Source organism: Rutilus rutilus (genome assembly GCF_951802725.1).
Source record: "Rutilus rutilus genome assembly, chromosome: 9".
NCBI classification, from domain to species: Eukaryota; Metazoa; Chordata; class Actinopteri; order Cypriniformes; family Leuciscidae; genus Rutilus; species Rutilus rutilus.
Window position 1 is genome coordinate 18052049 of NC_140223.1, and position 246734 is coordinate 18298782.

General features: G+C 38.5%; 12 protein-coding genes across 17 annotated transcripts in view; 5 read left to right on the plus strand and 7 right to left on the minus strand.

Moving 5' to 3' along the window:
- LOC311297597 (uncharacterized protein) overlaps positions 1-10055 on the plus strand; it is a 13170-nt gene extending 3115 nt beyond the window's left edge. Inside the window, exons 3-4 of the mRNA XM_084419958.1 lie at positions 2493-2598; positions 6039-10055. Of these exons, the coding sequence (XP_084276084.1) occupies positions 2493-2598; positions 6039-6242 (310 nt within the window). The 3' untranslated portion in view covers positions 6243-10055. The remainder of the gene's footprint in view (positions 1-2492; positions 2599-6038) is intronic.
- A 27714-nt stretch (positions 10056-37769) lies between these two features.
- On the minus strand, positions 37770-98055 carry sorl1 (sortilin-related receptor, L(DLR class) A repeats containing). The gene is made up of 48 exons (XM_084420190.1): positions 97763-98055; positions 91492-91608; positions 86346-86474; positions 82775-82936; positions 82427-82494; positions 76572-76746; positions 68169-68270; positions 67888-68057; positions 65916-66108; positions 64775-64892; positions 63637-63710; positions 63012-63100; positions 62725-62903; positions 60768-60954; positions 60539-60667; positions 58642-58727; positions 56770-56942; positions 56094-56225; positions 55919-56010; positions 55587-55833; positions 55344-55482; positions 54454-54627; positions 54235-54348; positions 54021-54143; positions 52514-52633; positions 52287-52412; positions 51965-52075; positions 51737-51868; positions 50771-50902; positions 50381-50515; positions 50115-50267; positions 49118-49273; positions 48811-48939; positions 48591-48717; positions 48058-48227; positions 47825-47937; positions 47643-47747; positions 47468-47534; positions 45792-45874; positions 45601-45682; positions 45337-45521; positions 42838-42957; positions 42596-42760; positions 42336-42510; positions 41129-41235; positions 40762-40960; positions 40452-40664; positions 37770-39782 (listed from the first exon to the last, which is right to left on the minus strand). The coding sequence occupies exons 1-48, from the start codon at positions 98045-98047 to the stop codon at positions 39715-39717; spliced, it is 6630 nt and encodes a 2209-aa protein (XP_084276316.1). The 5' UTR covers positions 98048-98055; the 3' UTR covers positions 37770-39714.
- A 1168-nt stretch (positions 98056-99223) lies between these two features.
- Positions 99224-100615, plus strand: tex12 (testis expressed 12). 2 transcript variants are annotated; one of them, XM_084419565.1, is made up of 5 exons: positions 99224-99322; positions 99632-99728; positions 99841-99949; positions 100162-100213; positions 100305-100585. In XM_084419565.1, the coding sequence occupies exons 2-5, from the start codon at positions 99639-99641 to the stop codon at positions 100447-100449; spliced, it is 396 nt and encodes a 131-aa protein (XP_084275691.1). In that variant the 5' UTR covers positions 99224-99322; positions 99632-99638; the 3' UTR covers positions 100450-100585. The 2 variants fall into 2 exon arrangements, with proteins under 2 accessions (XP_084275691.1, XP_084275692.1); XM_084419566.1 differs by having other exon boundaries at positions 99248-99322; positions 99612-99728; positions 100305-100615.
- A 74-nt stretch (positions 100616-100689) lies between these two features.
- bco2b (beta-carotene oxygenase 2b) lies at positions 100690-104128 on the minus strand. Its single transcript, XM_084419560.1, has 12 exons — positions 104026-104128; positions 103750-103948; positions 103457-103668; positions 103257-103372; positions 103060-103162; positions 102840-102968; positions 102027-102187; positions 101755-101922; positions 101531-101668; positions 101246-101428; positions 101040-101150; positions 100690-100936 (listed from the first exon to the last, which is right to left on the minus strand). Exons 1-12 carry the CDS (start codon positions 104057-104059, stop codon positions 100820-100822), a joined length of 1671 nt encoding a protein of 556 aa, XP_084275686.1. The 5' UTR covers positions 104060-104128; the 3' UTR covers positions 100690-100819.
- Positions 104129-112846: 8718 nt separating this feature from the next.
- Positions 112847-116938, minus strand: sdhdb (succinate dehydrogenase complex, subunit D, integral membrane protein b). The gene is made up of 4 exons (XM_084418684.1): positions 116830-116938; positions 116144-116254; positions 115500-115650; positions 112847-114132 (listed from the first exon to the last, which is right to left on the minus strand). The coding sequence occupies exons 1-4, from the start codon at positions 116876-116878 to the stop codon at positions 113967-113969; spliced, it is 477 nt and encodes a 158-aa protein (XP_084274810.1). The 5' UTR covers positions 116879-116938; the 3' UTR covers positions 112847-113966.
- A 927-nt stretch (positions 116939-117865) lies between these two features.
- On the minus strand, positions 117866-124125 carry il4i1 (interleukin 4 induced 1). The gene is made up of 8 exons (XM_084418044.1): positions 124013-124125; positions 123286-123376; positions 121259-121476; positions 120595-120707; positions 120161-120362; positions 119952-120020; positions 119715-119851; positions 117866-118853 (listed from the first exon to the last, which is right to left on the minus strand). Exons 2-8 carry the CDS (start codon positions 123305-123307, stop codon positions 118085-118087), a joined length of 1530 nt encoding a protein of 509 aa, XP_084274170.1. The 5' UTR covers positions 123308-123376; positions 124013-124125; the 3' UTR covers positions 117866-118084.
- An 11242-nt stretch (positions 124126-135367) lies between these two features.
- On the plus strand, positions 135368-140501 carry nkapd1 (NKAP domain containing 1). 3 transcript variants are annotated; one of them, XR_014628712.1, is made up of 7 exons: positions 135368-135462; positions 135877-135955; positions 136050-136126; positions 136216-136371; positions 136480-136533; positions 137563-138702; positions 140130-140501. XR_014628712.1 is itself a non-coding variant. In XM_084418797.1 (6 exons), exons 2-6 carry the CDS (start codon positions 135887-135889, stop codon positions 137966-137968), a joined length of 762 nt encoding a protein of 253 aa, XP_084274923.1. In that variant the 5' UTR covers positions 135368-135462; positions 135877-135886; the 3' UTR covers positions 137969-139188. The 3 variants fall into 3 exon arrangements, 2 of the variants coding, with proteins under 2 accessions (XP_084274923.1, XP_084274924.1); XM_084418797.1 differs by lacking the exon at positions 140130-140501 and having other exon boundaries at positions 137563-139188; XM_084418798.1 differs by lacking the exons at positions 135877-135955; positions 140130-140501 and having other exon boundaries at positions 135370-135462; positions 135988-136126; positions 137563-139188.
- Positions 140502-153388: 12887 nt separating this feature from the next.
- ppp2r1bb (protein phosphatase 2, regulatory subunit A, beta b) lies at positions 153389-173604 on the plus strand. Its single transcript, XM_084419311.1, has 15 exons — positions 153389-153539; positions 154232-154322; positions 156060-156160; positions 156289-156521; positions 156622-156769; positions 158404-158559; positions 158647-158761; positions 158858-158928; positions 163440-163574; positions 164520-164693; positions 164988-165048; positions 171886-172040; positions 172162-172304; positions 172392-172483; positions 172578-173604. Exons 1-15 carry the CDS (start codon positions 153462-153464, stop codon positions 172592-172594), a joined length of 1770 nt encoding a protein of 589 aa, XP_084275437.1. The 5' UTR covers positions 153389-153461; the 3' UTR covers positions 172595-173604.
- An 11571-nt stretch (positions 173605-185175) lies between these two features.
- Positions 185176-221064, minus strand: sik2b (salt-inducible kinase 2b). Its single transcript, XM_084419028.1, has 15 exons — positions 220638-221064; positions 218140-218256; positions 213296-213359; positions 207523-207684; positions 203573-203697; positions 202948-203071; positions 198199-198419; positions 197945-198097; positions 197680-197838; positions 193559-193790; positions 192755-193039; positions 191525-191685; positions 188202-188312; positions 186311-186402; positions 185176-186230 (listed from the first exon to the last, which is right to left on the minus strand). Exons 1-15 carry the CDS (start codon positions 220773-220775, stop codon positions 185675-185677), a joined length of 2700 nt encoding a protein of 899 aa, XP_084275154.1. The 5' UTR covers positions 220776-221064; the 3' UTR covers positions 185176-185674.
- A 2070-nt stretch (positions 221065-223134) lies between these two features.
- On the minus strand, positions 223135-227736 carry laynb (layilin b). 3 transcript variants are annotated; one of them, XM_084418799.1, is made up of 7 exons: positions 227138-227736; positions 226286-226574; positions 225845-226002; positions 225664-225711; positions 224504-224590; positions 224166-224283; positions 223135-224057 (listed from the first exon to the last, which is right to left on the minus strand). In XM_084418799.1, the coding sequence occupies exons 1-7, from the start codon at positions 227211-227213 to the stop codon at positions 223751-223753; spliced, it is 1083 nt and encodes a 360-aa protein (XP_084274925.1). In that variant the 5' UTR covers positions 227214-227736; the 3' UTR covers positions 223135-223750. The 3 variants fall into 3 exon arrangements, with proteins under 3 accessions (XP_084274925.1, XP_084274926.1, XP_084274927.1); XM_084418800.1 differs by having other exon boundaries at positions 223315-224057; positions 224166-224271; positions 227138-227421; XM_084418801.1 differs by lacking the exon at positions 224504-224590 and having other exon boundaries at positions 223315-224057; positions 227138-227421.
- A 5163-nt stretch (positions 227737-232899) lies between these two features.
- LOC311296383 (zona pellucida-like domain-containing protein 1) lies at positions 232900-237182 on the plus strand (the record flags this gene model as incomplete). Its single annotated transcript, XM_084418084.1, has 10 exons — positions 232900-232993; positions 233077-233303; positions 233871-234061; positions 234154-234226; positions 234307-234404; positions 234489-234572; positions 235035-235206; positions 235304-235412; positions 235533-235562; positions 235698-237182. 10 exons carry the CDS (start codon positions 232900-232902, stop codon positions 235853-235855), a joined length of 1236 nt encoding a protein of 411 aa, XP_084274210.1. The 3' UTR covers positions 235856-237182.
- A 3910-nt stretch (positions 237183-241092) lies between these two features.
- LOC311296384 (uncharacterized protein) lies at positions 241093-244647 on the minus strand. The gene is made up of 4 exons (XM_084418085.1): positions 244458-244647; positions 244239-244321; positions 244046-244139; positions 241093-243530 (listed from the first exon to the last, which is right to left on the minus strand). The coding sequence occupies exons 2-4, from the start codon at positions 244285-244287 to the stop codon at positions 242744-242746; spliced, it is 930 nt and encodes a 309-aa protein (XP_084274211.1). The 5' UTR covers positions 244288-244321; positions 244458-244647; the 3' UTR covers positions 241093-242743.
- Positions 244648-246734: the final 2087 nt, after the last annotated feature.

Below are 246734 nucleotides of genomic sequence, written 5' to 3' on the forward strand. Positions count from 1 at the left end.
TCGGACAGTTCGTTTCAATGAACCGGTTAAAAAAAACGGTTCACCAGTTCTTTTACGTCCTCACGTAATGATGTCAATTCTATCATCCCGGTGGATAAAAATAAATTCAGATTTGTACTCATAACGTCAGTTAAATAATAGTAATCATCGTCATAATCATTTTGGATAAGTTTCTTACATTTACACTTTGCAAATTAACCCTGTATTGGTGATGTAATGTCTAAACGATAGCCTAAAAAGTGAATAAACTGGTATTGATCAATTTTATTTTATTTGTTATTTAATTAAATACACGTACATTTCGCCGAATTCGGTCCCTCGTTTAAGTCCTCGGTTCACCTGTGCTCATGTATCAGCGCAGCATGCACTTGGCCGAAAGAAAGTTCGGTTTAGAGACGGTGCTATCACGCATGCTCAGTATCTCCAGCTCATCGGTTCTCTGTATCGAACGTGTTTGAAACAAACAGTTCTCGGTTCTGTACTGGTGATCAGAGAACTGCTGTAGCAGTATACGTGCGCTGAGCCGAGAACTGCTGACACCTGAATAGTCGGCAAAACTAAAAAGTCGATGCATATCTGTTTAATATGTTATGTTTTTTGATTAACACATTATAAATATTTACTTTGCACCCTTAAAACCTTGGCAAGAGTTTACATCAAATATCCAATCTTTCAAATAATACAGTGAAAATACAGTAATTATGTGATAAACATGTTTCCAACATGTTTTATTTGGTTACACTTATTGATGTTCAACAAAATACTTAAGAAACATGCATTTCTTCCCTCTGAAAAAATTGCACGCATGCTCAGCTCATCGGTTATCAGTATGTCGAACGTGTCCGAAAGAAACAGTTCTCGGTCCTGTACTGGTGATTGAGAACCGCTGCCTGTACCTGTACGTTCAGTAGTACGCGCATGCTCAGTATCAGCTGCTCGTGCTCAGCACTTTTCTCAGCACAACATGTCTCAGTTCAGTGAACTGTTGGATTTACTGGAGTAACATATACTCCGCGATATTGGTTTATTTCGAGTCAGAGGGACTGTCAGGCATGTCCGAAAAGTGAGTAGTTGTGGATCAGCGCTGACGCAAGACGCGAACTGTTTCGAACGATTCAGTCAGATTTAGTGTACTGGTTCGACCGGTTCACTAAAAAGAACCGGTTCAAAAGAATGATTCGTTCACAAACCGGACATCACTAATTATTACTCAGTGGTGGTTGAAAGGGTATGTAATTTTGGTTGGTATGGTGACTATTCCTATTCCTTTTACAACCAGGCAATATAGATCACTTTGATTGGGTTTTCATAAAAAAAGAGACTGGACTCATGATGGTGACCACATCATGCGAGCGTGATTTGTTTATCACAGTGTTCTTTTTTTTGTTGTTTAATAAATCATGGCAAGATGGTGTGGAAAGCACGTTGTCTGTCAGAAGCAACAATATTTTCCATGCCCACAGGTGGTGTTGCTCAATATTTGGTCGACCTATAAATTGATCCAGATTCTATGCTAAGACCTAAATTTATGATTCTGCAGTAGTTGCATTTGATCTATAATGTAAAGGAAGTTTTGGCTGAGTGTCAGTCACATGGAGAAGGTATGTGCTTGTCCATGCTCTCCAAGTGGGCAGACCTAATGAGAACGTACAGTAGAGAACGATGCATCTCAGTGATTTTTATGTGAACATAGTCGTTGCTGAGTTGACGATCGCGTGTGTCTGTCATACCTTCATCCACATGCAACATTCCTGAATGCTTTCCCCCTCGGGACAAGGGTAGGCTACAGCTACTGCAATGATTAATGATGCTAAAGAGCACAGCTGTGTGTGTGTACGGAGAGTGTAATGATATATCAGCCAGTTTGAATAAAGGACTTGACCATTTTGAGATTATCAGCATCAACTGAATGCCCTATGGTTTCTAATTAACGGAAGTGGTACATTTGCAATTAGTCATTTAGATAAAAACAAAAGAATCACAAGTAATTTGATATATAGGCCTACATTATCTCCTGTGTCATTTCCAAAATTAACCAACAGCCCTGTCAATTAATATTAAACATTTTCTATTTCAATTATTTTATTGAATATTTGGTAAATACTATGTATGGTTACTTTACTGTATGTCTTATTTAACATGTTTAGGCTATTTCAGAATTATATTGGCCACCCCTCTCTCTAGGTATTAACATTAACATTGCAAAGCCCATATTGGTTGACCACTAGAAGATTGTACCCGTATAATGGAGACTGCCTGCATCTACATAGGTCCATAATAGCAGCATAGGCTCAGCTGCTCACTTCATAATGAGCGTTGTCTGCTTGGCCATATGCGCAGGCGGGCTGGCACCCCGGACCTCAGTACAGGTTAGAGCATCTTAAGGATTACCAGCACAGGCATAGGAAGATTAATCAGCTCAAACCTAACCTAATTAAGCCAGCGGGGAAATGTCACCAGTATATATCAACAAGCCTTTCTCTTTCACTCAGCCCTGCCCAGCTCAGGAATGCAAGGATAGGTCAGTCCTCTCATCCTCTGGCCCGGACTATCCGTGGAGCTCACCGAGCAGAACAGTATTCCTTTCACTGCACTCAGGTCAGTTGGTTCATATGGAGACGGCCTGGAATTCCCCTTACTTACTGTGGGAATGTGCTGCTGGGTCGGACCTGTTCTGGCTCATCTCACTGGGCCTTACTGAACTCAATAGCTGCGGAAGCTAATGGTGTGAGACTTGTTACATTCGTATTTGTTTGATTTTAGCTAGTTTTAAAAAAATAAATGATTCAATTCTGGGATGTAGGTACATGTCTTCCCTTTGGTCTTTTTACGTGTCTGGCTAAAAAAAAATTCTTTATGATTTGATCAAACAAAACAATGACAAGCCGTTAAACTATGATTATTGCTCAAAAGTGATGGAGACATCCTAGAAATAAAAAAAAATAAAAAAAAATTGAGGGAAATGTAGCAGCTCTTCCTAAGGTTGCCTAAATTATAGATTCAATTGAGCTGATGAGTAATGTTAATTAATCAAATTCACTATTATAACTATTTTATGTTTGTGATTATCACTGATATATTCAATACACTACCTTTCAAAGGTTTGGGGTTGGTAAGATTAATTAATGTAAAGACAAAAACAAGTAATAATGTGAAATATTAATACAATTTAAAATAACTGTTTCCCATTTAAAATGTGATTTATTCCTGTGATGTTAAAGCTGAATTTTCAGCATCATTACTCCAGTCTTCAGTGTCACATGATCCTCTCATACGCTGATTTGCTGCTCAAGAAACATTTCTTATTTTCTGTGTTGAAAACAGTTGTGCTGCTCATTTATATTTTTGTGTCTTAAGTTCAAAAGAACAGCAATTATTTGAAATACAAACATTCTAAATGTCATACTGTCAAATTTTGATCAAATAAATTCATCCTTTCCGAATAAAAGTATTTATTTACTTTTTATCTTACCGACCCCAAACTTTTAAAAGGTAGTGTACATTTAACACGAGGTCCCTGATCAAATAAGGCTGAAATAAACAAACTGTAATTTATTACACTCATTCGTTCTTTTAATTTTGCACTCAATCAGAATTTCTAAGCATGATAATCAATCTTCGCCTCTGTGTACGTAATTCTCTCTGTAATCATGCTTGGTGACTGATTAATTTGTCATTAATAAACATTGTCTCTTTTGGCTGTGGCCCTGTTCCCTCGGGAGCCAGGAATTGTGTCGCTGTGGTGACTGTTGTCAGTGCGATTTGCATGACAGTGGTTGACGTTTGTTTCTCAGCGATTTGCCAGGGGCAGCTAGTGGCCAGGTCTCCGAGTGCCGAGAAAAGCATGGTGGCAGCTCTGTCTCTCACTCTGTCATCATCAGCTCTGCATGTGTGTGTGTGTGTGTGTGTGTGTGTGTGTTGCCGTCAAATGAGGCACAAAGGAACATTCAAATCATGTTTCTCACACTTCCACAAGCACCTTGAGGAAATAATGGCCCCAGTGCTGTAAAGGCCAATGCTCATTGGTAACGGGTATTACAGATTGCCAGAGCTGTATCCTAAAGCCTCCCCAATTATATGGCGCATGTCATACAAAGCCTTCATTCGCACTGGATGTCTACACGTATTATAAATGTGTTGAACTGTCAAACTTATACATTTTTTTTGCTGTAGTGCGATCATGCCCACATGTTATGATATCTGGCAGAGCTTGAGACGCTTTTTGGCCCTGTTTACACCTGGTATTAAAATGCGTTTTGGTCGATCGGACCAAGTAGACGAGGCAGACACATACCCGTTTACACCTGGTGTTTGAATCCGTCTCCTTTGTCCACTTTCAACCACTTCTGTCCTGATTTCTTCTAGGGGAGGGTTTATGTGCGGGTAAATGTATGATTTTTTTAATTATTTTTTTTAAAGATTTTTGGATCTAATTGACAAAATAAGCTTGCGCACTTTACATTTGAACGCGAACGGAGATGACTGGACAACACATTGAGAGCAGCAGCTTTCGTTTCAACTCTGAAAGCCGCAAGACTAAGCCGAACGCAATGAATGCGTGTTAGAAATCAGGAATTGTGAGAGATCGTTGTGCTTGATACGTTTTTCACGTATCAAGTGAAAAACGAGTGCATGAGTGCATGGTCACGCACTCAGTCGGTGTCTGCCTACCTGCATTTGCATTAGGGACTTATCGAATCTGCCATGTATTATCAACCACGACAAGCCGGATATTTTCCTGTAGTTAGTCCCGTTGGAGATTTTCTTTTTTGCACCTTGCTTTTAAATCGCTAATTCGATATATGGCCACATGGGCATTTTCAATCAATTCCAATGGAAGATGAGCTGACTCCTGCTGCTGATCTGTGCTGCGACTCTTGTTCGGCTCACGCTGAATTGAGCAGACACATTCAGTTTTATATTGAACTAAATGATTTTCATTACTGTAAAAAACAAATATCAAAACGACGGTGAGGCGCGGTTCCGCGGTGGGCAAGTGATGTAACCGCTGTTGCGGCTGAACACCTGTAACACCGCTGACACCGACTATCGCAGCAAGCCTATCAGTCACATTTGAGAGTTAAAAGATTAAAACATTTTGCCAACGTGAAGTCTCGTGTCACTGTCAGTCTTTTTACATCAGTGCAGAACTATTCATCAGCATGCATTGGACGACGCTAAATACAGGTGCAGGGCTCTAGACTCATTCTTCTCACTGTTCGCACTGGTGTGACTAACTTTCTCAGTTGGTCGCACCAACACAGGATTTGGTTGCACTTTCAAGGGGAAAAAGAAGTGCAACCAAATCCTGTGTTGGTGCGACCAACTGAGAAAGTTAGTCACACCAGTGCGAACAGTGAGAAGAATGAGTCTAGAGCCCTGCACCTGTATTTAGCGTCGTCCACTTGTGATCCGACCGACCAAAACGCATCTTAATACCAGGTGTAAACAGGGCCTCGGTTATTTTGTTGTTTCAGGACGCAGTTCATCCTCTCATATCTCAATCTCATTTGATGTTGAATTAGTTTGGCATCAGCTTCACATAACCCGAGTAGAGCTGCCTTGCTACTAAGGCCAGAATATTGATAACAGATGTTCAGATGGCTTATCAGATCATTGTTCACATGCCAAAGTAATCTCTCATTATTATTTGAGTTATTGTTATTTTAAGCTGTTGTTTTTGTTGTTTTTTAAAGTTTATTAAAGATTTTAAAAGGGAGATTTCAGTTTGTATTGTTTAATAAATAGATGTGACAAAAATACATAGAGCAGGGAATGTATATTATATTATAAATACTGTCTAATAAAATGGAATTTCAAATATTTGAAAATGATTTCTATCCTATTGCCCTGTACCGGAATGTGTTTGAATGTGATGTCAAAACACATTAAATCACCTTTATTCTTTTATGACTGGTCCATCATATTGTAAATGTATAGTTAAATCAGACTTGATTCATTTATTTTCAAGAGCTTGTTTGAATTATTTATTTGAGCATGTTAAAAGTTTGTTTAATCTTTTATTAATTTTAATGAAGAACAAGAATGGAGAACGCACGTGGAGAGCGTCTCATGGAGAGATGGTGTGTGCTGTGGAGGCAGACTGTCACTGTTCGTGTTTGGGACTATTGACTAACCTGAACAGAGAGACAGAGGACAGGCTGGGTGTGAGCCATCGTCCTCAGACTGTCCTTCCTGTCCTCTGCTTACAAAACATGTCAGCCGTGCCCGTGCGTCCATAGATGCCTGCTTTGGATGGACAGCACGTCTTCTCCTTTCCTCAACCTCCAGGACAACAGAATACACAGAGCTGGCTTGTCCTGATGTTAAGAAAACCCATGCAACCAAAAATACAGATGTGTACTCTATAATAAAGCTCTTCAGTGAATGTGAATCATGAAATTTAACACAATCTCTAGAGGTTTGGAGACTTCTAGACTTTACTCTGACATTTGTCCTAATGACAAATGTATTTTTTTTTTTATATCAGTTTTAAAGAAGAACAGGGATAGTTTTTTATAGCCACTTTTTGGATAGACACATTCAGTCTTCTGATCATTTATACTGATATTGCACAGGAAAGATACAATTTGATGTTTAGAAGGGCATGTTGTCACTAGTGAGTTGCCGATACAAAGCTTATCATTAGCTTTCAGCAAAATGTAAACGCTAAAGCAATTATGAAAAGTCATGAAACAAAAATACAAATATATTTTTGGGGGGCTAAAAGTCGTGTAAATGTATAACATTTAAAACATGCCCTGTCATGATATTTATGAAAATAAATTAATTCTAAAAACACCTCCATTATATAGTTAACACTTGAATGAATATGAATATCTGGTTTCACAGACCAGGCTTAAGATAGTCCCAGACTAAAATGCATGTTTTAACTGAAAGGAACTTGCACTGATATATCTTAAAATATGTCAGTGCCATTGTTTTTTCTCAAGATGCACACCAGTAATATTTTTTTCTAAGATATGTTTATAAAAGCTACTTAAATGTCCTAATTGAACTAAGGCCCAATCCTGGCTTAATCTAAGCCGGGCCTATTTGTCAGTGTGTTTTTTCACTTGTTGACTCAACAGTATTACTCTGATGACCGTTGTATGAATTAAAATGTGTCATTTTAATACGTTAAGACAGAAACGGCTCTAGTTTAAGAGGGTTTTGAAGAAAAAAGCATCACTGCTTCTGAAAATAAATGATGAACTTAAAATCCCGTACTGATATACAACTTCTGCATGTGACAACTAGCCCCAGAATGGCTTATTTTGTTCCGATTTGTCCATGAATGTCAGGTGTGGAGCAGGTGTGTACGAGGTGTAAAGTGCAGTTGCAGGTCGCAGTGAAGATGCGTAAAGGGAATGGTGAGATGGCTCAGGGACTAAGCCTGCTCTTAGTCTGCCATCTCAGTCAGGAAAGCCTTTGCAGATTATCCTCGAGCTGACAGCAACCAAAATAGAATGAGCCTGATTCTCTCTTTTCTGTGTGTGTGTGTGTGTGTGTGTGTGAACACGCGCTGCCCTTTTTCTTAGTCTCTGTCTGTCTGTCTCTTTCTCTCCCACTCAGTTTCCCTCCTGCTGTCATTTTTGTTTTATTCGCACACTCTCCGAGTCTTATCCTCGCATGGCTTTTGGCCTACTTATTGTATTATCAAGCGTCAGTGTTTCTGGTTAAGCGAACGTGTGAATGCCGTTGTGTACGCGAGTGTGTTCGTGTGCGAATGTTTGCATGTGAGCGAGTGGCCGCACCCCATTGATTTGTGAAGAAATCAGCTCCAAATTCTAAATCCACTATTGGCGCAGCGTTCCTTCCAGGGCTCAGCATAACATTTTTTTGTCTGCCTAATGTTTTTAAGAGCATCCAGCAAAATGTCTTTATATTGGCGCCTCCCCGATGCGCATTAGCCACGTTACAGAAAACGTTTTTCAGACCACCGTGAGCGAAGGCTCCCTGCGTTTGTCAGTTTAAGACCTTAAGTGATAATAAGCCCTTTGTCTGTTTGTGTCTGTAATTTACAGCTCTTTTGTTTTGAATATAATGTGCTTTTGTTTAATCGCTGTGCGTTGAAACCTTGTGCGTTTTTCATACAAGACTAATGTAAATCCGACAGCCTCCATGTCAGACACGGACTTCGGGTCACTGGGTTTTTAGGCACCGCGAGTTCAAGAAAACACTTCGACAATGCTGTGGCAAATGGCGGTTACATTATCAGACCCCAAGGAGGCTTTTCTGCGTAAACCTGCTGACCCTGCGCAGGCACGACATGCCCGTCTGACTGTAATAAGCCCCCCGTAGGGGCCCGACTCTTACTCACTCTCTCTCTCTCTCTCTCTCTCTCTCTCTCACCTTCCTAAAACACTTCCAGTTGCTGGCTCCTCTCTCTCTCTCTGCGGTGGCTCTGACGTCGGGGTGTTGAATCTCCTGACTCTGTCTTGATTGTATTAAATCTGCGGAACACAAATGAATGTAAAAGAAATAAACGATGAAATACTTCTGCTTTCTGCGGCGGCTTTGTTTTCTCGGCTCACAAGGATGAGTGAAGCCAGGTTAACGGGGACAGTGGGCCGAAAGCCATGGGGGAAGGGTTTTTTTTTGTGTGTTTTTTTTTTTTCGTGCAGGCTTTAGTAATACTATCCATTTCAAATTTAAATAAGAGCTTCCTGCTTCATAATCATCGTCTCCTTTGAGGGTATTTAAAGCTTTATAATTCAGAACATGTTTGGACTCAAGAACATATGTCGAGAGGAATTATTTAGATAAAAAGCAGCAGCCATTTTACATTTTAAGGTTTGAATAAGTTAGTAACGATTACTAATGAACTGAAGTAGACTTGTTAAGTAAAACTGATTTACTTGAACACATATTCAGAATTTACATTAGAAATGCATTTAGACATTTAAAAATGATGAATGTCTGTCATTTCACAAAGTTTGTTAGGTTGCTAGGACTCTTTCAACCCTCAACGTTCAGTATAACTAAGCAATTGTGACTTTTAAGACAGCATATTTATTTAAGCAGTAACGAGGCTTTTTGCGTTTGTGCTGACTCAAGGTTTCAATCTTTGTTGTAGTTGAATGCGTTCAGGGAGCTTTTGTGTTCTTTCAGGGGGTTAATAAAACCATAATGTTGTCGGCCACATATTAGATTTAATATCCTCTCTTCTTGTTTCTCCTTACTAATCATTACTGATGTTGCTTTGATCCTCAGCAACTGTTTGCTTTTGTGAATTCTGTTAGCACTGTATCTATTTTGAGTTATTTATTGCTTTTATTAGCCATTTTAATAGCAAGAATATTTCCAGCGTGTTGCTATAGAAACTATACAACAGTTATTTATGTAATTTTTCAGGTGGGGTTTTAAAGCATAAATTGTGAGTGGAGGAAGGATATACTTATTGTCAGGCTTGAGGAAAACCGTGGTCAGCTATTTTTTTTAATCTGTCAACTGTAAGTCTCAGGTCTTTATAAACAGATACAAAGCTCGTCTGTCTGTAAAAGTTTCAGTACAACTTTAACCGTTTTTTCTTCTTCTCCTTTTCTCTCCTGCAGTACATAACAAATCATCAAAGCCGGGATTAAAATTTCGTGAAGGAGCAGCTTTGACTGCTGGAAGACTTAAGCGTATTAGCTTTAAAACCAAGATGGGAGTTTCAAGTGATGTATGGCAGACTTCAAAGATGTTTTAATCTGTCAGTAGGCATGCTCTTGCACAGGCTATTTATATTAGGGCACAGTGTTTCTTCTGCATGCACGTCCTAATCAATGGCTTCAATGTTGATGTTAACCAGTCATTAAACAGCTGCGCTTCCTCCAGATTGTTTCCTCTAGAGTGGTCTTTAGAGGTACAGCATGCACTGATTATGAATACAGATTTGTCACATAATTGTGATAAAGATTTTATGATTTAATGGTCATGTCTTCACTCCTATGTATGCTGATTCATTCCCCCGGAAGTTACTTAAAAAAAAGTTTTCTTTGCATTGTATCGATATATCAAACCAAGTGTCATTTATTTTAAAGAAAGACAGCACAGACACTTTTCGAGCCAAAAAAAAAAAAAAAAAATGTTGTTAGGTTATTTGGACACTTAACATGTTCATGGTTAATGTGGTGAATTACAGCTGTTATTACTCTGATTGACATGATATCTAGTTTCAGCAATGCCCTGCGCCATGACATGCTATAATTCATCTAAAGCTATTTGGGGAGTTTTCAGTTCTGCTATACAGTTTACTATACATGCAGTTTTAATAACCTTATTAATTGAGAGACTTCGTGAAATAGTTTTACTGTTACAAAATGCGTTGGTTGCACTGCAGAACAATGTCAAATAATTAACTATAAAATGAAAAATGGTGTTTGCAAAATTGTGCAAAACAAAATAAGTGGTGACTATACCTAGTGAAAATTAAATGTACCAAAATGCATTTGAAATGTATTTATGCTAAGTATACTACATTTACATATTTATCTACTTAATATAAATACCCTGCAATTGTACTTTTGGTATACTGAACTGATATACTTAAAGTCTGCTAAATTGGAACAACTCATTTTTTACTTAATGCACTTTAGTTATCTGGAAATAGTGCTGAAGTTCAACTAAAGATATACTTTAAATATCTTGTTTTTAAAGACTGATGTTATACCGAGATCATACTATCCTAATAGTGATATTAAAACACAATTTAGGCTTAATATTAAGAAATGTGCATTGTGCAATAAAGAAGTACTCAAAATAAAATTGAATTGTAATATTTATATCAGTAAGTCTCAAGTGATATGTTAGTAAATATGTAAGTGGATTTGTAGTATATTTTGTATGAAGTAAATGTATTTTAAATACATTTTGGTAGTTTTTTTCACTAAGGTAGTTACAGGACTTTCCACTAATTAATGTTAAATTGTTATAAGTATTGGGAACTTATTTCTATATTTTTATCTACTGTATTACATTCATACTGGAAAGTGGCAATATGTGTCTGAATACTTTTTTGAGGACATTTTGTTTAGGTTTATTTCTTGCAGCAAATTCTAATATTATTGCAAAGACTCAATCTGTCTGTTACAAGGTTTATGTTAAATTTGACAGGCCAATTATCATTTCATGTTTTGCCCATTCAGGTTCAGCAGCATCCAGAACAAAATATATCTTGATGACATGGAAGATATTGTCATCCTGTACAAAATCAACTTAAAGTACCTCTGTTATTTTTATGGCTCTGATACAGCATTATTCATTTATTGATTTATCCCTAAATAACCTAGATAAAAGGAGTATAACGTCAAAGCTTAGAAGTACAGACCACTCTTTACAATTCAAAAGTAGTAAAACATATACAGTGGGATCCAAATGCCTGTTCACTAGTGAAAATGCTTCTATTTTCTTTTTATCTACTTAAGGACTTATTTTATTACAAATGATATAATCAGTCTAATGATTTGTGAGGTTTTTGAATATTAAACATTTCATAATGTCACAATGTTCCTTGTTTTACTTGTTTGTTTTTTTATCCTAAAACTGTTAATTATCAGTTCAGATCTTCATTGAGAACTTTAAGACCCCATTAAATGATGCCTTTTCCTTCTTTTTCCTTTCTCCTCATCACTTTGTCTTTTCTGCGGATTGGCAAACACTGTTAATAAGCATTAGAGGTGCACACACTTTCATACTTAATTACTTAATAAGAGTATTTACTTACAATTGAATTTACCCTCTTTCAGTTCCTGTTGGGAATTTAAAAATATTGAAGGTGCAAACACTACCGGTACTTTCAATTGAGAGCGTTTGTTTTGAGCTGTTCATTTGTCACCAGCATGACTTCCTTAGTGTTATAGATGTTTATACTCGGATGGAGAGAAACACAAAAAACAAAACATCTCAACATTGAAAAACACAGATGTTTCTCTTCAAATTTCTCATTTAGCCACTAGTTATATCCTGCTAAATCACCGTGAAAAGCACACAACGATTCTGTCGCTCTGTTTTACCTGAAAGTGTTACAAACTGTTGAGCTGAACGTTGCTGTGTGTTCGTCGGAGACGGTGATGTCACTCTCCCTCATTTAAAGTGAAATGTGGCAGTGTGATTTCATGCATCAAGAAGGAATCTGAATGTGTTTTCTGTGCTTGGCTATAAATAGCAGATTACGGCTATTTCCAGATCCAGAAATAGGTTCTCTGGAATTGGATTCCAAGCCTAGCAGCACTTTCTTTTTTAACAAGCAAATATGCAGGAGATGCATCACCATGTTGAATTAAGAGTGCCATTTTTAAACAGACTTGGAGTCCTGCCACGCAAGATGAATTCATCACGTTACAGTACAACTCCAGATCAGACTTTGTTTTTTCTAGATAACAGAAATGACTATTAATTCCATGCAGATCAGTAAAAATTTGCGATTGACAAAACATTTAAAAGTTCTTGAGTCTTAGTTATTTTGTACTTGGTCTTTCACTCACAGTTGCAGTTGCTTTAAAAAATGTATTGCAGCAATGTCCACTTTATTTAAAATGATTGTTTAATTGATATTCAGTATAATGTAATCAAAATAACCTTTTTTTTTCTATTTTGGTGTTGATAAATGGGTACTTGGGTCTCGCTGATTGAATAAAACTCTGATATTCAAACTGTATAGACGAATACCAACATTGTAGCCTATATATCTAGCCAATGTGTATATGCAAGAAAATTATATTTCATAATTGCAAGAATTTAACTCACTTCTCTGTAATTATTCAGTATTCGTGTGATATTATCTAACTGTTTATTTGTGAAACTGCATTTCTTGAATATTTTATTTGTGCCATAACAGACTTTCAAAAAAATAAAAAAAATCTTTAAAAAGAAAAAATATAGTCCTTGATTGGAATTTTCTGCATCATAAAGCCGTTTTCCTGCTGTTTGTTTCTCTTTAATTATAGATCATATGATCCACAAGGACAAACAAATGATTTGTTGGGTTTAATTAGTCTGAAATACTTTTTTTTCTTTCAAGTGCTAAGATAATTTTGCAGTCGTTTAACTGCTGGGCTAATTTAGTGTTTATTTCAATTTAATTTACTTTAAATTCTTTTTGAAAAGGTTTAATTTAGCCAAAGTCGCATGCAAACAAGGTATTTTTTCTTTTCGGGAAATGGATGCTGCCCTCACCTGGGACTGTTCAAGGGCAATAGAGATCTGCCCGAGCCGACTGTATATTCATCCCCATGCACACAGAGAGAGAGAGAGAGAGGGGGGCGATATAGTGGAGCTGTGTGTGGTTCGCGCTGTGCGGCTTTGATCTGTGCATTTCCCTTGTCCTTTGTCAAAAGCAGCCCGAGAGGCAGAGATGTGTGTGTGCTGCAGTACGGGGCTCCATTGAAGTGTTAAGAGTGCACAACTTTCTTCCTCTTTTCTTCCTTCCCTACCCTCCTTTCTCGTATTATAAGAGTCTTTATTATGTGGGCAGAAAGTGAGGGGAAAACGGGAGGGTGTGTGAAAGGGGGAGGGGGCTCTCCTGTTTATTAATATAGGAGGAAACTAAGTTCCCACACACGGAACAATGCGTTAGCCAAGCGAGGCGGCATTGTCGGAGAGTCAGAAACTACACCATGCTGGAAGTCAAAGTCTGGGACTGAACCGAAAAGTGGTCGGCTCATGTGTTTTACAAAACACGGCGCGGAATATATGCGTTTCTCTGCGCGTGCGTGCGCTATTCATCGTATGCAATAGAAAACCCTTGTTCTGAATGACTACAAAATGCAAGTCCTAATACAGCAGCAGATATGCTGATGGAAAGACTAACGCAGAGTCAGAGGAAATTGCAGATGGTATCGGCCAAGTTCAAATGCACTTTCACCCCCCGTCCCTTCTCTTCCCTTCCTGCCATTCTTCTCGCGGCACAAACGGCCGTCAGCTAGGTATGCGTTCATTCATTGTGTGCGGCAGGGGGTCCCTCACTTCAAACCGGTCCGTCTAAAAGAGGGCTGCGAAGTCCCACGGAGTCCCCTGAGCCGTGAGCGGAGCAGACAGGCGTGACTGGACCGGCAGACATCAAAGTGGCTGGAGCCCTGCCCCTCCATCCTGCCCACACCGTGCCCCGCTGCCCTCTCCTCCCGCCGGGACAGCCTTCATTAGGACACCCTTACATGGGTCAGTAACATAGAAGAGGGGAAAAGCCAAGCTCTTAGAAATCTATTTTGTATTCATGCTGGTTTAATGTTTTTTGAAAAGCTTTTTATGCCATTTTCAGTTTTATATTATACATTTTTAACTGTTTTTATTAATTACTTTTTATAAACAGAACAATTATAGTTAGGCTACCTGACAGCTGCTATAGCAACAATATAGCCTATTGACATTAGCATCTTAATAAAGGAAGGAAGGTAGAAAGGAAAAAGTAAATACATACTTCAAGGAATACATTATATTCTGTTATCTGCAGTAATCATGCAGGAAAGTAAATATGTTTTGATTGGTGTCCATTTCTGGTTGAAAAATGTCCAAAATCATCTGCAGCCAAGCAGTCATTTTTCTCAAATATATCTATTAAGGTAGATTTTTGTGCAGCTTCATCCAGTAATCATCAGCGGCCATTAATAATATATGTATAATGATGGTGATATATTATAAATATAATTAATTATTATTAATTCATAAATATCAAGACATTTACAACCTGAACCATCTTTAAGTTTTCTGATATTTTAAGCGACTTATTGACCTTGATACACAGTCAGGGGTACTCTTTATGATGTCATTTCCTGAGATTATACTTAATTTTTTTTTTTTTTTTTTGCTTTTTTTTTATAGGCTAGATGTAGAATCTGACTGGTTATGTATGCACTTTTGTTCACACAAAAATAACATGAAATGAAAATGCATGGATGATAGAAGTGTAAACCTTAATTACATGGAGCTTTCTAAAAACTTTCCAAGTACCAATGTTCCAGCAGGTCGTCGTCTGATATGCGGCCTCTTTGGCCTGATCGAGAGAGTTGTGGAAAGTCCCAGGGTTCACCGGGGGAATGCCATCAGGTGAATAGGCTTGGAAACATCCCCATGGATGAGAGCGTAGTGGGTGGTTCTCCCCCGAGAGGGACGGGAGCGGAGAGCCCCTGCTCTCATTCAGTCCTCTCCGGGTTTGCACACAGCTTCTCAAGTGGCCCATGAAAGCCCATTACCTCCTTGTGGGAGGGCTTAATTGAAGCTGAAATGCATAGAGACAATGGTGCGTAGAAACCTGAGTGAACGTAAGTATAAGCGCAGCACTTCCCCATGGCATTAATGGTGGCATAAATGACAATAACTGCTTTGTAACGCAGTGATATGGCCCTATATATCTGTCGTGAGCTGGGCCTGCCTCATTAGAGAGGCCGTACACAAAGAAACCAATCAGTCAGGAGGTACACGGATGACTGCCGTTGTTTGCATCATTAGCCGTCCCACCGATGCCATGCAATACGTTCTAGCGCCTAAGCCACCGGTCATATCATGAAAGAGCTACCGAAGAAGAGCTCAGACAAAAAAAAACTTTGCAGTCGCTGAGAGGCGAAAGATTATTAGTTTATTCACTGTGCAGGTGCTGAGATTACACTGCATAGAGGGAGGTGCGATAAAAGGAAACGCCTGAGGATGGCCACCATGCGTCCATAGATGAAGCTTAAAGTGTTCATTCTTTTCGTTTTAAAGCAGTTCTACTTCAAGCTGAGGTGTGTAATTTTTTCGATAGTAAAATACGCTCTCGGCTTAATATGCATTGGCACTCACGAGGTTGATTTCCTTGAAAAGCATGAACTTTGCACTAAAAGCTTTCTTTGTTCCCAACCAATGGGGCGGGACCACCAGTTTGGCCGGCTAATAACAATTGTTTTAGGAAACCTGTTCGAAAACAATCCTTTTTAAAATTCAATGCATTTCTTTCTTTTGTGAAATACAAGAGAACACTGTAAAGTTGTAAATAAGAAGAAAATTCAATTTCAGTCTAATTTAGTTTCATTGCCATTTCTGAGTAATTATTTGTGATATTTAATGAAATGAGTGAAAATTGTTTCTACCCCATTTTTTCCGTAAAGATATTTAGCCAAATGTCTCTGTGTGTTTTGTCCATTCAGTGACTTTCATTGTACAAAAACAGTTAAAACATATTTCAAAAGACCAACTGACCGTAACTGTCTCTGATTCAGGGCATTTGGGTATGATCAGTCGTAAGTATCAAATTACATTCATAATCGGCCTTACAGTCGTTAAGTGTGTCCCCGGCTTTACTGAAGACAAACGATGATTTTCTCAGAGAGACGAACACTAAGCAGCGCTTATGAACCCAAAAGAGATTACTTTTCCGCCTGTTTGTTAAATGAGGACCACTGAACAGATATTGTCAGTAACTAAATTACTATTAGATTACAAATATAACATTTTTAAAGTGTACCATTAAGCCAAAAGACAATGAATAAATAATATATAAATGCATACAATTTATAAATAAAAAAAGGGCAAGCTGGAAGAGGTTTATAATGTAATACAGAAATTAGCTAAATAAACTGGAGGCATGCATATATACATTGATATATAGAACATACAGAACTGCAACAGTTTAGTGTGTAATATCACTGCATTACCCAGCTCCCCCTACATCACAGCCTGTTGCCGTGGAGATAAGAACTGTGCCACAGCTGTATGAGCATCTGAACCAGTTACTGCAGACACAAAAACTATGCAATCACACGCATAGCTCAGTGCAGCATTCTGCTTTCACAGGACACTTTCTGGGCTTTTATGCAAATTTGTCACCCTTTAATTTATTTTACTCACGGCATACAGACGTTTTTAATAGAAATGTATATGAAAGAGCGCTATTTATCACAATAGAAAGCAGTGTACTGATTGCTGGTGCTCTGTGTGTAAATCAGTTATGAATCTGGAACAGAGTCACCCATGGTAACATTCAGTAACTTTCTCCATATGCGTCTTGTTCCATATTATCAAAGCCTCCCATGCTTTCCCATCCCCCCTCTCCTAATCTTCTCCACTCATCGCCCCCTATTATTTTTCCTTCCCAAACTTCCTACTTTGCACACCAGAACTGTTTTCCCTGTATTTTATCAGTTCATCTTTGCTATACTCCCTGAACATTCTTATGGGCCAGTTCTATGTTTTCCTGACATTCTTCACATTCATCTTTGAGTTGCCATGGAATAATAAATCTTCTGAAAGCCCCCCCTCCAGGTCAAATACCCCTCTGTGCACAACATGGACGTACCTTTGCAAAAATGCCAAATATTGTTAAATTTCTCTGAATTTTTAAAGTTCAAGATGCAAATTTATTAAATGAGTAAATGTAGTAAAAGATTATCAATAAAAACAGCCGGTCACACTTTAGTTTAGGGTCCAATCTTCACTATTAACTAAATGATAACTATGACTTTTGCCTCAGTAAACTTTAAATTACTGATACTTATTAATAGTTAGTAAGGTAGTTGTTAAGTTTAGGTATTGGGAATGATTAAGGGATGTAGAATATGGTCATGCAGAATAATGCATTAATATGTGCTTTATAAGTACTAATAAACAGCCAATATCCTAGTAATATGCATGATTAATATTGAGAATTGGACCCTAAACTAAAGTGTTACCAAATAGCCACTATTATTTTGTTTTTTTGCTAGTTTTATGGGGTTTTGTACGTTTATGTGTAATATCCACATACAATGACATTCAGAAAGTATACAGTCAAGGCCAAAAGTTTTGGCAGTGACATAAACTTCAGTTGTTCTGGTGTTGACGCACAGTTATTTCTAAATTACTGTGCAGAGTGATCAGATGCGTTTTATATAATCGCAAAAAGCTTAATTGGTCCAAAAACAAAATAACTTCATCACAAAAACCCAAATTTCACTGTTTTTTGGCCCTGACACAAAATGACCATCTAACATCATTTCACTAATCATACCATCAGTACATGGGAAAGTATTATTAGTCAGGTAAAAATTGCTCTATCATTTTAATTTGATAATAAGAGCAGACTGCTATAAATGGAGGGAAGAAGTGCTTCCAATCATGTGTTCTTGTGTTAGAAATGGTTTCCTCCAAAGAAAGATGTGCAACAAAATGGCCTCACATTTATGGAAATTGCTGAAAAGAATATTGCACCTGAAAGAACCATTTACCGGATCATCAAGAACTCCAAGGAGAGAGGTTCAACTGCAGTGAAGAACGTTTGATGAAGGACGTCCCAGAGTGTTCATAAAGCGGCAGGACCGTCTCCTCCTGAGGAGACAGCTATGGAATCTTGTCACCACCAGTGTTGAGCTTGCTCAAAGATTGGTGCAAAGTTATTTTCTCTGATGAAGCCCTCTTCCGAATGTTTGGGACATCTGGACAATCGATTGATTGATTGACAATCGATTGACAAAAGATAAGGTGAACGCTAACATGAGTCCAGTGTCTTGTCAACGTGAAGCATCCTGAGACCATCCATGTGTGGGGTTGCTTTTCATCCAAGGGTGCTCAAAAACACTGCCATGAATGAAGAATGGTATTAATCTGTCCTGCAAGAGCAACTTCTCCCAACGACCATGGAGCAATTTGGTGATGATCAGTGCATTTTCCAGCATGATGAAGCACAACGTCACAAGTGTTTCGGAGATCATTGCATTAAAATCTTTGGATCCATGGACAGACTACTCCCCAGATCTTAATCTCATTGAGAACCTGTGGTCAATCTTCAAAAGACAAGTGGTCTACAGATTGCGATCAACTCCGAGCACTAATAAGGCAAGAATGGATCGCCATCAGTCAGGATTTGGCCCAGAAGCAGATATCCAGCATGCGTGAGTGAACTGCAGGATTATGAAGAAGTGTCAACACTGACTCTTTGCATATATTGAATGTTTTTACCAATTAAAGCCTTTAAAACTTATGAAATGCTCATTGTTTTCCAGTAGAATCTTGAAAAAGGATAATTTGTAAAATAATCTACAAATACTGAAGCAGCAAACTTTGCGAAACACAAAATTTATGTCGCTGCCAAAACTTTTGGCCTTGACTATGCTATCCACTTCATTTTTTTTCAGGTAAGACAGAGCGCGCCCATTTGTAATTTTAATGTGTCTGGCTTTCGGTGTCATTCGCTTCCAGTTATTTGTAGCTGTACAAAACAACTCATTATCCTGCTTGATATTGCAAACTGGTATTTCTAACCAAATTATTTTAATGTATTGTCTAAATTATAAACACGCTGGTTTGTAGCGAAAACAGTTTTGCAGTTTACTGCACTTTGATACATTTTTCTCATTATTTCCCTATAGCATAGTAGGGTATTTTCATAGTGTGGTTTTGTATGTACTTTGATATTATCTGAATGTTTTGATATTAATATTTATTTCCCATATGGCAATATTTTATACTCATGATATGTGAACAAAACCAGATGTCAGTTGGCTTTCACTGAAAATACAACCTTATGTTATTTATAAGACCATGTCAACAGGAAGGTTGTTTAGAATTTTTTGTTGCTTAGAATCGAAGCTTCAGACAAACAAGGAACCCTTAAGTTAATCATTCATCTTATAGTGAGATCTCAGCAAGCATTGTTTCTGTGTTAGTGATCGCGCACTTGTTCTGCTCAATAAACGCAAGAGGAACACCTGTACCATGAAAAAAAGAAGAGTTTCTCACCAGAGTGAGCCTCATCTAGGATGTGTGATTTTACTGTGCGCAGTGAGGCAGTAAAATCTGAAGGCAATTACCATGGAGAGCGCACACTCCTGAACTAGCCAGCCTATACAGGCACGCTGTGTCCCCTAATGAGGTGTGACCAGACTCATGAGTTGCCATGGAAACTCCCACCAAGCCACTGCAACGCCATCAAATCTTCTATATGATAACTCCCCCCTCGCCTCTCTGTGGTAATGGCTAAACGCCTGGAGGAAAAGTTACTGGTTTACAGTTTCGCTGTGAAATCAAATCATATAATATGATGGCTGAAATCCGACTTCCAATTTCAATAATGACACATTTAAAAGAGTGGAAGTTAAACGCATTTAATATATACAAACATGGATGCAAACTAAACATCATCAGTCTAATACAACAATAAGTGAAGAAAACTGTAACAGCTCATTTGGTTTGGCATGAGGCTGAGGGTTTCAGATTCTTGGCAGTTTTGAAGATATTTACTGCTACGTGTCTCCAAATTGCCAGGATAAACTGAGATAAATAAATAGCTTAGTTTTTTTGGGCAAGAATATCAGGAACAAATCTCTGATCTTCAAGGCTAGATATAATTTTGTAATTTGGAGTGTTTTACAACTTGCATAAGTTTTTTCTATGCTGACCTCCTCGTTCACCCTTTTTAAGTGTAATTTTCTAGATTACTAATGTGTTAAATTAAAGTCACTCTAGCACTCTAATTCCTACATTTATTAAGTAAAGCTGTCAAGTCTATGCTGTCATGCATTTAATTGCATAAAAATGATGTGTTGCATAAAAAAAAAAAAAAGAATTTTGCTACCAAAATGGATTGCAGGAAAATTACAGCTCAATGATATAGATATAAAACTTCTAAAGGTATTTTATTTTGGATTCTATACTTTTTACTTAAATGATCTTATTATGATGGCTTTTCTCAGCAAATATTGATATAAATATATAAATTCCAAATATGTGATTGTGATTTGATTATTTACTGAAGAATAAACAAAAATCGTCTACCTGACAAAGACCTTCAGGTCGAAATGTTGCATTTTTAATCAATTCATATTTGGAAGCAGCACGTGGCAGTGTGACGATTTTTGTTTATTCTTCAGTGACAACCCGATCTGCAATTCGTACGAATTTTACGAGGTGGCTAATTCGTACGAATTCATACGACCTCACTCGTGCGAATTTGTACGATTTTTGCTAAATCGTACATATTTCACGAGTTGCCCAATTCTTATGAATTTGTACGAATTACCTACCCCTGACCCCGCCCCTAAACCTAACCGTCACTGGGGTTTAGACAAATCGTACGAGTGTGGTCGTACAAATTCATACGAATCAGTCACGTTTTACTCGCTCGTACGAATTTGTACGAACTGGTCGTGAGATAGCGTTGTCAGTGAAGTGCTTTATTTGATTGCGCACCTTACATTTTTTGATGTGCGCATATTACTTTTAATTTGATTATTTAATCATGTAATTATTCTGATGATTTATTTTAAAAGTATTTTTAAAAATCCATGGAATAGGCTACCTTTTCCACATAAAATAAAACAAAATTGGAATTATGTTCTGACAAACACGCCATTTACTGAACTGCAAACGACACTTTTGGAACTCTTGAATGAGGCAGAACTCAGAAAGGGAAAATATGTGGGAGGTATTTCATTCAGATTCATTCGCTGGTCATTCGGTTTACTGCATCGGCCTTTGAGAGCAAAACAAAATGTCAGAGTGGCGAGTGACAGGCTGCTACACAGGTTGCAGGTCCTGAACGGCTTCGTTCTCGAAGCGGCGTCTGCGTGCCCAGCGCTGTCCGGTCACCGCTCAATCGTTTTTGTCCGCTAGTGGCACATTCCTTCCTCTTGGCCAGTCTTGTGTTTATTTCCAAGGAGCAGTCTTTTTCCCAGGTCCCTCTTGGCCTCTGAGCGAAGGCTTTTGGCAGAGATCCACGTCGCACAAAAGGCCCGGGCATTCCAGCTGTCTGTCTCTAATCCCTAGTGTCAGCTCATGTTAATGTTGCAGCGTGAAATCTGAAGGCGCAAAGCGGCGTGGAATATTAAAAAACCATCGTCAGAATTCCTCTGGAAAGGCAACTAGTCTGTTGGTGGCATTAGCGAGGGCTGGTGCGTTGCCAGTCTTGAAGATGAGGGTTTTTTGAGGCATTGGAAGTGCTTGCTGTAGGTGTTTGAGGTGACGAAAGACAGGAAATTGATGAACGCTGTCCTTGGAGACTTGCTCCGGTTCAAGAAGAAAAGGGAAGAAAGTGACTGACGCAGGACTAAAGCAGCATTTCCGTTTTTTTTCTCTCTGCCCCATCAGCCTGGAAAAACAGACAATAGACAAATGACACGGCTCTGCGGACGGCTGATTATCTCACATCCCTTCGCCTCATATCTCTCCCCTCCCCACCCCATTGCTCTCTGAATCCTCCACAACACCTTCTAGAGCGAATCAACCTGCGTGCTCCATGACAGTGCAATGTGCTTTATTTATAAACAACTTATTACAAATACATTATTACAAAAGTTAATATAATAATAATGTAATGCAATCATTTCTTACAGTTTATTACAATTTATATTATAGTTTTTATCCCAACTGGCTGTAACTGTGACAAGAATCAGGGCATTTTGTCAATTATTGTGGTTACAATTGTGCATGGTAGTCCCGTCCACAGTGAAATCTCATTGGTCTACAATCCCATTCCTCGTATCTGCATATTAAACGTCAAAAAGCTTCTGATTGGCTGCATGTCACACAGAATTTGTGCCTTTAGAGTTGACAGACAAATGACTTGTTGCTGGAAACTAAAAACTTTGTGTTAGGACAGTGTTCTACTGTCTAATAATAATATAATAAGACATAAAAAAAATATATGATCAAACTCTACAAAAAGTAACACTGTTATTAGTATTATTAATAACAATCAAAAAAATTACAATAATAATATGATTTATAATAGTTGTTTTTCTATGCTGAAAAATCCCATCCCTCTTGTCTCACAGCAGATTGATCACTGGAGTGCAGCTAGATTGACATTTTGTGTTTGTCGGCTGTGTTTTGATAGCAGAGCTGTGTGGAGGATGATAAAAGCGGGCTGCTCCGGGTGGTCAGGTGGAGTGGAGCACAGGGGCGTAATGAGGATGACATGCAGGAACAGGGCAGAGAGAGAGAGGTGGAAGAGATGCAGCTGAGCTGCGGCTGACTGCTTTCTGATGACTTGTCAGCTTAGGAAGGACAGGCTGTGTGGTTGGGTGGGTCTCATTATCACATCAGTGTTATCTTTCTCTGTTTTCATGCAGCAGGCAGATCACACCTCTGTGAGAGGATCAGACCTGACACACACTCTCAGAGGCATGGTGTGCTGATACATGTATATTTTCTCTTTATTCATTTCCTATGAAATGCTCTTCCTTCCTTGTTAATTTCCTCATTCCTCGTTGATAAGAAGAGTGAGGTAAGATGTGTCACTGTAATAGCACACCGCATAATTTTGTTAAAAGTTAAGCAGTTTTTTTCCCCCTGTTTTGCAAGTGAATTTTCTGCATGCATGGCGTAATTTGTTGTCACAAAGTGATAAATGAAGCATTTTTCCTAAAAACTGTGGGGTAAAGTGTGTCAGATGCTTTGGGGTAAGATGTGCCAGTGCCTCAACTAATAGCTTTGCTTCAAAATGTAGTAAACACTCGTAACAGTTTACTATATTACAACAAACAACTTTTGAAAAATGTTTCAGTACATTCACATATTTTGAATATTAAACTTTGTACTTGCTAATTTAGGAAAAATAATGGCCTGCAAAAAAAAAAAAAAAAACGCTATATTAAATATATATTTATATAAATATAAATATATAAAAAAGTATATTAATTTGATAAGATAGTATCTTATCGTATCGTATTAGTAATTTTTTTAAAGATTTGTTTCTATTTTTGATGTGAAATTTTAAAAATACCCCTTGACATGAGCAGGCATTAGACATTTTTTTTATATATAATTCATATTTCTACGGTCTTGTTTTATAAATGCTTTCTTCTAATTTCAGTTCATAACAGACATCCTGAAATGCATTTGTTTTACCTTGAAATACCTTGCCTAGACTTGCCTTACACACTGTTTTTAAGTACAATCAACTTGGATATTTAAGTCATTTCAACTTAAATCACATAAACTGACTTAAAAATCTTGCATAACTTAATAAATATTAATAAAAAGTTGAAAATTGCTTGACTTATTTTGATGAGTTAAAGCAACGTAAAAACAAATGTTGTCATAACTTACTGATCATATTTTTTTTTTTACAGTGCAGTAAGTACTGTAAAGCATGGCACAATTTACCCCACTCTCCCCTGTGATTTGACCTAGACATGGTCAAACTGTAAGAGTGTCATCATGGATGTTTCAAACACAATCCTTTCAGTCGTTCTTGTCTCATGATGGTGAAGACAGTAAAATGAACAAAAGTCAGCTTTTCCTTTGGAAGGGGTTTCAGAAATGGGATTTGTGCCAACTTTGAGACTTGGAGGTGCATTCACAGCAGGTAAACATACGCGGACAGATGTCCGTTGGAGCGAGACTTCCCAGCAGTCTCAGACGGGCGGGGCAGGGGGGCGTCTCTGATCGGTCTGCTCCGCAAGCACGGCTTTATCATGTTTCCCTCCGGCTCCAGGTCTTTGTGTGGGATGTTAAGAGCCTAAGTCTAGAATGCCAAACTGTGTTCTTTACAGTCAGCTATCTGTCTCTCTCATCTCTGGCCTAGATGAGAGCACCATTACTACCTGTTCGAAAACAAGAAGAAAAGAGGAGGGGGGGGGGGGGGGGGGGGGAGCGAGGCAGAGCGCAAGGACAAAGCTGGGAGCGGAGCAGCAGAACACAGTGTCTGTTGTATATGGGTGCAGGCTTGGCACAAACAGTGGCTTTTCTGTAAAACTATCCCACTCCTCCCAGGCCTCTGACTGGGCTCTCAATACTGCCTTTGTCCTTTCACATCACCAGTGACATTGAGAAGCCAAATCTAGCAACACCTGGCCCCTCGCAGCCTCTCTAGCGCACGCAGTCCAACACGCAGCCCGGTTTCACGTCGAAAAAGACGTTTATTTTGTTAACCAGTTGCAATATTGTAATGGGATCGAGCTCTTTTTCCCTCTCTGAAAATCTTGTTTTCCTTATGCTAACTTTTGCTATCTCATCTTAAAGGCAGGACATGCTGCATAATTGATGAGCGACTTTCTTTAAATCTATTTAAATATAAGATTCCAGTATTTCTAGGAAGTCCCAGTCCAAATCAAATATTCGTTGCCGTCACAAGGTTGGCCGCTGAGGCACTTTCCAGGTCGGCTGAAAGTACATTTGCATATTGAATGTCTTGTGTCCTTCATGCTATGTCATATGTGAAAGGAATTTTTTTTTTTTTTCAAAAATGTCGCAGAAGAGCAAGGACGAACACAATTTAATTAGGCCTACATTTTTATCAGAGTGCCGCTTTTCACTACAGATATTGTAAAAAGAGTGCCAAGAATGGGTACAACACAAGGCCAAGAACTTGAATTATTTTCCAAGGTTGCTTAGAAGAAATAATAATGATAATAAAAATCTACTTTTTATACAGCGACGAAAGGCTCAAGGCGATACAGATACCTTCATCTAGAAGGGTTGTTTTTACAAAAAAAAAGGAAATTCAATGGAATGTGGTGCAATGCCAGATGTGCAGCATTCCTAAAACCGTTGCATCAGTCTCATGTAACATATTTAGGGAATGCCTGTACTCTTGATCATAATTGATGGCATACTGGAACAACTGGAACACAGCCTGAATATTTCTTGGAATAAAACTGTGTTTTCCCTGATTAACTAGGTAATTTGGTCCTGTATAGCTTATAATAAATTGGAACGGCTGTAGTGCGAATGCAAAGAACTTTTGTATGAAAATAAAATGATTCAAAAAACACTTGAACAATTACTTCAAAAGAGTTTTTTCCCCTATCATCTGGTTAGAACGGCTGCAGGAGGAAAGGGGGAGAGTTAACCGAAGTTTTTGCTGTGCAATCCGATCTGTTGAACACGGAGGGGAGGAAAGATAAAAGGAAACAGAAGCGCTGTTAGAGTCTGTCTACAGGAAGAGCCTGATTAGAGGTGAGTCTGCAGCAGTCACATTGGCTGAGGAAACAGCCAATCACAAGGGCAGAAGCCGCTCTGCCTGTGGCCAACCGTCTCCCTGCGTGTCACTTCACTCAGAAACACAATGTGTCTGCTATCGACTGTATTCTTAATCACTGTACGAATTTCCTTCATGTAATTCATGTCACATGTGGTTTTTCTACATTTCAGGTCACGTACTCTCAGTGCATGTATTATTAATGGATTTAATAGCTCACTGGTGTTTCTTGCAATATGCATGCTCGTGAACATTAATAAAGCAAACACACGTGTTTGGGAGTGTTCTTCATTGAACTGTGAAGGAATTAATGACACGAGGGTCCCTGTATATCACACAGTTTTGACAGGACTCGCAGGCATTATAATTACGTAGTTATGAGTGTTTCTTCAATTACATCTCCCAAGGGCTTTTTTTTTTTCCTTGCTTAAAGATCACATTAAAATAGTTTTGGAAACTTTTTATTATGCCGTCATTGCTTATTTTTGTTGCCTTTTATGTATAAAATATGAAAATACATCATAAAAGTATTAATTATTACCTTTTAATTTGATTAAAATTATATAATTGTATAACTGTATATAGTGAAACAGTGAAATGATCATGAAATTAAATTATGAGTAATTGTGAACATAATAATACAGTCACTCAGTTTTGTAAAATTGTAATTACATTTAAAGCAGTTACTAAATAAAATTTTAAATAATCATAAAACTATTGTAACATTTATTTGAAAAATTATATATATATATATACATATATATATATATATATATATATACATATATATATATATATATATAATTACGAAAATACAGTCAATCAGTTATAGCATAATTTCCATCCCAACAAACTATTTCTCTCCTCCAAACACTAGAACATTTAGAATACATAAAATGTTAAAGGGTTAGTTCACCCAAAAATGAAAATTCTGTCAGTAATTACTCACCCTCATGTTGTTCCAACCCCGTAAGACCTTCGTTCATCTTCGGAACACAAATTAAGATATTTTTTATTAAATCTGAGAGCTGGCTCACTCCTCCATAGGCTTCTAAGACACTATAACTTGCTGGCCCAGAAAATGAATTAAAGACATCGTTAATATAGTCCAAGTGACTACAGTGGCTCAATCTTAAGTTTATAAAGCGACGAGAATACTTTTTGTGCGCAAAAACAAACAAAAATAACGACTTTATTCCACTTTTCATTTCCTTCTCTCTGGGCCTCGAGTCTTTTCACGTATGTTTAAGCGTAGCGCGTCTGTGTTGTACGTCACCACGTAGGCTCACTATTGGCCTTAATACACTTAATACGACTTAATACATTTTCTGGGCCAGCAAGTTATAATGTCTTAGAAGCCTATGGAGGAGTGAGACAGCACTCAGATTTAATAAAAAATATCTTAATTTGTGTTCCGAAGATGAACGAAGGTCTTACGGGGTTGGAACAACATGAGGGTGAGTAATTACTGACAGAATTTTCATTTTTGGGTGAACTAACCCTTTAACTATGAAATTAATCTTTGTGGAAGCTTTTATTCAAAACAATCTTTAAAATTGTAAGTTCCACCACTGAAACGTGATGGACATGACACTGTGATGGAAACTAGGAACTGCGGAAAGTGCTTCAAGAGAGTTTGTTTTCATAAAAGTGCCCATAGTTTGAAGAAACGGTCTTACAGTTTCATGGTTTCTGAAAATAGCAAACGTCTGCTGCTTGAACAGTTAAACAACATGTCACATAGAAAATACTTTTCTGGTCTGGGAGGATATTTTTGTCAATCCTTTCTTAGAGTTACATAATCCCTCTTTCACTTATTGTGTATAATGTTGTTCAATGGCCCACTCTGCTTTGCCAAGAGGCCATCGAAAAGTGTTCCCTTCCAGCTTTGCCATGTCAAAGTGGGAGCTTTGCTTAGGGCCACAGTACACCCATTCATGTGGCAACCGAAAGTCTAGCCAGCAGACTGTGTCGGCCTGTATCACAATGCCGGAGTGAGCACACATGTCAGCTATCAGTCTCCTCTCTCTCAGGCTCAGAGTTGGCAGTGCTGAGCGAAAGGGTCAATTTGCTGCATTAATGCCATCGGAAGCTGGCGCACACTCATATGGCACAGATTCCAGCCCCACTCGCTCCCGAACACTGTGCGGGCTCAATCCCCCCTCCCCCCCAGACGTGGCCTGCTCACTGCTTCAGTAAGTCGCTGGAATTAGGGGATCAGGGGAGGCAATTTGGTGTTTTCCTAAAACTCGGAAGTTGGCAGCAAGAGCTGATAAAGGGAGTGCCGGAGATATTAGTGAGAAGCAGAGGCCTCAGACGCAGGTGTTGTTGGAATAGATACACGCTCCTGCTCACCTTACAGATGACAGCCAAGGACACTGGTGGAAATGGACGGTTATATAAACATTATGACTGCGATTTTATCCACAGCTCATTCGGAATCGCATGACCCCCTCTGGACACCAGCACAAGGCTGCAGTTTGATCTGTGGGTCAATGGCATTGTGTTGTTTTTTCCTCCGATCTATTAAAGGATAATTCCGGTATTTAACACCTTGAGTCTATTTTGTAGTTTGTTTTGGATGAACTAGAGTGGTGGACACAGAAATTTTGACGATGGGTACTGTCTCGACTTTTTGACTCTTTTAGAATCGCCTTTGACCGCTTCAGAGTGGCTGTCTGTGGGCATGCACGAACATGTCCGTAAACAACCCTTAACGTTCGTTTTCAAAACTGTGCAACTCACCGAGTGGTTAGTGGTGTTCGTTGATGATTAAAAACAAATATATCGGCGCAATGTATGATTTCAATCCGTGTTGTTTGCTATAGTGGAACTATTTTTTCAGATACCTCACAACCGCGTATAAACTTCCGCTCGATATTTGAGTCTGAAGCGTTAGCACACTCCCGACCACTTGATGGCGACAACCACTTTGCCGTACAAGGACGCGGTACGGAACTCGGTGTCTAGGCTCACGTTAGCCTTCTGAGAGACGGAGAACCGAGCGAAAAGACTACAACCAAATGTAAACAGCCCCCTTTTCCGTTCCCGGTAGCGCAGTAATATCAACAAACAATGAGTCCTCCAACAGAAATCAATGGGATTTTACAAAATGACAAATAAAACACGACAGAAACTGTATTTCGCTACGCTACTTGTTTTTAATCATCAACGAACACCACTTACCACTCGGTGAGTTGCACAGTTTTGAAAACGAACGTTAAGGGTTGTTTTAAGGACATGTTCGTGCATGCCCACAGACAGCCACTCTGAAGCGGTCAAAGGCGATTCTAAAAGAGTCAAAAAGTCGAGACAGGACCCATCGTCAAAATTTCTGTGTCCACCACTCTAGTTCATCCGAAACAAACTACAAAATAGACTCAAGGTGTTAAATACCGGAATTATACTTTAATTTTTTTTTTTTTTTAAACATTAAAAATGTCATTCTAACATATGTGAGATGAATACACTATTATGCGTATTAATTAAAAAATATATAAAAAAAAAAAAAAAGTATTTATTAAAAAAAATTTCAAGGTGATCCAATATCATAATGAAGACTAAAGCCTCACTAAAAAAACTAAAAAACTAATTCAGGGCAGAAAAAAATTATTGCATAGTTTGGCATAAATATTTGTATTTGAAAAAAAGGTCCACAAGTACATGCAAACATGCCAGACAAAACCAACAACAGGAAACAATGTCATACAGATGACCCCATCAGACCCTCATAATCATCAAGGTCAATAAGTCTTCTCAAATATCAGATAATTTGACATTTTTAAGACAAAGCAATGTGTCATCTGGTGCGACTCTCTGAAAATGTATGAATTAATAATTTACAATATTTGTAAAAAATAAAGTACTTTCAAGAAACATTTTTGAAAACAATCATGACCAATAATCAATTACTTGATGGTTAGACCACAATTTTAGAGTCATTAAATTGAAAAATGAAACCAGCATGAACACAAAAAGTACATCTCATGTTCTTCATGGCACATAAACAACATTTTTGAATGATTTCTTTTTCTTTTTTCTGTATCATGGATGACCCCCCTGTACCAGCCCTGGGCTGACCCTGTTGAAAAGACCCCTTTAAACCATTTGGTTTAGCTGGTGAACCAGCACAACCATGTTGTTTAGCATCAATAAAATGGTTAAATGGCTTGCTGGTTAAGCTAGTTACCAGCATACCTCCACCTGATGATACTGCTTTCTCACAGCAGATCATATTTATAAATCACTCTTGCACTGCACACTATCCCCACTATCATATTCATAAAAACTGAGATGTTTCCAATGACTCTCGCCTTTATTTGTTCTCCTTCACCTGCTCAATGCAAAAGCCTTTGTGTTGCAAAGAATCAGAAAATTGCAACGGAAATGCTACGCTGACCACAGAACAATAGCAGACCACACCATGAGGGTTACAACAAATGTGTCTTTTATGAAGTGAGGGTGTCATTTGCTACAGTAGGGTGGGGGAGACGGAGCTCAGGCAGTGAGGAAATGACAATATCTACACTGTCCCGGCAGCGGCAGCAGGGCCGAACCAGGCGCCGCCACGGCTGAGCACCAAAGGAGCGACTCATAGGAAACATCCATCAACACATTCGCTGAGAAGGGGAAATAATCATGTTTCCTATGTGTTGCTCATAACAATTTGTCGAAAGATGGAGGAAGTTAGGCTACATCCACGTTCATCCGGATATATTTGTTTCAGGACACTCTCTGTCCACACCAGCATTTTCTACTTTTTCCAAAAATTGCTTGTTCACACTGAAACATCTGAAAATGCTTAAATCATCTTACTGCTCTTGTGTAAAATCTGATAAAAGCTCACTGAGAGTGGTGCAGGTATGACGTCAGAACCCGGAAGTCTGTTTCTCCACTGATTACTTCAAGATTTTCCTATGCGGTTTTATAATGGGGGTTTTCAATTTATGAGTAATATAAAGCCTGTGGTAAACATAACTTGACGATACTTTGACGTTTTGTTCTACAACGTACACTACACACCCTTAAACTGTCAAATCAAGTGAACATGACTGTTAAAAATTCACGTTTACACTATGGGCGTGTGTAATTTACATTGTAGAACAAAATGTTAAAGTATGGTCAAGTTATCTCTAGGCTTATTTTACACATAAATCGGAAAAAAAACCCATTATAAAACCCCATAGAAAAATCTTTAAGGAGCCAGTGGCGAAAATAGACTTCCGGGATCTGGCGTCTTACCTGCACCACTCTATTCTTCTGGCATTTTATTAGCAAAATATCTCACCACTTACTTAAAATCTCTATTCCATGTATGGTCTAAAACGCAAATGTCATCATGTTTTGACGCAGGGCAGCAATTACATGTAAATATTGTAAGTGTGAACTCGTGAAATATCAATTCTCCAGCGGCTGTCGTCTTTGTTGTTAACGAATTCAACCCAAGCGCTCGTTGGTGACGTAGATGATTACGTTGCTCATCTGTCCATCATCATATAAAGCCCGCCCTGACAATTTGATTGGTCCGAACAATTTTTGTTCGGGCATAATAGCTCCTCAACGGAACGAGTCCAGACCGAACTTCCCGACCTAAAAATGTTGTGGGCGGGGTTAAGTTCGGCTGGCATCCAGGCTATATTTTCACAGTTACAATGCGAAAACAGCATTTTCAAATGTCTCCACTTGGGGAAGCGTCTTCAAAAAGCTCAGTTTTCGTTGCCCAAAAATGCAGTCTCAGTGTGGACAAAAGGCCAAAACTTAGAGAAAAAGTCTGCGAAAAGGTCCCGCATGTCCTCAAATCACAAATATGTCCGTATGCATCAATGTGTCGCACATTCTGGAAGAGAAATAGAATGTGCCAAAAACAGACAGTAGGCCTAAGTGTTGATTTTTGTTCAACATAATGTGCTATAAGAGGCTGAAAGTGGCTGGGGGTATTTTTGGCACCACATTACATCCTCATACTGCGCGTTAAAGAGGTGCTAACTATACCTCCATTTGCCAGAAGTCCTCTGTAAATATTTACAATTAATAATAAAAAAGGAAGAAGAAAAAATCTGCAGCCAGCCCAATAAACACAAGATGCCTAATACATGGGAAAAGCTTACAGAAGATTAATGTGCTTTTGAAAAAGTGTAAATAGCAAAGAGACGGCTGTTTGTTTGAGAAGTCATGCCAACGGTCCAGAAAAGAGGATGGAGCTGGTATCAGGAGAACAGGCTCTTGTTTGTCTTTCTCACGCTCGTCTGCGAGCTAGCAATGTCCCGAATGTCCGGACTCATTTGGCTGAACCTGAAAGGGACAAATAATGCTTGAAACGAAGCACTCGCCGTGCAGTGTTATTTCTGGAAAGTAGCAGGTAAGGCACACAGGCATAATGGTGTCCGCGGTACCTGTCTGCACTTCAGACGGGATGTCGGGATGCCACGGCCTGAACCCGCAGCTGGGCTGGAGGTGGTAAGCCAGCTCAACTGTGCCCAATGTTTGTGGAGATTTGGCCGGTGCTGATGGAGACTAGGTGACACCTCTCCCAAGCTAAACATAGCAACCTGAGCGGGGCCACGTGTAACAGGAGACAGAGCAGCCCTGTGTGCGCTTCAAAGCTTCGCCATATGTCGGAGAGGCCCGAAGAGGGAGAATTTACAATTTGTACGTCAACTAACCTGTTCATCGACAGTAGATGAATCAAAACTGATTTTGCCCCAGCGTCTGTTCCGATACAGCTGCTTTCCATGTTGCTTAGCTTTGTCCTGGGAAGCATTCACTAAATCGACAGGGAAGATGGGATTGAAAAGAGAAGAAGAAGAAGGGGGGGGGTTGCAGTAACTACATTGTTTGGGAGTGTTAAGTTCTTTTTATTTTGTGATGTAGTTGTCCGTAAGCTCACAGTTTGCACTACTAAGGAGTCCTGTTGCTAGGAGAGGAACAGCGCCGTTCACTTCCATTGGCTGCGAGGACCTGCGCGATTGTCCAATAAAAATCGCTACTAGACTTGGACAGTGTTGGCTATCCAGGCACAATTATGTGTAAAAATAAGACTTTAGGGCAGATTTGAACAGGGAAAACCATGTTTTGTTTTGGTTTGTTTTGTCAATTTTGAGATTTTGGTTTATTTTGCTTCCCAAGTCTTCTTTCAGACGATAGTGGAAAGAAAACATCCAAAATGCACATTTGACTGTTTATTTGATTACATTTATTTACATATCTTTAAAAAACTCCACCTCAGTAGCACTTACACCAAACTTTACAGTTTTATTTCTATCCAAGGGTTTGTTCATATATCATTTGCCTAATGTTTTCCTAAAGATATGTTTTTTTAATGGTGGTATTTTCTGATTTATGAAGTGATAAAAAAAGAGATATCCAAACTTCCCTCTGTAAAAGCATTTAACCCGGATTTAATCCGATGAAGCCACCTTTGCTTATTTAAACATAACGTTTCAGAAAACTCTTATAGATGGTCAAAATTTGATATGAAATGAGGAAGGAAATCTGGTGATATAAAATGTCGGGTGTTTCAAAGCAAAGCCTCGGAAAAGCATTTTCTCCATCTCTTATACTCCCAAACCCAATGCCAAATCCTTTCAGACTTGCACTTAATGCCCCTTATTTGGTGTTGTGACAGCAGAGCTCCCAATCACAAGAATTTATATGAAAGGGTCAAGGAAGTTATATCGCTCTTGAGCCGAGAACAACCGCCTCCAGCACTAGGCACAGAGGGAAGTCACGGCCCGTGAGACGAAGGGCCAAATTCCTGTCAGAAACACTAAAAGTAATTTATATTTAGATTTGAAAATGTAAAAGAAAAAAACCTTTTTCCAGAACCACTTAAACTGACATAACACAGAAGGTCTCCTACAAATTAGCCCTGTACGACTTACTTGGTAACTTCTTGTGCCAGGACCTGCCCTTGACCTTCTTCTGCCACCTGCCTGGTGACCTTTCACCTCTAGGAGCATGCGGTTCAAGAGGCTCCTGGTGTTTTATAGAAGGACTGGATGCTGAGCGCACAAACACAAGACACATACAGGCACACGGGGACCATCAGACCTGTGGAAAGAGCTCTGGTAAAAGACCAACCATCAGTAAATCTGAACAGGTGCTTCATTTCTGCATTTTTATTTATTTTTTTTTTTTTTACATTAAAATAGCCTATAATATTTTATATAAAAAAAAGTACATTCAAATGTTTTATTAAAAATAAGTGAAATAGTGTGCAAAAATGATGAACTTTGAGTAATAACTGCTGTCAATAATGAGCATTTTAAAATGTGTAATAATTTTACTATTCTATTTTTTTTTTTTTACAAAATTTGATAAAACCACAAACAGCTGATCTGGTAAAAAATATATATATATGTTGGTAGAGGTATAACAGATAAACAACAGTAAATTATATAATAATCATTATTATTCATTTTTAAATGATCTGTACATTAAAATATGTGACCCTGTATCACAAAACCAGTCATAAGTTGCACAGGTATATTTGTGGCAATAGCCAAAAATACATTGTATGGGTCAAAATTATCGATTTTTCTTTTTATGCCAAAAATCATTAGGATATTAAGTAAAGATCATGTTCCATGAAGATATTTTGTAAATTTCCTACTGTAAAGATATAAAACATTTATTTTTGTGAGTGAATGCAGCACAATCGTGAACATAAATGGAAAACTTTAAAGGTGATTTTATCCATGTTTCGATTTTCAAAGTTGTCCTATCCTAACAAACCATACATCAATGGAAAGCTTATTTATTTTGCTTTCAGATTATGTATAAATCTCAATTTAAAAAAAATTGACCCATGTTTTGTGGTCCAGGGTCACATATCATGAAAATGGTTTGCAACTTTTAAGCAAAAAAAAAAAATAATAATTTAATTAATTAATTAATTAAATTAAACTCCATTAAAAATAAATCATACAATATGCATGATTTAGTGCAAAGGTTACAGCTCTCAAATCCTAAAAATATCTTACATCTGTTTTCATAAATATACTTTTTTGTTGTTATTTTTTTAGTTGTGGCATTGTTTAGTCTCAGATCAAAAACATATTAAACAGTATCTCTAATGAAATGATGAAAGCTGAAGTCTTGAAACACAATCTGCACTCTAAGAGTCGAAAAGTGACCAAACAAGCAAAGGAAAAAGCATCACAGATGAAGTGAAAGGAAAACAGCGTGTTTTGTGCTGGTGCACCCACTGCTGGTGTTTCCTTTTAAATGTAATGTCTAGTCATCTTTATGATCCTTCTGCCCTTGATTGTTGTTCATAATCATATAGTTATTTTTAAAAACATTTATAGAATTATTTCTGAAAACAATGCACAGTAAAATCAACAACATTTTAAAGGGATGATTCACCCTCATGTCGTTCCGAACCCGTAAGATTGCAGTTCATCTTCATAACACAAATGAAGATATTTTTAATGAAATCTGAGAGGTTTCTGCGCCTCCATTGACAGCTATGCAACTACCAATTTCAAGGCCCAGAAAGGTAGTAAAGACATCATAAAAATAATAAAACCAGTGGTTTAACCTCAATTTTATGAAGCGACGCGAGTGCTTTGTTTGCGCAAAAAAACTATATCTTACAGGGTTGGAACGGCATGAGGGTGAGTAATTAATGACAGAATTTTCATTTTTGGGTGAACTATCCCTTTAAGTGTCAACATTTAAGCAGAAACTGAAAACAAGACAGAGTCATTTCCACTTTTTCAGAGGATCTATTTTTAGACGTGGACCTTTCTGTCTGACCTTTTCTCTAAAGACACAGATCCATTACCACATTGACCTCATGTAATTGTTTGTCCCAGTGCAGCTTTGGCATTGTAAAACTTAACGGTCCTTATCTGTACACACTAGACAGCTCACATCAATTACCTTCCCGTTACAAACATCAAAGAAGCCACTACATTACGCTGACAGTGCAGCATCAGTGGAAATCTGCTCGAAAATCGTCAGCTTAGAAACATTTCAAGAGTTTGCACAGAAAGCAAACAGCTTGTCAGCTAATAAACCTTTAAAAAAAAAAAAAAAAAAACTTAAGAAATATGAAATGTCAAATAAAAAATTAAGAAATGTCTTCTGTTTACTGTTGGTAAAGGTATTATACAGGTAAATATTAACAATACTAAATTTAAATATTATTATAATTTTTTAAACTCTGGATGCATTTAATAACAGCTGAAACTTTAGATAAAAAAAAAAAATGTTAGTCATTTACAAATTTGGTTGAAATATAGAAAAATATGCATATCTGTCCAAATGTTCATAGATGAAGATGTTATACTTTCTCTCTGTTTTTTCATGTTGTGTCTGTTTAATTGTCTAGCTATGAATAATTCTGTATTTTGTGATTTGTATAAACAGAATAGAACAGATTGGTTCACACAAAGCACCAAAGTTCATACTCCTATGGGAACAGTTAACTATATGTCTTCTTTTGGTATAGTTCTCTTCTCACCAAACAGAAGGAATAACAGTACAGTAAGTACGTACAGCACATTAGAGTGAAGGTGAAAAAGTAAACTGAGACATGAGAGACATCTGCTGGTGGATAAGGGAAGCTGCAGCATTATTATTTAGACTTTTTTCAGGCCCAAAAGTCATTTGCTTTTTTATTGTTACACTGTCATTGTCACATGCTAAACTCAAAACCCAAATCAGCTGTCTGAATGCCTGAAGGGCTGTATTTAAAAAAAAAATTATATATATATATAGGCTAATATATTTAGCTTTTTTTTTTTTTAAATAAATCTTAATTTTGAACCAAAAAAAGAACTCAAAAACATTTAATGCAAAAAAAAGATTGAAATATTTCTATATGATCTTATTGAATTAGACAACATAATTGTAGTAGCTAGGTTATGTTAGCTGGTTTAAGCTAGCTAAACAACGCTGGCAAAAATGGCCCTCATGATCTACAATCAGTCACTATTTTAGCGCATGCATGTTTAATTACTCAGAGATGAATTGTTCTGACAAATACAGGTTAAAGAGAGCAGCTCATTGAGCAAACGAAACGCTCTCTGAAGCGTTCAGCTGTGAAACCGCGAGCTGCGCGCTCACCGTGACGTCACGAACGCAACATCTGTGCTGGAGGAGTTTGATGTGAGGATAAATAAAGGGTGACAAGTTCAAATAAACAGAGACAGGAACATGTCTTGCATAAAGACATCCCACCTCTATAAACATGTCTAATTGTGGTTCAAATAAAGCCCACACATCAATAAACACCGGGCAAAAGGGCCAGAGGCTGAGGCAGGGAAATGAAGCGAACTGTTTTCTTTAGGTTTACTTATTTACAGAAATGACTTTTATTTCATATAATGTGTCATCAAGAATAAATAAGTTGATTTGAGTCGATTTTTCGGGAGATTCCTAATTATTCCTTAATTACAGCAAGTTTACTTACTCACACATGCACATTAAAGTTGGCATTAAAAGACAATCTTTTCTTAATATTTTTCCGTTGGGAATTAATTGGATGGTTGGATGGTTGTGGTTTGCTGTTTAGAGGTGCAGGTGTGATGTATTTTTGTAGGCCAACCCGGAAGTTAGTATCGCCCTGGTTCCCTCGACAAAAACCCATTAGGATTTTTCCATTGGCTTTTTGCAGAAAATAAGGTCTGTGACTAACTAACAAAAGCTTATGATTCTTACTCGTTATGTTCATTATGATAATCTTCACAAATGAACACAACCGTTTATACATTTTGAAGCGTAAACCAGCAGAAGTCTCTAAGCTAAACGGCTAAACGAACGATATGTAAACACAAGTCACATGACTTCAACGTCACCATCCTAAGCTTTTCGACAACATTTTCAGTCTTTGTATAAAAATAAAAAATATCATATTAGTTTGCAAGAGCGTGATTATAAACACATTGAGTTACACAAAGCAAGAGAAGTCAGATTTAACATTTTCCACATTTATTTCAGCATAAGTGGTTCATAAAACATCTCATACTGTACCACTTAAAATATTCTTATCTTTAAAACCCTCAGTAGGCAGGCAAGATTAAATATTTAAACATGGCGGTGTCCAACGTCACTGCTATGTAAAAATGTTTAGATCTTATTGACCAAAAAAACAAACAAATGGGTTTCAAACTGGGCATGACAAATATCGCCACAAATGGTTTCGAGTAAAGAATACAAACAAGACAAAATAAAAATGGTGGCTCAGGATTCACACAAGTGCTGCGCTGGAACTTTTAAAACATTATACAGTGGTAATTCACAATATGTCGATACACACATTTCCTATCGCACTATTCCTGTCTTTATACAATTTTCAATTTTCTGTGAGTGTGTACATGTGTGATCACATTGACATACTGCTACATACTTTACTCAGTGTGTTGTAATAAGGCAATGTGGTACTGAAAGAAACACAGTTTTACTAAAAACAGCCGCATCTACCAACTGAACAGTTTTGCTTAATGCCAATTAACAATGGGAGAGAGTATCATTAATAATGACCACAAGCATTTAATGTAAACTGGCCATAAACCTCATTTAAAATCCTTGAACACAAATAAGCAGGGGGTAGACCGTAACCATTTTCCTTTTTTCTGGTCACAAGATACAAAAAAAAAAAGAAGAAAAAAATACATTCATAAACAAATCTTTAAGCAACACCCACAATTCAGTTAAAATGAAACATGGATTTAACACATGTACCTCTTCACAACTGTTCGGGAAGGCAAGACGTCTGCGCTACCCTCTGCTTTTCTTAAGCTTGGCACAAGAGACTAAGATGAAGCCTTCTGGTTCGCTCAGACAAGAGCTGCACAGGCTTCACTGCAATATGGAACTACTGTACAGCACAATAGTCTCCGAATTAAACACACTGCGCTGCCTGTGGCAGTGTGACTGATATCGCTGGTACATCTACATTAACCCAGTTCCCTGAGAACACTAAAGGACTAAAATCATGGCAGCACACAGGATATGCAATAATATTCTTTGCTAGATAAAATGCGTAGGATAAATCAAAGGAAAAAAGCAGACAGTGAACATAAGCAATTTTTATGGACTGAGCATATGACTTAATGTGAACTACACTAATAACCTATATTGTCTTCATTTTGGTCATTCTTTTCTGAAAATAGCTGATAAAACAACCAAAATAGGTAACAATTTTCACATTTTCAAAAAGCAGGGAGAGTTTTAAACCTATTGCTGAGCAAGGAAATTAACAATGGATACAAAGTGTAAACAAGGTACCATGGACAAATGCAGGCCTACTGACAAAGTGACACAAATCGAGCATACGGTATGCAACAAAAAAATCGGATCCTGTGCAATTTACTGTCAAGAGCCTACGTACCGCCTTCCCTTTTTACCAGCATTCATTGGTCCATTTTCATCTGTATACATATGAGGTTTGCTTTCTAGTTTTTTTTCTTTTGTGAATTTTTGCACTGATGTACCCATATCTAGATACTTGTTTTGGCTTAAAGCAAATGTAATGCTCGTGTGAGAGTTTGTACAATAAGGGTCTTTTCCCTGTTTAGTAAGTCTGCTGATCAGCTGACAAACTCCTTCACAGTTTGCTTCAGTTAATGCCTACAAAGTCCAATACCCACATATATTATATATAAAAAATAAGTTATTGCGCATCCGAAAAAAGTGCATCTTATATTTAAAAATATCTCTTTCGCTCCATGCTTTCTTTTCTTCCTCGGGGTCCAGAAACATAAATCCAGCGTTTTTTTTCCTAAGTGACGGGGAGAAGTCAAGAGGAAGGGAGCTCTGCAGCTTGAAGGTGTGCCTGGATGGGCACGTAAGAAAACATGATGAGGATGAGGAAGTGGAGTGGGAAGTGAAGGAGGAGGAGAGAAAGAGTTGTCCAGCTATGCAATAACCATGGGAACGTCATCTGAAAAGCCACTGATCATAGGAGCGTCTTCATCGTCGTCACCTTCAGAAGAGAGGGAACAAAGAAACAACATTAGCAGCTCATTTTCATAGTGTGGAAAAGTTTGTGCTCTCAATAAAGTGAGCAGAAGTGAACATAATTCATGTGACCTGAACTTAATTAAAAGTGACCTAAACTAAGCTGAATTGAAATCAAGTAAATGCACCGGAACTAAACTGAATTGAAGTGATCAGAACTCTTATTGAATTCAGATAAGTTTTAGCATGTAATACCTGAATTGGACCTGAATTGAAGTGAACTGAACTAAAATAAATGGAACTGAAGACAACTGAGCTAAACTGAATTAAAATGAAGTGAACTAAAATGAAGAGAATAGAAGTCAACTGAGCTAAACACAAGTGTACTAAACTAAACTGAAGTCAACTGAACTAAAATAAAGTCAACCGATTTAAACACAAGTGAACTTAGGTCAGTTGAGCTGAACTGAAATGGAATGGAATGAAGTGAACTTCAATAAACTGAACTGAAATAAAATGGTCAACTGATCTAAACACAAGTAAACAGAAAAACAACTGAGCTAAACTGAATTAAAATGGAGTGTAGTGAACTGAAGTGAACTGCATTGAAGCGAACTGAACTAAACGGAAGAGAAGTTAACTACAGTAAATTACACTTCTCTGAAGCAAAACACAGACTTCAAGCTGGTCTTACCCAGCTCATCTCCTGAGGAGAAAATGGCAGAGCCCAGGCGAGAGTTGTAGTGGCTGTTAGCGAAGGCGGTGAAGTTGTGCTGTAGCCGACGGTGTCTGAGATAAAGCACCACCAGGCCTCCACACACACCCACCAACAGCAGGAACAACACCGGAACGACCACCGCCGCCATGTCTTCGGATTTACCCGACTGAGATTTGGCATCATTCGGCCCTGAACAATGACAAACGTGTGTCAGGAGGATCAACGTCTGGCCAAACAAACAGCCACAGATACACAGGTAAAATGTTTCGCGTGTAAAAGCTCATGCCTGTTGCTTTGCCCAGTTCGTCATATAACAGCACGGCCGCCTCTCCACACAGCTGGTTGTTGAGCAGGCAGCGCGCCCGCACTGAGAACGTGTAGTTATGGCCCACCAACAAGCTGTTGATCCTGAAGAACGTCTCCGTTGTGTTACCCAGACACATAGTGGAGTTGGTGACACTGTCATGCACATACACCTCATAGCCCTGAAGAGTCAAGCGATCATTAGCGAAGCCAACAAAAACAAGGAAATGGAAAAAGCCAAATAGGAAAGATTTTCTTTGGGATAATGTGCACCAATAAATCATGCACAATAAAACCAGAAATGTTAATTGAGTAAATAGTCAATGTGGATTTTAAAGGTGGTTTCTAACCCTGCTTTCATTGAAGGTCCGGTCCTTCACAGCCAGGCTCTTCCAGAAGAGGAACACATGATCCTGTTCTTCTAAGATTTTGAGGGCTTCAGGTGCAGGTAGAGAAACTGTGTGGAATGGATAAATATAGGTTTAGAGCAAAACAACAACAACAACAACAACAAAAACACCATGAAATCAATTTTTTTTTAACTTGTACCATAAATACACTGCCATTTAAAAGTTTGGGGTCAGTAATTATTATTATTTTTGTAAAGAAATTCATACTTTTATTTAGCAAGTATGCATTAAACTGATTAAAAGTGACAGTAAATACATTTATAATGTTACAAAAGATTTATATTTCAAATAAATACTGTTCTTATTAACTTTCTAATCACAGCAGCACAACTGTTTTCAACATTGACAATAAGAAATGTTTCTTGAGCAGCCAATCAGCATATTAGAATGATTTCTGAAGGATCATGTGACACTGAACACTGGCTGAAAATGCAGCTGTCATCACAGAAATAAATTACAATTTAAAATAGATTTAAACAGACATCAGTTATTTTAAATTCTAATAATATTTCACAATATGACTGTTTTTACTGTATTTTGATCAAATAAATGCAGAAATGGTGAGCAGAAAAGGCATCTGTCAAAAACAAAACATTACCGACCTTAAACTTCTGAATGGTTGTGCAGTGATGGGAATGGAGGATTTGGTTTAAAAAAAAGTTAATGAAAATGTGTGCCCTTAATATTTTTATAATGAAGAAATTGTGTTAGAAACGCAGGCTCTGCTACATCGTGGGCTGAAGAGGTTGCAGGCACTTCACTGTGTGCCACATTATATGATTGCCTCTCATACCGTAAATTACATAATAAAGTGTAAGTACTATACAACTAATATTAACATATTAAACACATTTAGTGTTTCACTTATTACAGCAGCTGTAATATGAGCGCTCCGACTGACCTAGGAAACGGTTTCTGTGAGAATATTTCAGCAGTTATGTGTGTCCTGTATTTCTGTCGACTGAACCAGCAATGCCGATCATTGAATTGAATTAATAATTTTTTTGAGTCAGTTCTTTCTGTGAATTGGCCAAATGCGTTTGCATTTGTTTTTGCTAAAAAACTCCGCCTCTGTGTGTACCGACAGATGAAATTTGTGACCTTTTAGATGATACAATGTTTCAGGCAAGAAAAGAGATGGCTCTACCCGTGTTGAGTGTGTAGCTGGCCTCTTTGCTCATGTTGAGCAGCCTGATGGTGATGCTGTAGCGTCCTCCAGGCTCCAGACCCTTCAGCGTGTACTCCACCGTGTTGTTCTGAGTGTTCACCTTATAGTCCCGCTCCGTTTTACGAACCGTATCTCTCACGTGCACTGCATACGTCTGATATATACACGAAGATGCTTGAAACACCCCCATCCGACATAACTAAATCATGAAAACATTTAAATTGACTTTGTTTTCATACCAAAGGACTGCTGGGAGAATCGAACGGCGGCTGCCACTTCAGAGTGGCCTGCGTCTTATCCACTCGCACTTTGTGCAGGTTTCGAGGTGGAAGTCGCTCGTTGGGGATCATCTTCACTACAGCAAAGTCTGATGGAGGACCCATGTATGGAGAGATCACCCTCACCTGAACAACACACACAGTCACTTCATCTGGACATCACGGTGCCAAAACGGATCTTCAAAGTGAGGGTGGATACTAACCAGGAAGAGGTATTGCTCGTCGCTGTCAACGATCACAGTCAGACTGGTGGAGGTGGTATTCACCCTGTGAGGTCTGCGGTACAGATCCAGGAAGGAGGTGGCGTAGAACACTCCATACACCTGCGAAATCAGAAAATGGTGTCTCACTAGCCTCTTTTCAGCTTAACGGTGTGGTCACATTAGTGAAATTTTAGCAAAAAAGGTCCATTATCTATTGGCAATAGTGAAGCAATGTATGAAGCAAAAGCTCACACAGAAGCCACTGTCAAACCAAGCAGCTTTCTATTAGTCAACGCTGCGAATTTGCGTGACTAAACCCGACGCAAAATCTGCTTGAGGAAATCTTTCTTCCTCAAGTGATAATTTAAATCTTAGTACATACTAGTTAGACACTTAGTGTGACCAATGAGTGCTTTACTTGATCTCATATCTTACAGTATTTATAGTTTTCTTTTCTTTTCATACGTTTAAATACACAAAGTAGAGCTGCACGATTAATCGTTAAAAGACTGCGATCTTGATTCAAACCACGCAATCTTATTCCTAAATGACAATGATTCGACTATGTCCATTAAACCTTGGAGAAGTACGATCACACAGCGAACATTCGTTGGCGCTGCCTGCAGTTGTCACGTATAGGTATGAAACGGCTTCACAAACAGACTTTTCAACCACATAACACAGTAACATTATTTCTGTTACAATAATTCAATTTATCACATTAGTACTGGGATAAAAGTTTATAGTTCGGATAATAAACACTGATGTCTCAATATAGAGTAAATCACCTTTTGAACTTAACTTGACACTTTACGAAGATTGTATTTGTACTAGAGATGCACCGATTACAATTTTCTAGGCCGATTCCGATTTCCGATTTTTCACTGAGTTTGACCTGCCGATACCGATTTTAGCCGATTCCGATTTAATTTTTTTCTAACCACTTTACAGCACACACAAATATTTATTTTCCATCTTTTCTTTAACCCTTTCACGCGTAAGTTTAAAATATTCTAACTGACACCCCCACCCCCCGAGTGAGTTTTTTCGCGAACGTTCCCTTTAATGTTTCCATGGCGACGCGTCACGCGATACACCGCAGCCACAATAAAACTGTATGACAGATGTGTCGCTTTTATTTCACTTTTCCTTTTTTATTCAAAATATTCACAAACTTGCTTACCATGTCATCAACTAGCCTATCTGATATTCCGATTCTCAAATACGTGTAAGTGAGTGGTCGTTTAAAAACCTTTAATCTTGATCTATAATGAGATGGGCGCCGCAATGTTGTCCTGTCAGTCGGATTTACAGCACGTGAATTCATCAGTTTCTCCGAAATAAATGCAAGAAAGTGGCCGGTGAACTGAGAAGAATAGAGTAAACTTTATAGTTACTTCCCCTATGTTTGTCTGATATGAATAACACACATGTCGGCAAATTGAATAGATTGTTATTGCTGCTTCCACAGACATCAGTGTGTGTTTTACAAACTCCAAATGTATTGTTTTAATCGTGCTTATGTGTATTTAAATATCTGAAACCTAAAATAAACATTATGAGGTTGAAAACACTGCTTAGTTGTGCCATAACAGCGCTGAACGCGTCCGACTCTGGCTCAGCGCCAGGCAGCCAACGCGCGAAAGCACAGTTTGAATCTGGCAGTTATGCGACGTCACTGAACATCTAATGTGGCACCGTATTCTCATGGGCACAGACATACAAATCTCATATATGAGACCGTACCGCTCAAAAGGTTAATCATGCGGCGCCCGAGTGCATTTGACCGGCATAAAATCGGCATATGTCAGACTGACCGGCCGGTCGCCGGTCATGGCCGATCACGTGAAAATCGGCCAATTCCGGTCACCAGCCGATCAATCGGTGCATCTCTAATTTGTACATCGTTACACCACTAGGTGGCGATAAGTGAATGTTAAAAATGTATTTGTTATTGGATCGTTCATTCATTCATTCAAGAAATTTGTTCAAAATCGCTGATTCATCTAGTAATGAAACAAGTGAAGTCTTTATGATTGAATCATTCAAACAGATAAACATTTTTTAATTCAAATTGATTAAATATTTTTAAATAGACTGCAGCAATTAATATTTTGTCAGAACCTCTAGTAATTTACGTTATTTTGTTTGTCTATTCAGAATCGTGGGGAAATCGTGATCTCTATTTTAAACAAAAAATCGATTCTCAATTTATCCAGAATCGTGCAGCTCTAACACAGAGCTTGTATGAATTTGGAGCTAATCCGTGTAAAAAGTCTTTTTTTTTTGTATTAAAAGTGAGCAACTCAATAGTCTGAGTTCATATGACCACCTTGAACATGAGCGAAATCTACATAGTGAACTTTTTCACCCTAACGCGAAACTCCCGAACGCACAAATTCCTATTGAAATTAGTGGATTTGGGCCTTTAAGTTTCACCTATAAATGTGACCGCACACTTTTATGAGTGTTTATTAAGTGTTTATGAGTTAGTCTCACCTCAGCTTGAGGGCCGGTCCAGTTGCAATCTACAGCGGTCTGGTTGAGCGCTCTGGCCTTCAGTGACGGCCCGGGAGGTCTTGCGCCTTTGGTCTGCTGGCGGGACAGAGCAGTAGGACTGTCTCCATCATCCGTGTGAGCCCACACCGCCACCTCATACTCTATCCCTGCTGTCAGGTTAGTGGCTATACAGAAAAGAGCACACAAATTGTATCTTCTTCCAGAAACACTGACAGGATGTTTGATGACTGTGAAGTGGTTTACCTTTCAATGTTCCTGAGACAGTGTAATTCCAGCTCTCCTTCACATGTTCATCAAATACCCACGAAATAACGACAATGTAGTGCTTCACGTAACAGAGAGAGAAAGAGAGAGATCAATATTATATTTACATTCGAAGGAGGTCATAACATAAACCCTTGCACAGAGAAAAAAACAAAAACAATCTGACTAACCTGGACCTTATAATCATTGCTGATTGACAAAGTCATTGAGTCTTCTGTGATGCTGGTGATCACGACATTAGGAGGAGAGAGAGCTGAAAGACACATTATTAAAGAGTCATGAAACACTACAGCATTTTTTTGTCAAAACATTAAGATAGATACAACTAGATATTTATGCAATATATAAAACATTTTAGGGTAATATTTCCAGTAAAATATCTGTATCGAAATACATAGTCACCAGTCTACTCTGACAAGATCATTGAGATATAGTGATATAATGTGAAAAGATATTGTAGGATAAGTCTTTGATCATACCACCACCAATCCTTATTAACAGATATGCTCCCATTTAAACGTTTGGTTCAGTATGTTTTTTGTTTTCTCCTATTCAGCAAGGATGCATCAAATTGATCAGTAATCACTGAAAGATTCATGATACAAAGATTTCTACTTAAAATTACGTTCTTTCAATTCATTCTATTCAATCATTCTAAGAATCCTTTTCAACATTGATAATAATAAGAAATGATTCTTGAGCGGCCAATCAGCATATTAGAATAATTTCTAAAGGATCATGTGACACTGAAGAGTGAAGACTGGAGTAATGATGCTGAAAAGTCAGTGTTAATCTGAAAATATCATGTTAAAATCCTTTATTTTTAATTAAATGTTAGTATCCGTTATTTTGAATGCCTCATTCATTTATGAGACTGTATGGTCTTATCCTTTGAGAAAGCCGTCTCATTCTTTGAGAAAGCCGTCTCATTATTATTCATGATATAACATTACATAAAAAATATAAATTACAGATACATATTGACCTGTTTATATTTATGCTGAAATGGGAGTTTACATGACACTCAATCTGTTCCAACCATCCTATCCACATTTTTTCCTGAACGCGGAAGTCTCGCAGCGGATTTATCCTTTGCATTTCCAGTTATATTAGCATATTTTCCGAACTGATAATGCAACATTAAACCTATGAAAATGACTTTAAAAAGCACATGGCTTCATAGTGCCATCACTTTACAGTGTATTCACTGAGCCATTCAATGTCATTCAGCCATCACTGAATGACCGTCTTTTGTCAGTGCCTCACCCGTCAAAGTTTAATGAGTGCGTAGATGATATGAATCTACATTGAAAACAGATGGGTGCTCACATCCTACATAAAGCTCCCGATCTGTAAAGTTCGGGTTGGTTTTGTCCTCAAAATGATGAGCACACACATAACCTTTATGGGGAGTTTTTTAACTTAAGTGCTTCAAGCCATGGTCGTTTTCTCATGTCAGTCTTTGGCATAAAATGCAAGGCATATGGCGCCGTATATGGACATTCTTTTCAGATTTGCTGGTGCTCAAAACACATACTTTCCAAGAACTACTTCAGTCTATTGCTGTTGTTGTGGCAGTCAGCAACAGCACAGCTTGCAACCCTGCGCTCATTTTAATTTTTAGTAACGTTCAAAAAGTTTCAGTTGAATTAATTCAGTTGCTCTTTTTACCCCGGTTTAACAACGGGTTAACTTCCTATGGAGACTGGAACAGGACAGCATACAAACAGCTAGAATCCATCATGTGCTCATCTTTTGCTCAGGAAAAAGGTGGATGAGATAAAATATGTCCAGCAGGGGGAGTCAGCACTCTTCTGTGAAGGTTGCTTTTATATACTTTCCTTACCTTTTCGAGGAACTATGGATTTAATTTCTGTCCAGTTTCCTACGCCTCTGCTTGTGACGGCAGCCACCTGAGAAACAACAGATGAACACAGGTGAGATGAAGTGATCTAGATGATCTTGTATCATCAACAGAAGTTCACATAAAACAATTTAATGCAAGTTCTCGAGTGTCACACCCTAAATCTGTAGAGCGAGCTGGGCTGCAGGTTCTTCACTTCTGCACTGGTGCTGGTGCTACGCTGGGAAAACCACTCAGCGCTGTCCTTTTCACTGTACTCCACCTGCACAACACACACATCCAGTCAGATGCAAGTAGGCGTTGATAAATGCTATAAAGAACTGAAGACATCTTCCTCACAATATACTCCCTGACGAGTCCATGTGTTTTATCAGGAGGGTTCCAGGAACACAGTACTGTCCCGTCCTCAGCATTGTCACAGCTCAGCTGCAGACCCTGAGGAGGGTCCGGCACTGCCATACAAACACAGACATCAGGCACAATGAAGCAACGGAAGACAAAACATATCCCTTCCATGTAAATCTGAGTTGTTCTGAGTGATTTTAGTGACTGTGCTGCTATTGTAGACTTACATCCTTCTGGTGTGCGTAGTGTGAGAATTTCATTGGTCCTGTGCTGTTTGCTGAGACACTGAGTCTGAACCTTCACCTGGTAGGTGGTGTCCGGCATCAACACGGTCAAAACGGCACTGCCCTTATTGCTGTTCGTGTCCATAGACGTCCACTGCTGGACACCCACCTGCCTAGAAAAGAAAAGAAATACAACCTTTGTTATTGACCCATGTGGACCCTAGGTCTGTTTCGCATATTTGATATCTACATTTGTTGATTGAATTAATTGTAACTTAAAGTTAAAAGTGATTTTAACTATATGTACGTAAAGTGTGCACATAGCACTAAGAGAATACAAGTATTGGATCAGGACTCAGGGGTCGGCAGATATTCAATATTAAATGACTCGGACCGGGGGCACAAAAAATTAATTGGGACATCACAAAACAAAACAAATAAAGGTTAAGTGGTCTGTGATATTTGTTTCACAGCTGAAATGGTCCACCACCTGGAAAAGCTTAATAACCACAGGTGTAGATGAAAGCTAAATTTACCTGAAGTAGATGATAAAAGAGCAGGACGTTGTAGGCATATTTTTGGGTCTTGACCAGGTGAGCATCACAGCACCGGAGAAGTTGGCGCTCCACTGTAGATTTTGAATCTTGTACACCAACATATCCACTGGGAAGGGTAAATCAGCATGAACAGTCAGGCTGTCTTACTGTCGTACAATGCAGTCAGCAGATACAACATGAATGTCTCTCAGTGTCTCACCAGTGCAGTTATTCTCGTCACTTTTGTCAGAACAGTCTATGAAGCCATCACACCTCTCACTGTTCAGCACGCAGGCCTCGCCATCCGCACAGAGTGTACCGTTCACACAGAGCAACGGACCATGAGTGGCTGAAATATAACGGAGAGTTAAGAAAGAAAAGGTTGCAGGTAGAAGACATTTTTGGTTGAGGCTAAGCAGCGTAACAGTGTTTGTGTTATTTCAGATTTAAAGACTTTATTTCTTTTCCAAAATGAGGAGACCGGTAGTAAGGAGTGAGTAGGTGTGTCAAAATGTTACGACACTTACGGCAGTTGGTCTCATCAGATCCATCCTGGCAGTGAGGGTGTCCGTCACAGCGCTTCCAATCAGCGATACAGGTCGCAGGCTTCAGGCACAGGAACTGATCTTTAGAGCAGCGGCCCGATGGAGGAACAGTTGCCACTGGAGTCACAGAGCCTTTGACTAAGCAACAGACAGAAGCAAGACACCAATATAATAAGCCATGAAAAGAGGCAAGGGTTAAACATATTTTACATTTAAATGTCTCCCTATGTGAACATTTTTCCCCATTCAATAAATCTCATTCTCTCCACTGAATAAGTATTAAAATACTAGCTTTTCCAATACTTATTCACTTGAGATCTGGTATTAAGAATTATTTTATTTAAAATTTTGAGAGCACCAAATTAATATAAATTAATAAACCATCCTGTTTTCTATCATGTGCCGTGCATGTTTGCCAGGAACAATCACGCTCTGACTCAGACCACAGCAAACATGACCATAGTGAAAGCCCTCTAAGATATTCACATATTTATTAATATGTTTCTAGGGACAGTATTATTGAGTGACAACACTTAATATACAGGGTGGGCCATTTATATGGATACACCGTAATAACATGGGAATGGTTGGTGATATTAAAGTCCTGTTTGTGGCACTTTAATATCACCAACCATTCCAATGTTATTACGGTGTATCCATATAAATGGCCCACCCTGTAGTATTATATATATAGTTTATAAGTGAATTGTATAAGCTCTGGGAAAATGAAATGTGGCGCTCTGGGACTGTCCTACCACCCACTGAACCAGTTTGAGCTGAAGAGCGTGAATTTGCATGTAAGAACATGAGTGCCGAATGTCACATTATTTAAAAAAAGAGCTTAATTAAACGAAGCTTAATTTATTTATGCAAGCTAAAACATGTTATTGATGCAAGCTGAAACATTATCGGTAGAAGCTAAAAAAAGCTATTACGAATATATACATGTCTTTCTGAAATAAAAGAGCAGAGAAGGCACCTGTAGGACAGCCCACTTCATCGCTGCCATCAGGACAATCAGCGTAGCCGTCACACACCCAGGTGTTCACAATACACGCGCCAGAACCACAGCGGAAACGATTAGGAGCACAGGTAGCTGGACCTGGCGCAGGTGTGTGAGGAGATCCGCCACCTGTACACAGACACAACATAATTCATCGTAATTAATCCACTGAGCACGAGTCTTTTGTTGGCACTTTACAAACAAGTTTAATAGAACACTCTATACAGGTCTGAATTATGTACCTGAACATTGAGATTCATCAGACCAGTCACCGCAGTCATTTTCCCCATCACACTTCCACCAGGCAGGCACACAGCGGCCGTTTTTACACTCGTACTGAAAGTAACGTGAACAGCCTGGCTCCTCGGTTGGGGAAGCTGAAACAGAAAGCACACAAACTCATTAGAAAACAAGCGCAGAAACTAGGTGAACAGTCCTGTTTGAAACTAGTCCCAGGTGTGACTGGATTGGACCTACTGATTTATTTTACTCTCTGACTGGAAGTCTGTAGCCTTCCATAGCCAAAGTTCTGTCTAACAGCATGATTGAAGTCAATGTGCAGCGTGATGCATATAAATTCAACCTAGAATTTGACTTTTGGCCTCTTGATCAGCGTGGGAGTTATTGCTCACCACAGTTGGCCTCGTCCGAGTAGTCGCCACAGTCGTCCATGCCGTCACACTTCCACTCGAGGGTCACGCACATTCCATTGGAACACTGGAAGTTGTAGCTGTCACATGTTTTCTCAAACTCAGGGTTAGTTGCTGTGGAAGAGAAGAGAACAAATCAACTCATTACAAAACACTGCATTGGCGTTCTATCCAAAGTCCACATTTAGGACTGTCAATTGATTCAAAAATGGAATCATATTAATTACATGATGTGCTGATTAATTCAATTAAATGGAAAGCACGTACATATTCTTGCTGAGATATTATGAATAAATTATGCTAATAAGTTAAGACAATAAATTGTGGCAGATGAGAAAAAAAAAGCAATAGACATTGCAAAAAGTGGCATAAGTAGTAGGTTGATTGCTTTATTTTTATACACAATTTAATAAAAAAAAATGATTAGTTTATTAATAATAATATAATATACACTCAACCGTTCAAAAGTTTGGAGTCGGTAAGATTTTTTTAAAGAAATTGCATATGATGCAAATTGTTCAAAAGACTTTTATACTGTTAAAAGATTTATATTTCAAATAAATGCTGTTCTTTTTAACTAACCATCAAAGCATCCCTGTTTCCACAAAAATATTAAGCAGAACAACTGTTTTAAACATTGATAATAATAAGACATATTTTATGAGCACAAAATCAACATATTAGTATGACTTCTGAAGGATCATGTGACACTGAAGAGTAATGGCTTTGCCATCACAGGAATAAATGACATTTTTAATTATTTTAAATTGCAATAATAGTAATATCTTAAGGTATTTACACTTGGAGCATGATTAAATACGTACATTATGAAATGTTTATTTTTAATATAATTAATTCAACTTACATGTTAAATGCTAGCTTTCAGCTAATACCTTCAGTGAACGGTTTATAATAATCACATTTCAGTTAGCAAATTGTTGGACTCACGGCAGCCAGCGTATGTTGCGTCCTCATCAGATCCATCAGCACAGTGTCGTGTACCGTCACACACCAGAGACTGGAACAGACACTGCGCTCGGTTTCTGCACACAAACTCCATATAGTGCGCACAGAGGGGACCTGCAGGAACAGACCCTCATTATTACCTTTATCTAGATTCAATGACAACACAACATAAAAAAACAATTGCAATTAAATAAATAAGGAAGCACATACCGCAGTTTTGCTCATCAGCGCCCCCTGGACAGTCCTCCACACCATTGCAGTGAGCACTAGCGGGCAGGCAGGTGCCGTTAGCGCACAAGAAACCGCTGCACTTTTCACGCCCTGCCGGACAAAACCAACAGATGTCAAATTACACAGAATCATACATGAGACTTTACATGATACATGAGACTGTACAGACACTTGTGTTATTTTTGGAGTTTGACAGAACATTTGATGTTCAAAAATGCATTGTCTTTCAAAAAAAAAGACAGAAAATCATATAGTTTATAATGAAACAAGGGAGGTGAGTACGGCAGTGTTTGTGACTGACCACACTGGGTAGGGTCCTCGTCTGAGCCGTCCTGGCAGTCATCATCTCCGTCACACACCCAGCGCTGAGGAATGCAGTGACCCGTGTGGCACTGGAAACTACTGCTCTCACATGTGTGGTGACCCACTTTGAGACAGAAAGAGGAAAAGAAAAAAACTTTAAGGATGTAGACGTGACATATTTCACTGCATATTTTATGCACCTGTGAGTAAATGAGTCTCTCTCACCAGTACAGTTGGCCTCATCTGACCAGTCCCTGCAGTCGTTGTCCCCATCACAGCGCCATGCGTCCCGAATACACACGCCTCTTGCACAGGTGAACTCTCCCGGTCCACACTGGTGAGACTCTAAAAAGAAAGCAGATAAAATATGAGCGCTCCATCCAAGTTATTTTAACTGAACAAGATAAAATGCTCTGGAAATGTGTTGAGATAAAAAAATTTAATCCAAGGAAGTCATATCAAACTACAGAAGCCCTGAACCGCAATAAAAAATAAAATGTAAAAAAATCTAAAAATATTTCTACTTTATTTTGGAAATGCTCAATTATTTTTTTTTAATTAACAGAAGAATGATATTTTAATAATTTGTATTTATATTAATATAACAATTTATACTCATGAACAGCAATTTTATAAAAAAAAAAAAAATGTTTCTAATGAACATACAACACAGACTTCCCTGAACTTCAAGTGTTCACAAATTAATCTTTTAATCAGATTTATTATTTCACTGAAACAAACAGTTGACAAATAAATTACACAAACAATTTTTGCTACTGAAGTTAAATTCATTTATTTATATATTATATTATTATATTATTTATATACTATTATGTATACATTTTTTGAATTAGCTTTTGTTTTTATATTTTCAGTTTTCATTTTAATTACGTTTTAATGTATAAGTCATTTTGTTTTTAGAAAAATATTTCTATTTAGCTTACATTTTTTTGTTTCAGTTTCAACTAAAAACATATTTCATTTCAATTAGTTGCCAAGGAAACATTTCAATTTTTTTATTAATAAAAATCGATTACGTATATTATATTTTATTTTATTTCAGCTTTTTAAAGTTTTAGTTGACAAAAACAACATTGATTCTGAACATTTTTTTTATATCATAACATTTTCATATTTGCAAGATGGGGCGTGATCTCTAAACTGGTCTGTAATGCGCTGTTAAGGAACTTAACTTAATGATCAATTACAAAGTGCAATAAAATATTGCAATACCGCTTAATTTTATACCAACAGCAAAATCCTCTTAGGCCTAGTCCACACGGACACGGGTATTTTTATAACCGGACTTTTTCCTCCTGCGTTAAAAAAAAAATCCTGTCCACACATGCTCGTTTTAAAAGAAATCTCCGCCTACATGAAAACGCAAAAACACGCTATCACGCGCTGTCAAGAGCATGCCACACCAGCAGGCGGCGATATAACCCTAATCATAAAGCCACGTTGGCCAATCAGAAGCCTGAATCAGAAGCAAAAACCCCGGTTTTACTGTCTACACGACAACACTGCAACCGGCGTTTCTGAAAATCCTCACCCTGGCAGGGGTTTTCAAAAATGTTCGCTTTCAGTGACCTGATACTGCGTTTCCGTGTGGACGAACGGCCGAACCGCGTAAAAAAAGTCACGGTTATAAAAATACCCGTGTGTCCGTGTGGACAAGGCCTTAGATATGTCTTGGATATTGGATACATCACCAAGCTCTAAACACGCATACCACAATGCTCCTCGTCGCTGTTATCACCACAGTCATCCTCATGGTCGCACTTGAAGGCCAGTGGAATGCAGGAACCTGAGGCCACACAGCGGAACTGAACCGCAGGGTCACAGGAAGTGGAGGCTACAGAGAGAGAAAGACTTGAAACTCAACATTCGTACATTATTGTTGTTTTATATGAGACAGAGGTGGCGGGGCTGATGATGTCACTCACGGCACCCCTGCTCATCACTCATGTCGCCGCAGTCGTTGTCACTGTCACACTTCCAGATGCTGCTGATGCACTTCCCATTAGCGCAGCGGTGCTGGTTCGGCAAGCAGGTGTGCTCTGATGGGCAGCAGACAGAAAAACATCAATAAAATCAAACTCACTTCATAAAAATGATTTACGCTTTAGAGCTATTGATATCTGACACTTTTGTTTCTGTCAGACCTGTCTTAACGCATGTATTATTGTGGAGCTGGTATCCACTGGGACACTGACACTGAGGCTCTCCTGAGGGCAGGATGGTGCTGGAAACTCCGTCGGGACAAACACAGTGATGCTTGTTTCCAGGCTGGGGAAGACACAGAAGACTGCATGGCTGATCCACACAAGCATTCTGACCTACAGGGGAGAAACATTTTTTTTTTTTTACTATTTTTATATTTTATGTCAAAACAGAGTTCTGTGGCTTTTTGTATCCGTTAGGTTTAAGGCCATCAGAGTTATAGTTTACTCTTAAAAATACTCCTGAAAAATAGGCCTGATATAGGACGCCATGGTTAATAATAATTTATTACATTTATATAGCGTTTTTTTGGGTACTCAAAGCACTTTACATAGAAGGGGGGAATCTCCTCAACCACCACCAATGTGCAGCATCCACCTGGATGGTTGTGTTGTTTCTGCTGCATATTAGTTCATTTAGTTTTAGTTATTTTTGTACTTAAACTAAACAAAAATATAAATGTTGTCTTAATAAAATATGTTTATTGAAATTTAGGTTTATTTCATTTTAAGTGATGAAAACTTTTATATGGTTTTGGTTTTAGTTTTAGTTAACGATAATAACCCTGTGTTCTTGTCCACTAAAATGCAAGAACTACAATAAAAATCCCTCCGCCCAATTATAAATATCACAAAGGAATTTACCGGAATTTATATATTAAAAAATTAAAAAATGTTTTTATTTAGCATTCATCAACAATACAAGCTGACAAGACTAGTGTGGTTTTATGTAGCTGTTTTAGAAATTAAAGGCTACCCTTACCCTTTCATGCCGTAATAATTAACATATTTTCCATGTGTTTCAGGACGACTGTGTCTCCTTAAGAACTGACCTTTGTTCTTTCCCTTGTAGAAGATCTTGAGATCCATCACTCCTGTCAGTCTGCCCACTATCATCTCACTGTCTGGTGAGCCTGATTTAGGTGCTTTGAAGATTCCCATTCTAGACCAGTCATCCCAGTACAGGTCATTCTACACCAGCAAAGACCAGTTCAACAATGAGTTTATGATTATCAAAGAAGGTTTGATAGAATACCAGTTGCAACATTCCCAGAAAGTGATAAGACTGGGCCTACCTTAAAAACAGCAATGGCATAAGGATGAGGCAGGCCCTCCATTACCACAGTGCGGTGGCCTCCATTAAAGTCTGCTCTTTCAATGCGGTCTCCATATGCCTCTGTCCAGTACAGCCACGATTCATCTGCCGTTATGCCATTGGGCCAGCGAACTCCCTCGGACACGATGCAGGAGATGTTGGATCCGTCCATCCAGCTGCGGTAGACGCCCGCCGCGCGATCGCCCCAGTCTGTCCAAAACATCAGGCTAAGAGAGACAGCACATGCAGCTTAGTACTCAGGGAGCAAAAGGTCGGCTAAGGAAAACAAAGGGGATTATGGGAACACCGTACCTCTCTCCTGGCATGAGAGTCAGGGCTCGAGGCTGTTCCACCACTGAAGAGTTGACCAGAGTGCGTCTCAGGTCTCCGTCAGAGTTGGACACCTGGACGAGAGACAGTGTGAGGACGACTACATGAACGAATGTCTGTAACTGATGTTGCTGTAGTTGTTTTAACATTTGATTACCTCGATTTTTTGAGCACCAGCATCCACCCAATACAGCAACCGGCTGATGGGGTCAAATGACAGCGCCTCCACGTTTTGTAGGTCCTTTTTGACAATCACTTCTTGTCCAGAGCTTCCATTCAAACACAATCTCTACACAAAAAAACAGACAAAATGCTTATAAATTGCTTTTAAAATTTCTCTAATATTATATATATATATATATATAAATTGGGGAAAATATTTTAAAAAGCTGGTAATTATTTGTTATGGACAACGACTGAAATGTTAATATTTTGTATTATTTTGTATTTTATAATACAACATTACAGTTTTAAACTATTTTGTCTTAATACATTAAAAATAAGACACTAAATAAACAAATTTTTAAATGCTTTAAATATTTATGCTTTAGGCATGACAAAGTTATAATGCACAGCATGAAAAATTTATAAAATGAATAATTTTGAGATCTGCTATTTTACAGTTTAAAGTGTCAATAAATTATGAGTGTTATTAAAGATTAACTTTAAGCAAAGGTCATCTAAATATAACAAACAGGGGAAATAGATGTGAACAACTGAACACCAATTAAATATACAATATCAGCCAACACAACAAATTCTCCAATATCAGTCAATAATAACCAATATATGGCACCGATATATTGCGCATCCCTAAAAAGATGTTTATTCACCTGAATGGTGTCCAGCGAAATATCAGCCCAGTATAGGCAGTTCTTCTCATAATCAAAGTCCAGCGCCACCGCCTCATGGAGACCCGAGAGGGGGAGCGGCTGGTCTGTGCCTGTGGCCAGATCAAAGCGGTGGATGGAGTTCCTCACCGCATACAGGATAAACTCATTACTCTCTAAAAGAAGAAGAAGGCAAGAGTGTTCAGCTAAGAGATTTCGTTGAGCATTTCATCTCAAAACCACTGGCACTAAAATGGAGTTGTTCCTTGCTAACAGCCTCCACTCATCTGGGAAGACTTTCCATTTTCTATTTCATTGAAAATCTTAAAAGAAATCTGATGGCACATCAGTCACATCCCTTTCTTCTCCCACTGCTTCAGATTTGAGCTTTCTGAAAGGGCCCCTTATTTATTCCCAGCATCGAGTCTCAGAGGCAAGCCAATCAACACAGCCACTGAAGCGTGGTCAAGTGGCTGAGCACCACAATGCCAGAGAAAAGAGGCAGTCTAGACAGTGACGGCTCTTGAACAGCTCGGTGGGAAGATGGGCTTTTGATTACACTACAAACAATCCTAATTCGATTTTTAAATCTCATCTTTAGGACTGACAGTCCACATTACTGTATGCAATGTGTTAACGGGATAGTTCACCCCAAAATTTTGTTTTCATTTACTAACCCTCATGTTGTTCCAAACCTGTATGAGTTTCTTTCTTCTGCTGAACACAAAAGAAGGTATTTTAAAGAACGTTGGTAACCAGACAGTTAACGGCACCCATTGTCTTCCATAGTATTTTTTTTTCCTATTATGGAAGTCAATGCCGTCAAATGTCTGGTTACCAACATTCTTTAAAATATCTTCCATTTTAAAAATATCAAACATTTCCATTTTTGGGTGAACTATCGCTTTAAATCTATGAGGTGCCAGAGTAATGACTAGGCATCATCTTGTACAACAACAGAGTAGCTTTCAATGCATCGGTCCATCATGACATCTCACTGCGTCATGTTGAAGAATTACCTTATTTTACACATTTATGCATTTATTATGGACACACATTCAGGTACAGTTGTAGACATTACTGTGATTTGTATATGAAATGTCACATTGTGTGCTTACAGTGAAATACATTTCCAATGTATTTTTTATGTGTTTTTTGCTACCAAACAACTAAACGGAATTATTACGAAAAACTAGATCAAGAGAAAAAGTGAAGGTCTAACATTATTCTATATCTTGCATCTGCATACGGTTACTATGTCATATGTCACTATGACTACATAACACAGCATTTCGAAAAAGTCCACCAGTGAAAAACAAGATGTTTTAACTTCAAGATGGAAAAAATCAAGATAAAGATATAAATCTCATTTAAAATTTGGTCAGTTTTGATGTTTTGGTTATTGCTGTGGTTGATATAAGTTAACAAGAACTAACAATGAAAACTACTTCTAAAACGTATACGGTAGTTAAGTCTTGTCTTACCATGTATTTGTGGAAACGGTGATAAAAATAATAATTCTGAGTTCTTTGATGTATAGAAAGTTCAAAACAACAGCATTTATTTGAAACAAAAATCTTCTGTAACATTAAAAACGTCTTTACTGTCGCTTTCAATCAATTAAATGCATCCATGCCTAATACAAACATTTAAAAGAAATCTTACAGACCATAAACTATTCATTTATTTATTCATTTACAATTTCATTTCTCTGACTTGAGGTTTTTCTGTGAAGTTCTTTTTTATAAGTTTGAGGCCATGTTATGAACTGTGACTCTAGAACTTCCTGTTGCATCCCATAGGACTGTGTGGTGTTCCATAAAAAGAGCTCAGACAAGATGATTGTGTAAGCTGAGGAGGAGGTTCTTACTGTACCTCCCACAGGACAGGGCAGCATTTCTCCATCCAGCCGAGCTTCGACATCTCCCCCGCTGCAGCTGTCTCCAGACACCTTCCTGTACCTAAAGCGTCAGATCACACAACTTGACATCAGTAGAAATCATCTTCGAAATGTCAAATTTCTCTTCTTGAAGAATTTAGTTCAAAAAGTTGACACTAGGTGATGCTGTAATTACACATCAATGAATTTCCTTGCTTCCATATAAATTCACCTCTTGCTGTCCTGATGTTTAGGTAACATTTTGAGAAGTACCAATGTTCCAAGCTTATTTGAAAATGCTAATTCTTGTTTTTCCATGATTTGAACTGTAGGAAATTAAATAAATAACCACATAAATAGCAGTATTGATGGATTTTTGTGTGCATAAGAATCATTAAATATCTTTATCAGCACAGATCTATGTTTTCATAAACATGCCCTTAAAGGGCAAGCGATATTTTTAGAGTGGTCTCAAATGTGTTAAATCTCAGTAGTAATTTTTCGATATCCCTTTAAATAGATCTAGATTAAGTTCCACAGTGAAATACAAAAGATTAACAGCATAAACTGTCCTAAATGTTAAATAACAAAAATGCTTGAAAACAGATACAGTCCTAATATATCTGAGCGTCCCTAAATAATCGTAAGTAGCATTACTTCCCCATTTTCCCAGGAATCATTTTTAATAGTAATTAACCTCCTCCAGCTCACATCTCAACTGACTGAGCAAGAGATCTAAACTCATCCAGCTAAATTCGGTTCATGTCCATGTTCTAAATAAATCCTCTCCTCTCGACGGCAGATAATGAGAGGAGAGATGCATGGTGACACAGCAGTGGCAGATCTAATAATGCTCCCGGGCTGCAGCTGATGGTGGCGGCGGCTAACAATCCGTATCCAGAAGGACACAGAGCCTATAATGAGGATTCACCCCTTTGGACTCTCTTTTGTTTCGCTGTTTTACAGCACTGAATCACAACAGATGTGATTTGGCTTTATAGAAAGAAAAATGCTCTTTAAAGTGACCTCTACAATCTAATAATAATAATACTAAGCTCGAAAATATATTATATATATATATATATATATATATATATATATATATATATATATATATATATATATATATATATATATATATATTTGTAAGTATCCACCTAATTTAATATAACAAAACTACTGTTGATAATCAGCCAACTCATTTCAGAAGTTACATAAAATAAACAATCTGGTAGAAGTCTTATTTTGACAAGACAATGTTTATCTGTGACAGAGTATATTAGTGACAAGGTGGAAAAAAATAATTAAATTTGCTCTGGTTCAGTATTGTAAGATAATACAACATGAAAAGAGGTAAATATTTTTTAATTGGTAATACACTAACGTTCAAAAGTTTGGGGTCAGTAAGATATTTTAATGTTTTAGAAAGAAGTCCCTTATGTTAACCAAGGCTACAATTTACAAATTACAATGGAAAATAACTGTTTTCTGTTTTAATGCATTTTAAAATGTAATTTATTCTTGTAATGGCAAAGCTGAATTTTCAGCATCATTACTCCAGTCTTCAGTGTCACATGATCCTTCAGAAGTCATTCTAATATGCTGATATTTCTTATTATTATCAATGTTGTGCTGCTTAATATTTTTGTGAAAACTGTAATATATTTATAAGAATTCTTTGAGGAATAAGAAGTACAAAAGAACAGCATTTATTTGAAATGGAGATATTTTGCAACATTATAAATGTCTAAACTAACTTTTGGTTAATTTAATGCATCCTTGCAGAATAAAATTATTAATAAATAAATAAATAAATAAAAATCACCCAACTTTTGAACGGTAGAGTATATAATCATAATGGTTGTTAGCAAGGATGGATAACCACATTCTCACCCTTTGCTGCGGCGGTAAGTTGTGCCCACCGGACAGGGAACTGGTGGGGCATACAGGTTTCCAGAAAACTCAGGATCAGGTACGCACACCTCGAGAGACAGATCCTCGCTCAGCTTAAACCCGTAGTCACTGGGAACAGAGAGAGATGAGCCAATAAAACAGAGAAAATTGATTACGTATTCAGGTGAAGACAATGGCAACATGAGATAAACGTAGACCGAGCTCATACCACTCGTAGTCCTGACGAGTGCAGGAGCAGTTGGACAGAGTGACGGGCCTGTCGAAGTCCTCGCCGTTGAAGCAGGTGGCGTGAGGAGAGCGGCGCTTGTACACCATCTCTCTGCCGAGCAGACAGCCATTTCCTCTCTCGTCAGAGGGAGACCACCGTTTATAGTCGCCCTCGGAGCACGGCACACCTAAGCACACACAACATCACATGTAGAACCACAAAAAGGAGTTTGCCAAAACAAACTTTGAATGTTGGCTTGACAAACCATTGACTGAAAATATAAAAAGACTCAAAGGGGAACTGAAACGAACAAAATATAATTTGTTAACATGTTGGTTATTAAAATTGTAAACAAATTAATTTTAAAAAATAATATTGAAAACAAAACAGTTTTTCCCAATACTGAAATTTACATTTGTTGTTATCAGAGCGCAGCCGTGTTCGATGACATCACTGGCATGGTACCACTGTAGGCTACTAACGTTATGTCAGACTACTCTACTGCTACTCTGACTGAACTGACTGATTTTGACAGTGTGGACAGAGAACTTTACAAGTTAACACTAAAAACAGCATTTAAGTAAGAAATTGAATCATCAAATGAAATAATAAAACTGCATATTCTTCACTGTATGAATGAAACGTATACTGATTCTTATATAGACTGCTGTCACTTTAAGAACTACAGTAATGCAGGGATCTAAAATACACGATTTCTTACAGATGTTTACATTAACTTCAGACAAAACGAACTGTTTAAGTGAACCTTGTGTACACTTTAAATGCAATATTACGATAAAGAGAATTTAGTTTAGTGCACGCGCTGTGACAGCTGGCTGTCTGTGCATTGCGTTTAGGCGTGTGCGCTCGTCAAATTTAAACTGGCAAGGCGTGCCGCCGCGTCTCTCATACAGTTTGAAAGTGGCTGAAATCACACTAACAAACAAGTATCTTGCGGGTGTCATCGATGGATATTGCTTATATTGGATAACAACCTCGTTGTCGGATTAATATAGCAAGGTGATCTACGGTGAAGGTGAACATCACGATAACCATTCACGGACCGTTGAAGCTCAAAGATGGCTGCGCCCTAGTAACAAAACAACAAACTAACATCACTGTTTTCCCCCCTTGTAACTACTTAAGCAGTTTAAAGTGTCCTATCACAAATAACAATGATAACACATCTGTTATATCACCTTTACTTCCTATTTCGTTTGATTTCCCCTTTAAATTTGAAGGTTATTTACTCTAGATATAATTGAGGATCTATTCAGTGTTAAGTGTTGGATAATACTGTATATATAACATTGCAAGTGTGGTTGATTGGCTGTTAGGCAGTTGCTAGGGCATTCCGGGTGGTTGCAGGGGAGTTGCCCATTGTTTTTGCTAAACAGTTGCTATACTGATGCAATGGTGTTCAGACAGAGTGGCTCCTTAAAGGGATAGTTCACCCAAAAATCATTTACTTCATTTACTCACCCTCAAGTAGTTCCAAACCTGTATGAATTTCTTTCACAACTTGGAACAACTTGAGGGTAAGTAAATTATGACAATTTTAATTTTGGGGTGAACTAACCCTTTAAAAATTAAGTCATAATTTACTCACCCTGTTGTTGGTATAATGCTGTATTTTTAATGGATCTTTCTGTGATACTTCTGCATCTTTTTTTAAAAGCTTGATGCTGGTCACTATTCACTGCCATTATATGGACGAGCACAAGCGGGACATTTTTTAAAAACCCTTCTTTTGTGGTCCATTAAAGAAAGAACGGCATTCGGCATTAGAACACCACCAGGGTGAATAAATGGTGGCCTAATTCTTTAAGAATTTTACTGTTTTTATAGAGTATTCAGGTTGGCTGATAGGGATTTTGCTAGATGTTGTGGGTAGTTACAAAGTGGTTGCTAGGGTGCTTTGGATGGTGTACCAGTCATGAGTGCATTGTTCTCTTACCAAGCACATCACTAGCGTTGACCTGCACAATGAGCCAGCTGTGTTTCTGGTCTGCATAAGAGCCGAAGACAGTGAAGATGGTGCTCTTCTCACCCGGTTCAGTCAGCAGTTGGTACACATATACATCCTGCTCAGAGAACTGGAACTCCTTCCAGGTTTCCCCCTCATTAGTACTGAATCTGAGCCAGCAAAAGACAAGACACAGCTATCAGTAACATCCTAAAGCCGGATAATACTCAGATTTTACTAAAAGAACAGCGACATTAGATCCTTAAATGCTAACTGACTTGAGTGTTTTGGTGGAGCCGCCCTGCGCGATAGCCATCAGGATCCCTCCGTGATCTCCCCAGGTGTAGAAATGAGGACCAGTCAGGGCCTAAATAACACACATATCTGTTACATGGAACAACACACGCTGCTATGCTTTTCAAAAAGTCTGGGAATATAATAAGTGCTATTGTACTGGGCAGCAGCGTTAAACTTTTTTTGTTAAGGGGGAACCAATGGCATTCTGGCTCAAATGGTGCCCTAGGTAATATAATACATGACAGAAAAAGTCCTTAATGTAAGATAGGATAGTCTAGAGAAAGGGGAAATGGGTTCAAATACTGACTTAACATTTAAATGCAACAAAAGTTAAATCAAAGTGTTGCAATATTAAAAGTACTTAAAAATAAAATCAAAACAGAGGAAAAACCTCAAAGAGGAGAAATGAAAGTAAAATATACATAATAAATAAAATATTAAATAAATGCAAAAATACTGTCAAATCAGAGACATGAAAGTAAAATATATAAAATAAATCATTTATTAATTGAATTAATTACTCAATGAGATAATACTCAGACAGATTTTAGAAGTTGCTGACTATCACGGAGAAAGGCCCTAGTGTGTGATAAAACTAGTTCTCACCTCTCTCCATCTGACCCCTGCGCTGCTGGATACATACACATTGGGCTTATTGGCCAGATTCTTTCCCACAGATCCTGTACAGAAAGAAAAAAAACGTAGAGAGGAAAAAAGATGACAGTCAATATTTACACAGCATCTGGTGTCATATCTCACAGGCCTCTATTACAAATGATATCAGGTGACCAGCTGACAAAAGGACAGCGTTAAATACAAATGTAAATGAGGTATTTATGTGCTGTGATGTAAACCGAATGAGACATGGTCACAAGCGCATCTGACCACACGATAATGGTGTAGATGCTAATGCGTCCCTGTAAACAGTGAAAGACAGCCTACTCAAGATTCAGATCAAAATAGCAGGACATTAGCACAAACAAAGAGAAACAAAGTGTTTCTGTCAGATGCTTCAGTCTTGCCACTGTGACAAGACGCCCAGACACGGATACTGTCTGTCACCTTCTCTCTTTTCGCAGCCCTGGAATCAGAACCCTTGTTGTCCTTTTCTCGAAGACAATGTCATTAATTAATTTGGGGTGTAATATACTTCATTTACATTAATCTACTTAAGAGATATGCAGCACTTAACTTTTTTTTTTGTGCAATGAGAACAATGTTGAGGTGGCGAGGCCGCTCTCGGCTGGCTAAGACGAGGAGTGCGAGGGTGTGTTTGTATGTGATAATTAGCCAGTGGGTGAAGTACAAATAATTATCACATCTGCGCTGGAGCGATAGCAGCCGAAACGGGCAGACATTTTCACAAGCCTCCTGTGCCTCTCATCTTCATGCATGCACATTATCTAATAATCATTTAATTAAAGGTCTGGCAGTGGCTGGCAGAAGGAGAGAGAGGGATACAAGAGGGAGGAAGTGCCTTCCAAACTGTGCAAAGAGGGCAAAAATCAATGTTTTCTGCCAGGCATGAACTCAAGAAGTCGGGTTCATGCACTTGCTCCCTATCATTACAGTGTGTACCGCATTCTCTGAAGGGACCTATATGCACTCGGTTAATAAGAGCAGAGCAGAGCAGAGCAGAGCAGAGCAGCAAGAACAGGGACACTGTGGTGCTAGTATTTCCTCTTTCTTGCACATACGAGAGGTGTTTAACCACAAAGCAGAGAGGCGGGTCAATGTGGCCCACCTGTTGCCATGATGAGGCCAGGTGCAGACTCTTTAGACAGAATAGGGATCCTGCGCAGCTGAATATTTAGCAGCTGACTCCACCGCTGGGCCAAGTGCAAGGAACAGCCATTGTCCAACTGAGAGATGGAGAGGGGGGAGAGAGAGAAATAGTGAGTGTGGTAATGCTAAAGATAAAGAGCACAAACAGCTCACCGCAAGCATTACAAAAAAATTCTACTTCCTGCTGCAATTAAAAAACTTGCTACTCTAACTCACTTTCTGCAAACACAAAACCACAGTGTCAAACATGCTTGGTGTCGCGTATACAAGAAGCATGCAAAAAGAGGACATGGTGGGGATGAGCACAATTTAAAGGGTTTTATTTAAAATAATTTGTATTCAATTTGATCTATTTTTTTTTGACAAAAGAACATACATATATACACATACACATATATATTTTCTATATATATAGTGTGTGTGTGTGTGTGTGTGTGTGTGTGTGTGTGTGTGTGTATGTATGTATGTATGTATGTATGTATATATGTATATATGTAGTATATATATATATGTATGTATGTGTGTGTGTGTGTGTGTGTGTGTGTGTGTGTGTGTGTATGTATGTATGTATGTATGTATATGTATATGTATATGTATATCTGTATATATATATATATATGTGTGTATGTATGTATGTGTGTGTGTGTGTGTGTGTCAAATTCATATACAAAATAACCAAAAATTTAAATGACTATATCAACCTGATATTTAATATCTCTGCATTCCTAGTAATCACATATGCCAGCAATGATCAATCATGAATACATGAATATATGAATATTTGTAACTGTGCCATTTTGGGTAGTGAATGGTCTGAATGGTCAGAGGGAAATCACAACTTGTGCTGAAGAGCAAATAGTGAGTTTCAGAAGCAAATCTGTATAGAAAGAGCGTCCACATAGGATGTGCTCTGATGTGCAGCCGAATGGGAGCTAAATTAAATGGATCAAATCACAGGGGTCACAAGGATCACACTTTTATATGTTGGACCATTATTAATAAATGAGAAAGCTGCAAAACAGTGAAATCCTCCTTGCTCTTGAGTACTTGGCTGATTTATCTAGTACCAAAGTAGCCAAAATGACCAATATCCTCAATACCTGGCAGTCTATGGTTCCTCCCAGGCTGTCGGCCTCAGGTGGCTGCAGAAGTTCCCAGGTTCCTCCTTTATCAAACGTGATGACTGATCGCATGTTGTCCTCTGTGACTGATCCATTGATCAGAGTGGCCACAAACACACCCCTAAGCCCCTCGACCCGGTGGAGATCTGCAAACGGCTCGTTGGCGAAGTACCTTTCAAATACACAAAAACAAAAATTTTATGTGCCGTGCCATGCCATTCATATCTGCCAAGAGAGGCGCTCTTTGAAAATGCCAATGGCACGCGAGCCAAGCGCATCTCATCTGCATTCCGCACTGCAGTAATTGCGTCTCTGCTCTCAGGCGGCCGTGCTGAGCTCAGTGGTTTGGCTGTGGGTGAGATCCCGCTCTGCCGCAGAGTAAAACAATAGCATGTCCTTGGGAAGCCGTGTAGGAATGATGGATTGCTTTTCTACTGACAGTGTGAGTGGAGGGACCGGTGGGCGAAGACATAGTTCTTGCATTATAGAGACGAGACCTCACTAACCTGCTTATGGGTTAAGACGTGCGGAGCCAAAAACGGATTTACAGCACCGATGAGGGTCCGTCACTAAACCGAGAAGAGTTCAAGTAAAGGTGACGAGACCAAGAGCTGCGTAAGACTGGGGCTTAATGTGAATTAATGAAGTGGAATGTGTTCCTGGCTCAACATGGTTGTTGGCTCTCAGGCCCTGTTTACACCTGGTATTAAGATGCGTTTTGGTCGATCGGATCACAAGTAGACGAGGTAGACACATACCCGTTTACACCTGGTGTTTTAATCCGTCTCTTTTGTCCATTATTGACCACTTCTGTCCTGATTACTTCTAGGGGATGGTCTATGGACGGGTAAAAGTATGTGGGTTTTTTTCAGATCTTTCGATCTAATGGACAAATTAAGCTTGCGCAATTTACATATGAACGTGCCCGGAGAAGACAGAAAAACACATGGAGAGCAGCAGCTTTCGTTTCAGCTCTGAAAGCCGCAAGACTACATTGAACGCGATGAATACGTGTTAGAAATCGGGAATGGTTAGAGAACATTGTGCTTGGTACATTTTTCGTCTTCAAACCAAACTTGGGTCTCCAGCCGACAAAGTTTAAATCCTGTCTGGCTAGCGTGCTTCCCATAATGTTTACAGTCAGTAGGCGGAGAGTAGGCGTTCTTTTGTGGCTGTTCGAACGCATTTAGCCACTACAGTCCATAGTCAGATTGTACGGTTAGAGTGAAGTCAGTCTTTTTTCTTTTCTTTTTTTGGCAGTGACACTAAAAGTAGAAAAACTTTAATTTAGCTGAAAGTCTTCAATATTAGCTATTTTGTTAAAAGGTTTAATTGTAATTATTTATTTAGCATTTTCATTTAAAATCTACTCTACTGTTCAAAACTGTGGGTCAGTATGAAGGAAATATTACTTTTAATTAGCAAGGATACATTAAATTGATTAAAAGTGACAGTCATTTTTTTTAATAGTTACATACATTTCAAATAAATGCTATTCTTTTGATCTTACTACTCATCAAAAATATTAAGCAGCAGAATTTTGTTTACCCCTGCAGCAAATCACCAGTGACACTGAAGATTAAAGTAATGATGCTGAAAATTCGGCTTTGCCATCAAGGAATAAACTACATTATAAAATATATTAACATGGAAAACAGTTCTAATAATTTTTTACTGTAATTTTGATCAAATAAATGCAGCCTTGTTGAGCATAAGAGACTTCAAACACATTTTTAAAAATGAGATCAAAACCATTGACCTCTAAGGCAATACAAAGCATTTAGCATTTAGGAGTAGGGTTAGGGATATGATTGTTCAACAGAAATGTTGTTCCAGGACCAACAAACAAATGTCCTTCTTGGGTAAATCACATTAATGGTCACCGTGTCTGTGGACAAGCAGTGTTTAGCAGCTCAAACAAATGCACACACACTGTGATGTTCAACTGTACCTGATAAGCGTGTTGCTCCCAGAGCCATCAGGGCTGAAGTACAACACATTCTCTAGGGACAGAGAGAAGGACAGGCCCTGTGTGTCGGAGATGTACAGGTGCGTAACACTATTATTGTGGTTCACACACACGAACACCTGGTCCTCAGAAGCATCTGCTATGTAGTACTCCTGGCAGAGAGTGGAGAGCAGGGAATCGCATAAGACAGGTAAACAAACATGAAGCTTTAAAAGTCATGGCCACAAATCTACCCGAGACTAAACGAAGCTGACGGCACTCACCGTGATAGGGTGGCGGGTGTTAAACTGAGCTGCTCTCATTGGCTGCCGGTTGTAAGAAACCCACAGCTGGACAGACTGAGACTCATGGCTCCCAAACAACGTCTGTGGAAACACATTAACAAATGAGATTAACCATCCCAAATAAAGATCACATATTACAATTTGTCAAATCAGAGATTGATCAATAATTTATTTTATGGCCTATACTGAAACAGTTTATTTTAACATTTATATGTAATATTGATATCTAATGACACAATAACTATATGATCTATAAACTACAAAATAAGCATTTTTTATATTTTATTATTAATTTAATAATATTAACATACATTTTACTGAATAATTTATTCTTATTTTTTAAGATTCTCTATATTTATTCTAAATGTAATAATTGCTGTTTATAGCATTATATTTATGCAGAGATGTTTTGGTAACTGAATGTTAATTTCTTTTAAATACATTTTTAAATGTAACATTTCAAATGTATAATTTTAATATTTAACATTTAAAATGGAACATCTAAAACCTAATATTAAATACAATTATTTAAGTTTTTTTTTTTATTAAGATTTAATCATTAGAATGATTAATGAAAAAACTGAGTACACATCCAAACAATAAATGAAAAAATCTATTCAAGTCTAATCTATACTATTCAAGTGAATATATCGTTAATCGGTCGAGTAGAAAAGTGTGAATATCTGCATGTTAAAAATTTGTTTTGCGTTAAACAGATTATCATTATATATCTAGTTCAAATGCAGCAACAAGGTGGTTTGTTTTCCAATGCTACACAAAACGGGGACATGTTGCAATAAAATGTATTAAAATTAAACAGCAGAGAGTCATAAATATTTTATAAGGTAATCTAACACCATCAGCTACCATAAACCATGGCATATATTCACTATAAACGAGGTCTGAATGGCAGACAATATTAGCATGGAGGGATATGCCCCATCAGCACAGTATTCACTAGGGTCCTGTACATGATATCACTTAATAAGGACTACTGGGGATTTGTCAGTCACTCATTTGTACTTCTAAAACTGCTGGTTTTCCAAAGATAAAAGAGATGGAAAGCTGGTGCTAGCAGCACTAGTCTAGTCAGTGTCCCAGCAACCTAGATATGTCTCTGTCTAGCATTGTCTTAAATGAGCAATGCGTCATGAAGGGACGAGTACTATCACTCGTTCTTCCCATCTTGAAGTCTTTTCTTTCGCTTTCTTCCCTCAGGAAATCAAAGCTTCGATCAATTTTGAAGTTCAGACTGCTCAAATCAGTCTTTCCCTTGTACTGTCACTGTAATCAAGCCATGGGTGAGTAAGAGTTACTTACATCAGTCCCACAAACACAGAAAAATAAGCTGTAAATTACTCTCTATAATAAACAGATTACATACAATCAAACAAAAGCTATGTCCGAAACCACTTAGTCAAAACCCCGCATTCAATATCCACTACATAGTGAATGAGTGAATTCAAATGACAAAAAAAATACTTAAAATCTGATCAGGCCATTCAGACTGAAATGCAATTTCAAAAACTGCTTCTTTAAAATGACCAGATTTCAAAGCAATTGTTTTCTTGCTGTGTAGACAAGAAGTAAAGAAGTAAACAAAGACGCCATTAGGAGGTGATAAAGGCAGTAATCGGAATAAAAGCAAATTATATTGATTATATTGCAGCAGGGCCAAAATTGATCGCAAGATGGAAGCAGTAACGGGTAAACACAGGGCCAGGGATTTACTGGGTCAGTGTAAGAACAACAGGATGTCAGATAAAAGTGTATTTATAAGCACCATCATCCTGAATAACAAGTTTAACCACTTCCTTGTTTAAATGCACAAAAGCTCAGTGTTTTCCTTCTCAGCTCTCCGCACTGCCTCGTTTTTAGTCACACCATTCATGGTATTGATTTATCTAGCTGTTAACGGCTGTCTCCAGGAACAGACTGCAGTGTTGTGGAAGGAGCCAAAACACAATCTGGCATTAGAGAGCAAAGGCGAGGGAGATCTCTCGAAAACAGACGTGTTGCCGGGAGAGCTTAAGAGAGCAAAGTGTGTGATAACAACAATCAAATCACAAAGCTGCAACAACCAGATCCAGATGCCAATACTTGGACACAGTAACATAATAATCCCATGTTATAGTGTAACCAATACATTACATACATACATACTGGTTTAAAAAAATGATTGATTAGCTTATAAATTACTGAATATTTTATATATTTTAACATAAACATGAAATAATAAAAATTATATGTAGTATACTTTGGCTATGTATGAAAATACATAATTTATTATATACACACTATACTTATTATATATAAAAAAAATTCTAGCCGATTAAATATTTGAGGTTTTAGAGTAAAATTATACAATTATATTTGCCATTAAAATGTTAACTTCCATTTCCATTGGTCTTCAACTTTCTTTCTTTTTTCTAAGTCTGGAAATCACACATTTAAAACTATCTGAATCTTATTATTATATTGATATATAATAATATGGTATTTTTAGGAAAACATTGGAAATAAGACATGGAAATTTTAACGGTAATTATAATTTTGTCTCGTTTTGCTTACCTCTATAAATATATAATATAATATAATATAAATTCATTTAAAAAAAACACCACATCATACTGCCACAATTTAAGAGGCAAATAATGCAAATAAATTGTATTTCGATAGCATCATAACTGCCACCTTCCAGGAAGGTGCAGAGTTGCTACACAGTGTTTTTGTGTGATTGAGCTGTTAACCAATCCTGTCAGGTGGTCAGAGGTCAGAAATTTTCCCTCAAATTTCCATTTGCATCTGACACCTAGATCCAACCTCCAATTTTAGCTCTTACAGAATCATTAGGCATTTACAGGCAGTTATCCACAAACAGCTCCTCTGAGAAAACTGTCATCTCTCATTCTGCTGCCATGCCATCCAAGTGTCCCTGACTACAAACTTGACAGCAAAATTCGCCTATAAAAGCCTTCTATTCTTACATGGCAACATGAATGGAATAGTTTCTGGCACATCCGGCCCAATGAATATTTGGCTTTGGAGTCACTTTGCCTTCTTTGTGGAGAAAGCATTTATCTCTGGAACAACAGCCGTACTGTGCTGGCAGTCCCTCTCATCGCTTAGTCTGGAAGAGAGATCAGACTTTCAAGCATGAGTGAGAACGTGTAGATGCAGCAATGTTGAAGAACACAGTGTGGGAAGTTCTGCATTCTATAGCGTCACAGCAAAAAGTAAACAATATTTTGTCCAAGTTGTGAGTTTGCAGTCTGCAATTAAAAGATAAATCTAAACAATAAAACTTGCTATTACGTTGTATTTGCTGGCAGCAAGCAAAAACAGATAGGCAGTGCAAAGAATAAATTACTATTTTGAGTCGGTTCTTTTAATGAATCAGTCAAGCCAACTTACAAACTTTGGGTTTGGCTGCTTAGCATAGCTAAATCTAACCCGTTCACGTATTACAGCATTAGTCCTCATTTGAAGCACTCTAATAGAACCCATCAAAACGGTTATCAAACCGACATCTGATTCACTTGTTTATGGAAACGTGTGGTTAAAGATCTACATTCATAAGAGTTTTGTTGGTATTAATTAAACGCATTAAGCTGAGACCACTTTAATGCCTACTGACACGCCAAGATCGTGTTTAAAATCACTTCCCATCCTTCTCCCATGAGTATCTTTCTTTATCAAAGTTCAGATTACACCCTGAAACCAGGTTATCGCTAAAGCAGCTTGCAGGGCTACAGGGAGGTGAGGATGTGAGAAGAGAAAAGACTTAATTATTATTAAAGATTTCTATGACATTATGGATAAATCCCTCAGATGAGAGGACCTTGGTTTCCACGGCTTTAATTAGTCTTAGAAGCTTCTCACTGCCAAAGGCTCTTGTGATATTCATTATGGTAATCCTATTAGCCGAGCTGCAGATAGAGGGACTCAACACAATGAGAGCAAAAGAGTGAGTCAGAAAGAGACACAGTGATGGAAAGAGAAGAGGGTAAAAGACTGAAAAAAGAAAGAAAAAGACTGACATCAATGTCGTCCGACTGGCAAGACTGGATACGGTCCAAACCCTAGTGAACGGCCTCAATGCCTACTATCTACATAAACAGCATCCTAACTAACATGGCATCTCAAATTACTAATTGAGAACGTTACACAAGCAGCAACTCACAATTGATTCAAATAGAGTTTAGTGTTAGCATGTCGCTAAGCTAACAAAATCATAATCTAATTCGATACAAAAACACACAAACATTGGGTAAAATAATCAGTTTTTAACTATATCAATCTTTATCAACACTTGAATGATGATTGAATATATATAAACATTTCTTCCTCTTCTTCTGCCAGAGATTTTTTTCATCTTCAAGGGTTAGTTCACCCAAAAATGAAAATTCTGTCATTAATTACTCACCCTCATGTCTTTCCAAACCCGTAAGACTTTAATTCATCATCGGAACACGAATGAAGATTTTTTTGATGAAATCTGAGAGCTTTCCGTCCCTCCATTGACCGCTACGCAACAAACTTTGACGCTTCAAAAAGTTCATAAAGAGATTGTAAAACTAATCCATATGAATTGAGCGGTTTAGTCCAAATTTTCTGACAAAACTTGATCGCCTTATATGATGAACAGACTGAATTTAGTCTTTTATTCACATATAAACATTCATCAACTCACAAATGGAAATGGAAGCTCAGGCAAGTTCGCTTGATGTGAGATAACCAATGAGGTTCATTCTCTTGTGTTATGCAGCACGCTTGAGCTCGTGCAAGAACCAATGAGGTTCAGAAAATTTGGACTAAACCGCTCAATTCATATGGATTAGTTATACATGAACTTTTCGAAGCGTCAAAGTTTGAAAGCTCTCAGATTTCATCAAAAAGATATTAAAGTCTTACGGTTTTGGAACGACATGAGGGTGAGTAATTAAGGACAGAATTTTCATTTTTGGGTGAACTAACCCTTTAAACCAATTAGACCCAACAAACCGGCTTAGACTAATTTAAGCAGTTTTTTTTCCAGCAGGGGCAGCTTGTGATGTCTTAAAATGCTGTCTCTGTAGGCAGACCCTCTAAGTACTGAAAGAAAGTGTTTGTTCTGTAAGTGAGCGAGCGAGAGACTGAAAGAGAGAGGGGGTTGCTCTAGGGGTACGTCTGGCCAGCAGGGTCAGGGCCAGGCCACACACAGGCATCAACAAGCCAAGGCTCTCAACAAGCCTGTCACTTTCTCTCTCTTCAAGAGTAGAGATATTTACAACTTGCCCAGCCAGACAAATTCCAAAGAGCTGTTGCTCTGGCCTATTTACTATTTGTCTGTCTTGTCATAAACCTCCTTAGGATAATTTTGTTTAATGCGCTATGTGGACAACCAACGAGCACTGCAAAGAGCTGAATGGTCTGACCATGAAAACCACTAATTATCCTGTTGTAAATCCATCCACTCAGCAAGTGAAATATCCAAATCCGTTAAAATATTAAACTGAAATGTGGCTCACCAAAACACAGGGAGCAAAGTTCCCACAGCCCTTTGTGGAAAATTCAGAAAAAAAGAAAGAAAAAAAATCACTCAGAAAGCGAGTGTATATTGCTCCTTTCGTATTTTCGTCTCGCGCCAGATGGCCTTTGGACAGTTTAGCCTAAAATTTTTATTCTGTCAATTTACTCACCATCATGCTGTTCCAAACCAAACTTTTATATTTTATACTTTGGACAAAAACTGTTTATATCTTCTTCTGTGTTCCAAAGCAGAAAGAAAGTCATATAGGTTTGGAAGGACATGAGGGTAGGTAAATGATGACAGAATTTTCATTGATGCATTTGACATCCCTTTACTTCAACAAAACAAGAACAATGGGAGCAATTATAAAAATCTTTCGGTGCCGTTAGTATGGCGCAGTGTTGAAGACGGGACCATATGGCGGCACTGGGCAGCAGAACGCATACAAGTGGTGAATGAGTGGTTAGAAGCACACGAGGGAAACCTAGCCACAACTTCATTAACGGAACATAGATCAGAGCTGTCAGGCGGGCACGCCGTCCAGGGCCGTGGTTGTGCCATCCGCGCAGCAATGCTCATAAACAGCCCTTAAAACTCCCACGGAGTCTCTGGCTTTCTGAGGCCGCAGATAAATTACACATTTCTTTCCAATTTAATGGGTGACTTGGGTCTGCTTCTGCTTTACGCAACCTGGCAGTGCCATGTGTGACCTGACAGATGCCTCATCCAGTTCTGGGCAGTCAGACGTTTGCTGTGGGATGAGGTTAGCGAGATGCCAGCTGATGTGGGGTGGAAATGATTAACCACTGAATATACTCAAGGGTGAGCTCTACACTGAAATATAACACTAGCTGCGGTCAGCATAGACATGAGGTCTAGACAGTCATTGTTTCAGAAACCAGGAACTATGCAAAACTTGAAAACAAATACTTTTATTGTGTTCCCATCTTGGATGTGATGCTAATAAGAGTTTGACAGATACAGCTTTTACACTATTTAGTGTTTCTATGACTGATGACCTGTGTTGCAGGGCTGGACTTACAATACAAAAAAAACATCACAATACATTGTAGCTGCTCATGACAAATTCTGAAATAATGCTAGAGTTTACCTTAACTAACTTACAAAAATAAATAAATAGTCCAGAGAGAGTGAATCTGCAGGATTCACATTTTCAGAGTTTCTGCTTGTTTAGATGACATTCTTAATTCATAGATCTGCAAGGAATTATATAAACGCACAAATAAAAATTAAACAAGGTACATGGTTTCCAATGACTAGAGTGTTGCAGGGATGACGTATTTTTGTAGGAAATCCTAGAAGTTACTGTAGCATCAGCCTAGGTTCCTTCGGCAAAAAGCCAATAGGATTTTTCCGTTGACCACTGGACTATTGCAGAAAATAATCTCTTTTACCAACAAAAGTTTATGATTCTAACATGGTTTGTTCATAAAGATAATCTTCACAATTAAAGAAAGTTTTTATGAATTTTGAAGTCTAACAATAGGAACAAGTGAAAAGATAAAGATATAAACAATCTAACACCATGGTTGCATGACTTCAACGTCGCCACCTTTACTTTTCCCACTACTCTTTTAAACTTTATAATCTTTAAATTAGAACATCTGAGTTAGAATAGTTTACAAGAGTGCAGTTATAAACTAGCCTGGCTCCGCCCTCCTACGTACTTCCGCTCAATTTCATTTTCCTTCAGTAACTCCGTCTGGGATTGTGGTGTATTCTTTAGTTTTTAATTTTTAACCGGTCCAATCAGCGAACAGAGGGAGTGGCTGAGAACGATGACGTTGAGATCGTGAGCTAGTTTGAGTTGACATACGTCACGACCAAACGTTAGCAATTTGTTATGGTAGATCCAGAGTGACTCTGGTCAGATCCAATAGTTTTAAACTTCAACAGAGTACCCACCTACAAGGAAGTTAACGCTTGTCAATGGAGAGAGGCCAGACTCTCTGTACAAATGAAGAGTCTGGTAGAACCAGGCTAGTTATAAACACAATGAGGCTGTAAAAGTGGACTAGCGAGTAGAAGAGTGATGACGTTTAATGTCCCTGACAACCTCAATAGTCCCATTTCACCACTTGTTAGCAACTGCCTTTTCAAGAGACAGTATAAATATATACCATCTGCAACTTAATCCATTTTTAACTAAAAACACGTTTTGTCCGCCTTGTATTTATTCTTTCATCGAGCTTGTCGCGACGCATTCTGGGTTCGCTCTCTCTCTGTGATGGATACAAACAATGATGCCTTAGAATCTGGCCGAAATTTGGCCTCTTAGGAGGAAGCATAACTAAATCTACCTTCTGGAACAGTCTACGTACAACTGCTGTTCACACAGACACATAATCAGCAGGTGCTTTTTTACAAAAGAACTTACAGTACATGCATTACAGGTTGTGCCTCCTGGGGCAATTATTGTGTTTGAGGGCACAATGACCCAGTGGGAATCAAACCAGTAACCTTTTGTTTACCAGCCCAGATTAATAACTAGAGAGTCACCTGTCTGAATTACCCTTCTGTCATATAGGGCAGAAGTTCAGTGTTGGCTAAACACACCAGGAATCCTCCTTATCCGATTCCATGGCTTTACATAAGCCTGTTATCACTGCCTGTTCATCTTGAGCGGGATCGTTCCTCCAGCTCTTCAGAGGAGTGTTTACTCACACTCACAGGAGAGGCATTCAGCTGGAATTGGCACGGATCTGACTCTCGGCACTCTCCACATTTCCAGTTTTTGAACTCTAGCTCAGCGCTGCTTATTCTACCCTTCTTTTGCTATATAAAAATCTGAAGCTACAAATTATCCTCCGAACGTTTTCGGCTCTGTTCTGGTCGGAATGTACCCTTACCCTGGTTGTGGTGGCAAACATGTACTTGTCCCGTAACTGGAAGCTGTCCACCTTCTCTAGGATAACTTGACGGTTTTGCTCGAAGAAGTCCGTGCTGCTGAGGATGATGGAGTCTCCCTGGGGCTCGTGGCGCTGGACAAACACCGTGGTGGGGTTGTCGTGTGGCTCTACACCCCTAGGGAATTAGAAAGAGAGACTTGGACATTAGTATTTTGGACATATATTAACACAATGTTTTTGTTTTGTTAAGCATACATTTGTTCCATTTTATGTTTAAATGGTTTCAGAGAGCAACCAATTCCATATTAATGTGTCTTAATATAAAACACTACACTCTCTTGAACACCAGATCAGTATATTAGAATGATTTCTGAAGGATCATGTGACACTGAAGAATGGAGTAATGACTGCTGAAAAATAAGATTTGTCATCACAGGAATAAATAATATTTAAAAAATATATTAGCATAGAAAACAGTTACTGTTTTTAAGCAAAATTACTGTTTTTACTAACATTAAAGACTTCTTTCAAAAGCATTTAAATAATCTTACTGGCCGCAAACATTTGAACATTGCTTCAAAAATAATATACAATATTACAATAATAAAGTAACATGTTTTGTATTGTATTTCCTAATGACATGCAATGTGCTACAATGCAGAATCTGTACAGGGCATATGCAGCTACATTTATCATACGTGATCAATAGGTACTTCCATTTGCCAAGCCAATTCAAGCAACTTCACACCTAACAACTTACAATGAACCAATTTTCTGCACAATGTTACTGATAAATTATTCAGGGTGAGTGTGGGAGATCAAGACTACAGACGAAGGAATGGGCAGCAGTTTCAGATAAATGGATGAGAGAATCTCTCTCCACTCTTGACCAACAGCTTGACTTCCCTTCCTCTTTGAAAACACAGAGAGGTGCTGATTGTTGAGACTGGCTCTTAAATCACCAAGCTAGAGGATAAAGGGATTATCTCGCAGGGGAACACAAACACAAACCTCGCCCGCTTGCTTTCTATTTCACAACTGTGAGTTTAGCACGTCGTACAGCGGAGTGAGAGACGGATAAAAACAGGGGCTTACTGCTCTTTTAACCAGCCCTGCAGCTCCGCCTTTGGTTTGTCTAGATTAAAACTGAAAGCCAATTGAAAACTCAGAGAACAGTCAACAAACAACACAATTCACACCCACAACTGAAGGTCTGTTTGCTGACCTTTAAAACAGTAGTTAAGCTGTTTGACAGGACTTTCTTATTCCTTCTGACTGCTACAAAGCTAGAAATGTATACGTTTAATTATGATGCAGAAATATTACAATTCTGGCCGACACCAATAAACCAACAATTATTAGGCTAATAACTGACACAAAACACAAGCCTTCAAAAGATTGGAGTTGACGAGATGTTTATGAAAGAAGTCTCTTGTGCTCAAGGGTGCATTTGTTTGATGTAAAGCTGTAATAGTGACAAATTATTATATTTTAAAATGACTGGTTTCTATTTTAATCTAATAAAAAATTTATTTAGTCCTGTGATGGTAAAGCTGAATTTTCAGAATCATTACTCTAGTGTTCAGTGTCACAAGATCATTCAGAAATTCAGATATGCTGATTTGCTGTTAAAGAAACATTTCTTATTATTATTAATGTTAAAGGGATAGTTCACTTTGAAATTAATTTTTGATATGTTTTAGCTTACCTCAAGGGCATCCAAGATGTAGGTGTCTTTGTTTCCGCAGTAGTTTCAATTTTGATATTTTTAGGTCAAACCGTTCTTGTCTGTCAGTCATATAATGCAGGTCGATGGTCACTGTCTCAAAACACAAGCACAGAGTCCAAATTAAAACAATTCCCCATCGTCCAAATGAAACAAATCCCCATCATAAGTACACATTGATGGCCTAAGACACGAAACGAGCGGTTTGTGTGAGAAAACGAACAGTATTTATATCGTTGTTATCTCTTGAACACAGCACACGTCCAAATGATCTGACGGCGCGGGCGGGTATAGATATATACATAGATGTCGCCTTGGCTACGGTTTCGTTCCAATGAACTGCAGTAGCGAAGGCGACATCTAGTGTATACATCTATACCCGCCCGCGGGCGGGTATAGATGTATACACTAGATGTCGCTTGGCTACGGTTTCGTTCCAATGAACTGCAGTAGCCAAGGCGACATCTATTTATATATCTATATCCGCCCGCGCCGTCAGATCATTTGGACGTGTGCTGTGTTCAAGAGATAACAACGATATAAATACTGTTCGTTTTCTCACACAAACCGCTCGTTTCGTGTCTTAGGCCATCAATGTGTACTTATGATGGGAAATTGTTTAATTTGGACGATGGGGAATTGTTTTAATTTGGACTCTGTGCTTGTGTTTTGAGACAATGACCATCGACCTGCATTATATGACTGACAGACAAGAACGGTTTGACCTAAAAATATCAAAATTGAAACTACTGCGGAAAAAAAGACACCTACATCTTGGATGCCCTTGAGGTAAGCTAAAACATACCAACATTTTATTTCAAAGTGAACTATCCCTTTAAGAATAGTTGAAACTATCCCTTTAAGAAATAGTTGACAAGAAATGTTCAAAGTAACAGATTCATTTAAAATAATGTGTCATTGCTGAAAAAGTATTAATTTATTTCCTTTAAAAAATAAAATAAAAAACTCACTGAACCCAAACTTTTGAATGGTACTGTAATTTAGTACTGTATGTTTAAAAAAAAAAAAATAATTAGACTTTAAATGCTACAACTGAATTTAGGCATCACAGCATTATAATGAGCCGTGTAAAAACTGGATATTAATTTTGAGATTTGCTAAAGATTACATTTATCAGTGTACATTTTAGTGCTTTTACGAGTAAATGTTAAAAAAAGTAAATGAGCAAGACCAATTACATTAAAAAAATTCTTATTATCAGGCAATAACTTATATGGAACTGATATATCATGCATCCCTAAAAGACATCCAACATCTGACGCAGGTTTGATTCTGGCTCGCAACACTCCCTGATCACCCTCTCTAAAGATCCTCTCTTGAGGAAAAGAAAACATCTGTCAAACGGAAAAAGGGAAGCTGTTTGAAATGTGACGATCCTAAGCCGGGCACAGTCTGAGAGAGCTCTCAGAGCAAAGAACAGAAGGGTTATCGCTGCAGTGATGGTGCAGTCGGTCTCTGAGCTCTCGAGTCATTTGTGTAGGGCCATCGCAGAGGGTCGCTGATGTTGTCTCCACAGTCACTGACTGCCACTCCAGCAGATGAAATGGGTCACGGCTGGTAGACACAATCAATTATTCATACGGCCGCAGTCTGAGCCTCATCAGAGAAACATCCACAGCCGACTATTTCGCAATCAAGTAGTCTGTCTGGACGGCAGCCCACATGCTTGAAAACACTGACCACTTCCTTATATATCTTCGACTATTCTGTTGCAATAATGTGCAAAACAAATTTGTTCTGGCAGAGACACTTACAGACATAATTTGAGCTAAAGTAAAAAAGAAAAAAAACGATAATCCCGTCTGTGATGAATTGGAGTCATAACATTCTAATTAGCTCCGGTCTTCCGATCGGATCATATCCTATGGCATAATGTTTACGGAACAGGATAGCAATAAGAGCCACTCTGTTATTTCTATTTGCTGCTTGCTTTCGATGCCAGTGCCTGATTGTGCAAACACTGAGTGCTGGCTGCAATCCAAAGCAAGAGTTTCACATTCCTACATAAACCTGCAAATTGAGTGAGGCAGCACAGAGCATTCAACCCTCTTCAAATTACAAACACTGTTGCAAAATTCCTGTACGGAAGAAAGTGGAAAGCAAGAACTGGATTTGCCATTTCGATTGCTTAGGATATCAACGAGCTGCAAACTCACACCCTGTTCTTTTAGACAGCGATCAAAACCACAGTAATGAGCCATGTATGAAATGCTATCTGCGCAGTGGGTTGGAACATCTCACAGACAAAAGGGGTTATCAAAGCAGATCACACATGCATGTAGAGAACTGTATGTACAGTATGTCAATCCACAAGCTGCTCATAAACTAAAGTAAAATTACTATCGCTCAAAGGCCATTACTCCAGGTTTCAGTGTCATTCAGTAATCAATGTATACTTAAGCTACTACTTGAAAAAAGATACCAATAATAAGTGATCACACTTTAGATTTAGATTAACTAACTATTAATTACGACTTTTCCTCAAACTCCTTATTACTGCTTATTAATAGTTAGTTAGTAGTTGTTACATTTAGGTATTGGGTAGGAATTGGTTAGCATTAGGGACGTAGAGCAAGGTCATGCAGAATAAGGCATTAATATGTGCTTTATAAGTACTAATAAACAGCCAATATCCTAGTAATACGCATGTTAATAAGCAACTAGTTAATAGTGAGAATTGGACCTTAAACTGAAGTGTTTCCTAATAAGTAGATCACAGCATTTAAGCTATTCACAGCATTCAATTCATACTTAATATCAAATATATATATATCTGTGTGTATCTGTCTGTCTGTCTGTCTGTCTATATATATATATATATAAAATTAGGAAAAATCCAACCTTTAAGGACACCAATTTTCTTTGTGAATGAATAATGCATCGTAAATAAATTAATGTTCTTCCTTAAAATACAGGGTGCATAAGTTTGGACACCCCTATGTTAAATTCCCATAGAGGCAGGCAGATTTTTATTTTTAAGTATTTTTATTTATTTATTTTTTAGGATACTATGCATCCTGATAAAGTTCCCTTGGCCTTTGGAATTAAAATAGCCCCACATCATCACATAGCCTTCACCATACCTAGAGATTGGCATGGTTTTATTTCAGTTAGCCTAATAGCTAGTTTGATTTGCATTGAGAGATGATCTTATGGAAAGTACCCCATGCCAATCTCTAGGTATGGTGAAGGCTATGTGATGATGTGGGGCTATTTTAATTCCAAAGGCCAAGGCAACTTTATCAGGATGCATAGTATCCAAAAATGTTTTATTTTTTTTAATACTTAAAAATAAAAATCTGCCTGCCTCTATGGGAATTTAACATAGGGGTGTCCAAACTTATGCACCCTGTATTTTAAGGAAGAACATTTATTTATTTACGATACATTATTCATTCACAAAGAAAATTGGTGTCCTTAAAGGTTGGATTTTTCCTAATTTTTTAAATTAAGGCATTAAGTTCAATTTCCAAAAGATGATTTTTTATTCCTCTTTTTAGTCAACTTTAGCATGGGTGCCTAAACTTATGCATAGCACTGTATATATATATACAGTAGTCAACAATTGAAGTGGATCAAAAAAGTTAATCAAAGTTGTCCTAAGACAAGAAAATGTATTGTTCAAAATTCACGTATAACTTTGACTTCAAATGTTGACTACTGTGTGTGTGTGTGTGTGTGTGTGTGTGTGTGTGTGTGTGTGTGTATCTGTGTATATGTATATGTGTATATATATATATAATTTTGTATATTACTGTAATCATGGTGGAATAAAAAAATATATATTGTTTTTTTAAACTGGTTCGTTAAAAATGAATGAATTGTCGAACTAACCATTTTGTTAAAATGAATCGAAATTCAAGGCAAGCATGATTAACCATGATTATTTCCTTAATTTGATGAAACAAAAAAACAGCAATGTAGCATTTTGTTACTGCTGCTTGCAGGAAAAAGAAGTTTTCTTCTAGAAAAGCTTTAAAAAAGCACTGAAATATGTAGTTAAATTAGTAGCATGACTACTTTTGGTCAATGATGGCACACACATCACACCCAAAAACAGATTTTGTGATGAACACATTCAGAACACCCTCAAGGTGTTTGATCTTACCAGAAGTAGAACTTTACATGCTCCTGAATCAACACCCACGTCTCACCAAAGTCATCTGATTTCCACAGCTGCCCAATGGAAATTAAAAAAAGAAAACAGAAAGAAAGAGAAGTCCTTAAGAGTCAGCAGTTTCGGTTATAACATTTAATATTTTTAAAACATTTGTCATGAACCAGCTTCTCACATGACAATTACGGCTGAGTTCCTCAAATCAAAATATGCTGCTTAGTGCAAAATTCAAAAGGGCAATCTCCACAAATAGCTAAAGGCTTAAATGGCAGTGCCGTTCATCTTATTAAAACTGGACACAAGATATACAAAATAGCACAGTACTGAAGGAAAGCATACCTGTTTATTGGGGTGAGAACCATCATAACCAAGGACCAGGTTAGGCCTCTTACTGTGCAGCAGTAAGTCTGTGGGCTTGAACAGGATGGAGAAACCCTGAACACTTTTACAAAAGTCAAAGGTGTTCCACAGGTAACCGTTCGTGGTGTCAGTAAATAGGTACTGCAAGGGAAAAATCAGAAATTACATTTAACAAAAGAAAAGTAAATTCAGCAAAAACAAAACAATTATAGGCATAGTTCATCCAAAATAAAAAAAATATTGTCATCATATACTCAACCTAGGCCAGGTTTCAAAGACAGGGCTAGATAAAGCCAGGACCAGGCCTTAGTTCACTCCCGACATTTAGTAGGTTTTATAAACATGCCTTAGAAAAAAACATAACTGGTGTGCATCTTGAGACAAAACAATGGTACTGGCATATTTTAAGATATGGCAGTGCAAGTTGTTTTCAGTTAAAACAGCCTTGTCTGTGAAACCAGGGGATTATGTTATGACAAATATAATTTTATTGTCTTAAAAAGAGATGCAAGGCATCTGTTTTCCATACAATGAAAGAAGATGGTGGTTTATAATGGCAAGATACAAAAAGCACAATAAAAGTATTCCATTTGACTCAATGTAAAAAATGTGCAATGTAAAATGACCAGAATATGGGCCTGCATGTCTTAAAGACCTTGAGTACACGACTCATATAGACTGATGCTTTTTTGTCCTTTTATAACTTGGCATTATAAAAATCACCATCCACATTCATTGTGTGAAAAAGAGCAGCCTCTACATTCTGCTAAATGTCTTCTTTTGCTTTCCACATCATACAGGTAGGGAACATTAGGGTGGTGTTTAACCTCTGTAGTGGTTGATGACACAACAGAAGATCTATAATTAATAGATATTTATTTCAGTCAACTGGCACCACGAGAACATCAAAGCATTTTAAATATAGTAAAAAACATATTTTTTACATTATCAATTATGCACTTCTGCCATTCTAATCTCCCTCCCTTCTCTTTGATCTTTCATTTAAGAGCCTTCCCTATAAACTTTGTCCTCTCCATGGCCTGGTTATGGAAGCAGGGCACTTTCTCTCTCCAGATTCAGAGGCAATGAGGACTGGGACTGAAACAGTAACACTCGACTTAAAAAGAAACCTAATGCTTTACTGAAATATGAAAGAATAGGTGGAAAAAGAAGAAAGAGAAAGTAGAGCAAATGGATCTCCAGCATTAACCGTGACCATCATCAGACTATAAGTGACACAATGCCAGAGTGTTCTGAGTGGTTGCTTAGCACAAGGCCAAGTCAACACAGCTTAGAGAAGTAATAACACACCTCTTCTCAACAAGCCAAACAATAAATAATAAATAATTATTATATTCAATATTAATAATAGTTAAAAAGTAAAAACAGAAATAATGTTAGAGTTAATTATTAATATTATTATATAATAATAGTTACTAGGGGTGTAACGGTTCACAAAATTCACGGTTCGGTTCAATACGATACACTTGCGTCATGGTTCGGTACGTTTTCGATACAGCAAAAAGAAAGAAATGCCAGAGTTTTTTTTTTAAACTAACATAATAAAGTATGATATATATATTTTTTATTTTTACTTTGAGCAATGATGGAGCTATAATAGACTCTTCTTAGGAGCATATAAAACAAAACAAAAATGAAATGTAGCCTAATATTGTAGTAGTTATAAACAAAGGTCTATTTTAGTTCAGATTAACATTTGAGGGCAGCAATTTTATTCATAATGTCAAAATAACCAGCGTAATGTTACTTGAAAGCATTATAGCCTACTATTCCTGCCAAACTTCCATGGTTGCAGTTACTGTTATACAGTAAATCCATGGTAAATGTTGCAGATCTGTGGACACTGGATAGTTCATTCATGGCACAATGTTTCTTCCTGGCTTCCACGCGCTGTTTGATCCATTAATAACGGAGAAATGTGAATGTTTCTCACTAGATCTCGCAGCAATGTTATTACTTAAGTGGCGAATTCATATGATTTCTTTACTGGATCTCTTAACGCTGTGTAGTAACAAGGCGTTTCTCAATGTCAAGGAAGGATCCTCGGAAGCCAGAATTTCGAGGATGCTACGTCATCGACATCCGTCGAGGGACTGTTCCAATGTCGAGGATCCTTGGAATTTCCACCAAGGACTGAGTCCTTCGTTCGAAAAATATCCCATATACAGGAAAGGATGCATATGTGTAGCCTTCGCGCTCTTCGCGCTCTCAAATCACCCACAATCCTATGCGCGCAGCTTTGCTATCTTGTTCAAAAAATTCAAAATGTTGGACGTTAACGGAGTCGGAGCGTTAACGGATCAATATGCTTTCAAATGTAAATATATTTACGTTACCAAACATTTGTTTAAAAAAATAATTACATCCATTATGTTATGGGTCAAATTGACCCGCACTGTTTAAACACACTTAACAGTCAAATAATCAATATGATTAAAAAGGAGTTTATTGATTTAAAAAACGATTATATTGCCTGAGTGAACAGAACTGCGTCCATATGAGCGTGCTTGCGACGCACCTACATTTGAAATAACTAAATTTTGGTCAGCAGGAAAAATGGTCCAAAGAATCGTTCGGTTTGAAAATGCGTACCGAACACCGAACCGAAAGCTTCGTACCGAACGGTTCAATACAAATACGTGTACCATTACACCCCGTTACTAAAATAAAGTGAATACTATATTAATTGAGATCAATATTCATGTTATAATAAGTCAATAGTGAATCATTAGAAAATCCAATCACACTTGCAAGTCAAAGCCACTATAAAGAGATCAATCAAACAAACAGGTCCAGTATGTCCTTCAAGGACTATCAGCTCATTATTTACAGTTATTCACATGAGATTTTACATCAGGATTATTACTTTAAATGCATTAAAATATTCCACAACAAACAGCACAAGCATCTAGCCAATATCTCTTTTAATTATCCCATCGAGACTCAGAGTTCTTTTCTACAGTGGACTGACCGTGCAAGTTACTCTGATCACTCAAAATGTAATTAAACAGTCCTGTTTTGCTACCAAGAAGTTGTAAGCTTTGCAAATTACACTAGTAATGCTTTAGCTTCAATCCAATCCAATGCAGCAGGAGCAAGCGGCAGCTGCAGTGCCAGCCACATCATTGACTCCAGATGAATGGTCACCGTCTGCTGCCGTCAGCCCCTGCAAAGACGCAATGCAGAGTCCCACAGCGGTTCTACCACATCTGCAGCTCCCCACTCCAACTCCCATGAGCCTTTGCACCACCGTAAAGTCTCAATGGAGCAGTTAGTTACGGAAGGTGGCAAGGGCAAAGACTAAGGATGCAGCTCGCATTTTTACCTAGCCCTTGGAGTTGCTCTCTTGGATAACACCATCTGTGGGTGTATATGCGATTGGAGTGGTGGAGTGAAGGTCACAGCTGCAGATGGCCAGGAAGCGGTTTGTGTCACAGCGGTCTTGTATGACCTCGGCTTAAACTCACAAAGACAAGACAACTCAAGTATGTCACACTGATAGTCCAGCTAATGTCTCTCACACACTTACTCGTTTGTTGTCAGCAGGGCTGTGGTAAAACTGTGAGATGACCTGTTTCTTGCCCTCCTGGTCCCCAGGCATTTGAAATTTCTCTGATACGTCGGTGAAGGTGGTTCCATAGTCGTAGGACACGTACACCTGTTAAATAAACAATATCAAATTTTAACCACATACACTGCAGAAATTGTAGCTCTGGTCCAAAACCTAGGAAGCTGCCTTGTTGTTTACTGTCTGTTTACATAGGCTGCTGCCTTCTAAGTCAACATGGCAAATGAAACGAAACCTTTTCATATGAAACTAATTTGGTACTTACTTAGAAAGCAACTTCTTGTGTCACAAAAATATCGCTTTATAAGTTAGCTACAAATGAGAGACTGTTTACAACTGAATCCAATAGTTTGATGTTAGCATGTTGCTAAGCTAAAAATATCAATTAAAAAAAGGAATGCTCCTTAATTTGGCACTGAATCCAAGTTTGATATTAGAATGTTGCTAAGCTAATAGCTTGATTTTCAAATAAATAACTTCATTCATATGGCTAAAAAAAAATGTTCTTTGTGTGAAATGTGAGACTCTGCTTACAATTGATTCCAATTCAGTTTGATAGTGTTGCTGAGCCTACAGTTTGATAATCAAATTTTTCTTGGGCACAATAATCCATTTTAATTTGATTCAACTATATTTATCAATATTTGTCAGTATTGGTTGTTGTTTCTTCATAATCTCTTTCATCGCTTTTTTCGCATGTTAGTTCCATTTTTATTGTTATAATTATATTGTGAGATGGTTTAGGTGGCATTATTGTTCTTTTTTACGCATTTACAATTGGCAGGGGAATGTACGTTTTATGAGTCCATGACAAATTTCCCTCCGAGGACAATAAAGTGAATATCATTTCATTTTATTTCAGTCATGTCCACCACCTTGGATGCAAAATTTGACAGATTGCATTGCAGTGCATTCTGGGATTGTATTCTCCAAAAGAGTATACATGTGAATCTGCTAGAATTTGGCTCAAAGAATGTAGCAGTTAATCTTTTAAAAATAAACCATCATCTCAGTTCATACAAGAAACTTCTTTTTGCTTTAATTTTCTTTGTCTTGTTTTTCACAAAGAACACCTGTAAAGCACTTCAGAGATGAGCAGATAACAGCTCCAGCACCCCATAAAGTATAACCGCACCACTTTTGTTCTCGCATTTCCATTAGATAACACTTTACATAAAAGCTTTGCAATTATTGAAAACTTCGCAATTATTGCCATGCACATAGAAAAATACCATTCAAGGTCACAAAAACAGTCTTTCTAGGCTGTGAGTTACATCAGCAGGATTTAAGATGATATAATAAAAGTGCAGGGAACTGAAGAACAGAGGGAGGCCTTTCATCTGTATGGCTCTTGTATATATTCTTGGTACCTTACAGCATATAGTATATATACAGTGCCTTGAGAAAGCATTCAAACCCCTTAATTTTCATCAGACCAGAGAATATTGTTTCTCACAGTCTGAGAGAGTCCTTAAGGGAACACTTCCCATAAATCCTGATGGATGGCGTCTACGCTAATATTAGTCTCTGTTTATCCCGAGGTTTACTGCAGTCCGCCGGATCCAGGCCGTATCCAGATCTGATGAAGGACCTGCGCCTGGACACGACAACGCAGTCCTGAAGTGTCAACTAGACTCTCCCCTGTGAAGCCTCCTTCCCTTCCCTTTCCCTCTGTACAGATAAAACGTTGTCGGGATAATTCCGGTTCACGTGGCTACGCGGAAGCGATAATTAATTCTTTATTATAAATTGTTAAGGCCAGTCAAGTAGTTTGTTGAGGGTTGGTTTATAAAGAAGGACTACACGCCTGCGCACATATACAGTGAGGAAAATAAGTATTTGAACACCCTGCTATTTTGCAAGTTCTCCCACTTGGAAATCATGGAGGGGTCTGAAATTGTCACCGTAGGTGCATGTCCACTGTGAGAGACATAATCTAAAAAAAAAAAAATCCAGAAATCACAATATATGATTTTTTAACTATTTATTTGTATGATACAGCTGCAAATAAGTATTTGAACACCTGTCTATCAGCTAGAATTCTGACCCTCAAAGACCTGTTAGTCTGCCTTTAAAATGTCCACCTCCACTCCATTTATTATCCTAAATTAGATGCACCTGTTTGAGGTCGTTAGCTGCATAAAGACACCTGTCCACCCCATACAATCAGTAAGAATCTAACTCAGGGGTGGGCAACTTCGGTCCTGGAGGGCCACTGTCCTACAGAGTTTAGCTCCAACCCTGAAAAAATCACCTGCCTGTAATTTTCTAGTAATCCTGAGGACCTTGATTAGCTTGTTCAGGTGTGTTTGATTAGGGTTGAAGCTAAACTCTGTAGGACAGTGGCCCTCCAGGACCGAAGTTGCCCACCCCTGATCTAACTACTAACATGGCCAAGACCAAAGAGCTGTCCAAAGACACTAGAGACAAAATTGTACACCTCCACAAGGCTGGAAAGGGCTACGGGGAAATTGCCAAGCAGCTTGGTGAAAAAAGGTCCACTGTTGGAGCAATCATTAGAAAATGGAAGAAGCTAAACATGACTGTCAATCTCCCTCGGACTGGGGCTCCATGCAAGATCTCACCTCGTGGGGTCTCAATGATCCTAAGAAAGGTGAGAAATCAGCCCAGAACTACACGGGAGGAGCTGGTCAATGACCTGAAAAGAGCTGGGACCACCGTTTCCAAGGTTACTGTTGGTAATACACTAAGACGTCATGGTTTGAAATCATGCATGGCACGGAAGGTTCCCCTGCTTAAACCAGCACGTCAAGGCCCGTCTTAAGTTTGCCAATGACCATTTGGATGATCCAGAGGAGTCATGGGAGAAAGTCATGTGGTCAGATGAGACCAAAATAGAACTTTTTGGTCATAATTCCACTAAACGTGTTTGGAGGAAGAAGAATGATGAGTACCAGCCCAAGAACACTATCCCTACTGTGAAGCATGGGGGTGGTAGCATCATGCTTTGGGGGTGTTTTTCTGCACATGGGACAGGGCGACTGCACTGTATTAAGGAGAGGATGACCGGGGCCATGTATTGCGAGATTTTGGGGAACAACCTCCTTCCCTCAGTTAGAGCATTGACGATGGGTCGGGGCTGGTTCTTCCAACATGACAATGACCCGAAGCACACAGCCAGGATAACCAAGGAGTGGCTCTGTAAGAAGCATATCAAGGTTCTGGCGTGGCCTAGCCAGTCTCCAGACCTAAACCCAATAGAGAATCTTTGGAGGGAGCTCAAACTCCGTGTTTCTCAGCGACAGCCCAGAAACCTGACTGATCTAGAGAAGATCTGTGTGGAGGAGTGGGCCAAAATCCAAATATTAACATTGATTTTCTCAGGTGTTCAAATACTTATTTGCAGCTGTATCATACAAATAAATAGTTAAAAAATCATACATTGTGATTTCTGGATTATTTTTTTTTTAGATTATGTCTCTCACAGTGGACATGCACCTACGATGACAATTTCAGACCCCTCCATGATTTCTAAGTGGGAGAACTTGCAAAATAGCAGGGTGTTCAAATACTTATTTTCCTCACTGTATATTCAAACGTGCATAGTCGCATACCTATAGACTAAACATGCTTTTTGAGGTTTGCGCAGGCTTGCACCTTGGAATCTATTTCAGGGTTTCTGAGCCACCAGGCACTGTTTTGTGCGGATGAGCGGGCCGGAGCGCGTTGAGTTTTTTTCTGTTAGAACGGTGTCGTGTTGGCGGCCCCTAAGTTAATAACTAATGATCTTTGCAACGGAAGTGAATCAGTCAATCAAAACTAACTTTAGCTGGACAATAACTTTATTCTAGAGCTGCTGTAAAGCCAAAACAATCTCTGTTACTGTAATTTCCTATTATCACTGTAAAACTGCTTTGAAACAATCTATATTGTTAAAAGCGCTATATAAATGAAGGTGACTTGACTTGCTTTTTTGCAAATTCCAAGTGGGTTTTTCATGTGTCTTCACTGAAGAGAGGCTTGAGTCTGGGCACTCAAAGCCCAGATCGGTGGAGCGTTGCAGTGATGTTTGTCCTTCTGTAAATTACTCCCATCTCCATATATGATCATGAAGCTCAACCAGAGAACCATCAGCATCATGGTCACTAGGGATGTATGATATTTCGGCCACCATATCGATATCGGCCAATATTTTTTCATTTTTAATGCATTTCAAAATGGCTATTTCAATGTAAGGGGACCTGCGGTGTATGTAGATAGAAATGGCTCATTCTAAGGTAATACAAACATAACGGTTCATTATGTAAGGTCTTTATACACCACTGAAAACATAGTTATGTATATGATATTACATTTCTGTCATCAGATCCTCCTAAATATTACACAATGCACCTTTAATGGTGAGACTTTTGTTTTTGTAATCAGTCTCTCAATCTAAAAATAAGAATTTAGATTTATCGGTCAATATATCGACAATCAAAATAAAGAATTATCGGTATCGGCCAAAATATTCATATCGGTTCATCCCAAATGGTCACCACTCTAACCAAGGCCCTTCTCCATCAATTGCTCAGTTTGGCAAGGAGGCCAGCTTTAGGAAGAGTCCTGGTTGTTCCAAACTACTCCCATTAAGGATTATGAAGGCTACGTGCTTCTGTGAACCTTCAATGCAGCAGATTTTTTTTTTCATAGTCTTCCCTAGATCTGTGTCTTGATACAATCCAGTCTCTGAACTCTAGGGGCAGTTCTTTTGACCTCATGGCTTGGTTTTTGTTCTGATATGCTTTTTCAGCTATTAGACCTATAATTGAGAGGTGCGTGCCTTTCCAAATCATACCCATTGAATTTAATTTCCCACAGGTTAACTCCACTTAGTGTAGTAACATCTACAAGCAAAATTTAAATGCTCTAGAGCAAAATATGCTAAATCTGTTTTTTGCTTTGCATTATGGTGTATGAAGTGTAGATTAATGTGAAAAAAGGTAAAGTAGTTTAACATAAGGCAGCAGCAACATAAAACAAAATGTGAAGAAAAAAAAAACTAAGAGGTTTGAATACTTCGCAAGCCACTGTATAGGTCGGAAGTAAAAAAAACATTTGATAAGAAACTTTTCGAACTGATCTAGGATAAAAATGGTATACTCACGGAGCTGGTCTTGGGATCGGTGGCACCAACGCTGTCTCTGGCTAACGCTACTATGACGTTGCTCTTCTCCCCAGCCCAGTGGACGACCATCTGATTATGAGAATCGTTCAGGTTGGCCTGTGAATGCAAAATATGATGAACAACTAATCGAAATGTAGCCGACTAGCTTTAAGTGGAATTTATTTAGCTGTGGTCAGACAAGCATCCAGGTTTCCACAGTACAAATCAAGCTGTCAAGGCATAACACATCACAACTCACTCAAAGCTGATTTTCAAAGACGTGTACCAGTTTCTGGTTCTCTCACTGGGTAATTTTCCACCAGTCATACTGCATTTGTAATATCAGCTAAAATGAATCCGTATTTGACAACCTTGAGTTTGTTGTGTATACTGTTACAAAACACTGCAGGTGTGTCTCTGGCACTTAAGGCTGACAGCCTTTGAGAAAACAAACACAACCTCAAATAGTTGAAGCGAGCTGAGCTAGACCACAGCGGCAGGAAAACTGAAACTGTTGGCTGCGGTGTCCCAATCTGATCTGCTGAACAAAGAAATGCCTCTCATCTTTTCATGTCCATCCCCCTCTTCTCTTTCCACTAAGAACAGAACTCATCTTTAATTCAAACTTCTGCATGAGGACTATGGCATCCTCAAATGGGTTCTACTCCAATATCTCCTGTCAGACATAAAAGAGAAGCTCCAAAAGGTTGTTTATGTAAAGGAACAAAAAGCTCTAACACCACTTATTTTCCTGTCTGAGGAACAAGTTGTGGATCACTGGCAAACAACAAGTTTACTTAACATTACAGACAGGTCACATTACAGACAACCAAAAGCAGAAGACATTCAACATAAGAAAAATACTTCCATATGCTATAGGAATTACTCTTTTTTTAAATACACATCATAAGCAAAAGAGGCATACTGGTATTCATTTGGGAATGGTTGTTTTTTGTAACGTACAAACAGTGATTCCTCAAACGACCTCACCTTGAATGTACAGTCATATTTTTATTCACCATGACAAGGCAGTAAATCTCCCTGTCTTTTAGGCCTGCTTGGCAAGCAGCATGTTAGTACAACTGAGAGACTTTAGGAGACTGACAGAACTGTTACGAAATCTTACAGCAGTGGTTTTACATATAGCCTCTAAGCACTAGTTTTATTTTACATCTACTCATGAAATATGACAGCTGTATAATCCATATTTTTCCTAAAAGGTATTAAATTTAATTTAACTCACATAATAAAGTATGTTACTTTCAAAATGTGATGCGTAACAACATCTTTCAACAATGTGGCAGTTTATTAACCTGTCCAACATATTTATTTTAAACTCTTCAAAGTAGAGGTATATTTAAATCACATTCTATCTGCCACCAGTCAAACAACCAGTTTGCCCAGTTGTTTGATATAGTTGTCCGAAACTCGTACCATTGCTGTAAATGTTAGTTTCATTTCTGCTTAAACAAACAGAATAATGTTTAGATGATACAGTTTGGGAGTTTATGGAGTACTAAAAGCGGCACTTAAAAATAAAAAGAAGGAATCGATGATCAATTTATTATTCAAAAAGAAATTTGCACATTGAAAAATAAAAAACTTTTAAACATTTAAAATGAATTAAATATAACAATAAAATAATACATTGATAACTCATTTTAATGCAACCTTTAAAGTGCTTTTTTTTTTTTTAATCATTGGCTTTTCTTAATCCATTTGCCAAAGCTTTTCTTTTTTTTAAATTACCTGTGTGCAAATGTTTTTTATTCATTAATTTGTTAATCAATTTAAAAAAACGCCATTAGACAGTTCATTGAACACCCATGGGAAAAAACAATGAACTTTTGACCAAATTAGCGTGGAGAAAATGTCAATTTGTACTTCGAATGGTTTATGGTTGACACTTGGTTTTATAATAGCTGATTAATCTCTACAAACAGTTTCGTTTTCATCTCATCAGTACGTGTAGAAGAGCTTTTCCCACCACTTTGCCAACAAACACTGTAAAAGAGCAAATGGTTGCAACCTGATCCATTTCAGCCTGGCAAACTCTTGGGTCTGCTTATTCAAAGAGAGTTAAATGCCTGTCTGCAACTTCTGGTTATCTTGCAAATGGACTTTCTGCTAATCTAACAGGGCCCTCTTTTATACTGACACCGTAATATCCTGAAAGCATCAACAGTAAGACAAGTGCAAATAACTTAATGTTCCTTCTCGCTAGATGAAAAAGCAATGAGAGACAGAAAAAATTAAATGATTTCATTTTTTTCAGTTTCTTATGTATTATTCAGCAGGGAAACAGAAGGAAAGGAGGCAGAACGAGAGAGTGGAAGCACTAGAGCACCTTGGCCCATCGCTTCAAGCAACGCACAGCTTGAAACCATGACATCATCTCTGCAGCACTAACGTTTGGGCCAACAGTTCAACAACTTGCCTACCGGTTTCCTTCTGGCAACCAACCATACGGGTTTCACTTCGAATATGGGTGAACCACACATTTAATAACACTGTGGCCGTAACCAAAGGAAAACCGAGGAGTCATTATCCTGTTAAAGGCTTAAAGTACAGTTAAAGGACTGTTTCATTATTGCAGTATGGTTAAGTTATGGGGCCATTACAGTGATGTGTTATGCTAATGAATCAACATACTAAATCCATTCGCACATAGTAAAAATACTGAAAAGAAAACTTTTCATTCTCCTTTGATATTCACATAAAACGTTAAGGTTTAAAACATCTTAAACCAATAATTGCTGACAAGAAATTATATTAGGTTCATCTATAATTTTCTTGTTATGTTTATGTTGTGTTTTAGGTTGTGTTCACACTTGCCAGGTTTGGTTTGACTAAAACAAACTCTGGTGAGATTGCTCTGTTATTGCGGTTCATTTGAATAAGTGTGAACGCTGCCTTCCTAACAAAAAGGTGGGTCTCGGTCCGCTTCAAAACGACCTCTACTGCGGAAAGACTGAAATATGAACGCAACACGGACCAAAGACATTTTAACGAACCAAAAACAGGACATGATGTCACAAGATGCGACCAAAAAATGGACAGAATGCTCAAGCATACCTTTTTTTTTTTTTTTTTTTTTCAGTTCAGTAATCGGTACAGGCAACGAAAACACTGTCTCTTTGCAGCAGATTTTTGTTTTGTTTTGTTGGAGAATTTCCTGCTGCAATTTTACACGTTTTATAAGCTCTTCACGAGTTCTCAGCTGGTAAAAATTCCATCACATGTACGCACATACAACAAGCGCATTTATTCCAGCACAAAAGCATTGTATTGGATGTTCCGTCATAAAATTTGTTTTCTTGTTTTGTATCTTTAGGTTTGGTCTTAAAAATGACAGTGTGAACTGTCAACGCTAAGCGAAACCAGAACTAAATGTATCATTTTCTTTTTTGGTCAGGCCCAAAAGAACCAAAAAAGATTATATGACTCATCTGTGTCAATTTGGTTTCACCTCGAGTTTAATGCAAGAAGACAACTTCAGGAAAACCGAAAGTAAACCAGCAGGCTGTTCAGACAAGTTCCAGTAATGCTCCACTAATTATAAACATATCCACCGCCCTCCATCTTACTTCCCTAGGGTTTTAAACTTTCTTATCACAGAAAACAAAACTAAAATACTCTGCAAGTAAGGCTGCTTAAATGTCGTACGTGTTTGAACAGGAATACTAATGCAATCCAAGTTGAATTAGGGTCATTTGCATAATTATTTACATCAGGAAGGCACATAAGGCAAATACAAACAAATGTATAATATTGTTTTACCATAACTGGCATACTGTCAAAAAAAATATGACCAAATAAGATTAAATACTGACTGTACATGACTCATGAAGTAAGTCCAGGCTTATCCTGCGAAAGGTGAGGGAATGTCAAGTCTCATTTAGATTCTGGGTAGGACTCTATGGTAATGATTCTGCATTATACTTTACACATACTAGAACAAAAATTGCATTTGCTTGCCAGCAGTTTACTTAACGTGGCTTAATATACGAGGGAACAGAATGGATCAAGATCCAAGGCCCATGAAAAGAATTACAATTCCTGGAAATCTTGTTTTGAATGTATAACATTCTTCTAAGAACAATTGAAGAGTTCCCAGAAGTGCCATCTGAAATTTCCTTCTAGAATGGTCATTTTTATCAAGCTTGTATATTTAAGTGCAGTAATTTCACTTAAATGGCAATGAAAATTACCTATTAATTGTCATTTAAGTGAAATTACTGAACTTAAATATACAAGCTTGATAAAAATGACCATTCTAGAAGAAATTTTCAGATGGCTCTTAGAGGCTTTTGCATCTGAACTCTTCAATTATTGCTTAATCAGGGCTGCTGGGTCAAGATTTTGAAATATTTCCCATTAATTTATGAAAGAAGAAAGTCTCCAAAAAGCAATAAATGTATAACCAAATGTGTCAAATAATTTTTTTTTTTAAAAACAGGTGGGATTGTTTGGATTAAAGGCTTTTATTTACGCAATAAAAACACCCATTGTTACAACGTTCGCCAAAGGTCACCTCTTGGGGTCTGGGCACTAAACTGCATATTTTTGATAATGATTCTGTCATAATTCTCTAAACTTGGTGAGTAATTGTCTGTCACAACAGGTCTGCAAAGATAACAACAAAAAGACCCTTTAAGACAGAGTATATCCTTTTCTTGGCAGAGCACGGGGACTTTTTCTAGGTTACTTGAATAGACCAAAAGAGTGGATTGATGTCTGTTACTTCTTACCTAACACTGCTTTTCCCTATGTGCCAAAAACAACACATAAACCAAAAGGTCTGAAAGAGAGAAGGAAGGAAGGGGGGCACAGATGGGAGATCTTAATTGGAACATCTGAGGGGGTAATTCACCTCATATCAACTGCTATGGACTACATCCAGGACACTAATAACACTTCATAGAGGATTTCCTGTACACGCTACAGGGTGAAAAGGGGAAAAGTCACTAATCTTAGTGGCCGCCCACTGCTTCGACTGCATAAGCATTAAAGAAGAACTATAAAACAATATAATACCCTCCTAAGAGTTTGACGTTCTTGACATTTTGAGAATTTTTTTACATTGTTTTTTACTTTAGATTGTATCGCCACAAGTGAGTCACAACACCTCATAGTTTGGATAATAACATCACATGCTGTGGTAGATAAGTGTGTTCTGAGGTCATGATCTGAAGTCAGCGAGCTCTTGCAAAAACCCAATACCTGTATTTACGCTACCAACCACAATCCTGTTCTGTTTTTCAGACAAAATTCAGTGGTTTGACCCATTCAAGGTCTCAAAGGCACAATTGAAAAGCAAAACTAGGAGCTGTTGCACGGCTGACTTAACAAACATCTCGAAGCAAAACGCTTGAGGGGGTGAAATGTTTGATTGGGAAATTTCCCAGCAAGACTGTGCAACCAGTTATACCTCCCTGGTTGCTTGCGTAATAAAGCTGCATCCTGACGGTAAACAAACAAAGAAACACTGTGTCATGCATTTAATAGGAACACAGATTTGTGGAGTCTGTTTCTAATTCCCAAGACACTGACATTAAGGATAAACCCTTCAGTGTAAAAACAAACAACATTAGTTAGTTTAGTTAGTTGTCAAAAATCACTTACCTTTTTGTTCGAGGTTTCAAAATCATTTTACCATCTAAATGTTGCCCAAAAAACCTACAATAGGCTGTATAGTGGCAGGCTGGGTTGTACCAACGTAGCCCACATAACGTGACAATGTGTTCATGTATTTTCAATGTATTTATTTTTTCTAGTCAATGACTGTGAAAATGTTCAAAGGTACTGTATGTTTTATGACAAACATAAACAAAACTTAAAATCATTGACGTGTGATTCAAAATACTGCATTAAAATTCACGTCTCGTTGACCACACTGTTCAGCAAAATATAACATCTCTTCTTATAAGCATATTTATTCATTTTTGTCATAATGACAAATTATTTGTAGAATATAAAATGTAAAAGATTTCGTTGTTATATAGTACATTCTAAAAAAATAGATATCAGGTAAAATACGTTAACGTTACTCGGGCTCATCGGAGAAGTAATATTTTATATTTCAATATGCGAGAAGCCTTCATCTGACAAACAGGTCAATTACACTTCTAGGTGACTGCGTGCAAACCAAAGGTGAATGGTACACAATTGGGAATACTGAATTCAATATTTTATGAGGTTATGCAAAAGCTACGTTTTTGCCATTATTGCCTATATGCAATCACACCTATTGAATGCAAACCTCGCTTACCGTTCCATAAACCGTTGGCACGGGTGATCCAGCAGCATTCCGCCGAACGCGAAGCTGGTGCGCGGCTGAAGCCTCCGTGACTTCTCGCTCCAGACGCACGACGCGACTTTCTGCATGTTCCAGGTGTGCACTCACTCGGGAGAAACCCCTGTCCTGTGGTAGCATGAATCTCTGGTCATGGTGAAGACGAAGCGTGGAGGAGATCGCGCCAGGAACGAGTAATAATAACAGATACATGGCACAGCGACTGAGCGGCAGCATCTTGCGTGTCTGCCCTGACGCCATGTTTGTGTATGACTGTGTTCAACAGTGTGTGTGTGTTGTGTGTGTGTGACAGGGCGCCTCTAGCGGTCAACCACATTCACACTCATTACCATGGATACAGATCATGGCACATGATGTTTTGTTTTTACTGGTTTACATAAACTGTAGATTGGCAAGACCAAAAAAACAAAAAAGGATTGATTCGGGCGGGGACGGTTTCATAAAAAGAACATTTTACATCAACGTCATCCCTAAAATCGGGGTAAAATGTGTTTGGGTAAATTATTTAATTAATTATTTTTTATTATTAATGATAAAGGGTTCTTAGTTTTAAGTAAAAAAAAATTACAAATAGGGGGAAAAACATATTTTATTGTGTTTTATTGTGAAAAGGGTCCCAATGTCCCAATGCCAATACGCTGTGGTATTTATAGCACATTGTTTACCTAAAATTAGTTTATTAAACCATACTGACATGAGTTCAGAAAAACATTTTAGGCATTACTTACGCTTTAGTAAGATGATGTTCTTGATCTCCTACTATATTCATAACGATCATGAGAGCCTCATCATCACCTATTTCGCAGGATCTTTTTATCACCTCGAGAGATCCGTTTTGAGTTCGTCTGTGTAAATTAGGCCTATATTTGTCCAACACCCCCATCTGCTGGTCAGAATCTGTAAAGACATAATATATTTATATAACATATATCTAATTTAAATTTTGCGACTAATAATTGCATAGGTTGTAAGAGGCGTGCACTTATTACGGGAAATGTTAGAGTACTGTACATAAATGTCCAGTAGAAGCTTGCACGCGACGCGAGACGCACACAATGTGATGACGGTGTAACTTATCGGTCATTAGCATCATAAACCCTGCAGCGTTTATATATATATATATATATATATATATATTTTTTTTTTTTTATTTTTTTTTTTTTTAAATGTATGTATATTTATAGCACTATACTTTGTAATATATTACCTCTGCATAAAATTACAACAACAAAAAATAGTTACCGCTGCTTTGAGGTTGTTTCTATTTTTTCCTCTTTTTGAAAGTTGTGAAAACACTACTGTGGAGTTTTTCTTTTGTTAACTGAGCAAATGGGAACACCAAAAAATATAGTTTGAATGTATTCTCTCATTATAGAAGTTTTATGACGACATCTGCTTTGAGAAACCCGAAAATGTGAAAAAGGTCAGTTGCGCGCGATTGCCCGTTCAAAAGCAGTGGCGGTTGGTATGTGACGTCACGTGAGAGCTGAGCTGTGGCGACCGAGTTTATCGAAGGTTTGTTCATTTATTTTTTGGTATTTATTTTAGCTCTCCAACAACTGGTATTCCATTATTAACTAACAATTTTCTTTAATCAGATTTGATTTATCGCTTGGTTTAATGTAAAAAGTTGAGCAGGTCAACTCTTGTGTTGTTTATGTAACAAACTTGTGGCGACTAAGGACTCAAGTTACAAATGAAATGTACACAGATGTTTGTCGTAATATTGATGATGGTTAAGAAGGCTGTGATGTATTGAGATTATGAGAATATTGTATTGAATATGAGAATATTATCTTGACAGGCTTTCTTCTTCGGCCACAGGAAACTAATGACACAACGCGGTCTCGAGAGCACCAAAGAGGAATCTATGGCGGTCAGAGGAGCAGAAATGAAAAGGTGTCAAGCAAAAATACGCGAGGTGAGGATTTCGAGGTCATCAGGAAATTAACTGATGTGACTGATTCAGTTTTCTTGCTGAGTCATTTTCCTGCCTTCTAGCTTTTTACTAATGCTCACAAATATACATGAAGGTTGAAAATGCACCATTTGCTGAGACATCTCCAGCAAAAAAGATGAAGACCCAGCATTTCAGATCAGCAGCTGGAGACATGGCTTATGGTTTTGAAACAGCATTGGCAGGCAAGTCCTGGTTTTTCTCTCTCATGCCGTCAAATTAAATAACTCTCTGTAATATTTTACATAATGTTAGGTTGTGTAGCATAATATATCATGACATCTATTTTAGTTACCTCAAGTTTTAAACACAACTATTATCTTTCACAAGGATTCTTGTAGACATATTAAACTTGTGAGGCACCTTGCTTATTTTTCTGTATGTCTTTTCATTTTAGAGGCTAACCGAGAGGTCAATGGCATTTTTTCTAAGTACTCTGAGGTCTTAAGGTAACTGGCTGGATTTGTTCTTCCACCCCTCATCAGCAGTGGATCTATAAAGTTTATACTCAAGCATTCATTTTACATGGTATCTTCTAAGGGAAAGAGCTGCTGTGGATGCCTCTCAGCTTGGAGAACTGGAAGATATACTTACTGAAGCCAGGAGTTTGGAATCTCATCTCAAAGAGAAGAAGGAACACCTGAGACGATCTTTGGCTTTGATCTCTGACAAACTACAAGGATAGGTGTAGATCTTTGATTTTATGTGATTTATATAATGCCTTTATTTTGCTCTACAAGCATCAATCCATAATACATTGATTATACATGTTCATGTTATACTTTAATGATTAATAATTATACATTATAAAATTTTACGCTGAAATAAAGCTAATATGTGGTGACAATTCTAAAAAACATTTGCAGATTTGTTTTAATAAATTCTTATAGCAGACACTAATTCAAAGTGACTGACAATTTATATAATACAAGTTCGAGTGTTTAATTCAAGGGAGAAAACAATACAAGTAAAAAGTAAAAAAAAAAATTAGAAGCAGGTTAATAAGAGACGGCATGATCATCCTCCAAAACATTTGGGCTTTTTAAAAGTGTCTTTTAGTGTCCATCTTGGAAAGTCCCATGGAATCCATATGGAATGTTGATGGGTACTTCAGCGCGGCCCAATTCTTCGAATGTTTTTCCATCCAGCACTAGAAGGAAGGTACTCTCGTCCTGGAGGGACAATTACTCATTAGTCCGGAAACATATTTTCTCTCATTTTTTAAAAGGATAACAAGCCATTTTTGATACCACTGAGGAACATGGCGTGTTATACCTGATTAGGGGTGATGACCACAGACAGAATGACTCCATCATCCTCTTCTACAGCACCAGGTGAAGGGACAAAGATTGGTTCTGAGGGATACATGTCTGCGTGTTTCCACACCTGTCATAACATAAGTTGAAATATTAATTCAAAAGACTAAACATTAAAAGTCACTGACAATTTCTGCGTACATAAACCTACTAATCCTAACTAACCGTTATTTGTTTGCCTTGAAGATCCATTTTAATAAGGGAGTCTCCAACCAGGTGTCTGAAGCCACATCCGTAGAAATAACGGTAGGGGTGGGAATTGCACATTGAATAGTTGATGTGTGGGAATTCCAGACCTCCATATTCATGGAGATCATCACCATGGAGATCTTCATGTGTGCAAAACACCTGCATAAATACACGTGGAAAATCATTTACAATACAGTATTTGGATAGCATGCAGATAAATTAGAAAAAAAGAAAGAAAATAAGTTAACCACATAAACCAACCTTGTTCTTGTCTGTCTTGATGGCTGTCGCGGTGCTATTTAAGCGTGTGTTGAGATTTTGCCCACAGGGTATGTCACTGTCCATGTTCAATGGCAGGACAAAGCGGCGAGGGAACACTCTACACATTGTGTTGTATATCTATAGCAAAAAAAACAAGTAGTTATGTTGAAGAACAAGGGGTGCGTTTACACAGAAAGAATTTACTTGTAGAAGTAAAGTTTTACCTCATCTAGAGCATTCCCAGACTTTTTTAGATTCTGAATCATGTAGTTGTTAATTGCTTGGCCATCATCAGAACAGCACATGTCCATGATCAGGAAACCATTTTCTTCATAACAGTTTATCTGATGGAACGTTGAGAGTGGCTTTGCGTAATATTTGACGAGGCTCAGCTAAACCAAAATAAAGTACAGAGTCATTCAGGCTTCGCAGGGAGCCAAAGCAGGAGCATTTTAAAATGAGTTATATATAAAAATGATTTATTAGCAGCATTTACCTTTCCTGTGTGCTTATTGATCACATGGAAAACTGTGTTTCGTTTGGGGTCCCAGTATACACCTTCACTAATCCCCTTTCCACGCAGTTTGCTTGTCACAATCTTCAAGAGATCCATTTTGATTGGCTGCTCGATGAATACTACGAAGTTCTCAGACATGGCTGCAATAAAATAATAAAAAAATTCAACCAAAATTGATGTAAAAAGTCACTTGTTTTTGAAATATTACACTCATAATTATAAATATATACACACAACAATTTAAAGATCTGAGGTCTGTAAGACTTGATTTAGAAAGAACATTTTGAAAAATTTATATAATAATAAATAATTAAATAATTTGTATTCAGTACAGATGTTCATATTAAGTCACAGTAAAAACAGTTATAATGTTACAAAATATTTCTATTTAAAAAAGAATAGTCATTAAAGACTTCTGAAAAAAATATGCATCACTGTTCCACAAAAATATGACGCAGCACAATATTAAGAATGAAATGTTTCTTGAGCACTAAAGCATATTATAATGTTTATGTGACTGAAAACTGGCATAATAAAAACATCTTAAATTGTATTTCACACTGTTGCTGTTTTACTGTATTTTACATTGAACATAAGAGACTTCTTTTAAAAAGAAAAACATTTTTTTATCTTACCAACACCAAATTTTGTACAATATATATATATATATATATATATATATATACACACATACACACAAATACACTATAAGTATTTATTTACTTATTTATTAGCAAATATGTTTGTAAATAAAAAATTGCCAATAAGAGATTGTAGGTAATGCTCTCTTACCGAAGCTGTGATAGTATGATGGTTTGGACTTGTCCTCTGAGGGGATTGAGCACACGACTGTGGCTCCTTCCAAGGTATCCTTTTGGTTCACCTTCTTTGACGGCACCATTATTATATTATAGAAGGCACCTAAGAATAAAATTGAAGAGGAATACTAATCTTTAGACATTACTGAAAATCAATCAGTGTTTTTTTTTTTTAAGTTACGTTTCTGACTAACCTTTTGGAGTGTAAGAATTGCCCATGTTGTATGTAGTTCCGTCAGGATCCACATGGGGGTGAGCAGTGGCCCCATTAACCGCAATGAATTTACTCCAGTCCACCTGAGCACAATGATTTCCACATTTCAGCTTGTTCTCCATACAAACATATTTTATACATAAAAAAAAAAAAAAAAAATTCATAATTAGTATGTACTTTTTCTTTTGTTTCAAGTGTCTCTGGGTCTATTTTGTGCATGAAGTTGGTCTCTGTGCTGACATAGTAGTCTCCTTTATACTGAACAAAGCTTACATTTGCATTGTCAGTTGGCTCTGTTGGAAGAGAGAAGTGACAAGTTCACATAGACAAAACATAATTCAGACAACTTCAATCAGAACCAAAGACATCACACTCACTCGGCAGCTCAAAGCGTGAGAGGAAGCGCTGGAAGAAGTTCTTGCATGGATCTGGCATGGCAACCGTGCCGAATTCAGACATTATAATGCGGTTATGCTCAAGGTTCGCTGTGTAGCAATCACTGTTGAGGAAGCGGCTCATGTATGTCACCCCTCCATTCTCTATGTGGAATTGGTGCAGAAGCGCCATCCCATCAAACCAATGGTTGAAACTGAGGAGCAAATACAGCTCATTTACTTTCCAGTGATGATTGTGATCTGTTCAGTTCTCAAGGAAACCAAATGATACTCACCTGCTTCTTCCGATCTCAAACTTTCCAGGTCCATTCCTGAGAAAATTGCCCTTGATCCAGGAGGGAATGTTACCTGTAATTGTGGTTGTGATGGGCTCTGGGGTTTCATCTACAGAACAAACCAGATTCTCAATGCACGGCAGACCATGAACATCGGTGAAGTGTTGATCTTTATTCTTTGACCTGGTCTTCTTCCAGCCTGTTGGGAAAAGAAGAATTTCAGATATGAAGTTTTGTGCACTACGTACTACAGATTAGAACGGAATCTTAACCTACCAGTGCTACTGTTAAGACGGTTCATAGAAGACATGCTGGTCTGCTTGCTGAGTTGAAGATGTTTTAAGAGCTGTCTTTGAGAGACTCCCTTGTCTTCCTCTGCTGCCTGGACTTATAAAGAGATCATTTAGGGTCACATGGTGCTTATGCAATACCAAATTACAGACCATACCAACTGAAGGTGTTTTGCCTAAATCAGCTTACTGTTACATTGATATGCATGGTGTTTGGATTCAGCTCAGGGACTTCTGGACTTCATACTATTAGCTAAACCAACTGAATTAACTAATTCATTACTTTGAGTGCTCCAATTCAATACATTTATAAAATGAATACCTAAATTGAACACCCAGTTACATTTCATTAGCAAAATTAATCTTATGAACATCCTATGAAATCGATTTAATCGGTCTGGGACATTCCCAAGTCAGCAGCAAATGATGTAACTATCTCCTCACTATAACCTCAAACTAAAGAAGGGAAAAAAAAGTAATGACTCTGAAATCTTTCTGTTATGTAAGAAAATTTATTTAAATGAATTAAAACCATAAAATCTAATACTGTGAACCACAGACGTCCATTGAAATTAGAGAAATGATGAGGACAAAGAACATTTTAGCTCATTTTGGCATGGCATATGTTAGCTCTTGACTTGAAAAAATGAAAACCATCAAAAGCAAATGTATTAAAAGTAAAGACCCTAAGGTAAATTGCCATTAAATGGTTTAGGTCAGGTCAACTCTACATCTTTCATGAATAGATTGTTTGATTGAATAGACAGTGTTGTTATATGTTGCTATAAAAAGTTTTCAACATTAGTTCATGTCCCATTTTAGATTAACCAAAGATACAGTCCATTAAAATAGATTTTGCATGGGGTAAAAATGTATAACTCAAACAAAAAAGGTTAGAAAAGTTAATAGGGAATAACACAAATCCTTAAAAAAATATCTGGATTAAATTTCATCCCAAGAAAAAAAGAAAGAATTGAACATTTCTTGACAATTAAACACATTTCCTCCAGTTAATGTAATAAGTGAAAAAATGTGATTAGTAATGAATGCATAAAATATAGGCAAGAAATCTTAATGGTCCAAGACTTTTTCTTTATGCAGAATATAACCTCTTATTTTTCTCTTTTGAGGCTGTGAAACCCTTTATTCGAACACAGTGAGTTGAATACAAATGATAAAGTACAACATAAGTCTTGGGATTTTTTTTAAATAGCAAAATCTCTCCACTAATAGAAATGTAACGTTTTAACAAAAATTAAAAGATGGTTGTTCTATTATGGCAAAAATATATATATGATCTAATATATCACATTTATATTTATTCAGCTTTTTGTTAGATTTTTGAACTTCGATGCTATCTGGAAATTTGCTACCTGCGATGCTATCTAGCTTGCCTAATGTTCTCACCATTAGTGTTTTATTGCTTTATCATCCACTGAGCTGGTCCAGATAGAGTTTGTTCCAAATATTGGTAATTAGTCCAGCATCTGCCTTGTAAACTAAGGTGAGATTACCTTTGTTGGGATAAGTTCCCCTCAAATCACTGACACTACTTATATACCTAAAACCTCCACCAATGGCTTGGAACAGAGCAATCCTGTGACCTCTGCAGGACCATCAATGCCTCACTCCAGCATATTCTGTCGTGCTGTAAAACAGCACTGACACAGGGTCAGCTCAAAAGGTGGCACGACCAAGTGCTCAGGAAGCTGGCAGAGGTGCTGGAGTAGAGTCGGCAGGGGGCAAACAACCAGAGTCCATCAGAGAGCCGATGCAGGATCCACTTCATCAGGCAGGGGGAACCAGCAATGCATACCAGCAAGAGACCACCCGCCAAGCTATTAACACCAGGGGTGGTGTGAAAGATGGAAGTAGACCTGGTAAGGCAGCTCCAGTTCCCACAGGAGATATGCAGCACCTCCTTAAGACCAGACGTGGTGCTGTGGTCTGCAGCTGTGTAGTCAGCAATACTGATCGAGCTGACAGTGCCATGGGAGGAGGGACTGGAAGCTGCCTATGAGAGAAAGAAGGCGAAGTATGCAGACCTGGTCGCAGAGTGCAGAGAAAGTGGATGGAGTGTGAGGCTGTACCCGGTAGAGATGGGAGCCAGAGGCTTTGTGGGCAGATCAATATCCCGTCTGCTCAAGGACCTGGGACTACAGGGAGCCACACTGAGCAGATCTACCAAAGAGCTCTCTGAGGAAGCTGAGAAAGCAAGCCACTGGCTCTGGCTGAAACAACGAGACAAGGCTTAGGGAGTAACATCTAGGAGAGACTGGTGGCAGCAGGATAGACTGCACCTGGAGAGGTGGGCTAGTAACCCTACCCTCTAGTTTTCCAAGAGGAAGACACCCAAAGCCTGCTACAAAGAAAAAACAAAGAAAACAACTCGAAGGCCCTCCGAGAGGCGGGATGAAAGAAGGGCCAACAAGGACGGACCACACGGCAACGAACGCAAGGATATCGGCAAAAGAGAAGATTCCAAGGAAATGTGGGTGTGGCTGGGAAAAAACAACAACTTTGAGGGGACTTCACATCCACATGGGAAAGAAGAAGTGTGATAGTGGTAGCCTGATGCAACCTTGCACTGCCCCGGTAAGGGTAGGTCAGACAAATGGGATCCACGGGCCGGGTTGACAACCTCAGTGCCAATGGGCCCAATGTTGCAGAGGTAGAGCAGGGGGAAAGGGAGGAGGAAGAAAGGGATGTTGATGAACCCCAAGAAGTGAACCCAGTAGCACCCCCAAGTGACTCAAGAATGGAGCCAAAGGGCCAGTGCCCGGTTGCATAAAGCACCTTAAGTTTTTCCCTTAAGTAAGATACTTAAGGGGCGATTTCCCCTTACCTAAGAGAATAAATTAAGAGTGTTGCATATAATCTCTTAAACGGTTCTCTTAGGTAAGGGAAACATTTAAGTGTTTCACGACAGCGATCCTGGATTCACGTTATAAAAGTCTGTTTTTGCCATAGATACGCAAAACACTAGCAATTTCGCAGTTTCATCAAATAAAGTAGGCTAGGATATCGGAATGGAAAAAAAAAAAACATAAATAAATGCATTCTTCTTGACGAATATGGTAAAAGAAAAACAATTTTCTTAAAAAAAAAAAAAGCAAACTAAATCCCAATGTAACTGCGGGAATTTGACCGTTACGTTTAAATGACGGGAAAGAGCCCCCGCAACCCGGTGAACCACTCTGCTGACAGACGATTTATGCACGTGGAAAACCTCTCCCACTACCGTCTGAAAACTCCCAGTTGCAAAAAAACGCAGTGCTATAAGCAGTTGTAACACCGCAGGTAAAGAGTGGTTGCGATGTGTGACATGGTCAAGGTCGCCGTCTAGTTTGTTAGCGATGTCAAATATTGCGCGTCGATCAAATCGGTATTCTTGCAACAATTTTTCATCGCAAAGATGGTCCAAAGGGTTCTCCCTATCCCTAAAAATTATTCTTGGCACATAATGATCTTCAGCTGGTTCCATAAATTAAGCCATGTCGTCTCATTTTTGTCCGCGTTACTCCTAAGGTTACGATTTCCAAAACTTAAATTATACTTAGGGAAATGACCGTTAAGGGGTTTTATGCAACACTTACCGCTTTTTAGGGGATTACTTAAGTGAAAAAATAGCATTTAAGGGTATTTTTTTGTGTTTATGACGTTTCACTTAAAGAAACCCTTAAATAACACTTAAGGGGGGTTTTCTGGAACACCCTTAGGTTTAAGGGAAACATAAGGGTGAACTTAAGGGAAAATTACACTTAAGGTGCTTTATGCAACCGGGCACTGGAACCTGAAGAACCCACTCCGAAGGAACAAGATCAAGTGGCCAAAGGCCAATGAAGCTGAGGAGGGAGAAAGTTGGATGAACATCTGAGCGGGCTGCTATAAAAAGCTCTGCGCGGGTCAGTGGTAGCCAAGCTAAATCTGTTCGTGGAAATCCTGTATGAAGAATGCAGAAACAGGTATGGCGAGGTGACCATCAGAAAAGCCGCAATAAGATCAAAGGGCAGGAGGGAGAAAGAGATCGATTACCTGGTGGAAAGCAGAAGGCAGCTTCACAAGCGTTGGAGGAAGGCAGGGGAGTCTGAGAAGGAGGGCCTGAAAGCTCTCTGGGATGAGATCAGAAGACGCCTTGCTAACCTCCGGAGGGCAGAACGCATTAGAAGACGGAGAAAAAGGAAGGAGAAGGAAAGATCAAGCTTCTTCAGGAATCCATTTCGGCATGCACGCAGGCTCCTTGTGGAGAAGACAAGTGGAACCCTGGATATCTCCAAAGAAGAACTACAGGAGCACATCCGCACTCAGTATAGTGACCCAGCAAGGAACAACCCCCTAGGCTCGCCAGGGTACGTGCCAAGACCCTCAGAACCATCAGCCCTTTTTGACTATCACCACCCAAGCTCAGCGAGGTCAGGCAGGTGATCCAGTGGGCAAGATCTGCTTCAGCACCAGGCCCGAACGGAATACCATACAAGCTGTATAAGAACTGCCCAGGAGTGCTGAAGCTGCTATGGACCCTGATGAGAATCACCTAGACTAAGCAGACCATACCATCTGAGTGGCAGAGGGCAGTGGAAGTCTCTATTCCCAAACAACAGAATGCCAAGACCATCGAGCAGTTCAGGAGCATAGCTCTACTGAATGTGAAGGGGAAAATCTTCTTCTCCGTGATGACAAGAAGAATGTCCACCTACTTCACGGAGAACAACTACATCAATACCAGCTGCCAGGAAGCTGGGATTCCAGGTTTCCCTGGCTGTGTAGAGCATGCTTCCATGATTTGGAAACAGACCCAGACCACTAAGAGGGAGAAGAAAGATCTGCACGTCATATGGCTAGACCTAGCCAATGTCTATGGGTCAGTGCCACACCTGCTCAAAGCCTACGCTTTGGAATTCTTCTACATCCCAGACAACATCAGGACCATGATCATGAACTACTTCCAGGACATAAACACAGGTGCTTTGCAATGCAGAAGTTTACCACTGGCTGGCAACAACTGGAAGTAGGGATCGCAATGGGATGCTCCATTTCCCCCATCCTCTTCGTGGCAGCGTTTGAGGTCATCCTGAGCAAGGCAGATTGTGGGTGGGGTCCGGCTGTCTGCAGGCCAGAGGCTCCCGCCCCTAAGGAGCTATATGGATGACATCACCTGCCTGCTACGAACCGCCCCATGCACATCCAGGCTACTTAAGAGGCTGGATGAGCTTATCACCTGGGCCAGGATGAAGTTCAAGCCGCAGAAGTCAAGAAGCCTCTCATTGCGTAAGGGAGAGAGAAATGATAGAGTCACCTTCACCATCAGCGGGGAAGACATCCCCCGCATCGTGGATCAGCCCATCCGAAGCCTGGGAAGACTGGTCTCTCAGACAAGGATATGGGGAAAATCATCCTTCTGTAGCTGTCAGAAGGCCTGTCCAAGATCAATGCAAGCCAGCTACCAGTAAAGTACAAGGTGTGGTGTTATCACTTCACCCTGTACCCAAGGGTGATGTGACCTCTGAAGCTGTGCGAAGTCACCACATCAGCCATAAGCCGGATGGAGGCAAAAGCCAACTCCTTCATCCGCAAATGGCTAGGCCTACCACGGTGCTTCTCAGCTGCTGGCCTGTATGGATGGAACTCACTCCAGCTACCCCTGAAATCCATCACCCTGGGCTATAGGCAGGAGAAGGCAAGGCTGGTGATGGAATTAAGGGACTCCTCCGACAGGGCAGTGGCTGATGCAAATGCCAGAGTTGAGACTGGAAGGAAATGGAGGGCCAAGGAGGAGGTGGAGAAGGTGATGGGAAGACTGCAACATCAACAAGTCATGGGCATGGTCCAGACAGGGCTGGCAGGCCTCGGATTGAGCAAGTCACCCATCCCATGGTCCAAGGCAAGCAGGAAGGAGAGGAAGGACCTTGTTGTTGAAGAGGTCACCAGGATTGAGCAGGAGGAGATCAGAGTGAGGTCTGTGGTACAGGGGCGGTGGACAACTTGGGAGGGTGTCGCGAGCCAAGCAATCAGCTGGGCAGAGTTCTGGAAACTACCACAGGCTCGGCTCAGTTTCCTCATTAGGGCAACATACGACACCCTCCCGAGCCCTAAAAACCTCCACCAATGGCTTGGAACAGAGCAATCTTGTGACCTCTGCAGGACCATCAATGCCTCACTCCAGCATATTTTGTCGGGCTGTAAAACAGCACTGACACAGGGTCGGCTCAGATGGCGGCACGACCAAGTGCTCAGGAAGCTGGCAGAGGTGCCGGAGAAAAGTCGTCAGGAGGCTTCATCAGGCAGGGGGAACCGGCAATGCATACCAGCAAGAGATCACCCGCCAAGCTATTAACACTAGGGGCGGTGTGGAAGATGGACAGTGCCATGGGAGGAGGGACTGAAAGCTGCCTACAAGAGAAAGAAGGCGAAGTATGCAGACCTGGTCGGGGAGTGCAGAGAAAGTGGATGGAGTGTGAGGCTGTACCCGGTGGAGGTGGGAGCCAGAGGCTTTGTGGGCAGATCAATATCCCGTCTGCTCAAGGACCTGGGACTACGGGGAGCCACACTGAGCAGATCTACCAGAGAGCTCTCTGAGGAAGCTGAGAAAGCAAGCCACTGGCTCTGGCTGAAACGACGAGACAAGGCTCGGGGAGTAACATCTAATTAGGTTTTGCTGCAGGGGGTGGTGTCAGGGAGACGTCCCTGTTCACTGCCCCGCCACCAGGAGACGTTCTGGGTTAAGGGGCGAAACGTCAATGAGCGGTGGTCCCCAGCTGAAGACCCTGCAGAAAAACCGTGCCGTATGCAGTCAGGTTTAGGCCTGCCTCAGGGAAGAGGACGCCCTTTCCATGCATAGTCCACCACAGGCACCGTTGGAGGTGCGACAGGCCTAAGGCCCAGCAGAAAGACCATCTCGCTGTAATGAATAAAGTAACATTGTCCAAAAATAATTTTTCATCATGCATCTGACCTCTTTAACATCAAGTCCTCTTTCTTTTGTAGAAAAACAGTATGTTCTTGAAGCTGAAACGAATAAATGGACTAGTATAACAGTATGAAAAATGTATTGACCTTCACAACAAAAGCATGTATTTACTTCTGGGAATTTCCAGGAGAGTATGAATAATTTTCCCCATGAGGCATTTGCTGCTATGACTGAATACATGAGCTCTGAATACATCAGTGCAGGGAGCTGGCATAAAATTGATCTCCCCCTAAAGACACATCCATGGTTATTAAAGACTATTTGGAGTGCCAGTTTTGACTGTCTCTTTTACATGCATGTAGCCTATTTAAATCGCATGTTAAAGGAGAAGTTCACTTTTAAAATGAAAATTCTGTCATCATATACTCACCCTCATGTTGTTTCAAAGCTGTATGAATTTCTTTCTTCTGCTGAACAGAAATGAAGATATTTAGAAGAATGTCAGTAACCAGACAGTTTTTGGGTCCCATTGACTTCCATACTAGGAAAAAAATATACTATGGAAGTCATTGGGACCCAAAAACTGTCCGGTTACTGATATTCTTCTACATATCTTCCTTTCTGTTCAGCAGAAGAAAGAAATTCATACAGCTTTGAAACAACATGAGGGTGACTAAATGATGACAGAATTTTCATTTTAAAAGTGAACTTCTCCTTTAAGATGCGGCTTAGAACCGGAAACCTTAATAACTCAAGGTTTTTGCTTAAATTACCTCATAGAGACAAGTGACACTATATATATATATATATATATATATATATATATATATAATAAACATTCAGATTTTAGTTTTTCCATCTTCAGAAAGATCTTTCTTCCTCCCCATATTGTATGAGAACTGTGACTTGCTTAATAATGTAAAACAACCTCTTTAAGTAGGTTTTCCTGGTAAACAACCCTGTCTGAGACTGATACCAATTATCTAAAAATGAGAAATCAAACAAATAAACACTTTCTTTGAAAAATATTTAGTGTACTAAAATCTAACTGACATGTCACTTGCATAATTTGGAACAGTGTGTGTACATATAGTCACAGATAATTTTACTTTGTATCGTATCAGTATCTGAAATGTCAAAACAATAATCAACCAGCACTGACGCCGTCCAGTTAGATACAGTTTTTCCATCATTGTGATCATTGTAATAATGACACCTTTCACAATGCTTATCACGGATCATATCAAGACATTTGATTCATTACAGTTTTAAAAACATGCATAGGCCTATTCAAAGCAATATGTTTTCATAGATTTAGAATGTTTACATGCTTAACCTGCAAACCAGATTACATTTTCAAATATATTATTGTTTAAGTGATCTTTGACTCCATCTAGTGTTAATAAATAGCATATTAAAACAAAAGTGTTGTTTAACCATATCCTGATTTGGACTTGATAGCCTAAACACTATAGACCTTTTCAGCTAGTTTTGAAGAATGTTTTAGATTTTAGAACATCATTTAGTTTTTCTTTCAAGTAGAAATTATAAAGCCCCTTGAAATTTTGACACTTAAAAAGCTTAAACTAGTCCCGGACTAAAATGCATGTTTGAGCTGTCTTAACTGAAAGCAACTTGCACTGACATATCTTAAAATATGTCAGTGCCATTGTTTTGTCTCAAGATGCACACCAGTAATGTTTTTTATAAGGCACATTTATAAAATCTACTTAAATGCCCTAATTGAACTAAGGCCTAATCCTGGCTTAATCTAAACCCTGTCTGTGAAACCGGGCCATAAACTCTGTACCTGCAAAACTGGAGAATCATTTATTCTTTTAATTTTGCCTGTTGCAACATAGTATTTTGGAAAATCCTGTTGGCTCCATAAGAAACCAAATAATCCCAAAACTGCCTTTATTATTAAGTGCAGAATTCATCCAAAGCTTCAATCTGCATATATATCATACAGATTACACAAATCTCCATAGCACTTTAAACAGACACACTCAAGACAGCCAGACTCAATCACGTCTGAGCGGTTTAAGATGTCTACAAGAACATGATAACAGGATTTACAAAATCTCTGTCCAAAATATATTCCCATCAAAATCAGTCAGAAAAAAAAAATCCAAAACTCACTTCAGTTTGATTACCCACGCAAGTTCAGTTTACTGTAACCAGTATCACAAGCCTGTTTTAAAGACATCTAAGCAATTTAAAATGAAAGGAATTAAATTAATTGTTTTAAATGCAGAGCATTCAATTACAAATTGCTTTTCATAAATTATTCCTCAGGAGAGAAGAAATACAGCCATGCAAAATGTAAAGTTGAAATACAGTTAATGTGATAACTCCCCAGATGTTGTGGTCATTAATGGAGGACTAGAATATGATGGTAAATACCATGCTTAAATGTCAGGGTCTTAACAACAGAAATGTGTGTATAGCATCAGTTTAATATCTGTGCACCACAGTACAACATAATGTGCTCATGATCTAAGTTAAAATCTCTTCCTGTTTACACAAGGAGTCATTAAAGATAAAGTCAGGTAAATTCTGCATGTCATAATGACATAAACAGCATAAGTCAAGATGTTACATTTTGAAGCATCAGATACTGGCTGACAAAAAGGCATTATTGGATAAATATGTCCAAAACATGTAAATACATTAAAACGTGTTTGAACTTTAATATTACCGTAGTGACTTTTCAAGTTCAAATACAGCAACCAACGTCTTATAACCACAACAATTAATTCATTTTGCTGCATCAGAAACACTGATTTGCCAGACAAGAGAGTGGATGACATGCAGAATATTCCATCTTAAGCAAAAGCTGAGCATGTTCTGAATAAACTGACAGCATTTACAAATAAAAACACCTGCAAATCGACACCATGTGTTGTCAAAAATTATATATTCATAGAATTTACATATGTCACAACTGTATACAATAAACTGGAACTCTGATGACGAAAGCGGATCCCACACCACTCATATCCCTCATCTCAGTCCAGTCATTTACTCCACAAGAGGGCCACAGCTTTACAAATCCCCACATCATGGTAGTTGAAGTAGCACAGGCCAGCGAAGGTGACGGTCGACAGAACAAAGAGGCCAGCGTTAGCCATCTTGATTTTAAAGTCTCCATGAACGTAGTCTGTCAAAACCTGGCCAAGACCCCTGGAGAAAACAGAGTTATATGCAATGCTGTCCTTTTCAAACAATGACACAATTATGTGTACTAGTGTTAATGATTAATCAGCAATCCTCTATGTAATTAATTGAGCTTTTAGATTTTTGACTGATGTTTCAGCTCAAGACATGTAAACTTGGTTCATAAGAAGCCAGACCTATCAGGCGTTGGATCATGTCTATAAATAATGATTATGTCACTGTAAACACTGTAAGAGGGTGTTAAAGGCACAGTATGTAAGTTTCGCCACTACAGGTTCCTTATTGAAAACAGTAACAAAGGCGTAGCTTGATGATGCCATATTTTACTTGGTCAAAACAATCATACTAAAAATACATAGTGTGTTGAAAGTTATGTTAGAATGTTACTCTGTGTGTTCGCTCTGTGTCTGCTATGAGACAATAATCTCAAATAATAATAAATGAGATCAATATTAGAATATCATATTAATAAAAGCTGGATGACTTGTGTTGCTAAATGGATAAATTTATCTGGATTTAGGCTAAACATTGTTGGAAACATTTGGAATAATGCAAGTACACAAGTCAACAAAATATATAACATTGTTCTAGTGGTTTTTGGATATTTTAATTAAAAAAAAATTCTTACATATTGTGCCTTTAAAGTACAATAGGACAAGAAGCACTAAAATCATCCATTAAATTGTCTGACAATCCACAAAATGCACCATGCATATGGTATTTGTAGATATAGCTATTATTCTGCTATATTAATGTTCAATTGATCTTTTTTATTTTAATTGAAAATTATTGAAATATGACATCCTTAGATGTGGGCTAAAACATAACAATACTATGATGCTTATTAAAGTTACAGGTGGGTGACATACGAGTACCCTGATGCATAAAAACTGACAAAACTCTGTAAGACTATTCAAACATGCTTAAAAGCCAAGCGGTTAAAACTAGTACGTTACCACATTTACACCTGAATGTAATACATTTTAAAAAGCATGTGTATGCATATGTACGTCTGTGACCCCAATGCCTAACTAACAGCTTAGCTAAAATTAGAAGTGTGGCCCTGAGTGTGGCCACAGAGCGGTTAAATCCTTGCATGAAGGGTATTACAGTCACCCATGACTTGGCTTTGCAGACCAAAGTAGACACCTTCATTTTGTGTCAGAAACAATTTTATGGAATAATGCAACAGTGACCTGTCAAGGTTTATGTGAAACCTAATATGGAATTACACCAGGCACTCCTGGATATTTATAACTGACTGTGACATCTACAGATAATTGATCTGGATTTTTCCCAAACAGTTTCCATTTTCAGAAAAAAAAAGAAAAGAAAAGAGTCAAGCCCTAATAACAAAACATAAATTCAGTTACCAGTGACCGTGTAGAGTAAGGGCAGCTGCTAGAGAGTAGTCAACAGCAGGGCCAGGGAAAAAATATGCAGCGGGTGCCATTCCCAGAAGAGCTATGCTCAGGATCCGCTCTCCGGTCCAGTGCAAGGAAGCAGCTTTGGACCCAGAGCCCCCTATATAAAAAATATATAAAAAACAGTAACATGTCACCAACTGCTTCTTCAAGGGAGAGCATCTTCATCAACACATTCATTCTCTCTACAGACTAATTCTCAAGCCATCACTTTTATTAACAGTTATTGCATGCATTTAATCATCATGTACCCCAACAGATGAAAAAAAAAAAATATATATATATATAGTTTAGTCTATAGCTCTGAATTTTCAATGCTTTCATTCTCAACCATTCTGTCTTTACCAATGATTATCTTATTTGACAATTCTTCAGAAAAAACGTGACACCAATCACAGATTTGACAAATTTCCATAAATGGCAGGGAATGAGTTAAAACACTTGTATTCAGACGCAATAATAAAAGGGCTCTAGTCCAGTCTTGACAGTACCATCAACAATCTATTATGCTAATAAAATGGAAGGAAAAGACGAATAACATCTGCCTTGATTTACATTGCTACAAAAGCAAACATAGCATATAAATCACTAACCATAGTTGGAAGGTGTGGCATGTATCTTTGCTGATATCAAGTATGGATAGTCATGATCCTTCTTCTGTATGGCCAAAGGTCTGATGAGGGAGGAAGAGCGAAATAACAGAGCTGTGGAAAGAGACAAGCATCAAATACAAGAAAACATACATAGTTAAAAGGAAAAATGTATTCAGGGTTAAACATTTTAAGCAATACATGTACGAATTTGATGTTCATCTGTAACGAAGGAGGTCATTGTTGATGTTATACAATGCTTCAACTTGACAATTCATTTAAAAACATCCCACATAAATGGATAAATTATGAGAATATGACTTTTCTTTACAGCCTTGACAGCATGTGTAACTGATAAAAAAATAGATAAATACAGTACATAGACATTATTATACGCTAATAAAACCCATGTCATCCACTAGTCTCTGTTTTACTGTGTTCGTTATTACGAACTACTTTACATAAATATGAAGTTAACTGATCAACTTAGACAAAGAGAAGAGAGACCAAGCTGAAAAATCTCTGACATGGTTAAGTTAGCATGCTAGCCATAAACTACGAGTACGCGTGCTGCGATTAGCATGAAACGTCAATGAAGCAATGACTTCTTTTATAGTAGACCTCAAAGCTAACCTATTGTGATACGGGCTGATGCGACGAGAACAAAAACCTGAAAAACGCAAACTTACGGCTGACACCTCTGTGGCAAACAGAACTTAACCTGACAAGAGCCGCCATGATTCTCACAACCAATCCAAGGTCACTGGAATCACCCGGATATACTACCAGTGACCGTTCACTGTTGTGATGAAATGAACCTTTTCACGCATGAGCTAAATAGACTGAATGCATGTAAAACATACCAATGCAATTTAACAAAAAATACTTAGAATATATAATTTTAAGTATATAAATGTGTAAATATTTTAAATGTGTTTAAAATGTTCACATTTAGAAACGGTTTCTCTTTTTCTCTTTGATTTGATATCATTTTAAAACAGATTACAAAACTACCACATGTTAAGCATTAGTTAGGGTGTCTGTTTAGACTCTTATCTGTTGCAAAAAATAATCATTTAGGTAAATGAATAAATTAACTCACTGTATTCCAAAAGAGTAAAACAGATGAACAGAGATGGATTATTACTCATCATCACTATGCCCCCTTCTTTTCAGATATCCGAAAAATGCCAGCATATTAAGTCGTCTAAGCAAAATGTGCATATGAATAAAAGACAGCATTTTTTTAAAAGCAAATACAGTGTTTTATTAATCTATATAACACATTTTAACAAATACAGGGAGATGACGAATACTCAAAAATTAAGGGACATTGAAAATTAACATTTATTAATGCATTCACTCAACTTTTAAAATTATGTATATTTATATATATTAATAATGTTAATAATAAAATAATCGTACAAATAGATTACCAGAAAAGTCACTAAGGAAATAACATTTCAGTAAAAAAAAAAGCATTTAAAAATATTATGAATAAATGTAATGTCTTGCTTTTGTGTAGTTTAGGTGCATTGTTACATTATGTCAACAGTTTGCAATATAATTCAGAATAATGGTTAATCTTACATTGTATTGAGTGTCATGATTTCCACATAAGTGCTTAAATAATCACATAAAATTCCATTAAAAATCAAATTACCCGCAACTCAATTTACTCATTTACTCCAAAAAAGGGTCATTGGGATTTTTTTTTATATAATTGACTTTTTGCAAATGGTTTCATGGCAGTGAAAGGAATAAATCTGATGATGAAAAGTTGACAGGGTGATGATATCTAGCGTTTCAAGTCATTTTTGAAGTCTCTAAGAGTGTCTAACTTGGTAAAGACAGAGAACAAAAGGATTCAAATTGAAATTAGGCAGCTTTAGGGTTAAAAAATGTCTTCAATCTATGATTAGACATCCCATAATTTTTCGTTTCCTACTTTACATCGTTATTTATTTTATCTGACGCTCGTAAAGCAGATTTCATGGCAGTCTCGATCCAGCCATGAGGTCTGGCCGTGTGCTCTCCTGCAAAGTGAATCCTCCCCTCATTCTGGACTATAGACACATTATAGTCTCTCATCTGAAAAGGAGTGAAGATAGCAAAGGCACCGTGGCTGTAAGGATCTAGTCCCCACTTTTTCACAACACCGCCGGTGCAGAGCTGGCGGATGTGTTCTCCATGGATCTTCACCAGGTCATTTAAGACCAGAGCCTTCAACTCCTCATCGTTTAAAGTCTGTAGGAATGCAGCATCATCCGAGGCTGTGTAAGAAGCTAACACAGCCCCGCCTGATATCCCGTGGAACTCATGACTGGGGTAGTAGATGAACCGGGATGGAAGATCTGTGATGCTTTTCCCACCCTTGATGCCGTCATCAATCTCCCAGAACTTTTTGCTGAAACTTAGCACTACTTTTGTGGAGCTGGAATAGTGCAGCGACCGCAGCGCTTCCATCTTTTCGGCAGACAGAGGCGGGTTGAAGTCAATGAGGAGTGTTGCTTTGGCTGTGGCCGTCACCAAGACATAATCGGCAGTGATGTTGGTCATGGTGCCGCGATTACGCCAGTCTTGGTATGAAACTGTCACGTTGTCCTGCGTTCGGCTGATGGCCTGGACTTTTGAGCGCAGAAGGACTGTGGCATTTAACACAGAGTAGAATGTGTCTGAGAATGTTTCAAAGCCACCTTCAAATTCGAAATACCTGAAAAAGAGCATTTATATGTTTCACATCTTTTTTTTTAACTGATATACACTACAGATCAAAAGTTTGGGGTCAGTAAGATTTGTTTTGGAAAGAAATTAATGTTTATTCAGCAAGGACGCATTAAATTGATCAAAAGTAAAGACACTAGACATTTATGATGTTACAAAAGATTTCTATTTCACATGAATGCTGTTATTTCGAGGGGGTTTATTTATCAAAGAATCCTGAAAAATCATGGTTTCCACAAAAATATTAAGCAGCACGGCTGTTTTCAACATTGATAATAATAATTTAAAAAATGTGAGCACCAAATAAGTAGCCTATATTAGAATGATTTCTGAAGGATCATGTGACACTGAAGACTGGAGTAATGATGCTGAAAATTCAGCTTTACCATCATAGGAATAAATTACATATTAAAATATATTACAATAGAAAACAGTTAATATTTCACAATATCAAAGTTTTTACTGTATTCGTAGGTAACACTTTATTTTGATGGTGCCTTTTAGACATTCTGCTGAGTGCTGACTATGAGTAAAGATGCACCTACATGTCTACTAACTCTTGTTAGAGTATTAGACCGTCTGCTTAATATCTGCTAACTCTTTATGGTGATGCTCACCTGACAGACATTCTACTGACTATAAGTAACTTTGCAAGTCTACTAACCCTAACCCTACTCGTAACAGTCTACTATTACTCTAATAAGAGTTACTGTAGTATACATGTACAGGTGCAGCGTTACTTAGTCAAGAGAATGTCTTAAGGGGACCGTCAAAATAAAGTATAACCTAATTTTGATCAAATAAATGCAGCCTTGGTGAGCATTAGTTTGTGGTAACCGCAATATCTTACATTTCATCGTCTTTTACATCAGACTGGATGTAGAGCATTTCAGTGAGGGCTGTGTAGAAAAAACCGTTCTCATTCAGGACATCACCAATCATCCGCAAAGCTCCTCTACTCAAATTTCCCACGTTCACCAAGTACTCCTGTTGCCGATCAGATTTAGAGACATTCAGCCATTATTACTCATATCTGGAGTTTAAAGAATTTCTAAACGAACTGTAATGCATTGTACAGATATGTTACCTTAACTGAGTATGAATCATATGTGTTCAACATTTTCTCACAGCCCATTTTTTGCAGATCATCTCTTAACTGATAAAGAAGGAACGATAAAATAAACGAGCAAAGCAAAATGGGGGAAAAAATGTCAGTGGTTGTAACAGCATACCATTATTCGGACTCTGGACAGATATATGTGTTTTTGAACAAATAGAAAGTTTTTCTTCACTCACCTTGCCCAATGCTATGTTTAACAGCTGACTGGCATTTTTCCCCTTTTCCCAGTCATATACGGGGTAGTTCAGTATGTCTGGGTTCTGTCTCACGCTGTAGGTTTTATAACGGAATCCGTTTATATAATAGTAAGTGTTTTCGTCTTCCTGTACAAACGGTCGAACCTTCAGGCCCAGCTTTTGTGTGAAATTCAAGAGAATCCTTAAAAGTAAAGTGATATCAATAAACAGGTTGATCAAGTTGTGGCCTGCAGCTGCACCTTCTGACCAGCAGGGGTCAATGTCACTTAGCATCAGTTTTTAATGACCTCAGTTTCAATCTCTGCACTTTTATCTTTACTCTCATGTGGCTGTGATACAGTTCCACCCTAACGTCACATGAGGTGAATAAGAAAAATGATGATCTGACTTAAAAAATTTGAGAATTAACTTACCTGTGGAAACTTGGGATCCTCATGGCACCGAGTTCTGCAAACCAGCCCTCTCTTTTGTCCCTGTGTGTTAGAATTCTTCCACCTATACGGCCACTTGCCTCGATAATTGTCACCTATAAGAGCAGAGAAAAATAGAAAATACCCAAATAAAGTTAGAAGGCTAATATTTGGCATAGTATTATAATGACTTATATTAAATAGAAAGGGGATTCTACAACAAAAATGTTCTTGAATAAAATGAAATAATTTAGTGCTTCCGAGAAATCACGTGCATAGCAAAATTTTCTCTGCTTTACCAACAACATACATTTTTTTCATATATTACTGACTTCCTCAGCATTGTGTGAGTTTGGAAATGCCAGGCCACAAGATTGGAATCGTCATCTTTGAACTAGCAGAAAGTTACTGTTTGCTCACATCCTAAATCATGTGGAAGTGGTTATGACAAGGATTGAGAATTATGGATGTGTCTGTACACTCGCACATACAGAAAGAGTTAAGGCCGGCGAATTTAAAGATAACAGTTTTATTCCTGTCATTTAGTGAGAAATGGGAAAATATATTGTCTTGATCTGCTTTAACATTTCCAATTATTTCTAATTATCTATCAACTGACAGAAAGGCAATATTTGCTTCCTTTTTGTAGCCCACAGTGTTACTAGACCTTATGACCTGCATCCTCCAGAAACTTAGCCGCAGTGAGTCCAGCAGCGCCTGCTCCAACAATTATCACATGTTGAGGGGTCTTTGCCGGAGGAAGACCTTGTTCCGTTATCTTCAGAAGGTAATCATAATCAGGGTCTTGTAAGCATTGGAAAAGGGGATCATCCGTAGTTCCAACAGCATGGTAGGCAGAAACCAAGATCAGTGCCACCACAGATACTGCAGAAAACAGTTTGAGGGAAGTTTGAAGTTTCTCAAAAGTTTTTAGAAAATCAAATCTATTCTAAGTTGTAAAATGTAGATATTTGAGTAGAGGCAATCAGTTGCCTCAAAATATTTAAGTAACATTGCTACCACAATTTAAGTTAGGCTATATGATATTATATAATTTAATTTAATACAATTTAAAGTGACTAAGTTTAGATAAAGTAAAAATGTTGATATGTGTAAAAGGGATATTTTAAGTTGCATAAGTGAAGTAATTAAAGTTGTCAGTACTTAAAACTTCGAGTTGCATTAAATTAAGATGAACAAAACACTAAATATATATTTTGATTTAAATTAATATTTATTTGTAAATTACAGGTATTAAAAAAAAACTAGCTATGCTTACTGATGATGTTTAAGTTTGCAAACTTAAAGGAGAACTCCGGTCAATTTTAACATTGAGCTCATTTTTTTGTACATTTGGAGTGCTGTCAGTACAGAGAACAACGACAAAAATCTGTGTTGCCTACACCGTGTTATCCTCTTTTTAAAATTTGCACCCTGTTGACTTCAATGGGGCAATATTTAAACCTGCTTTTAGCCTCTTAACATCCTTGATGTGTCATTACAAGTGCACAGGTCATGTGAGTGATTCGTCGAAGTGAACGCGAGTCAATCTGACTGCTGTAGATGTGAAAGATAGGGATAAAAATGATGTTTATTCAGCCAGCGCAAATACCTGTATTTACATCCTGTTTTTGGTCGAAGTCCATATAGTAATCGATTGTCGAGTTCACGCGCGTGATCATAGGTACTAAACCAATGCGCGTGAACTCGACAATCGATTACTATGGACTTCGACCGAAAACAGGATGTAAATACAGGTATTTGCGCTGGCTGAATAAACATCATTTTTATCCCTATCTTTCACATCTACTGCAGTCAGATTCACCCGCGTTCACTCCGAAGGAATCACTCACATGACCTGTGCACTTGTAATGACACATCAAGGATGTTAAGAGGCTAAAAGCAGGTTTAAAACTTGCCCCATTGAAGTCAACAGGGTGCAAATTTTAAAAAGAGGATAACACATTGTAGGCAACACCAATTTTTGTCGTTGTTCTCTGTACTGACAGCACTACAAATGTACAAAAAAATGAGCTCAATGTTAAAATTGACCGGAGTTCTCCTTTAAAAAAATAGAGACAATCAGTTTACAGTGTAAGGTTGGTGCCTATTCTTCTAAGTTTGCTGCTGAGGTTTCAACATAGAACATACTAATTTGTCCAAAATTAGTTTTGGATAAGTAGTCAGAAAACTGAACAGCAGCAGAAGATGCTTCAAAAGTGCTGTCTAATTCGAAACTAATGTTAAAATATCCAGCAGGTTTGAGTTCTGTTTTCAATTTCCAGCAAAAGGTTCCCATTTTTCCATTTACTCAATACAGCAATATTTCTCCACACGTGACGGTGGTTTCGGTTTACTTTCTTATGAATGAGAAAGACATATGCTTACATGACAACACTTACGAAAATTAACCATGGTTTCACACACACACACACACACACACACACACACACGCACACAAACAAAACCTTGTTAATATAGGCTATATAGTCTAGTTAAACCATGGTAAAAAAATAAAACTAACCATTGTTTTGCTACACTAACCATATTTTAACCGTGGTATTTGTAAAACTGTGATTATACAAATGAAAATCAATATGCCAAAAAAAAAAAAAAAAAAAAAAAAAAGATGTATAGTCAAATTATTTTTCAGCATTTCAACAAATCAAAAGGACATATTCATTCAGTACTCACAGAATTTACACAGGCGGAACATTTTGAAGTGAGCGCGCCAGAAGCTGGAGCAGACTGCGCCCGTTCCCTTGCGTAAAGTGGAAACTGAAACCTATGGAAGAACAGAAACAGTCGGGTAAATTATGGAGAAATTTGAGGAGCATAATAAATTGTTATTAAAACTGATATAGGCAATAACTATAACGTACATACTAATTCAAGCTATAAAAATATCAAAATAATACTCACACATGCAGTTCACTTGAATATATTGATAGCCTACTCACCTTCATAATGAAAAAGATGGTTCTAAGTGGTCCAATGCATTACTTAACCGCTATATCTAAGAGTATATGCTAAAGTTTAATTGACTGAAGAGACGAAGAAGACGGATAAAGTGTCTGGACAGTGTATTCCAACTATAGCCTAAATGTGTCTAATGTCTCTCTCAGGATAATGAATCATGTGTGGGCTCCTCTATTCTGCAAGAAATATTTTCCCACACAGACTCAAGATTCAACCACACTGAACAAATTAGATTAGTGAGCTTTAGTATTCATTAACATACCTAATTTTCGCCAGAATCAATCATTTCTAACCACTCATTTAGGCTATGAATGTATCCTTCTGCATGGCAGTGCAAGCATTCACTTTTCTTTCTGTTAAATGTCTATCAAATGTACTTGTTTCTGCCTCTTTAACTTTCAAAATCGTATATACTGTAGAAAATGGATAATGCATCACTTACCAAAGATCCAGTCCACTCACTCTGACCGGTCTGCCCAGAATCTGGTCTGGTTTTATAGGCTATAGAAATCGAAAGAATGCATGATGGTGATGCATTAAACCACGAAAGTTTCCGAGATAGTCGGCCATGATTGATGTAGGTAAAGAAATGTATTTATCTCCATGATAGGCTATGCCTTTTTATTGTGAAGCTGGTAGCATATAGACCTTTTTTTTTTTCTTTTTTTTTTCTAGTCACAGCATATTTATTAATTTTAACCTCATCCCTCTGTTTCTAGCCGATAAGATCAAAAGGCTGGTCTATACAAATTCTCCTCTTCCCTCATATGACATGACTTTAGCATTAAAGCTGGAGCCTGTGTGAACATGTCAAGTCTAGTCTTCATCCTGAATGAGATGCTTTTGACCTTGCTTGCAAAATGTGTATAGGTCAACTAAAAACCTGTTTCTTCTTTCTTAACTCGGCAAAATACTAAATTATGGTCTTCATCAGGGTGCTGCTAATTATGTAATTATAGGCTCGATATATACGTCTTTAAAAAAAATAAAAAAAAACTTTTCAATAATCAAGAATGTAAGAATTTGCGAACTGTCTCGCTTGTCTGAAGAAGTAGCCTAGCTACCAAAGACCGCTCGAGCACTTTTCTAATTTGGACGGTAAATCGACAAAAATAACGCCTTATGTCTTTATGTATCCCTGCAGTGGCGTAACTTTGTTTTAAAAAGTGGGTGGGACGTTTTTTTTTTTTTTTTACGGGGGGGGGGGGGGGGGGGGGGGTTATGAATGCTAAATCATAAATCGATGTATGTACAATAACATGTCCATCAATCGATTGAAATAGTACATGGGTTTAATTTGTCGTTTAATGAGGTTTGATATATGTTGGTATTGGTAAATCCTTTAAAAAATTGTGTTTGCTGAAATGGTCCAGTGGTAGAACTATTGCCAAGCGTGTAAGAGGTTGTGGGTTCTAATCCGCACTCGTATATATATTTTTTTTTTCTCATTAAAACCCATTATGTTTATCAGTGGTTGTATATCAGGCAATCATACGTTTATATGCATTTTGTTTTGTAATTTCACCGGAACGAATAGAGAGTCTCCACAACGGATTGAAGCACGCGTCCGAGTGATGACTGTGCGCGAGCCACAAGAGAACACAGTATCCATGCCTGTGTCTGTATCTGTATCTGCTCGCAGCGACAACGAGCACTTTGATCACTTGATTTCAAAAACAACACATTTCAGTGCTAGATCGCCTCTTACAAACGAACTAAATGAATGCTCTGCTAGTTAACTGGAGATCTTTTATTTATTTGTATTGGTACATTCGTGCCGCGAGATGTTTCAAAAGTGGTGGGGACAATATCGACCTTAGCAAAAAGTGGTGGGGACATGTCCCACCCGTCCCACCCGCAAATTACGCCTATGTATCCCTGTATTACAGATTTGAATTGTAACATCAATTTATTGTTTAAGATAATTTATTGTTTAAGATAATTTGGATGAACTGTTATGGAGAGGTTTGTGGCCTATTGTTCTCATAGCACATTTCACACTATATGCATGCTATAACACTATTACTTGTGTGTGTGTGTGTGTGTGTGTGTGTGTGTGTTTACAGTTACTACAATAGCTCTGCTGAGCTGTTCTTTTTATTTCATCAGCAAAGAGAATTGTTGTGTTTTTGAAGATAGGCATACCATTATACACTGCTCACATCAAACTATTTTTTCCATCTTGTCATCAAAAAGACACTGCATGTGAGTGTCTTTTCCCATCTTTGTTTTACTATTTAATATCAACTCTATTGTTTTTAAGGTGATGCAATGACTGCCCCTTCTTCACAATATTGTTGTTGGGTACTGCAGCTCGTATGAGAAGATCCACATCTGCTGACTGTCAGTCATCATATTCTGTTTCATTGAGCTCTCAATAAACACCCTGACACTAATGTGCTTCTTGTGGTCTTTTTCTCATGAACCGATTTCATTTAGCAGACTTACCAAGCTTAAGTGCGACAACCACATATCCTGTGCTTGCACCAACCTGCAGATAAACATATCCTGTTTGCATCTTTATATATCGTGAAAAAAAAAATGCAAACTATCTTTTTATTTTATTTTTTATTTTTATTCCAAAGACAAATGCTATTGTTAGCACAGAGTTTGCATTTTTTTTACATTTTCAATCCCTCCCCAACCAACCCAGAACAAACTGCCTTAGATGATGTTAATAAACAGTAATGGTACATAAAATAAATAATTAAACTAATAACAATAGCAAGAATAATGATAATATTGACACAGCAAAATTGTATTTTAAAAATTAATTAATAAATAAATAAGCAATTTAAATAAAAATGTAATACATTTAATAAAAATTTCATAAAAAAAATGTAGAGAGAGAAAAATAGTTGGACACCACAATCAAAGGTGTAACAGTGATACAACAGGTAATGACATAAACCCTATAACACATGTAAAGGTACCTAGCATCAACCACCACGAGACTACCATATAGAGAGGTGTGTGGAAAAGAAAAAGTTACAATATCAATGTAAATTCCATTACTCCCCAGGAAGCACGTTTATGTTACTTTGACATGTAGTAATGTTGCAGACCATTTACACCCCTTCATGGCAATGGTGTTCCCTGATGGCAGTGGCCTCTTTTAGCAGGTAATGCACCCTGCAAAGAATTTTCAGGAATGGTTTGAGGAACATGACAAAGAGTTCAAGTTGGCCTGCAAATTTCCCAGATCTCAATCTGATTAGAGCATCTGATGTTCTGGACCAACAAATCGGATCCATGGAGGCCCCACCTTGCAACTTGCAGAACTTAAAGTATGTCAATTGTCAATGTCAATGTCAATGCCAATTGACTTAAAGGATGTCTTGGTGCCAGATACCACAGGACACGTTCAGAGGACTTGTTGAGTGCATGCCTGTTTTGGTAGCACAAGGGGAAACTACACAATGTTAGGCAGGTGGTTTGATGTTGTGCATGGCTGATCTGTGTATATATCATGAAATATCATGAATATTTTAGGACAGGTTAGTCAACATGTTTGCATTTCTTGTCAAGGCATGTCAGCAAATTGTTTACTTCCTTGTTTAGTCTTTGAATACCTGTAGTCTCATGTTTTTGTTTCCAAATTTCAATAAATGTTTATACTCTACTGTCTACTGCTCCATGTATATCTTGGTTTATGTATTTGTTTTAAAATTAATAGATATTACAAATTCTCACATAAAATCATAGATGATTATACTTCATAGATATTACAAGGAGTGCATATCCATCTGTTGATTAATTAATCTCTTTAGTAAGGTTCATTTCATTAAAGAGAATTTAAATTCTGTCATTAAAGCTATGTAATTTTCGCATTTTCAAAACAATAACAAAGACGAAGCTTGATGACGCTATGAAGGAGAGTGGAACTATGGGAGATGTCGTTTTCACCATCCAGAGATGTATAGAATTCACGAGTCATATAAATGATATATCAGCTAATAAATTCGTTTTTGTATTACCTGTTCATTTGATCACTGTCAGAATGAGAGTCGTAGATCCAAGTGCAAGCAAGCAGTTTATTGAAGACAGGTTGAAACAGTGATTATACTCAAAACACCACATATAGCAGGCGGCGACCAGGATACAAATACACAGGAGAGGATGAGTGATATGAGTAAACCCAGCGCGGATGCCAAACTGGAACTGGATGAAGAGAACGATACTCGGTTACTTACGTAACCTCGGTTCTCTCTAGAAGAGGGAACGAGTATTGCGTAAGTTAGCTTACGCGCGCGCCCTCACGCGTCACAGCCCGTCAAAATGGGAGTGGCTTAGCGTATATAAGGAAGGGCTCGGAGGCTGCTAACCTGGTTTTTGTCGACTGAAGCGAAGTGAGCTCGTGGCGCGAGCACGGCGGGTTACGCAATACTCGTTCCCTCTTCTAGAGAGAACCGAGGTTACGTTAGTAACCGAGTATCGTTCTCTTACGAGAGGTTCTCTCGTATTGCGTAATTAGCTTATGCTATGGGAACCCATTGTCAACGCCGTGTGCGCCTAGCATCCACTACATGAGTCCCAGGGGAAACCCGGGGAACACAGAAAGGTGGGAATCAGGCGGCCAACAGAGTGGGCCAGCACATGTTCATAAGCACACAGTAGGGAGTGTAGAGCGGCTCGGCCGGTCTATGCTGACTTAACACAACCCTTATAGTGCAGCTCAACCAGGGGAGCTAAATCGAGTAAAGTGGCTCACGCACGATGAATCTGGGCAGGGCACACACACGACTTAGACTGATAGAAGTTTAGCCTGCAGGGCGGGAACTTCCAGGTTGTAAAACCTAACAAATGTAGAGGGGGAGGCCCAGCCTGCCGCTGTACAAATGTCATGAATGGAAATCCCGCTGGACCAAGCCCACGATGAGGCCATGCCTCTGGTGGAATGAGCCCTGATGCCCAAAGGGCACTGCAGGTTTTTAGACGCATAAGCTGCCGCAATAGCGTCCACTATCCATCTGGACAGGCTGTGTTTCGAGGCGGCGAGACCTTTGGTGCGCCCTCCAAACGAAACGAAAAACTGCTCCGAGCGCCTGATAGCGGCGGAGTGCGTGATGTAATTTCTCAGTGCTCTGACAGGGCAGAGGAGGTTACTATCGACCTCACTGCCGGATGCCGGCAGGGCTAAGAGGGAAATGACGCCCTCTGAAGGGAGTGCCCATCACTTTGGGGACATAACCATGCCTCGGTTTGAGAATGTCATTAGGTCCGAACTCGAGACATGCATCGTTAACTGATAACGCGTGTAAGTCACCTATACGTTTGACTGATGACAGGGCTATCAGAAAACCGGTTTTGAGCGTGAGATATTTCAAATCCACAGTTTCTAGAGGTTCGAAGGGATGAGCTTTCAGGGCCTCCAGGACCAGAGAAAGATCCCAAACAGGAACCGATGGGGGCCGCGGGGGATTCATCCTCCTGGCTCCTCTGAGGAAGCGGATGATGAACTCGTTCCTTCCTATTGCGCGGCCTCGCGCCGATTCGGCGAACGCTGCGATGGCCGCAACATATACTTTGAGCGTGGAGGGGGACCTGCCCATGTCCAGCAGCTCTTGAAGGAAGCAAAGCACCCACGAAACCCCACACGTTTGTGGGTCTAGATTTTTGACAGTGCACCATTTGTTAAACACAGACCATTTAGACACATAGAGCCGTCTTGTAGAGGGAGCTCTAGACTGCGTGATCGTGTTCACGACCCCTTTTGGCAAATCAACGGGTATCCGTTGATTATCCATGCATGCAGAGACCAGCGCTCTGGATGAGGATGCCAGATCGAACTGCGGGCTTGAGAGAGGAGGCCTCTCCTCACTGGGATCGGCCATGGGGCTGAGTCTGCCAGCCGCATCAAGTCCGGGAACCACGTCTGGTTCTCCCAGCGCGGGGCTATAAGGAGCACCGAGTGGCGCGTCTCCCTGATTCTCCCGATGACCTGTGGCAGCAGTGAGATCGGGGGGAAGGCGTACAGTGGGTCGCTGGGCCAGGCTTGGGCCAGCGCATCCTCGCTCTTTGAAAAGAACCTTGGGCAGTGAGCGTTGTCTTCTGACGCAAAGAGGTCGACTTTCGCTTTGCCGAAAAGGCGCCACAGAGGCTGGACTGTCTGGGGATGCAGAGACCACTCCCCCGGGGGAACATTGTCTCTGGACAGTCTATCTGGACCATCGTTCAGGTGACCGGGCACGTGCGCGGCTCTCAGCGAGCGCAGTGAGTGCTGAGCCCAAACGAGGAGGCGTCCCACGAGGGCGCAGAGAATCTTGGATCTGACACCGCCCTGACGGTTCAAGTAGGACACCACTGACATATTGTCCGTGCGGACTAGTACATGGTGGTCCCGCAGGTATGGGAGAAAGTGCTTCAACGCATTCTCGACCGCCAGCATCTCTAGACAGTTTATGTGAAGGCGTTTCTCCCGGTCTGACCAGAGGCCATAGACCGGTCTGCCCTCGAAAAGAGCCCCCCAACCTAGGTCTCGAGGCGTCTGTCGAGATCATTTTCCGGTGTGAGATGACTCCCATTGTCACTCCCCGCTGGTACCATTCGGCCGCCAGCCAGGGCTGCAGGGCTGAAACACTGGCTGGGCATTAATGAGCTCTTGGTCCAGTTGACCGAGAGACCCAGGCTTTCCAGATGGCTGAGAAGCGCTGTTCTGTGAGATATGAGCTCTATCTCTGACTGCGCCAGTATCAGCCAGTTGTCCAAATAGTTCAGAATTCGCATACCCTGTCTTCTCAGGGGAGCGAGGGCCGCGTCCATGCACTTCGTAAATGTACGGGGTGCTAACGACAGGCCGAACGGCAGGACGGTGTATTGATATACCCGACTGTCGAAGGCGAATCTCAAGAATGGCCTGTGACGGGGTATAATCTGAATCTGAAAGTATGCGTCTTTCAGATCGAGAGAAATAAACCAGTCCCTCGGGCAAATTTGTGCGAGGATTTGTCTGGTCGTGAGCATTTTGAACGGCCGTCTCATGAGAGCTTTGTTCAAATATCTCAGATCTAATATAGGTCTGAGAGCTCCGTCCTTCTTGGGCACGAGAAAATAACGGCTGTAAAAGCCTGTCTTGCTCAGAGAAGGATGCACCTGTTCTATCGCCCCCTTGCACAGCAGCTTCGCTATTTCTGCATGAAGCAGGTGAGCTGCTTCCGTATTCACTCTCGTCTCGGTCCGTGCTGGAAAGCGCGGGGGACGGCGAGCGAACTGTAGCGAATAGCCCCGTTTTACAATGTTCAGCACCCATTCTGACACGCCCGGGATAGCTTCCCACGCTCTCGCATGCATAGCTAGGGGTAGAATGGCCTCTGGGTCCCGGCCGTCACACTGCGCGGGATAGGGAACCTGTATCAGAGGAAATGGCGCGGCGAGCGCTATTAATGGGTAGGTGTGGGCACTGAATCGTGGGCACATTTCCTACGCTTGACACTCGAGTGGCGCGTGCCCGCTTTATGAGAGTGAGCTCTGTGAGAGACACAGGGGAGACCGTGCTTGTGTGTAGGGGTGAGCACCGGGACGTGGGCACATTTTCTACACTCATAACACCATGGGCGTGAGCCGGATAACTAGACATTATACTCTTTTTGAGATTTCTCTGGGTCGCCGTGAAAACGCTGTTTGTGTGCAGGCGAGCGAGTTGTGTAACTGACTCGTTGGCTGCGGTGTACGCTACTGCAGTAGCCTTTTCTAAGGGGACTGACAGAGCTAGGCGTTTTGACGGCGGTCCGGCCACGGCGGGACTCGTCTTCGCGGGCTCAGGCTTCAGCGCGATCTTGGGCCGGGGTCCCCGGGGGGGAGGCGGTCTGTGACGGCTGGATGAGCGCACCCTGTCGTCGCTGCGAAGGCGGAGGCTGAGACGAGCGCTGTGTGGAGCTGCGTGCAGGAGACTGCGCTTGAGAGCGGCCTGCAGCTGTGCTCGAGCGGCGGGGCAGGAAGAGATTCATGGCCTGCGATGCCTTCTGTACCTCCTGAAAAACGATCCACAATCCCGCTTACCGCTGGGCCGAAGAGGCCGAAGAGGCCGGTGGGGGAGAGCGGGGCGTTGAGGAACACGGACCGCTCAGATTCACCCATGTCGGCGAGCGTCAGCCAAAGATGTCTCTCGGTGACGGTAAGCGAGGCCATGGATCTCCCGATGGCCTGGGCAGCGGACTTGGTAGCGCGAAGAGAGAGGTCCGTAGCGCTGCGCAAATCCGTCAAGGCAGTGTGGTCCACTCCCCTAAGAGTGCCTCCTGGCACTCCCAGGATAGCCTACCTGGCGATTGTAATCATCGATAAGGAAGCTAAGAACAAGAGGAACAGGTGAGCACACTCAGACAAGGAACAAGTGAACACACTCAGGTAAACAAGGACTCAAACAAGGGAGCAGAAAATATGAGGAACAGGTGACAACACTCAGACAAGGAACAGGTGACAACACTCAGACAAGGAACAGGTGACAACACTCAGGTAAACAAGGACTCAAACAAGGGAGCAGAGAACATGAGGAACAGGTGTAAGGCTGGTGCCAGTATGTCTGATCGACCCCTCGATAAAACAAAAGGCCCTCCTGAAAATTAACACTTGAACTATCTCCTGCATATGTAACAGGGATTTCCGAGACGCAGCACACAGTGCAGTTCACACACACTATCTCCCCTTCATCCCCCCCTCCTCCTCACATGAAATATACTGAAAACCTATGTAATGTAAACTATGTACAAGAAGTATCTATGCATGTTTGATATCATTTAAAGTGTCTCAGTGCGCCTGGTAAAATGGTCTCATTCTCCCGACCATAATGAAAAGCTAAAAGAAGTTAAAAAATATGAGAAAAGTGATGTGTCCTTTAATGGTGTTTTCCTCCCCCAGATCCTCCATTCAGACTATACCTCCTGTATGTAAAACAAGAACCTATTCAAATACAAATTCTGATCTCACAGTGTGAATCCCTGAATAGGGAACCACAGTCTAAAATGACAGACGCCACCATTTGGTAGGAATATTGAATTATCTGGGTATATAAGGAAAAGGTGTAGAAAAGTTCGAGGAGTCTGTAGGTTGACTGCCCACATAACCGCTGTGTGTAATTTTCGTTGCCAGGTAATAATTTCTACAAATTCCTAGATTCCTGAATTGTTGTTATGATTAACTGATGATTTTATTCTTGCGAATTGGATTTTGAATTATTGCTTCATTACCTGGTCAATAAATTGTAAACGTTTGATTTTATTCTGACTGACTCTGAGATTGTTTTTGCTCTTATAGATTATAGGATCCGTATATTTCCACAAGCCTGCGCTAGACATTAGTGACAACTAATACTTGATTATCAGATTCAAGTGTACTTGAATGAGGGGGGCGAGTTTTTTCCGTCCAGAATCAGCAAATGCTTCGGGTGCATCCATAACCTCTGTTATTTTGTACGTGTGAATACGGCAAATCTCAGATATTTTGCCAATTACCTCTGGTTTGATAAATCAGACTGGAGAGATTGTGATCGTGCAACCTCGAGAGGAGGACTGCAAAGCGATATAGTTTCCTGATCTAAACGGGTAAAATATAATCAGAGTTTAAGAGATTAACCAAATATTCTTTCACGTTTAATGATGCACAGATATCATTAAAACCCTTTTTTCATTTATGGAGTCAGATGAATTAACGAGTCAATACATGTGAGAAAATATATTGCATTTAATCTTGTTGTGTTACGTAAAAGGAAAGGCAAGCAATACGCAGAGAAACCTTCCCCGTTTCATTGGAAACCTTCTTTGGGGCAATAGCCGGGTTTACACAGGTGACAAATTCTCAGACAAGGAACAGGTGACAACACTCAGACAAAGAACAGGTGACAACACTAAGGTAAACAAGGACTCAACTACAAGAGGGCGGGGTACAGGGAAACAAGAAGGAAGGAACAGAGGAGCACATGGCCAACACAAACAAAGATAGAGCCATATGTTGAAGTACAACACAAACATAGATACATGAAACAAAGACACAGACAAAGCTGTCAGGGCAGAACCCTGACAATCACGCTATGTTATGTCATCGTAATGAATTAGCTGCCAGGAACGTAAAATGTAATGCTATATTAGCATGTAATGGCACTAAATATTTTTGTGCAACACATACTTAATTTCACTGCCATAGACTTGGTCACCAGACTTTATAAAAAGCGTTACTGAAGTACAAACAAAGTGTAATATAACTGTAGTGTACAATAAATTATATTTATTTGCTTAGGCTACCTGTCTATTAAAACACATGCGAGAGCAGAGTCACTGTGGACAGATCAAGTCCAAGTTTGTTGCAAAGCTCTCCCCATCCTGAAAACGCCACACCGATATTAATCCCTCCCAAAGCCTGCTTGCCAAGTTGATTTATGTTTACGGTATTTTGGATTTTCTCTACTCGCCTATAATTCTATAATCGTGAACCATGATGACTGATGACTGAACTTTTGGGATAATTTAACAACTGCATGAAATATATCACACTGTTTAAGTGGTTTTTGAATATTTTATTATGAAAAATCTTACATATTGCACCTTTAATAACTCACCCTAATGTCGTTTTAAACCTGTAAGACAGAAATCTCTCAGGTTTCATCAAAAATATCTTCTTTTGTGTCCCAAAGATGAGGATGAGTAAATAATGACAGAATTTAAATTTTTGGGTGAACTATTCCTTTAAATCATGAATATAGGTGTTTTTGCAAAATATAAATGAGCTGAGAGGTAATTTCTCTTTCTTCGGTCTCAATGAAGTTATAAGGAAAAGTGGGTATAATGGGTATAAGGAAAACGGGTAACACTTTATAATAATGGTCCGTCATTAATAAGTAATGAAGGACTAATAATGAGTAGTTCTACATTAACACTTCAGCTACTACTATTAACTAATAAAGAAACAAGCTTAACTAATCAGTAAGTAATGTAAAATTTAGGAGATTATTCCTTATTAGGTAATCAATAATTAGGCTACTTAATGAGATTAGCTTCATTAATAACTATTAACTAACTGACAAATTATAAAGAACATTATCGTGTGTCTGAGACGTAATCATTTTTACTATGAAAATAGTCGAACGTAAAAAAAGATAATTGCTAACGTCTTAGACACGATAATGTTGTGATTAGTAATTAATTAGTAATTCTTTATAAGTTGTCATAATTACTTATTAGATATTCGATATTACTTACTGATTAGTTCATATTGTTTCCATATTAGTTAATAGTAGGCCTAGTATCTAAGATGTTAATGTAGAACTACTCATGACGTCCTTCATTAGGCCTACTTCCTGCATAGTTACTTATTAATGACGGACCATTATTCTAAAGTGTCAGCAGAAAACGCATCAGAAACGGTTTGGGAATTCCAGTGTAATCAAAATCTTTGTTTCACTAAAAAATTACTTTCAGTTAAAGTTTTATTTCTCTCTTTTTGAGGCCTTGCTAAAATGCAGTTTCAACTGGATGAGGATGTGGAGTGATGTATTTCATCATCATGGGTATTGTTGATGCCATTGTGCATGCCATTATGCACGTAAAACCAACAAATCAAATAAAATCGAGAATTTCCATAATATTTTGCTAACGTGTGTCATTTTTGTTTATCATAGATGTTTATCATAGAATCAAAACACTTAGTGAAAAATATACGTAAACAAGTTTTCTTTAAACCTTTAAAAATATGATTTTCAGGTTACTTTCAGATTACTAATATAGCTAGATGTATTGTGTATAAGAGTATAATTACGACTTTTATTATGAAAGTCGGTTATTCGCGACTTGTATTTTGAAGTAACTCACTTGCGTAGGCAGTGCAGGAAGTTATCTACTTGGTTTTGATGCCACGTTCACGTCGCTCACTAGTCACTACAATTCAAATTTATTGATTAATAGAAAGGTCAGTTCATCCCTTACTTTGTTTTGAAACGTAATGTTACTTAATATGGACAATTCCTTTTCTTTTCTTTTTTTAACTGTACTTTTACTAAATAAGCCTTTAATTGAACTGAACGGTTGTGTTAGCTAGTAGGAAAACATCGCCAATAATGAATGTCAATAGAGCTGCTGCCATACTCGTGTTTAAAGGACAAAACATGACAAGTCTGATGTTTATTTTGACATTATTTTACTTTTTTTTTCTTTCATATCCAGCTCATTTGCTTGGCCTTTTGAATTTAGAAAAAAAAAGTGAAAGCCAATAAGCTTCCTGTATTAGTCTAACAGACATAGTCATGTTTCTAATCATAGTTATGTAGCGTGTATATATGAAGCTTTTGAAACATTAAACTCTGCTGTGGTATGTTGTTTAAAGGTTTGATGTCATGTCGAAGGTGTCTATGGGTAAAGTGCTGCTCCGAAATGTCATCAGACACACAGATGCCCATAACAAGGTGTGAACTTTTATGAACCATTTTTATTTCAGATGTATATAAGCAGAAATCTATCATGAAATTAATCATGGAATGATTAAACTTCTAACTGCAGATTCAAGAGGAGTCTGAGATGTGGAAATTGAGGGATCTTGAACGACAAGCCACGTCCACTCATTTCCCAAAGCACAGGTGATGACTGATGGCTACAAGCATCACAACCTTTGTTTATTGCTCCTGATGTCTTTTTCTCTTTAGTGACAAATGTAATTCTCACTTAGGGGCCGCATGCACTGTGACCGCAATTTGAACGACTCGGAGGGGTCCATGCGAGGCCGGATTGGAGACAGGAAAGATGTGATGTCTGAGAGAGATGAGAGGGAGGCACAATACTGGACGCGAAAACTATATGAGTTTGAAGCCAATGATCCTGACAGGTATTGCTGCTTGCTTTTGTTCTTGTGGTGTTTTAATTATTTTGTATGTTTGAAACATGAAACAAGAGGCATTTCCTGTGATCACAAAGCTGTGTTCTGTCTCCTCAGGTGGGGCCACAGTGGCTTTAAGGAGCTTTATCCTGAGGAATTTCATTCTGATGGGTAAGGTGTCCTTCCACCTCATAAATGTTTAGCATATTGTTGTGGAGTTTTTAAATAGCAGGGGTCTTCAACGTGGTCTGTGGTGTTACTGCAGGGGGTCCATTATTGTTTGATTATTACATTGGCATGCATTGTTGATCTTGGATAACAATTTTTTTTAAAGATTGCATTTTAATTGTACTTTCAATTAAATTAAATTGATAAAAAAATAAAAAGTACAATGTACAAATATATATCTCTTTACATCAGTCATGGTTATTTTAATAGCTATGCAACGTAACTAGCTTGTAAATAAAAAAAGTTAAAAGGTTAGTTCACCCAAAAATAAAAATTCTGCCATGTTTTTTGCCTTGAAAGTGGTAGTTACGTAGGCTGTCAATGGAGGGACAGGAAGCTCTCAGATTTTATTACAAATATCTTCATTTGTGTTCCAAAGATGAAAGAAAGTCTTACGGGTTTGGAACGACATCAGGGTGAGTTATTAATGACAGAATTTTCATTTTTGGGTGAACTATCCCTTTAAAGATCCCTGTTATAGAGTCACTCATTTTCATTTGATCTAAAAAATAAATAATTTTAAAATGATTCTAAATATTCTAGCAGTAAATTGTTATATACAAATATATGTACATTCTTAATGATTGTTTTTGGTGGCTTTCCAATGTAAACCATCATGATAAAGCATTAAGAATGTACATATATTTGTATGTAAATTGTTATATACAAATATATGTACATTCTTAATGATTGTTTTTGGTGGCTTTCCAATGTAAACCATCATGATAAAGCATTTAAATACAAAGGTTAAAGACCCCTGGTTTCATTCTGATGTTACTTAATTTGCTTCTTTAATCTAAAATCTAAAATAATCTTAAATATAATGTAATATAATTGAATTATTGATTTAAAATAATTTTAATTATATAGATATAGAATCAAATTGTTTAATAATCTAAATATATTAGATTATTGAAATATTTTAGCAGCGTATTTTTTCGTTTAATAATATATTATATTCATTTATTCCAGAAAAAAAGCCTGCAATGATAGTAAACACAGAAGGAAAAAACACAAGAACAAACTACACGATGACATAGAGAAGTCTTCCAAGAAGTCATCTAAGAAGAAGAAAAAGAAAAAAGAGAAGAAGAGGAGGAGAACTGTGGCCTCGGGCTCTGAGAACTGCAGCGATGCGGAGGACACCGCGAAGAGGAAACAGAGGAGGAAGGGAGGTAAAAGCAAGCGTAGCAAGAAGGAGCACAAAGACAGAACAGAAGACAGCAGCACGGAGGACAGCCGTTCAGACACCAGGACGAGAACGAACAGGAAGAGAGACTGCCCTGAAATAGACACACTGGGCGAGCCTCAGCGGAAGAAGCGGAAAAACTGGAAAGTGGCGAACGAGGAGAGATCAGAGGAGAGCTCTGATGCTTGACTTTTCAATCTACCTGGCCGAACAAGGCTTACTGTAGACACATTTTTGTAATCGTGCATCTCGTTCATATTTAGGAGACTCTGATCATGGGTCTGGAGTCAATAACTTGATCTTTATACCTCTCCAAACAGACACGTGATGGCTTTTTAACCATGTTTGCAAACATGCGAATTTGTCTAATTTTATGAGGTTATATTTTCTGAACATTTTAAATATGTTTGAATGTTTTTTATTCCTTGTGAGACTGAACGATTTTTATTGCCATTGAAAAAACTCAGGTATTTTTCTGCCATGTGTGTAATTGAATTAAGTGAAAAGATATTTTTTTAATATACTTGTATTCTATGATACCTTATTCTTGAACCTACCAGTTACAACAATCTTATTGATTTTTTTTTTTTTTTGCCTAACAGCATTTGTGTGTTAAGTGCAAAGTTGCCCAGAAGGTGGCACTTTTGCACTATCAGACGACAATCTCAAAGCGTATGGCAAGCCGTTTTAACATTTAATCCTTAATATGTACTAGTATCTATTTTCATGCTACTAGTACTTATTTTTTAGATACTAGGATCTATTCCATTAAGTTCTAGTACTTATTCATTAGCTACTAGTGTTTATTCTTTAGGTAGTAGTGCTTATTTTTAGGTACCAGTACCTTTTTAAAGATATTAGTACTTATTCATCAGATACTAGTTCTTATTTATTAGATACTGATACTCATTCATTAGATACCAGTACTTATTTGTTAGATACTAGTACTTATTCATTAGATTCTAGTACTTATTTTGATAGTGACTATTGCTATTCTGTTGTGACTAATAACACATTTCAAATGTTTGCCATTGACTTATATGGGAACCTGTCATTCATATATCAACTATTCAGTTTTGACTAGTATTCCAATTATGATTAGTAGGGTAGACTGGGTACAGTTGAGACACTTTTTGCGTTTTGATTTTTCACACAAAAATAGATACTGAAAAGAAGTGAATTTCCACATGACATGCCACATGACATTTCATTAGCTTATCGATTAAGATATTATCAATCAATAATACCCAGAAGTAGTTTATATTTTCCACAATTAGCTCATGAAAATAAGGTGCTTTTTGTCTCAACCTTGTCTCAACTGTACCCATATGTGGTACAGTTGAGACAGTGCATGGTACAGTTGAGACACCCATTTCTAATGATGTAAAGGTAACTAACCATTCATTATAAATATGAAAAATAAAGACAAATAAAGAAAATAACAATTGGGCAACATTTACGTTTATTCAACCATTTATATTCATTCATTTTATTTAAATTAGCACTGGTTAAAATTTATAAAGCAGGAACAAGATATTAAACAATATTTATTAATAATACACAGTTTAAATATCACAAATATCAAATTTTATTTTCATTTGCGTCCTATGTTGGCTAATTACGACGTTTAACCTGTTATCATAACACTGCACAACTAAGCAGTGTGTTTCCTATAATAGAACTCTATCGGGGGTACAGTTGGTACACGTGTGTCTCAACTATCCCCCGCTGGCCACCTCGCATATTTCTCTAGATTTTGCAATTACCTTGCATGACACAATACCATGAAATATGCCAGTTTTTAGGGCACAGAATAACGTTTGTGGTGATACCAGTTACGTTTAACAGTCATATAGGGATAGTAAGCTATTCATTGTGGAGAGTGCATGGTGAAGTGAACGTCCTACTTTAGAAAAAAAACTTTTCCCGATATCTTCGGATCGGAGATGCGTCCATTGTTCAAATTTCCCACGATCAAAGAGGACACTAATACGCATGTGCACAGCAAAAATCACAACTTGTGCTTGCTGCGAACGCAAGTTATTTAAGGTGTCTCAACTGTACCTATGTCTCAACTGTACCCAGTCTACCCTACATATTTTTTATAATAGTCATTAGGTACTAGTACTAATGAATAAGCAACTAAAGAATAGGCGTTAGTAAGTAGGGCTGGGCGATATATCGCATGACATTGTTATGCGCATCTTGTCAGTAAAGCCGGTTCCTTGATTAGTAGTAATCACCATCACCTGCTTTCAAATGGAGCAGCATTTACTACACAGAGCCGTAGTTCACTGACAAGCTGAGCCATATGGCTTTACTGACAAGATGCGCATGATATATCGCCCAGCCCTATCAGTAAGACTACCTAAAGAAATTGCACTAGTGAATAAGCACTAGTACCTTGAATAAATACCCGTATCTAAAAATTAAGTAGGCTACTAGTAGCATGAAAATAGATATTAGTACTTATTAAGGATTAAATGTTAAAACGACTTGCCATACAAAGCGAGGCTGCCTGATTGTCTTTTAACGACTTGTTTTGTACGTTCGCTTGTAAACACCTACAGTAAATGATATTTCACTACTGTTTACTTCCGACATTTACGGATAATGGCTACTTCCCTTTGCTAATGTGTACGTGTGCTTTCACTGATTCATTTGCACTAAACTACCAAAGGTCAAGCGTTCATATCATATTAGATGGAATTATATCATTAAAGTTGCCTTTGGAAGCAACGGTTATTTTACCAGTAACGTTAGTTAGTAGAGTTCACTTGTTGTGTCAGTGTTTACCGTTATTGTTGCTCACTTACACCGAGTCCACGTGAGCTGTACGAGCGGTGTGTGTGTGTTTTATGTATATGTGTGGGTTGAGTGACCGCTCATTATTCTGATCACCGGCTGCCATCTTCCGCTGTAAACACGGAGCAGTCGCCGTAAAGAACATTGCGTCTCTATGGCAATGACCAGCGCCCTTTCCTATCAGCCTGGCTGCACGACGACTCAATTCTGAAAATGATCAAACACTTTCAAGCTGCCAAGCTTCATAATTAAATCAAATTAAATGTGTCTAGCTTTCATCAGCCGAGATGAAGGTGTTTCGTGTTTTCGGTAAAAACGGTCACTAACACGCAGCTCAGGGGAACACGCTGTTCTGACAGTTCGTTTTGCTGAGGGCAATTTCATTCAGGCTGATCCGGTAATAAAGGTTGTGCTCTTTTGGTCTCTTCCGATTTGACTGCGATGTGGTTTTTGTCCAATTTAATGCCCCTTTGACATTAAACCAAAAATATATCAGATATTAGAATGGTTAAAAAAAAAAAAAAATACTGTGGGAGGAAAAACAGACTAATCAAGCAGTTTCAAACTGCAACAGTTTAAGAAATAGTGTTGTTTTTAGTTTTATGATACATTTTTTAACATTAATGGGCTGAAAATGGGAAAGAGTGTCGTTAAAACTGTTGAAAAAAGTGTTGTCTAGCCTATACAAATTAATACCTAAAATGTTTTTAAAGCCTGCAGTCGTTTTTATAACAGGTTGTTTAACAAAAACATGAATCTCACTGTAGAGAAACTCATTTAGGCCAACAACAAAACAGTTTTCTACACTACCATTCAAAAGATTGGGATTGGTAAGAAATTAATAGCCTACTTTTATTTAGTGCAGTAAATTGATAAAAAAAAAAAAAAAAAAAAACATTTACAGAAATTTATAATCCTACAAAAATGTCAATTTCATGAACAAATGCTGTTCTTTTGAACGTTCTATTCTTTAAAGAATCCTGAAAAAACTTTTGGTTTCCACAAAAAATATTTCCACAAAAACAAATGTTTTCAAAATGGATACCCTATATAAGAAATTAGTTTCTTGAGCAGAAAATAAGCATATTACAATGATTTCTGAAGGATCATGCACTGAAGACTGGAGTAATGATGCTGAACATTTAGCTTTGATACACAGGAATAAATTACATTTTCAAATATATTAAAATAGAACACTGTATATTACTGTTTTTACTGTATTTTGATCAAATAAATGCAGCCTTGGCAGCAGAACATTTTAAGCAGTACTGAACATGTTCAGTCACTATTCAATCATTTGACATAATGTTTTGATTGATTAGTAATAAATAATTGATCTTTAAGTTTAACAAAGAACAATCTTCCCCTGGGGGATCACTTGCATGCTTTCTGTTTGTTCAGTAAAAGTCTGCACAGTTGAGGAAGAACCTCAGTAAGTTTGCTTTGAAGGAAGAACACTGATCTCACATGTTTTTATTTGATACATTTCACATTACTCTTCAATTACACAATTATGTGGGGTATGTTCCTTCTTTAGGTTATTATTGTCAAAACCATCTTAGCCATGCAGGTAAATCTAATGGGCTTAATCATTCTTTATTGAGTTCTGCCGGTAGAGTATTTCATACTTATGTCATATTGGCGTGGAAAGAGATAAGATGGCATTACCAGAAATTAGGTTGTATTATGTCAAGCTATTTCTTGCAACAGTTTTGAGTTATGTATGATCTATTGGTTTGGCAGGGATTATGTGACGTTATACGTTTCGAGAGAATCTGTGTGCATCACTGTGTAAATTACATATAGAGGTTAAACTAAAGTCTGCATGTACTTTTAGCTCTTCCTTGACATCATATCTGTGAGTCACCAGTCATGTGATAAAATCCCATTCAGGTTCGTTGTTGGCGGCGGCTGATAAGTAGGCTATCATTTATCAGACCTAGAAAAAGATCATATCCTGAACATGACTACAATAGGCCAAACAGAGGAAGTGACACATCCTCAAAGTTGGTATTGAAATGTATAGTGATTCCCTCCAGTAAGTTTCATTATGAATCACTTACTTTATTGGTTATGTGGTCAGACTCCAGACCGACCAGGTCAGTCATTCATTTTGCATCAATAATAGTTTCTCACCGCAACAATAAACGATGGCAGACATTCATTATATTTATTCATTCTTTATCCAATGCAGCTTTTAAACTAGGTAAAATACTATTAAAGGCGTGGGCAAAAAGGTCCATTGTCCATAGTGTAACAATGTATGAAGCACAGCTCACATTAGATGTCACTTTCAACTCTAGCAGCTTTCAGTTGGTCATCAAGCCAAAATCATGTGACCAGCATAAACACATTGCAAAATTTGCAGAAAACAGCGGTTTTCTACTGTTTCCCCTCCCCCCTTTAATTAGCAATTGGGCTGGTTTAGTTGTGCAGACCTGGCAACCCTGCCGGCTGTTGAAATTCCTGATTGCATGATTACAATTATAAAAGTGCAGTAGGCTACTGTACGGAACTGTATTGCATTCACTTCAACTGGAATTTCTACACGAAAATTCGCTGAACATGCAGTAGTACGGAAGCGTATTGCATTCACTTGAGGAAAAATAATCTACTCTGTTTTTCTGAATTAACGAGTTAATTATCTCAGAATTACGAGATAATTTAAATGTTTTTGCTCTGTTTTCCTGAATTAATGACTTAATTATCTCAGAATTATGAGATATTATGTCATTAATTTAGAAAAACAGAACAAAAACGTTTTATTCATGAAAAATTATCTCGTAATTCTAAGATAATTAACTCGTTAATTCAGAAAAAGAGAGCAAAAACTTTTTTTCATGAAAAATTATCTCATAATTCTGAGATAATTAACTCGTTAATTCAGAAAAACAGAGCAAAAACTTTTTTTCATGAAAAATTATCTCGTAATTCTGAGATAATTAACTCGTTAATTCAGAAAAAAATTTCCTCAAGTGAATGCAATACGCTTCCGTACTACTGCATGTTCAGCGAATTTTCGTGTAGAAATTCCAGTCAGTTCAATAGAAATCTACACAATTATGAATTTCGGTTGAAAGCGTAAGTTTTCTCATTGCAGATTTCGCAACAGGTTTAAGCTGTTTGAGTGTGGTTTCTGTGTGAGTTCTGCTTCATACATTGCTATTGACAAATAGACAATCATGGTTGCCAGGTTTTGCAAAACCCGCCCAATTGCTAATCAAATCTAGCCCAATCAATAAAAATTGCATTTGGCGGGGGAGGGGGTAGTGGTTGGTTTTGCTTCAACCTATAGCTTACAAAAACTACTCTCGGCAACAGTGAAGTAAACCAAATCCGTTTGAAAACCGCAGACTTGGCAACAATGCAGACAATGGACCTTTTTTGCTCGCAAAATTTTGATACTGTGACCAGACCACATCACCTTTAATGGATTTTAAAGGGATTTTGCACTGACAATTTTCCAAACAACGGTAAATGTGACCGCAATTTAATACTTATTAACTTACTGTGCTACGTCCATACATACTGTGGTACTGATTGCACTGTATTTGATTTTTGAATTCTTATTCTAAACTGTTTTAATATATTTTATATTATTTTTAATAGTTTTTTTTTTAACTTTAATTCCTTCTATGTAAAGCACTTTGAATTACCAGTGTATGAAATGTGCTATATAAATAAACTTGCCTTGCCATGCCTTGCATAATACTATTAGTATCAAGATGGTCATAAGTAGGCTTTCTAAAGTGCAGAAGTGAATGCAGCTAGCTAGTTTAGCATAGAAAACCCATTCAGACTCTTATTATACTGTTTAAAATACCACAGTTATAGCAAATATATCTCAAGGTGAAGTCAAATGACGTGGTTTAAGCATGGTGGACCCCGTGGTGCTCATTAACATGCCCCTCTGCTGAGAACCTTTCAAGGTTAATCGACAGCTCCTGCAGCCAGTGGTCTGAACACACGCTATTTCCCGGATTGCTCTCCAAATCAGTTGTGCATCCAGGCTGACCCTCTCACAGACTTTACTTCAATTAGCCACCAAGTGAATCATGGGTCAATCTGCTCCCGTTGCCATGGCAACCTGACGTAAAAGATTTGGATTCTCTTGACACTACCGGAGGCTACACCAACATCTCTGCTGAGGATGTGCATATTATGTGGGCACGCATTCAAATGAAGCATTCTCAAATGATAATATTTTGAAATACTCTAAAAGTGGGGCATTTTCTAGCAAAACTAGAAAAAGAGCACTCACTCAAGTGTCCTCAAGTATTCATCATTAGATGTGGATAAATATTGAGCGTTAAACACACAATAACTTGAACCTGACATCAGTTAGAAGCTGCTTCATGTAATTTCTTCAAATTTGATTATAGTAACTAACCTAATTCTGAAAAAAAAAACCTTAAAAAAAAATACTGGTGGTGGAATATTTTGGGTTGTTGCCAGGGTGTTTCTATGTGGTTCTTCTAAAGTGTTTTTGTATTTAAATGTTGCTATCCAGTTGCTTGGGTGTTCTGGGTGGTTACTAAGGTGTTCTGACTGTTTTTTACCATGTTTTTATGCAGTTGCTACAGTGTTCTGGGTGGCTAAGATGTTTCTAGGGGATTGCTAAGGAGTTCTGACTGGTTTTTGGCATGTTGATGTGCAGTAGCTAGGAAGTTCTGGGTGATTGTGAAGGTGTTCTGAGTGTTTATTAGTATGTTTCTACGTGGATTCTACAGTGTTCTGAGTGGCTAATGTATTGCTAGGTGGTTATTAAGGTGTTGTGAGGTTTTTTTTGTGTTTACTATTTTTCAAAACACTTTATTTGTCCACAAGGGGCAATTAAACGAGGCCACGTAGAGTCACGTAAACAATATACATAAAAACATCATAAATTAAAATAAATGTGCACACAATGTGCACATTTGTGCACGGTATACATATTAATTATAATCTGCTACAAGTGGATACCTAAAAAAACCTGTAGAGTTTACACCATTAACTGAGAGATTTTTTTCCCATGTACTGTGTCTGGTAGGCCCCAATTAATCTATATCGAATCGATTTTAAACGAATCGCAAGCTTGTGAATTGACATTGAAATCAAATCGAATCATGCAATTTGTGCCAATGCCCAGCTTGCCACAATAGGTACTAAAGACTTCTGAGAGGTTTTAAACGTGTTGATGTACAGTATAGCATTTTTATTCATCAGTTGTTATGCGATTATTAGGGCGTTCTGAGTGGTTAATGCATTGCTGGTTACTAAAGAGTTCTGAGTGGTTTTAACATGTTGTTAGGCAGTTTCTAAGGTTTTCTGGTTGCTTGTTAAAGGAGAACTCCGGTCAATTTTAACATTGAGCTCATTTTTTTGTACATTTGGAGTGCTGTCAGTACAGAGAACAACGACAAAAATCGGTGTTGCCTACACCGAGTTATCCTCTTTTTAAAATTTGCACCCTGTTGACTTCAAAGACTTAAACCTGCTTTTTAGCCTCTTAACATCCTTGATGTGTCATTACAAGTGCACCAGCCATGTGAGTGATTCCTTCGGAGTGAATGCGGGTGAATCTGACTGCAGTAGATGTGAAAGAAATATATAAAAAATGATGTTTATTCAGCCAGCGCACATACCTGTATTTACATCCTGTTTTCGGTCGAAGTCCACAGTAGTCGATTGTCGAGTTCACGCGCGTGATCATAGGTACTAATGCGCGTGAACTCGACAATCGATTACTGTTAAAATTTTGTTAAAATTGACCGGAGTTCTCCTTTAAGGCTGACTAAATGTTTTAAAGGAACACTCCACCGTTTTTTCATATTAAACTATGTTATTCCCTTAACTAAGACGAGTTGATACACACCTCTCTCGTCTCAGTGCGTGCACACTTTGATAGCACTTAGCTTAGCCCAGTTCATTCATTAGGATCCAAACACAGATGAAGCTAGAAGCGACCAAACACCTCCATGTTTTCCACTTCGACTCGGCGCAGTAATATCATCACTGAAAAATCCTCTCCCCCTCTCCCTCTCCCTCTCACTTCTGTCATTAGAACCAACGTGACTTTTTACTGCGCCGAGTCGAAGTGCTCCCAAGTGCTATTCCGCCATACATTATAGTTATCCTTTTTACCCGCTTAGAAAAGCGCCACGTTTTATTTTGTGTCACCGTACTTGGTCGTGTCACTACTCGTGTAACTGTATTTAAATAGGGAAAACGTGGAGGTGTTTGGTCGCTTCTAACTTCATCTCTGTTTGGATCCTAATGAATGAACTGGGCTAAGCTAAGTGCTATCAAAGTGTCGCCGCGCGCCAGAGCGATTGAGTGCACGCACTGAGACGAGAGAGGTGTGTATCAACTCGTCTTAGTTAAGGGAATAACATAGTTTAATATGAAAAAACGGTGGAGTGTTCCTTTAAATTGTGTAATGAAAGTCTACTGTAAAAATTGGACCTCATTACAGCATGGGTTTCATAACAGCACTTGCATGACCTTTGCCTCAAAGATCACACTCTGCTGTGTTGTTTCATAACATAAAAGGTTTCTGAGCAAGCAGTCCCTAGTGTTCAGACAGTTCAAAGTAATCCAGGGCACATTCAGGCCCAAAAAACACCATCAGCACCATGTTTCTTCATCGCCTTTGTTATAGGCCTCACGCCGTGACGTCAGTGCAAGTCTTTGCCATACTCAGAAAAAGGAGGAGGAAATGGATGTATGATCCAGGGGGGAAAACAGCTTTAAGAGCTTTCAAGAAGGTTTGATTTGAGCAGTCAACCCCCTGCCCTCCCTCACTTTCACATCCCTGCTATCACACCTCCGCCTGCACAGCCTTATGGGACGCAGGTTTGACGTCAGCATGTGTCAGCTCAGCCCATAGTCTGCCTCTGCTGCTAAATGACTGCAGTAATTGATTCAGAAGAGCAGAACGAGCCTCAGCTAATTGGTCTGTGGCAGCAGCTGCTCCGTTTCTGGTCTCTCCTCAAATCTTCTCCCAGTTCACGTCAAACATAGCAACGCACTTTTATAAGCCGTGCAAATATGAGGGGGAGGTTGGCCGTACATCATCCGATGGATGATTGAAAAATGCTTTGCTCTGGAAGGTTCTGCAGTTTCTGTTATAAGCACGTCACTGAGGAGAAGTGGCATTTTTGCTTCAGTGCTCTTGGAAAACTAGAACAAGACAACAGTTTATTTGCTTTTGTTGATCTTCAGTTTATATCAACAACTTGCAATCTTGTGCTCATCTTTTGCTAAACAAAAATCCTGTTGTTAAGTTGCAAAATAGTTGCAGAATGGTTTGTTGTGAATGGTTTGTTCCACTGTGATAGTGGAACATTCTTTTCTTTCCACAAAAAAACTTTTCTGGTTCACCAGAAATGGTACATTGTACACTGAATTTAATGTGCAACTGTGTGTCTTTTTTTATAAACAACAGACAATTTAAATATATATATATATATATATATATATATATATATATATATATATATATATATATATATATATATATATATTAGTGCTGTTGAAAGGCCATATGGATTAAAGGCCCGTTCACTCCAAAAACAATAACTATAATGATATATTAGCATATCGCTCTGTTTATTCTACGTGCGTGCTTGATGGCTTCTGATTGGCTATCAATCTTTTTATCGTTCATCAGCTGAATAAAATCATTCTGAAAGTGATTCCAACAATATTGTTTCTCTGTGCCACGTTATAGATGTGGTGTGAGCTCTGCTATTCTTTAATTGAGAACGCTTTTTTAGAACTATATTGTTATCTTTAGTTATCGTCCTTGGTGTGAACGGGCCTTTAGACAAAATTAATTTGCTTAATAATATTTGTTGCTCTTAAATTCCTATCAACAAGTTTCAACTAGCTGTTGCATTCTTGAAAATGGTTATCTTCCGCGGTAAAAAATGACGTAGTGAATCTTACTAGTTTGCTGTTAACATTACAAATGAAAACATTAAATTTTTACATAATCCTTTGCTTACACTACCTATTGTGCATATGACAGTAAAACACTGTTCAAATTTCTTTTCCTAATTAAAAAAAAAAAAAAATTTAAGTTGCAAAATTACAGAATGGTTATGGGAACTCTCTTCTTTATTTCTGTAAACAATCTGTTCCCAAAAATTGTACAGTGGGATAACTGTGGAACTATGTGTCTGTCATAAAAAAACCAGACCATTTCAAATCTGTACATTGGAGCTGAATGCTCAAGATTTGGTCTACAATCAAGAAGGGTTGCAACAGCAAAGGTTATTTAGAATAAGGACAGTACATAATATTTTTCCACTAACTGCAAATGTTTTGTTCATTTCACAAATGGACCATATGGCAAGTCAAGCATCCTCTTGCCTGAATCTGTCCTTCTTTTTCTGTGACCCTGAGCCACATATCTCTTCCTTTGCTTTGTTTTCCCTCACCGTGCCTACATCCGTGTGCTATTTGAATGGTGATCACCAGCACCATTCACTCTAAATTGTAACCTGTCACAAGCCCACATCTTCAGGCATGAGTCATTCATTCTAAGTTGGTGGTCCGTGGTCTAGAAGTTGATCGGACGAACAGTGATGGCTGTGGTTGAGGTGTGAGGCTAAATGTATTTCCACTGGATGAACATTCATCCAATTAACTGCTGACATCATACCAGGATAGGTTCATCTTTTTTCCTATGTGTTTTTATTGCTCTTGGGGCATGAAAAACAAGATTTGATTTTTATTTTATTTTTTTACAAATTTTTCAAAGAGATCTTCAGATGTCCACTTGAGTGGACAGCATGCGGTTATGGTTTAAACTGAAGATATACTGTATTAAATATAATACAATAATCAAACAGATAAAGTATGTGTATTTAACAAACTAATCAATACAATTATATCAAATCATGTGAAAACTATAAAATATATACAAAAAATATAAATGCGAAATATTGCAAAGGCTTCATACAACTTCATACAAGTTGCACTTCGCGTATCTTTGATATCAGAACATGAGGATGTGATTCCATCAGAATTTTCTACAGCCTGTCAAGGTACAACTGTGGAAACCACTCCGATGCTCCCTTCAGTGTACCAGAGTATGGATATTTACCCTTATTAGCTGATAATTCTGATTATGTTCAAGATGGACATGCACATTTCTATCATAGCCCTCCTCTGAGAAAACCTAGCGAAACGTTTTTTCAATCTCATCTGAAATGATCAGTGTTGGGGGTAATGCATTACAAGTAACATGCATAACCCATTCAGATTACTTTTTTGATGTTACAAGTAAAGTAATGTGTTACAAGTAACATGCATTACGTAATCAGATTTGTTTTAATGTTATGAGTAATGTATTGTAACATGCATTACCTAATCAGATTATTTTTGATCTAACAAGTAATTAACTACAAGTAATGTGCATTACCTAATCAGATTACTTTTTGATGTAACGAGTAAAGAAACGCATTACAAGTAACATGCATTACGTAATCAGATTACTTTTTGATGTTATGAGTAAAGAAACGCATTACAAGTAACATGCATTACGTAATCAGATTACTTTTTGATGTTGAGTAAAGAAACGCATTACAAGTAACATGCATTACGTAATCAGATTACTTTTTGATGTTATGAGTAAAGAAACGCATTACAAGTAACATGCATTACGTAATCAGATTACTTTTTGATGTTATGAGTAAAGAAACGCATTACAAGTAACATGCATTACGTAATCAGATTACTTTTTGATGTTATGAGTAAAGAAACGCATTACAAGTAACATGCATTACGTAATCAGATTACTTTTTGATGTTGAGTAAAGAAACGCATTACAAGTAACATGCATTACGTAATCAGATTACTTTTTGATGTTATGAGTAAAGAAACGCATTACAAGTAACATGCATTACGTAATCAGATTACTTTTTGATGTTATGAGTAAAGAAACGCATTACAAGTAACATGCATTACGTAATCAGATTACTTTTTGATGTTATGAGTAAAGAAACGCATTACAAGTATGCGTTACATAATCAGATTACTTTTTGATGTTGAGTAAAGAAACGCATTACAAGTAACATGCATTACGTAATCAGATTACTTTTTGATGTTATGAGTAAAGAAACGCATTACAAGTAACATGCATTACGTAATCAGATTACTTTTTGATGTTATGAGTAAAGAAACGCATTACAAGTAACATGCATTACGTAATCAGATTACTTTTTGATGTTATGAGTAAGGAAACGCATTACAAGTAACATGCATTACGTAATCAGATTACTTTTTGATGTTATGAGTAAAAAAACTCATTACAATAACGTGCATTACGAAATCAGATTACTTTTTGATCTAACAAGTAAAGTAATGCATTACAAGTGTCATACATTATGTAATCACATGACTTTTTTCGATGTCAATGAAAATTACATTCTAATAATACAAATACATTTATTTACAGTAAAAAAAAAGTCACTGCAGATTAAGTTTTTAAGTTTTAAATTTCAAAAACAATATTCACATTATAATTATGAATTCTAGCTGAAATATAGCCATTGATGCATGACGTCCACTACAGTGGACGTGATTAATCAGAGTTTTCTCTCAATCTAAAATCAAAACTTGGAAAATTTAACTGTGATATGACTCATTAGATATTGCTTGATGCTGCAGTATTTTTTTTACCTACAAGAGTCTCCTAGGATAGAAGGAATGGGGTGGATATTCCGGAGCAACTTTCATGTCTGACTGACCCTTGGCCATCTTGGTTTGGAGGAGGAAAAAATCGAAACACAACGGCTTGCCACTTGGTTGCAATTTATAGGATGATGCACCAGGGTCCAATGAAGAGGTTGATGTGCAACTTTTCCATAAAAACCCGTGCAAATTCAAGAAAATGCTTTTTTAATAGCTGTCCACTGTAGTGACCACTATGCGTGAAAGGGTTAATATGTTTATGCCAGTTTGGCAAATGTACTGTGATTTTAGCAATCTTTTTATTTTCAAGGTCATCAGTGTATATGTAATTTCCCATACACTAAATGAAATCTTAGCTGTGAAAATTGAACTGTAAAATTGCAGAAAATTGCATGTTAGGAATGGATTCTCCCGTGTATTTTTGGAACAATACATCAGGGAACAAGACAGCAAACGGAGATTAATTCAAAGAACAAATGTTCTTTTCCAGGTAATGACTATACTTTTGAAGCAACAGCACAAGTATAACATCTAATCAGACATGGTGAAGTAATTTATGCAAATGCAGCTTAGCCAAGGCGCTGATGTGTCCTCATATACATAGAAAGAAGTAAAAATGGAAATACATTAACAGATTGTCATGTAGGCGTAAATGTAATGCTGCTCATTAAATATAATATCAGCAATAATTTAATGCACAATACAGATCCTTTGCTAAAATTCAAGGGACCCAGTACCAATTTATTTATTTTTTAATTTTTTTTAATTAAATGTTAGTCCAAGATAGCAAAATATTTTTTGAATAAATTTGCAAAAACAAAATAGTGTCATTATCCCTGCTCTGCTCTCCTGTAGTATAAAGTTATATTCTGGTTTTCTCATACAGGTAGCCTATGTGAAACAGGCACCGACACTATGCACACAGGCTTAAGTATGCATGTTCAAGATCATGTTTATCCTTGAGATGAGGGTGTAGGGGGTGCAGGCTGAATCTCTTTCTTCCTGGTGCTTCCTAAAAAGCGTGGAGTATACATGAAAGAGCTTAGCCTGATGTTATATAAACAGCAAGGGCCAAGGGTGGTCTGCACACACCTGGAGGGGCCTGGACCTTTGAGGAGAGAGTACAGGAATCATGTTCTAACATTAATAAGCTCAGAGTGGAAAATATGAGGGAGGCATCTGAGGAAAGAGTATCCAGGCGATCGGAGGCAGGGCTGGATCTGAGAGAGCCTGATGTGAGCGAGGAATGCTTGACGTCATTCGGAGTGGCCTCCAGCTACTTGATTATTAACAGCTGACAGCCCCCCTCTGCATGTTCTTTAGGGTCATATACCGAACCAAACAGAATGTAGATTGCCCAGAATGTGGATATTTAATCATATTTCTGTTTTAATATCATTGGACTAGATGGAGATTATAAAGCTTTGTCAAAATAAAGAATTCCAGATTTTGTTTCTGTATAAATAAATAACTCCAATATAGGCCTATTTGTGTTTTGGAAGATATTACATCAACAATAATGTGTTTCCCCTATTTTGTTTTTTACAGTCTATGGTTTTCCCCTAAGATTTATTGGCACCATTTAACAATAACCTTGAAACCTTTAACAATAACCTTGAAACCTTTCTATATATTTTTTTGTACATTTTTAGTAATTCACACAAAAATAAACATTCTCTCACATTCTTTACTCATTTTCACTATAAAAGTAGGCTATTCTAAAAACACAATAGTACATTTGACTCATGCACTTGTACATTCCAATTATTCTGAATCTTTCCCATAAAGACTAGAAGCAAATTGGAATTTCAAAGCTGCTCCCCGCCCTACTGATTTCAGAATTTACCTTTGAAGTATGACTGTCTGAAATTCATGTTGTAAATCAGCTCCATATTATGTTACTCATTAATCCAAAACTGCCTTTCTAAAAACCCATTGGAAATTCCAGAAGGAACCCAAGATTAATTTGCCTCTGACGTTAAATATGAATCAATATTATTTATTATATTACAACCAATATAGACCTTTTTGTTATTTTTATTTTTGAGGTTTTATTTTTATGTAGGCCTGTGCATATGTGGTTATAATTCGTTCTCACTCTGTAACTGGACTTTAAATTTGTTGGGTGTTTTCCCATCAGCCTTTGCTCCGAGCGGAAGCTTCTCTGAGTCTGAGGTTATCATCATCCAAGTCTAAAATGGCAGGAGCAGACGGAGACGATTCGCTTTATCCCATCGCGGTTTTAATCGATGAACTGAGGAATGAAGATGTTCAGGTAGACATCAGTCTAAGAAAATTTGTGTTTAATTCATATTTAAAATATATATATATATATATATATATATATATATCGCGCTTTATTAGCATCCTCTATCATTACGCTAACCGATTTTCTCATACAGCGAATCATTTACAAAAGAACTCGCTTTTTCTTCTCCTTATTGATTCCTCCTTGTGTTGTAGTATTTTGTTTTTGGGCAGAAAATGCTCAAATTGAATGAGACCGAATGAAACCTGTGTGTGGATAGAAATTGGCCGTCATAATAATCATGAAATTGACCAGCTGTGTATCAAAACGTAGTGGGCTGCAGCCGCTGCATACTTTGCGTTTTTGGCGGCCTGTTAAAAGATGAACACTAGCATACGAGTTTGACACCAATTTTTTTTTACAGTCTATGGTTTGACATGATCCAGACTATGGTTCTAGATACTGAACCGACAGACCTGGGCACTGCATATTTTCTATGTCCCCCTTACCTGACACACCCATGGCAGGTACTGAAGCCTTGAATGGTGTGTGTGAGGAATCATCCAAATGTGTAGTGTTGAGGTCCTCAACTGTCCTCCTGTACTACGAATTAGAGCCACTGACCTAGATCTCTATGCTTAGAGCAATGAAACAGAATGTAAGGCAGGGTTGCATCTTTTTTTGTGTGACTATTAATGTAATTCTGTGCACATCCTCAGTTACGGTTGAACAGTATCAAGAAGTTGTCCACTATTGCTCTGGCACTGGGTGTGGAGAGAACACGGACTGAACTACTGCCCTTCCTCACTGGTAAGAATTCAATCCATCCATTTGCATTTGCTCTGATTCGGAATTTTTATTTTTTTTCTGATACAAATGAACTGCTTTTGATTTTTAATCATTGCACATATTTTTTTTCTTCTGATCTGCTATTTCTTTCCTATTAGATGGAATATATATTTAATATTTGTTTGCTATATTAATTATTTAACAAATATTGTAAAAAATGTATTGGGGTTTTAAATTTGCAATAATAGTCATGATGTAGCGGAAGTAGCGACAAACGTTTTCTTCCATAATCCATCCAAGTGAAACGGATTATCAAAAAAGAAGATAAATTTGTTTTTGGTTTTTTCATATTCGATTTTAGAATATATTTATATACTTAAATGTTTTTTTGCTATATAAATTATTAAATTAATATTGCAACAAATTATAGGGTTTTTAGTTTGCAATAATAGTCGTAATGGAAGTAGCGACATCATCTTTTCTTTTGTATTGTGAAATGGTTTATCGAAAAAGAAAAAATGATTGGATGGAGGCAGATGTGAATGTAAATTTGCAGCAGATTGTAAGAAAGTGATGGGGATTCAAAAGTATTTGAAATGAATGGAGACCAGACCTGAGTCTGTTGTTTCACCAGATCAAGTTATGACATTTTAATTATATTACTGGTTAATTTTATATAATTCAGTGCATGAATGAATTTACTATAACTGTATTATTATTATTATTATTATTATTTATTTAAAATGGAAAATCAAAATTTTATACTAAAATATCATACTGGGTTTTATTTTGGTTCACAAGCAAACTTTTGTTATATTAATTGGGGTTTTATGTTTGTTTTTATAAAACTACTCTTGTTTTACTCTTGACACCAATTTTCTTTGTGAATGAATAATGTATCGTAAATAAATAAATGTTCTTCCTTAAAATACATGGTGCATAAGTGAGTACACCCCTATGTTAAATTCCCATAGAGGCAGGCAGATTTTTATTTTTAAGTATTTAAAAAAATTTTTTTTTAGGATACTATGCATCCTGATAAAGTTCCCTTGGCCTTTGGAATTAAAATAGCCCCACATCATCACATAGCCTTCACCATACCTAGAGATTGGCATGGGGTACTTTCCATAAGATCATCTCTCAATGCAAATCAAACTAGCTTTTAGGCTAACTGAAATAAAACCTTGCCAATCTCTAGGTATGGTGAAGGCTATGAGATGATGTGGGGCTATTTTAATTCCAAAGGCCAAGGGAACTTTATCAGGATGCATAGTATCCTAAAAAATGTGCCTGCCTCTATGGGAATTTAACATAGGGGTGTACTCACTTATGCACCATGTATTTTAAGGAAGAACATTTATTTATTTACGATACATTATTCATTCACAAAGAAAATTGGTGTCCTTAAAGGTTGGATTTTTCCTAATTTTTTAAATTAAGGCATTAAGTTCAATTTCCAAAATATGATTTTTTATTCCTCTTTTTAGTCAACTTTAGCATGGGTGTATTCACTTATGCATTGCACTGTATAAATATAAATAATAATTATTATTATTATTTATTTATTATTAATTTTTTTTTATTATTGATTGTTTGATACTTTATTAATCCCGAAGGAAATTCAAGGATTGTACTACAAACTGTTATTTATTTACCCTTTGATGTTCTTTCAAAGATCTTGACATCAGTTACACTTGCATTTGGTAAGTATTACTTGCCAAAATATCAATTAGCTAACTGACACCCCTTCATCTGTAGACACCATATATGATGAGGATGAAGTTCTTCTTGCCCTGGCTGAGCAGCTCGGGAGCTTCACTGTACTTGTTGGAGGTCCTGAGTTTGTGCACTGTCTCTTGGTAAGTAAAAAGAGGCAAATTAATAGGTTTAATAATTAGATAATGACCAGATGAGATTTTAGCCATGGGTTATCTGGTGTGGAGACGCACCCTACTGCATGTTTTCATCCTGCGCTTTTCCTCCTCAGCCTCCCCTGGAGAGTTTGGCCACAGTGGAGGAAACGGTTGTGCGGGACAAGGCCGTGGAGTCTCTGCGAAAGATCTCTCAGGAACATTCCCCCGTAGACCTAGAGGTGCATTTTGTGCCGCTTATGAAGCGTTTGGCCAGCGGCGACTGGTTCACCTCCCGAACGTCTGCGTGCGGGCTGTTTAGCGTCTGCTACCCTCGTGTGTCCAGTACTGTTAAAGCGGAAATCCGTCAGTAAGTTCAAATGATGCCTTGTTTTTATGACATACTCATTCAACATCACTTTGATCACTGTGGTCGTGTTCAGTATTTATTGATATGGTTGTCTTCACAGGCACTTCCGCACCCTTTGCTCAGACGACACTCCCATGGTGCGTCGTGCCGCCGCCTCTAAGCTAGGCGAGTTTGCTAAGGTTCTGGAGCTGGACTATGTTAAGAGTGACATCATTCCTCTCTTTACAGCACTAGCATCTGATGAGCAGGTACGCTGGTACACATTTGTTTTTGGCACTTTTTAAAAAAATTTTTTTTTTAGATCTATTAATTTATTTAAAAGTGATTCATTTTAATACATACTTAACCCTTTCGCACGTACGATCACACCGGTGTGATCAGTCTAGGCTGGTCCCTGGAGCGTACGATCACACCGGTGTGATTAGAACGGTCAGTGCATCACGTGATCAACTGCTAAATTCAAATGTGCTCTCGCGCGTTGGCTGGCGCTGAGCCAGAGACAGGCGCGCTCAGAGCTGTCATATATCACAACTTTTCAGTGTTTTCAACCACATAATGTTTATTTTAGGTTTCAGACATATAAATTCACATAAGTACTAAAAGAAACAATACATTTAGAGTTTGTAAAATACACACTGATGTCTATGGAAGAGGCAATAATAATCCTTTCCATTAGAATTACGTTTTATTCATATCAGATACACATTGTGTAAGTAACTTTAAAGTTTACTCTATTCGTCTCCCAGTTCACCAGCCACTTACTTTTAAGTATTTCGGGAGAAGTGGATGAATTCACGTGTTGTAAATCCAACAGATCCGATTCTCTGAACTGCGTCTGCGGCACAAACTAACATGGCGGCGCCCATCACGCATACAGCTCAACTAACGCGATCGTTATAAAGGTGTTTAAACAACAAAACACTTCCACTTGCATATATTTGACAATCGGAATATCAGATATTTCATGCCATAGCTAACAAATTTGTGAATATTTTGAATTAAAAAGGAAAACTGACATAAAAGCAGATCCTCATTCATTCAGCTGTGTTGTTGCTGCGGTATGTCACGTGACAAGCAATGGCGCGTCACCATGGAAACCATAAAGTGACACATTCTAAATAACGGTCGCCTTGAAAAACTCACGCTGGGGGGTGAGACAAAATATTTTAAACTTACGTGTGAAAGGGTTAAACTAAACATAATTATTTAATAATTAATCATTTTTTTTTTTTTTTTTTTTTTTAATTAGAATATATTTATTGAATTTATTTATGTAATTGTGGTCGTGTTTGTTTATAATATATATGTATAATAATATATTTTATTATCAGGACCCACAAATATTTCCCCATTGCATCATGCATTATATTCAACATAACGTTAATTTTGTTCCTCACACAGTACTCGCGCTTTCAGTGCAGGCATTCGCTGGGTCTCTTACATAGATAAGCCGCGCGCACATACTGTCCTGGTGCTCGCTATGCTAAAACATGTCATTACTTGTACCATTACCTTTTTACTTGGTTTACACCACGCATGACATTTTTAGAGTCATTAAATAAAAAAATGTCCTAATGGTATATGCATTTTTCAAAGATTGTTTGGTAACACTTTATTTTACAGTGTCCTTGTCACATGTACTTACCATAGTAATAACAGCAAATTACATGCAACTAACCCTCAACCAAATCCTAATCCTACCCTATCCCTATAGTAAGTACATGTAGTTGCTTAATATTACTCAGTGCTTAAATATATAATTACACTGTAACAATGACATCTTAAAATAAAGTGTAACTGATTTTTCTTTTTCTTTTTTCCTTCCTGTGGGTGGAAATCGCATTCTTATGTCATTAACCCAGACGTTTACTTTTCTCTGCAGGACTCTGTGCGTCTTTTGGCGGTAGAAGCTGGTGTCAGCATTGCTACTCTCCTGCCACAGGATGACTTGGAGGCTCTGGTCATGCCCACTTTACGTCAAGCAGCTGAGGACAAGTCCTGGAGGGTGCGCTACATGGTGGCTGACAAATTCTCAGAAGTGGGTACTTATGAAACGCATATTTGGCCGTTATCCACATTTCCTTTGAAACACAGACTAAGTGGATGTTTTTCTGTTTGTGTAAAGTTGCAAAAAGCAGTTGGCCCAGAGATCACCAAGAATGATCTGGTCCCGGCCTTCCAGAACTTGTTGAAAGACTGCGAGGCAGAGGTCCGGGCTGCTTCTGCCAACAAGGTGAAAGGTGAGGTGTCCCTCTGCCAACTTCCCAAAGCTTGATTTCTCTATGAAAACAGCCACACAAAAACAACATTATTTCATGGCCTGTTTATCTCTGCAGTATTCTGTGAAAATTTGCCTGAAGACAGCAGGGAGACCATCATCATGACTCATATTCTGCCATGCGTCAAGGTACACATTTTAATCTCGCCCACTTGTTTATGAAATTGCGTGTGGCTGAACAGTTATGCTGCACGGTGCCGGCCAAGTTCTCTGGGGGGGGTACTTAGAAAACTCAAGCTTGTTTTTTGATAATGTGATATCATATCTGGGAAGGTGTCCAGGTTGTCTCTGCAAGAGATCTTGCAGTAGGTCTGGTTGTTTTTGTGTTATTTTGGGGGTGTTTACATCTTTGCCATAAACAAGTGATAGATTTTTTTAATTAATGACAAAATAATTGCAGTAAAGTAGCTCATACTTCAAACATGCATGCATATATACTTGGGGTGTAACGGTTATCGGTAAAAAACTGAACTGTTCTCCACCCACGGTTCGGCACGCACTTGTACCGCGGTTCATCTTAAAGCAGAACTTGGTAACTTTTTAAACTTAATAAAACTGTCTAGAAATCATTTGGATGGTTAAACAACCTGTTCTGGTTATATTGGTGACTTTTCCTGCTCCCCCCAGCGTTCCCAGGCGGAAAACCAACCTTGCAACTTGGGGACTACCATCCCGGCAAGATAGAAATTGGAAGTCTCGTGAGAAACGAGAACGAGTGCGAAACACGAATTGCTTTACGTCATGTCAGTGTTCTATGATAATGTGTATGATGTATTACCCACCTCGGTAGACATAGCTCCACACGATACAGTTGGCTTGCTCCGATCATAACAAAACGCACATGAGCAGCGGAAGAGAGGGGGAGGAGGCCGCCGCAAGTGAGTTTTTTACGACAGTGTTGTGAAATATACGCCCCGCAGCTGTAGGGGGAGCTTGTGGGGAAAACATGCGACAACAAAAGGGAAAATCAGCGAAGAAGTGACTAGAGTTCGCTAGAGTTGCCGAGTTCTGCTTTAAATCTGATGACACATCTATAATATGGTTTGTTGAAAATAACGTGTAAAACAGACTAATGTATGTTTCTGTTGATGGATACGCATTCTGGCTTCCCAATACATTACAACAGCGATGGTTAAAAAAAAACACCTTGGACAAAACAGTCACTCTTTGTAAACTTTGTTCAATACAAGTGCTGTATGATTTAATATGACCAGTCATCACTCGGGTGTTGATAGTGCATGAGCGCAGGTGGGACCTAAAGAGCACACATTGCTTTTTGTTTAAATTAAATCATTTAAGTCTTTCCAATTTAAACATTCAAACGCAAGAAGATGTGTAGAAAGCTGCCTCTCAGACAGCGCGCAAATATTGAGTTCTCTTTCAAGTCTTGCGCTGGTCTGAATGGACAAATTCACACAAAAATTGTCAACAATGCCGTCTTTGCGAGTATCCTTGCAAACAAAGTAGGTTATGTCTTAAGTGAATGTAAACAGGCAAGACAGACAACGCATGTGTATCAGTATTTTGGATCTGTGCATTGTCTTAAAGTGACAGCAGCCTAATTTTCCTGCTGTCTGTTATTAACGTTAATGAAACCACAAAAGTCAAGGAAATCACTCACTGCTCTTGACTGAAGGTTTATGCCCCATCTATACAGATTATCAGTTCACTCATTTATTTAGGTCATCATCAGCAGGTGAGTTAACTTTGTCATTGAACTGTCCATCCTTTCTGAGGTCATGGGCAGCAGGGGTCACTGTTGTTATCCGTTAGTGATCCCATGTCAGCAGTCTGTCTCTAGGTTTACTGTAGCATCAGGCTAGTATTAGGTTTTTATTATTTTTATTTCCTGGTATATGCATGTGACTGACTAAATCATGGTTCTAGAGGGAATGAAATGGCATTATATAAATGAAGCTGCAAGGCTTTTAATGAGAGTGAGAAAGAGGGACCATATTACCCCTGTACTGCAGTCCTTACATTGGCTTCCTGTTAAATTCAGGATTGATTTCAAAATTATCCTGTTTGTTTACAAGGCACTATCAGGTCTTGCCCCCCAGTATATTAGTCATCATCTTATTTTCTACTCTCCTTCTAGAGTTCTCAGGTCTTCATACCAACTACTTTAAAGGTTCCTCTCTGTCATTTTAAACAGAGGAGATTGTGCTTTTTCCGTGGTAGGTCCCAAACTCTCCCATTCCACGTGAGGTCAGCTCCATCAATTGCCACTTAAGTCTTATTTAAAAACGTATTTAATTTCTTTCGCTTTTGTCGTGTTTGCCATGTTGTAATATTAAACGTTGGTTTTAATGTCATCATTGTTGTAAAGCACTTTGGGGCAACGTCTGTTGTTTGAAAATGTGCTATGTAGATAAAGTTGCTTGCTTGCTTGCAGTTCAGTACAGTTTTACTGAATTAAGCCTGAGTTTAACAGGCTGAGTCTACCAGAAGAAGTAACTAAAAATGTGTTTTACTGCTAAATAGAATTTGTAAAAATGCTGTATTGTCTGGAGAAACAAATGAATAAAAGAAATTCTAATTTAAATGTCTTTCTTCCTTAAACCAATTCACTTAATAAAGACTAATACAGCAAGTAAAGATGAATCAAATTTAACAAACAAACAACTAAACAGCTAAAAATGATCTGATTATATTAACTTGATTCATTTTGACCTTTTGATATTTTTCATTTATTTCCCAGAAGTCCTTAATAGGCATTTTTATCTGTGCCACAAGTAGTTAAATACATTTGTGGCTAAATACTGCTGTTTAGCATGGTTTTAATTAAGGGATAATCATGGTATAAGCGGTATAATCCACGGCTAGCTGTGCATTAAATTATTTTAACTCCGCTTCGTGTCGGGTGGTTCTTTGCTTCCATGTGGTGCATTAAAATCATTCAATGGTCATTTTCCAGCATTGACAAGTTAAAGCACTAAATTTTACTGGAAAGGTTAAAATGGCGGTTGTTTTAATCTGCTACTACTCGTTCGGTCTAGCATTCTGTCCACCTTAAATCAGACACAGAGACAAAGTAGTGTGGTAAGGTTACATTTTTAATTAGCCTAGAGAGAGAAAGACGTGTGTGAATTACCTGCGTCTGTGCAGCTTCTCTTTAGCAATGATGCTGTGAGTTGAATTGAATTAAGTTGAATTGCTGAAAAACAGTGACGTTACCACCTCCTTGCTGAGTAATATAATGGGGCAATTCAATAGCGAAGTTACTTTATTAATGAAAGTTGCTGGGCAGGAACAAGTTTCTGTGTTCCTGTTCCTGTGTGTGTGCTAATGAAAGCCACGCATTACTATAGAACGGTGATTAAAAGGTTTTATTGAACACCTTCCAGCCAATTAAAATTGAGTATTCAGACAGGCCATGGTATAAATTAAAATATTAGATAAAATGTACAGTTTAACTATTTTCTGCCAAAAATACTTTGAAACTGGTATCCCCCTACCAAAAAAGGTTAAACAAAAAAGCTTCTTATACATTTTAAAGGAGATGCCATATTAATGTATCAGGATTTTACTGTAGTAAGTAACTATTGCTGCCATGGTATATTTTGTAAGGCTGTAGTTCAGGCAGTTTGTGAATTTAATCAATCCGTTTGTCCAGAGCTCTGGTTCAATGATTCATGATGAGAACAATAGAAGCAGTTAAACTAAGTCCTATGACCCTTCCCAGTTTGATCTATTTTTTTATTTTATTTGTTTTATATATAAAGATAATAGATATAGAATAGAAGATAAAGTGTTAGTATTAATGGATCAAGTGTTGCCGAAAAAGATGCGTCTTCAGCCGTTTCTTGAAAATGGTGATGTTTCAGTGAGTGGCTTGTATGGATCACATCTACTTCACATATGGTGGAATAATGATTGGCCCTTAATTTTCCCATTTGTAGTTAGTGTCTTATGGAAATAGAACTCGAGACTAAGCAGTCAGTTTAGGACGAGCCTTTTTTCTGATTTGGACTACAAAGAACAGTGAAACAGCCTTCGGTGTGCTTGCTTGGGCTGCACAAGGTGTTCTTTGCTCTTAAGTGGCCTGAGAGTCTCATGACCTGATGTTTGATGTCTGTTAATAAGCTTATGCAAACGGATTCTTCCTCACAGATACAAACAGCTTTCTGCTTACTTTGCCAGCTGGTGTGATCGGAAATTAGCTTATCCACACAAGCCACTCGCTGAAACATCATCAGATCAAAGATAATTTAGGTTTTTGGACCCTCTGCAACGTTTTACAAGCAAATAAATGTCCAGGTTTACAGGCTCAAATGGATCCCACCCTGGTGCTGCCTTTCTTCAAAGACTCCAGTGATTGGTTTGGAAATGTTTAGGCACCAAATGAATCAGTATAGGGAGCCATGGTATGATTCTAAAACTATTTTAGAAGCATTTTTTTCAGCAATAGTGTAGGTGAGTAGTATGGTTGACTCGTTGCCAAATTGTCTGTAAAGTAGACAAAATTATACTTTTTTTTTTTGATTGATTTGTATTTTCTGTAGATTGATTCAGAATTGAGATGTGCATTGATCTTTTTTTCCACCCCATCCTACAATCACCACCTCTCTGATTACAGCTACTTGTAAAAGAGTAGCTTGATTTAAAAGCCCTCAAGTCTCGTTCTCTTCCCTTAACAGGAGCTGGTGTCTGACACAAACCAGCATGTGAAGTCTGCCCTGGCTTCTGTCATCATGGGTCTCTCTACCATCTTGGGCAAGGACAACACCGTAGAACATCTGTTGCCCCTTTTCCTGGCCCAACTGAAGGATGAGGTAGGTCACCTTGTGTTGAGCTTAAGGGATGTTTCCTAAATGATCTTCACTAAAGTCCTTGATTGATGTTCCTTTTATTGGGCTCTCATCCATGAGCACTCTCTGAGATGTATTAGCTTTTAAATTGTAGTAATAAACTCTTAGTCTGTTTTTAAATGAAGTTGAACTTTGGCCTCAGCTTTCAGCTAGGCCATGCCAAAACCAAAACCCATCCAAACGCTTTCCTCCTGTGTTTGTGTTCCCTTCTGTTTTATTGGACTCCTCTCGATTGTCAAACACACAATCTGAAAATGTTAAGAGCTGGGTTCTGTGAATTCTGTCCTGAAGTGTATTTCCATTGGCCGCTTCTCCGTCCGGCTCTGTTTGACTAACAAACTTTGTTGTTTGGATTTTAGTCAGTCATCACCAAAGTGCACTTGCTCAAGCAGGTCATCAAATATTTGGCAGCATGTATGCATATGCTGTAACAATATCACATGAGTGTGGCGTCCTCCTGGAGCCTTTTAAGGAAATATAAAAAGAGACCTTTTCCTTTTCAGTAAAATTCATACCTGTGACCTTTACTCGTATAATTACAAGAAATTATGATGACTTTAAAGCCATGAAATGAATGTTGCCTATGTTTACTTTCTTCAAGACGTTTAATACACCAATCTTATTACTGGTCTTATTGTGCCGGATTCATCTTTCCATGTTATTGTAAAGGAAGTCTTTTTTTTTTATTTTACTTTTTTGTTTACGATCTGTTACCAGGCTAGCCTTGTTTAATCCTTCCTTGAAAAACTAATGTATTTAAATTGAAATAATTTAAACCAATTAAACATTAAGTGAAATTGATTCATTTAAAAAAAATTTTTTTTGATTAATTGACTAATTATTTAAAGATTCATATATTTATTGATTGATTTAATCGTAAATATATTGTGGTGTACTATTTCCCTGTAGTGCCCTGAGGTGCGTCTGAACATCATTTCTAATCTGGACTGTGTGAATGAGGTGATCGGGATCCGACAGCTCTCTCAGTCTCTTCTGCCAGCTATAGTGGAGCTGGCTGAGGATGCCAAGTGGAGGGTTCGACTGGCCATCATTGAGTACATGCCATTGCTGGCTGGCCAACTGGTGAGTCTGTGCGCCACTCTTGCAGATTGATTAGATGGATCTGGACTGAAGACTAGTCTGCTTTCTTCCTTGGACTCAAAAATAAATATTCTGTCATTTACTGACCCTCATGTTTCAAACCTGTTAATAAAAAAAAATTAAATAAGGATTTTTCATACAATTTAAGGGAATGTTAAGCAGATCTCCCAAAAGGAGTGTACAAATAAACTGATTTGCAAATGTTTTTTTTTTTTTTTTAGCTTATTATTCTTTTTAACTGCATGGAATGTAACTATATTCCTACTTTGTTGCTAGGGAGTGGAGTTTTTCGATGAGAAGTTGAATTCCCTGTGCATGGCGTGGCTCATTGATCACGGTAGGTCTTCTGGGTCCTCTTTTTCCAGTGTATGATGTGTAAAGATGTATTGAGTTATTGACAACAATGAACCAAAACCTTTAAACTGTATAAGTTCAAGCAGATGCATTTGCTTACATTTGAAGATAGCACAGCCAAGACGTGAAGCAGTTGTCTCTGCCTCTCTTCTGTCCTACTCCTTCCCCAAAAGGAGAAAGAGAAACACGCATGTATCTCTAGACTTTTCTGCTCTGCTCTCTTGGACAATTACAAGAGATTGATAAGCCCACGGTTCATCATTCTTGCTTTCTTCCCCCTTCTTTCTCTTTTATCTATGTGTGTCTTTGTCTGTCTGTCTTTATTAGGGGCCTTTCTTTTTATTATTATTCTGCTCTTGAAGTCTATGGCAACCCATAAAACAGCCTGCGGGAAAGGTAGAGGATAGATACATAGAGGGCACATAGGTAGAGGATAGTCTGAACATTAACCACAGCGATTTTGGAGTTTTTAACTCAATCTCTAATGCCACCAACTGTCCATAGTTGCACTCATGTTTATGCCAATAACTTTTGAACCATAATTATAGCTTTTGATTAAATTGTTCCTGTTGTAATGAAATGGGGTCTTAAATGGGTTGTTGACTATGATTTCTAACTTTAGTTAGTGTGTAATGTTGCTGTTTGAGCATAAACAACATCTGTAAAGTTACAATGATCAAAGTTCAAAGCAAAGGAAGATATTTGCATTTAAAGAAATAGTTTCTTTAAGGATTACAACAAACGGCTGGTAGGGACTACACGACATTCCTCCCGGGTTAGTGACATCACTAACCCTAACATTTACATAAACCCGCCCTTGTGAACACAGTCCATGTTGAGAAGTGGAAGAGTTGTTGTAGTAGAGCACATTAGTGAGTCTGCTCAAGCTGTCGCAAAAATGCAGTAGCATGTCATTCTGTAGGCATCTTACAACAGTTCCCACACGAGCGATTTATAGATTATCATGACAGAATATGCTAATTGAAGATAGTTATTTCCACATCAGCAACCATTCAGAAATGTCCTGTTGCGTTCTACATGTTGTCACTTCTTGAGTCTCTTCATCATTGTCCGACTCCAGTTTAAACATAAAAGGCAGAACAGTTTCTGACATTTTAGTGCTTGTCTGCCTGAGGTTATCGGCGCTGCTAACACATACACGCTCTTGAAGCTCCGCCCTCTGTGCCGGGAGCAGCAGCTCATTTGCGTTTAAAGGGACTCACGAAACAACGCTTTTTTACTGAACCTCAAAAAGGGACAATTTAAAAAAATGATCTGTGGGTTATTTTGAGATAAAACTTCACATACACACTCTGGGGACAACAGGGACTTATTTAACATATTGTAAAAAGGGGCATTATCCCACCCCTTTAATAGTTTCCTTGGGTAATGCAGAGAACATAGATACCAATTTTGCCATAGTCGGTTGAACTTCCTGTCCGCCATTTTGTTTTTCTTTAAAAACCTACTTTTTCAAACTCATAAACCTTTTGTCTGGTTTTCACCAAATTTGAGTCAGGTCATCTTTAGACCATGCTGGCAAAAAGGTAGGAATTTCATGTTGATAGACAAAACCATATTCGTATATCGCATCAACGAATTTGACTGCATAATGCCAAACTGCATCTGAGGCTGTATAGATTTGACATTGACACCAAACTTTGTTTGTAATTGCCACCCAACACAGACCACATCAGATCAATTTGTTTTCAGTGCCACGTATTGGTCAAAAGTAATAAGCAATTATCACATTACAAGTGATTGTACTGATGGGCTTTCAACTATCTTGCTTAAAATCGTCTCAATGTCTTTAAACTGAAAACAGTTAATGTAATTAACACCGCATCTGTTTTTTCCTGGCATCCTTTGGCTGGCGTTACATTAAATGATCACGCCATCATTCGTTTAAGTGCCATTAAACAATTCAAGCACGATAAGATGCAAAAAAGAACTCAAATCTGTACTAGCGCACTTTCTTTGAAGCGGCTCTCTGTGAACAAATGCTCGAAGCGCGCGCACAGAATGCTGCATCAGACAGCACGGCAGTGCCGCATCGAGTTCTTTTTTACACTTGAATGGACAAAAATGCACAATTATGCTGAAATGCCCGTTATTGGCGAGTATCCTCATAAGCATGGTCTTGAATTGGTTAAAGTGTTAAATGAATGTAAAGAGTAGTGAGAAAATAGCATGTGTGTCAGATCCGGATCATGTGCAGGTCTAAAAGTGACAGCAGCCAAAAAAACCTACTGCTGTCTGTGATTTTAATGTTAATCAAAGAACAAAAGACAGAGAAAATCACTCACTGCTTTTGACTGAATCACTTTAATAAGGATTAATCTACATTTAAATCATGATTTTAGATGTACCTATACCTGTTAGACCTAAAAACTTAAAGCACTGTTTTCAATGGTACATGGGTCAAAAACAATGAAAACCATAACCTTTTTTTGTGCATTTTAGCAGGGAAAAATCTGAACCAGTCTGACTGGACCAATAAAAAAACTCTTAGCGTTGAACCTTTATATATTTAAAGCGCAGTTAAATGTGACATTTATTACAATGGGTTTACATAAAGATTTAAAAAAAAAGTTTATTAAATGTTTTTAAAAGCCTTTTAAATGTTACAAATTATAGCTTTCAGTTATACTGTAATGTTGATTGGCTATAATTAATGGCTAAGTTCATTATTATTATTATTTTATTATTATTATTATTATTAAGTAGAAAAGGTAAATTTGCAGAAAGATCTGAATCCACTTGTTAGTCCAATTAAGTACAGTCTATAAATACAGACTGTAAGTTATTGAGATTCTGTTTTTCATGTATTAATTAAAATTACACATTACATATACACTACCTTACAAAAGTTTGGGGTCAGAAAGAATTTTATACAACAAAGGTGCATTGAATTAATCGAAAGTTACAGTAAAGTCTTTGAAAACTTTTGGAAAAAAGCACTAAATCAACATATGTGACCCTAAAGATTGGAGTAATGGTTGCTGAAAATTCAGCTTTGCCATCACAATATCTATTATACAGCTTCATAGCTTTTTTATTTTATTTAACAGATACGAATTTTAAACTGCCTGCTGATCTTATTTTGAGTGACATGTCAATGGTAATGAATGTTTCAGATTGATGAGCCTCTTAGTAAATCTTCAATTTAATGGTTGTCAGAATGGTTATGATCTTACTCTGAACCACGCGCTGAGTAGATCCAGCTGTTGAGGTGTTTTGCATGGTGATTTTCAGTGAGGAACTTGACCGCACACACACACACGCGCACAATTACACTCTGACACAGTTGTAGACAAAGGGCCAGATGGGTTACATCACTGGAATGTTCTTGTATATCCTGTGCTGCTGGGCCAGTGCTGTTGTCTTACATAAGAGCTCAGAGCCGAAGCGGCGCTATTATCGGTTCTGTCATGTGTAAATATGAACTCATCTTTCTGACAAATACACACAGGCACATATGCAGAAGGTACACGGTGTCGTATGGATTGTCTCATTTTGTGTGCGTTTTATAATCCCCTTTTTAAAGCCTGACCTACTTCATGAAAGTGCTCAGCACATTTTGGCTGACTTGAAGTATTTCTTTTTTTTTCTTTCATAAGCTCTGTGGAGACTATGTGTGGGGATTTGTCATGAATTTTAAACTCTAAATAGGATTGTCTCAGGCAAATTCCCAGCCTTTTGAGAAAGGGGGTTATGTCATCGTCAGACTGATTTGAAAGAGCCGCCCGTCTGATGTTAAGTAGATTTGTGATGCACAATTTCACAGGATGTTTGTAGGTATTTACTCTTCCCAGAATGAAGGTAAAATGGCTTAGATTGTGATCTCAGTTGGAGTTATTGTGAAATCAGGTGGAATGTAATCTGTGGAGGTAATGCTGAGCACCAAAACAAGGTTGATTTAACCCCACTTAGGTCCAAATCTCATGCCAGAAATCTGATCAAACAAGCGGGAAAGCTGAAAATGGCAAAGTAAATATTACAGATGTAATTCATGTCAAGTCGTCTTTGAGGAGAAAACCGAGGGAAATGATGGACCTCTGTTGGATAAAGAGTGTGGTGTACTTTAGCGGATAAAATCTGGACTGGTAAAGTAAAGATTGTTGTCTTCAACCCTTGAAGGGACAATCCATAAATCACTGTTGTGACTTTAAATGGGGATTGAAGTTGTACATATAATAAAAGCAAGAACTTCTAAGAAATTTTATTTCGTGAAATTAATGCTGACAGGATACTAGTGAATCTTGAAAAAAAAAATCTAGTTTTCACAATCTATTCAATATACAGCGGAAAAAGTCCCAGTTTTATTTATGTATGTGTGTGATTTGTATGTATGTTTTGTTTACTTATTTATTTGATGAAATTGTATTTATGTATATGTGTTTTGTATGTAGGCCTATGTTTATTTGATCAAATTTATTTAAAGGTAGGGTATGGGATTTGCAAAACGGCCGGCAGATTTTGAAAATACACAACTCAAATGGTCCTACCTTCTTTCCTCCAACGCTGGCCCTGACTCCTCCCATTACTCTCTCTCTGTCTCTCGCGGTCACGCCGAGGGGGATGGGGGAGGGGGGTATGGTACGACCGTTTGATTGACAAACTTACTGTCCAATGATTCTAGGTGGTCTTGGAAATTATTCCTGCCCGTTCCACAGATGATTAAATTGCTTAATTTTCATTTCAGTGCTTCTAACTGAGTGGCTGTAAGTGGGTTAGGAATAGGATTTCAAGTGATTTTGAAAAAATGGACAAAAAAGAGAATCACATACCCCACCTTTAATGTATTTTTAATTAAATGTAATAAATTTATAAATTTAGGTTTTTTTTTCTTTCTCAATTATTCTGTTCGTCACATTTTGGAAGTAAAATGGTTTGTTAACCCTTTAGAACAGGGGTGGGCAAACTTTTTGGCTCAAGGGCCACACTGGGTTTTAAAATTTGACAGGGCCAGCCCAGTAGCAGATTATGAAACACGATCTCATGAGAGTGCGTATCTATACCACGAATTTTATTTCTCGAGCCATTTATACGACAAAAATGTTTTTTGCGTGCATATGCTACGCACTGTAAACCCCTTGGTTAGGATTAGGGGTGCGGAGTGCATGCCTATTACACGCCATAAAGTGCGTATCATATGCACACGAAAACTGCGTAACATAAGCACTACAAATACAATTCGTGGTATTCGCGCTTTCACGAGATCGGGCTGAGCAAACACATTTACTGTTTGTAAATGTTTACGTTTGGCAACGTCTGCGCGAAATTCAACAGAGGCGACATTCTGACAAAACATTTCTTATGCTAGATATTTCCCATTTAGCATGTTATGTTTTTATACAAATATTGTTTATATAATATTTATATAAATATTGTTTATCCTTATTATTATTTAATGGGCCTAACAGTAAATTAGAAACAAAGCACCTGCAAGTGTACACTTAGAGTAAAAATGACAGAAGGTTACGTTAATTCAACTTTATTAAAACTGCATATGGCAGTCAATTTGCACTTCCAAAAGTCATACATTTGTGGAAAAAAAACAAATATATATACAAATTTATTTTAAGAATAATAAAATAAAACATAAAAAGCAAAGGCAGATCAGAACATTAAATGAACAAAACCGGGTTCTGTAACTTACATGGCAGACAGGGGAGTGTAGTCGAAAGCCGGGCGATAAAGGTCGGTAAACGGAATCAGTCAGGAATGGATACATCCACAAATCCAGAAGAGCAAAGAAACTAAATAGCAGACAAATCAAAGGAAAAACTAAACAAGTGTGCAAGTGGTTACCAAACATTTTTTTTTCTCTGAGTTTCCAAAAAAGGAAAAACCATTAACGTGCAACAAGTCTGACCATTATTGTGTGTGGTGAGTTTGTAAATAGAATTTAAATAGACAAAAAATAAAAAAACAAGAGTAAATTTACTGATTTTTATTTAGAAAAAAACAGAAAAAAATCATGAACGAAAAAAACACTACACTTTAAAGTTGAAAAATGAACTATAATACACAAGTCTTTTTTGTGACATTGGGTTGTTTTCATTTATTTATTGGGTTGTGACAAGTTTTCATTTAGGACGCTTTTTGTCATACACGCACACATACAAATGCACGCATTCATAGGCATGCACGCACTACATGCTTCGATACATGAAAGAGTAACGGCCATCCGCCTCTCAAATTTCATTAAAAATCATCCCAATCCCCTCTAGTGCTGTCTAACACTTATTTAGCCATGTATTTGTTTGTTTCTTTTATTATTTTATGCAATCCAAAACACTCTAACTGCGTGTCGTATCTCTCTGTTCAAATCCTTCCACCCGTGCTGCTGTCATTTGTAGACGGAAAGCATGACATTACCGTAATAAGCCGTATATTGGCGAAAATGTCTACTTTCAGGAACTATTTGAATTATTTTGATAGTGCGAACGGCGAAGAGTTACAGTGACAGGAATACAGCTTGGTTGGCTGTGTCGTCGTCGGTTTTAAAGGGTTAATGCTATTTTATATTGAATTTAAGTACCAACTAGACAAGAGTTGTGATATAGTGATAGTAAGGTTTTACAATAAGATTTTTGTTCTGTCCCTTTAATGAGTGAATTGGAAGTCACTATTTGGATAAGTGACTACTTGCTCATGACACTGAGGAATGTGTGTCTTCAGGTTGTATGGCAGTGGACTAAATCTGGCAGCATGGACTAAAATATTTGTGATTGCAAAGTATCTAAATGGCGTAGGCCCAAAGCATTGATTTTAGTATGCGCGTTAACAGAAGTATCTTTGCCGTGTTTTGCAGTGTATGCCATTCGAGAGGCTGCCACCTGCAACCTAATGAAGCTGGTGGAGAAGTTTGGAGCAGAATGGGCCGAGAACACCATTGTGCCCAAAGTCCTTGGCATGGCCATTGATTCCAACTACCTGCACAGGATGACCACTCTTTTCTGCATCAATGTAAGTATGGATGGTGCCTGCTCCAAGTGCTCATCCAGTTGGTAGTCATTTCATCAGTACCTGGTGTGGCAAGATGGGAATAACTGGAAGCCTTTTTTTTCCTTTTCTTTATTTGGGTCAGGCTCTGTCTGAAGCATGTGGACAGGAAATCACTACCAAGCACATGTTGCCTGTTGTCCTCAAGATGTCCACTGACCAAGTGGCCAATGTGCGCTTTAATGTAGCCAAGTGCTTACAGAAGATCGGGCCAGTTCTGGACAGCAGGTTTGTTTAAATAATAGCTGCCTTTACCCTTTTGTTGTCCTGGTATAAGCAAACATACAGCAGTACTAACAATGATGTATCCCACAGTGCTCTGCAGGCAGAGGTCAAACCAGTCCTGGAGAAACTAGCCACGGACCAAGATATGGATGTGAAGTACTTTGCTCAGGAGGCTTTAAGTGGTACATATCCCTTAATCTCTTTAACCTTCAAGCATAAATTTACTTAGAACATTTTCATTCTCCTTTTTTTTTTCTTCTTCTTCTTTCTCCGTAGTTCTTGCATTGGCTTGACTGGCTTCCTCTCCACATCCAGTGAAAACCTGACAACACAAAACCTGTTGCATTCTATTTATTGTTCTTTTTGAATGATTAAGTATTGTCTGTTACTTTGTTTACTCTCAAAGATATTGAATGTTCAAAGGATGGACTTTTGGTTAAGTTTTACCTCTCAAACACTGTTAGAGCAGCTCAGTTCTGCATGCTTGTACAGTTTGAGCTTAGATCTTCTCAAACATCACCCTTGAGCCATTCCTGTGCATTCGTTTCATAATCTGTACATGCCTGCTTCAGCATGCCTTTTGATTTTCTTAGACCGGAGCTCATCCTGCCAGTAGCAGATGGTGCAAAATGCCTGTTTATTAGCTTTAGTAGATTTGCTTGCACATTGTTTACATGTGTTCCCTCTCCGGAGGGGGAAAAAAGTCTCGTGTGCTCACGCGGTTTAACCGCAGAGTCCTCTTTGTGCACTGGGTGAATGGTTAGATTACGGGCTCTCTTGAAATTTGCTTTACGCAATGATGTCACACCTTTATCACAAGCTTTTTCCATCTAGGGACCATGTAATCAAATCAGTTGTGCTCTAACACGGGATACACGTCTTAAACGGCATCGCTCACAGTTTTGTCTGCAGGTTTGTGCCCATGTTGGTCCTGAATATCCCCCTTTATTGACTTGTAGACTTGCTCTAACTTTTGTGCCAATGAAATGTCTAGTTATAGTACAATTCATAAGTTTGTAAGTTTTCTTTTATTATCTTTTTTTTTTTTTTTTTTAAGTGGAGGGCATGTTAAAAGTGTGGTCATGAAATCATTGGGCTGGCATGGAGGAAGTTTGTCTCTCGTGGAAGGTTATAGAGTTAAATGAACAATATTCATTGCTCCAAACAACTTTCACCTACTGCATTCTGAGGAAACCTTTCGTTCATGGTCAGTATCATGAGAACTTGTAGCTCTGTTTTTGTTTAAGTAGTTTGGGATATTGGTGTACCTTTTAGGACTAAATAAAGTCATTTGAACCACTTATCTTGCTGTTGTCATCTTTTGAAGCACTCCCAGACTAATCGTCGCATGATTCCAACTGGAACTGGGTGTGCGTCACACTCACACCTGTTAGATATTGTCTCTAAGAGGTTGTCATCCTATATAATTTTAAAGATTAATGTGGAATCAGGTTTTTGGTCTCCTGATGAACCGTTTTCTACAGTTACCTGGATAGTGATCCTATCGACCGCATTGGATTGCGTGCGTTCGTCACTGAATTTGGCAGGAACTGGTGGTGATGCACTTCTCCTGAAGTATCAGATGACTTATTTAACCTGCATTCTTTTGAAGACTGTAAAAAAGACTGGATTTCTGACTAGATCTTAAAATTTGAACCAATTGCATAGTTAAGAAGGGTAACACACTATCCTGTATCATTTGAATTTAAACCAAAGAGTATAGAAGCCCAAGAGGCGAAACTCAATAGAACGCCCCATAGCAACAGTTGCCCCCATGACTTGACGGCGCGGCCGCCATTATGGACTGAAAACTGAAGGAAAACGCCGAAAAATAAAGGGAGTCAATGGCACTGAAAAACTTAAAATAACAAAAACTTAACATAGCTTAATTTTTTCTGGCCGTCATATCTAAATATGAAAACAATTTAAAATACATTAATGAGGATGACCGACGTTAAATGACGTTAAATGACAGAAAATATACGTATATGTGTTGGTTAGGAAAATAGTATTTTGGGACAAAATATTACTATAGAAGTACTATAAGACTACTATAGAAATACTATAGCGGCTCTAGGATATTATAGAGGTATTACAGAACATAACATACTTCTGTGGTGTTCTGTATAGCCTCTCTATAATATTTTTAAGCTGCTATAGTAGTCTTATCGTACTTATGTAGTATGTCCCAAATTACTATAGTATTCCTATAAGATTACTATAATATTTTGTCCCAAAATACTATAAATATGAAAACAATAATAATAAAAAACATTTATTTTGTCCCAAAATACTATAAGATTCCTTAGTACTTTTTAGTAAGGGTATGTCCCCCACCGGCTTTATTAGCCTACCACTTACGGTTTGCAAAGATACAATTATAAAATTACTGCAAAACTTTAATCTATCAATATTTATGTTCTATTATGCATTTTCCTTGTTATATGACTAACAGAAATTCATGAAATAATATATGTTCGCTTGTCTATAGGCAGATACACAGTAATTAGATATAAGTAATAAGATATTTATTCAAATGTTGATTTTGAAATTAGTAAACATCACCATATATATGATTTGGAAAAAATTTTGTATAAATGAACATTTCTAAAGACAGTTAATATTTTACACAGTGAACGTTTCAATGGCAAGAAAAAAAAAAACTATGAATGTCCTATTACAGGCGGAAAGGTACAAAAAAGATGTGCAATCTAGCAGTGCACACATGAACTATTAACACATACTAAAATGGATTTTGCCATTGACTGGCGCTAACGATTCCAGCAGCTTTCAGTCCATAATGGCGGATTCGCCTCCGCAGCGCCATCTACAGACTGTTACCCATAACACAACAGAGTTTCGCCTCTTGGGCTTCTATACTCTTTGTTTAAACCCTGACAATTCTGAGGCTATGTAGTCGTAGATCAGGCAGACTTTAGCTCAATGGTTTGCATGGGTATTTAATACTGTCTCATTACCTAAACCTAAATGTGGAGACAGTGGACCATTAGTGAGCTGTCTGAACCTCAAATTAATGCTTTCTGCAATTACTCTTAAAAATGACCACATGGAATATCCTAGCATAGAGAGCAGAAATAAATGTGATGTGGACCTCTGTTTTGAAGTCGCTCATCTCTGTTGTGATAAGTCTCTACTAGTTGGAATGGGTCATGTGGTTAATTGTTTTCAGATGTTCCTGCTTTTGCTTGAACGGGATTATGCAACGGCAGCTGTGCTGGAGATGGATGATAATAATCACTTTGTTTAGACAAATCAAGCTGAAATTCAAAGACTGATGGCTCGGAAATGGGGATCATCTACTCACAAAATGTTATTACGTCATGTGTTTATAGTGTCCAAAAATATGACAACATTCAAATGCTTCTATTGGGTCTTTGATGAAAGTACAGATCTACCACTTCTCTCCTCTTACATAAGATGTTCCCCAGGGTTCAGTACGTGGCCCACTTTTCTTTTCACTTGCATTGATATCAACTCTCACTACTATGCTGATGATGAAATTCAGATCTCACCACCGGCTCTGAAACACTACTTCCTTAGTGCACCTATCTAGGCAGCAAGTACTGGAATGGGCTCTAACTTCCTGAAACTTTAATAAAATGAGGTGATGCTAATTGGACAAAAACAAAGCATGATTTCTTTTTTTTTTTTAAGCCCTCTGAAACTCTGTAATTAAGGTGTCTCATTAGGGCGATTCCTCCCTCTTTTGGGCAGGTAGTGATGTGATGGCATTAAGTGATGTCACTTTACATTCTTTTAATCAACATGCCATTGTCTCAAACTCACCAAACTTCAGCACAGTGCAGCATCAATAGAATACTCTAGGGTTTCTAAATTCTGTCCCTCTAGATCTTACTGTCTTGCAGAGTTTATCCAACCCTGATCAAACATACCTGAACAAGCTTCAGGATTACTAGAAAATTACAGGCATCCTGCATCAACAATGCATTGTTTGTTTAAGGACACGTGCAGTTTATCTCTGGTTGCAGTTTTGGCCCTGGATTCAATTTAATGTTAAATCTGACTTTAATCAGAAGACAAACAATGCAACCGACTCGCAAAGGACCTACATTCATTGTTGTTGAGTTTCCTTGAACCAAGCTGCCAACAGAACGAGCAGCATTTTTAAATTTATACAGTTTACAACAGTGGTCCCCAACCTTTTTTGCGCCACGGACCGGTTTAATATCAGACAATATTTTCACGGTGTGGCGGATAAATACAACAAAAAAAAATGATACGACCGGCATAAAAACTGGGGTATTTTTTAAATATAATAAACATGAATCCAATGTGTAGGCCTACTCGCAACTTTATTAGCAGGGTCCTCGTAACATCGCGCCTAAAGACAACTGAGAAAGCCTGACCACAAACAAAATGCCCCCCAAAATGAAAATATCTCCATGTTTTCGGTGCTGATGCGTTCATATAAGGGTGGCGCTGCCAATAAAGCACCTAAAAGCTGTCACAACGAACCGGCAAAATTAATGATTATGAATATGTAAAATATAGCAGGAGACATTTTAATTGTTTACTAATAAACAAGTGTTTTCTGTGTCAGTGTCGGCTGCAAAGATGAAGTTGACGATGCTGACTCGCGATCTTCAGTGAATGCACCAGAGAGAAATGCACATTTCATACAGATTACATAAGCAGAGAACAGTCTGTTTTCTTTCATTTTGAATTAGACATTCAAAAGTAGACATTTCAAGCTTTCTATATATGTCTCAGGTCTGTGAGGCGAGTAGGCTACCTTATACACTGAGTTTTGGTTCATTTATGAGACGAGCTCCGGGTTCACGCGCCGGCGCCTCCATGTCGTTATCTATTTTCTAATATATTTACTTCTTATTTATTAAATCCAGACAATTGGTTGATGAAACATTGATTAAAATTAAAATACAATTAATTCGAAACGAAATAAAATTTAAAGACAGGCTTTGTGCTTTCTGTTTGAGGTCTCTGTAGAAGTTTTTAAAGGTGCCTTATGTAAAAATTGAGGTAAAAATATCCAAAAAATGAGCTACATGCATCAAAAGAATGAGAAGAAATAAGGGCGATGATGTCATTAAAAAAATGTCAAGTTATAGTGCTGCAGAGATATCAACCTCAATTAGCATTAGCATTAATAGCCACGGCCCGACAGGTGTCGTAATACCAGTTTCGGCCATGGGAGGCGGTATGCCGGCAACATAACCACCAGCCAAACATGCAATACACGAATAACTCGCACGGCTTGTGGGTGTACTTGAACCTGATGTCAATCGTGTGGAAAGTAGCCTACTGCCCACTACTACATTCAAATAAAATATGATAAAAAAGGAACAGAACCAGAGTAAACATTGGCACTGCTTTCCATCGCTGGAGACAACAAATGGACATGAAAAAAATGAGGTTTGACTTCGAACTTGCAACATTTCGTTTGGATTGGTAAGTAAGATGCTGTTAGTATTTCGTTAGAAGTTTGTTTTATATGTTTGTGTAGATTTTCGGGAAGTTATAACATAGAAATGTATCGAAGGCTGTTCGATAAACGTATATAACGTTCATAAATACAGTATTGTAATATAGTACACGTATAGCACAATCTCTATTGCTCTTTTTTTCTTGCCAACTACGTGACCTATATTATGTTTATTAAATGGCTTTCCTGAGGTAAATCTGACATAATTGTTCTCCAGCTGTGTTATTGACCTCTTCACGATGATAAAAAACACTGATTGGTCGATATTATGTATGAGGAATACATTTTGGTATGTTGTAGCCTAACGTTACTGTATCTTTCAGTGTTCGTGATTTTTTTACTATTAGCTAGTAGAGATGATCGGTTCACATGCGCTAGGGATCTGTCGTGTAACATTTACAAGCGCCAAAACGGTATTTAATTGACAGAATCTGAGAGCTGAGATTTTTTTATATCATAACTAACCTGCTCTGTCTAGTCTGTTGGTCTCCGTGTCCTCTTTGCTTCGCGATTTTTCTGTGCGTGAGAAAATTGATGTGTGGGGTGAGAGCGTGTGAAAAGTGTTTGCGTGTGTCTCACGGTTAATGCGTGAGAGTTGGAAGCTCTGGTTATGTTGGCGCTAGCTTGGTCAACATCAGCGAATGCTGTCTGTCAAATTAATGTAATTCAAACTAACAATAAAAATGTAATATGAACAAAACGAATATGAACATATTCACTGGTAAAGGTGAAGGGGAGTAGCTTGAAGATATTCATACTCTAGAGTAGACCAACTCACTTTCTGGAGGTATACTGCCCCCATCTGGTATGGAATGTGGAGTATGAATTTATTTATTTTTACATAAGGCACCTTTAAAGCAGTCTTTTAGTGCCGCTTTCAGAGCGCTCACGTCCGTAATGGAGAACTGTCCCGTCTGTAACATTTTTTTTTTTTTTGTGAAATACATTTCCAAATAAATGCAACTTATTAGCTTATATATGTTTTTTCTTCTTCATGGCGCATTTTTTGACTGATGCGATTTATAGTCTGGAAAATACGGTAAGTTATTTATTCTTTCCGGTACCGGTCCGCGGCCCGGGGGTTGGGGACCCCTGGTTTACAACATTGTAACTATAATGTTGTTATATAAAAAACTAATTTACACTGCTGCAAGGGTGTTTTTGGAATTTTGTGGAACACTCACAGATTTGATCTTTTGCTATTGGAACAAATGGAAATACAAAAATGATATTTGCTGTCATCTCCCGTTCACCACTATAGAAGTTTCCCCAACTCTGATGACTTCCACTGCTTCTTTTCTCTTGACTTCTGCTTGAGAACCGCGAAATGTGAAAAGGGTCAATTTTCTAGTAATCCGGAAGAACTTGATTGGCTCATTCAGGTGTGTTTGATCAGGGTTGGAGCGCTTGACTGCCTTTGTTATATATTTCTAATATTCCATATTCCATATGATTGCTTGGTGATTCTCTTTACTGAGACTAATCAACAGCATTGAAGTAATTCAGTCCAGTTCTTTGTGAAGTTTTGCCTCTTATGGATCTAATGGAATTGTAAAAACTGCCTCTCCTTGATGACCTGTTATAGACCAAGGAAAATGCTTTCCTTAATATTGTGGTAATTCCTGGAAATGTTTCTCAAATATCAAAATGTTTAGTCTTCCTTTATTAAATTGAATATTTTGATAAGAAAGGCAAATGCTTGGGGAGTGGTCAGTCCTTCAGATTTAATTGTGTTGTAACATCGATGCCAACATTTAAGTGCTAAACTGAATTAAGATAGATGTATAGTTATTATAAAATGATCCATCTTATTTTTCCAAATGTGTGGAGACAAACTGTCGTAAGCAGAGAGTGCATTTCAGAATTCCAGCCCGATGAGCGAAGCATCATTTGGAAACCACAAATCCATGAAAATGAGGATTTGATGTGTTTCTGATGGTTTGAGGGGATTAGAAAACTACACAACATGGTCAGAAACCAATCTGACTCAATAAGGAAGGACTGATTGTTTCATGTTAAATCATTCATTGAAATTGAATCATTGGTGTGTGAGATGTTTCTACGACACATTAGCACAGTACACTCTGTGCCTGAGGCTTATTTACTGGTCAGCCATTACTGACTTCATTGAATCAGTTGTTTCTGTCCACTTTAGCTGACTAAATTATTCTGTGACAAATTACCGATCATGATGTTCCTCTGAGGGTAAGCTGTCTGATAACCACCTAATTATACTGTAATAATATGATTCTACAGCAATGGGAATATTATTGCATTAACCACATTTGTCTCAACTCTGATTCGGGAAAGATGGGGGAAGATGCTCCCCTTAAGAACAATGTGGATTTACTTTTAAACTGTAACATATAGATGTCGTTTAGGATGTGCAGGATGATGATGCATGTGTTGATATAGGAAATAAACAGAAACGTTTGCTGATTTAGTCGTTATAGCAAAATGTGCAATATTAAAAGTATTAAAATAACAGGATTTCTGACCTGTCATAAAAAGTCAACGCACACACTTAATAATTGAAACTTTGGTTTTCATACTAAAAGTTCAAAATAAAACATATATTATTATTTTTATTGACAAATACTAGATTATAAGTATAATATGTATATTATCCTCTAAAATATATTTTTTATTACATCACATATTTTAGTAGTTATCATAAATTAGGTATCATTTGAAAGCTTACGAACTCAGAATTCATCCTGTGAAAACCGTTTTGAAATTGGTCATTGCGTTACCATAGAAACGGTGCTCTAAATTCTTTTATCGGGCTCCTCCCCTTTTGGCCGTCATCATGTTTCATAATTTATTATCAAAACCTTTTCTAATCTTGACTAAACACATATTGTCAGAAACGTCTGAGTCTCAAGGTTCAATGGATATTTGGACAGAAATTTATTAATTTGTTATGGCAGAATGGATACAATTAAATTCAATGGAATGTATGTCGCCCGGTGGCTTTTTTTGGTATTACGCCTAAACAAAATCTCATGGGAACTTTAATTTTTGTGATATCAACTTTAAATTTGAAACACAACTTGGTTAGCTATATGACTTTGATTTTATAGTAATATTGGAGTAAAAAATATTTTGTAAAATATATATTTTATATAAAAGAAAAAATATTAAGTACAGTATATTTGATTTACTGTAAATTTAAACTTCCATAACTTTTTCATACTTTCATTTTTTGAAGTGCAATAATCTGCTGAGTGTTTTCTTTAAAACAAGACCAAACTTAGGTCTATATTCCAAAGCATTCTTGAATTACAACCATTTAAGTTTGAATAGTTCATTTTAATATCCATTCTCAAAACGGGTGGTGACAGTCAAGGGGTTAAATTGCCCATATTTAAATTGAAGATATGTCAATATCAGACATGCAAATTAAAAAAATTCACTTTAACCTATAGGTTTTAATGAAAGCAAAGATGTCTGAACTGTACATCTAATTCATGGAAGTATTAAATAATAACCCCATTAATTACAATAAGCATTAAATTGAAAAATAATAACACTATAACAAGACCTTCTGAAGGGGTCATCTTACCCCAAGGGTCTTATTTGATCTTTTTACTTTAAACTTCAACTTTTACTCCACACATCTACAAACATGAATGTGTCCACACACATTAACAAACAGACACAAAAACTTTGATATTCAACATAAATAATACAGTCATCACTGTTTTCCAGAGACAAAATTAGATCAGTTAACCTCAAAACTGTTTCAACTGACTAAATCTCACAAATGTTGATATTCATATGATTCAAGATTCAAAATAGTGTAGCCATCAAAAGTGATGTGAGATGAGATTTTGTGGCATTTATGGTCAGGAGAAAAAAATGAAGTTGGTACCCTACTGAGTAACAATTCCACCGTAAACCTGGCTTCCATGGCAAGACATCAACAATATAGATGGTGTTTATGCTTTATGGAAGTTGATCAGTAATCCAAAAAGAGATTTTTATACCATAGTTTTACACTTGCTCATTGTTCCAGATAATAATGAAAAGAAACAGATTCAACTGAACAGAACTGCAGACGGCACGTGTGAAATAGACATTTTTCGAACAACTGGAAACCCCTTTCACTCACAAAACGGCCTCATTTGAGTTGGGTAAGAGGAATATTTAGTAGTTGTTGATTTCGAGAACAGTGGAAAAAAAAAACAGCAGTTTCTCCGCTTGTGTAATTTGTGAGCATTCTTGTGTGGTGAGCTGTCTGGAAATCAGGCTCTTGCCTCATCTGTGATCAGAATGAGTGAATGAGAGTGAGAGGGCGAGAGCGTACATGGAAGTGTGAATGAAGCGAGTGAGCTCGGGGTCATGTGAAAATCACAGCTGAAGAGGAACCTCCCTTTGGGAGCGAGCTCTGAACGCTCTGCTGAACACATTAACTGAAATGTTCTAATAGATAATTGAAAGTTTGGTGAGCATAGATGCACACAATTAAAGCCCTGACCTGTCTTAGACACAAAAAATACTTTCATTTGTTTCATAGTCTGAAATACTCTATCCCCAGCTTCACAGACAAGGATTAAGCCTAGTCTTGGACTAAAATGCTTGTTTGAGCTGTTTTAACTGAAAGCAACTTGCACTGATCTTAAAATATGTCAGTTCCGTTGTTTTGTCTCAAGATGCACTCCAGTAATGTTTTTTGTTTCTAAGGCACATTTATAAAAGCTACTTATGTCCTAGTTAAACTAAGGGCTAACTCTGGCTTAATCCAAGCCCTGTCTGTGAAACCAGGCCTATATGATCTTAAATGTAAACACGACGATTTAACATTTTCCAGTGTGTTCACAGTTTTTGATAATTTTCACAAAAAACGTCATGGCCCCCAGAATATTTTATTGTATGAATATCTGAACATGCAATATATAAAAAGAGAACAGACACTGCAAAAAAAAAAAAAAAAATTCAACACTTGAATATGTTTCATTAAAAAAAGCAACATTTTGAGCAAAAAGCTGAGAAAATCACGTTTTTGTCAAATATGTGTCTGGATCAGATTTGGTTTTGATTTATATGCCGTTTAAATAAATTTTGATGATCTGCAGCTTATTCGCATGTGCTTTGATCAGGAGGAGTATCAGTAGCCTACTCTTTCAAATGATGTGTCATGGGACCAATAACAGTGAAAACACGGAAACCCGAAGAATTCAGTGTTCGGTGGGTAAGCATTTTTTCTCAAAAACGGAAAATTCAGGTTTGGCGGGGAAAGGGTGTATAAAAAAAAAAAAAAAAAAAAAAAAATTGGTGAAATGCACTTTTGAATTGGTGACTAACTTGAGCACCGCGTGCGTGCGAAGCCGAAAAGGCGCGTTTTAGTTTCGAAATGTTGCGTTCACACAGCAGCAGCTGGAATAACTGTCTGCATGAACAAGTAACCGATGTGACTAAACTAATATCAAAGATGGCAACGTCTATAAAACAGTAAAGTCGTATGACATTTGGAGTCGCGCAGACCACGAAAGTGGCGGGAGCTCCGTTGGCAGTGACTATCGAAAACCTTCAGATGACACAGCTCATATCTGTGACTGCGACTCTGCAAGTTACCGAATCGTGAAAATCTGCTAGACACACACGCGACTGTGCAGTATGACGCGACAAACGAAAAGTCCAATGGTTCCGTTCACACAGCAGGACTTCATTGAAATCCAGTTGTGAGTTCAGTTATATGCGGTTGTCACTCCGGTAAATAACGAGCTGTGTGTCAATTGTATTCTGCTGTTGTGTAAACGAACCTATAAGAATGTGATTTGTGATAGTGAAAATCCCACCAGGAAATAAAGACACAAAACGCTAGTTCAATAAACCTTTTTTTAATCTTAACAGCACATTAGCTTATGTGTGGTCAACAACCATGTTGAAGGTAAATGTAGAATAGTAGGCTAGAATGTCCAAGGAATGGTGTTCGCCAGCAGGTGTGATTATGATATGGCAACACATTCACTAATCTGCTCTTTCTGAACTATTCATAAGAAATATTGCTATTAATACTTTTCAACGGCATATACTGATTGACAAAAAGAAAAGGAAAAAGCACATTTACGAAGCAGTCCAAGAAGCTCCAAACTCCACATGGTGGGGTTATACAGGAACATTTCTGAGGGGACTTTGGTTTTGTACCTTTGTAAAACCTGGGTCTACATATGTCCTGTAACAATACAAACAGAATCAAACTGAGAAACAAAGTTATTAAAGAATAACTCACCCAAAAAAAGAAAATCTGTCATTATTTACTCACCCTCGGGTTGTTCCAAACTCATATGGGCCACTTTCATGATAGTTATGTCCTTTTTGACGCTTGTGAAGTGTTTCACGGAAGAAAGTCAGCCATTCAAGTTTGGATCAAGTGAGTAGAGAGTAAATGCAGACAGAATGTTCATTTTTAGTTGAACTATCCCTTTAAGATCTTAACTTAAAAGAACGAAGAAAAAGGCACACGGAACACTATCACATTAAATACAAAATCTGTTGCATTTTGAAAGCACTTCCAAAGTTTCTAACCCCTATTTTACACAAAACAATCTCTAAGTCGCGCTCTCTCGGAATCCTTCTTTGAGAGAGCGCCGGCTCGCGGGGAGAAAGTTATTGGAAAGAGATGAATTTGTCTCTTATTCGACAAAACTAGCAGAGCAGGTGCATCTTACCAATCTGCCGTCTCCTCAGCTACATTAACTTTAGCTTCCATGACAAAGTGCTCCAGTATATTATCTGCCTTAATGCGTGTTCTGTTAAAAGCCCCGGACCTTGCGATCAATTTGCGTCATGATCGTTCTCTGTAGAGTATCTGATATCTGGGTTTAGTCACAGACTGTCATTTCAAGTAGAACAGATTTACTAAGTGCTGCTAACAAAAACAATCTTTGTTTTGTCTGTCGTAAATGCAATGAATTGGCCGAACAATCCAGTGTCTTGTGAATAAACGTGAATGCTGATGTATTCTTTAGTGTAAAGGGGTAAATACCACCAAAATAATAATTGAAATCTCTAAATCATTCAAATGCATGCTGACATCGCCCATGGAGGTGATAATGTCACCTGACATACAAGAGTCATGACTCATCCCTTCACAGTACACCAATTTGAGTGCAGATTCTGAAGAACTGCAATATTAGCAAACAAAATAACACTGTTGTGGTTTGAGGAGAACAGTTTGTTATTTTCAGGGCCTTTAGGATGAGCGTGAGGAGGAAATCCAGTGAAAAAAATAATAATCGAAAATCACAGCTTCATCCACAAGCATCTGCGGATTTGGACTTGAGCCGTTTAGAAGTTGAGAAACATCTGGTGGTAGCAGTTTTGGGTGGTGCAGGTCCTACTTATGGCTTCATTTTTTTTTTTTTTTTTTTTTCTAGTTCTAAATGAATCAGTATATTGCTTCAATATTGCCATGTGTTTTAAACTAACATTGCACTTATCGAGTGTGCACGACTAGTCTTTCGTAATCAAAGTCAGACGCTTCGATTGACTTTGTTCAGTACAAAACGTGTCAATATTTAGTTGTGCTGTCGATCAGGCTCTGTATTGCAGATCTAGGCTGTCTTTGTGCTACATATGGCGCGTAGCGAGCAGCTCCTATCCTGCGGTCAGCTTGGAGGCGACGAGGTGAGCCCCCGACGCAACTGGCCCGAACGCCACGCCATCCGGCACTCTATTGTGAGAGAGCAGCAGGTGGGACCACTGGAGAACGAGGAGGGAGGTAGGGAGGAGTTTCGTAAAGTATAAAGATCACAGCTCACGTTCGCAACAACCTAAACGTCGAACGTACAAAACTCGATCCGTCCCTGTGACGTCATCTCATCCGTCAATTCATCCGTAGTGAGTCAGATATCAAGGTAATACTGGTTATTCGAGTCTCAGCCTAGTTCACCAGTACGAAACCGTGCTGGGGGTCCACGGTCTCCATCATTTCGCTGTCCAGAAATGGGTCGGCCAATGCCAACCCTTCGTACCCAGCCGCGCCGCCCTCCGCGGGTGGAGGCGGCTGCCCGGGATCAAGCGGGTAGTCGTATTGCTCCGGGTACAGTGCTTCTCCTGAGAGGGAGTGGCTTGGATCGCAAGCTGAGTAGGTGTAGTTGAGGGGTTCGTGCTGTTGCGGCTGCAGCTGAGCGGAGAAGCTTTGTGGTAGAGGCTGCATCTGAGAGTAATGTCCCAGGTAGGGTTCATACGCTAGGGCTTCTGGGTTGGGCTCCATTAGGTGGCCAAGTGGCTGTGCATGTGCAAACGGAGGTGAGGTCTGGGGGTTCTGCGGCTGCTGATGTGCTGCTGCGATCAAACCCTGTGGCTGAGGTGGGGCTCCGGAGTCCTGGTGGCCCATGGTTGCACAGGGAGCGTAAGGGTCCTCCACAATATGCATCTGGTTAAAGTATGTCTGCATTTGAGTTTGTTTATGAAGATATAGACGTTTTTGTTGCAGCCTGCGTATCGAACAGAAGGGGTTTAATAGACGGATCACTTGTTTGACATCAAGAAAGACCGCAGTAAAGAAGGGTAGTACCTGTGTTCCTGCAGCTGCTGCTCCAGACTGCGAGGAGTTTCTTTGCAGAACATCTGACAACTGCTGGGGCTGTTGGCCATCAGTGTGGCTTTCTGTACAGAGATGCACAACATCAAGGATTGTGAAATGCAGAGCTCTAGCAATCTTTCAGCACTGCCATAAAAATCTTGAGAAATACTGCAGTGAACCTTTGGCCTTTTATCACTTTAATTGATAGAGATAGCAGAAAGAGGACAGGAAATGGAAAGAACAGAGAGCTAAGCACCAACAGCAGATAAGTATTAAATAATATATTTCAACATCTTTGCAAATGTCAAAGCTTACTGCAAAAGGTATAGGCCAAAGGTATTGTGTGGCTGCTAGCATGTTTTTATGTGGTTGCAAGCATGTTGGAATGTATTTGCTAGGAGTAGGAATCTTTTGGTACCTCACGGTTAGATTCAAATCGATTTTTAATAAAATTTTGATATGTGCATAGATTTGATTGTTATTTACTGTTTTGTGTTACTTTTCTTATTTGACTGCGGTAGACAGTTTAATAGGTCTAGAAGGAAAAAAATCCAACTGAATTTAGTTTTTCTTCCCATTTTAGTCAATCCAATATAAAACAAATGCCCTTTAAGCTGACTATAATCATTACAGTCTTCTGTAATAAAGCAAGGCAGGCAATTTTATTTTATTTCTTTATATTAAAAATAGGAACAAAGAAGCGCATTACAAACACGTTTTCCAGGTACAGTAGCATAGGTTACTACTTTGTCTTCACTGTATGAATTGTATGAATAGAAATTGATTCATATTAAAGATATAAAAGTGATTCAGTCAAAAGCAGTGAGTTTCTTTTTAAATTAACATTAATGAAACGGATGGCAACAGTTTATGAGGTTGCTGTCCCTTTAAGAATGAATGCATGGATCTAATATACTGTTACACATCCGATTTTCTCCCATTTGTTTTTGTTCGCGTAGGAAAAATAGACTGTTCACAGTGAATACTCCACAGTCCACACGATTCGCATTTTGACAATTATGTGTGTAGCTGTGAAAGAGAACTGAACGAGTCCTTGTTCGCGGCTTATTGTGATTAACGTCAATAACTTTAAAGGGATAGTTCGGCCAAAAATGAAAATAACTGGCTTCCGGCAACGGTCGGCGCGCGTTCACGGGAGATGGATGCCGGCGTATGACGTAGCGTAGTAAGCGTCGTGACGTAGAACGAAGTACAGCTAAATCAAACGCTACGTCCTACGTCGGCATCCATCTCCCGTGAACGCGCGTCGACCGTTGCCGGAAGCCAGTTATTTTCGTTTATAAAGTTTTAAATATGTATATTTTTACGACAAAACCGCACGGATTACCCTCAGAAGGCCTTCGTTTATCCCCCTGAAGCCGGATGGATTACTTTTGTGAAGGATGCATGCACATTTTTGGGACTTGAAGGAGGTGGACCCCATAACTTGACATTATAACCACTGAAAGATCTAAGACATTTTCTAAAATAACTGAAAATGTGTTCGTCTGAAGAATGATTGACATATGCATCTCGAACGGCTTGAGGGTGAGTAAATCATGGGTTTAATATCATTTTTGGCCGAACTATCCCTTTAAGTAATTTTAAGTAGTACTGCTAAGTCAAAGAAGTGTAACACTTTAGAAAAATGATTTTTGAAATTTGTGAAATTCTGGATGGTTGCTAGCATCTTGCTATGTTGTTCATCCAGGTAAGACTGTCTGAGCAGTAGTAATATTTATGCTTGTCTTAACCTATCATTACTAAGCAACTATTGTAGACCATGAAGCCTCAGAAATGTGCTTTGTAAGTGTACACACATCTCAGATGGACTATAATGATCATTAGCTGGATGACGTTGGCAGAAATAAAGGTGCGTCACCTGTATTCTGTGAGAGAGGTACTGCGGCTCCAGACTCTGTCTCCTGGACAACAGTGCGGGGTGTGTTCCACCTGAGCATAGAGGCATGTCATGCTGGTGACCTCTTTCCTCCTGCACAAACCATACATACACACAGAAAACATGTCAGCGCCTTGCTAGGTGGCCACATCGGCGGCTGTGCACTCAAATGCATAAATTCATTACTTGGTTATGAAAAGGCTGAATAGCTGTCCAGTGACCCAGAGGGAAAAACATGCCAGTCTGCTCTAGTAGCTGATCCTACTCACAATGCCACATGCTTCTAATGGAAGATCATTTTTCACTGTTCTTTTTTCTACTCTATTAGCTCACTAAAATGAACATGATTTAGAGCAGATTTTTTTCTTGGACTTCATCTAGACACTGGCGCCTGCTGCCCTGTGCGGTACCCCTACTAGTTATTCCCATAAGTGTTTATTCATTGATTCATACTAAATCTCTGTCTTCGGCTTGCATGGAGCAATGGGCACCAGCCACCAGCCTGTTACTCGACAATGGCCGCATTCAGCGGGCTTACCGGATGGACAGTAAACAACTGACAATTGGCTGCTTCTTCTCCAGTCATTACATAAGCGGGCTGTCTGTGTGTCAGTAGGGAGGTTAGAAGGGTAGAAGAGTTCAAGTAAGGGCGTTCTGGAACTTTTGAACAAAAGTAACTCGCAGTAATACATTTCACAATAATGTCTTAGAACCCTGGTTCACCTCAACCTGGGAATGTTGCAATTACTACACCAGCATTAAGGCCTTCTCCCTGTTCACAAATTTTACTGAGCAAAGCTTCAAGCTACAGTATTGTGTGCAGGTCAAGCGTTAAAACGCAACACTCATAGTTCAACTATTTCAACTGTGACCTATTTGCCACCGGTGGAATGCAGACAATGATTACTGAGGGTTTCTCTTCGTGAAAACAACATGGGAAAAAAAAACATTAAAATATTATGTGGAAATAACTGTATATATACACACACACACACTGCCCTGCCGCTGTTTGGATTTAAATAGGCAAATGCTTAAGAGTCTATGATTGGATCATCATAGCAGTGATTTTTACGTTTCTAGCATGTTTGGCAACAGTTCTTCTCTAACCCTAATTGATAAAGTGTGTAGCTTTTCATTTCTTAAGCAACCATGTGGGAAGACAGATCATGGCAATATTTCCAGGATGACAATGTCAAGATTCATCAGGCTCAAATTGGGAAAGAATGGTTGGGAGGCAGCATGAAGAATCATTTTCACACATGAACTGATGCACCTCTGAGTCCAGACCTTGAATTCATTGAAAGTCTTTGGGATGTGCTGGAGTAGACTTTACAGATTGCTTGACTCTTGCATTTTCAGTACAAGACCTTGACCAAAAATGTATGCCCCTCTTGATGGAAATAAATGTTGTGATGTTATTTCTATTCTATTCTTGTCAAGATCTTGTATTGACAATGCAAGTGTACCAGTGTATCTTTTTTCTAAACAATACTAGAGGAGTATAAGATATATAAATCAAATATACATGTAGAATTGTTTATTATTTAAATTTACATTTATGCACATTTACATTATTTTCAGTTCTTGCTTTCCCTGGGAATCGAACCCATGACCTTGGTGTTGCAAGCGCCAATGCTCTACTGTTTGAGCTACAGGAAAATTGTATTTCTTGGTAACCGTTTAAAAATATATATTAATAACACAAGTTACTGTTAATTTTGATAGCCTTAATTTTTTTTTTTTTTTGCAATTTTCTGCAGACCTCAGTTTGAAAACTTCTGCATTGGTCCTTCAGAATTGCAATGCCCGGTTCAGACTACAGGATTTTAGCCTGATTGTGGCACGATACATTTGACGTAGAGTGTTCTTAACAACAATGGGCGCCAGGACACAAAAATCCATCGTTTTATCTCGTATAGTGGACGACAACTGATGCCACGTCTGTGATGCTTCACGACATCACAAATTTTTTCCGGTCTTCCGAGACGGGTTCCGTCACATCGGTGACATTGACCGATAGGAGCACAGAAGCTCTTCTGTACACAGCTTTCAAACATGCCGAAACAAAAGAGAGACGACAGTATTGGTGCAATGGAGGAAAGATTCGTGGAGCTATGGCAGTACTCCTGTCTTTATGGCCCTGTTTAAACCTTATATTAAAGGCCCCCTGAAATCAAAATGTAAGTTTTTCAGATGTTAGGTTATGAATAAGCTGGTGTGATCCAAAACAATGAAAAAATTAACATTTAGGAGATATAAGCATTCAAATTTTACAGTCTCTCACTTCCGCTAAAATGGATCACGGATTTTTTTGACATCACCACGGACTTAAGCTTGTCATCGCCTCTTCTGTCCAATCAAATGCTCTCTAGAATCTAAAGCATCCCGTCTCCTATGCTATAAATACCACCTGGCCAAAGCGACCGTGGCTGTACCTGTACGTTCGGTAGTACACGCATCAGCTGCTCGTGCTCATCACTTCTCTCAGCACAACATGTCTCAGTTCAGGGAACTGTTGGAGTTACTGGAGTAACATATACTCTGGGATATTGGTTTATTTCGAGTCGGAGGGACTGTCAGGCACGTCCGAAAGCGAGTAACTTTAGAAAACTGTGGACTCAAGACGCAAACTGTTTTGACACGTTCACTAAAAAGAACTGGTTCAAAAGAACGATTCATTCACAAACCGGACATCACTACCGTTGACACGTCACAGAGCAATATAGGTTTGAGATGTGAGTTTGGTTGCTCAAACGCTCGAGTCCGTTTTCCAACTGTACGTTGGTTAAGAATGGAAAGGCTAGAATTTATTCACACATCTACTATTGAAGCAGAGGTGTTTCAGCAACCAGGTGAGTACATTTATTTTTACTACTGGCTAAAAATAAAAAGCGATATTTTACCTAAAGTTCTCTTTAGAGTATTCCATACTGTCCTCTTCGTGCAATCTAGAAACGTGTCAACTGTCATTCTCTGTTTTTGGGGCTTTTCTGATGACAAGACATCCAGTTCAAAACACGGCGCTTCTGTAGCCATTGTTTGTTTACGCTCACAATTTGTAGTCAGTCGATAGTTCCTCAATCTCAAGGACATTACACATGTTGTTAAAGACAGCAAGCAATAATTTGGTCGGGAAGCAACGCGTCTGACATGTTTTTTTGTCCACAACACGAAATTAGGAGTCAAAATTGCATATCTGACACAATAATTATCGTATAGTCTGAAACCGGCATTAGAGATACTACAAAAACTATTTTAGGCTAGCTCAAATCTGTGCTTTCTAGTAGCTCCCCTGGTGGACTGACCTGTAGTGCAGGGTCCAATAAGCCATGTGGATGTGCCTGAGGGCTCAGCAGCCCCAGGGAAGGGGTTTCTCCAGAGCCCATCTGCTCATACACCTTATTTAGCTCCAGGATACCTTTGGTCCGTGCCAGATTCTGTAGGTGCTGTCTAAAGGCCACCAAGCCTACATGGAGAGAGGAGTAAGACTATGAATAATAGCACTGTTATTTCCAAATGATTTAGTGATCATCAGATGATATTCCACCCCCTGTGTCATCATGAATTCTTACATGGGAGTGTCAGAACAGAGGAAGTGACATACATTCCCTCAAGCCCACGCCACCTCTGCTTGCTCCTGTGTGGTTCTACCATGCGACCTCTATTAAAGTTGTTAATCAGTCTATTTCAGGAGAACATATGTTCAGGCATGGGTGTAAATGCTTTATTCATCGTTCAAGTGCCCATTAAAATGCTGTTTAGTGGCTCTTGACTTCTCTGCAGCTAAACGGAAGAGGGTAGATGGGTTGAAAAAAGGGACTCTCAGGTTATTTTAGGGCTTCAAGTGATTAAGGGTAATTATTCAGGCCACAGGATGAGAGAACTCAATAGGACAGAGTTGGCCTAATCTTCAAAGCGTTCTCTGATTCACTCAATGAATCATCTGACGGGGGGGGGGGGCATTTAGAGGAGGAAAACAAGAGAGAAACAGGGAGAGAGTATGTGAAAAGAACAATAAGTGCGAGAGAAGACAAGGAAGAGCAGAGAAATGTTTTAATATAATGCATGTACCACAGTGGGGTTCAGATGTCTGAGACCACTTGTAAAAACTTGTGCACTTTTTAAAATTATTTTATATTTAATTATTTAAATTATTTTATGTAATAGAAATTACATCATCAGCATAACAAATTTGAGTGTCACATGATCCTTCAGAAGTCATTCTAATATGCTGATTTGATGCTCAAGAAACATTGCTTGTTATTATCAATGTTGAAAGCAGTTGTGCTGCTCAATAATTTTGTGGAGACTTTTGTGTAGATTTTCTTTTCAGGATTCTCTGATGAATAGAAAGTTTAAAAGAACAGCATTTGTTTGAAAAAGTTTTTTTTTGTAACAATATAAAATTCTTCACTGTCACTTCTAATCAATTTAATGTCTTTGTTGAATAAATATATTAATTTCGTAAAAAAAAAACTTTTTGTCCCTAAACTTTTGTGTATTTATTCTCATGGAGAGCACAGGATGCTGCTCACCTTGAGTGAGTGAGGTGTCTGACGCCCTGCGGCCCTCGCGGAAGCTGATGGGAGAGCGGTTGTGTGTCTCTCTCCTCTGGGTGCTCAGCGCTTGCATGGTGGGGTTAGCGGGACGAGCGCTGATGAAGGGCGGAGTCAGGCGGGTGACGGGTGTGTTTGCCAGGACCACCTCGTTAAGAGAGGGCGCATCCTCCAGCAGACTGAAGTCACTGTGTACAGAGCCCATGTCATACTCTGTGTCCACGCTACCCAGAGAGGGGTTATGACCCATGCTGAACAGTTTACCTGGGTAAAGAGAACGAGATGACACTCATTTATAATCTTAAAGTCCCCCTGTGGTGAAAATCAAGCTTTTAATGTTGTTTATGTGTCTATGTGGTGTTTTAATGTGCTTTAAGACAAACCATGTGCAAATTCATAAGTCAACACCATTGCTGAGTATTTTCTCCTTAAAACTGCAGTGAACCAAAGACAGTCTCAAAAATGCGGCCTGAAATCGCTGGGGTTTCTGACGTCACAAACTACCTTGTAACCAATCACGTCAACGAGTGGATCTCTGAGCTGGTGTGAGTGAGTGGAGGCGGGGCTAATTTGCATATTCATAGAACCGCGTTTACTAAATGAGGCAAGGGTGTAGTTACATTCGAGTTTTAAGGGATACAATTATTGACTACAGGGGGACTTTAACAGTTTTGAAATAGTAGATTATTGTGAATTCATTGTCATTTTTATTCAAATTGATTTATTGACAATGAAGTGGGGTTTGAACCTATAACTATGTGGTTACCCCTAAGCCACACCCACCTCCACTGGTCACAATTCCTGGCTGGTTGGTGACCTCAGACAGTGTGTGTCTGCGCTGACCAAAGCGGGCCGTCTGATAGGCGTTGAAGACATGGGTATGATCATCCTCAGTGTCCAGCTCCTCCGTCTCGATGCCCTCATCTATAGACATCTCCATCATGTTGCTGGGAGACGAGGCGCTGGATTTGCGAACGGCCACGGGGGGCAAGGGGTCCAGCATGCAGCCGTTGACCTGGAAAACAATGTAAAGATCTCTAAATAAAATGTGGCGAACAGTATTTGAATGATGCTACTGTGCTTGAGGAAATTCCCACAGCCATGATGCAACATCTAACGCCTGGTATACATTGTACAATTTTGGGCTGGCCCAGCTGATCATGGCTCCTAAACGGTGGTCCTACATCGTACAGTGACGATGTTGCGACCAAAGATTGTCTGGGATAATTTTCTGACACTGTCAGAAATTTAGCATTATCATCTCACAGTGTGTTTGCTGCTGCGACCTACGTCTACTGACTAGCCAATACAAATGCAACATGAAATGGTGTATTGGTCATGGAGCTAAAACTGAAAACTACTTGCCTCAAGCTTCATTTGCAAAATTGGCATGCCAAGTTGTTCTCTTTTCCCTAGCCATGACCATGTCCAAATTCTCCTCTTTCGCTTCCTCCTCCTTTTTTCACCGAACATAAAAACAATTGCCAAAGTGCGATTCATCTGGCTCAATTTGTTTACCACAGGCGTATGCTGATGACGTTTTCTTCTATACTAACTTGTTTCGTAGCCTAAAATTCAATAGGTGTCATCATTGTACAGTCTACATACATGTCATATACCCAAGTTTATTACATCCATGTCATATAATATGAAATCACAGTCTGTAGCAGGCATTATGGAAAGCCTTCCCTGAAGATTTGATATTGCAATTGGCAAGTACATTTTCTTTAAATGAAAAATAAAATGTAAACTGTGAAATATATTAAGCCACATTGTGAGACAAAGTTGTTTCGTTATTACTCTGAAGTGGAAGTGTAGTATATTTAACACTAAACCGACTTGAGCTGAATAATGACACTATTATCTTGCTATAGCTGTTTTACAGCAGAATTTGAATCTCATATTTGATTAAATTTGCATTATTAGTTATTTTATATCCCTGTTTATTACTGTAAAGCTGCTTCGAAACCATTTTTATTGTATCAAGTGCTATAAAAATAAAGGTGACTTGATTAGTATATATGCAATTTATATATTTTCTTTAAAATATTTCGGAGATGACAACTTTTCAGGATGTTTCTTTCTATTACTTTGCATGAACTCTCACTTACACTGGTGTTGTAGATAAGACATTTCACCCACATGCCTCGGAGCACTGTATTTCCCGTAAACTAGTTCTAATCTTCCATCAGCCCTAACAAGTTACCCACAGTCCTGAGGCACATTTCCACTCAGTCAGCACCATGCACATGTACTTTTACGTGCTGTACGATGACAGGCAGAACTTGATGAACACATTCCCTACTGATTTGGGGACTGAGCGAGGGTAAACAAAAGCTCTGCAGTCTCTCCCTTTTTGCCTCTTTTTATTGCTCCCTCTCTTTCACTCCAGCATTTCGTTCAAACGAATGAGTGAGCTGAAGAGGAGGGGGTGGAAGTCTGGAATGCATGGACAGGAAGTGTGTTTTGGCTGAGAGGGCCGTCAGAGCCTCATGCAGACAGAGTACACTGAGAGAGACATGCCATTAAACACACACACTCAACCAACATGGATCATCTGGATGAGTTGAGTTTCCTGCAGCATGCTGGGCCAGGAATGCTGTTATCCCAACACACGGTTAAAGAACAGCCACAGATCCTCTCTTTAGTTTATTCTTTTGCATTTCAGCCCATCTTTGTGCCCGGCCCCTCTGTTATTCACACACAAACAGTGTGATCATTCGGACTCTGAACAAATTATGTAATCCCAGCCGTCCCCTCCCCACCAGTGGTTGTGTTGTACTCTGAGATCAAGCTTCAGATTTGATGATCTCGTACAGGAGAGAGTGCCACAATTCCCCCTGAGATCTTTAAGGGGACGTGTGTCATTTTCAATGCTGAAATATTGAATTCTATCTCATGTGGAGAAAGTGGAGACTACTATAAATAAGCCATTTGTAGGTTGATTTCTCCAAAAAGTGTTAACACAATCGCTGTTTTATCTCAAGTAGTAAGTTTGGGTGGGGGCTATCTGTTTGTTCAGCCAATGGCACACAGGAACATGTTTAAGGAAACCTGTGTGGAAACATACATTATTTTATGCAATTATGTTTTGTAATCTTTCAACACAATGTTGAAAAAACGACTTCTGTTTCTTGCTAATGTCACAAAAAGTTCTCCCATCCATCCTCCAATCATATGGAGTCACAAAGATTTTTTTTATGACCTGAACAATTCAGGGTTAATATCATTAACTAAAACTAAAACCATTAAAAAAAAATCCATTACTTGAAACAAAAATGTTACCTGCAATAAAATAAAACATAAAAAACAAACTTATTTCCAAGGCAAAAATTCTCATGTTCATTTAGTTTAACTTAAAGTAACAAAATAACTTAAAACTAAATAAACTAAAACTAATAAATAAAAAGGAATAAAAACTATAAAATAAAAACAAAAACACAACAAAATTACTAAAACTAAATTTTAACAAACACAATGTTAAAGAGAGGAATTAGCTAATGCAATGTTCAGTATGAAAGCCATGAACGCTCAATTACTCCACATTTCCGAAGATGGTAAAAATACCGAAACACACAAAGCCAGACAGTCTGTGGTGCGCAAGTGTATGAGAGTGAAAGAGAGAGAGAAGAAAGAGTGGAATGACTAAGCCGGAGCGAATGGACAGCTGTCACGTCCAATGTGTGTCACTGCCAGAGATGTCTACAGTCTGACCCGCTTATGTAAGCCAAACAGCTGTGGACGGCCTCAAGGGGAAACACTCACAGTGTACGTCTCACCTCACCATCAGATACGTAAAGACAAAAATGACTAAGGCCACTAAAAACCTTCAAAGTAAACAGCTTTTCCCTCATCGACACAAAATTGAATAAAAACAGTGCAAGAGCGAGTTAAAGAAGAGTCTTTGAGAGAGCAAATTACTCCTCCTCAAAGAGACAGATAAAAATGAAGACAGCGTAACTAGGTCTCGAGTGAGTGAAGTAGATACGAGTGGCAGAGCTGGCCGGCTCCTGTGCTGTTATTCCTGTTCTGTATGCCAAGCTGGCAGCCGATCTGGCCGTCTGTCAGGATGGTTCTGAACAAAAGGCTCCTCGGGGAGCGGGCGTGATGAGAAGGCCTGAGCAAACAGCCAGGCCCACTGCCTGACCTTGGAAGGACTAACGTTGCTTAACAGCAATGTAGGGAAGGAGTGTAAGAGCACTCAGCGTGCGGCAGTCAGATTCAACTCTGTAACAACAGCTGTTTGTATCAGCGTCTCAACAGCCCTGCACATCAATGTAGAAAGAATGTCTCAGAAGAATGGGCTTATGGGAGATTTTGTTAAAATGCATATATAGTAGACATAGAGATCTATCTAGATCTATCTATCTTATAATATACCCTGAATCATAATCACACTGTGTTCTCACCTGATGGAGTTTGGGTTCCTTGCCACTGTCACATCTGGCTTGCTTAGTTGGGGACACTAAGTATTCAACAATGTTATTGTTCTTATTGTTCTGACTGTATTGACGCTGCTGTATGAGAAGTGAACAGAGCTGGATGATGACATCACTGTTTTCTGCAGAACTGCTTTGTAGATGAAATGAACTAATTTAATAATTGATGGATCTTTACAATGGAACTGAATCAACACTGAACTGACTTCAGGTGAACAACAGCCGAAATACATCATTTTCCTGTTATCACTGTAAAGCTTCTTCGAAATAATCTGTATTATATAAAGTGCTATATAAATAAAGGTGACTATCTACCTCTAGCTACCTGCCTACCTATTTTAAACATTTGCTAAGTTTGAGTGAAAACTCTAGTTTTCATAGAAGAATCAATGCCTAAACAAGCAACGGAGAGAAACACAAGCTTTCTTCCCCTATAATTGAACATCTAACCCATTTCTCACTCACTTTGGGAGTCCCAACCTCCTCCTCCATGAGGCTGTGCTCAGTAGCACAGGTGGAATGTGGGAATGTGAAGGAGTCCGCAGAAGCTTGAGGCATAGCTGGGGATCGCAGGAGACGCATGTTCTGAGGCAGGAGGCTCACCTGAGGAGCAGCGCTGCTCGCCTGCGGTGCATAGAAAAAGATCCGGAAACAGTCAACAGCTTGGCCAACATCATACTTGCACTGCTGTTAACGGTTTCATTTTTAGAGGCAATTTGAAGAGTTTTACCTTGACGACGGTCTGCTCCGCAATCGTACTGGGACGTCTCTGGCGGGCGTCGAGTCGGGGCTCAACTGGGAAACTGCAGCGGTGGGCCTTTAGCCTCTCAACCAGCAAGTAGTAGATAGCAGCAAAATGATTGTAACTCTTATTCTGAAGAGACTGCAGAACATATGGAGAAATGATTAAAAAGAAGGGCCATTAGTCAAGCTTGTATGAACATTAACGCAATTTCATTTCTTAAAATCAGTGTAATTTCTCACCTCTACGGTCTTGTGCTGGTCGATGCCCAGGCTGTGCATCAACCTGAGCACCTGTTCACTGTATTCTCCCACACCAGCCTCCCCCTCCACAGTCTGCTGATATAACATCGGCCGCTGCACAGGCACCTCCATCACCATCCACTTGTGCTCCTTTATTTGTCCTATAGACAGGCGTTTAGAGGGGTCTAACACCAACATCCGCCTGATCAGATGCTCACAGTCTGCACATAAGAGAGGAAAAGAAAAAGATAAACATGACACGTCCTGTACCCAGGAATTGATGGGGAACTTTTAAAAAAAATAAAGTTTGGGGTCAGGGTTAGGGTGTGATTAATACTATAATAAAAACGCATTTGAATGATCAAAAGTGACAGTGATTGTGATAGTGTTACAAAAAGATTTATATTTAAAAGAAATGCTTTTCTTTTTGACGTTCTTTCATAAATGATAAATATGACACGAACAGTGGTGTATGTTGGAGGGGAAAAGGTCTTGGCGGAAGAACTGTTTTTTCTGATAACAGTTATAAGTAAATTATTAGTATCATTGGTCAAGTATTATCATAATTGTGGGAGCAGTAAGAAAGTTCTGTGCTTGTCTCAGCAGTGAGAACAGTAGCTCTGTACAATCTCAACCTGAAAAGGTCACAGCGTGTTTGCTTCACAGTAAACACTGCTGCATCTGAGACAAAAACTCAGCAATGGTGACAGCCTGTACCCTCCACTGCTTAGGACAAGATTTGTCTACAGTCCCTGCTAAAAACTGCCCAACAAATGCTGCACTGTCAGACCAACACAAACCATAATTACATTATCTCATCCGAGAATGCACAAGGTCTTCTGTCTGTCCCTGTGTCCTTGACTACTGACCACGTCTGACTCAGCTGGGCTGAATGAAACTGACGTCACAGGGCTGGTGGTGATGCGGCTGTGCTTAATGCTCCTGTTGCTCATTGCTGACTATTTTTTTTCGAGACTTGTTCATCCTGTTAATCTGTCACATTTATGGTTGCTGGAGAGCCTGTGAGACACGAGAGCAAACAGAGGGAGTCGCACGGCTACAGTAACACTCCTTGTGCTAAAACACAGTGGGATGTCCGCTTGCTGGAAACATCCTCCTCCTGACGGCTCCCTCACTTCAGCAAAAAAAAAAAAAAAAAAAAAAAAACCCACAGAATCTTATTAATATATTCATGTAGAAATCATAAGCATAAATACAACTGTGAAGACCTCTGGCTATATCTTGATTTTAGGATGAATGGTTACTGATATTATTAGATTTTTAATCACTGCTTGCTTTAAAGACAAAACTTAAAAAAATTTAAATTCGGTCATCATTTACTTGGTCTAGCACCAAAAAGCATCCTTAAAGTAGTCCATTTGACTCGGGCACTAAACAGCAAGGTTTCTGAAACTAAACAATAGCTTTGTGGAAGGAATAGACAAAATGTAAGTTTTTATTCACTGAAAATCTCAACAGATTATTGGGAGAAAGGGAAATTCACATTAATTTGTCTACACCTGGCTCCAGAACAAGACATCTACAAAGAGTAGTTTTATATCACAACATAGGCCCGCCTACTGGCGTTCAGTCACTTAAAGGTAGGGTAGGAAATTTCGGAGAGGCTAGAAATAGCAAGCTAGCTTTGAAAGCATAAGATCCCACCCTCCCTTCAGAGCGCTTTCTAAAGCCATGCCTCTTTCAAAACACATGAACACACCCTGCCAGAACAGTCTGCAAAGAGAGAGAGACGGCGTTACATTGCCTCATGTCTCAAAGTACATAACATTGACCGTAAACAACTTAGAGCTCTGACGTGTACCACCTGACTGCTACAGATTCATTTTGGCATTGATAGTGTTGCCACAGAAATGCATAATTCCGAGTCCGAGGACGTGTACAGCTCCAAGTACGAACGTCACGGGTTGTTATCTCATAACTACGGTTATGACATAGCTTGAACGCAGCATAAGCTCGTTTTTTATTGCTTTAATTTTAGTTATTAATATTAACCCTGGAGTAAATTCAAAGACGTATCAAAACTAAGGCTAGATCAAATTTATTAATGCCAAGTCAGCACAGAAGATTATTTTCAAGGCAATTACAAGGAAGAATAAAAAAAATTTAAAATAAAAGTAACGCAGTATGTTGTTCAGGGGAGGAGGCGGGAACCGGCGAACATTCAAACACTTTAATTATACCAAAACAAAACTAAAGTAAAAGTGTAAAAAATGTTAAATGAAGTCTCTCTCGACCTTCACTGTCGTCGCTCATCCTTTTATGCTTCCGTAGCTCTTTCGTGAGAGATATGAGTCTGGAGCGGCACACAGGTGACGCTTGTTATTAAATCACGCCACCGGCCTCGCGCCAGTCTCTCACGGCTCTTCTTGCCACAAATAATAATAATCTTAATAAAAAAAAAGACTTTTTCTAATGTACTTGTGATAGAAATTCTAAAATTCTCTCTAGTGACACCTCACTTAACACATTCTCCTAATTTATAGTAAAATTATCTTCCTCAATCATACTTTTATTTCACCTCAAAGTATCAAAGGGCGGAGAACTTGTCCTACATGTCCTAGAAGATAATGCCATTACTGTGCAAGTTCCTGAATGTTCCATCTCATCTTGAGTTCTCATTAAAGCTACCAGGATAATTCTGGAAAAGTACTTTTCCTTCACTGAGAAATAAGCCAAAGTTCCCTGTATAGCACACCAGGCTCTCATAATCTTTCCCAACTGTGTGTGTGCTGTGTTCACTGTGTGACGTAGTGTGAAGCATGTAGTGTGTGGTGTGTGCAAGCAGTCTTGGCTGAGAGCAGACTGAGGTGGGGTGAAATCCTGTGTGATGAGAGCATATGAAAACAAAATCTAAAGGAAACCCACACACTGTTCTCATTTTGGGGAGTAACAGTTTCACTTGGGGACCCGCAAGGACATGAGTTTTGGGCTAACATTCTCAACATGGCTTAATTGTTTAAATGTCTTGAACAAAGTCAACTGATCCCCTACTACCGGCCCCCCTCCCCCCAAATCAGAGGCCATCCTGGCAAGACCGGTAGGTTAACATGTGTTCGCACTTCCTCGGGTTACCTGATCCGTGCTTAATCACAGTGAGCAAAGCTTTTGAAAAATGAACAAATGTGACATTATGACTCTTACGTCAAAAGCGGACCACCCCTCCCTCTCTCAGAGTCTGGCATGAACTGGCTCACTGCCATCAGGATAGTCTGAACTATCATGCATCTCAACCTTTGCCCTATCACTTTATCTATCTCTTTTCTTGCTCTCCTTTCCTTTTTCTCAAATACAATCCTGCCCTTCACGGCTAGCGTTATTCTGCCAAAAAAAAAAAAAAGGAAAAAAAAAAAAAAAAAGAGTGGAGCGAACGCTGACTGCTTTGATTTTACTCTGCGTAGGACAACAAATCAGGTTTAAGGAAGCCCTGTATAACTAGATGGCTTTCTGGGTCACCTAACCCTGATTGGAATGCGTTGATTAGGAGCATTTAACAAGTGGGCTAATTTAGCTAGCATGTTCTTGCGATGCATTTCCAAAGTACTATTTAATAATTGACACACTATTAAAAAAATAATGGTGGAACCAATGATAAAAATATGACAAAAAACTTGTCAGTAGGTATGCTTGATAAGCAGTACCATATTAGTGATATTAAAGACTTTGTTTAATAGATTTATTAATTGCTAATTTACCATATTTTTACATACATTTTTTACACTACTATTCAAAAGTTTTTGGTGAATAGGATTTTTTGTTTTAAATAAATAAATAAATAAATAATTGTATTATTCAGCAAGGACACATTCAATTGATCAAAAGTGAGAGCAAAGACATTTATAATAATACAAAAGACTTCAAAATAAATGCTGTTCATCCAACTTTCCCAAAAAATGAAAACCACATCACAAATGAATCAAAATTCCTGAAATGTTTTCCACAAAAATATTAAGCAGCACAACTGTTTTCAACATTGATAATAATAATTTCTTGAGCACCAAATCAGCATATTAGAATAATTTCTGAAGGACCATGTGACACTAAAGACTGGAGTAATGATGCAGAAAATTCAGCTTTGCCATCACAGGAATAAATTACATTTTAAAATACATTCAAATAGAAAACAATAACTGCAAATAAATGCAGCTTTGGTGAGCATAAAAGACTTCTTTCAAAAACATTAATCAGTCTTGCCCAACCCAAACTTCTGAACGGTAGTGTAGATGACCTTTTTTGGCGTTGTCTAACATTCACTTAAATTTGACTTTTAAAAACACAAAAAATTTAATAACACTGTTAAATGTAATTTAGCAAATCTCAAAATGAATATACACATTATAATGTTGTGATGCCTAAATTCACTTGTAGCATTTAACATTTATTGGATATATTTGGACAAAAACAGCAATTAATTGGTTTATTGGTATCGACCAGAATTGTAATATCAGTGCAACCCTACCAGTCAACCTCACTAATAGACTATTCGGTTACATGATGACTAGTTTACAAGTTGACCCTCATAACTAATTTCAAAGGGATATGTTCCATTGCTCAATGTCTCTGAGCAGTTAGAGCCATTCTTCTTTATCCAGTCCAGACACACACAAACTGTAGCCAAGCACTTATGGAATGTTTTAATTGACCAGGCTTGAATTTCATGAAGAAAAAAAACAGCAACTGCCGCCAGAAAACCTCTCCTGGTGGACTTCGTGCACTAGGAGAACGTCTCACCTTCTGTCATGAAGTAAGGGATCCGGAAACGGCCCTCCAGAACACGCTGCCGCAGGACGGGGAGAGAGGGCCCATCGAAGGGCAGGGCACCACACACCAGCACGTACAGAACCACCCCCATACTCTGCAGGAACACACACACACACACAGCGTCACTCAATGGTGAAAAACAAGATCATAATGTGCAAATGTACAGGTGGCATGTGGCATCATTTACTTCCCCTCATGTCGTTCCAAACCTGTATGAATTTCGTGGAACGCAAAGTGAGATGTTTAACAGGAGGTAAGTGCTGCTCTTTTCTCACTGTATGTGAAAATTTCACCTTATTAAAAAGTCATATGGGTTTGGAAACGACTTGAAGGTGAGTAAATGACTTCCAATTTTTGGGTGAACTCTTCCTTAATGGCAGTAAAAAGCGAGCAAGAGAGATTTCACATGATCTGATCTCTATCTCTCTCACACGAACTGCAGGGTGTTTGGTTTACGCTTTGACGTCAGTCGAGTTCTCAAAGGTTGAATAGGTGGTAACACAAACAACTGTCAGCTGACTTACTAATCATTTACTGTCAAACACACTGCAGTGTGAACGTGCACGGATACATTGGAAGTGCAGAGAGGCATTACCCAGATGTCTAGCTGAGGTCCCTCATACTGCTGTCCCTCAAACACCTCCGGGGCTGCATATGGAGGACTCCCACACCATGTGGCCAGGGGCTTTCCTGACTGGAAGAAATTTCCAAAGCCAAAATCTGCAAAGACGAAAAAAAAAAAAAGAACTGTGAAATAAGAATGAAACTGACAGGCTTGGCTAAGCCTGTGCTCAATATTGATTGTACTATCAAGGTTCCCACACCAAGTGACCGTTGAACTTTTCCAGTTAATCATGACTGGCGTGTTTAAAAAGCATTTAATAGAGACTAAACCCACTAAAAAGAGATATTTCTAGCTGATTTTCTAACTTATTGAAAAAATGTTGTGAAATATTTTTACAATTTAAAATAGCTGTTTTCTATTTTAATATATTTTAAAATGTAAATTATTCCTGTGATGGCAAAGCTGAATTTTCAGCAGCCATTAATCTAGTCGTTAGTGTCAAATTAATAGAAATGTATTTTCTTTAGAGAAAAATAAAATAAAAATAATATTTTATAATATATATATATAAAAAATTATTTTTGATGACTGGTAAGATGTTAATGGTGGTTAAATGTTCTCATTTTACCCGCTTTTGGCAAGTGTGGAAAAAAGGTGAATAATGGATCCTGTAAGTGTGTGGATCATTTGTCATCAATTGTCAAGAGTTGAGAAATATAATATCCTTCCAACTGCATACCATAATTTCTGTGCAAAATCTGTTTACCGATGAACCAGAGGTGCAATGTTTGCCTTAAAAATTACCCAAGCCTCTGACAATACAGACACTGCAAAAACATCCTTCTCCAATATCCTAAGCCAAAAACACATTTCCTCCAGACATCCTCAAAGCTCACAGAATTATGCTTTTGCAGCCCACTTCTTTCTACTTTGATGACTAATATTAGTGTTGTACTTACTGAGAGGCCATTACAAAAAACAAAAAATCATTCCCACACAAACTTTGCTGTTAGAGTGTAATTTGCCTGTAGTACAGTCAGACAGCATTTTATATATATCTTTCAGATCTCATTAAATCAAAAATAGAGTTTTGTGACTTAGCCCATGTGTGTTATGTATGAGATCATCTAGATACAAGTAAAAATAAGATAAAGCATTTCAAATTTAGTCTTCCTCTTCTGAGAAACAGAGCAAAAATACAGATGACTCATTCTGCACTACACAGATTTTTGTCCAATCAAATGCCATATAGAAAGAATATATCAGTTTCTCTAATACCGCCTGTAACTGACTAGAAAATAGTGAATTATGTTCATGGCTGTGACTTAACGAATACCTAGTGCCTATTTTGTAAAAGGGACAAGCCCTTTAAAATGTTTCATCTGAACTTACTGTTTCAATAGGAAATACATCAACACAAAAACAAAAACTGAACTCAAACAATTTCTTGATGAAAGGAATAAAACATGATTCTGTGACTTGATTTACAAATTTGCCTAACAAGCTGTAACACTGTGTGAATGACCAGAAAATCAGACTGCATTACATAAGGTCACTTAAAATTTCATAGCGACTAAGTTGACATTATACCACAATATGTCTACGACAAATTTGTATAACATTCAAATTGGACAACATTCAGTGAAGGAACAGAAGGATGCTAAGCCAACGCACAGGCTGAACAGCATCTGTAACAGGGCTTAGTGGATCATGCCGTGCAAACCCTGAAGACGGAAACCGTCATCACCACCTCACCCTTGCTTTAATGGGCTGGAAAAGCTTTACAAAGTGCTCTGAGATTAGATACAATGGCCACCACTGCCAAAAATCTAAGACAGTGGTGCGAGATGGCCAAATATGGCTCTAAGACAAATCTGATACAAGTCTCTAAGACAAAAGCACAAACCTGAGTAAGTGGTTTATAACAAATAAGCTTACAAACAGATCTAACTTAAACCAGGAGGAAAAAAACAATCATAATTGTATCATGATAATTTCACCCTGAATTACTAAATCCACTCTTATAATTATCCAACACAGCACAAATTTTCTTAATATACGTGTATGTTTGTGTGTGTGTGTGTGTGTATATATATATAAAATTGTATTAATTATATAACCTTACATGTATAAAAAGTTAAACATTTTACTGTGTAGGATGTCAAATCATCTGATTTAATTTAAATTCCAGTGAGTATTGAGAGTTTGTCTATAATCTGAGCTTCAGGGACCTCATAAAATGAAAATGTGAACCTTAAGGAGAGATAAAAAGCAACCGTGGTTACATTACACTGTGACTGTGATGTAAGAAGCCGGTATGATGAGTCCATATCAGTTGAGCTGACCCACTTCATGAGTTGAATGCTGAGCAGGAGGAATTGACGTCAATGCTCTAGGCAGTACAGCGGCAGACATTGCAGGAGTGAGCCTCAACATTCAATACAGGAATCACTCAATATCATCCGGCCCCAGAGCTTAACTCCTGCAGCTTGGAAAACAGTGGCTAGTGCCATATTTACAGGCAGGCAGACCTGATCTTTTTGTTACTTTAAATAAAAGCTTTTATTGAGGTCAATAGCTCTGGCTCTCATAATTTCGTTATGCAGTGGACATGCGTAACACACTGTGCATTGGATTTGTGCTGGAGGTTGGTTGCGTAAAGATCTCTGGGGATCCAATCCTAACCATTTTTTATCCGGTTTCCCAATCATTGGCCAACCCCAGGAAGTCTCCCACTCCCACAGGTTTGCTCATTCAACACGAATAAAAACAGATGTATACTCTTTTCTTGCTTCAAGCGTTGACATTTTAATCTGTCATATAATCACAATGCAAAATCACTGTGAAATGAAATATATATATATATATATATTGCTCTGTATATCTATACAGTATGGGAAAGGGTCTTCATGGTTAAAAGATTAGAGTTTCACAGTGTCTTCTGCTTCATCAAAATGTCTTTTTTTTTTTATCATGATGACAAAGGCACAAAAATGTTTGAAGTGGAACATAAAAGGCCGATGACCTTTCTTTGAGTGACCCAGCTCCGGCCATCTTCTAAGAGGCTGACTGTGCATCAGTGTGAGGGTTAAAGTAAAAAGGACCTTTAACAAAGCCTTGTGGGACACCTCTCTGTGACTGGCTACTGCATTACTTGCTGTGCAAAACATCACAATCTACCATCATGACAGTGGAGTTTGGGCAGAAAGCAGGTTGAGGTGTCAGGAAAACTGACAGTGTTTGGTCTGTGTTTGAATATGTGCGCACATATGTGTGTGGGAAGCTCTCCTTTCACGGAGAGCCTTGGATGGCTGCGATACTCAGCGTTTGGCTCACTTTATATTGCAAATTGCAAATGAACCTTGGTCTGCATGTATGGCTCAGCACAGAATGCACCTGTGTCCTCTTGACGCAAGTCATGGCTTTGCCAACTGAGCAGTACCTGAGTCATCATCCTGAGCATTATAGCTTTGATTATATAAACTGTCCATCACACCCTATAATTAACTATAACTATTAACTCACAAAAATGTAGGTGAAAAATTAAGGCAAGGAAAATTCCCCCCCAAAAAGTACCAAACCATTTTTACCAATTTTCAGCTGTTTTGTGGTGCTACAAACTTCTATAAACAATCTAGAGTCTCCAAGTCAGTGTTACTGACACACAATTATTATTTTTTTTGTGCATTTACTCAGTTGCACAAATAAAAAGCATTGATAAAATAAACCAAACTAAATTTTATATATTTTACTTGTCCATGTATTATATTATATAAAATGATACAATATTTAGTCAAATATAATTCATTATAGCCATAAAAAAATTTAATTGGGTAAATAATAAATTGTTTTATATTATTATTTATATATTATATACACTAAAATATAATATAATATATAGCAGATAGCAGTTGTTTTTTGTATCAGACTAGTAATGGTCCAAAGCCAAAATTTTGGATAGTGTAACTATGAACTATTACCAGCAATCTTGATGTTCATGTGTCCGTCTAGCAGCAGGTTCTCCGCCTTCAAGTCCCGGTGAACGATGTTACGATTGTGGCAGTACTCAACAGCAGACAGAATTTGCCAGAACTTGCGTCGTGCCTCTGGTTCGCTCAGCCGTCCGTGCTTGGCTAGGTAGTCTAAATAAAGAGGAAGTGGGGTTAACTAAACATCACAAAATACACAATCAATTAAACATTCTGCATGGGTACTGTAGTGTAATATGGGTCATAATAAAATGTGACTGGACAAAAAAAAAAAAAGCAATAATTTGAAAACCATGACCGCACGTTGTACCGGGAAAGGCTCTGGTGGTGTGGTGTGGCTAGTGGCAGAGATTGATGAGCCACAATAAGGAGGCTCTGTGGTGTGTGAGTAGGGTAAACATCCCCCGGATGGTGTAATCATGTGGTCACCACACCCTAAAGTGCTGGGTCAGCCCCCGGGCCTTGGCCCATGGCCAAACCTACAATCCTCACACATTCCATTCCATACTCGCCCTGGGATTATTCTGAGGTGGGTTGGCAGAGCGACTGTGTGTACATGGCAACATGTTTAAGGTGTCATTCTCTGCATACGTTGTTTTTCTAATAGCAGGGGATTAGCAAAACGATTTGCAAAAACAGACAGTTATGATTGCAGAATTACCTTGCATAACCTAGTCTAAAGAATAGAAAATGGGTTACTAAAAGAAAAAAGCCACATTGTGTCCACGTCATTTAATCAATTTCATAAATTTGCTGTGTCATGCATGCATTTAAAAGAAAATATTGTGTGCAAAGAATGCATATTAGCTACTAACCCATCTTATTGCATTTGTACAGGGTTCACTTTTTAAGTGATATTAATGGTATATCATAATATTATACTATTAGTAATGATATAATAATAGGGAACAATTTATTTTAAGGGGACATAGTTACACGTTACTACATGCACTTACTATAGTAATAACAGTCAATTATGCATAATTGCAAGCAACTAAACCAAACCAAACCGTAATTCTATAGTAAGTACATGTAGTTCAGAAACTCATTCATTACCAAGTACTTATTTGAGGAAGAACAATGGAACTATGTAAGTGTAACCTAATAATACATCTAATTTATTGTATACATTGTAATATTACCACAATAATAATACATTTACAGTAATATCAAATGTAAAATTTATTGAGCAAACCAATTAGATAACAGATGCAACATTCTGAAATTGTGCTCCGTTTAAAAAAACATTTTTAGGGGTATGTTGCTAATCAAAAAGCACACCTGACATAGGAATGTCTCACATTTGTGTCAACTGGCCGGTGGGAATCTACTCCGAGATAAGGTGTACATACACTCTGCTCTATACCCCTCAACCATCTGTAATCAACCCCACTAAAGCACAGACTGTGGACTTTGGCCAACAGAACACAATATAAGTCTGGTGCCAGCATACCAGGTACATTGGTGCTTGTTATCCATGCATTTCTCTTCTTCCGTTTAGCCATGTGAGCATGAACAAGATAGACCTGAAAGAGCCTGAGTTGGTCAGCTGACTTAATAAAAGTTGCTTTGACTTTATAAGTTGTACAACTGAACTTCCTCTCCACTGACCCTTACAAACCAGAACAGCAGTCACACCACAGATGCATGGACTGACTAACTGAAGAGGCACACGAAGAGGAGAAAAAGCATTTCCTCTTCCCAGCAAGATGCATTATCTGAAGGGCTTGTGTACTAGGGGTTTTAAAACATGAACTAGCTGAACCGTGTCCTAGCAGTATTGTCACTTACAGATAGGGTATATTAGGGTGTAATCATTAAGCTTTTCACAATCTTTCTTTTGCTGTGTGACTTTTTTTAATATATATAAAAAAAAATCTATAAACTGTAATTAAAAAAAGATTTCAAAGAGTCTCTCAGTTAATGAGGTCATACTAACTACTGTACATATATAATAATTAATGAAAAAATTTGAAAAATATGTTCAACTCAACAAATAATACTTTAATGAATACCATATTAAATAAAAAATAAATTAAGAGTATTAAAAAAATACTATGGTAACGTTAAATTTTGGTCATTTTCCGTAAGTGGATTCCTGCATACATATTAAAATAAATTAGACTTTTTACAACATACAGAATACATTTCAAGTATACTTTTTCTAGTGTCATAAATTATCTAGAGAGGATTTATGAATTTTCCTATACCACCATTACTCATGCTAAAACCTAAAATTGACAGACTAGGAATAGAGCCTGAGGGTAAAAGGCAAGGATTGAGACGCTGAGGGCAGACACGGATGTCAAGACTGATCATCTCACATGTTGAAAAAGAACCTTTTCTCGAGCTCTGTATTTTTCTAAAATATGCATGGCCTACATTTCTCCTCTCCACTTCCAAAATTCAAATCAATGTCCCTTAGCTTTCCCTCTCTCTCTCCTGCTTTGCCTGTGCATTTTGCAGCTCCTGCTTATTCGAAGTTGACCCAGTTTCCAGGTCCCTCTAAAGCTTCGGCTCTGATCTGCGGTGCTGGTGGAGCAGACAGGCTCTCGTGGTGGGCTTCTGCACTGCTAAGCTCCACCACGGGGGACCGAACCCAGCACTTCACAACACCAAATGCTGCTCTCTCTCTCTCTCTCCTCTCTTTTATCCTTGTGAAGATTATCTGATGGAAGTGAGTGCCTGTGTTATGTTAGGATAGCTTAGGTTTAGTGTGAACTAATTGGGTTCTGTTTTGTGGGATGCAAGCACACATCACTCTGTCTTAATTTTTATTTTTTTTAAGTATCTTTCATAATTTGTGATTAACTGAAGACGTTTAGTCTTTTATAGCCATGGAACATGCTGTAAATAAGTTGCATAATCATATTGTGCAATCAGAGAATCACAAAAGCTGGACAACATGGCATCCCAGCACTAAAAACTGTCATGCAAGTATTTGTCATGCTATGTTGACAGATCATTTTATGTTTTTAGTTTTTTATTTGCTTGACCTCTGCAATCTCATTTCAAGTCTCTATGGGAGTTTTGGCTGTTATCTCACCCTGTTGCACACTTGGGCAGGAACAAGTAATTCGGTTTGCCTCAGCCACGACATTCCTCTTTATATCTCTTTCAAAACAGACGCTGTTGTCACATCCAACACCAGGGTCATGGTGTCCACACAACGACGCACACCACAACCACGAGATGGATTTAGCATCATGCTAAATGTCTGTTTGTTGTCTAGTGATAAAGCACTTTGCTAGTACAACGTGCTGATTGGTGGCTGGACAAGCAGAATTTTCATGACAAATACGTTTACAAAAAAACAACATATATAATGCAAAGTAGTGTTAAGTAATTTGTCTGTCTACAATGAAAGCAGACATGTTGCACAATGCAGAACAACAGCCAATCTGAACATATTTGATGTTGAATATACAGTTTTGGACCAATAGGATAGTCCCAATAGGACTATATACAGGCTATTTCCCGTAAAGTGCATCAAAACTCTAAATGCACGTTAAAAAAACCCGGAATCCTTAGGGTAGGAACAATTTCTTGGTAGCTTCATAGGTAGATTTCTTCATATCACATTGCCGTGTACTGTGAAACAGACACTGTTATGTAAGAATAATGTGTGATGATTATGTGAGTTTTCACAGGTGGTGAACAGCAACTGCTGCTACAAAGTCAAAAGGATCAGTCAGTGGAAGTTATATAGTCTACTCTTAGAACACTTTCAAGAATCACCAACAAGGGATTTTTAAATGGATAATTCAACTAAAAATTTAAATTCTGTGATTATTTACATCCATGTTGTTCCAAACCCACATCACTCACTCACCCACATCCTGCCTACTCTTTTCAATATAATAAAAGTGAATCACTATTTGCTGTTTATTTGTTCTATAACAGGCAAACCACTGCATTTTAATCACAATCCAAACAAAGATGCTACATTCATGTAGCATGAGCAGTTGTTTTTAATTCAAAGCAAAAACAGAATGGTCTGACTTCATATTTGTGAAATTATGCTACATTAAACACACCTGAACAAAACAAAAACAGCAGACAGATTGATTGAAAATGTAAATTCACTCTCTGACAGTAGGTGGCGCTTATGGAACAACAGCTGTTTCTTATTAACACTACTTCATACAGAGGTAAGAGGAAAAGAAAATGACAGTCAGTTCTCTTAAGAGATACATTCATATAAACCCCCAATTCAATATTTATATTTTTCTTCCTAGATTTCAAGCATCACAAACAGTGAGCTTGTTACATCTGGTACAGTATTTTCTCTGCTGGCGCATCTGTGCTCTCCTCTTTGCGTCCGTCTTCAGTGTGTCCCGTCTCTGGCCTGTGTTAATGTCCTGTTTACAGACTTCTTAATATTTCCACACAAATTACATTTTGGGAAATGATTGCAATGCAGTTTGTGTGCAAGTCCGGAATAGAATTCGGCCAAAATAAAACTAAAAACTGGTTGCCGATCATGTGTTTAGAGCAAAAACAGTCCGGTTCTGATTTATAGCGTGTCGACCGGTGCATGTCTACACTAAACAATATCATAAAAGTGATCTAACTCCTTCCCTGTTTTCCAAATCTTCCAAAATCCTACAATAGTTTTGTAGGAAGAAGAGACAGTAAATGTCTGTCCTAGTTTTCATTGGCATGTTCATGAGAGAAGCAGCAATGTCCGATTTGTGAACAAACTGTTCATTTAAAATTATATTTTTGCTATGATAGGGCAGTGGAAGCAGTGACAGGAAGTGATAGGAAAGAGTGGAACAGTATTGGAAAAGGACCATGAGCCATTTCCCACAAGGCTATGTTCTTTTCAAATCAGATCTTTTCAAAGATTCGGTTGATCTAAGTTACCTCACTTCAGTCCCCATTCACTGTAAAATAAAAGGTGGACCAGTACCTTAATATTTTGCATGAAATATTCCTTTTTATTTTCTTTGACCTTCAGTTTTGCTCTTAGCTTCCAGCTTGTGTGTCAGACAGAACAGAACTCCAAAGCAACGGAAAGACAGACAGCTGACCCGTCAGAATATGATCATCATCACTGACACATTTGTTGCTTGTGACCATGATGGTTATTCACACAGACTGTGTTTGTCACGCCTGAGCTAATTTCAGCCTGACCTTTGTCACTACTATCACCTGAAACCAAGATGTTAGTCTAAATACGCACTTTCTCCATGTCAGTGATATGTGGAATTAGGATATTTCAGTGAAATAAGAGGTAGATCTGGCTGTCATCCTGAATCAACAACAAGAGCAACAATAACAACAACACTATTGAGCAGTTATGCCCATCCCAAAGTGATTGTCAGCTTTGTGCAAATAAACAACCAAATAAAAACATAAATCGTACAGATTGTACATTCTGTAAATCATCTCATGTAATGCTTTGCTAACCATCTTGAATACAACAATATTCAGCCAATAATTTATAGATACTGTGAGTGTTAATATTTGTTTTTATAGTAACAATTATTCATAATAAGATATTCAATGCATTTGATTTTTATTCTCAAATCATGCATTGTTGCACTTGTGTACTTTGCTTTCACACCTTCACGCCACTGAAATTTGCAAAACAATTGTATTGTGCCATTGTAAATGTTTGGTACCAAAACATTTTTGTACCAATATACCATGCAACTACCAATATGAACAAACATTTTTTACAAATGAAATAACATACAAATCAATTGTAATTTGGTCAGTGATGGCTGGTGTGTCATTAATACTAAAAAACACTTACCAAAGATTTCCCCATTCTTGGCGTATTCCGTCACAAGGTACAGCATATTCTTGGTCTCCATGACCTGCGTAAGGATGAAAAATATAATGCATGTTACATGTAAAATCCTCCATATGTCTTTGACACTATGGTAGATGGCCTACATAACTCCAAAATACACAAAAAAGCACTTAGAGAGTGCAAAAACCACTGAGTGATAAAATGACTGCTACGTTAAGATTAAATCTGAAGTATCCCACTGAGTTCACAGTATTATAATGAAACACACATGAATCAGAGTGGGACGCTAGTTTACTCGTAGCCTCGATTCATAGTGCAGTGTCAGAGCCAGCGATGTGTGGGAGGACTCCAGAATTAGCCAAAGCAAACAAAAAGATGAATAGACCTAAATGTAGTGAAGAGAAGTGGCATGTTATAATTCAGAAACATTCAAAGAGTCCCACATAAACACTACCGTCGGCCAATTAAACAGTCAGTTTAGGGTTTACTGATACATCAGCCTCATCTGTACCAAGAGGCTTTTGTGTAAATCAGCCTTATCAGGGCTCAACTTGTAGGGGATTTTCTGCTCTTGCCATTTAAAGGCATTAGTGGGTTGACTAATAAAATCAGCAACTAGGCCAGAATATGAATCATCTTTTAAATTCCTCAACTAATTCTCCTTTCTTTCCAGAAACTTGTTTTGATGGAAGCTGTGATCTCAGAGCTGTTCAGAACACAATGATCACAAAGCACGTCTTATCCCAATCAGCTGCCAAATAAGCAAATAACTGGAAATAACTCAAATTATCTCATGCGAATAGCTGATTCTACACTATTTGGCTGTTGGTTTATGTGACAAACTGCCAGTAGTAGTGAGTCACATTAAGTCAAGAGATGGTTCACACTGTAGTCAAAGATAACCGCAAACAAAACTAGGGCTATCAATAAATTAGAAATTACATAATATGCCTATTCTATGTATCGTGTGTAGATTTATGTGCAGTTTGTTTAATTAATTGCACTACATTTATGCATCAACTACTTATCTATTCATAATAATTAAAGAAATCACAGTATAGAATACTACAAAATAATATATTTTTTGTCTCATTCTGTGATAAGAAGCCACATAGGATCACAGACGTTATTTCAAACACTCGAACTGACATTATACGATGACTTGAGATAAAACATGGTATTTAATCTCATACATTTTTGCGTTTTGATGCTATGCTAAAATAACATGTAAATGTAGAAAAATAGAATTATTGAGTATTGAGTATTTAGTGTATATTTGACTCTATGAGATATTGAGTGCATTTTTTTATTAAATGCACAACATTAGCACATTAGTTATTCTATTACATTTAATAATAAAACAATATGCATGTGTGTGTGTGTGTGCATATAAACTGCAATATATATGTAATTTTTACGAAAATGATCACACTAAATTTTCATGTTAAATTGACACTGCTTAAAGTTTCAACCAACAAATCACGCTACCTAGAAACCTACATGAATGATGCTTGAAGAACTGATGGCAGTGTGCTTGAAACGCATGTGCACTGCATATGCTCCATCTGATAGGTCCAAAGAAAAAGCTGACACGTAATGCTGCTGATGAATGACGTGTGAATAGAGGCAGATTACCACAGTAAATATGGATTATTTGCTGCTGCGTTACATGTACGTGAGGGTGCATGTGCGGAGCAGCTGCTTGGTGTTAGGACCCTGAGCCGTGGCAGATGGGGCAGAGGGAAACCGGGGGTTAGAGATGAGATGGCAGGGCCTGCAGAGCTGCCCTCTGTTTATGATGACTGAAAGGAAATGACTAATTGACCCATGCAGTTTGAATGGAGTAACCGTTGGAAATAATGATACACTATGATTACACGGCAAGGGGCTTGGACTGGTGCCGGTACGTTCTATAATAAGGAAGCGCTATTCACATTCCCAAAAGCCAAAGTGACCTAAAGTCTTACATAATGCTGCAGTGAAGTCACATTGAGGGAGAAGTTATCTCATCATCTAAAAGTTTGTGTGACTTTGACTCCAGAGTGTGAATGATCTCCTGTTAAAAACAGGCTTTTTCCAGCTGAACAACTTTAATGTTGGTCATGTGAAAGTTTACAGTGAAAGGTAGTTAGCCATTAACTTTAGACAAATGGCTGGAGGTAATCTGGCGAAATTTGCTCAGGTAAAATGAGAGAAGTGCATGGTATATCATATAATATATGATATATCATGTTCCTCTTTTGTAAGTCGCTTTGGATAAAAGCATCTGCTAAATGCATGTACATTTTTGCTCTATTACCAGTCCTGTGTGTCATTGTCACCTGCGGTATATGTGTGAAGCTGCCTTTCCACTATCTCTGAAATTCACAGATGTTTGTCACATTTCGCCTCCCTAGTGGTTAAACAGCCATTACCCTCTGCTTATTCACCATGGCAAAATGAATGAATAATGAATGTATGATTATCCACACAAAACAACTGACCACCAATACCTCTGAAACTTTTTTAACGTAAATAATATTTTAACAATAACAAAATAATTATTTCTGAGATAATTATTCATAAGAAATAGTGTTTAAAGAATAACTTGTTCTTCACTAATCTCATAGTTTTGATTAGAATACATCACATCCGGTCTGGTTAATGCATTCTATATAGTTACAAAAGTTCAAATATTTCAACCCACCCGAAGCTCAGATTGGATCCGAAAATGATTTGTGGGCATATGATCGGAACTCCACGCAGGTTAAAATCATTTTTTCAATTTAAAATAATTGTTTTCTATTTCCTAAAGCTACTTCCTCAAGCTACTCAGTGAAATTCATTGGTCTTGTTGCTGTCTGCAGTGCAAGTTGTATGAATTGGTTAGACATTTCAAGCTTTCTATAGATATATTTCTCATATCTGTGAGGCAAGTGGCCTATGCTGAGTTTTGGTTCATTTGGTTCCAGTTCACGGAGACCGAGACGGTTAGAAAGCGCATCCTGTATTTTTTTTCTTTATTTTACAAAGGCACAATGTTTTTGTGTTATTGTGAGTTTACACAAATAAAAGTAGACAGTTTCAAATGATGTATTACTCTTATCTGTATGACCAAAAATGATAGAGTATTTTAAATCGTTTCCACTGTAGTCAGGAAAAAACGCAAGTGATCGCGTCTGCGCCTCCGCTCCATGTCATGTAGTAAAGCACGCTATACTTTAGTTTCCACACTCCTCAAAAAACACTTGAGCTGCTAATTTCGAAGGCGGCGTCCTCCGGAGGTTGCATATGTCATAAAGGATGTCTTTTTTCACAATAGTAACAATTATAAAATTTATCGTTATTCCTAGTGAAGCATAAATTGTTGTACTTTCTTAAAGGAGAACTCCGGACAATTTTAACATTGAGCTCATTTTTTTGTATATTTGGAGTGCTGTCAGTACAGAGAACAACGACAAAAATCGGTGTTGCCTACAATGTGTTATCCTCTTTTTAAAATTTGCACCCTGTTGACTTCAATGGGGCAAGTTTTAAACCTGCTTTTAGCCTCTTAACATCCTTGATGTGTCATTACAAGTGCACAGGTCATGTGAGTGATTCCTTCGGGGTGAACGCGGGTTAATCTGACTGCAGTAGATGTGAAAGATATTAATAAAAATGATGTTTATTCAGCCAGCGCACATACCTGTATTTACATCCTGTTTTCGGTCGAAGTCCACAGTAGTCGATTGTCGAGTTCACGCGCGTAATCATAGGTACTAAACCTATGCGCGTGAACTCGACAATCGACTACTGTGGACTTCGACCGAAAACAGGATGTAAATACAGGTATGTGCGCTGGCTGAATAAACATCATTTTTTATATATTTCTTTTACATCTACTGCAGTCAGATTCACCCGCGTTCACTCAGAAGGAATCACTCACATGACCTGTGCACTTGTAATGACACATCAAGGATGTTAAGAGGCTAAAAGCAGGTTTAAAACTTGCCCCATTGAAGTCAACAGGGTGCAAATTTTAAAACGAGGATAACACGGTGTAGGCAACACCGATTTTTGTCGTTGTTCTCTGTACTGACAGCACTCCAAATGTACAAAAAAATTAGCTCAATGTTAAAATTGACCGGAGTTCTCCTTTAATGACTTTGGAATGTAGTGGTCAGTTTACTGAAATTAAGCAGCCTCAATGACATATGCAGGACGCAGCCTTCGAAATGGGACACAGCTTTGGATTTGCACCTAATTAGCGGACATTTATCTAAGTTAACATAAGAGCAAGCAGCCATGTAAAGTTGCTACTTAGATATTTCAAATGATAAGCCATATTTGAGGTCGATGGAGGACAGGAGAACATTTGGATTTCCTGCCCAACATACTGTAATTACCACGAAGAACCGCCACAAAGTTTTTTTGTTGTTGTTGTGCGACTAACCGACTAATACAATTTTGGCCTACTAAGCCTCTTCAAGTTGACTAACGTTTAGTCAACTATTAGGGGGCAGCCCTAAATTAAATGCTTTGTTTATAATGAGGAGGATATTTTGAGCTATGAAACTTGCGGGATGTTTTAATAATACAAAGACCTCTTAAATGTCAGTGGAGCAAGGCAAATTTGATTTCTCATGTCATGATGACCCCTTTAAAGTAAAATCATTGGTCATTGTACCAGCTTTTGATTGTCGGTTTTGAGCCCAGAAATCCCATATCGGTACATCCTTCTTAAAACCGTACTATTATATCAAGTATTTTATATTTACATTTAGCAGATGCTTTTATCCAAATCAACTTAAAAATGTCAAACGTCAACTTAAATCATATAAGAGCCAACAATACTGGCAGCAAATGGCCTGGGCAGGCATTACCTGGTACAGTTTAATGATGTGCGGATGGTCCAGCATTTTCATGATCTGTACTTCACGATAGATCTTCTCCAGGTTTACAGCATCTAGCTGGGTCTTGTCAATGATCTTTATAGCCACCTGTTGAATTAAGAGCACAGAAACACACTATCATTGGGACGGAGCCTATTGCCTCAAGCTACTCAGTGAAATTCATTAGTCTTGTTGCTGTCTGCAGTGCAAGCTGATCCAGTCTTCGCAAGCCCCAGCGCAGATCAAAGGCACAATACACGCGAGCAAAGCTAATACACACCTAAGTGTCTGTTAACGGCTCAACTACTGAAGTAGGCTAATGATCCAAATGATCATTTTCCCACAGGCTTTTCAGCAATTGCCAGACAAATAGGAGAAGAACACAAGTAATTCACCATTTCATAACCAGTCATACTTTAACCCCTCTTTTGACTGTATAGTAATAATAATGTTCAGGTAAGTACACAGAAGCAGAGAAACCAGAAAATTTTCCACAGGTATAGACTTTAACCTTTGTTTTATATTATTACAGTGATATAAAACATTTTTGTTTTGAAGATTTACGATACTGTGGTGCTTTAGCATGTTTCCTGCTGTTAGTATAAGTCATATTTATAATGCCAAAGTAAGGCTCAACAATAAGGATTTTGTATGTATGCATGTATGTATGTATTTATTGTATGCATGTATACACACTTTAAAAGATGGCATATGGTGCCAAAAAAAATAATTATATAATTTATTAATCTGATGCTTTCTTTCACACAATTTCGAAAGACGTAATCTATGTTAGTCAGCTACATTATCTTAGTGAGATCGGAATCAGCAGAACTTGCAAAACAACAATCAGTATTTCACAGAAATCCAAATGTTTACGTTTGCAAGGCATTAAAACATATGTACATGATAAATGCATGTAAGAAAATTGAAATGTATTGGACAAGTGACAGTTCTGTCTACTGGCCTGAAACTCTCTCTCACTGACTCCGGGCCAAGATAATGGTAACTGACTGAAAACATGATTACAGCACATCACTCCCTATGAGTATGAATCAGCTGTCATATGCGAATGTGGTTAGTCATTCTCATTGGAAGTAACAGTGATCCAACTGTCTGTTGAAACCGTGAACAATGCAGGCAAGAGGCAATACTGGAGCAGAAACACAAAGCGGTAGACACATGGTACCAGAGCATGTGTATTCTGAAGAGAGCTCAGAGGGAGAACAGAGAAATCACAAAACACAAGAGAGGCGGATGAGAAGCTCTGGGAGCCGAGACGGTGTCGTCCCCACAGAAATGAAGCCGCCTCAAGGCAGCCACTGCAGAGATGCATCAACTCTGTACAACATAATCCTGTTACATATCTTAATTCCCACACATTCTGCTCCAATGCTCAACTCTACATTTGCAGACTTGCAGACAGTCGGAAAACCACAGCTCTCAGAGCAAGCGTGACACAACGCAAGCACCTATAACACCCTGAACCAAAACTTTACTGCAAAGCAACACATTCACAGTGACACGATGTCACCAGAGGTCATGAACCTTGGATTTTTAAAAATCATTTGATAAAGACTGCACTCGTAGAGTAAACATTTTAGAGCTTAGTGTAACTAGGAAAATGTAAAATCATTTTTAACATTCTTGACATTTCCCTGATTTCCCTGACCCTGTGTCATGCATTTGGTGCTCAGCAGGGTTTCTTTGCAAGGAATGCAAGACAAACATCAGCTCAGGTTTTGTGATGAGACGGCATCCATTATCACAAAATCACCCATGTTGCTTATGCAACCACTGCACAACAGCATGGCCCATAAAAGGGCACTAAACCAGCATAATTTCTTGCTATTGTACACAGCCTTTGGCTTTGTCTTTCTTTGACAACTAGTTTCAGACACAATTAAAGCTGACAATGCCTGAATACTCTGCATATTTCCATTGAGGCATTAGGCTGCTGGACGTGCATGTACCAGTGCATGCAAAGCTGCACAAAGGCTTCATCTAAATGTAGACTGTAACATACTTTGGATCAGAAAAAGAACAAGGAAAAAAACTAAATTTTAACTGAAAATGACAAAAATGCGCCAGATACTTTGTTTAAATGTTATAAACGTTTATATTATTTAGATACAGGTTTGATGATGATTTTATTTTATAATGAAAAACAAATAATTCATTGAAATATTTTACATAAATGTTGACAAAATGGTTAAAACATTTTAAAAAACAAAAATCAGCCCAGATGAAGTTATAAAACATTCCAGGTGGCTCCTTTAGCACAACAATGCTGATACCGCTTCAGACAAACAGGTTGTTTGTTTATTACCCAAAGACAATAAGTTCTCACATAACTAGTGTCAACTATAAAATAATTTTATCAAGCCAGAGTGAGTAAAGCTTTAGAGACTGTAACTTTGTATCCAGTAGTTTTGCAGCGCTAACAAGGGTTAGTTCATATATTTAGGTTAGCTCATATATTCTCAACTCACCTCTGTCTTGGTTATACGATGTCTTGCTAGTTTTACAACAGCGAAATTCCCCTTTCCAAGAGTCCGCTCGATATCGTAGAAGCCCACTCGGACAGGACCCCTGAGCACTGGCTTTTGGTGACAGTCAGCCATGACCATGCTGTTTGTGAAACACTAGGGTTTGGGGTGAGAAGATAGAGACCTGCCACTTGAGCCTCAAGATAACGAGGTCGGCAGAGGCTAACGCGTGTAGAAATGCCAGTGTGCCGGCCACGGTGCTCGCTGACGGTCCGCTCCAGTCTTACCAGGAGAAGCAGAGTGTTTCGGAGCGCGGCGAAGTGTCACGCCACCTCCTCCAATACAATAGAGCTCTAATATTTCATCTGTGTTTGCGAGAGTACACGAGTTGACTGGCAGGAGGCATCATGTTCTCTGGTTGACGTGCATTGACGTCAGAGCCTATGGGGGTATTTGTACAGAGGGCGGGGCTTCGAAGCGCTTCCACACTCCAGTGCCAATTCGTTTCCAAGACGACAGACCCACCTCTTACGTCAACGGCCAGAGCGTCGCTCTGTTTGCTCGAGCGCTGGCTGTGAGTGTGAGCAACTTTGATAAAGTCTCTCTCGAGTACTTCAGTTCAGTCGAGGAATGAGAGCCGAGGGGTGACGTGCTCGGTATTTGAAGGCTGTGCGCTTTGTTTTTCTCTCTTTATTGTATCTTAATATCAAGTCAGGGCAGGGGTTTCAATCTTTTAGGTGTCGCTGATCCCCAATGTGACGATCCTCGTGCGAGGTAACTTATAGTTGCTATAAATACTGAATAATCAATATTATAAATAAGTCAAAATAACATAATTAGAAAAATATTTGGTCTCTGTTCAGTTTAAAAAAAAAACTACTCATATTGTGCTGTACTGTAAAATGGATTATTTATTTATTCACTAGATTATTTACCTATTTAAAGAAATTACTAATTCATTTAAAGCTAACATATTATTTATTTTAATCTTCTTATTTATTTAATGTCTTTTTATTGATTTATTTTAAACATTTCCACGAACCTCCTTTTAAGTAGAACTCCACAAACCCAGCCTTCAAAGGTTGCCATTACTCTATTACTCACCCTTTTCCAATTACTCACCGTTTCAAACCCGTAAGACTTTCGTTCATCTTCGGAACACAAATGAAGATCTTTTTGGTGAAATCTGAGAGCTTTCTGTTGGCTAATCTCCATAGACAGCTAAGTTATGCAGCTAACGTTACCATTTGATGCTTCAAAACGTTCATAAAGAAATCGTAAAACTAATCCATATGAGTTGAGCGGTTTAGTCCAAATTTTCTGAAGAGACACGGTCACTTTATATGATGAACAAACTGAATTTAGTCTTTTATTCACAAATAAACATTCATCAACTCATACATCAGTTGTGGTAAATGAAAGCTCAAGCATGTTCGCTTGACGTGCGAGAACCAATGAGGTTCATTCTCATGTTACGCAGCATGTTTGAGCTTCCGCAAGAACCAATGAGTTAGTTTGTTCTTGCATCAAGCATGTTCGGTTGAGCTTCTGTTTATGTTCGCTGATCAATGTTTAAATGTGAATAAAAGCCTAAACTAAATCAATAAAGCAATCGAGTCTCTTCAGAAAATTTGGACTAAACCGCTCAACCCATATGGACTAGTTTTAGAATCTCTTTAGGAACTTTTTGAAGAGTTAGTTGCGTAAGTTAGCTGTCAACGGAAATTACAGAAAGCTCTCGGATTTCATCAAAAAGAGCTTCATTTGTGTTCCGAAGATGAACTCAAGTCTTACAGGTTTGGAACGACCTGAGGGTGAGTAATTAATGACATAAAATACCTTTAAATAATCAAATTTTGAAACATGACATGACATCTAGGACAAGTCAAGAGTTTGCAACCCAGCCCTGTAGACGTCAAAGCAGTCGTAGCTCACCTCATATTTGGTCAATTACATCATCATATAAAGCAGGTTTTGGTTACAAACTTTAAATGTCTCTAGAATGAGCGAGAGTGGTATATGTACAACACAGAACATTTTATACAACAGTTCAATAAACAAGAGTATGTAAGGGTAAAAAAGCACTACAGACAGCGAACAATTTGTATTGGAAGTTTTTATTTTAAACAACAAATATGTATCAACGCTGCAAGTGATTCAGCCTATCATATGGCGACATCTCCTGGACACATGATGTACTGCAGTACTAATAAAATACTTCACTGCTCCTGCAGCTCTGACGTCGGAGAGTTCAGCAGAATAATAATGCATTTTCAAATAGGGTCATACCTTTTGATCAGTCCATTATTTCGATGTCTTTTGTAGTCATTACGATTTTATAGTGTTTTAGTTAATGAAATATTTTATAATTAAGCATAACTAGAAAAAGTACTCTCCTTTTCCATGCCTGATTTTAAAATTACCTGCTTTTCCATGAGTGTGGAAACAACGTAGAGTAACCCCAAACAGCTATTCTGTTTAAGAAAAAGTCAAAATAATGTAACAGAGTTATTATTATTATTATTATTATAAGGACAGAGACAACATAATCATTTACAATCCAAATACAGCAAATACTCATTTATATTTTTTCTCACAATTTCATACCTACCTAAAGGAAAAATACATAATCAATATGTTACAATTATGTTTTATGCATACAAGTCCTTTAGCTAATTCCTTTAATTCGTTTTTTTTTTTTTTTTTTAACACAATGGAGCTTACAAAGCAACTAGCCTTCAAAAACAAGGGAACAACAGTAGATATCCTTTAGAGAGGCCATTTTCAGAGACAGAGAAGGATGTTTTTGAGATGGGCTGAGAGGTCAGTGTGTTTTGTGGATTTCCAAAAGGGAAGGTCCTGTTCCAGGATACCAGCTTCCACAGAGGAAGCTCTCACAAGCCGATGACACCTTTATGCTTCTTTGTATAGTCAGTTATGGGAATTTGAGCTTCACTGTACTGTACTGCACACCCCTGCCTTAGACCCCACTGGCTTCCCAATCCTTCACACTAGGTCACAGTGTGCACATCAAAGAGCAGGTATTCAGACTGGAGATGAGATCAAACATGGTGCCACACTAGTGGGAGAGAGGTCAGTATATACTGTATAGTGTTTTAGTATCCATATATGTCATTGTCCACCCATCCGGCCTCTCCTGCCGAGGGGCTCCGGCAGGTCTCGTAGATGTCATTAGTGACAAAACCACACCGTGCGGGGCGGCTCGGAACGTTCTCGTAGTCCTCAAACTGACTGTTTGGGGATGTCACGCTAAATGTTTTGTCGATTTCAGAGCTCATGTACTCCAGGTGAGCTCCAGGCTGGTCGAATTTGTTGGTGTGTTCATAACTATTTTGACTTTTTGGAGCTACTGGACGCACCCACTGTCCTGGCACGGCATAGATTTCATTCTGTTCTTTTCTCCTTCAAATACAGTCACAAAGTTTATTATATGGCAGGGTGACAGACAAAATAGTTCATGAAGATAATCAAAGTATGAATTGATGAAAATGTTTGCACTGCATTACACACCTCCTTGACATGACTCTGAAACAGAACACCCCCGACACCACCAATATCAACAGCAGCATCACAGGTAGAATGGCCAGGAGGATGTAGTAAATATTAATCGTGTCATCTGAAATAGAAACTAAGAAAGGCTGTAGTTATTGAATGTTACAAAAATAATATTATATATACAATATTATATTATATAATACAGTTATATATATTAATCAAATATTATAAAATAATCATTTTAAAAAGAAATGATAAATATTATATATATATATATAGAATATAATTATTTTTCCTTAAAAAATTGGGATCATGAATTGTCAGGGTTTTTGCTGTATTTATTGCTGTATTACCAGATGACTCTGAGAGTTCAGTTTTTATCCTGTCATTGTCCACAGTAATGGGTGGGTGCTTTGGCACCAGAGTCAGGTCATCAATACCTAAAAACAAGAATGACAGCGAATGAGGAATAAGCACTTATAATATTTGGTTTTAAAGGGATAGTTCAACCAAAAATGAAAATTCTGTCATAATTTACTCACCCTCAAGTTGTTCCAAACCTGTATGAGTTTCTTTCTGAAGAACGTTGGCATGCAAACAGTTGATCGACCCCAATGACTTCAATATTATGGAAAAAAATACTATATGGAAGTCAATGGGGCTCAACAACTGTTTGGTTACCCATATTTAGCAAAAATGTCTTCTTTTGTTTTCAGCAGAAATAAGAAATGCATACAGATTTGGAACAACTTGAGGCTGAGTAAATGATGACAGAATTTTTGGGTGAACTAAACTTTAAAGATGATGACTGTCCTCTTATGTTTGTGAAAGTATAATTCCACTTCCACCTCTAGAGGTCATCATAAGCATTATTATCCATAGAAAGTTGGAATGTCTTTTTAAAGAAAAAATCATATTCTGTCCTTTTATTGTGTCCACATTTACACACCCTTATGTCGTTTTAAACCTATATAATTTTCTTTCCTCCATAGAGCACCAAAGCATTTTAGCAGAATGTTACGACTCTCTTTTCTTTTTTTCAATCAAAGTGAACGGGTGAGTAAATATATTTTACTATTTTTTATAATAGCATTTATTAATTTTTTGGAATTATTTTTAAATGTATTTTAGTATTATTTTTACTTTTAAGGTTTTGTCATTTTGTTATTTTATTATTTGTATTAATTTTGGTTTTTAAATAAATATTTTTAATTTATTTCATTTAAGTTTTTGTCATTTTAGAACTTCAACTTAAACTTGTTAATCTTATTTAGTTGTTTTAGATTCAGTTGATGACAGCAGCACTGGTAAAATTATGAGAGAATTATTTTTTTTTTTTTTTGAGGAACTATCCCATTAATCTAATTTTATCTGAGATTAAAGGTACTATAAAAATGCTAATATCTCATAGCAATTTAGACACTTATTAACATACTGTATATTATTAATAAGTAAAATATAGTATAAAAAAAAAGTATCAAACACACCAGATAAAACTTATGGATTTGTTTACCTGTATGTGTGGTGATATTTCCTGCTGGAGTGGGGACAGGATGCTTCTCTAAACACATACAGGAGTTTACATTTGAAGTCCTTTTACATAATATGTTTACACCAAAAGATGCTTGACTGATATTTGTTCGCTATTAAACATCTTAATGTGACAGCTAATCTTAACATAAGCAAAAGCTTACCGTCTGAGTACTTGCAGATGAAATTATTCTTGGAATTGCAATTGTAGTCCGTCCACTTGAACAGGTTGCGTTTCTTCTGGACAGCAGAAGACGAGGGCCGGTAGAATAACGCCACACACTGATCAAGGCCACAAGAGGGCTCCGTCACCAGCCAGTTCCTAAACACACCACACATTCACTGAAAATTCTCACATTTTACTTTCACTTAAAGGGATAGTTTACCAAATGTTGAAAATTATGTCATCATTTACTCACTATTATGATTCATAAGACTTAGAATAAAGAATACAAGCAGTGTTATTTTCGTATTATTTAATATTAATATATTTATTATATTGACATGATGAGGAGAAAAAGATGACAGAATCTCTCAAACCAAACATACAGGGGTGAAAAAAATCATCAGAACATTTCAGGATGTTGTTACTGCAAATATCTTACCTAAATGTGGCCTGACTGTAATCCAGCCAGTAATACTGTGCTGAACAATCAACATTATATTGTTGGCTCCTTCGTAGCCCAATCCAGAAGTCTCCATCCAAGGCCCTGAGCTCCTGAACAATCTTCTCCACCAGACGCTGCTCACTCTCGGTCTCAATACTGAGCAGCTCCCCATCATCCTCCCTGCATTTCTCTCTGGCTGCCTCAAAGCTCGCTCTGAGCCTGCTGTCCTGGAAGCTTGTGATCTTATAGCAGGGCTTCTCTATCCCTCTCCGGCATATCCTGTGTTCTGCAAACCACATTACCAAAAACACTGATGAGAGTGTTCAACCTAAAGCACTATTATGGAAACATTGTGGGAACCGTTATAGGAAACTTGGCGCAGGGAATTAAGTGAGCTAAGTGAGGAAGAAACCAGGAGAACTTCCACACACTGTCAGGCGGAAAATCCTCTCAAGCAAAGTCATGTGTGCGACAGCCATCAGCCATGTCCTCTCTGACTAAAAAACAGCTGTGGCCCAAATTTAAAACGTTTCTTATCCGAAAACTGAACACAAACACACCACTTGAACATAAAAAGAAAACTCAGTGAAGCTGTAGTTGAACGTTTTGTTGTATTATCAGAAGTTTATATTCGTTCAAAACGCTTCAGAAATCTTTATTTGAAAACACTGCGGTTCGTTAACCGAAACTATCGTATTATTTGACTGCCAGTGTTGCATATTGTGCACTCGAACTGGACACTAAGGTTTATTTCAACGCATGTAAGAGGCAACAAAAATATAACGAGTCCTATCGTTTGAATATCACTGTGTATGAACCGACATTTTATATAAATAAGCACAAACTCACCACCGAACGCGCTTGATGCGCAGCTGGGATGGAAACAAACTGCCAAAACAGTTCCGATCAGTTTCATGAACTCCATCTCTACATAGTTTCAAAAGGCGTGTGATTGCCTCGACACGACGGTTTCTAGATCCTGATAAAACGTCCCGCTGTCAGACGAAACAAACAAACACAGGCAAAGTTTTCGCTCGACTCAAGAAAGCAGCTCGGGTCTCCGAATGAATGTGCTTGCCAGCAGAAACTGTTGTAGCTGTTTTTGTGCTGACACTCTTTGTGTAAATGTAAACAGTGTTCCGAAGAATCTTTCCACGATATCGTTTCTTGTTTGTTAGCTACTTTTAAAATAAATTAGTGAAATGTAAGTAGGCTACACAATTTGTTTTTAATGTATAAATGATTGAATACTTTTTTTTTTACTGTTTCAATGCTTTAAACTTTTAGTCACCATAACATCAAAATTGACCATTCTTATTTTTGTGCAGTATTGCAGTAGTATAATAAATTATTTATGCACATCATTATTTTATTAATTCAGGTGCCCTCATAATCTTCAATCAAACTAACTTCCCTTCCCTCTTGCAGTGACATCTCATCTCTTCTCTGATGACGTGTTTACTGGCGTGAGGGCGGGACAACCTGTCACTCACATGAGATCACAGCAATAGCAAACCACAACCATCCAATCAATTCCCCATGGACAAAATCAAGTCCCGCCCAGCGCCATATTATTATTTTTCTCGTTCGAGAAGCTGTTTTACACCACAATAGGTAAGGAAAGACTAGCAAATTCCAAACATGCAAACAAAAATGATTGTGCTTTTATATAATGGATAGTACATAGTTTTATTTTTGGGGGGTTAGACCCCAAAATAAAAATATGCAAAATTGTTATTATTATTATTATTTATTTATTTTCTAAATTGTTTTATGTTGTAGTGCTTTTGTATGTTAAATATGTTGCAGGAGATAAGTGATAAGTAACCGTGTTCTTTATCTTTTAGCACAATTTTCTACTTTTCCTGTGTGTATCACTAACACGCATCAATCACTGTAGTTTCTAATTCACATAAAATCAGTTCGGAGACCTGTGCAGAGGGACGAGTGTTGTTTGGCTCACAAGCAAACTGACAGAGGAAGTAAGATGGGTGACTGGTTTGTGCAAGTCAAAGGAGCTCAGTCACTGCTGCTGACCCTGCCAGCTCACAGTCAGACGCACATTATCCCCAGGAATAGGAAGCCAGTCAGGAAAGAAAGCACACAGTTTTTCAACAGGCTGTTTCCTCTTCATCTTTTTTTTTGTTGTTGTTTTTTGTCCTTTTTAATTTCCAGACATTTTCCCCTTGACCTGGCAAAGAAAATACATTCATTATACGGAGCTTAAGTTGGGAAATATAAACTGTAAAACCGATTCTGGTGTTCGTGACAAGAGGCCCAGTTACAACTTGGGTTAAATTCATGGAAGAGGAAAACTCCTAATCATATATGCAGTGAAATCTGGTATTATGAACAGATCCTGCAGATGTCATGAGGTTTTGGAGAAGTAAAGGTGAGGCCATTAGACCAGTGGCATTGCATGTGCAGTTTGTTTGTGCTGATCTCTGGCAGGCTGCCCGGACTCATTGCCCCTCCTCTGTCATGTCTCTTTTATTAGGCTCAAGTCACATCTTTTGAGAACCACTAACCACTGAATGTATGCTTGACATTTGTATTGAGAGCATTCGAAAACAGCATGATTGTGAGTGTGTTATTGCTTTAATTGTTATATTTACATTATTGACTGTTTAAATTATTTACATTGTTATTTATATCTTGTATTGAGTAACTTATATTTTAGTATTGAGTAACTTATATTTTAGACTTAGCCTACATTTTTGCTCCACCACAAACAAAGCCACAGCACAATCCCTGTGCATTGTTCCTGAATGAATGATTTGTAAGTTAATGATGACTAACTCATAAAGACGGAGGCTAAATACGGAATAGCAGAATACTCGCCATTAAAAGATATTGGAGAAATAAGAAGTGCTAGTGCACTATTCCAGTGCCGTAGATAGGGTATACAGGGCCCATGTTGCTGTGGGCCCCCTCGGTTGAAATCATGGGGGCCCTCTAGCTACGACCCTGTGCTATTCTGTGTTTTTGAATGAATTGATTGAATGATTCAATGACTCGTTCATAAAGACTTAGGCTGCTTCTAAAATCGCATACTCTCTTAAGTAGGTACTTAATTTGAATAAGTAATTCACAACCACTAAAAAAGAATGTTATATAGTATGAGTGTGTGTATTGTGAATGTAATCCAGACGTATAGCCTACATTCGCCATGTTGTCATTATCAAGTGACTTACCAGCTCCAGTTACGTTGCTTCACTGCCATTCACAAATCCTCTCCCATGGCCTCATGGGATAGTAAAGTGTCCATCGTATTCATACTTCAGAATCTTGCTGTAAGTAGTAGCTAGTTCATCCGGGTACTTTTTGCTTACTCTTTTCTGAGTACTGTGAATTTTGACATAGGCCTACTTCTTTTTAGGCCTACTAATACTGTTTTTTCGTCTAGTATTTGTAGGGAAGCATTCGATTTCAGATGCAGCCAAAGTAACCAGTGTTGTCGGCACTACATTGGTACTCCGGTAGGCTTAGGCTATATCAGCACACCTGGGCTATCCAAACACTTTGGCAATGAAGCAGCTTTTGCGCATGAAGGTATAGCCTATCTCTCAAAACTAATTTTGCACTGGCTTCTGAGGTAGAATAATGCTTTATTGATCAACAAAAAAATAGAGCTTTGATGATAACTAAGCTAATATTTAATTACTACTATACTAATTTCACGCTAATTACATCAAAAAATGAAGAAAGTTGGTCAGGTTTGCACACAAACTGACCACTAGAGCAAGTTGTTTAGGTATGTTCGACTTGTGTCACCTTGTGTGGATGGCTGTTGCCGTATATTTATTGCACATGCATATAGAATGGACATTAAAGTTTATCTCACTGAATGCAATGCATTTTCTATAACCTGGATGCAGGAAAGCAGTTATTGCAGCAGGCAGATAGGCCTACGCATACTTAACAAGCACAGACTGACTCTTGTAATAACTGAGTTTGAGAAGACACCAGATATACTGCCATTACTTTCAATGTCATCATAGACAGATATAGTTTGAGAATAGATTGAAAGACAAGACAATCTGTTAAGAATTGTTTTGCGATCGGGCGCTAATTTATTATTTGGGTTATACTATTCTGTCTGGTTATTTTGTGCTCAAACCCATTAGCAATAGTAAGATAATATTTTTGATATTAAAGCAGAACGGACCTAACATAACCTATTATTATCTGGTATTCAGACAGCTGTCAATATCATTGCTCATTTACTGGCAAAATATTTATTAAACCTTTGAACCAGCAGGTGGTAGTGTTGTACCAGTATTGTTCTGTTTTTCTGAACCGGCTCCACTGTTCCTTGGGTCGGTTCTGATCTACTTGGGTCTGTTCTTCTCTAATGTGGTCACAATTGTCATCCTTTAAAGGGAATCTTCTTTTTTTTTCTCCAGTAGTAAAATGTCCTATGTGATTAATATCATGATGAAAGAAGCAGAACTCTTAACAACAGTAGGAAACATATTTTCAAGCAATGTGATTGTCTTATAGGGCTTTAGGCCGTTAATCATGAATGAGTCATAAATCATGATTTGACAACAGAGTTGGTCTTTCCTCACTGTATGTGAATTCCCAGTATATATTTTTACAGAATCGAACAGGGATGTTAAATAAGAATCAAATAACCACTATTTTGTTCCCCACAAAATATGATTCAATTACAATATTATACTAGTATTGCTGGCACCTGACAAATCGTTTTGTTTGGTTCGCTTTCTGTTCTTCCTCTATTTTAAAAATGGAGAATTGTGTGGCTAAAATGTGTATACTGTAGTTACAGGAGCAGAATGTGAAGTTGTGGAAAATTCTTATTTCTAGAGATGTAAATGTATGAATTATGAATAAAGAATCAAATCAAAATAACCTCACTGTGCAGGTGGTTTGACTTCTTGAACAAGTATCATTCTCTTACTATGCATTTGACCTCCTCTCTGAATCAGATAGTAACCACTGCAGTCATATGAATTAATCTTACTGTGAATAAAATTGAAGAACACAGGGATTTAGATTGCTATCACCGTTAAGTTGTTTTGTCCAGTGGAGAAGAACTGAAAATCATCAAGGTGTGACACATTGAAGCATAATATGTGAAATATATTCTCTGACCAAGGGGCTTTTTGGCAAAAACAAGTGTACCTGCTTCATTCAAAGTTCTTTGTCAGATATCACCATCACTCAGTCAAAACGACCCTTTAGCCTTTAGCAGGGGTGTCTTGAGCTAGTCTAGAGATAGCTGCTCTTAGAATACAATAGATGATGCTTGCATGCGAGCCAGACGAACAAAAGCTATTTTTGGCGTCCTGTGTTTCATACCTTGTGGCAAATTATCACATTTCTCATATTAATAATGTTCTATTCCCTGCAGGAGATGATGCAACATTTCATGTTTCAAAATGATTCATACATAATAGACTCTTAATTTATTTTATAAAGCTTTGAGATTCAATACTGTGACAGAAAAATATGTTCCCAGATGGATAAATTAATACAAATTATTTTGAATAAATCGTTAAAAAGTATTTTAAATAAAATGCAAGAATACAGAACTGTTTTTACTGCTGGTTCACACAGACAACAACACATTTCAAAGTTTGAAGATATGGTTTTACATGTTCATTTACAACAATATAGCAATAGCATCAGTCTCACAACAACCCTGTAATAATTTGTATACGTTGTTTCAAATCTTTTACTCCTGAAGCCGACTAATCAACCAACACTATTTAAAATTAATATATTGGCCAGCAGGATTTCATTTTTAGATTGTGTGCTATTAAAGACTTTATTTCATTAAAAGAAAATATCAGTGAACAGATTAACTGAATGCATTTCATATTATGACAGATGTCAATATCCTTTCCAGCTTATACATAATACATCATAAAACCAATTATAATTGCATCAGTACAGTGGGTATCATTTTAAAAATATAAAAATTAAAAAGTAAGATACTTTGTTGTCATTGAAGTACAACAACATTTAGAATGGCAGCTCTCAGAAGCAAGAAACATTTACTCATAAAATATTGCATGCAGGCTGAACATTAACATATTAAATTACATAAAAGCCCCTGATGGCATATTTCACATTATAGGCCTATAAAAAATGCATTTGATTGTAAAATTATATAAATATAAACCTATTAACATCTACATGGTCATTATCACAGTTTTATTAGGATTCATTTATATGGACTTATTGGATATGTGTCAAATCCCACTGTCATTGTTCACCATGCCAGAGGATTGATGTTATAATCTGTGAAGGTACTGTACGGTAATGTAGTAGGAGGGATGAGACACTCCCTGCACCTATTGAATCACGCCTGGGGTCTAACCCTATATAAGAAGCATCATCTCATCACCTTTTTCAGATAGTGTCCATTCAACTCCCTGGGAGTTAAACAGGTATGCTGTACTGTTTCTTTACACTGATATCGACTGCTTTTTTCCCTAAATTACTATAAAAATACAATTCATTCTAAATAATTACCTTCACTGTTATTGTAACTGTTACAGAAGTTAAGGTTGTGATGTTGGATGACTTGACTTTTAAATAGGTGACTTTTGGTCATGTTCTGCCTTTGCTCTACAGCAGGAATGATGCTGTGCCTCTGCTTATGTGCACTGGCTCTCGTCCTACAGCCCATTCACTCGGCCTATAACTGCTCCTCGGTGTATAACAGGGTTCCAGGTGAGTCTGAGACCTTTCAGATTTTGCGACAGTCCTCCATTCTCTGCAGTTTGCTTGACACTAAGACCTCCCTTTTTGTTTAGATAACAATGATCTGGTGGTACACTGTGGCACCAGTGTGATCACTCTGGAGGTAAACCTGTGCACCGCTGAGTGGGCAGGCTTTGACCCCAATGGCCTGGCTCTGAACGGGGAGCGCAATAACGACCAGTGCAAGGGCACCATTGACACCACTGTGGACCCACCTGTCATCCGCTACCTGCTGGCAGTCAACCACAGCCAGGAGAACCCATGTAGACAGTCTTTGCAGGTGCGACGAAAAAAAAAAGAGATTTGTTATCTTTCTCTATGTTTAAGTTTGAAAACATGTTTCTCCTCCTTTTTTTAATCACAGTTGTGGGGTGGCAAATACAAACCAAAACATAATAAAAGATACATACATACAAATAATTTTTTCAAAAATAGTATAAAAAAAAAAAAAAAGAGAGATTTTTTTGGAGAAAATATATTTTTAAACCATTTTTATGATTTTTTTTGTGATTTAATATGTATTACAAATACAAAAAAGTACAATATTTTTAGATGTATAGCATTTTTGTGTAGTATTTTATTGAAAAGGTCAAATGTGATACATTATATTATAATTATATATATTTTTTTAAATGAACAAAAGCTGAATACATACTTTACTAATTATAAGAAAAAAATTGTATAATGTAAAAAATTATCAGAATTTGTTTTAAAATATATTATATTTATAAAAAAGTTAAGCATAAAAAGGTATTTTTAAAATTATAAAAATGTGTAAAATAGTTTTAGATATACAGTATATATACTGTATATAGCCTATATTTAATTTCCCCTTGTGCATTTCTAGATTGTGGATGAGAAGCCCAGCTCCTCTGGTCCATTCAGCATGTTCTCCAGCATTCAGGCCGTCATTATCACAGGATACATTGATACGCCCAGCTCGGCAGAGGGCATCATCAGTTACTCCACAGACCTCTACTATCACTTCTCTTGCCGTTATCCACTGGAATACCTCATCAACAACACTCAGATCGTAGCGTGAGCATTAAGACGTTCACCCTCCACTGCATACTTCACCAACTGCAGTGACAACAAGAGGATTGACTAGATTTATATTTGTTTTCATGCAGGTCATCAGTGTCAGTGGCCACTAGTGACAACAATGGAACTTTCATTGACACTCTCAGCATGGGTGTCTTCAATGTAAGTGTAGATTTGTGTTAAAATTCCTTTCTTTGAATGCAAAATATGCCACATATGCCAGATATTTTCGATTATGTCAGAACACAGATTATACCACCCCTTTGGTGGTTCCGCCTACTGGACTAGATCTGCGCACTAAAGTCTATGTTGAAGTAAAGGCTGCCAATCTCACTGGAAAGTAAGAACACTGCAGTTTCACTGAATAGCATGTTTCTCAATGGTTTTATTGAGGAATGAAAAATTATTTTCTGCCTTTCTTTAGTTTTCATCTGTTGTTGGACCACTGTTTTGCAACCCCATCTCCCTATAATCACACCTACAACAAACAGCACAACTTTTTCACAGGGTGAGTTACTCCTGATTAAGAATTCATGGTAACACTTTACAATACGGTTCCATTTGTTAACATCAGTTAACTACTTTAGTTAAAGTTATAGTGGAGGATCTTTCCCAAATTTTAGATAAGACCCGCCCTCTCCACTTTTTGAATAAGTTTGATTGATTCACCCGAATGATTGACAATTAGGAGGACCAATAGTATAGGTGATCCACCCGGAAGTAAAAAATCCTCCATTATACCTTTAAAGTCAGCATGAAACGGAAGTTGCTATCATCTTTTCTTCCCAATTGTGACATATATCCTAATGAAATGGTTTCTCAAACAATAAAAAATGTAGGGCGGGACTTGATTGAACTGATTGGATCGTTGGTTGTTGTTTGCTATTGCTGTGATGTCATGTGAGTGACAGGTTGTCCCATCCTCACGCCAGTGCAACTACATCAATGTCTCTCTATTGTTTCATCACAGATGCGTTGTAGAGAATCGGACAGCGGTGCTTTATAATGGGTTTTCCAAGTTTTCGCGATTTTCATTTGAAGCCTTCCGCTTCGTGGAGCACCGCAATCAAGAAAAGTCTTCTATATACCTGCACTGTATACTGCGACTTTGCGAGCCAATGAAGTGCCAAGAATTACTTAATGTAGGAGTCTTTTACTGTTCGAATAGAATGCATTAAATAGAGTACCACTACTGGCAATGTCAGCCAATTGACATGTCACTTTATTTTACTTATGCAGTCTTGCAACACTAATAGAACACGACGGCGAAGGGCCCAAGAACCTTACGGATCACAAGCCCAAGAATCTGCCACGGTGTCTGTGGGTCCTCTGTACACCACAGCCCTGAGTGAGTCAGTCACGTTCACACATAAATCCAGAATGAGACCGATCGGAGACCCAGCTTGTTGTCAAACACGCTCAATTCCAAATGAGAGCCATGCCTAACTGTTTCTTTTTGATCCTGTAGAGAATGATGTTCCCACTGCATCGGCCTACGGTATGAGACTCTTTTTGAAAACTTTATTTCAATCAAAATATTGCACTTTGATGTGCCTGAAATTCAGATGAAAGTACTTAAAAATGAATAAAACCTAGACAGTAACAGCACAGCTTGTTTTCTCTTGTGAATCAGGAGGCAGTGAGCCATTGAACAGGGACAATATGAACGTGGCTGGAGTGGTGGTGGGGGTCATTTTTGCCACCGGCGGTGCTGTGTTGATGGTTATGGCTGGATGGTTTGTGCTGAAGAAGTTTTTCTGGGCCGGTGGTCTGCCTCGGGCTTTCCACTAAGAGATCCATCAACTCGCCATCTGTTTTGCGTTGAATGAAGCTTAATTTGATATGCCCGATAAGACGTCTGATCACATCACGGCATCTGCACAAACCAGCAAAGAACCACTTTGCATAATGCCTATTTAGCATATTTGAATCTATTTAGACAGCACGGTGTAGACCAGTCACCATGCGCTTGGAAGAAAATGCTAATGCTTAATTGTTTCATGTAAATGCAAATACTGCATTGTTTCATGTGTGTTAGATGTTCATTACCTGAGTTATACTGTAGGTATTATTGAGAGGAACAAACTGTGGATGTAATCGTTTTGTAATATTTTGATCAAACTTTGCTTCTTATACACATTGCTTGTATATTAGCCCAGGGGTTTTCAAACTTTTTGAAGGACCCTCTTCCTAAAAAATAAAGGCAGCTATTTTGTCATGTATAAAGACCTGTTTATATTGAGTGAAAAAAAAAAAAATTAAACAATGTTGTTTTCTGAATTAAATAATTGGCTTTTAAATTGAATATTAAAAGTAAATCAATTCTTTTTCTACCTACCTATATTTAGATGCATGAAATTAATAACAATAAATATTTTCAATTAAATTCTGATGTATTTGCAAAGCTTTTTAATATTTTGTGTTAAAAATTATTTTAGTTAGTTAAACATATTTGATACACAAGTTAACTTTGACAGCCATAAAAAAAAATTAAATAGATTTCTTTTAGTTTCTTTGTGTATAATTCCTCACATTTTCTACAGAACCCTTTGCGGTCCCGAACCACAGTTTGAAAACCCCTGTATTAGCCAATGACTTGCTACTTCTCTATAATTTAATATGATATAACAATTGTCTAGATGTGATGTATTTAGAAAGGAATAACTGTATTAATATACTGTAGTTGAGGCAATAATCAATGAACAACATTCATTTCAAATTTGTACAAATTTTTTTATTTACATGCTTTTGTCTGTTTATGAAACAGTATATCCACACACTACACAACATATCCTTAGTATCACTTCAATGGATTGCGCAGTACATAATATAAGGTTCTTTTTGAAAACTGTACAAACAACAATATTGTAATACAAAAGTTACAAGTCACAATGTACAATCCACACATAGGAGCTGTTATTTACATTACAGTTGTATTTCTGATAGGACTGGAGGTGTGTTTAATTGAGAGTGTGTACAATGTCTTGTAATAGGGCTGTGAGTCTAGTGGAGAAATCCTCCTGTATGGACGTCTCTGGTTACTCACGTAACCTTAGTTCCCTGAGAGGAGGGAACGAGACATTACGTATGGGGAAATCCATTTTCCTCGAATTATGAAGTCTGATTTGAATAACTCTTTTGCTTGCAAATAGCCAATGGCGACCCCGCCCTCACCTGATTGGCTGACAGCTCCCAATATAGGTGACGGTGGGCGCCAAAACCCTCAGAATCTTAGCTGAACGAGAGTAAGGAGACTGAAGTCTTTTCCACACGGCAGGTTACGTAATGTCTCGTTCCCTCCTCTCAGGGAACTAAGGTTACGTGAGTAACCAGAGACGTTCCCTTATCGAGTCGGTCTCTCGACATTACGTATGGGGAGCAATAAAACCCCCGCCGTGTGGGAAAAACCCGGCCCAGCTCGCAACGAGCTCATGTAGGGCACAAGCACTAATCCCTACCTCACCACAGCTCAGGTTCAGGCACCGGACCTGGTTGAACACCTATTGGCACAGAGCCAAGTCGGCGCCCGCACCAACGTAGCCCCGTTCACCTAATTAAGCAACGCTGAACTGAAGTGAATGGGGGATTGCAGCAATATGATTGGTGCTTAGGAATACACTGCCGGCTTATGAATGCGGGCATTATAAGGGGACACATAGATATAGTGAACATAATGCAGCTATTGCTAATGACTCGCACTGCCTACACGACCTGGTCGAAACCATGACTAGAGCGCGCGCCAGACGGGGCGTGTCTGTAGTCTAGTCCAATGACAACTCAGCTCCCTCTCCCTGCACTGACAGTACATGTGGTGCGAACGAAGGAATATCCAAGTTATAAAATCTCGCAAACGTGTTGCGAGAGGACCAGCCTGCTGCGAAACAAATGTCCTGAATAGACATACCCTTCGCCCATGCCCACGATGACGCCAAACTCCTCGTGGAGTGGGCGTGCACCCCTATAGGGCAAGCGGTTCCCCGGGAAGCATAAGCCAGTCGCACAGCCTCCACTATCCAGTGTGCTAGCCTCTGTTTCGACAGCGCGCCGCCTTTCTTGGCACCCGCGTAGCAGACGAAGAGCTGCTCTGAAGTTCGAAAATGGCTAGTTCTGTTCACATAAGCACGCAGGGCACGCACGGGGCACAAGGCGCACTTCTGAGACACTGAATCACTGTCCTCATCGGGGCAAAAAGCTCGAATTGTAACCACCTGCGCTCTGAACGGCGTTGAGAGCACCTTAGGCGAATAGCCGCGCTTGGGTAAAAGTCTGACCATGCAATCGTCCGGTCCAAACTGCATACACGCGCTGTTTACTGACAGGGCATGCAAGTCCCCCACCCGTTTCCCGCAAGCTAGCGCGAGCAGTAGCGCCGTCTTGAATGAGAGCACTTTAATGTCGCTAGACTCAGCAGGTTCAAAAGGTGGGTCGGACAGTGCACTAAGTACTAACGACAGGTCCCAGACCGGCATCTGACGCAGGCGGGGGGGATTAAGCCGCCTAGCTCCCCGGAGAAAACTTGTTATCAAAGGGTGTTTCCCCACTGAATGGCCATCCAGCACATCACGGAAAACGGCAATAGCGGCCACGTAGACTTTCAGTGTAGATGGCGCGCTACCAACATCCAGACGTTCCTGTAGGAAGGACAGAATAACGGGAATGTCGCAATTCCTGGGGTCCTCCTTCTTGTCAACACACCAGTTAGCAAACACTTTCCACTTCAGGGCGTATAAGCGCCTCGTTGAGGGGGCTCTAGCCTCTGCTATTGTCTGCAGCACTCGCTGTGATACTCCGCGCTGACCTGCCACACATGCAGGTCCCATAGCTCCGGGTTGGGGTGCCATATGGTGCCCTTCGCCTGAGATAGGAGGTCCCTTCTCGGTGGTATCCGCCACGGGGGAAACCGCGACATGTTCACCAACTCCGGGAACCACGGCTGGTTGGGCCATTTGGGCGCCACCAAAATCAACGTGCATCTCTCCTCTCTGATCTTTTGCAGCACCAGCGGCATTAACTTGATCGGAGGGAAAGCATACTTCCGTCCCTTCGGCCAGTGGCTCGACAGTGCGTCTCCCTCTAGAGGGGCTGTTGCCAATGCAAAGTACAACGGGCAGTGAGCATTCTCCTGCGATGCAAAGAGGTCGATCTCCGCTTTGCCAAACAGATTCCAGATCATGTTTATCGTCTGCGGGTGAAGCCTCCACTCCCCGTGCACAATGCCATTCCTGGACAGCATGTCCGCGCCGCAATTCAAACTGCCCGGCACGTGCACTGCTCGAATCGACAGGAGTACTCTGTCCGTCCATAATAGCAGCCGTCTCGCTAGCCCCTGCAGGGATCGCGAACGTAAACCTCCCTGGCGATTGATGTACGCCACCACCGCCGTGCTGTCCGTTCTGATAAGAACATGACGGTCTTTCACAAACGGGAGGAAACCCCGCAGCGCTAGATGAACCGCTTCCATCTCCAAGCAGTTTATATGCCAGCGCGTCTGGTCCCCTGTCCACGTACCGAATGCCGGTCTGCCATCGCAGAGGGCTCCCCAGCCTGACAGTGACGCATCCGTAGTGACCACTACGCGTCTGACCACTCTGCCCAAAGCAGCACCCTGCTCGAACATGGTCGAATCGAACCAAGGCGCTAGAGTCTCCAGACATGAACGCGTTATAATAAGGCGTTCCGTTCCCGCTCTCCACGCCCGCGGCTGCACTCGGTTCTGTAACCAGTGTTGAAGCGGTCTCATGTGCAACAAGCCCAGTCTGCAAACGGAGGCTGCAGCTGCCATCAGACCGAGTAGCCTCTGAAACGTTTTTAAGGGGATGGCTCTGCCTTGAACGAATAGGGCTAATGTATTGTGAATCGACTGGACCCTCGACTCTGACAGCTTCGCGATCATAGCGCGCGAGTCCAGCACCATACCGAGGAATGTGATAGACTGGCACGGTTGAAGCGCGCTCTTCTGCATGTTCACAGACAGTCCCAAACCTGCCAGGTGGGCGAGGAGTCTGTGTTTGTGTTCCTCGAGAACACACTCCGACCGCGCGATGACTAACCAGTCGTCGAGATAGTTCAGAATGCGCATTCCACTGAGCTTCAGGGGAGCAAGCGCTGTATTCATGCACATTGTAAATACACGGGGGGCGAGCGCCAGCCCGAACGGCAACACTTTGAACTGGTATGCCACACCTTCGAATGCAAAACGGAGGAAGCGCCTGTGATGCGGGGCTATCTGAATGTGGAAGTATGCGTCCTTCAGATCCACTGCAATGAAGTAATCGTCGGGCTGAATGTGCGCGAGGATCTGCTTCACAGTTATCATTTTGAACGCGCGTTTCGCGAGCGCTTTGTTCAGTAATCTCAGATCTAAGATGGGGCGCATCCCTCCGTCCTTCTTCGGCACTAGAAAATAACGGCTGTAGAAACCGGAATTTCTCTGCTCTTCGGGTACTATCTCTACTGCTTGTTTGGCCAAGAGAGAAGAGATTTCTGCCCGAAGTAGCGGGGCGCTCTGTTCTGACACCTCTGTCATAATCACACCGCCGAAGCGGGGTGGTCTGCGAGCGAATTGGAGTATATAGCCGCGTTTTATTGTGTTTAACACCCAATCTGATGCCGTCGGGAGCGTCGACCACGCGCTCAGGTGGCTCGATAAGGGGGGCTTTAACGCATGCTGCGGCGGGGGCTGAGCGCCAGCCACCGGGGAAGCATTGACCGCTACATGAATGACAGGTGACTCGTCCGCGGCGTTTCGCACGGGGACATAAATAGCCACCTCCTCGGGTTTCCCCGAGCTTCCGCTCTGCGAAACGTCCCCCGGGGGAGAGGTTTCGCTTATGACGCGGGTAATAGTGTAGGGAGGAAGAAAGCTCTTTTGCTGAGACATGTAATGCACTTTGTTTATTGAAACAGAACACAGCGGTTTCAAAATCAAAACATTCACGCCGAACTCTGGGCGGGAACACGCCCTCTTTGCAGCGGGTCCGACGAACACGTCCCGCGCTCTCTTCCCCCCGACACGCACATCAGGAACGCTGCTCTTTCTTGCCCGCCGGGCGCCCTTGGCTGCTAGAGGCCGGCTTCGCACCAAAGCGGGGCTTCCTGAACTGCCTCTGGCGGAAGGGAGGCTCCGGCTCGCGACGCTCTGCCGCACTCGGGGACGCGCGCCTGGTGTGTCCCGCCGAGCGCTGCGCTGATGAAGACCTGGACCTCGCTGCGGGGGGGGGGGCTTGAGACCGTTTCGGCAGGAGATGAGGCATCATCTTAGATTGTTTGACGGTCTCGGCGTACTTGTCAGATAGTGACTCCACCGCAACACCGAAAAGACCCGTAGGGCTCACCGGCGCGTCCAGGAACTGCCTTTTATCAGCATCGCGCATCCCTGACAGCGTCAGCCACAGATGGCGATGCAGGGCCACAAGACTGCCCATATTGCGGCCGATTCCCTGGGCGATCTTTTTAGACGCCGCCAGAGCGAGATCCGCCGCCGTGCGCAGTTTCCTGAGCAACTCCGGGTCCGGGCTTCCCTCATCCAGGGACCCTAGGAGTCTTGTTTGGTAAACCTGTAGGATTGCCATCGTGTGGAGGGCAGATGCTGCATGTCCAGCTGAAGTGTATGCTTTCTCGGCGATGTGTGCAGTAGCTCGACATGGCCTAGAAGGCAATTGGGCGGTCTTCCAGCCGGGAGAAGACGCCAGATGGGCCGCGATGGCATCCTCGACAGGAGGCAATCGCGCGTACCCCAATTTCTCCGCCCCTTCTACTGTCGTGAGCAGCTGGGTACCTTGTGCATGGGCTCGGGCTGAGAAAGGGGAGCGCCATGACCTGGTGAGCTCCTCGTGGACCTCCGCGAAAAAGGGCGCAGGTCTCCGCGGGCTTTCAGCCTGACGGCCCGCGCCGAGGAAGGAACCGTCCATCCATCTCTTAGACGGTAGCTCCTTGGGAGCTGTCCACTCCAGCTCCATATCCGCCACAGCCTCCGTGAGAATGGCCATAAGCTCTGCATCCAAGGAGGCGGGGGCGCCTTCAGACGGGGACTCGGACCACGCTCCCGGGTCGGAGGCACTGGTAGACATGGCGTCGTCACTGTCGTATCCAAACGAGATCATTTCCCGCGCTTCTTCAGGAGGGCGGTAACTGGCCTCAGAGTAAGTCAAGGGCTCTGCCACGTGAGGATGGCGTGGGTGTTGGGCCGACGCCAGCGCCTCGACAGAATCCACAGGTGGAGTTCTCTGCCGTCTCCCGGTCCGCGGCTCGAGGGCGGCAGACTGGGGAGAGGCAGGAGATGCAAGACCGTCGTTACGTGTAACGGCCAGCCTTGCACGAAGGATCTTAATGGGAAACTCCTCACAGGCAGGACATCCCGATCCTCCAAATGCCGCCTCTGCGTGGGCCCGACCCAGGCACTGCACACACTCCTCGTGTGCGTCTGGGAATTCGATGGGTCCACCACACATGCGGCAAAGAGACATGATGATATAATCCACCGGAACGCGAGAGGGGATAACTCCTTACTATATTCCGCTCTAATGCGTACATCAACGGTGAAACCAGACTCGAGTGAAGAAAAAAGATTCTGAGGGTTTTGGCGCCCACCGTCACCTATATTGGGAGCTGTCAGCCAATCAGGTGAGGGCGGGGTCGCCATTGGCTATTTGCAAGCAAAAGAGTTATTCAAATCAGACTTCATAATTCGAGGAAAATGGATTTCCCCATACGTAATGTCGAGAGACCGACTCGATAAGGGAACTCTATGTTTGTCTGATGGAAACCAGATGACTCACCATTGCTCTGGTTTTCTTGGAGAGCGATCATCTGTAGGTCTAAGTTAGAAATAAACTGTTGATTCCGAGCTGAGGAATTCTGGCAGAACTGATCCACTTTTGAAGCCATCGCATCCCTTGGAGGCTGTGCTGAGGCAAGATGGCCTGTCAAAGCTATCTTCAGCGCTGCCACCTTCCCTTGTACCTCTAAACTGAAGGTACACAATTCCTGTCCCAGCCTGGCAGTGACTTCCTCCCAAAGTTCCTTTCCACTGCTGTCTCTTTCCTCCTCTACCGCCTCAAATGCTTTTGTTTTAAAGTCCTCAAAGGCTGCTGTCCTTTTCTGGTGGCTTTCATCCAGAGCTTGTGTGATCCTCTGCACTGCTTCCTGGTAGAGAGTGGCTTCCTCTGGGTTCAGTTCCTGGAGGTTCAGATTGAGTTTCTCACAGAGTTCCTGAGTATTCGACTGGAGGGCGGTCTGGAGCTGCTTGGTGAAGGGGGCCAGGAACTCCTTGACATTGGCCATGGTTTGTTTTGGGTGGCTGGGGTAAGGAGAGAGCCTCTCCCTCAACTCCACAAGCTCCTGCTTTAGACGAGCCCTCAGCCGCTCAGACTCCATACTCAGCTTGCGTCTCAGTTCAGCTGCCATAGGGCTGTAAGAGTCCTGGGAGTAAAGGTCACTGCTCACCACATGATTCTTCCACATACCACTGCAAAACAAGATCAGGGGTCAATGACTTACAAGAGCCTCCCATGATAAAGAACTCTATGTATTCATGTTGATAAAAAAAAAAAAAACATATTCAAGAAAAACTCTGTGGTATAACCATCAAGTAAAAAATAAATAATATTTTCCTTACATCTTAAAAACATATGAGAGTACACATCTTCATAATTACTTTCAAAAATGTTTTTTAAAAATGTTTCAATGTAAAAAGCATTTTTATATAATAATTCATAAATATCATTATTACGTTTTTGGTGAGTCTGTTACATGACATAAAAAACTATATTTTCTATGAAATAAAAATGTTATTAAGGCTTTTAACATTTTTAGACCAGGCTTTTTGACTATATGTCCCTGCCCCAAACAAAAAAAAAAAATCATTTTTAATATCTGAAATAAAATGAATTTTTCATGGAAGAATTGTGTTCAAGGCATGGCATATGAATTCTGTTTTTAATAAATGAAAGTAAACAAAATATCTTATGAGAGTAAACTTACTTTGAGTCTTTGCCAACATTTTTCTTGTCAGTGGCCTGATTGTCTCTCTGTAAACTAAATGCTTCTCGACTGAGCTCATCGTTGAGTGGAAATGCTGAAAAGGGGGATAGTTGCATTAGATCAATGTAATAAAACATAAAAATAACCACTTTAGATTAAATTGAATTTGATAGAAATTGGAGAGGCAACAAACCTGTTGTGGTAGCAAAGGCCAAAGCCAATGTAACAAACTGCAGATTCATTTTTCTTTTCTTTTTTACTGATGAAGGTTATTCTCTGTTTGAAAAAGAAAAAAGAAGATTTATGCAATCAGATACATTTATGTAAATGTTATTGGCTATCAATATATTAAACAGGACAACTCAAACACCATTAGGTAATTAATCTATGCAAGTGCACATCTGGCCCTTACCTGTTGGAGACAAAAAATGAGAAATTCTTCCACTGAGTCCACATTTAAAGCCGTTCCTTATCAGAGGTTGTCGTGCTTTTCACCTGTGTCAACACAAACCACGTGGAGGGTCAGTTTGATAACGATGGGCGTCAGGAACCTGAAGTATTTTGCTGATCGCCTCTTCAAAGCTATACTCTTTTCCAACAACACAGATTCAGAGTAGCCACTATGATGTCACACCAAGGCCAATTTTGACGTCACTTTCGAGGTCAATACTGGGATATGTTTACTACTAATCAGAGGTGTTTGGACAGCTCTTATTTAAGTGAACAGGGTTGAAAACTAGATACATAACCTCTATTTAAATTACAAAAGCGCGTATTAACATTACGATATGGACTTCATACTTGATACTCTGTCCCAGGACTTATGTTGCCTTTGAAGTTCACTCTGTGAACTGAACTGCATGACATTTGGCTTAGTTTTATCAGTCGTGTTGAGTCCTACTTGGCTTTCCAACAGAAATTACATAGAAATAAGTCACAGAGAATGAGCCCTCCAGCCTGTGCTTGCTTCATTATCTCTGACTCTACGAACAAAGGTGCTGTTTGTTTTTACTTTACTGAATGGATCCTCTTAGATTTGCTTTGAGTCTACATGGCCAAAGCTAGTGATAAACAAAGCCAATAGCAGGATACTTTGAACATTTGATTATTTCAGTTTAGACCTGGCCTACTTTCTGGCAGCTGCATGTATAAGCGAGTATTTGACAAACAAAGGGAATTGTGCAATAAAAATGTGCACCATTTTAGATACCAAAAGTGCTATTTTGTTCCGGGTAACGTGTTGTTGTGCAAATCTCATAGGACTACATGTAACTTGCCCCATTGATTTTACACCAGTGCAGTCTGAGCAATAACATGATTTAACAAGAGATGTTATATTAAATCGTTCAATTCTGGTGACTTTGGGAGCAGCATTTTTACATTTTGTTGACTTATTGGCATTTGAGTTACCTAGTCAACTAACATATATACACACATATACATATATACATTATATATATATATATATATATATATATATATATATATATATATATATATATATATATATATAAAACTTAACTTAACTTAATATAAATACATAGAGAGAGACTATTCACTGACCGCAAAACAAATGTAAACTTAACAGAACAGGCTTTCTACACTTTGCAGAACTGGATCTAACTTAAGTTACTATATTCATTCGCAAATTTAGCGATCATGCATTGCCGTCGAAATGGCACCCTTTACATTGTTTGTTTAACCGGACCATAGATAAATATCCACTCTTCCAGCGCTGTTTTGTTGTCTGTGTGTGTTACTGTTAGCTTTAAGCGATTCAGTTCGTGAGTGAACTGTTCGAATGCCGTATTCATTGAAATAAAGCCGACTCTGAGTGATTCATTCATTCGCGCTTCAGTTGAGAATTCTAAACAGTCGAAAGGAACGAAGTAGCAAACACACAACATGTAGTAAAATTATCCTACCAGGTAAAATGTTTCTCGGGCAATCCATTCTCAGACAAGGATTTGCCACAGCAGTATTTTATGGTGGTTCGAGCCCCAGGAAAAAGAGCCTAGCGAGTCGTAGCGACTACCGACGCTTGCTTTTTACAAATGCGTCACTACTGAGCTCTAACGACGGACAGACACAGTAGTTATAGTCCAGGTCTAAAGTAGGAATTGCAGGACAACTCTCCATGTTTGGAAACAAGATATTACAAGGTGTCTTACGGATAAGAGTTAACGTGCAATAAAAAAATGTGCAAAAGGATGTTTTCCGGAATTGGGGATCAGTTACTAAATAATTGTAATTCGAATGTCTTTATTTATTTGTATTAGTTTTTATCAGACATTTTGCAATTTTAACACTATACCTACCTTGTCATTTGAGTTCATACTTACGTAGACCTAAAAGTGTGTGAAATGTCAAAATATAAGTCACCATGAGGTCAAAGTCCACACAAACTCTGCAAGTAGCCTAATTCAGGGTCCAAGTTCATTGATTTTGAAGCATAAAAAATTATGAGGTCACTATAGCATGTGTGTAATGTGTATGATGCATGCTTTTTAAATGTAACATTTTATGACCTGTTTACATAATATTATATTTTATACAGTTGCACAGTTCAAAGATTTTAACAATTTTAGCTTATGTAAGTGTTTTGTGTTAATTCAGACATTCTTCCACTGAGTCCACATTTAAAGCAGTTCCTTATCAGAGGTTGTGGAGGGTCAGTTTGATAACGATG

Excerpts from the sequence above, each read along its gene's own strand:
- bco2b (XM_084419560.1), bottom strand. The coding sequence starts at position 104,059 with ATGTCTTCTATGAACCGTCTTAACAGTAGCACTG. Across the intron at positions 101,151-101,245 it reads TTCAAGGCAAACAAATAACG|GTGTGGAAACACGCAGACAT; the intron begins GTTAGTTAGGAT and ends ATGTTATGACAG. Across the intron at positions 100,937-101,039 it reads TGGTCATCACCCCTAATCAG|GACGAGAGTACCTTCCTTCT; the intron begins GTATAACACGCC and ends TTGTCCCTCCAG.
- LOC311296384 (XM_084418085.1), bottom strand. The coding sequence starts at position 244,287 with ATGAATCTGCAGTTTGTTACATTGGCTTTGGCCTTTGCTACCACAACA. Across the intron at positions 244,140-244,238 it reads GGCCTTTGCTACCACAACAG|CATTTCCACTCAACGATGAG; the intron begins GTTTGTTGCCTC and ends CCCCCTTTTCAG. Across the intron at positions 243,531-244,045 it reads AATGTTGGCAAAGACTCAAA|TGGTATGTGGAAGAATCATG; the intron begins GTAAGTTTACTC and ends CTTGTTTTGCAG.
- nkapd1 (XM_084418797.1), top strand. The coding sequence starts at position 135,887 with ATGTCGAAGGTGTCTATGGGTAAAGTGCTGCTCCGAAATGTCATCAGA. Across the intron at positions 135,956-136,049 it reads ACACAGATGCCCATAACAAG|ATTCAAGAGGAGTCTGAGAT; the intron begins GTGTGAACTTTT and ends TTCTAACTGCAG. Across the intron at positions 136,127-136,215 it reads ACTCATTTCCCAAAGCACAG|GGGCCGCATGCACTGTGACC; the intron begins GTGATGACTGAT and ends ATTCTCACTTAG.
- il4i1 (XM_084418044.1), bottom strand. The coding sequence starts at position 123,307 with ATGTTCCGCCTGTGTAAATTCT. Across the intron at positions 120,708-121,258 it reads TGGAGGATGCAGGTCATAAG|GTGACAATTATCGAGGCAAG; the intron begins GTCTAGTAACAC and ends CTGCTCTTATAG. Across the intron at positions 120,021-120,160 it reads TAAACATAGCATTGGGCAAG|TTAAGAGATGATCTGCAAAA; the intron begins GTGAGTGAAGAA and ends CTTCTTTATCAG.
- sik2b (XM_084419028.1), bottom strand. The coding sequence starts at position 220,775 with ATGGTCATGGCTGACTGTCACCAAAAGCCAGTGCTCAGGGGTCCTGTC. Across the intron at positions 207,685-213,295 it reads CAAGAATGGGGAAATCTTTG|ACTACCTAGCCAAGCACGGA; the intron begins GTAAGTGTTTTT and ends CTCTTTATTTAG. Across the intron at positions 197,839-197,944 it reads CGGAGCAGACCGTCGTCAAG|GCGAGCAGCGCTGCTCCTCA; the intron begins GTAAAACTCTTC and ends TATGCACCGCAG.
- laynb (XM_084418799.1), bottom strand. The coding sequence starts at position 227,213 with ATGGAGTTCATGAAACTGATCGGAACTGTTTTGGCAGTTTGTTTCCAT. Across the intron at positions 226,003-226,285 it reads TACAGTCAGGCCACATTTAG|GAACTGGCTGGTGACGGAGC; the intron begins GTAAGATATTTG and ends TGGTGTGTTTAG. Across the intron at positions 224,058-224,165 it reads TTCAGAGTCATGTCAAGGAG|GAGAAAAGAACAGAATGAAA; the intron begins GTGTGTAATGCA and ends CTGTATTTGAAG.
- sorl1 (XM_084420190.1), bottom strand. The coding sequence starts at position 98,047 with ATGGCGTCAGGGCAGACACGCAAGATGCTGCCGCTCAGTCGCTGTGCC. Across the intron at positions 52,634-54,020 it reads CAGCGACGAGGAGCATTGTG|AGTCTCACCAGTGTGGACCG; the intron begins GTATGCGTGTTT and ends CTTTCTTTTTAG. Across the intron at positions 48,718-48,810 it reads TGACGAGAATAACTGCACTG|TGGATATGTTGGTGTACAAG; the intron begins GTGAGACACTGA and ends TACCCTTCCCAG.
- sdhdb (XM_084418684.1), bottom strand. The coding sequence starts at position 116,878 with ATGGCGGCTCTTGTCAGGTTAAGTTCTGTTTGCCACAGAGGTGTCAGC. Across the intron at positions 115,651-116,143 it reads TGCCACACCTTCCAACTATG|GGGGCTCTGGGTCCAAAGCT; the intron begins GTTAGTGATTTA and ends TTTTTTATATAG. Across the intron at positions 114,133-115,499 it reads CTTACTCTACACGGTCACTG|GGGTCTTGGCCAGGTTTTGA; the intron begins GTAACTGAATTT and ends TGTTTTCTCCAG.
- tex12 (XM_084419565.1), top strand. The coding sequence starts at position 99,639 with ATGACACAACGCGGTCTCGAGAGCACCAAAGAGGAATCTATGGCGGTC. Across the intron at positions 99,729-99,840 it reads GTCAAGCAAAAATACGCGAG|GTTGAAAATGCACCATTTGC; the intron begins GTGAGGATTTCG and ends ATATACATGAAG. Across the intron at positions 100,214-100,304 it reads AAGTACTCTGAGGTCTTAAG|GGAAAGAGCTGCTGTGGATG; the intron begins GTAACTGGCTGG and ends GTATCTTCTAAG.
- ppp2r1bb (XM_084419311.1), top strand. The coding sequence starts at position 153,462 with ATGGCAGGAGCAGACGGAGACGATTCGCTTTATCCCATCGCGGTTTTA. Across the intron at positions 158,560-158,646 it reads TGGCTGACAAATTCTCAGAA|TTGCAAAAAGCAGTTGGCCC; the intron begins GTGGGTACTTAT and ends GTTTGTGTAAAG. Across the intron at positions 172,041-172,161 it reads CCACTCTTTTCTGCATCAAT|GCTCTGTCTGAAGCATGTGG; the intron begins GTAAGTATGGAT and ends TATTTGGGTCAG.